Genomic DNA, 288,358 nt, shown 5'->3' with positions numbered 1-288,358 from the left:
GTTCTCATTTTGCCTATTTCTTTCTCTTCTTTTCTTAGGAGAAATGACCAGAATCATTGGGGTAAAAACAAAAACAAACAAAAAACTCTACTGCAGTAATGATTTTTAAAATAGATATATATTTCTTATCTATCAACATTTATTAAGCATTAAACTGTTCAATAATATAGTATGAAGAAAAATACATAGAATGGTATTACGATTCTAACACAGAATACTGATAATGACATATAAAAGGGCAAGTATATGAAAACCAGATAACAATAGCATTGCAAATAAGATGATATATTCAACATTATAAATAAACTTTAATGCAGTGGTATAATCCATGAATAATAATGGGATGAAGGACATTAAAAATGTCAATAGATTTTTAACCAAATATTGAATGTTGTTAAAATAATTAGTAGGAACAAAGATGTCTGATGTTAAAAATAATCAAGACTTTTTCTCTATCAATATAATTTACATGGCTATAAATTTTTTTTTTTTTTTGACAGAGTCTCACTCTGTTGCCCAGGCTAGAGTGAGTGCCGTGGCGTCAGTCTAGCTCACAGCAACCTCAAACTCCTGGGCTTAAGCGATCCTACTGCCTCAGCCTCCCAAGTAGCTGGGACTACAGGCATGCACCACCATGCCCGGCTAATTTTTTCTATATATATTTTAGTTGTCCATATAGTTTCTTTCTATTTTTAGTAGAGACGGGGTCTCACTCTTGCTCAGGCTGGTCTTGAACTCCTGACCTCGAGCAATCCACCCGCCTCGGCCTCCCAGAGTGCTAGGATTACAGGCGTGAGCCACCGCGCCCGGCCTACGGCTATAAATTTTTAAGAGTTTTACCTTTCTAAAACAGACAACCCTCTGAGAGACTCTAAACCCCATTTTAAAACAAGAAAAAAATGATGATGATGATGATATAGCAAATAAAGCTAAAATTAAAATGTATCTTGGAAAAATGTGAATATTGACTCATTCCCAACTGGCAAGGAACAATGATGATAAATCTAGAACCCAGAGTGGGCATTCTGGAGCCACTGCCTGGGCCTGACCCCCGGCCCTACCACTTACTAGCTGTGTGACTTTGGGAAATTACTTAACATCTCTGTGTCTCAGTTTCTCATTCGTGAATTGAGGATAACAGTAACTATTTTATGAGCTTGTCATGAAAATTATATTAGTTACTACATATAAAGGCCTTAGAACATTGTCAGGTATACAATGTATGTCTAAAAAAGGTAAGCTGTTTCTATTACAATAAATGCATAAATAACCAAAATGAATATAGGATGAGGAATAACTAATAAATTTTCAACAGAAAATGTTGAATTTTGGGGTCAGTTGAATATAAATCATCACCAGCCTATTCATATTGCTAAAGATACAACTCAACATAACCAAATGTAACCATGCCATATATTAAAATAATATCACATTTCATTAAGTCTAACAAGATATCATCAACTGTAGGAACTTTAGGAACCATTAAAAAAATGCCACCATTGATATTATTGATTGCAAGACATACTCTAATTTCACATAAGTCAAAATGTAAAAAAAAAAAAATGTGCACCTTAGAATTGAAAAAAATGTATGAAAAAACTGGAAAGTGGTCCAGGGAATTGGACTGTAGAAGAGTTTATTTAAAAACAAAAATGCAGACATAAAGTCTAATTTCCCCACTGGCTTCTAAAGTGGGAGCTGTATTTCTGGGACAGGAGGTTTAGCGTCTGGTTAACTACCAAGCCCTGGGCCGCCAGGGACAAGGGCGTGCGCGGGGCTAGGGAGCCTCCCAGGAACACATCCTACCACCTCTGCCCGGTACAAGGAGAAGCCACCAAGAGTTACTGTTGCCACTGTTGGGGGTGGGGGGCGGAGGCTAAAGAAACAATAGCAACAGAATGTTTATATTATCAATATATATAATCAAATCTTAAAAATCGAGCAGATTCTGGGTGGGTTTGATGGTCTGGGAGTCCCTTGAATAAAAAGCATCTCAGAGGAGCTGTGAAACTTCATCTTTCCCTCCCTTTTTTTTTTTTTTTTTTTTGAGACAGAGTCTCGCTCTGTTCTCCTGGCTAGACAGAGTACAGTGGCATCATCATACCTCACTGCAGCCTCAAACTCCTGGGCTCAAGCAATCCTCCTGCCTCAGCCTCCCAAGTAGCTGGGACTACAGGCATGCACCACCACACCTGGCTAATTTTTCTATTTTTAATAGAGATGGGGTCTCACTCTTGCTCAGGCTGGTCTGGAATTCCTGACCTCAAGCAATCCTCCCACATTGGCCTCCCACAGTGTTAGGATTACCTGCGTGAGCACCTTGCCCGGCCAATCTTTCCCCTATTCTTTTTTTTTTTTTTTTTCCTGAGGCAGAATCCTGCTCTGTCACCCTGGGTAGAGTGCCGTGGCGTCAGCCTAGCTCACAGCAACCTCAAACTCCTGGGCTCAAGCAATCCTTCTGCCTCAGCCTCCTGAGTAGCTGGGACTACAGGCATGCGCCACCATGCCCAGCTAATTTTTTCTATATATTTTTTAGTTGTCCAGCTAATTTCTTTCTATTTTTTTTTAGTACAGATGGGGGTCTCGCTCTTGCTCAGGCTGGTCTTGAACTCCTGAGCTCAAACGTCTCAGCCTCCCAAGTGCTAGGGTTACAGGCGTGAGCCACTGTGCCCGGCTCTTTCCCCTATTCTTAACCTTGCCTGCAACCTGCTCTGCATTAGAAATTAAGCTTTTCAGTGCATGGAAAGAACTGGCTTATTGAAAACTACCCTTCCCTAAACCCTTCTTTGAGTTAGGTGTTATGATTTTAACAGACCTCATCATCGGAATAAAAACTGCACATAAAGTAAAACTTAAGAGATGTCAACTAGAAGAATTGACTGCTGTTCAATACCATATGAATTCACCACACGCAGTCCGCTGTGGATAATCCACGTCAACATCTAAGTGGCAAAGACTCCGAAACGCTCCCCTTCCTCCAGGGCGCACAGTCACAGATTTCCCGTCTCAGCAGGAGCCCAGGACTTAGGAAAGCCAAGGGAACGTGGGTGACAGCGCCATGTGCATCACGCACAGGCCTGGACACGTGTGCTCCTCCGCCCCGTCTCCTCCCCTAGGTGTGGACCAGGTGCAGAAGGGGGCGCAGAGGGCTCTGAAGCCTTGCAGGACGGTGGAGCCCAGGATGAAGGAGCCTGGGTCTCTGGAGTCTTTATGTGAACTTAGTTGACAGTGAATGTGACATGAGCAAAAAATAAGCTTCAAATGGATTAAGTCAGTAAGGTTTGGGAATTGTTGTTACGGTGGTTTGCCTACCTCAATGTGATAAAGAAATTTTCAACCACCACGTAATGACTCACTCATACATAAAGTCATCTACACGGAATCCCAGCATAATATGCTCATTTGAGGTCAGGGTGCTCTGAGGTGGGGATGACAGCCATCAGTGAGGACGGTCATGGGAAATAAGCAGCCTCCCTGAAGGAAAGGTTGGAAACTGGGCCCGGATAGCGCAAGTCGCATCCCAGACTTTGTGATGGTCCTGATATTATCCCAAAGAAAACGTACAGTGGAACCATTTAAATTTGATTCTAGAATTATATCAATTTATAAGATGGGCATCTTCACGAAGGACTAAACCAAGTACACAAAAGGATTTAAAAATACAGCCAAGAAGGACGCACAGCCTAGCACGTCATTAGCGCTTGTGGAGATGGGCTGTGGGTACCATCCCTGAGAGTTTTTACCAAAACATGCTGCTCTGTGTCGGAAGAGTCCTGAAATCATACACAGGACAGCTTACGGAGCGGCAGGTGGCAGGGTGAGTACAGAGTGCGGGGAAGCTGGGCCCGTGAGGGGCTGCAGCACCACCTCAGTGTGCAGGCGGCACGTTCAGTGTTTTGGGGGCTCTGGGTGGGATTTGCGAGCAGAACATCCCAGCTCAGCTCCCCACTTAGACACACTTGATTCGCTCACTCAGCAAGTGGTCACTGAATGTCCACTGGCCATCTGACACCTAGGATTTGGTCTCAAAGCTGTCTTGAGGTTTTTCCCGTGCTACTGCTCTAAGGAATGTTTTCTGGTAAAACAGGATGAGTACACGAAAACCTCAAAAAAAAACTTAAGACAAAAAAAGACTGAAAAAACCCAGGTAAGAGACAGCAGAGGGAGAAAACCACAAAGAACTCAAAAGAAAATTTCTTTCTTTCTAAATAAAAAGTTTAATTTGCAGTAAGTATAATAATATGCAGTCTACAAATTCTCAGAAACACAGCTAAAAAAGTGCAAGTATCAGGAATTATGATAAATTTGAAAATAATCTAACTTTTCATCAGATATCTGACCAAGAGGATGCTATCAGATATGAAATGTCAGTTATGTAGAGTTTATTTTACATGCTTCTTGCTATACATTTGGGCTTTTACCTAAAATTTCATAAAGGGAACACTTCATTGGAACTAATTTAAATTCTACAAGTACTGACAACAAACGGAGCTGGTAGAGGTGAACACATCTCTTCTCCGGCCGACTGGACAGCGGGGCTGCTGAACGGTGGGCAGGCCACGTCTTCTGTCCCCCCTGACATTTGGCGAGGAAGCCAACTGTGAGGACTGACCCACGCTGTCAGGAGAATGAGAAACGAGCTCGGGTCTACGGGCAAGGAACTAAGCTCTAGAGCCCTTGTTGCCTTGAAAGAAAACGAGGTAAATAAGTATAAAATGTTAACATGAGAAAATGATAGTGGACAATCAAGACGATCTTAATTACTTCAAACAGCTTAATTTGAAGAATATGGAGGATATGGTTCTATATTCTTTCTAAAGGTACAATGTCATTTACTCAGTTAATTCAGTTTGATGTTATTATTCCACGTGTTGCTGAGTTCCAGCAAAACTGAGAGGGTTCCTCATACCTATCACTAGTGTAAGTAACACTACAAGAAGCATATTTAACCAGGAGTAGAAGGACTTAAGTGTATTCTCCGTGAGCAAATGACTCCATAGGCAGACTGCGTATTTTGTGTGTTTGAAACAGTAACACCACCTGTACTTCACATTAGGTGACTCAGGCTATTGCTGATTTAGGTTGGTCTTCACTCCACATAGGTTTTTATTGACCTTTAAGGAGTCATCCTACTAATACTTTGGAAATAATTGCTCTTCCTCTTTGACCAACCCTTTCATTCTTATAAATTCTTCTTTTTCCAAAATGCCTCACTGTGCTGGAAATTCAAGACGGTGCTCACCCTACAACTACCCAGGCCCCACGCCAAAAGGGATTCTGCTCCAAGTTCCACAAAGACCCTGTCACGAAACCTTTCACCCGCAGCGCGGGTGTGTGACACACCAGACTCCCGTGCTGGAGTTAGCCAAAGTGGAGGTCTGCTAGTCATTTTACTTAAAAAGCTTTGACCATGTAGGTAACAGTATTTAAGTTCTAGCAATCATTTTAGACGTTTCTTGTGAAAGTGATGAGAACTATAAATTCTCTAACTGGTGAGAACTTTTTCAACAGCTAGCTTTAGAGTACAGTCATGCACCACCTTACAAGGGAGATACGTTCTGGGAAACTCATCGTTAGGCGACTTCATCCTTGTGCGAACATCACAGACGCACTTAGGCGAACACAGCGTGCGGCCTGCTACACGCCTAGGCTGTGCGCTCTGGCCTATTGCTCCCGGGCTACAAACCTGTAGGGCGTGTCACCCCGCTGATTACTGCAGGCAGCTGTAACACAATGGTAAGTAACTGTGTATCTAAACATGGCTAAACATAGAAATGGCACAGTAAAAACACGGTATTAGAATCGTACAAGGCCACCGTCACACATGCGATCTACTGCTGACCAAAATGTCTTTATCGGGCACATGACTGTAGCCGACTTTGAAAACTAATTTTTTTACATACCTTAAATTGTATCCTCTGAAGAGCTATCTATCTCAAGAACAGCATTTTCTTCCTAGGCATGAAAGGGTTTAAAATTACGTAAGATTCTAAATTCTCTATTTCATCAGTCTCAACCAGGGATTCTCAACCTTTGTGATAAGCCATTAAAAAGCCATCAGTGCTGGCTCACTGTTATCTATAAATTTCTGTTTTTCAGTTCATTTGCATAGTTATGGCCTCCGCTTAAAATCCTGAGGTAGGGGAGGGTAAAGAGGCCCTGGACCTGGAAATTAGAAACGAAGTCACTTCCGACAGCCGCCCAAGGCTGCCCGCCCCGCCCCACCCCGGCAAAGTGTGCAGCTGTTTCTTCCCTTCTGCCTGGTGGCAGGGCAGCTCCAGAAGGGGAGGTGCGGAGCAACGGAGCACAGATACTCAGTCTCAAGCGTTTGCCAAAGAAGTTAATTTTATGGCACCTTCCCTTTGACCTGTTTATTCTCAAGGTCACTCACCCCTTAAATAAAGGGGAACAGTGCATCTAGTTCTCTCCAGTTCTTGCTAGCTATGTCGACGTACTCAGGAGTTAGCCAGTACCTCAGGGATTTTTAAACTCTGGGATACTTCTAAATAGGCTGAGAATTCCTGGTGGAACTAAAAATTATGTGGTCTTAAAACCTTTTAAATTTAGTATGTTAGCCAGAAGGAAAAAGGATTTAATTTCATTCAAAATATATCTTCTAATGGTTAGTATTTGTAAGAAACAAATCATAATTACAAATATATTTTACTGCAGGACTGTAACATGCAAATGATCTAAAGAGTTCTCAAGATGAGGATGTTAGCGAATAAGTTTCCAAAATCATTTGGCTAGGAAAATAAAATTATTCTAACCACTATATAAATAAAACTCATGTAAGTAAAATATAACATGAAGACAATTTTTCCTTTTAATATTTAAAATGTTGGTTGTTATGAATGCTCAAATTTCCCAGTGTAAGAGAGGTGCTACTGAAACATCCAGCACTTTGTAGGTTGCTTCAGTTGAAAGATCAAGAAGCTTCTTTTCATTTCTAGTCTTCTCCTGAAGAAAGGTTGCTCTCATAGGTAGCACTCCAAAAGGCCAAGAACAATCTGCTTAATGTTAGGCTACATTAACGGACCTATCTGAGGCTTTAAGTGAAGGTAAAATGGCGTATAAAACATAGGCTCTAAATGAGACAGAATCCAAGGGATTAGCAAGATTAGAGCACCAATTTTCTTTTCTATCATATTTTACCCACCTTAAAGCAGAGTTTTGCATATGTGAGCATTGCACTGAGCTACGTATTACAAATAGACACAGATGAACACAAGCACTGACACACAGGTTCAAAAGGATAATGGCGTGTGATTCAATAACTCAGCTGATTTGTCATTTTCTGTATCAGTATGAAAAAGCAAACCTTTCCAGGATGTTCATGTAATAAACTGATATCCTCCCAGGATCTGACAACCTACCCCTGTGGCTACAGAAATGACTGCTCTGTGCTATCGGGCGCTAATGCTTCATGAAAGCACCATTCAGGCACTGGGACTTAGAAGCCAAGTTCTCTCAAAAAGGCTATTTGGGAACAGTTCAGAACACTCCTGCCAACTCCACGGCTGTACGTGAACCTGAAAGTCTTTAATAAACTTTAGACATACGATAAAATAAACACACAGATTACTTTTTTATTTTTAATCAAAATGTGAATCATCATCACTGTAGTGAATAAAAATTCATGACTCAGAATAGCATGCAATGTTTTATTGTTTTCTAAATCTATTTGTACACTTAATACTCTAGTCTTAATTTCACAAACAGTATAAAGAATGTGCTCTGATGATATTAAGCTGCTACTCACCTGAAAAGAAACAAAATATTGCCTCTGAAATAATTACTAGTTATACAATATTGCAAACTAATAAACACTATAAATATTAAATGTTAAGACTTCAATATATAATGTAAATAACATCCTGCCTTTTTTTAATTGCTTAAAACATTTGTTAGAGATCGTGCAAAATAAACACTTCATTAAAATGCTAGATTACACTCAAGCATCAAGGCAATGAAACACCAAAGAGCAACTATTTAGCACAATGACTGCCTAAGTAAATAATTTAATCACCACATTAATAAAAATCCATTAAGTGATAAACATTGCAAACGTAACACTGAATCTAGACAATCGCATATCTGTGACCTCACCGTCTCTGACCCTATCTGTGACTTGGGATAGGCTGCCAGAATTAACTCTACATGAACAAGCTACGTTAAAATGACAAAAGAAATTTCAGTACATGATGACAGGGTACATTTCTAGTCCACACAATACGTAAACATGATCATTCTCTCAACTCTGCTAACAATTAATGGAAAGTATAGTTTTATAGTTACATCAGTTTTATCTTTTTTTTAACCCCTGCTTTGTTACATGTTTTTAAACTTTTTTAAAAAATGTTTTTACTTTCTTATGCTCCTCCTCTAGAATTAATATGCTGATTTAGGAACAGATGAAGTAACAAACTCTGCCCTAGTAAAGGAAAGCAATGATTTAGTTTTACCTAATTAAATATTTCCTTGTCATTTGTCAGTTACCACTGACCTTTTTGATGTAATTATTTCCTCATTCACTCATTCCATAAATATTTATTAGTGCCTATTATTACCAATGTCTCCCTGATTTTCCAAAAAGAAAATTTGTGGGTTTTTCCCCCCCTCTCATTGCTAAGTTCACTAAGAAAAAGTTGGACACATGATTGAAAAGGGTTGCAGAACACACCAGGGTGGTTTCCTGGGCACAGATGGATGGTCAGGGAAGCCAGGTCTGGGGTTTGAGAAGTAGAGTATCCAGATACTGAGGAGGTTGTTGGCCCCTCCCCCCACCTACTGTAACCTATAAAATCTTATCTAGATTAAACCCCCTAAAAGCAAAATTTGTTTCTGCTTCATCTAGTACCATATCATCCTTCAAATATTTGATGACTGAATATTCTACAAAAGGAGTCCCTAAATTTTTATTTTCTTTGCCAAATTAAGCCCTTTAAATTTAATAGAATATTTCTGACCTATCTTTACACTCAGCTCATGCCTGCCTCATCTCAAAAAGTTTCATGGGGTTATGGGCCAATGGAAAGTATAATGATATTAGTGAGTTTTAAGCTTCTAATTGCAAAGACAATAGAGGATGACTGGTGTACCATCATTTCTTATGCTTCCTTGTTGCACAGTGTATGTCTCAATGACCAAGGGCCTTCCATCCATTAATTATCTGTAAATGAAATGTATAAAGGTGATGTGCACCGTCGGACGGATTCTGAATTCAGGGCAATTTTGTCACAGGGTATAGTAATACTACTCTGCTTTTGCGTGTTTCTCTTAAAGAATGCTTTCTCTTTCTTCTCCGAAGCCTGTGCTCTCAGAAGGGGCTACTGCATGGAGCTCTGAAGAATCTTTGGAGAGCCTCGTGTAACTCGGACGCTGGCTTCGCTTATGCGTCATGCTTTTTAGATTTTCATTCTGAACAGCAGTTGGGTTGGGACTGGAACTAGGCCTCAGAATGACCTGAGAAGTCTCCCTGGTCCCCTCCATTTCGTCGAAATTCTGATTGGCCCTGTTGGCTGGGGCGCTGTTGTTGTTCAGCGTCATGGTGCTGGGCGTGCGGTTCAGGTTGTAGGCTTTCTGGCACGCAGGCCAGCTTTCTTCAGGGCTGCTGGCTATCAAGCTGCATTCGGAAGGGCTTTTCTTGTCCTCTGAGCAGATGGACATCCGAGCTATGATCGGGTCCTGCAGGCCGCTCAAGCTATGTGGGATCCCACGCTTGCCACTGTGGCTGTCGTCTTCCAGCTCTATGAGATTCGCCTTTTCGAGCTGGGACCCATCCGCCGCTTCATTGTGAAGAGAGTGATTGGGGGAACTTTCGTTGGATCTCACTCCTGAATCTGAGGAATCCTTTTTGTCCAGGAGGGCATCTGATAAATACTCTTTTGCTTTAATGAAGGTTCTAATTGGCTCGGCGCTGTGTTCTGGAGACTTCGACACTCTCTCGACTTTCCCTTCGGCCTTTTTGTCTTTATCATCCTTGAGCAGTGGCGTATTATCTGATTCTTCCGTACCGGATTCATCTTCGTCACTGGGCAGTTTCTGATAGCGCAGCCCCCCTCCCTTGAGCTTCAAATCCGTCTGGAAGAGACTCGACCTTTCAGAGGATTTCTTGCCTGGGAGAAGCTTACTGCCTGACTGATCCGATTTTTCATCCTCTTCAGTGATAGGATCCAGGGGTGAGGCATCGTTAGTGGACACCCCTGAGGATGAATAATCTATAACATCTCCCCTCTTCATTAAAAAGGACTTCCTTCCATCATCTTGTTTGGGCTCACTCTCCTTCCCTTTCTCTTGTTCTAGATTAGAATGAATAGAGCCCCCTGACGAACTCTGACCCATGTAGTATGTGCTATGTGGAGAAGATCTGCCGCTAATCGTTGCAGACCCTGTACCCCCTTCTAACTGGGACATCTGAGCAATGTATTCTCTATAGGCGTCTCTATACTCGGCCTGCACCTTATCAGTAAGCTTTGAAATTTCAATACTGGAATCCTGGGAATTGAGACTCGAAAGACTTGGGGTTCTGCGAGTTTGTGACTGTGAAGACAGAAAAAAAAATAATTTAAAAATTCAAATAAGCAAAACAAAAAGCATAATAAACATCAGTTTAGAAAGATATATGTACACTAACAATTTTAAAAGTCATCAAAATACCAAATTCTTTTAAAAGAATTTTATATGACAGTTTAACAAAAGCTGTGACCTTATAAATAATTCTATTGTTATTAGAAAGCTTTATATAAATTTTAATAAAATCAGTTTATTGTTAATATTTAAAAGTATAATTAAACATAGTATTAACAAATAATCTTAGCATTTGTTTTTGTTTTGTGATTTTTTTAATTTAATTTAATTTTTTTTAAGGGACAGGGTCTTGCTGTATTGCCCAGGCTGGATTTGAATTCCCGGGCTCAAGCAACCCTCCCATTTCAGCCTCCCTAGTAGCTGGGACTACAGGGGCACACCATCACGCACAGCCAAAGCACTTGTTTTTATAAGTTCAAACTTTTAACTTTTATTAAGGTAAAGTCACCTCCATTGATAAAATATAATAAGCCATGAGACCAATAGTTGGGCCCTAGTAAACACAGAAATAACATTTTTTAAAGTTTGATTTCCAATATGAAGTTTTAGGACTAGAATTGCTTTAGATCCCAGAAAAAACTAATAAACAAGGAGTAAAAAGCATAGATTTGGAAAAGGGAAACAGGAGAAAAAGAATCAAGAAATTTTAAGAAAGGATGAGAACAAAGGTTAAAACAAAGTAGAAGCAGAGCAGAGTCTTCCTTCCAGAGGAAGAAGATGTCCCACGTCCCTAAGAAGTCCCCAGTGATCACATTCAGACTGTGAGGACAGCGCCATTCTCCACCCATTAGGACGGCTGTTCTTAAATGTGGCGTGTGCACCCCTTCCCAGGGACCGACAAGGTCAAAACTGTTCCTCTATGAATACGAAAATGTTATCTGCCTTTTCCATTCTCACAAGAGCATCCAGTGGAGTTTCCAGAGGCCACGTGACATGTGATGTCACAAGAGATTCGCCAGTGGAAGTAGGATGGGAACCTGGGGGTTTTCTATGAAGCCAGGCATTTAAGAGATTTGCAAGACAATACCATTCTCACTAAATTTTTTGTTTTGGAAAATATAGTTTTTAAGAGTGTAAGAGAGCCAAGATTAAAGAAAAGTTTAAGAACTGCTGCATTAAAGGGAGAGCTCTGAATTTCCAGGTCCTGGTAAGAAATACCAAGCATAGTGAAGCTAAAACTGAGGATTTCTTAAGAAATTTCAAAAGGAACCCTGGGGAAAAAGCAAAGAGCTACTGCCGTTGACACAGAGAGGTAAGAGGATCAAGCGAGGACTTCGCTTATTGTAAAATTTTTAACTTAATAAAAATTTTTATTTTAATAAAAGAGTAATTCTGTAATAGTCAATGGTTTCCCAACTTACAGAAATACAGGTAGATAGTATGGAGAAAAAGATAATAACGAAAAAGTATTTTTACTATCAAACGAAACACTGTTAACGGTAGACCTACCCAGTACTTGCTTTTCCTGAATACTGACCCCCTTAGTGTGGTGCTTCTTTGTAGCTACTTTTATTTTCCTCCCTTGCTTGTTTCCTGTACCCTGCTCTGATTTCTCCTAGAGTATTCTCCTTCTCCATCCCTTCACCTCCTCCTCCTCCTGTATCTCTCACTTCGTTCTGTTCCTGCTCCTCACCTACACCCAACACCAGGTAAGAAGAAGAAAACCGATGCCCATAAAAAGCATCCATATGCTGGAAAACCAAGTGACAGTGCTCAAAGGGAAACATGTGGCAAATGTTCCAATAAAGATGTATTCTGGCCGATGATTAATGAATGTAACAGGAACTTGCCAGTGAAAGGCCGAATCTGCCGACCACCCTCACTGAGGCAGCCCCGCTGCTGTCTACTCTCCCAGCCATCACCCTGATTGTTCCCCAGGTCTTAGCAATTTCTAAACGATCTCACTTTTTTCCTCCATTTGACTGACTGTCCGTCTCCAGAAGAAAGCAGCTCCCGGGAGACATGGCGCCCTCCACCTTGCCCACTTAAGTATACAGTAAGCATTTTCCGAATGACTGTGCAAGTGCCTGATATATTCTCAGTGAACTGAATAGTGTCCTTATTCTTCAATAATATGAAAAATGACATTTTATAAATACCTGCCAACTTAGGTTACTGTGACGTGGGGCACCTTCATCTAGGCCAAGTGTATTCAACTCTTCAAAGCTGAAGTTCAGGGTGTAGGGTGTCTGGCTGGAGAGCTCGGTGTGAGGCAGCTCGTTGTGTGCAGAGCGGCGAGTGGCTTCCCCGTGAGGAGCGGGGCCGCTGCTGTTCTCATTAAGGAAACGTGGGTCTTCAGGAACCACCTGGTTTTCTGCGTTTCTCATTTCTAGTATCTTAACAGAAGAAAGCATATCGTAAATATCTCCATTGCTCTTCTTCCTTCCTCCCTTCTTCCCTCTCTCCCTCCCTTTCCCTTCCTGAGACAAGGTCTTGCTCTGTCACCCAGGCTGGAGTGTGCAGTAGCATAATCACAGCTCACTGCAACCTTGAACTCCTGGGTTCAAGCAATCCTACTGCCTCAGCCTCCTGAGTAACTGGGACAGCAGGCACACACCACAGCATGCCTGGCTAATTTTTTTTAATAGAAATGGGGTCTTGCTATGATGTCCAGGCTGGTTTTGAACTCCTGGCCTCAAGCAATTCTCCCACTCTGCCTCCCAAAATACTGGGATTACAGGCATTAGCCATGTGCCCAGCCAACAAATTACATTTTAGAAGCTTTAGAAATAGCTTTTTAAAATAAAATAACATAAAATTATTACAAGGGAAATGAGTAAGCATACTTCTGGTAAGAGAATTTCTAGTGAATTTGTACTGTATCTGCTTACAATTAATACTAAAAGAAGTAATGGCAGAAATCACCATATATACGACCCCTTGGTTTGTCCATTGTATTATTACTCTAGTTTAAAACTTAACTTGAGAACAAAGCAAAATGCAACTGGAGTGTGTCAAAGAAAACCAGAACTGGACAGTACTTAGAGCAGTAAAAACAGATTTTATTCAGGACTATTGCAGTAGGGGAAGAGAGATCTCAGGGTAACAGCGGCTCAACTCTGAATACAGCATGGACAAATGGGGATTTACAGCCAATGAGCAGGGTGGGGCCAGTGACTGGAAAGTGACTAGGAGGAAGCATCAGGTGGGCGGGTCTGGCCAACCCAAGGCCAGGATGACCAGACATCACTTGGGGTGGAGGGGTGGGGAAGCTGATCAACTGCCAAGGGTGATCAGTATGGTTGTGGGGGGCGGGGCTCCTTCTAAACTGACCTAACAGGATTCTTGGTAAAGCTGGGCCAAGCAAGCCAGACAGACAGACACTGAAGGTCGGGGCCTAGAAGAGGCCAGAGTTAGGTCAAGGAGAGTCTGTGTTAAGTGAAAGCATGAAGAACTGGCAGTGGCCTCTTCCCCAAATTTCTGAGTGAAATGTCAAAAAAGGCAAAGGTTGCAAAGTGCTGCTGTGTATATTCTCCCTAACCCGGGGTGTACACAAGTATAAAATGTAGTTTTAACATTTTTTTTTAAATATGGAGAAATACCAGTTTAGACCAGTGCGTATTAGTACTGGTTTTATGCAATGTTATAAATAATCTTGGACATTAAAATAATGTTATAAATATCTTACTGTGCTTCTGAAAAGGTGCCAGTCTCCAAAATTCATATTCATCTCTTTCTTCAGTTCATCAATGTTACATTGAGCTAACACACGGCCATTTATGTTTGCCTGAGGAAAAACAAGTACAAGGACAAACAAAATGTGAAATATTCTGAATTACTAGTGATTAAGAGGTACGCTTACATTTCGTTTTACAAAAGTCATTAGAGACTAGAAAGGCTGACCCTAAAAAAGGTTGTCAACTCATGTAATAATAAGTAAAAAGCTGAATTTGAACAACATAAGCCACTCTGTATTTTCCCAAGTGCCCTAAGCATTCAAGTAAAGCAAATCACTCTTCAGGGACCGACCCAAGAATCCACCCTCCAACTAGTTCCAAAATCACCTACCCTGTTATGAGCAACAACAAAACTGCTAGTTTTTCTTTTCTGGCCTTAGAAAATATGAACATGAACACAAGCTGCAGGGAAGCAACAAACACATCTGTCCCCATAGGTGTGTTTGGTCCTGAGAAGTTTCTAAGTGAAATGTGCCTAACAAACTTGTTTATCAGTTACAGTAGATACTTTCAGCTATAAAGAACATCCGCCCACTATTTCCTAGTCTATTAAATTCACAAAAATGATTTTATCACTTTTGGTTCTCTGTAATCTTAGTTTTCCCCAAATAAGGAACATAGCATTTACTTTATTAATAATAGGTAGCTTACCGATTTTATGAAATATAAAACCTGCCTCTATTAACTGTGGTAAAATTATGGAATCCCTATGCTTAAAATCGATGCGATGTTCAGTTTCCAAGTTAACTCTGAAGAAAAACAGAGTAAGTCTGTGGGAGAAGTTCCACTATAACAATGCAAGGGAGTTTGCGGCATGTAAGAAACTATAACAGTCGCTATGACGGACTTCAGAAAGCCAGGGCCTGGGAGAAGGGCTGAGTGGGAAGGAAACCCCCGGCCTGATGGAAACGAGATTGCCACAGAGGACTACGTGGGAGACCTCACTCCTCCCTGACACGAGCCAGCCGCCTGGAGGAGTCGGTCTGCACGCGAGAAAGGCAGTGCTTGACTCATGCAGCTGGACCAGCACGAACGAGCTCTGTGAGAAAACCTTTCTGACTAAACAGTGGCTAAGATTAGTAAAATGGTATCTATATAGGCTCATAATTCTTTTAAAAACTTCTTCTAGAGGCCATTCTTTAAAGTGTGTAAATATCAGAGGCTTGCTTTTTGTTTTTGTTTTTTTGAGACAGGGTCTCGCTCTGCCGCCTGGGCTAGAGTGCAATGGTGTGATCATAGCTCACTGCAGCCTCGAACTCTTGGGATTGAGCAATCAGAGGCTTTTTATTGATGCTCTACTTTACTATAGTACTCAGATATAGAAAGTATAACTTAGAGGAAATATCTACTACAACTGGACTTGGTTAACCTCGCATAGGGGAAGCTGCCTCCAAAATCTCTGCCTCACTGCCCAACTTCCTGGTAGCTATTAGAGTTGCAAGAATAGGATGTTGGAAGAAATAAACTTCTGCAAATACATCAGCCTGGCAAACCCAAACCTATGTGGTTTCATCAAATGTGACATGATCCTAAGTCTTATATGACACAAAAATAAGAATCTGGGGAAAATGAAGCAAGTGTGGCTTACTTAAATGGAGTCATACATACAAATATTAGAATTAAAGAAAATGTAACATAAAAGAAAAAGTTCCCTGTTCCACACTGGAAAGGTGAGTTATTGATTTTCTCAATGCAAAATCCCTTAAAGCCTTACATTTCTTGCCAAGGCTTTCTTTTACTTACATTAGGTCATTAAGAAAATAACATTGTAATACAGCTATTTTATTCTCTTTCATCCATTTATAAAGAGATAATAGGGCAGTTCTAGGAAACAACACAGTAAGAGTCATGTTTTCCATTGAGAGCTTTCCCATGTCAACAGGGAACCCGTCTCTGAGACGCCATGTGGAAGGGTGCTCTGTCCACCAAGTTCTGTCTTCCACAGCCGCGGTCCCGTCCCTACCAGCATGTGAGCGGGTACGTCACCTTTTTGATTGTTGCACAGTACTGCGGCAGCATGCTCTGGTCCAGCCCTTCTATCTGTTTCAGTTTCTCACATACTGCATCCACACTGAGTGAATTCAGCAGTATCACTGGTCCTGGGGCCGGGCCTGATCCCTAGGTAAGTCGAGGAAAAACAGAGGTGTGAATACCATTTAATGCTAGATGCATGAGGTCATGTGACAGACAAACTCATTAAGTTGTACTATGAAGTAAAGTAAAAACAAATGTGTGTAACATAAGGAAACACTATCAGGAGACAGATTTAGCTATTCTTACACCCTAATGAGTAGCTTTTATTACAGCTGATACAGCCTTCTCAAAACTACTCTTCTAAGAAGATTAAACATTCCATGAACCAAGCTTAGGCCAAGTGCTCGAATGCTTACAGCCTAACCACAAGAGAGAAGGGTGCTGTCCTTAAAAAGAAGAAGGACAGAGATTAAAAAAAAAAAGCAACAAAGGGTGAAAACTACTGATGCCTATGTTATAGGAACACAAAAGATAAACCTAGGAAATCATTTTTCAAGTGCCTATGATAAACATTTACGCAGCTTTAAATGTTTCTACAGACTAAACAGCTGAAATTTTCATATCTTGATCATATTTTAAATCCAAGGGATCTAAAATTTCCTTTAGAATCTATATGTAATAATCATGTAAATATAAAACAGTATTATTTCTTAACATGTGAAAGTAAATACAGTCTATAATAATTTACTCTCAGTTAAAAGAAAACTCAAAATAATAAATAAGCCTAGTATTTATTTGAGAGAAAAACGCATCTCCTCCATTACAGATGTGCACACTGAGATCTAGAGTGTTAATTTAGGACTTCAAAGTCACAGAGTCAACAGCTAGTTAGTGGTAGATTTGGACCAGAACACTAACTTATCAGGTCTTTTAACTTCCTGTTTTCGTAGCTCCAACTCTCTATTTTTGATGAGGTTATATAAATTACAATCACAATAAAGAGAAGACAAATACAGAGGAAACTAATATAAAGGACAAAGATAATATGCCAAACAATCTGTCCTGTTTGCCATTCAATCTAATCTTCAAACAGAAAGTAAAATTTATCATATCCTCAGGGTATGTGAATTTATATTTTCTACGGCTTTTTATCCCTGTAAGGGCAAAACTAGACTACGGCATAGCCAAAAATGCCTTTTGTTAAACATTCTTTGTAATATGAAAGCGTAATGTAATATTCTTATTACTAACTGATAAATATATACACATAGTATATATACAACATATATCCGTATTACAGATAAATATAAATATAGCTAGGGAATGATACCATATTGAACAGATAGCTAGAGTAGCAGCTGTGTAGAAAGAGAGAATTAGGGAGTCTTAGCAAGTTTACAAGTATGACACAGGCCCATAAAAGTTTGGAAATTAATGACCTGGAACATAATGCAAACACATTTATTTATAGTTTGTTTTTAGTTAAATAAAAATTTTAAATATGCCATATTAATGGTCCAGGGTTCAACTGCTCCAAAAATACTAAGAGCAAAACACTAGTCTTTCCATAATTTAGTTTTCTTATCTCTCCATATAGTTCCATTTTCTGCCTGGCCAAGTAGAACCAATATTCAAAGTATTAATTATCCACTATCTACCAGGAAAATGCTTTCTATGAATTTTTAATAATTATAATTGTTTTATCTTTTCTTTTTAAATAGCTTTATTGAGATAGAATTCACACGCCATACAATTCTCCCATTTAAAGTGTACAACAGAATGATTTTTAGTATATTTATAAACTTGTGAAATCATCCCCCCAAACAGAAACTCCTGCACCCATTTGCAGTCATTCCCCATCCCCTCAACACCCACCCCCGTCTCCTGGCAACCACTAATCTACTTTCTATCTCTAGACATGTCATATAAATGGGATCACATACCTTTTGTATGTGACTTCTTTCACTAGTATAATGTTTTCAAGGTTCACACACATTATAACACACGTCAATACTTCATTTCTTTTTACTGCTGAATAATATCTATCTTTTAAAAGATCTTTAATTCTGTCTTTCAAATGCTTTTATTCCTCAACCTGTTTCCTTGCTCTGGAAGCATTTACACTTGTCTATATTTTTTTGGTTCAAAAATCACAAAAGAATGGTTTGATCAACAAAATAAATAATGATCACATAGGATTATACCTCACAGATAAAATAAATATCCATGAGTCCATACTGATATAATTAAATAATTGAATAAATAAATGAGTTAGGAAGAAGAGATAGCTTTTCCTTACAGGATTCCAATTAAAATATGTAGAAGAGGGAAATCAAAAATAATCATTAGGCAAACATAATAACAGTGATTGTACACATGATCCACTGATGGATGCTCAAATTAATGATCTAGAGTGTTAAGTAGAAACAAGAAAGATATTTGCAGCTTCAAAGTATCTCCCCCAACAGATTTTTTTTAGTTACAAAAGGAAAAACAACTCCTTACAGTGTTGAAACCTGGCAGACGCCACCTCAACCAAGTGATGGAGGCTAGCATTCCCAGTGGGAAGACTCGGGGACATCACAAAGCCTCCACTATGATGCACTGAGAAGGACACGGCATCATTCCTGCGGTTTTCTCACAATGAACAACCTCCTTCCAATCATGAGGAAACACTGGACAAACCCAAGTTGAGGGACACGTTAAAAAATAACTGACCAGTATTCTTCAAAAGTATTAATTAGGAAAGACTAAGGAACTGTCACAGATTAGAGGAGACTAAGGAGAAATAACAACAAAAATGCAAATAAATTGGATCCTGGACCAGAAAAATGGCATTAGTGGAAAAGCTGGTGAAATTCAAATAAAGTCTGTAGTTTAGTTAATGGTAGTATACCAATTTTAATTTCTGCCCTTGATAATTCTGTTTTTGATAACTTTAATTTCTGGTTATAAAAGATGTTTACATTAAGGGAACTCCATATTTTTTGCACCTTTTCTTTAGGTGTAAAATTATTTTAAAGGAAAAAGTTGATTAAAAAAATCCCCCCAAAGCTATTTTTGATTGTGCTAAAAAGGACAAGTAAAATATGTATGAACCAGATAAACTCTGTCAGATTAGAGGCCAAATGTAAAATATTAAAGAGTATTTTATTTCCATGGAGAATCTAAGAATTCTGCAACAGACACATGTTAATAAAGATACTACACTTTCCTGTAAAGCAAAAAATTCCACATAATGTTACTACCATAATCCTTTAAAACTTTATTAGTTACTTTAAAGTATATTTTAACCTTCACTGGGGATTATGTAGGATATATATATTACATCTGAATGATTTTTAAAAGCTGTATAAGAAAAGATAGACACACACACGGGCGTAAGATCTCTGTGACTACATCAAAACTATGGTCTGACTCTCAATTATTTGTAAGTTGGGCTTTTTATAAGGAATATATTATCAATTAATGAAAATGTGTTACAATATGCTTCTTTGAATAAAGGAGAAATGATAAACACCTGCCAGGTCTTTTCTAAAGTAATCATATATAATAAAATTATTTTGAAACTAAATAAATCCTATAACCAAAATAATGATTTTGGATAGGAGTCTCATAAAAGGAAGAAGAAAGAGTACAAAAGTGATAAGGAAACAGTAAAAAGCATATTCAATAATTCAGTAGGTAAATTCTTAATAGAAATTAAGATACTACTTTGAAAACACATGAAATAGTTCAAATAATACTTTAACATTTACCATGCATTCTTACTTGAAATTTACATGTAAGTCAAGAACAGATCATTTCAGCTTACTGATTTTATAAATCAGAATTTATTAAAAAAATTCTAATTTGGAAAACTGAATGCAGAAAATGTTAGTTTGTTTAAACTGTTAAATATAAACTTCAAAATGCATGCAGATTAGAATTTCCCCAGGTAAAAGTAAAGCTACCAAAATATTGAAATTAACTTGAGGTAACTGTATCATTTTTATATTGTAAGTAGATTAAAACTACACTCTGAAACATTATCATCTTTGGTAAATTTATCAAATAAGCTTAGAATCGATTAGCCAGAAATAATGCCATGCAATGGCCAGAAGCAACTAATAAAATAAACCAAAGGTATCGAAATGAGCAGATTTATAAACAGCCCAGCATGAAGTTGCCAACAAGATTGCTTATAGAAGTCTAATAACAAAAGTGAATAAGATTTCACTGAGAGTTTCTGTACCTGTCTCTGTTTGTTAAACCCAGAATCACACGACTTTAAGGAAGGAATAAAACAGAAGGAACAGAATGAAGGACAAGAATGCAAAGTAGCACATCAAATATACATGTATAAATGTATAATATACACAGGCAGCCCTTTGTCATTCCTTTTTCCCCCTTAATTTTGAACAGACCACTCAGCAGCAACACAGCAAGGAACACACGCGCATGTGCGCACACACGGTTTAATTTCATTAACATGCACTTGGTAATTCTCAAATTGTACTCTCAAAATTTATACTTTTTGTGTCAAAAGAATAAATCATGGGATATACATTCAATAAGAAAACCACGTAAATCAAACTTACTATGAAAAGTCAATATTCCTGCTACATACAAGTTTAAAATTAATTTTAAAACATTTAATAATAAAAAGGCTTAATTACTTGGGCTATCTCATGATCACTTCATAAAATGAAATACCTAGCTACACTACTGTTCGTGTTCATCAATACACCTTCAAATTGTTTTGTTTCATTGCGTATGTGGCACATAGCAGATGCACTAAGATATCATTTCAAAAGAAAGGCCCTGAGAGCCTCACAGGTCAAGAAATAACAAGCTGACTGGACGAGAACTTGCCAACTAGGACAACATACCCATTTTAGTGAGGTAGACTTTTTAAAACTCTCATTCAAAAGCAAACAATCACTGCTGTCAATGATTGTTCTGTACTTACTAGATTGGTGGAAAATATTCTTAAAATGCTTAAATGATCTAGAGATGACTGACAAGATTGTATCAAATTTAATTTACAACATTATTTTAGCACAATAAATGCCAATACTTTGCTAGCCTCATATCAGGTATCTTTCTTTTAACATATTCAATATCTGGAGTACTTCATGGGACTCTTATTTTTTAGTTTATATTATCAACCTTGTTATAAATAGGTTTTTAAAAAGTTACTATATATATCTGTGGAGACTTGCAAAAACACCAAAATAGGAGTGCTAATGAAATTACAGTTTACTCTAAGACACCCAAAACGCAAGAGAAACCTATTGTTGACCTAACTGGAAAATGTAACTTACACTTCAAACTACTTGAGAAACAATAATTAGGTCAAAGTTAACAGATAAGACACTACATTTTAAGGGCCATCATTTAAAAAAACACAAGTACTAAAAAACTGCGGTGAACACAATTTTGTTATTTTTTAACTTTTAACTGTACTCTATGATTCAATGATAACATTACTGTAATATCCTTTCTGTGAAAATATCTCAAGCAAGTTAGTTAAAATTTATTAAATGTTTAGGGAAAAGGTTTGTTTGAGTTGAAGTCTGGCACAAAGACCTTCTTCAAGCACAAAGTGAATACAATTTTTCACTACACTTCAATAAGAGGAAAAAACAGTAATACTTTTCCAAATTCAAACAGAATAATAAAAATCCACTTCTGAAATACTTTAAAAGGAGTGAATTTTACTCCCTACTGCAGGGAGTCCCGGAGAGCTGACACGAAGTACCTGTCCTGAGCCCGCAGTCTAAACAAAATCTAAAATGTCCCCGACTGCTTACCCACGGCATCTGTAACTTTCTTGTCCAAGTCTCCTGAATGATGAGAGACAGCTTGGTTGGACACATGCTTGTTTGAAAACAGGTTGTAAGTTCTAAACCAGTGGTGGAAATAAAAATGATCTACCAGTGAGCCCTATCTTTTTATGCTTTTTACTTGGTCCCTCCAACAACTGGATCCTGTTTAATGAAAACTAAGATCTTCACTTTTAATACCTTTATTAATCCAGTAGTGTTTATTCGTCTCTGAAGGTAAAGGCAATAGCACACTGGAAATTCTGATATTGTGCTGACACTGACTTTGCAATTCTGAAGTTCTTTACAATTAAACTTTGTGTTAATCATTGTCATGCCTTTTCAACAAGGTATAAAAGTGATCGAAATAGAGCCGTCTAGAGGTTCTAGTAGTATCGTGTAAACCCCGTGGCAGAGAAGGTCAAGAAAGAATGACTTAACGGTACTGTAACTCCCTCGGTGACCTCAGATCCACAACCTCCATGAAGGCAGGATTTTTATCAATTTTGTTCACAGCTGCATCCCACGACAATACTGCGTCTCATACTCAATACGTGTTTTTTTTTTGGTTTTTTTTTTGAGACAGAGTCTCACTCTGTAGCCCAGCCTAGAATGCCATGGCGTCAGCCTAGCTCACAGCAACCTCAAACTCCTGGGCTTAACCCATCCTTCTGCCTCAGCCTCCCGAGTAGCTGGGACTACAGGCATGCACCACCATGCCCGGCTAATTTTTTCTATATATTTTTAGTTGTCCAGCTAATTTCTTTCTATTTTTTTAGTAGAGACAGGGTCTTGCTCTTGCTCAGACTGGTCTCGAACTCCTGCGCTCAAACGATCCACCGGCCTCGGCCTCCCAGAGTGCTAGGATTGCAGGCGTGAGCCCCCGCGCCCGGCCTCAATACATGTTTGCTGAAGCAACGAATGGTTACATAGGCATCGTACTCAGTGCTAAATGATCCAGGGAAGAACAAAAGGGTGAAGAAATGCTGTATTACTCCTTCCTTTGAAAAAATGCTTTTCATTGAAACAGTTACTGACAGGAGCAGCATCCCTTAAGTTAAAACAGGCTACAGCACTCTTAAGAGCAATTCTTTGAGATAACAACATGCCACTGGCCAGATATAGGCCCTCCATAATGGGTCCTTCCTTGCATGAGGGTCATAGAATGATCCTCACAGCAGCCTCCAACTCCTTGGCTCATGTGATCCTCTGACCTCAGCCTCCCAAGTAGCTGGGACTACAGGCACATACCACCATGCTTGGCTTTTAAAAAAATTTTTTGTAGAGATGGGGGTCTCACTATGTTGCCCAGTCTGGCCTTGAACTCCTTGGCCCAAGTGATCCCCTCTCCTCAGTTTCCAGAGTAGCCAGGGCTACAGGCATGCACCACCAGGCCTGGCTGATTTTTCTTATTTTTTGTAGAGATGGGGTCTTGCTATATTACCCAAGCTGGTCTCGAACTCCTGGCCTCAAGCAACCCTCCTGTTTCAGCCTCCCAAAAAGCTGGGATTACAGGCATGAGCCACCATGTCCAGGCCAGTTCTGATACTTTAAAGCTTCATGGAGTTTGGCCTTTGGGTAGTAATAATAAAGTACTTAAAATATGCTAAGGCTGAGTAATCCTTAAATGAGACCTATGAGGTAGGTCTGCTTTTCCCACGTAAGAAAGTTGAGAAGCAGAGGGGTTAAGCAATTTGTCCAAGGCAAAAAGCTCATGGCCAGGGTCTACTTAACTCCAAAGACCAAAGACCTATCCACACCCAGTCTGCACGGGAGCGGAGCAGGCCACACAGCAAGGATAGTGGACTGTGACACAGGACTCAGGGATTCTAGTTCCAAATCTGTCACTAGCCCGTTCCCTCAGGTGAGCCTCACGTAGCTCATGTGTGGCGCATGGAAGCTGGACTAGACCTCAGGTGCCAGCACTCCCTCGGGGACGCTCAAGAGGGAACGCAAGTCCAAGGTGGGGGCCACCGTTTTGCTTTTACTAATTTATAAACTAGAGCTCTGATTAAGATTCCATTACTAAGAATGAGCTTCTGTGCTTTGAAAGTATGAAAAACACTGGCCCTTTCTAACACTAATATTCTGGGGAGCAATATCTTAGGTCTAATGCAAATTTTTTTTCCAGTTTCACAATGTGGCATTATTTTTCTCTATTATAAAATTATAAGGAAAAAAGGTAGCAAGTAGCATGGAGGCCGGGCACGGTGGCTCACGCCTGTAATCCTAGCACTCTAGGAGGCCGAGGCGGGTGGATCGTTTGAGCTCAGAAGTTCGAGAGCAGCCTGAGAAGAGCGAGACCCCGTCTCTACTAAAAAATAGAAAGAAATTGTATGGACAACTAAAAATATATACAGAAAAAATTAGCCAGGCATGGTGGCGAATGCCTGTAGTCCCAGCTACTTGAGAGGCTGAGGCAGCAGGATTGCTTGAGCCCAGGAGTTTGAGGTTGCTGTGAGCTAGGCTGACGCCACGGCACTCTAGCCTGGGCAACAGACTGAGACTCTGTCTCAAAACAAAACAAAACAAAACAAAAAAAGGTAGCATGGAGTCTTACATGTTAAATCCTCACCTTTTTGAAACACTGAATATATCTATAATTTATTAATATCTGATAAGTCCTTGGTTGGACTTCACTAGCTATACTCACTGCAGTACTCCCTAATGTGAGAAAACTCAATTATTTTCATAACGATCTGCTTTACGAAGGTTTATCAGAAATTGCTTATGGCAAAAAAAGATAGGACCACCCATATTTTGAAAAGAGTGTAGCTAGTTAACCCTTCATGGTCTGGCTTTTTTAAAAACCAAATTATCCTTTGTCTGTGATAACAATTTGTCCAAAAACATTTATATAGCTCCTGACTTATCTATAAACAGCTCTTCTCACCAGTGTTGTGTAGGGGACAGCTGAATGAGCAGAGATGGAATCAATGGGCCATCCTGTTGTCCCAAAATACAGAGTTTCCTACCACCAATCTGGAAAGCGCTATGAGCCATGAAGGGCTAAATACTTTCCTATCAAGTATTCTCTCTTAGTCCTTGACATTGTTCCCATGTACAGATTCTTCACATTTCCACCACTGTTTCAGTTGGCTTTGAACAAGTGTCTACTTACTTTTACTAGTCTTCTACAAAGCAAATTTTGCATGCTATTGTCATTGTTAATTTCTTAAAAACAAAGGAAGCTAAGTAAGCATCTATTATTCACTAATCACAAAACTATCTTTTAATAGTAAAAGAACAGCAAATAGTATGGTTATTTTACTACACAAAGACACTAATATATTCAGAGCACCTTTACTCTTTGTTATTGGGCTTCTAAACATGTTTCAAAAATTGCATTATTTCCCCTTTTCCAAAACTCATTTCAAAATTTGCTTAATGCTCCTTCACTGGTTCCTGAAAGAAACTCAGACACCTTTTAATGGCAAGTGTTTGTCTACATTCTTGAGCATGTGAATAGCTACTACGTTAGCAAACCTATGTCTTTAAGGCCATCAAATTCTTCATAGTATCTGATTTTCATCAAAAATTTGCTAGAGATTTTAGCTCAGAGAATTGCATTGCATACATGAATCTATGTATCAAAGGCTCTCTGACTAAACCAAAAGTCATTCGTGCAGACAGTGGTGATGATCCACGGATTAAAGATTCCTTAAACACTCAAATAGAATTATGGTGGTTTATTGTATCTATCATTCATGGATAACTGAAGTCACTCAAACACTTCAGTTGAAATGTGAATGACTTAAAAAGAATCATCAGCCCCTCAGTGAAAGCACCAAAATGATTCTCTTTTTCTCTCTCACATTAACTCAAAGGAAATTAAAGTTAAAAAACTATTGTCTACCCAAGTGCATGTTTTAAGTTAAAAATTAAGGATACACTTAGGATGCAATGTTTCACTATGTTAACCCTAACTGCTAAGCCACATTTCAGCATGGCTTTAGATTAAATTGACCGTATTTACATGGGTATAAGGTATTCTGTAAATAAAACAACCAAAGTTAAAGTACCAACTTAAATTCCACAATGACTACATGAAGATTTTAAGGCTCATCACAAATTTATTTCTTATTAAGTACAAAGTCTTGAATAATAATTTATGAAGTGATTTCCTCTACAAGATTTTTGTTTGTTTGTTTGTTTGTTTTAAAGAAACCTACAAGGTGTTTGCAAAACCTTTTAAGGTGTTTGCAAAAAAAAAAAAAAAAGTTTAAGTAATTCCCTTTCCATGCTGTTTACCTGGAAATTTTATTTTAATAAATATAAAGAAAAGTAGTACTACATTAATATTTACATTAAGACTTCACTAACTGTGGACACCTAGACTGAGTTACTAAAGATGCATTTTTGGTCTACACCATCTCACAATGTCTTCTTTAAGTTTCAAGAGTAATGTTGGATATTTTAAAAAATATTCTACACGTATAATACCAACTACAGGCTTAATAGAGACAGTCAAAGGTGAAACTAGACCCCAACACTATGGAACAAATACCACCAAACACTCCTGATGGCTGCTGGAAAAAGCCCTTCCTTACTGGAGAATAAAAAAGACCCCATCCTATGTCATTGAAAAAGGGGAAAAGTGGGAGGAAATAAAGGGTAAAGTTAAACATCAGCTTTTAATTAATTCATGAACCGTAATTGTTAGCACTCGGCTACTCTACACCCGCTGCCCACCACACCACAAAGGCCGAGTTAGTGAGCTGCTGTCATCACAAGTGAGACGGTCGTTACTGCTGCACAAGCAACGAGACACTAGCAGTCCACACCACAAGACTACTCTGTTACCCTTGAGGAGTCTGTGGGTGAAGAAAGCCCCTCGGCAGCATCCTCCTTGATAACCTCCTAACAACACAAAATGGGAGAGTGTGGGTGCAAAGGTGGAGGGATGAGCCAAACCATGAAGACACACGAACATGATGTCAAAATAATAACATACAACACTCAAACACTTCATGTGACTAGATTTTCCTTCGTAACATTTTACGATTTAAATAGCAGTATAAGTTCTTTAGCTTTTGCCTTCTAATGTATAAAAATACATTAAAAGGGAGTTTCTTTTGTAAATTATTAGTTAAACTAAGTTTACCATCAGGAACCCCTAACACTTGGGGCGCAAATATCTTTTGTTTTGGATTAATTAGATTCAACACTACATTTGAAGAATTTCCCTTATCCTGTTTAATTTCTGCCATTAGATTGAAATGTCCTTCTTTCAATACATCCTTTATTTCTTATACCATAGTGCTGATATATATATACAGATACCATATATGTATGTCCTTTAAAAAGATATTAGAAATTAGTAAATACAAAGATTTAGTTTTAAAAGTTTTGGTAATAAACATTGTATTACAAGCCAGAAATCTCTGGTTGTAAACAAGTCAACATTTATTTACTGAGACTGCTAGTCATTTTCCTTCCATAGATATTTGCCAGAAATGAAAACAAAATACATTTTATGTTATTAATAGCTTATGTTTCTTAAAACTATTTATAAAATAAGTTGCATTATTTTAGGAAATAACCAAACTTCTAATGCTATCTACGTTTATTATTAGATTAATATTTTAGTTACCCTTTTATATACTTACTAGGCCATTGCTCTGATCTCTGGGCAAATTCGTTTTTACTGATGGACGTGAGATGAGATGTTGGGAACCGCCAGGGTAATACCTTGGCGTGTAAAGGTATGGGGCAAAGAATGGCTATGGAAAAACACGTAACAAAAAAAAAAGGGGATAAACAATTACAGAAATCAAAGTGTAATGAGATTTAGCAAATGAAACTAACCAATAACATACAATTCTAAAATTTTTAATGCAAGTGACAAAACAAAAGAAAAAGTGCCTCACTCATATTTTATAGGATAGCAAACCCAAACTTAAAACATACTATTTACATTTTTCTATTATTCATTTAATATGAGGGTTTTTTTAAAAAAACAAAAGCAACTAAAATTTATCACCTTACCATTTGAAACAATAATTTCTCTTTACATTTAATATGTTTACAAGCTTACCGGGTGTCAGGCTCTAAGTGATTATGAATATTAACTCACAATCTCTTTAAAAGAAGAGATTCTTTACAATTAAGATTCTTTACAAAAAGTATTAGCTTAAATAAGACCAAAAAAAGGTCCGGATTATATGAGAACACCCCAGCACAGATTCCAAGAATAGTGTTATTCCAAGTTCCTGGAGTTTACCATCCTGGAGTTTATACCCTAAATAAGCAAGTGGATTTTTTAAAAAACAAGTGGGAGTCCACTGTTACAGGAGATTTGTAACTGCAGCATGCATCGTAAGCAGCTTCAATATAAGCAGGAGGCATCAGATTCTGTGGGGCAAACATAAAGACTGCACTACATTAGGTTTCAGTACACTGAGGTAACACCTTTTAGACTCCTACCAGTTTAGAAGAATTATCCTGCTTTTAACTTTAAGATTAAAAACTCAAGTAACTACAGAAAAAGTAACTAGAACTAAAAACAAGAGAAAATTTTAAATGTTTACAAATAATAAAATACTACTGAAGTATTATCACATTATTGCTATTCATGAATATAACATCTATCTCAGCCTAGATGGCCTGGTAATCTTTTTTGTTTTTTTCTCAAATGAACTTCTTCGTTTCAAAACTTCAACTGGCATTAATTGAGCCATCAGATTTTAAGACTGGTAAATAAAAACTTGCATTTCACACTGCTGACCACACAGTTAAAATTTATAAGGATGGAATATGTTATAAAATCCCATTGTTCCACATTTGTCTCGTCTCAACAGAAAAATGGAACAACATTCCTAGGCCTCCATGAGCAGTGCACCTAATTACTTACATGGCCAACATTTTTCAAAAACTGAAAATTTAATTTAAATTCTGGAATTCCTTTATTGCCGCATTTAGCTCATATGAAATTTATTTAGGCAGGCAGTTGCCTTCTATGAATACTAGCCCCTAAGTTCTCTTGAATTAGACTAAAGAGAGAGACAAAAAACTAAGAAGCTGCAATGGACCTTGGAGTACAGTTCTAGAAAGCGTAATGCCATGGTTCATGCATGCCCCATTGTCCTCTAGGAAACATCAGCATCTAAGATCATTAAAGTAAGAACAGATAGCTTGGCCTTACTACACTTGACAGGGTGTACCACCAATAATTAATTGTGGTTTCATCTTTTCATCTAGAAAACTGTTTTATTCATACTAAGTAAATAATTATACATGACTGAAGATAACTTGAAATAAACTCTAAAAGTGGGCTTTGGTGCTTATTTGGCAATAACATCTGAGCCCTATAAGCAGTATTTCCCCGTTATTACCTCACACTTAAAAGACATAAAATGTATTAAGTACAGGTTTACTGAACCATTGTAGGAATTTAAGTTTGTCATTGTTTTAAATGCTACTATAAATTATTATACAAGATATAACAAATGGAACATTTGTTTATAAACGGAGAAACAGATTCCTCTGAAGCACAGGATAGTCACTGCTGACCCTGTGTTCATTTTCTAATCAAGAAAATAAATTAAAGCAAAAAGCATCTCCAATATTCAGACTCTGTTGAAATCTAAAACACATTAAAATTCAACATTCTTTTCATTTTTAAAAAATCACGTATTTTACATTTGAACTTTACATTTTTCCTATTTTAAAGCCGAAGTATAGTTTCAAAACAATTTACATTTTTCCTATTTTAAAGCCAAAATATAGTTTCAAAACAATAATGGAATCCACAAGCAGAAAACTTGTATGACTTCTCTGGAATGAATCCTTAAAAGTAAGGCTGCCTCGACCTCCTTACCCTGTTGTAGAAGGGATGCTGAGGGCCCGTCATGCCGCTGTAGTAGCTGCTGTGAGGCTGTGGTGACACCACCCCACCTGGGAAGGGCCCGTTGAAGGACGTGGAAGAAGAGCACACAGACGGGGGCTGGCTGTACCCTGACGGCGGCCTGGGAGGAGCTTCGTGCAGAGGGAGTGGGGGGTACGCCAGTCCTCCTATGCCGATCTGCTCTCTCGCAGCACGAACATCTGCAAGAGCATCAAATCCGGAGGCAAAAGAAAACAGGACATTAGGGATAAGTCCGATTATCACGTCCTTCTTTAGCTGCCAGACAGAGACATGATTTTATCACTCTTGCTAGAGATTCCAACTGGATGTCTCTGTCTGGTAGCTAAAGAAGGACGTGATAATTGGACTTATCCCTAATGTCCTATTTTCTTTGTAAACTAGTACAGCCCCTGTGGAAACCAATATGGAGATACCTTAAACAGATTCAAGTAGACCTACCATTCGATCCAGTAATCCCATTATTGGGCATCTACCCAGAAGAACAAAAGTCACTCTATAAAAAAGACACCTGCACCCGAATGTTTATAGCAGCACAATTCACAACGGCAAAGATGTGGAAACAACCCAAATGCCCATCAATTCATGAATGGATTAGTAAAATGTGGTATATGTATACCACGGAATATTACTCAGCTGTAAGAAATAACAGTGATATGGCATCTCTTTGGTTCTCCTGGAGAGAGTTGGAATCCATTCTATTAAGTGAAGTATTCCAAGAATGGAAAAACAAGCACCACATGTACTCACCAGCAAATTGGTTTCCCTGATCATCACCTAAGTGCACATTTGGGAATAACACCAATTGGGTATCGGACAGAGGTGGGGGCTGGGGGGAGGGGATGTGTGTATACCTACATGATGAGTGAGATGCGCACTGTCTGGGGAATGGACACGCTTGAAGTTCTGACTGGGGGGAACAGGAGTGAGGGGAGAGGATGGGTGTATACCCACGTGATGAGTGTGATGTGCACTGTTTAGGGAATGGACACCCTTGAAGCTCAGACTCAGGGGGATGGGCATGGGCATGGGCAATATATATAACCTGAACTTTTGTATCCCCATAATAAGCTGAAATAAAAAAAAAAAAAAAAAAAAGAAAGAAAATTAACTTTTCTCCCTGCTGTGGAAAAAGCCAGGTTTGAATATATTTGTAAATTTGTCTCAGCATTACTGATTAACCTATGTAAGTGTGGTACTTTGAATTCCCCTTTGCACTCTTAACATCTTACTGGCTCCCTCATTAATTAATTAAATAAAATCTATGATACAAATTCAAAAAAAAAAAAAAGAAGACAGGAAATCTGAGTATTCCACAGAACTTTTAGTGAGAAAAGCCCAGTACTTTGCATAAAAGTCAGCAACATTTGGATTCTTCTCTTCAGTTATCAGAACTATTCATTTTTCTATGACTTGTAAAGGATTTATTTACTTGTGATATTCTACAATTCTTATGATTCATAAAGTGTTACCAACTATCAACAACTCACACTTGTCTAATGTTAATACATACAATGCTAGCTAAGAGTATTGGGTTTGGAAACTATGAGACACATCCAGCTCTGAACAACAACGGATTCCATAGCCACAAAATGCACCTTTGACATCAGCCTTATAACAGGCACCTAAAAAAGGAATGTAGTAGTTTAAGGCGATCTCTTCATAATTCCTGGAAAACTCAAAAGTGGGTCAGAAGAGCCCTGTTATACGAAAGATAGTGTTTCAATAAAGGTTCTGTGTGTGTGTGTATGTGCTTATAGTGGTACCTCAAGAACTTAATCCAAAACCAGCATCTTACAGTCATGACTATATGTTAAAAAGAATCTGATTCCAAAGTTCCAAAGTAAAGATTTGGTTGGGGTGGGGGAGCGAATTATAATTGAGTTTAACATATAACATTTTATTAATATTCCAAAAAGGATATCAAGATTCCTAATCTTAGCTGGACATGGAACACGCCTGTAGTCCCAGCTACTCAGGAGGCTAAGGCAGGAGGATAGCTTAAGCTCAGGAGTTCAAGAATGCAGTGAGCTATCACTGTGCCACTGCACTCCAGCCTGGGAAACAGAGCGAGATCTATCAAAAAAAAAAAGACTCCTAATTTTAATATCATCAATTCTCCTGTGTAGAGCCTGGTTCAATACTTCCTGGTTTTTTCATGGAGCAGGAGAAACTTACATAGCTAAGTTAGAAATAGGAAAAATTTTGAGGACATTAAAGAAGAAAAATTAAATTTACTACTAATACTCACCTGCAATAATTTCCCGTAATTTGGGATCTAGGTTTACAGTGCATGGCAAAAAGATTTTTACATCTCGAGCCACAAGAACTGGGGTCCTTGAAGACAGAAATACTTCAAAATTTCTTATATCTCCATCGATTTCAAGCAGTGGCTCAACATCTTTAGTTGTTGGAATATTCTTTGATATTCTTCAAATAAGAAATAAATGAAAAAGGTCATTAATGTCACTATTAGAAAGACAAATTCTACATGTAACTTAAAATTTGTTATTTATATAACAACACATTACACATCTTGCTCTCATCTAAAAAAAAGAAAAAGAAAAAAAGAAACCCCCCAAAGTGGTACGGTTACAAAAAAAGGTAACAATGAGTGAGGTCAGTTATACTACCGTTAGCCAAAGGCATGATATGGGCTGAGGAAACAGAGGAAGGAAAGCAGCATCTACAGCAGGTGTCACTGACAGGTGGGGACTCAACGAGTTATCACTTTACACATGAGGACAGTAGGCTGATCAAATAGCCTGTCCACAGTCACAAAGCTAGGAAAGAGAACGTGACTTGTTCTGAAACCCGTGTTTTTCTAGTAGAATACCATGGTTCTTCACTTTGCAAAGAAATAAAGAAATAATGAAGCACTTTTAAATAAATTATATAAACTAGAAAAAAGCACATATTTTTCCATTTTTAAAAAAGCATACCTATGCAAGCATATGTGTAAGACAGAAAAACAGAAAAAAACACATACTTTTACCAATCAAGACACAACAACTGCTAATGTAATGTGTCAGTCAGCCTTTTATTATGCAGAACTTTTTACATAGTTGAGTTCGAACAATATGTAAACTATTTTGTATGGATATGTACAAATTATTTTGTTTGTAAATGTAAAACCAACTAATATTCATTAAAAATATTTATTAAATACCACTATGTTGAACTATATGAAATCGCAATTTTTGTAGGCTAAAAGCAGTCACACATTGACAATTCTGTATGGTTGAACCTACTTTGCCAGGCAATGTGCTGATCTGAGGCAGTGAGCAAGAATGCATCACAGATATATAAAAGGATGGAAAATATGAAAGAGAAATTAAATAACAAGGAGGTAAATGAAAAAATAGAAACAACCTAAATGTCCACTAACGGAAGAATAAATAAACAGTGGTCTATAATACAATGGAACGTTACTCAACGATAAAAAACAATGAACTACTGAGACACACAACGTGGCTGAATCTCATAATCAATTATGTTGAGTAAAAGAATTCAGCCAATAAAAAGCACATAGTTGTATGTTTTTATTTCTATAAAATTAGAAAATGTAAACCAATCTAAAGTAACAAAGCAGATCAGCGTTTCCTGTGAAGTCAGGAATGTGGTGGAGAAGGGAGACAGGGAGAGATTACAAAGGAACAGGCAGAAAATTTTGGAAGTGATGGAAACTCTCCTAACTGTAGTGATGATTTTGTGAGTGCACACATACATCGAACTTGTGAAATTGAACAATTTAAATATGGCAGTTATACCTCAAAAAGCTGTTTACAAATCACTGAAGATATCTTCAAAACACTCACTGCCCAATTAATCAAGAACATTAACTGTTAGATTATACTGAATGAGTACAGTTTCAGAGGAGCAGTAAGATTTTCACGCCCTTCAAAAAGTAAAATGGGAATCAACTCCAATATTAGTAACAGTTATATTATTTCTTTGAGACTAGCACTTTACTGCTCAGACTCAATACTTGGCTGGTAGCCAAATATTAAAATCATATAAGAGAAAATCCAGAGAACAAAATTAGCAAACGAAAACAGAATAGAGTATTGGTAAAAAAATAAGGATAGCAATTTTACCTTAATGAATTTCAGAAAGTCCCTTTTATGAACTCACACACACACAAAACAAGAAACAGAAAAAGTCTTCTGAAATGGGATTACTTTTCATAAATTAAAATGGCATTCAACCTTATTATTAAATATATTTAGAATGAAATCATCTGTAGAAGTAGCCAAAATATCAGAGCTTAAACGGTTAACAAGGTAGTTCATCTATTTTAGGAGTTTACCACAAAATACTAGGAAGAAAGGATAGAAAGATTTAGATAAAAACACACAGCTGACAAGTCACATGAAACAAATTAACTGAATTTTAATGCCAGCTCTGCTTAAGCTTGAATGCGAGCAGTGTTCTCAGTGTGACGAACAATGCTGCTGTTCACAGCCGACAGGCTACTGCTGGTTTCCAGATTGAAGTCTCTATTCTAACCTTTTGAGCTCAATACATTAAACTCTTCTGCTGAAAGAGATATTTATGTAAATGATAATCTTTTGGCAGTGGTCCATCAAAATCATATGTGCCTTTATTTTTCAGATATTTTTCCAAAGATTAGCATTTAAAGAATTTAAGTAACTTCACTTTTCAATTAAGAGTGAATTTAAATTTCCAGCATTATGAATCATGTGAATTGAAGTTGCCGGCAGTTAAATGGCCACAGAAAGGATTATAAAGCCTCAGGCATCAGTGAGCCCCTAGTAAGCCTAAACGCAATTTCTGTCTATGCTACCAGTCTAGCAGTACTTGTTAATGCAACATCAATGTAAGTTAAAAGCATTTTGATTATAAATGACAGTGGTTTATAGAAAGTCCATATTAATTCCTTGGCAGAAATTACATAAGCTATTCATATCACTTTCATTCAAAATGAGGTTTTAAATTACATAAAAAAGATTTCTGTTTTAAATCAAAGTATAAACAGGTTCTTAGTGCATATTTATAAAGGCATTATTTATCATACTTTTTCTGAAAGTAGTTGCTTATTAATGTCATCATTTAATAAGAGATTAAAAATTAAGATAAATAAATTTTCTTTAAAAATTTAAACAGGGGAAACTCTTAAGTGCATTAAAATTTTATTACCTTAAAATAATTTCAAGTAGACTCAAATACTTTCTACCAGTGAATGACCAGTTATGAAATACCCTCTATGCACAGAACCACTGGAGCTTCTGCGAGACAGACAGATACACAAACAAAAACAGCCACTCAGCACTGCAGCCAAAGGGTCAAAAACAAAAGATAAAACAAAATCCATTTTTATTCCCACTGCTATCTGTGGAAAAACAATCAAAAACCCTAGACACCTCAGGAGCTAGCTACACTCTCCCCTTCCATCTTCACCCAGTTAATTCCTACCCATCCTTTGTACTCAGCGCAACCTCCCCAGGGACCAGCTCAAGTTCCTCCACTACAAGCCCACACAGCACACATACTTTCATGCATACCACATATAACAACTGAAATTCTATATTCATTAGTGGAATTATTTTCTTATTGTCTGTCTCCCCCTCTGGACTGTAAAGTCCATTAAAACTGGGAACAAGTTTGGCTTTGTTCACCACTGTATCTCACACAAATGTCACAATGCTGTCGTTCAATAAACATTTGTAGAGTGAATAAACTACATACACAAAATGTGTTCTTCCTAAAGAATTCTATTCTTTTAAAATAAAATAATTTTCACTTTAATTATCTTTTCTGATATTGACAAAACCTTGTGCTTGGGAAAGAATAGGTTGATCTATTTGGAGTTAATTTTTGTACATGGCATGAGGTAGGGTTTAACTTCATTCTTTTGCATGTGGAGATCTAGTTGTCCCAGCACCATCTGTTGAAGTGACTATTCTTTCCCCAAGTAACTGGACCTGGCACCTTTGTCAAAACTCAACTGGTCATAGAACATATGAGTTTATTTCTGGACTCTCAATTCTATTCCATTGGTCTATATGTCTATCCTTATGCCAGTGCCACCCTGTTTTGACTACTGCAGCTTTGCAATAAATTTTGAAATTGAGAAGCATGACCCTCCAACTTTGTTCTTTTCCAAGATTGTTTTGATTATTTGAGGTACTTTGCAATTTCATATGAATTTGAGAATCAGCTGTTTCTGAAAAAAAAAAAAAAAAAAGACTATTGGAATTTTGACAGGTATTGTATTGAATCTGTAGATCATTTTGGGTAGTACTGACATCCTAATATTCAGTCTTTCTATCCATGAGCACAGAATGTCTTCCCATTTATTTAGTTCTTCTTTAATTTCTTTTGCAATGTTTTTTAGTTTTCAGTGTACAAGTCTTCAACCACCTTGGTTAAATTTATTCCTAGGTATTTTAATCTTTTACAAGCTACTTAAATAGAACTGCTTTCTTAATTTCCTTTCAGATTGGTCATTGAAGGTGTATGGAAACACAACTGATTTTTATGTGTTGATTTGTACCCTGCAAACTTTGTTGATTTGTTTACTAGCTCTAGTAGCTTTCTTGTGGGTTCTTTGGGATTTTTTATACACAGGATTATTTCATCATCAATTAGAGATAGTTCACTTCCTTCCCAATGTGAGTCCTTTTATTTCTTTTTATTATCCAATTGCACTGGCTAGAACTTCCAGTACAATGTTCAATAGCAGTGGTGAAAGTGGGTGTCTTAGTCAGCTCAGGCTGCTATTACAGAATGCCACAGACTGGGTGGCTTAAATAGCAGACATTTATATCTTGAAGTTCTGGAGGCTGGAAGTCAGAGATCAGGGTGCCAGATAGTTGGGTTCTGGTGAGGGCCCTCCTTGATTTGTTGTGTCCTCATATCAAGGAAACAACAGAGAGAGGGAGGAAGTTCTCTGATGTCTTCTTAGAAGGGCATAATCCCATCATGAGGGCCCCACCCTCATGACCTCATCTAAACCTAATTAATTACCTATCAAAGGCTCCAACTCCAAACACCACCACATGGGGGTTTAAGCTTCAACGTGTAAATTTTGGTGGGACCCAAAAATTCAGTCCATAGCAGGGGGCATCTTTGTCTTATTCCTGCCTTAGGGGGAAAAGATTTTAGTCTCACCATTGAGTATGACGTTAGCTGTGGGTTTTTCATAGATGCCCTTTATCTTGCTGAGTAAGTCCCCTTCTTTTTCTAGTTTTCTGAGTGTTTTTATAATGAAAGTATATCGGATGCTGCCAAATGCCTTTTCTGCATCAACTGAATATTATCTTGTAATCCTTTTTATTTATGCAAGGTTGACAGTATTAATAGCTCCGTGTTCTGCTTATTTGCAAACGTCACTAAAATGGCTTTTCCTTCAACATGGCAACAAACTCCGATTTGGAAATGCAAATTCGCTCTCAGTCATAATTCTCTACTACATAAACCTGTGTTTGAATAATAATATCTCCAGTATGACCCTGTCCTTCTAATTCTCAGACTTGGAATTTTGTATGGTTTTTGTATGTTTCTGTCTCAACATTAAATCCAATGGTAGGAATATTGGTAACAACTTCGCCAACCTGTAATCCATACAAAATTGTGTTTTTTTTCCTACCCCATCTAATCCCCAAATTAAAATCCTCATTTCCCGGGTTCCAAACATACTGGGAAAAATATTTGAGAAAAATTCCCCACGATCAAGCACTGTGTACCCACCCACATCAATCCTCAGAGGCAGGCCCTAGGCTGGCGGCAACTCCTATTCAAGCCACCTCCACTCACCGTGGTCTCCAGCTCCGGCTCCAAGCCTGGACTTCCACATTGGACTAGTCAACTTGTTGGTCTTTTCAAATAAAAAACTTCTAATCTCATTGCTTCTATTATTCTATTCTCTATTTTATTTCTCTCCACTCTAACCTTTATTATTTCTTTCCTTCTGCTAGCTTTGAGTTTAATTTGTTCTTCATTTCTAGTAATTTAGGTGTAAAGTTAAACTATTACAACTGAAGATATAGCTATAAATTTTCCTCTGAGCACTGCCTTTGCTGCATCCCACAAGTTTTAATCATTCCTAAGATGATATGCAGTACTTTGATAACCATTCCATGAGTCACCTTTCATATCACGTTGGAAAGAACATTAGCCTATGGGGTCAGAAAACAGTCGCTTTCCTTGCCACCGCTAAAGTAATAAAAGTAACAAAAGCTGAAACCGCCCACATGCAGAAGACTGCACTCAGTGCACAACAACTTTCAATGGAGAAAAGAACTTGTTGGAAGAGAAAATAAAGAAGCATTTATGTGCACGCAGTGGTCAGAGCAGATTCTCACGACAACAATGTGAACAGTGCAAGGTGTTTTCACTAATACTTTCCAAAGCCTACAAAGATATGTTTACATTTTTACAGACAATCTATTCAGTAAATAAGCTAGGAAACAACACAACATTTCTATACTCTGCACACCAAATATATCATTATGACAAACTTTCAAGTGTGTTCTGATTTTAAACAAGACATTTGCAAATATTTAATGTATTTGACTTATGTGTTTAAGGATGGTCTATTTAGGGTTCAATAATGTACACCATGAAAGTACTTGTCTAAGTTGCCACAAAAACCACTGACAGAGCTAAACAATGTTATTTTTTTACCTGCTAGAAGAGCATACTCTACATTTAAAAAAAAATTATTTCCCATTGAGGATATATATTTCTAAGATGATCTATTTAGCCAAAACATTAGGGCCCCAAGATTACTTCTTTATGCGAATGGAGGAAACACATAGGCATGTTATTTATTTTTAGAGTCAGGGTCTTGCTCTGTCGCCCCAGGCTGGAGTGCAGTGGCACGGTCAGCAGCTCACTATAATCTCAAATTCCTGGACACAAGCAATCCTCCTGCCTCAGCCTCCCTAAGTGCTGGGATTACAGGCATGAGCCACCTCGCCCAGCCACAGGCAAGTCATTTAAAGGACAAAATATGTTCAATATTCAAACTTGGTAGAATGTCGTCATACACGCAAGTTGTCTATCTGCAGGTAGGCCTCAGCTAGGCTTTAACTGGGTAGCACAAGAATCTGGCGCTGGTGGCAGAGCCACCGCTCCATCCACCAACACCTCGAGCAACACAGCCCCCTCTGCTCCAAGTCATGTCCCCTCTTCCGGGTGGTAAGCCAGTGCTGCTGGCACAATCTTAGTTACGTCTCAGCTGCTCTTGCTTCTTATTTTGTGCATGAATAAAAAATAGGGTCAGAAACTGAAAAATTTATTAGGACTAGAAATAATAAGAGGAAAAATTTATGACCACAAAAATCCCATTCTTTATAGGTTAAAATAAAGCACTTCATTATTTTGACATAAAAGCATCCACACTCAAAAAGAAACAAGGCTTAGTGAATTTACAGTGATGATTCAATTTGCCAGTGTGTTCAATTAACTAGGAAACTTATTATATCCAATGTCTGGAAGGAAAACAATCTCTTGTTGAAGCTATTATATAAATTTAATACATATTTACAAGCTAGATGCTTTTCATTAAATGCAATTTTGATAAAAGCGGTAATTCTCGGGATACAGTGCCTGCATAAAATGTAACTTGGCTGTATTTTGAGACAAATGAGCACAGTTAAATACTTCAGTGCCTTCCCTTAAATCCAGACTTGATGATCTCAGATAACTTAGAAGATTGTACAGTCTTTGACTGTAAAGCAATGAGATTAATTTTTTAAAAGACATAAAATGTATTTAAGAGGCTGTGTCACTTGTTAACTGCAGGTGATTTGGGACAAAGCATTTAACCTCACTAGACTACAGTTCCTTCATTTCAAAGGGTCTGGGGTTGATTTCCAGGTGTGGCCCTATAACTGCTTCTGTGCAGACAGATGCTCTTTTCTCTCACACCAGTGAAGGAAAGCCTTGGCTTACACAGATCAGAGATTTTCCCTTCCATGTCTGAGCTCCCTTGGTTTTGGTCTAAAAATGAGACACCTGAAGCTTAATTCCACTTGGCTAGAAGGTTGCAATTTTAGTAACCACAGGGATGAGAAAAGATCAAGAAGCAGGGAGGGACTGGGCACAGTGGCTCACGCCTATAATCCTAGCACTCTGGGAGGCTGAAGCGGGAGGATGGCTTGAGCTCAGGAGTTTGAGGCTGCAGTGAGCTAAGATGACACCACTGTACTCTAGCCCAGGCAACAGAGCAAGACCCTGTCTCAAAACAAACAAACAAACAAAAAAACAAGCAGGGAGGGTAAAATACAAAAGCGCAGAGTTACCCCAGTTCAACTACAATACCGATGAGGCATTGCCTTCATTCGTGCCTATGATGTCAAATGTTCCCAGCAGGGTACATTTAGGGGCTTGGTATCCCTGTTGTTATATTACATCAACTCCAACAAACAAATACAAATTTAAAAGCTATGAAAAATACAGAGGGAAATAAAAAAGGAGCTAACATTTGTTTAATACCTACAGTGGGCCATTCTCTGAGCCAGATGCTTTACCTAGTTTATTTAATTTCCATCTCTCAACACCTCAGGAGGTATTATTTTAATTTTTAAAATGAGGAAACTGAGGCTCAGAGAGGTAAGCAACTGGCCCACGGACATAAGCAGCAGAGCAGGAACCAGCCAGCGCCTGCTTCCAAAACATAATAAAAAGAATGTTGTTACATGTTTACACATTAAAGATCAACACATAAGCCTTTACTAATATGTCATCCTAGATTTTTATTTACTTTCAGTTTTTTGCAGACTTTCAAATAAAGCTGCTCCTTCATCTTCATGCACATATTTAAATTGCTTCACCATTTTTTAAAAATCCAGGCCAGCACTTTTCTGTTCACAAAATTACACAAGCCATTATACTACTACAGCCTACGTGTCTAAGCAAAGAGCATAAAAATCAGTTAGAAAATTGCACAACATGACCCAGGTGACAGGACCTAGTCAGAGAGGCAACATCCAACACTTCAAATAATTTTAAGAAATGTGAGCAACTGTAAGATACTATTTGTGATTCACCTATAAAACAATATTCCCAATTAATCTTCTTTTAAGTGTCTGGATCAGATTAATTGTAAACATCCTGCCATTGCAAAGAGAATTTAAAAATTGGTCACTTTTGCATCTACTTACGATTTAGGATTTTCTCAATGTTATATTCCCAAAATTAACTATAGAAACAAGTAAATGTTTAAACTGATATACAATTGCAACAGTCATCCCCAACTCTTCAATTTTTTTTTTTTTATTTTTGAGACAGAGTCTCACTCTGTCATCCAGGCTAGAGTGCCGTGGTGCCGTCATAGCTCACTGCAGCCTCAAACTCCTGGGCTCAAGCAATCTACCCACCTCAGCCTTCACAGCATCTGGGACTACAGGCACGCACTACCATGCCTAGCTAATTTTCTATTTTTTGTAGAGATGGGGTCTCACTATGTTGCTCAGGCTGGTCTCAAACTCCTGGCCTTAAGTGATCCTCCCACCCCCATCTCTTGAAAAGTGCTAGGATTACAGGCATAAGCCATCACACCCAGCCCACAACTCTAATTTTAATATTCTTCAGAATAGCCCATTTTTCTAATTGAATTTATTAGGAAATGTTATAATTTGAATCAATTAATTTATACTAATTCTGATTTATTTATTGGGATTTTGGATAAGATGTCATCTGGAAAAAGGTTTTCACTGGGAGTACAAGTCTGAAAAACAGCATGATACCTACCCAGTTATGACCACGCAAGTGATTAGATGATAGCAATTCAGACGGCAAAACGGTAACTTCAGCTAGGGTAATGAGAGAAGACTTCAGTACAGAGGTAAAAGAGGCAAAACAATTCACAATTGACTCAAACGTGAAAATGAAAATGATATCATTAAAAATCAAAGCCTATTTGTTGGCATTAAGAGTTCATACTACGGCTGGGTGTGGTGGCTCATGCCTATAATCCCAATGCTGTGGGAGGTTGAGGCGGAAGGACAGTTTGAGGCCAGGAGTTACCAACTTGGGCAACACAGCAATACTCTGCCTCCACAAAAACTTTTTAAAAATTAGATGGGCATGGTGGCAAGTTCCTGTAGTCCCAGCTACTCGGGAGGCAAGAAGACCACTTGAGCCCAGGAGTTCCATCCTGGGTGACAGAATAAGACCTTGTCTCTTAAAACAAAAAGTTTATGCTATAATATTTAAAAATGTTCAGATGAAAGTACATGACATCAAATTTTCATACCTGTTTTAAGCAACACTAATAATATCATGAGTTGCTACCAAGTGATAAGAATTGTCTCTGTGATTATTGCCTTTAAGAAATCTGAAAGTGTACCACATTAATCATATATAGAACCAAATGTTCTGTAATAAAATTCTAAATAACAAGAATAGAGAATGGAGGCTCCGAATTCAAAATAAATCTCTGAATTGTTTTAGATTAAAGCAAAGCTTTTATTACATAAGCTATCTTAAAAGATTTAATGTCTAATAAGTATAGAACCCAAGTTCCACAATGTTTAAGATTTAATAGTTTTAAATCTAAATACAAATTTGTAAGCAGATCAACTTTTAAAACTCTTTTTTTCATATCTACCCTTTTCCCAAAATTTAAAAGAACTTTAGGAGAAAAAGGTAGCAATAAACTTAAAAACTCTACCATATGATTAGATAACCACTCATTTCCTTATGGTCATGATTCTCAGTGCTGATAAATGTCCTGTGAAGCCATTAAAAAAAAAAAAAAAAAAAAAGAAATTCAACCTTTCGTTAAACTCTACTTTTCACTTGTTTTCTGCTATAGAAAGGGGAAAACAAAATGCCTGACATCTTATTTCTGGCCAAACGCGCTAATGATGTTTCTAGTGAAATACTCCCATCTTGTGGACTCCTTGAAAAATGCTAACAGAAGCCGCTTTTGCAGCATAGTTTGACATCAGCACCTCAAGTTATCTTAGCATTTTAATTAGCTAGCATTTTTGTTGGACGTTACTTTTGTTTATTCTTGTATTTTAAAAAGTCTTAAAAATATTTTGATTTGAAATTCTGAAATCATAAACCTTTACTGAAAAAATTAACTTCAGGAAAAAAGTTAGCTACCTGATCTCTAAAGGTATATTTAATTTTTTTGATAAATCTGAATCCTTCAATCATCAGATTTGTTTTAAAAGTATAAATATACAAAATACTCTTATTGTATTATAATATAAACTGTAAACCTGCAAAGGTAATGATACTTTTTCACATATTAAATATTTATTTTTGGCCGGGCGCGGTGGCTCACGCCTGTAATCCTAGCACTCTGGGAGGCCGAGGCGGGTGGATTGCTCAAGGTCAGGAGTTCGAGACCAGCCTGAGCGAGACCCCGTCTCTACTAAAAATAGAAAGACATTATATGGACACCTAAAAAAATCTATATAGAAAAAATTAGCCGGGCATAGTGGCGCATGCCTGTAGTCCCAGCTACTCGGGAGGCTGAGGCAGTAGGATCGCTTGAGCCCAGGAGTTTGAGGTTGCTGTGAGCTAAGCTGACGCCACGGCACTCACTCTAGCCTGGGCAACAAAGTGAGACTCTGTCTCAACAAAAAAAAAAAAAAAAAAAAAAAAAAAAAATATTTATTTTTTTACATATTAAACCATGTATTTTAGAGAAACATGTAGTCCCAGCTATTCAGGGAGGCTGAGGTGGGAGGATGGCTGGAGTCTAGGAGTTTGAGACTGCAGTGAGCTATGATCATGCCACTGTACTTCATCCTGGGTGACAAAGCAAGACCCTGTTTCTATTGGCGAAAAAAAAAAAAAAAAAAAAAAAAGAAAAGGAAAAGAAAAAAAAACTACCTAGAAAAAAATTATAACCACTCAGTGGACATAAAAATGGTATAAACGCTTAAACAAACAGATGCACAACCTGTGAAAAGGCTAAATATCATAATTGATTTTTTTAACCTTTCCATACAAAACCTACTACAGTTGCTAAACACAATCAGAAGTGAATAAAGCCATTTATTTGAAGTTTTATATAAGTTGGTAAGAAGTTTGCATTGCTTAATAGAAAAGATAAATCCAATGCTCTAAAAAAATTTCTACCTACTGTAACATTACCACTGAAACACAATAAATTATTATAAATATTTATGGGTACATCAATGAAAAACTGAATAAAATATATCTAGAAATTTAAAAAATTAGTTTAGTTCTGCATTTCTAATACCCAGACCCACTGCCTCGCTCACAGATACAGAGGACAGGCTGCTGGCTTCCAGAAATGGGCCTGGGGAAGCTCCACAGTTAAAGCTGCGAGATCTTAGGTAACTCCCGTTCTCTGCCTCCTAGGTTACAAGGAAAGGCCGGATATCCCTTATCTGAAATGCTTGGGACCAGAAGTGTTTCAGATTTTGGAGTTGTTCAGATTTGGGAATATTTACAGTACTAGCTTGGCATACCTAATCCAAAAATCAGAAATCTAAAATGCTCTAATGAGCATTTCCTTTGAGCATCATGTCAGTACTGAAAAAGTTGCAGATTTGGGTGCATTTCGGATTTCAGACTTTCAGATTAGGGATACTCAAACTGTATTACATGTAATAATCTAGGTAAAATGCTTAATCCAATATGTGGCACATACTGAGGGTCAGGTAATATATTATCTAGTACTTTTATGAGACTGTGCTAGCACATAATATACTCGATAAATGTTTAATAAATGTAACACAATCAAAATGTTTACCATAACAAAAACGGAGTCATCTAAGTCATACAGCCATTCAAAACAATACTTACTAGCAACAGTCGGTAAGAAGAGACTGAAGTGGGAGGAACCCGTCTAGCAGTTGCCAAATAAGAAGCAACTCTACCAGACCAGGACATTCCTAAATGGACTGTAAATGTCAGAAACCTTAGAAATGCAGCTGAATGCAAAGTTACAGGTAATGCCTTCAAAAACACTGTGATTTTAGCATCACCGGACAAAAGGCAGAAACCACTAAGTGGTAGGTGAAATATGAAGTCACCATTCAGTCAGTCTATGTGTACTGAGGCCTTACTATGTGCCTGGCCCAGGGAAATACTAGCATAATAATAAAAGACACATTTTACCCACATATAGAACCAAAGAAAGAAGTGGTCTAGATGGACAGGATTCTTCTCAAGATAAAGTGAGGCTTCTCATCTACCCTCTTTCCCCAATACATGCTTTCCTCAACCCAAATGTCATTCTCTGATTTCTTTATTCTTTCAGATATACCCACTTCCTAAATACTAAGCACTGGTCTGGAAGCAAGGAATTCAGCAATGTTGAAGGCAGTAAGTTATAGTTCATGGAGCTGACGGTCTCATTCGGAAGAAAATATTAAGAAAACAGCAATGCAAATACTTGTAAGAGGGTACTTATGGCACGTGCTATGAAAGAACATACCAGTAAATAAAGGCCTCATCTAATAAAGTCTTGAAGAACGGGAGGTGCCTGCTTATGTTAGTCTTCCTGAGCAGTGGCATTTAAGACGGACCAGAAGGATGAGGCAGGAGAGAGGGAGGAGGGTGAGAGAAGAGCACAAGGAACAGTGGAAAGTAAGAGGGAGAACGGGCTGGAGCGACAGGCTGAGGACACTGGGAGCTGCATATGGATTTTGATCAATTATTTCCCTTTATCCTTAGAGCCCAATTTGATATAAGACCATCATTTCTACTTTATACTCTCCATAATTCAAATTCAACATTATCCTAAAAGCAACTCGGTTGTTCTCCTGTCTGACACCTTCCTATACCTAGCAGTCCTCAATGCTACACAAATCGCTCTTCATCCACTCACAACCAGGGCTTCAAACACCAGGGGGAAGATCATATAGTTGGCAAGCACAGGGAAAGAAGGCAATTTAAGAAATGATCCAAAAAGTAGGCTATAAATCCATCTTTTTATATGAAAAATAAAGAATAAAATGACCCTAAAAAACAAGAAACTATTGTAACAGGAAAGACACGTAGGGAAAGCTGTCCTATAAATTCTTGCATATGTTTAGAAAAACTAATTCACTTTCTTTCAGTACCCTGCAACAGGACTGTAGATGAAGTTTTTTTCCCCCTGGCTCTCTTGTAGGTGCCACTATGGGCCACTTGTTTCATATTTTTCAGAGACAGGGTCCTGCTATGTTGCCAGGTTGGAGTGCAGTGGCTGACAGGTGTGACTATGGCACACTACAGCCTCAAACTCCTGGCCTCAAGCAACCCTCCTGCCTCTGCATCCTGAGTAGTTGCACTATCAGCAGGTACTCCAGTGGCCAGCTCTATCCCTCGTTTCATCTTTACTGTGGGATAGCCAACTATGCTCTGCATTTTTCATTTACCCTTATTTCTCTACCCAGGTTCATTCCCGCCCCCTTCCCAGCATGAGATTCTCAAAATATGCTCCCTTAGATCAATAGAGTTCCCTATCTCAGGCCAAACTGCACTGAAACAACCAAGTAATAGGCAAAAATACCATTACTTCAATAATTTAAAGATATCAGGTAGGTCTATAAAGTCCATAAATTAGATGTCCATAGTGTCTGTTCAGCAAATAGCTATTTCAATGAAATGGAAAAAGGCTACCATTCTGAAGTTCCCTCAGAACCTATTCAATTATTTCTAAAAAATCAAAATAACATACAAAAATAAAGTATGTTGCTATCCTTATAACAAAATTATTCTGACCATATTATCTCAAGGTTACTTGAGCAGTATCAAAACAGAAATTTAAAACGTTATCTTCAGAAAACTACTTAAGTTGATCTTTTAAAAATCTCTATCATTGCTTAAAATGCTTAAAATATCAGAAATAAAGTTTTATACTACAATACTGTATATTTCAATGGTTGTCTAAAAATCTGTAATAAAAAGTAGACAGAAAATCTTTCCCTACAGTTTTTATTTTAGTCCCTCTTTTCTTACTAAATGTATGTTAACAAAAAAACCCTCAAATGATCTAGACAAAAGCTTTTAGCTCAACACATAATTGCAAGAAAATTACAATAATTGTACCAATTAAAATAATCTTGAATGAACAGTATGTCATCTTAATGTTCCAACGGTTTATAGAGGGATCTACTTAATTAGCTGAAATTGCTTTCCAGTGTTAGTATCAAATGTCATTTGTTAAAAGTTGAACAATTTAGAAAATAATTTAACAAAGCAATTTTACCAAACACCAAGAACCAACATTTTCTTTTTCAACTGAATAAAGCAAGCAGATGTGTCATCAAATTGCTATAAAAATAAATGAGGCTTTTTATAGATTAAAAAAATAAATTTTACTACTAGCGTTAAAAATACTATTTTCTGATTGTTTTTACCAAGTCATATTTCTTAATAAAATAAATGAATATCAATTATATACTGCTGCTTTTTGTCAGCTGTAAATAAAACTTTTTATTATTCAAATGACAAGCAATAGCACCAAAGAACTCTACCATGGTTAACTAGAAACAGAGTCATCTAAATTATTCTCACATATGCCAATATCTGGTTTTTCAATATGTTGATCAAATTGTCTTCCTATAGTTTTTTATTCCAAATCATCTAATTATATTTAATTATTTTAAGTCAATTCCTTATGAATTCTCAAAGACTACTTACTATATACTATCTTTCTCTCCTCCTTAGCCTGGCTAAAAAATATTTTTTGTAATTGTAGGTATATAAGACATACATGCTTATTTCACCAAAAAAAGAAAGAAAAAAAAAAAAAAAGCATCTCAGACTTACCCTGAATCCCACCAACTCATGAATAGCAAGCCACCAAGGGCCAAAGTCTAAACTAATGGGTTGCTTTAATGGCAAATGAAGTTCACATCACCTCTTTATACCTCCAGTAGATAATATTATATATTTACTTGAACAAAATAAATATCCCCCTATAAAAATTCACTCCAAATTATTTTTATTATATGATGAAAGATACTCCCCAAAATATTTCTTTCAAAAATGCTCTATTTCATAAGCAGTGTGTAAGAATTACTATTATCTTTAAACTGTTACATATTCTTTTTTGTTTATATGTTTTAATTAAAAATACAAATTTTTGAAAACTTCCTAAGAGATTCAAAATACAGAAAATTATAATGAAAGTTTTAAAAGGTTAAGCAATTTTCTATCAGCAACAACAGTAGTTTTAGACTAAGAAGTTTTCTACCATCTAGAAACAATGATCTAGCCTTATACTGATAAAACTTAACTGGCGCATTGTTGGAGCCATCATATTTTGTTTTCCTCTAGTTGCTTCAAATATGTTTACATTTTACCTTCACTCAGAACATAAATTCGGCAACACTCATGTATTTAGTGGCAAATGATATGCCATATGTAATTTACACTCACATGGTTTAGAAAAACATACGAACATTTGTGTGGGGGTGGGGGTGGGAATGGGTAGATGGAGACAGGTGTATAAAATACCTGAGAGAGAATGAGCGCACAGGAGGCAATGTGAATGCAAATGACAAAGCAAACGAAGATTAAAATGTTAACCACAGGTGAATCTGGATACAGGGTATATGGGTGTTCTTCATACTGTTCTTACTCTTGTACCTTTTTTTGTAAGTTTGAAAATATTTTCAAATAGAAAACAAATTTTTTTTTTTTTTTTTTTTTTTTTTTGAGGCAGAGTCTCACTTTGTTGCCCAGGCTAGAGTGAGTGCCGTGGCGTCAGCCTAGCTCACAGCAACCTCAAACTCCTGGGCTCAAGGGATCCTCCTGTCTCAGCCTCCCAAGTAGTTGGGACTACAGGCATGCACCACCATGCCCGGCTAATTTTTTCTATATATATTTTTAGCTGTCCATATAATTTCTTTCTATTTTTTAGTAGAGATGGGGTCTCGCTCTTGCTCAGGCTGGTCTCGAACTCCTGAGCTCAAACGATCCGCCCACCTCGGCCTCCCAGAGTGCTAGGATTACAGGCGTGAGCCACCACGCCCGGCCGAAAACAAATTTTTAAGTAAAAATATATAGGCTCCTCAAGGGCATCAGATGCTTTTGTACTAGTCCCTTCATTCACCCTGCCTCCCCAGCCAGCACCTGCAACATACAAAAGCACAAAGAACAACTATATAAGCTTTGGCTCCTAATAAAAACTCACACTAAATATATGTGAATGAAGAAAATGAACTAGTTAGTGTAGCCAAACAAAAACCAAGGGAAACAAGTTGACTTCTAACACCTACTCATCTTGGTTTCCTTAAGAAAAGAAGAGCCAAGACTTCAGGAAGACACGTCATATCCAAATAATGACATCCCCAGCATCTAGCAGCAGGGGCTGCGAACAGTAGATGCTTAATAAATTTTTGTTGGATAGAACTGAAATATAGACACTTGTGGAGGGCCTTTAAAACTTTTTGTTTATTTTCACATCTCTCCTGCTTCTATCTCCTGTGTCGGGGAACACAGACTCTCTTTCACTCTTACTACTCCCTTCACAGCACACGTAAAGCCATACAGCCCTTAGTGTGGGAGAGACCAATCAATGTTCCTATGACCCTGAGAGCCAGGATACTTCTGCACGTTACATTCAACTAAAGAAAGGTAAGCAGGCTCACCTGAGTCCTGTTCTGTACCAAAACCAAAGACTGACATGAACTATTCACTCTGTTTAAAAAATAAAGAAATGAAAGAAAAAGAAGGAAAACTGGAAAAGGTGATGAGTAATAGGTTTTTTTAAAGAGGGAAAACTGATGTTTTTATGAAAGCAAAGAAAATTTGCAGAAAATATAGCGATGTCTGCTACATAGATTAGTTATTAGAGTTAAGAAATAATTTATATTAATTGTCCTAAATATTAAATATGCTATTATAACTTGTAATATTCTAAAAAGAAATGGAGAACACAAAAATGTCAAAACTTCAGATCGTTAACTTCATGATAAAATTTCATTTTCTGAAGCGTGTCTGGCAGTGAAGTTTCAATACTGCAACGAAGGCACGAGGGGCAGCTGAGCCCACTTCAGAGCATGGGCTCTGGGGCCACAGTGCCTTGTTTCAAATGCCAACTCTACCACTCACTGGCTGTGAGACCTTCAGCAAGTGACTTACCTTCTCTGGGCCTCAGTTTTCTCATGTGCAAAATGAGAATAATAACAGGGCCTACCTCAGAATTTTAAGACTAAACGAAGTTAAAATGTAAACCACTTAGAACAGTGACAGGTTCATAAGTAGTATATGGAGTCTGAGAGGCCTGGATTGAAGTATCAGCTCTGTCACTTAAGAGCTGTTACTTTGGCAAGTTACTTAAATTTTCTGAACTTCAATGTTCCTTCTTAATGGCATGGAACCATTCTAACTACCCCTCTGAACTTTATAAAGATTCAAGAATACATAAGGTACCTAGCAGAGTACCTGGCGTTAAGGAAGGGAGGTTAGGGATGCTAAGCAACCTGTCTTCCTTAAATAGGGATTGCTGTGAGACAAACAATTCTCCTATTCCCAAGTTTTCACATTTCTTGAAACCGAGAAATATATTCCTAGAGTAATATATTACTGTTGGAACAATACCAATTCAGACAGAGTCTAAGAATGTACAGCAGTCTCAAATGATTTCCACAATTTCTCAAGCCATCCCTCTATTTTATCTGCAATTTTTTCTAAACTCAAATCCAGTCCACTGTTCCTAAATGAAGGCTTACCCTTTTTTTTGGCATATTTTTATTTATACACAAATAATAACAACAACAATCTCAAGGATAAATGAGAGTGTCAAAGAATTATGTTTATGTTAAATAGGGCTTTATGTATAAATATACCATGCGAAAAATAAATCCCATTATTTTGGTATGAATTATTACTAAGCAGTTAAAACTTTTTAAAAGTTCAGTTTTAACTGTTTAATTATTACTGTGCTCATCTAGCAACCACTCATAATTATCCAGCACCTGTGTTATAACAGATGCAGATGTTTACTCAGGAAATAAAACTTAATATTTTACTATACAACCAAGAGAAAAACCAATCATGTATCTCACAGTAAGATGATTTCTAAAACATCGAAGACCAGATGCAATTCAACACCACTTCTCCACAGGCCTATGGTACTTACGTATCACTGCATCTACTGGAACACCTACCTGATACAGCACACAGGGTTTAAACTACTGATTTAGCACAAACAAGCAAAACCTAGAGAAGCTCAAATCTAAAAACTAATACTACAATAACCCTCTACAGTTCTAAAACCAGTTATTTACTTAGACAACATTAAGTAAAATATGCACATAAAAAACAGGGATTGGAAAATTACCAAAACTATATGCTAACAATACTCTAAGAGAAGAAAAATTATTTAAAATCTTAAAAGTTTTAACATATAAACAATACACTAAATCCTTTGTTAGATTTAAATTTTCACTGACATTTTTAAAACAGTAGTTTCAATTATACCCCATTTTATAAAATTATTTGTATAGTTCCCTTGTATTGTCTTTTTTCTAAGAGATAGTTTATTTAGAATAACAATTGAAACCTTTGAAGTGTTACAAAACAATTGAAGTGTTTTGTAAAACAAAAGAATTATAACTTTGTGAATTTGACAAGAAACTGGTAACTTATAAAACTTTATATACCTGAAAAACAAAGAATGTGTCCAAATACAGTTGTAAATTTTACATGGTGTATATACCTGTGCTGATACAACTCCAATATTATAATGGAATTAATAAGAATGATCAGTTAAATCCAGAAGTGCACATTTTATACATATTTTATATTTAGTTTGCTTGATATGCATTAACTTTTTTTTGTTTAAACTCAACATAAGATCAAGTTAAACACAAAGAGGTCAAACAAAGTACCTTTCATAGATGGTTTTTAATGTCATTAGATCTGGAACACCTTCAGTCTCTTCCAAATACAATATGAGCCATGAAGTCCGGTACGGCCACTGCTCGGTAAGGTTGATCCAGCTAGCAAGCCTATCCCAGTTGAAACTAATCTGATTGGCTCTCAGTAACCGCCCTTTTAAAAAATGCAAAAACATTTTAAAATTAAAAGGTGTGTAATATTATGTTAAGCAAAACATTTAGTATGTTCACAAATAATTTAACTTGAAAATTTTTTAATCTGCCATTTAATTTATACTACAAATTCAATCTAGTATTTATATGGCTTCTAGAATCCAAACAGCTGTACCGTAAGGCCTTTTAGGGCTTAAAAACAATTCTGTTTAATTCTAAAGTAAATTTTTAAATTTGATTTGCCACTGGTGACATACACTTCTTTGGCCACATGGAGGCAGGCATATAATCTGGCCGCCACCCACAACATCAATTCACCCATGATGGGCCCTGATCCTCTATAGCTGCAGTTCCCAACCTCCAGGCTGCAGAGTTCTGCCACACCCCCCATTGCTCTCCCCACCCCTTTCATGGAAAAATTATCTTCCTTGAAACTTAAGAAGGAGGGATGGGGGGCACAGTAGGAGGTAAGTGGCAGGCGGGGGTGAGGGAAGCTTCATCACCTGAGCTCCACCTTCCTTCCTTCCCAATCCCCCACCCCACACCCCAGTCCATAGAAAAATTGTCTTCTATAAAACCGGTCCCTGGTGTCAAAAACGTGCCAGTGGTTTAAGGTCCATTGATAGGCTCTTAGCAGACTGTACTTTACAGCTGCAGTCCCCAACCTTTTTGGCACCAGGGACCGGTTTCATGGAAGACAATTTTTCCACAGACCAGTGGTGGGGGATGGTTTGGGGATGATTCAAGCGCATTACATTTATTGTACAGTCGAACCTCTCTGCTAATGATAATCTGTATATGTAGCCACTCCCCAGCACTAGCATCACCACCTCAGCTCCACCTCACATCATCAGGCATTAGATCCTCATTAGGAGAGCACAACCTAGATCCCTCAGCTGCGCAGTCTATGGTAGGGTTCGTGCTCCTATGAGAATCTAATGCTGCCCTGATCTGACAGGAAGCGGAGCTTATGCGGTGATGTGAGCAACGGGGAGAGGCTGTAAATACAGATGAAGCTTCACAGGCTGGCCCGCTGCTCACCTCCTGCTGTGTGGCCTGGTTCCTAACAGTCCCTGGCCCGGGGGTTGGGGACTGCAGCCTTAAACATATCCAAACATGCTAGTCCTCTCTGGTTTTATTATGGGTGAACGAGCAATCCCATATGCGTTCATCTTTATGTACTAAGAGTGGCCTATGTAAGTAACCTACCAACTGAGTTGTAATATTTCTCAAAATTATTTACACATTTTAAAACAACCCGGCCTCCTGCTGGGGTTTTCTGAGGACTCTAATTCAGTGTTCTACCGCTGGGCATGCTCACACGTAGGCAGCTGCAATCCTCAAACTTTCAGTGCAAATGCTTTGTTTCACTGCATCATCAGTTTCACCCTGATTTGGTAGGGATTCTGACTGCTAGAGCTGTTGCTTTTTAATTTTAAAAAACTGTCAGTTTTACTTCATCATTATCAACTTAGTTTGTATCTAGACTAAGACATCTATTTGTTTTGGTTCAAATGTGAGTTATTCCTTTCCCTAGTACTAATAGATATAAATAAGCAATCCCCACACTCTCATTCCCTCAGCAAATCTGCTCACACATGGAAACTACATTTTCATCACTGGATTCTTTTCCCTGGAAGGTGAGATCTGGTCTACTAGATCAGTGACAGGGTCTTCACCGTCCACCCAAGTTAGCTACTGTCACAAGCATTTGAAGGCTACAGAAACTCACAAGAGTCACAATCAATGATTCACTAGTGCCGGGGATAAAACATTCAACAGTATAGATATGGTCCCAGCCTTCATGAAGCTCATGCTCAGTGGAACAGACAAATAAATCAAACAAAAAAAGTATGAAATGAATTAATAAAAAATTGTGACGCGAAGGGAGGAGTTCTACTCTCAGTAGAGTGTGAACAAGTTAACACAGAACTGATGTTTAAAAAACCAGGCAACGAAAAGCAAAGCATTACAATAGGCTTACAACACTGCCAGTCTACTTCCTCTAGAACTTTTAAACTGAAAAAACTGATGAAAAAACCTTTTAGAACTGAATTGGAGACCTAGGGTACAACAATATATGCACCAGGTTTCTGTGTTACAAAACCTAACGGCCAGGTCAGTCCTTGAGGGTCTTATTTGACCCCATTAGCAGCATTTGGCAATGTGTTGGTCACTCTCCTCTTTGAAAGACTTCCATGCTTTGGCTTCCAGAATGCCACACTTAAGTGGAAGTCACCGGTGACCTTGAAAACGCAATTTTGCTATGGGACTGACAGCAAGAGAGTACTGGAAGAGCTGAGAGGGAATAGAGGGAGAGGATTATGAGACACAGGGACACAGTTCTTTCCAGGAGCTTTGCTAAGAAGTGGGCAGTGGCTAGAGACAGAGGTAGAGTCAAAAGGTCTTTTAGGGAAGGGAGAAGCAATCTGTTCGTGTGCTGATGGGAGTAATTTTCGAGAGACAGGGAATGCTAGCGCCTTTCTACAGTCTTGTTTCACGGCACACATCGTTATGCCACACAACATCTTTCTGTCTTCCCAGTTAGGGCAAGGACTTTACCTAGTTCACTGCCTATCTCCACAATGCCCAGACCAGTACCTGGCATAAGGCAGACACCCGCCACACATTTGTTAAATGACTATGTATACGTTGATAATATGCTAAACCATTTCCACGGCTGAAACATAGCAGGTAAGTATAGTGAGGTTTGAGATCTCATTTAGAAGGATTTAATTACCACAATTATTGTAAATACATTAGCTACAACCTCACATGGACTATTAGTCATAGCATGAACCCTAACATTAATAATAAAACATAATTCTAGTGTATCATAACAGAGTTAACACTAGTAAATATTACAAAGTACCAATCAATATCATATGGAGACATATATTTTACAAACTAAATTACAAGTATTTATGACTTCCCCAAAGCTAATTAGCAAGTAAGAATTAAGAAGATGGAGATCAGAATTCCATGCAAGGAATTCAGTCATACGGCAATAATCCTCAACATTACTGTCAATATTTTTACTTAAAGTATCATGTGAAAATTAAAACAGAATAACAGCATATAAAATCTGAATTTCAACATTTTAAATTGCAAGTTAATTATACTCAGTTATATAAATTGGCATGAAACTATCTTTATACAAAGAGAAAAATTACACTCAAGATGAAATAAAAGATTTTTAAAATCATCAAGTTTTAAAATAATAGTGTACAACTGATGGTTGATTTTCACTGTTAAAATTAATACTGACTTCATTAGATACACTTAATACAAATAAAGCTGGTATTCAGAGATGTAAACATATAACCGCAATAGATCCCTTCATCTTTGAATTTAAATTGCTTTGTTAATGTTAAAGCTTATTATCTACCATAGGCAATAAGAAACAAAAGTCACCTGTCACAGAAACAATATTAAGTAATCTTCTCATGGTCTGAGGACTGATGTCACTGAACCAGTCCTCGGTAACCAGCAGTTTTGTAAGATCAAAGGACATCTGCCGAGTGATCGTCCGCTGCATCTGCCTTCTGCGGTACGTATCCTGAAACAGCGCGTCATCAGTGAGAACGAACCTGCACTTCAAGTCTGAGAACTGAAGTCTTTCTGATAAGTTTATAGATGCTTATGACAACAACAAAAAAATCTAAATTTTAGTCAAAGAGAAATATTTATAAAGTAGTGATCATTAACCCTGAGGCTGAACTTTTATAGAGCAGTTATAAAGTGATATTAGCAGCAACTGTATCAAAAGCTATGATTTAGCTTCAGACGCATTTTGATTTACAGTTGTATAGTTAGAGAAAGCTCAATGCCTTTAAGATTATAAGCAAAACTGTGTAAAGAGAATTATATTCAAACTCTATGGGGGCTCAGTATTTATAGAAACACTGAAGTAATACAGCAAATAAGCCCTTGTCTGGTTTTAAGGACTCAGCATTTTGATTTTTAGGTTATTTTAAAGTATGTGATATTCACGTCAAAGGAACAGCTGCTCTAACTATCCTCACATCTCCATAAGAATTAAAGGCACTCCACTGGTGAGGTGGGCTAAGGAATTCTGTCTCCCAAGAGGACGAACAGGCACACCAAAGGCGTGTCCTTGTCTAAGGTCATGATGTAACCATGGGGTGCCCAGAGTCCAGACTACCAGTAGAGAAGTTCAAAATGATAAATCACTCCTCTCAATTTAGTGCCATTAATTGTCATTCATCACAACAACTTTGCATCCATACCTATAAAGGGTAGAAGCATAAAATCAAAATATTCATGAAGACTTTTTTTTAGAGCAAAATGTCCAAATTTAATGGTAGCCAATCAGAAAAAACACAATGCTAAATAAAGGCAGCCCGACTTACCCATTCCTAAGTGGAACTATTACCACAACTCTCCTGCAAGTGGACGTCTTCCTGTCATTTGTATGTAGACACATACAAGAACATGGCCAGTCAGACAAGATGGGAGAGGACAGGGACAACTAAAGTGCTGGAGGAGAAACCCAAAGTAGCTGGGAAGGGTATAAAAGTCTCTGTGTGGCTACAGACAAAAGAGTACACATACCACAAACATTAGGGAAGGAGGAAGGCCAGTAGGAAGGCAAAGCCAGGCTTTTGCTCACACTACAGACCTTTCTCTCCTGCAGCTATGGCAGCAACAGTAATGATCTCAACCTGACCAGGAGTGAACACAGTGGTTCCCAACCCTGGATGAAAGCATCTGGCAAGCTTTAAAATCTCACTCTCAAGAGGTTTCCATTCAATTGGCCTGGGGTCTGGAGCAGCACTTAGGCTGAGAATAGGCTGAGAGAGGACAGGGACTCCTATGTGATGTACAGTCATTAGGGCTCTAGGTGCAGACAGAAACACCTGAAGCTGAAAGGAAATTCAGTGGTAATACTTTTTTGAAGAGCTTAATGCAATATTTACAAAAGATTATCTAAGTGGCATCACCTTAATTTTATTTGCATTCAAATAAATAGCAATAACATATAGCTCAAAACCAATGGCATCTTACCCGTCTATTGAGGGCTGTCTTGCTACCAAGTTTTGTCATCTCCCCAAGGCTGTTTTGTGAAACTCTTCTGTCAGCATCTTCCTGTATTCCTTAAAGAATTTATCGACAGCATTGTTTACTGTAAAATTCTGTTGCACATTATATTTAAAGAGACATGAACTACTAACAATATTTTTTAGGTAAAAGGAGAATCACCATAAAAAACTAAAAAACGATTTTAAATTCAAAGTACTTTAGGAGCTTGATCTTTACCTGCAGTATCCGAGCATGGAATGTCTCCATTTGTTGTTGAAGTCACAAGAAATTTTCTTGCATTGCTTAGTCCACGACTATTAAGGAAAACAGGCAAATGAACTATATTACGCATATAGTCATGTCCATTTATATTTGAATCACGAAGCACACTATTGAGGTTCTGGTTAATTGCCTTTATGATAATATGTGGATCACTTGCAAAAATGGCAATGAATGGGCCTTTCGAAAACAGAACTCGGACCTGTGGTAGAAGAAGTAAAGTATGTGATATCCATGTCAAAGGAACAGCTGCTCTAACTATCCTCACGTCTCCATAAGAATTAAAGGATACTTGTATACTTGTGACATAAATTTTAAATTATCCAAAACAATAAGACAACTCTTCAAAATATGTACTGCCTTTTGGTGACTGTATTTTTTAAAAATAGTATTTCTTTTTCATCAGAATTTATACTACATGAAAGCAAATTTTATTGATAGCTCAATCTGGGTTTGCCACCATCTGACAGTGATTAAACCTGAAAAGAAAACAAGTAATACTGTCCTACTCTGAGACAATTACAGTCTGCGTAAAAGGCAAGATCAACACATGGGACACACACATAAGGTACTGGACGCACTGGTCTGCCCACCGTTAAGCCACTGCTGCTAATAACATAACCTTACACAGAGCTGCAGACACACCCTACTTTAACAAAAAACTCTACAAATTCTGTGGGTTCCCTAAATTATCTCAGATTCTAATCATAACTATCTACAAGGAAAAGCTGGAGCTACGACACGATGGACTTAAGAGATGTTCTCTTTATTTTTGCTGACACTGCCATTAAGCTAAAATTATTTAAATCTCTGTGATGAAACATTTATTTTTGCTATGTTTCTGTATAAAGAATGGCTGTTTTTACAAAAGAGAAACAAGTACTAATCAGATAAAACCACAGCTTCCATTCCATTTGAGATATTTCATGAAGTCACACATCCTCTCAGCTGTCACACGTAACAATGACAAGTTTTGAGATGGTCCAAACGTACAGTGTCCAGCATCTGAAGGACTTTGTCCTGCTCACAGGCATCTAATCCATCAATGATAACCACCAGCCTGGTCTGATTCTGAGTGAAGCTGTCAATGGTTTTTGCCATCCTAGCCATCAATTCCACTTCACACTTAAGAACCTGCACAAAGTATAGAAAGCATTTAAGATAGGAGGTTAAACGTTAAACACATTTCTTATCACAGCACAATTCACAATCGCAAAGATATAGAATCAACCCTGAGCATCTATCAACAGATGAGTGGATAAAGAAAAAACAAATAAACACACACACACATACACACCACACAGCACAGAGTACTACTCAGCCATAAAAAGGAATGAAATAATGTCTTTTGCAGCAACTTCTATAGAACTGAAGACCATTATCCTAAGTGAAGTATCTCAGGAATGGAAAAACAAATACCACATGTTCTCAGGAAAAAAAGAAATTCAGTCCTTGCTGCCAGTTGTAGTTCTACTTGAAACTGTAGTGAGTACATCACAATTTACAAAGTGACTACACATAAAGTATTGCACTTCACCCTGAGAACGACACTATAGACACTGCCACGTCCATTGTCATATCATGCCCGTTTTAAACAGTACAAACTGGGTCGAGTGACTTACTTGCCAAAACCACATATTCTGAATGTCAAAAGCCTCACATTTGAATGCAAGTCCAAATGACGGAAGACCACACTGTCATTGGCTCCCTATGGCATCTGACCTTGATCAAAGGAATGGACTGCAGAATTCTACAAAGTTCCTTCTAGTTTGAAAAGTATGGTCCTATTTTATATATTTTGGTGGTTCAATCCGCTATTTTTAAAAACTGATCTGCTTACTTCACTGGGCTGTAGAAGAACTTATATTATGAGGTAGCAACTGTCACCTGTGGAATAATCTGCTAACTCCTTTTTTTATAAAAGTATGCTATTGTTATAATTTTTCTTACTCTAAATATGTACTTTCACAGAAAACAATCTGGAATGAAATTTAAAATAAATGCAAGGACTTCTGTTTTCTGGTTCCACATACATGTAAGTATCTTGCAAGCGGCCAATCCCGATTATGTATTCTTATGTATATATCATGTACATATCCTATTACACATGCTTATACATGTGAGTGAAATTAATGACAGCAGTGATACAAGGAATGGGAGGAAGGAATTAGGATTATTTTGTTATTATAAAATACACTATCCATGAAGTGGTATAGTATTATTTGAAAGTGGGCTTGGATTAGTTGTAGATGTATACTGCAAACTCTAGGGCAACCACTGAAAAAAGCTAAAAAAGAAAAAAAAAAAAAGAAGTATACCTGATATGCTAAGAAGGGTGAGATAATGGAATCATATAAAATGCTCAACTGAAACCACAAATGTCAGGGAAGAAAAAGTGAAAGACAAAAATAAGAACAAAGAACAAGGGCAACAAATAGAAAACAGTAACAAAGATGGTAGATACTAATCTAATGTATACCAGTAATCACTTTAAATGTCAATGTTGTAAAGACAATTAAAAGACAGAGATTATCAGAGTTGATCAAAAATCAAGACCCAAGTATACATTACCTACAAGAAATCCACCTTCAATAAAAAGACACATGTAGATTAAAAGTAAATGAATAGAGAAAGATATACCACGCTAAGAGAATGGGAATAGCTGTATTAATTTCTGACCAGAAACTTCAAAGCAAGGAAAGTTATTGGAATTAAAGAGGGGCATTACATAATGATAAAGGAGTAAAATCTTCAAGAAGACACAGTAATCCTTAATATTTATACACCTAAGAACAGAGAATCAAAACACATAAAGCAAAAGCTGATGGAACCACAAAGAGAAATAGATCAATTCACTACCACAGTTGGAGACTTCAACACCACTCAGAGGTGGACAGATTCAGCTGGCAGAAAATCTGTAAGGACATAGTTGAACTCAACAATACCATCAATCAACTGGATATAACTGATAACTACGGGTACTTCATCCACTAACAGCAGAATACACATTCTTCTCAAACTCACATAAAGCATTCACCAAGACAGATGACATTCTTGGCCACAAAATACACCATAACAAATTTAAAGGAATACAAATCATACAATGTTTTCTCTCAGTGGAATTAAACTAGAAATCAAAATCAGAAAGATAACTGGAAAACCTCAGAATATGTAGAGGTTAAACACCACACTTCTAAATAACACATAGGTCAAAGAAGAAATCTTGAGAAATTTTAATATGTTTTGAACTAAATAAAAATGAAAACATAACTTATAAAAATTTGTGGGATGCAGCAAAACAAGTGCTTAGAGGAAAATATATAACACTAAATGCATGTATCAGAAAAGAAGATAGACTGGACGCAGTGGCTCACGCCTGTTATCCTAGCACTCTGGGAGGCGGAGGCAGGAGGATCACTTGAGGTCAGAGGTTGAGACCAGCCTGAGCAAGAGCAAGACCCCTTCTCTACTAAAAATAGAAAAATTAGCCAGGTGTGGTGGTATGTGCCTGTACTCCTAGCTACTCAGGAGCCTGAGGCAGGAGGATTGCTTGAGCCTGGGAGTTGGAGGTTGCTGTGAGCTAGGCTGACGCCACGATACTCTACTCAGGGCAATGGAGTGAGACTCTATCTCAAAAAAAAAAAAAAAACAAAGAAAAGAAAAGAAAATCCAAAAGAATCAACAACAAAAAACTCCTGGAATTAATAAGCAATTACAGCAAAGCTGCAGGATACAAGGTTAATAATATACTTTCCTATACACCAGCAATGAACAAGTGGAATTTGAAATTTAAAACATAGTACTATTTACATTAGCATACCAAAAATGAAATACTTGGGTATAAATCTAACAAAATATGTATCAGATCTATATGAGAAAAACTATAAAACTCTTTTGAAAAAATTCAAAGAGGAACTAAATAAATGGGGAGATATTCCATGTTTACAGATAAGAAGACTCAATATTATCAAGATGCCAACTCATCTCAACTTGATCTATAGATTCAATGCAATCCTAATCATAATCCCAGAAATTTATCAACAAACTGATTCAAAAGTTTTATTTGTTGAGCAAAAGACCCAGAATTGCCAACACAATATTGAAGAAGAACAAATGTGGAGGACTGATACTACCCAACCTCAAGACTTACAATAAAGCTAGAGTAATCAACACAGGGTAGTATTGGCAAAAGAATAGACAAATAGATCAATGGAACAGAACAGAGAACCTAGAAACAGACCCACACAAATATAGTCAAATGATCTTTGACAAAGGAGGAAAGGCAAAACAATGGAGAAAATATAGTCTTTTTGACAAATGGTGCTGGAACAGCTGGACATCTACATGCAAAAAAAAAAAAAAAATCTAGACACAAACCTTACACACTTCACAAAAATTAACTCAAAATGGATCACAGACCTAAATGTAAAATGCAAAAGTATAAAACACTTAGAAGATAACAGAGGAGAAAATCTAGATGACTTTGGCTTTGGTGTTAATTTTTTAGATATGACACTAAAGGCACAATCCATGAGAGAAAGAATTGATAAGCTAGATTTCATTAAACATTTCTGCTCTGCAAAGACACTGTCAAGAGAATGAAAAGGTGACTCAAAGAATAGGAGAAAATATTTGCAAAAGGCATAATTGATAAAGGACTGTTATTCAAAATATACAAAGAACTTTTAAAACTCAATAATAACGGCCGGGCGCGGTGGCTCACGCCTGTAATCCTAGCACTCTGGGAGGCCGAGGCGGGTGGATTGCTCAAGGTCAGGAGTTCGAGACCAGCCTGAGCGAGACCCCGTCTCTACTAAAAATAGAACGACATTATATGGACAACTAAAAATCTATATAGAAAAAATTAGCCGGGCATATTGGCGCATGCCTGTAGTCCCAGCTACTCGGGAGGCTGAGGCAGTAGGATCGCTTAAGCCGAGGAGTCTGAGGTTGCTGTGAGCTAAGCTGACGCCACGGCACTCACTCTAGCCTGGGCAACAAAGTGAGACTCTGTCTCAACAACAAAAAAAAAAAAACTCAATAATAAGAAAACAACCTGATTAAAAAATGGGCCAAAGATCTCAATGGACAATTCACCAAAGAAGTTACACAGATGGCAAAGAACCCATCTCTTCTTTATCCCTGAAAAGATGTTCCACAACATGTGTCATCAGGAAAAAGCAAATTCAAACAATAAGATATCAATGCACACCTATTAGAATGGCCCTAATCCAGAACACCAGTAACACCAAATGCTAGCAGGGATGTGGAGCAACAGGAACCCTCATTCACTGCTGGTGGGAATGCAAAATGAGACAGCCACTTTGGAAGACAGTTTGGCGGTTTCTAACAAAACTAAACATACTCTTAACATACAATACAGCAATTTCACTCCTTGTTATTTAACCAAAGGAGTTAAAAACTTAAGTCCACACAAAAACATGCACACAGAAGTTTACAGCAGCTTTATTCTGCCAAAACTTCAAAGCAACAGAGAAGTCCTTTGTTAAGTCAATGGATAAATGAACTGCAGTGCATCTAGACAATGGAACATTATCCAGTGCTAAAAAGAAATGAGCTATCAAAGCCATAAAAAGACATAGAAGGAACTCAAATGCTTATCATATTATGTAAAAGAAGCCAATCTGAAAAGGGTATGTACTGTATGATTCCAACCATATGACATTCTGGAAAAGGTAAAATTACAGAGATAATAAAAAAAAAAATCAGTGGTTGCCAAGGGTTGGGGGAGGAGGGATGAACAGGCAGAGCACAGAGGATTTGAGGACAGTGAAACTACTCTGTATGATACTATAATGGTGGATACGTGTCATTATACATTTGTCCAAACACCCAGAATGTACAACACTAAGACTGAACCCTAAGGTACTGTGAGCTTTGAGTGATTATAATGTGTAGGTTTATCAATTGTAACAAATGTACAGCTCTGGTGGGTGATGTTGATAATGGGGGAGGCTGTGCATAGATGGGGGCAGAGGGCATATGGGATATCTCTTTTAAATAATAGTCTTGAATGAATTAACATAATAACTAAACTAAAATACATGCAACCTGTTTAACATTTAGAGAGCATATGTCCTAAAACCCAAATGGGCATGGCAGTGGTGGCATATTCATATTACAATTTTTTCTGATAACCAATGAGTGCTTACTTTCATGAATCCTTCACTTTTCAATTTGTGTAGTTTGGAGGCAGCATTATGGAGGCGTTTTCTTTGAGAATTCAGGAGAGAGTCGAGCACTTGCCACCACGTACGACAGTTCAACACAAATGCCAACCCCACTATAGATGCGATTGATATGAGGACAGCATTCACTGTCAGATGTTTTGGGTCAACTCTGAATATAGTCAGAAGGGTAATTCCAGCAATAACACAGCCAATGATAAAAAGGAAGATGACAAAAGATGGGAGGCAACATGTCTTTTTCCATTTCTTTTTACCTATAATACAACAAATGGTTTTAACAACTGTTAACATATCAAATATCTAGAAAATTCTAGTCATTACAGGCATGGCATCTGATGAGTCTGATGTTCAAGCTGTGTTTTCATGAAAATAAACTAAGCATTCATCCCTCCCTCAACCCTTAAACATGACACCCAAAGAAGAAAAAGGAAGGAACTCCTACCCTGAGTATCTTCAGTCTTGAATACTCGAAAAAGCCTGGTTGCCAAAAAGCCAAACTCTCTTTCACACGCATCCGAGAGGGTCGCAATCATTTCAGCCAGCGATGTCTCTCCACCTACACTGGACAGCCTATTGTAATCTGTAAACAAAAACCTTGTGGAAAAGAACATATAAAACATTACTCAGGTAGCAAGTAATAAATAACTTTAATATATCTGTATCGTTTACCCTATATTTTCTTTGTCTCTTTCAAAATGTTTTTAAAGTTTCAAGGAGGGAAAAGAACTTGTAGTCAGGTAGCTTCTACTTATAACATCTTACATACTTTTCTTAGGAAAAAACAATAGAAAAAGTTAAATGCAGCAGAGTTATATGAAGTAATTCTAAGAAGGGTGGAAGGGAAAAAAGGTATGACAGAGCTTAGACTAGGAATATCAGATGCCAACAGATTTCACAATACGGTGATTAAAAGGTGATGGCCCATGTCGGGATGTGACCACAAAGAGTTTAAGTTTTCTAACGGAGATTATAACCTTGAGAAAATATTAATTACAGTCATTAAAGAATTATAAGCCCAGTAATACCATTTAAAAACTCAAGTTTTAGAATGTCTTATTTTATTTATAGCTTCAACATCTACCAGAGATTTAGAAATAGCTGTAAGATATTCTTTTCACAGTTGTTCTTCAAAATAACTGTATTTTTGGATTTTTAGTGTCTGAATCATTATTATTTCTGCATGAGTTCCTTTTTTCCCTTTCATCTCTAAATTAAACTCTCATCTCAACCCAGCAGATAAGCATTGCTTTCAAAATACAATCTAGTATTACATTGTACTATACTGTGTGGTCTTGATTGATGGTATTTTAGTTGTTCTAACTTTTAAAAACATTATCTCATTAATTTTGAGAGTTTTTATTTTCTATAAAAATATTTCCCCCAATTATTTTATTCTATTCTACATGTTTTCCTTTTAGCTTTTTCATTTTTAAATCCTTTTCTTAATAATTAATCCCATATGCTAATTACTTGTAAGCTTTCCCCTTTATTTTTCTCTCATATTCAGTTTTCATATGTTATCTGGTTTGGCCTCTTTATTTTCATCTTAAATTACATGTTTTATTATATTATAATTTTAAAATTCTTCATCTTTTAATGCATTTTTAATTTTTTTGCCAACTTTCTATCAAATTTCTTCTGCTTTTAATTTTCTTTTTTTTCCTTTCACTTTCGTCTGGAGCCCTCCACCTTTCCTTTACCCCTTGACTTAAGTGTTTATCATCTTTTCTGCTTTCTCATAAATTTCCTATTAAATATGAATAATTTTAGATACATAAATATATTTCCAGAGGTGAGGAAAGAGCAGCTCAGAGAAGCGAGCTGAGGTTACTGAGGCTATACGCTCGGATAAGGAGGGGCCAGGCCTCCAACCTGGAGCTCTCGAAGGACATAGGCTGGTGGCAGGACCCCATCCTTGATCCAGTCCTCTATTCAGAGTGTGTTCCAAATGACAGTAACAGGTGACACAAGGAGAAAAAAGGGTTTATGTTCAAATAAAATTTGGCAAATAAAAATTAAACAGGTTTCTTTATGGAAAAGTATCTCTGATCCTTTAATATATAAGGGGAAGATATACAGTATTTCCCAATGCATTTGACGAGCACATGTTTTTATTTTCACATTTTTCATAAAAAAGTTCCAGGTACCAATGTGTTTTGCAACATACACTGAGAAATGATGCATAATCACAAACTTTTAAAGTGAAAAAATTTTTTTGCTGAATCTTATTAAGGTTACTTCTGTCAAAGGGACCAACTCACCTCACAGGTAAAGCTTTAGTAGTTTGCTCTGGCAATTCAGGCGGATTCACAAACATCAATTTAAGGAGGAGTTCCAGATAGCCAATATGTCTTGCCAATCTAGTGCTGAGGACCCAGGCCCAATTCCAACTGTCTCCTTCCCGTCGTCCACCAAAGTAAATGACAACTGAAATGCACGGTTGTAAAAAATTATCCAAAACAGTCATTAGCCAAGCAGCTTCTTTTCTCCACATAGTAAAATAGCAAGTAATGACAGCTAAGCAGACATAACTTTTTGTGGTCCCCATACTATTTCCTAACTACTTCTCAAAGAATTCAATTAACCTCCCCTAAGATACAGAAGGTATGTGAAAAATGGAAAGTAAACTGACTCAAATATGACCTAAGAAACATAATCAGAAATATAATGCCTTAAACAGAAACATACCTGTAGTTTACATGCAAATGCAAATGACTGGATTTATCATTATTTGCAACTGGTGAAGTTACCAGTTCCTCTAACAGTAAATCTATTTCCTTTCTTGCAACTGAAGATACCCCCAAGAATAGGGATTATATTTTTTTTACTTTGCTTTTAGATAAAATAAAAATTTTAGTCATAGTCAAAATGCTCAAGAGCATGCCAGTGATGGCTGTGGAGCCTTCTTTTCAGAAAAGATTTAAATATAAATCATTAATTAACATATAAAAAGGTAAGTATAAAAAAATTAGAGTCTGCTTCAATATTCACAAGTAGTATACTCATGTATATGCTACTCTAGCCCCAGTCGTGACAATGTTCCTCTAGGCCAATTCATAAAACAGTAAAAAGATCAATTTTCTCATCCACTTATAAAAATCACATATAGGTTTTAAGACACAGATATAAATAATGTTTTAGTAAAACAATGAGTCTTGACATTTTTTCCATTTTTTAAAAAAGCCAAAAAGCAAAGACTTACTAAAGAATATATATAAGAGAGCCAAGAAGCTCAATGACACTGCTATTCCAAGATTTGGGTCGACTGCAAAAGCAAACAATAAACCAAGCCCTCCACAAAACATCAGGGTAAGAAATACTATGAGCCATGAAAACTGAAAAAGAGGTTCAATCTGTTGTCCTGCGAAAGTCTTCATTTCATCTGAAAAAGAAATATGAAAAACCTTATTCCTACTTTATTTAAGAAATGTAACTTTTAACTCAATTTGCAATGTTCACATTTTCAATAGAAACATTTATTGGGCACTTACTAGGCCCCTAGATAGAACATTGCTACTTACCATTTTAACCAACATTCTCTTGCCAAATATTAATATAAACATCTGGTTCCCCAGGGGCACAGCTACCATCCTCCTGTTTCACATTGAGGATTATAAAATCTCTTTTCATATTCTCCCATTTGTCAAGATTTTGTTGGTATTTAGTTTTTGTGGTTTGTATTAGACAACAAGGTATTGTTCCATATGCAAAAATGAAAATAAAACTCTGTGTCTTCAAACTACATATCTCCACCATTCCTCTGTTCCTCACCTCTTCTCCCTCCAATCACGTTCGAGAATACTGTTCTTAAAGGTGTGTGTTGAGTCCAAATGAGCCCAACTCATCAAGTCATTCTTCATATAAAACTTGGGGAAATTTATACAGGCAATACTGAAAACTCTCCTTGAAAAATGAGTAAGACTTTACAAGTAAAAAGGGGCGTGTGCTGGGTCGGAAGTAGGGGGTAAGCTGTCTAAGCAGCTCCTAGCAGAGGGAGCAACTCTGGAAAAGTGTCAGGTGTATTCCTGCAAGAGCATAGTCCTCTGTGACTGCAGCACACAGGGGTGCAGGCCAGAGGTGGTGCTGCCAGGTGGGGCTGTGCAAATGGACAAGTTTGTGAAGGGCCTGGAAAACCTGTCACCAAGGGTTTCACGTGGTGTTCCCACAGAACTGGCTCTGTATAGAAAGAGAACTCAAATGACCATGTGAAGGATCAACCAGAGGGGAGTAAAACCCTAACAGGCTCATGTCAGTAAACCATGTAACACACACACTCATACAGAAAGCTCTGCCTTTTCCTTTACTTCAGAAAAAGTCCCAGAAACCCTGTTAGATGTACAGACTTTGCATAAGCAGGCCCTTTACCTTCCAGTTTCTTGAGTAAGAAAGATTTCCCACTTCCCCACTGAGCATACAACCCCACACAAATGGGAGGCTGCATGGTAGGCTCACTGAGAATATCTGCCAGGGCGCTGCTGTATAAATCATAACCAAGCATGTCACCGTCGGTTTCGGTAGGAGACAAGTGTCCTGTAGTTAGAAACACAAAATATCCTTACATTAAACAGTGGCATTGCTATTAAAAAGGAACATCCATTCTCATTTTTTAATTAGAAAGAAAAAATCCTATTTTAAATGTTTAGACCTATAATTACTATTGTATTTCAGAGAACTTAAGTTATCTATTAATTATAAGAGGTATCATTTTTATGTACAAGTAAGAAAGAAAAAAAAATTCTGCTAAATTGCGACACAATGCTTTCTTTTCCGTTACTTACAGGACACATTTCAATTTCATTAGATGTTAAAATGTATTATAGAATAATGTATATTTTAGAATCAACAAAATATGATAATTAAAACACAAACTAGTACATAAGAATTTAACATGAGTAACACCCACGTAAAGAAAGTGGCAAACGTTACTAAAGAACGTAATAGATACGCTGAGCCTTTCTGCCTACTATGGCTCCAGACAGAAAGGTTCAGCAATTCTCCCAAATTAATCTAGCACTTTAGGGCAATTCTAATTAAAACCCATGAGAATTATTTAATTGAAAAGCAAGAAAAACATGTAAGAATAGCTAAGAAAAAAAATGTAAAGACTACCAAAAGGTAGTTGTCATTGGAGAAGAATAAAAATATTAAAACTACAAAAATTAAAACATCGTAGAACTCGTACAGGATATTAGCATAAGTGGCATTTCAAATAAGGGAGGAAAGAAAGGATGAATCAGTAAGTGGTTTTAAGAGAGTTTAACCATTTATTTGTTAAAAAATAAATTAAATTAAAATGCTACACAGACGGGGTTGGTGGCATGTGCCTGTAGTGCCAGCTACTCAGGAGGCTGAGGCAGGAGGATCACTTGAGCCCAGGAGTTTGAAGCCAGCCTGGGCAATATAGCTAAAAGTATTTTATACACTTAATAACCTCTATTAAAATTAAGTTTCTGAAACACTAAAAAATTAAATATTAAAAATAAAACCATAAAAATATTCAACAAAAATATAAAGAAACTTTTAAAAATCTTCGTTGGAAAAGTCTTTCTTTCTTAATATAATATCAAGGCCAAAACTACAGTAAAAGACCAAAGGATAAACTAGAAAAATGTATAACTTTTAGAGAGAGAATAAAAACACCATGACCATAAACCGAGAGTAAGCTGGGTAATGCAACATATAGGATGGTCCCAGGATCAACATTCATAACATATAAGACATTTAAAATCAATTTTTAAAAAATATTAAAAACTAAAAAGTGAGCAAAGGATGCAAAAAGGGAAATGGCAAGAATACAAATAGCCTATGAATATAGTAAAAGATCTCAATCTCACTAATAAGTTTAAAACACAAATTAAAATGAGATTTTTTTTCTCTTACTGATCTGATTAGCAAAGATTAAGAGGCTGGAAATACTCAGTGTTAGCAAGGTTGTGGGGAACCGTGCTGTCTCATACTGCCAACAGGGGAACAAATTTTTACAACCATGTTGGAAAGTCTGTCAAAACTGTGGGCATCCACTGACTTGGCAATTCTACCTCTAGGAATTTACCCTAAGAAAATAATCCTAAAAACAAGAGTCAATGAATACGTGTACAAAGCTGTTCACTGCAGCACGAGCTGTTAACAGCAAAATAAACTAAATATTCATCAATAGAGAACTCAATGCACTATGAGAATCTACAATGAAAGATTATGTAATAATTGAAATGTAATATAGTTCAGTATTAAAAACTTTTATATCCTAGTAATGACTCATTTTTTTTTTAAACTACATACATAGTATAAAACATTTCTACAAATGTAAAGAAAAGCCTGGAGAGTCATTCAAACAATGATCTACACAAGTTGGGAGACAGAGAACAATGGGGAATTTGGCACTTTCTGTTATACTCATGTTTTCATTCTTAAAATGTAATGAGGGTGCATTACTATTATAATCAGACAAAATATTTTAAAGTAGAAAAACTCATAATGAAAGAGAATCATATTTATAAATAAGATATAAGAAGCTAAACTGGAAGGTGATGGGATTCTACTAACTCCTGTTGGTTTCTGGGGCTAACATAATTTTTGAAATCTAGTAAAAAATTATTTCATATTTCAAAACGGCACATATGAATGATTACATTTTCCTGTGCATTCTTTTCAATCAAAAACCATTTTAAGCCAAGCACGGTGGCTCATGCCTATAATCCCAGGTACTTGGGAGGCTGAGGTGGGAGGACCACTTGAGCCCAGGAGTTCGAGGTCGCAGTGAGCCATGATCATGCCACTGCACTCCAGCCTGGGTGACAGGGCAAGACCCCATCTCTTAAAAACAAAAATTATTAATTATTTTAGTACCACATTCAGGGCATTCTACTAGATGTTACAGAGGACACAAAGCTAAGAAACAGTGAAGAGCTTGGGATTTGGAAGGGGGATAATTCTAAAAGAAATAGAATAAAAGGCCATATGTAGTAAGTATAAAAAAAGAAAAATAAACACAAGTGCTTAAGTATGCTATTGAGGCAAAAATTTTATCTGGTTAGGCCGATCAGTCAAAGTCACTGAGAAGGGAACAGGTGACACGAAATGAGCCTTGAAGGAGAGCGATCACTGTAACAAGAAGAGAGCATTCCTGAGATGGAGAGGGGACGACTGAGGGGGCAAAACACAAAGGCAGAGAACCAGAAATGCCCTGCCACATGCGGAAACAGAGAACGCTGTGATAAAAGCACAAAGTAAACTTGGAGGACAATGGGGGAAAAGACTTTCAGAAAAGTTGGCCAGATTTTTAGAGGTGTCCTTAAAAGCTTGGTTGATGACTCTGAATGTGCTTAATTTAGAACGCTACAGTACAATTCGGGAGAACTTTAGACAGGGAGGACAACTTTCCCACATTAAAATAATAACTTTCTAATCTCTGATATTCTCTAGTTGAGTGACAATGCAAAAGTGCCATTGGCCTCTATTTTTCATATTTTTTTAAATAGAACATTCTTTATTTAAAAGCTTGGTTAGGAGTAAAACCCAATACTTACTGGCTCCAAATATTTGAGTTAAAATGCTTTTCTGATGGCTACAGTCAATATTGTAAGGAGTCTCGCCTGCTTTGTTGGGCCTATAAAGTAACCGCCCATCTTTGGGATTTCTTAAAAGAAGTTCTGCCAGTTTCCGACTCCTTCCACGAATAGCAATATGCAAAGGAGTGTCTCCTTTCTGTAAAATAATAGGATGAAACTTGAACTTTCACGTTTTTATATGTAGTATACACAGAGTAACAATTTTCATGTTCTGTAAAATCATAGAAAATCTGACCTTTTCATATTTTTCATTTAGAGCACATACATAATACGAATTTTTATTTCTACCTTCCCCACAAATTCTTTCTCTAGTTCCTTCCCCAGCTTTTTGCAGATATCACTCCTCCCAACTCCCTCCAGAAAGAAGGTCATTCTTCTCCCCTTCCCGTAACTCACTGAAAGAGAAGAAGAAACAGGCTTCCTTCCTCCCTGCAGCGACTCCCAGGCCATGGATCCACTTCATTAGGATCTACCCGCCACCCAAATATTCATTGTCCAAAGATGTCAATCACCTTCCTCAACTAATTTATATTCTATTCCACAGCTTTCTTCATTTGTCTAGAAAGCCCCACGATCCATGCTTGAAATCCCGTCTAACGTGACGCATTCAGACAGCTCCCGTGACCTTCGTCAACCATTCACCACTATGATGAGCCCTCAAATTTCATTGCTTTACATTCTCCACCTTTGAGTCTTTTATGTAATATCTGTCTTTCTCTGACTGCTACAACCTCTTCCACTCTCCTCATCCTTTGCTTTTCCTTAACATCAGCCCACCTTCTTCCCTCATGAGAATCTCCAATCACAGTAGTGTCCACATCCAACACTAATAAAAACTAGTATGTAAAAACCAAAAAAGCACTCTTAGTGTGCAAAGTGCTCTCCCATTTATTAATATTACCTCACAAATACCTCTATTGAAGATAACCAATGACTCAAAACTTAACAAATTATATCCTCAGTTCTCACCACCCGATCTCTCTACGGCGCAACATGCAAATGACCTGTGCTGTTCTTTCTGTGGCTACCATGGCATGACTTTATCTTGACTTTTCTTCTAGATTCTCTCCCCGTGTCCTCAACGTGGCACAATAACTGTGTCTGTTGAGCTTATGTCTGTAAGGCACTGTGCTGACACTCTGGAGGATGCAACGAGAAGACAAAACAGTTCCTGCCCTTAAGTAGCTTATGCTGTAATACAAAGAGACTGGAGAAACATGCACAGCTGTACAACAAACTATAACATGACACATGCCATAAGAAGTTAATTCTGAGCTTAGCTTTGATGATCTTAGTCACTCCCAGCAACTCTCATTCCCAGTAACTAACTGCCAGCCTTGATTTCATGTCCAGATTCCAGCCCTACACTTCCTGATGCCTACCGGCCGCAGCCTCCTGAATGTCTCATCAGCCCTCAAACTGAAAACAGCTAAACCTGATTTCGTCACCTTATATTCCCCACCTCAACTCCAATTCTCATCTCTAAACCTGCGAGAAGGCAAAATATCATCAGTAGTATTCCTGGCAGACACAAAATTTCTGAAAAAGCAGGGAAGACATTCACATACCCTGATGATATGCTGAAGATAAACAGTGAGCAGTGATGGGCCACGTAAAAATAACATTAATCTTTACTCTTAAATTTTTTTTTATGAAATTCTCTACAAAGAGCCAGGTGCAAGACTTATACACGTTTGTATCTCGAATTCTGACAGGACAGCACCTTATCCGTCCGCAGTAAGAACGTGTTGAATGAACAACTGTTCCAACTATCGTGAGTTACTTGTCAGCAAGCGTCATGTGCTGACTGGGCACAGCAACACACAAAGGGATACCAAGACAGAGTCCTTCAGGAAACTTATTAATAAGTATGAAATAACCATTTATACATAACATATTACATAATTAATGAGGCTGTATGCAACCTTAAAAGGTATAGTCCAGTGGTTCCGTATTGCAAACCAGGAGACCAGTATCAGATATGAGCTAATAGCAGAATGAGGAAAACAGGCATTAGAGGACTTTTTCTTTAAGCTTTATACATATTCAATTTCAAAAACTCTTGTTTGATTTTTGTCCTTCCTAATTTTTAATATTAAAATTTCCTTTCTTTTATATGAAATTATATTAATACGATGGGTAGAGGGATTATTTTGGTTTTGGTTTTGTTTTTTAAATAATGTTGTAAAATTTGGTAAAATAAAAAGGCAACACATTGATTCTGTGCTTTTTGTTCAACAATCTCACAAATAGAAAGATAAACTTTAATTTATTATGAATTAGTAAAGCCCAAATCATAATTTACAATATTTCTTACTTCATAAATAAATCGCTTCTTTTCTGGAGGAAAATCAATTTGAAGTAGAGAAAGAAATAAGCCTGTTTAAAATGGAAACTAAAATGAGAGACCAATTCTATCAGAAGTATTAAGCAATTTAGAGTTAAATTTATTAGAGAAAATATGAAAATTTCTCTAAAAGGAATTTATCCCAAGGACACATGGAAGAACACTTTATCTCCTGCAGTGAACATTAATGCCCGTCTACTTTGAGAGTCTACCTTCTCCAGCCCCACTGGATTCTTTCCTTCTGTTTGTGTGCAACAAGCTCTACCCTAACGAAGGCCTGTTCATGTGGTGGTTCACGGCAGCTCCCAGTAACTGGCGTGAGCAATGGAAGGAAAACCTGAAGCAGCTTTGTTAACAGCACACTGAGCCGGTCCACTCCTTGGCACACTATCACAGCATCAGAATCCCACACAGACATCCCAGCAAGTAATCTTTCCCTGCACAAAATAAAATCAGACCCCCATACGCCCACTAGATACAGGGGTCAGTCTACCAGCAGCTTTCCAAAAAGTGTTCTGTAGGTTGGGTGCAGTGGCTCATGCCTGTAATCCTAACACTTTGCAAAGATTGCTTGAGGCCAGGAGTTCATGATCAGCCTGAGCAAGAGCAAGACTCCATCTCTACAAAAAATAGAAAAATTAGCTGGGTGTGGTGGTGTATGCCCGTAGCCTCAGCTACTTGAGAGGCTGAGGCAGGAGGCTCACTTGAGCCCAAGAGTTTAAGGTTGCAGTGAGTTATGAAGATGCCACTGTACTCCAGCCCCGGGAACAGAGTGAGACCCTATCTCCAAAAACAAACAAACAAACAAAAAGCCAAGAAAAGTATTCTCTACACAGATTTTTTTTTCTTTTTTTCTTTTTTGGCACAGATGCTTTACCTTATCTACAGCAGATACTTTAGCTCCTTTATCTAGCAGCAGCTCCACTACTTCAATATTTCTCATCTTGGTAGCCTTGATAAGTGGTGTTTCACCATCCTGTGGGCACAGATAATAAAATTTAACATATCAATAGCTTCACACCTAAATGCTTGTCATACAAATGCACTTGACAAGAAATATCTGACTCTGCTAACAGTCTATTATTTAAAATGTTCTCAAGAAAACATAGTTTAGGCCAGGCGCGGTGGCTCATGCCTGTAATCCTAGCACTCTGGGAGGCCGTGGTGGGAGGATCGCTTGAGGTCAGGAGTTCCAGACCAGCCGGAGCAAGGGCAAGACCCGGTCTCTACTAAAAATAGATAGAAATTATCTGGACAACTAAAAATATATAGAAAAAATTAGCCGGGCATGGTGGCGCATGCCTATAGTCCCAGCTACTCGGGAGGCTGAGGCAGGAGGATCGCTTGAGCCCAGGAGTTTGAGGTTGCTGTGAGTGGGGCTGACGCCACGGCACTCTAGCCTGGGCAACAGAGTGAGACTCTGTCTCAAAAAAAAAAAAAAGAAAGAAAGAAAGAAAGAAAAAGAAAACATAGTTTAAAAGCTAACAAAAAAGGTGCTTTTCCTTGCACAACTACCTGTTTGTATCAAAATAACATTTTATATCCCTTATCCAGCATGGGATGTGTCTGCCTGCTTATAAACCACACCTGACATCAGTCCCTGCACGCGGCAGCAGTGGCTGCTCCTGTCAACGCCCAGGTTCCCCTGCTGACCTCTAGGGCAGCCCCTCCAGAGGCCACTTCTCATTCTCACCATCTCCCCACCAACCAACCCACAGTCCAGCCTGTCAACATCCAGGCAGGCCAGTATCCTGAGCTTTTCAGAAATTTCGTCACTGCAGTTCTCTGTAAACCTAAAGACCTGTGTATAACGTTGGAAACCATTTAACATAAGCAGGATGCCTTCAGAAACCTCAAAAGAGTTTGTGATTGCTTTCAAAACCAAACCAAGGGAAATAAGAAGAGACCACAATTCAGCCCTGAGTTAGGAAAGACAAAAAAACTGATTACAAGCCACAGGTAGTCACAGGGCTGACACAGGGGTCCAAAAAAGGAAAAAAGATCAAGGAGCCACCTGCAAACCAGAAGGTATCCGGGAAACTTTTCTGCCCTAGGGTACTGGCGGTGCTGTCACTGATTTAGAAATATGCTGCTCCAGATCTCCAGCAGATAAAATATTATTTAATGACCTACCAGGATTGTCTTACAGGTGCCGCCATAATTTTGCTTTATTCACTGAGAATTCCTGCCATTTCAATCCAGAATTCCAATAATATTTTCCCCATGGAAAACTATTGTACATAAGGCTAAATACAATCACCAAAGTCTTACGTAATTTTTTATTTTTCATACGATTTGAGTAAAATAGGCTCCAGTAGCTGGTGTGGGGAATCAACCACCAGTCACAATTGTCTTTTAAATGGAAATGTGTTCTGGATTTCCAATAACAGAAACATAAAAGAATTTGGAGAAAATGATCTGCCCACAATTTATGAATAACTTATATTGTACTTTCTGAAAAGTATTTAATTGAAGTGAACAAATTACACACTATATTTTGCTATGAATACACAAATCCTGAAAGGATACAAAGTTACTCCTCAATTTAATATAGAATATTACCAATAAAATCAATATAACTCTCACACCAATCAAAGGTGATTGAAATAAAATGAACATGACTAATATTCAGCATTAGGTATTCCTAACAGAATAGAAATGCCATTTATACCTTTGTGCATATTTCAGTATCAGGATTGCATTGTAAGATATCTCTCACCATTGTTGCATTTCCTTTCTCAACAGCCCAATACAAAGCAGTTTTATTGTCCTATATAATTAAAAAAAAAATCAGCAATCACTTCATATAAGATACAATATTTACAACTACTATTTGTAAAACATCTTTTCTGCCAAAAAGCATTTAAACAGGCAGCATGTTGGGAAATAATATCAACCCTTATGCTATCTTGGATTTATTTTTGAGAATTCTTTATGAAAGAAACCTATGAAAACTTAACATTGCTTGACTTAAAAAGCAGCAGTCCCATATAGTTAATAAAATATACTTTTGTAATGCAAACAGATTTCAGGAACATGTACTGGGTGAGAAGTCATCAATGCCTGAACTCTGTAAACTTAGACAAGTCACTTAAATATCCTGACTCTTGGATTTTCATCTGTAATATGGTATAAGTGTACCTGCCCAATGTTTCAAAAGATAATGCATGAGAATGTACTTCATGAACATAAGGCATTATTGTTTTTATCATTTTTAGCTTTTTAATCTCCATCCACCCTGCACTCCTATACTTTCCTAATCAGATTCTTGAAAACCCTATCTTGCTCAAAAACCAAAAATTGATCCACACAGGCCTTGAAAGTTTAGCTAAAGAATAAAAAAACTGATTGAAACATAGGAAAACAGGATTGACAGACACACAGTAGTTAGATAAAAGTCTAAATAGGTGATCTAGAAACCATCTTTTAGTGAAAACATGATTTTAACCCAAAAGATAATGAATGACTTTCGGCTGCTGCCACATTAAGTTTCCTATACCAAAATTTCCCCAATGGAGTTCCCCGCTACACTATCCGGACAACTTTCTCAGGGTGGCCCTCAAATGTCTCTGGCCCTACCTTCCTTTCCATTTCAATTTCTCTAACTCCCACCCCCCACCCCAACTGATTTACTCACTAGCTGTGGAATACAGTCTTTCACTTTCCAATTTTCTCAAATGTTCTCATCTTATTACTACCGCCCTTGCCTGAAACACTCAGCCTTCCTTTTCTCTGCCTATCTAAACCCAACCCATCTTCAAACTTAGCTCAAGTTCTCCCTTCTTTCAAGTCTCCTTTCTTAAGGCCGTCTTTCCCCACCTCGAGACTCATACTTGAACCTTTCACTAGGCAATCAATCATATACCATCTTGTGGCTTCACTTTTTGTTTACAAAAGGCATAAAAATAAACATAAACAAACTAAAAGTTTCCAAATTAAAATACATATTTCTTAAAGGCAAAGGTCCCATGTTAGTTCCCCTACAACATTTGGCATAATATTTATTAGTTTGATTCAAAAATGGATTTGGATACAAGAGATTTTTTTTGGCTAAATACAAGGAAAAAGTGGGCAGAAATGTAGACTGTCCAACAAAAAAATGAGTTACCCAGAATATTTTTTTGAATCTAAAGCTCTTGAAGTATTAGACAAATTCACAACTGTGAGCAAGGCTTTTATCTAAAATCAATAACCTTTGTAGCTCTGTGAACTAGGACTATCTTAAGCAAAGTCCACAGGTACTACCAAGTGGTCCTAGCAAAAGCAAGCAGAATGGGGAAAAAGGAAAAGAAACTAAAACAAGAATGAAAGAATAGCATATGGATAAAGAAGACAAAACAAAGGGAAAAACTAATGAAAATAAATAAGTGCCATACACTCAACTGTCTCAGTATCACTACTCGTTTCAAGATTGAAGATATCTGTATGTTAGTAAGGGAGGCACATTCTAAAAACATGAGCTTCTTTTTGGCTTACTTCTATCTAAATTTAACTTGATATAAATACAGAAATTTTATAGTAATGGCAGTGAAACTTAATAATAACATATATCCATTAAATGTATTAGGGTTTAAAAGTTTATCTCCATAGGCAAGTGGAAAGAATAACATTATCATTAGTGGACATATACAACTGATCCTACTCAGAGATAACAGCGGCACTGTCATCACACATACCTGTCCTCTAATGTCTATATCAGCATATTTTTGGAGAAGTGCTCGAACAATTTCAACGTGACCACCTCTGACAGCTCCAATCAACACAGTATCCCCACTCTAAAAAGCCAAAAAACAAGGTGACTTGAGGAGGAGAACACATAAGCACTGTTTTGAAGTTAAGACTAATCATTTGTTAATATAATAGATTTTTTCGAAAAATTTCTTGGAAAAAGAATGTGTCTCCAACTAAGAGAAAAATTTTAATTACCTGATATTAACACCCCTCAGAATAAGGACTCTATGCCTCAAAATGAGGAGTCTGATATTCCATTTTTAAAAGTTTAGAAAGACAAATTATTCAGAACAAGAATCTATTCTCTTTGAAGGTAATGTTCCATTACAAATGTAAATTAAATACAATGACACTGTGGCTGTCAATGACCTACAAGAACATTTGGAAATTACATAAAAATCTCTTGGAATAATGCTGTATGAAAAAAGCCATGGATTCCAAAGAGGGAGCTGTAAAGCTAAAGCTATCAGTGGGTCTACAGCCATAGTTAATTAAGGGAAAGGTTTGTTTCCAGACCAACATCCAGGAATATCTAGTCAATTTGGCAGTTACAGTCCAGGAGGGTATAAGGCTGATTCATTCTCCAGGATAAGACTAACAAAGTTCACAACCTCTCTCATGAACATGAAAGAGAGGTTCATGAGGACATCTCTTTGCCCTGAAATTATATTCATCAAGCAACCATCAATTTTTTTTTTTTTGTTACATTCCAATGTGTTTTTAATTATCTCAACAGGTATTGCAAAAATACTTTTTTTTTTCAATTTAATTTTACAGAATCAAAGAGTCTAACAGTATATCTTGTTAGATACAGTATGTCCTCATAATGTATACATTATTTCTTGTACAATGATATGAAATAATATGGGAAATATTCATGATAAATTATTAAGTGAACAGTGCAAGTTAAAAACAATAGTTTCATATTTTTCCCCACCCCTCCTTTCCCGAGTCAGCACCTTCAAGTGTTACCACTCCCCAAACGGTGCGCAATGCACTCATTGTGTAGGCATACCCCCATCCCCTCCCCCACCCCCCACCTCAGTCTGATGTCCAATTGGTGTCGTTCCCAGATTTGTATTTAGGTGATGATCAGGGAAACCAATTTTCTGGTGAGTACATGTGATGCTTGTTTTTCCATTCTTGGGATACTTCACTTAATATAATGGGTTCCAACTCTCTCCAGGAGAACCATAGAGATGTCGTATCTTCATCATTCCTTATAGCTGAGTAATATTCCATGGTATACATATACCACAGTTTACTAATCCAATCATGTATTGATGGGCATTTGGGTTGTTTCCACATCTTTGCTATTGTGAATTGTGCTGCTATAAACATTTGGGTACATGTGCCTTTGTTACAGAATGACCTTTTTTCCTTTGGGTATATGCCCAGTAATGGGATTGCTGGGTCAAATGGCAGGTCTACTTGAATCTGTTTAAGATACCTCCATAATGCTGGCCGGGCGTGGTGGCTCACGCCTGTAATCCTAGCACTCTGGGAGGCCGAGGTGGGCGGATCGTTTGAGCTCAGGAGTTCGAGACCAGCCTGAGCAAGAGCGAGACCCCACCTCTACTAAAAATAGAAAGAAATTATATGGACAGCTAAAAATATATAGAGAAAAAATTAGCCGGGCATGGTGGCGCATGCCTGTAGTCCCAGCTACTCGGGAGGCTGAGACAGGAGGATCGCTTGTGCTCAGGAGTTTGAGGTTGCTGTGAGCTAGGCTGACGCCACGGCACTCACTCTAGCCTGGGCAACAGAGTGAGACTCTGTCTCAAAAAAAAAAAAAAAAAAAAAAAAAAGATACCTCCATAATGCTTTCCACAGGGGTTGCACTAGTTTGCAGTCCCACCAGCAGTGTATTAGTGTTCCTGTCTCTCCACACCTGCGCCAACATGTGTTGTTTTGGGTTTTTTTGATAAAGGCCATTCTCACTGGGGTTAAGTGATATCTCATTGTGGTTTTGATTTGCATTTCCCTGATGATTAGAGATGTTGAACACTTTTTCATATGTTTGTTAGCCATTTTTATATCTTCTTTTGAAAAATTTCTATTCATGTCCTTTGCCCACTTTTTGATAGGGTTGCTTGATTTTTTCTTGCTGATTTTCCTGAGTTCTAAATAGATTCTTGTTATCAGTCCTTTATCTGATGTGTAGTATGCAAAAATTTTTTCCCATTCTGTAGGTGGTCTGTTTATTCTCTGGACTGTTTCTTTGGCTGTGCAGAAGCTTTTTAATTTAATCATGTCCCATTCATTTATTTTTGTTGCTGCTGTGATTGCCTTGGGGGTCTTCTTCATAAATTCTTTGCCTAGGCCAATGTCTGTAAGAGTCTTTCCTACATTTTCTTCTAGAATTCTGATTGTATCACGCCTAAGGTTTAAGTCTGTTATCCACCGTGATTTGATTTTTGTGAGAGGCAACCATCATTTTTAATTATCGCTTCTCATTACTTCGAATACTGGAAATGGTTATTTTGGCAAATGGCATAAATATTTTATTTGCTGCTAAATTATAAATCAGTTGTAGCCTTTTGGGTTGGGTGAGCTCAGGAGCTGCAGTTCAATTCAATCCTTAAAGGGCCCCGATGTGCTATAAATCAAGAGGCAGGTCCTCGAGACTTGTTAAGTTTAGCACCACAGTGTAGTGTCTTAAATACCACATTAATAGCAGAAATAAACCCAAGGCAGACAACTCTTAGTTGAGAATGTTAGCATTAACATGGGTGCAGACTAGTAAATTAACAAAAGGTTACCAATGTTTCGCTGCTTACAATGTGCCATGCACCATGCTAGGCAAGGGGAAACAAGATAGACAAGGTCCCAGCTCTGGGAGAATTTACAGTCTGGCGGTGAAAGCCAATATACAATAAACAAAAAATTACACAAATGCTACGCAAAAAAAGTTAAAATAGGGTAATGTGATAGAAAGTGACCCAGTAGTTAGTATGGACTGGGTAGTAGAAGAAGACCTTTCAGAGGAGGTAACATTTAAGCTGAGGGGGATGACAAGGAGCCAGCATTTGAAGGTCAGCACCCAGCTGAGAGCACAGTTGGTGCAAAGTCCACAGGGCAGGAACGAGATCAGTGTGTTCAAAAGGGGAAAGGCACTAAATGTCTGCAACCTATTGAAACGGGGAAGAGTGGTATAAAATGAGGACAAGAGGGAGGCAAAGACAATGCTATGTAGCACCTATAAACTAAAAAGGTAACGTTTATCCTAAATGCAGGAAGAAGTCTTGGATGGCTTTAAACAAAGGGTTACATGAGAGAGTTATTGTTTTAAAGACTGCTCTGAGAACAGGGTGAAGAATAAAGTAGAGGCAACAAGAGAACCCAGATGCGATGTTATTGCTATAACATGGGAGACGGTGGCTTGGGCAGGGCAGGTGATGGTGGAGATGAAGGAGATGTTTTGGAGTCAACAGAATGTGCTGGAGAACTGGATGGGGTAGGTGAGGGAAGACAGAAATCACGGCTAATGCACATGACTTGGGGCTTTAACAACAGAGTGGATGGTTGTACCACTTGCTGAGACAGACAAGACTAAACAAAAAAGCAGGTTTGGGGTGAAAAAAAAGGTCATCTATTTGCCTTAAGAAGCCAAGTGGACATTCAAGTGGAGAGTTCAGGTAGAGTTGGATATTTAAGTGTGAAGCTCAGAGAAGTGAGGACAACAGAAAGAACTGTGAAAATCTTAAGGGGAAACAGTGGTACTTAAAGCCCTGGAACAATAACTAACCCGAGCCATGAACACCGCCTTCAGTGATGTACATCAAGGACAGTTACAGATGTATATGTGACGTTTTCAGTAACAAAATTTTTTGACAAGCAAAAAGTATTCAAAAAGATTGAATAATTTTTAACTTGCTAGTTTTAAAGGTGGAAATGAAACTTATCTTAAAACAAGTTTATCTCATGCATGAAGAATCCTGAAAGGTGGTAAGAGGCAATTAAAGAAACCTTCTATCCACTTCACCACTACAAGGCAATATGAAACAGGCAGCCTACCCTGTCAGGTATGTTCACGTATGTTCCAGCGTCCAGCAGATCCTGTACAATCTCCGTGTGTCCCTCCTTTGATGCAATCATCAAAGCTGTATTTCCATCCTTATCTGTTAAATTGACATTTGGATTCCTCTTTAAAATTTCTTTTACTGACTGTGTGTACCCTCCTTTTACTGCCACAATAAGTGCAGTCATTGAATTCTAAAAAAGAAAAAAGCAAGCCCAAGAAATTAGTATAGTCTAGAAAATACACAATGTATTCCATAATCATAAAACAGGTGTTTTCAAATAGATGCCTATTATTGCATTCATTTCTGATAATAAAATGCCAATACAAACAACCAGACATATACCAAAAATGGCCAGGAGGCATATTTTGTTTTTGAAGATACATTAATTCTCTTGAGCCATTAGAACTATTATTATAATTTTTTAAATGATAATCTGAAACTGGAGTCATTTACAATGAACAAACCCTCTCACTAACATAATTAAGAATAAAATAGTTGACATGGTGACTAAATTAAACACATTCTAAATTAAATAATCCAGAGTAAGGTAAATTAGACTTCAAACTAAGACTTCTTTATAATAAAACTCATATGAAAAACTGAAGTTAAACACTGAATTAATAGCTATAGGATATTTCAAGAAAAGTATAATATATACTGTCTTTTACAGTGATCTAGAAACCACACTTCAAAAACTGTCTGAAGTCATTCTTTTAAAAACTGCATATCTATTTTATAGCAATAAATCACCTAACAGAAGAATCTGGCTCATTACCAGACATGTTAAAATTGCTTCTTGAGGCCAGGCACGGTGGCTCACACCTGTAATCCTAGCACTGTGGGAGGCCGAGGTGGGAGGACTGCTTGAGGTCAGGAGTTCAAGACAAACCTGAGCAAGAGCAAGATCCTGCTCAATTAAAACTAGAAAAAAAAATAGCCAGGCATGCAGACACGCCTGTAGTTCCAGTTACTCAGGAGGCTGAGATGGGAGGATTGTTTGAGTCTAGAAGCTTGAGGTTGCAGTGAGCTATGATGACGCCACTCCACTCTAGACCAGGTGACAGAGCAAGACTCTGTCTCCAAAAAAAAAAGAAAAAAATTGCTTCTTGAGATGCTGATTTACTTTAAGATGTCATATGATTTCCTTATAGAAATATTTCAATTATTAGATCAGCCCCCAAAACTAAGCTGTCATTCTCTCCATATTAAAACAACACAGCTTTTCAAATCCTTTGGCAGTCAGTCACCATAGAGACAAGCCAGTCATCCACTTGACCAACTGTCCAGAAAGGATGAAAGTGGAAGGTGTGATGTTCACAGCTGCCTATAGATCATGCTGTCTCCACACGGCATGAAAACAGTACACATGGCTTCAAGGTCGGCAATTAGTAGCTTCTCTGCCAACATGGAAAACAGGAGGAATTGGTTGATATGCCAATAGAAAGAGTTTATCCTTAGTTAATTATAGCCAGAGACTTGGTAGTATCTCTTCTCAGAATTCTTTACAGTCCATCTTACATAATATAATACTTCTACAAATAGTAGTCTGTATAATGTTAACTGTTTCCTGTGCATAAATGTTGTTTCCTTTGACTGTATTCCTGTAAGCTCAAGGGAAAAGCAATTCGTTAGGCTTCTCCAGTTTCCCCGACACACTTGGCACAGGGGGATATACAGCAGGTGCTCAATAAGGAATTCATAACTGCTAGTCAATAAGATGTCTTTAACCAGTTTTTAAGCTTTAAGGTTTTGAAGGCTGATTTCTGATTTTTTTAAAATCTGTTTATTGATGACAGAAAATATGGCACAGCTGAAAATATCCAAAAAATTACAATATTAAATTTTTTAAAGAAAATGTACTTTAGTGGAGCATTACTTTTTCCATGACTAATATCAAAAACTATTTGAACATTTCTTTAAACAATTTATACTAAGTGTAGAAGAATACAAACTCAGTTTTCTTTTATACTCTCACAACACAAAATACTTTTGGTGACCAAATGTGTGGAAGTTTTTCCCCACCCACCAAGCAAGCAATCAGTTCTGCAGCAGACACTAGCTAGGTATTCTGCAATTCAATTCTGACACTACCTACCTGGAAATAGCGACAGATCCCACAGGTTGAGAGCTAAGTCCCCAAGACAGCCCCTACATTTCAATGCCAACTGAAATCTTCAGGTTGTTTTACCTGTGCTTCTGACCGACTGGCTATAAATCAGAGTTGCCACAACCCTCTCCTTGGGTTCTATTAATTTGCTAGAGTGGCTTACAGAACAGAACTCAGGCTTACTTAACATTTACCAGTTTATTATAAAGGATATTTTAAAGGATACGAATGAGCACGGAGATGAAGGGATACACAGGATGAGGTCTGGAAGGGTCCCGAAAACAGAAGCTTTTGTCCCCATAAAGTTGGGGTATGCCACCCTCCTGGCACAAGGATGTGTTCTTGTTCACCTTCCTGGAAGCACCCTGAACTCAGTCCCTTTGGGTTCTTACGGAGGCTTCATTATGAAGGCATGATTGACTAAATCATTGGCCGCTGGTGATCAACTCAGCCTTCAGCCCCTCTCCTCTCCCCAGAGGTGGGAGCGTGGGGTAGTGAGTTCCAACCCTCTGAGTACACAGTTTGTTCCCCTCACAACCAGCCCCCCCAGCGTGTGGTTATCCAGGGGCTTTCTAAAAATCACCTCATTAACATGAACTCAGGTGTGGCTGAAAGGGACTTGTTTTAAGTAACAAAAGACTGTCTTTCACCTTTATTACTCAAGGAACTGTTTCAAAAACCAAGCACAAAAGGCAAAACATTTTAACAAAAGATACTCTCATTGCTCTAGTCCCTTAGGAAATTACAAACGAGCAATGAGCTAGGAACCACAGACAAAAACCAAAATATAGTCATGTGCAACACATTTTGGCCAATGACGGACTGCATATACAATGGTGGTCTCATAAGATTATAATACCGATTCCTGTACCTTTTCTATGTTTAGCTATGTTTAGATGTACAAATACATACCATTGTATTACAATTGCCTACAGTGTGTATAGTACAGTAACTTGCTGTCCAGGTTTGTAGAGCAATAGGCTATGCCATATAACCTAGGTGTGCTCTACCATCTAGGTTTGAGTAAGTACATTCTATGACTTTTACATAAGGGTAGAATCACCTAACAACACATTTTTCAGAATGTATCCCCATTGTTAAGTGACACATGACTGTAAATATATCATAATATCATACTAATATTGCTAAAAGTTATTATTTATACTGTGAACTAAAATAAAATCTTAAGCCCCTCAGCTGACTGAATGGACTCTCTCTTGGCAAGGGGACCTAAGAAATACCCTAAAGCCGAGTTGCTGGCCTTGAGAAGGGAGGTCAGACATGCCTCATCATGCCCACCTCCTCTCTTGTAGATATCCTTTGCAACTCATTAACAGGCCTAAAGCTATACAAGGTAAAGCTTAAACCATACCTGCAAGTCATCAATTTACTTAACAGATCACTTGAGTCTGGGCATATGTCCGATGGTTTGTCTCTGATTAATAGACTTCCTTAACTTAAAACATTCTGAGCCTTTAGACAAAGCTTCACTTCTTTAACCAATTACAAATCAAAGAATCTTTAAACTCACCTATAACCTGTAATCCCCTGCTTCGAGATGTCCTACCTTTTTGGGCCAAACCAATGTACTACTTCCATGTATTGATCTATGACTTTACGTGTCATTCCTGCCTCCCTGAAATGTATAAAACCCAACCACAGCAAGACCACTTGCTCAAGGCTTCCTGGGCGTGGCTCTCCAGGCCATGGTCACACATATTTGGCTCAGAATAGCCTCTTTGAATTATTTTACAGAGTTTGGGTCTTTTTCCATTAACAATACTTTCAGCCTCACAAAATTTATATGCATTAGCAATAGATCCTTAAAAGCATATATTTATAGCCCATAATATTCATAATGTAACACATTTAGGATAAAAGAAAGAAAATGCATGTTTTCCTAAGTCACTATCATTCAAGAATTAGAGAGAAATTTTCCCAGACATATATTAATACTAAGGAAAAACAGTCTTTCTTTTAAAATCAAAAATATATCTATATCACCAGGAGTTAAAATATAAGATACTTACAGCTCCTTCTTGATCAACGTCAGCTCCCATGGCCAATAAATGTTTCACGCATTCCAAATGACCCTTTCTTGCTGCCCAAACCAAAGGGGTGGTTCCATACTGTGAAAACAAACAATAAATTTAAAATTATCAGAGGTATACTAAAAGAATCTATCTCTCAACATGAATTTTAATAAAAATCATACTCTTGAGTATTCTTAGATAACTGCATACACTAATCATAATTTTAATCCTAGATAAATACTATTTCTCCCAATTTATTTCTCCTGAACAGATGATTAACAACTGCATGAAGTATCTTTTTAACTTTTATGAGTGACAATTTTTCCATCATAAAATCATACAGCCCCAAATTTTCAATTCACATATCTCATGAAATAGAATGTCCAACAGACTGATTGCAGGTGAAAATAGTAACATCCAAGTGCCAAACTAAATTAGTTCTAACTACTTTACATGGGTTAACACACATAATCCTTACCACAAGAGTAAGTACAATTCATGATACCACATTTTCACAGATGAGGAAACTGCAACCCTGCGATGTTAATCAACAGGCTAAAGTCAGAAAGCTATCAAGTGGCGGAACAAGAAAGACCCATGAACCCAACAAGTCTGGCTGCAGAGTCTGTGCTCTTAACCACCACCCCCAGCCAAAATCAAAATCAGCCTTTGTACATGACAACTTCAGCCTAGAAACTGCACTCAAAAGCACCTTTCCCTGAAACATGATTGAAAAGGCATCAGAGAATATAAATCACACACAAAGGCAATGCTGTACCTTTGGGTGTCTGTCAATCAACAGACATATCAATACCCACAGTGACCTTTAGGTACCTGGGAGCCCACAGACAGAAATGAATATTTAATGAACATCTACTCTCTAGGGCAGCCCTGTCCAGTAGAACTTTCTGTGTTGATAGAAATGCTCTATAATTCTGTGCTGCCTGATATAGTAGTCACCAGTCAAATACGACTATTAAGCACTTGATATATGGCTAGTGTGACTGAGGAAATGAATTTTTATCTTATTTCATTTTAATTAAGTCTAAGTAGCCATATGTGGCTAGTGGTTACTACATTGAGCAGTGCCATGCTATAAATTATGTCAGACACCCCAGCAACCACGCTGTTGAAGGTTGTAGCCCTGGGCACTCTTCCTTGATGGATGGGACCTCGTGACAGCCAAAATCACAAGGCTGCCAAGACAGCACACGGGAGCAGGCGCCCAACAAAAAGGAAGAAAGTAATAATGAAAGGGAAACAGTTATGGCCACTGCCTCAAAGCAGGCTTAGAGAGGCGGAATACGGAGTAGAGGAGTAAATTCCCAACTTCCCTCCTGCATCTGTAGTCTTCTCCCAGAATTAAATTCCCTTTTCTAGCCTCCTCCCTTGTGGATAACATTTTCTCTGGCTAAAATGCCTTCCCTAACCTTATAAATCAAGATCTGAGATATCCTCAAAAATAACACACATAGACACTGACCTTTTATAAAACCTTTTTTAAATATACTAATTATAATTAAGCTCTCATCCTTTGAACACCTATTACATTTGATTTTTGCCCTTCTTGTAAAACTGAACAATACAACATTACAAGTCATAATTTCTATTCTTTCTCCCACCCCATCACATTAGCCAGCTGGCCTCACCCCTATGTTCCACAGACAATCTCACTTTCATCATGAAAAAGAATTTCTGACATCCAGCAAGACCATCCCTCACCTTGTTCCTGTCTACTTCAAAACAGCTCTGGAGTCAGCACTCAGAACTACCTCAATGAGGCTCTCTCTTCTCTTCTCAAATTCTGGCCTCTATCCCTCCCAAACCTAATCTCTTCATGTGTATTCACGATCCTACCACCTTCCCGTTTCACCTAGAACCTCACTCAATCTCCTCCCACATCTTCAGTCTTTTCTTCTTAGTCCCTCTTCACGTTAGGTCTCTGATTTAGGTCCCTTCAATTTAGGCCTCTCCTATCCTAACAAACTTTTCCAACAAGCTACTCTCTTAAGATACTAGTCGTTCTTTCTTTCAAATTTTTCAAAATAATTTATAATTCCTTACCAAAACCCCCTTGAAAACTAATTTGTTATAAACATTAAAAAACCACCATCCCTGAGGTCACTGATAGTCACCTAAACCCCAGATCTAAAGATCTTTTACCCAGTTCTTTCTTTCCTTCCTGAAAGCCCTGCAGTACTCTGAACTAAACTGACTGTCCCTTCCAACTTGAACTTTCAATTCGTTCATCACCTTTGACGTTCAGCCAGCCAAATTCTCCTACCTCTGCAGACACTCCTAACAATCAGCCCTTTGCTCACAGCACTGCAATGCTACTGATCTCAGTTATCAATCCACACTCACAAATTTCAGAATCACCTGCGTAAGCCCTTCATCACCAGCAGCCCACGCCTCCAGGTCCCCTATCTCGCAGGACACCTAACTACAGGTGCCCCTAAGTACAGGTGCCTCACCACTTCAAAGTCAACACATCCAGAATGAACTTCACTCCCCTTCTCTAAAAATTAGTTTGCATAGAAACCTGCCTATTTCTGTCGGCAATAAAAATGTTCTCTTAGTTTTCAATCCATCCCACAATACACTACCACACATTAATTTTTCTAAAACACCACTTTGTGCCAATCTACTACTTAGATTCCCCAGTGCTTTTCTGTGTCTACGGGGCAGAGGACCAACCTCTTCAGTGGGGTGTCCAAGGCCCACCTGAAGGTGGCTCCACCTGTGCCCCAGCTTCCTCCTCTCAGCTCCCTCCGCACCACTCAGCCCCGCTCCACCCACACCATCCATTCAAGGCCAGCTCAACACACCACACAAAGGACACCCTGGTGCTTTTGCTCTCATTTGCCCCTGTGCCCAGTTCATCTCCTCTCCTCCTCTTCACTAACGTAAGCTCTACCCTTTCCTCAAGGTCTAGAATAAGTCTCAGTTCTATCCAGTCTTTACTGACTGCTCAGCCATCAGTGAATTATCCCATCTTCAAACTCCTAAGTCACTTGACCCTTCGCCTTTGCATTTTATATGTCCCACTTACATCCCTGCTTCCCTGAACAGAGATCACTACTTCTTTGTTTTTGTATCTCCTGTGCTAAGTAAGGGTATAGGGCACTGCACACAGTAGGTGCTAAACATTTTCTCAAAACGCTAAAGAATGACAGGTTAGGTAGCATAATACCTGATTCTGGAGAGCCTTGAATGCCAAGCTACATATAAATATTTTTCTATAGGCCAGTAGGAGAAAATAAAGGTTTCTCCATCATATTAAATTGTCAAATCAGAAACATCAACAGAACTTGCCGCCATTTTAGACATACTTCAAACCTCAGTCAACCTGAATTAGCAAACAGTACAAAATACAATATTTCTAAATGCTGTATTATAAATATTTGCAACAGCTTCCTTATACTCCTCATTAAGCTATTATTTTATGCAATATTTTTAAATAAGGCATAACATGCATAAAGTGCAAAAAATATACTAATTTTCAGTGTACTACTTTGAAGATTTTTTACTTTCGTATCCACCTGTATAACCACCATCCAGATAAGATAAGGATGATTTCCAACACCCCCATAAGGTTAAGCAATACTGTTTCACTTAAAGAAATTTATGCACAGAATCTATTCCAATTACAAAAAACAAATCTTTAAATAATAGCTATTTTTCTGTATTTAGCTACATTGTTATTAATCTGAAATGAATATGATTACCCCAACAACGTGTTAAGTTCTAAGACAGCTAATGGAAATAATGGAGGCACAAAAAAGAAAAAAAAAGGACATTCCTTATCTTTATGAAACTTACACTCTAGAGGTAAGAAATCTGCAGAAATCAATCATTATAAGGCAACAGGTTACACACACAAATGAAAGTATGCACAGACAAAACTGACAGTACACAGGAAGGGGCACCTACGTTAAGGAGAAGGTAACACCTCAAATGAGCCTTGAAAAATAAATCAGAATTCATTAGACAGAGGAGGTAACATTTCTAGCAGAGGGAACAGAATAAACAAAGCAGCTAAGTTCACCGAATGTTAGACAAGCTGTTGTATCTAAAAGCACGGCATATATGAAAAGGAATGGCAAGAAGTGAGCCTGGGAAGGATGGCTGAAGCCAAACTGAGAAGCCTAGGCTTTATCCTGAAACAGTGAAAGCCATCAAAGCTCTCCAAAAACAAGGAAGAGTAAGATAACTAGGTAAGTACTTATTGAATATTTGAGGTACGTGTTAAAGATTTAAAAAAAAACAGAATAGGACAACATTCTAGGGAGCTTTCTAGAGGTGATGGCAAATGAGCTGAGGCTGACAGATGAAAAGCAACTAAGGCAGACGAGGAAGAGGCATGGGACGCTGCGGGTCACGTGGTGGGCTGGCGTGCAAGGAGCTGTGGGGTACAGAAGCAGGAGAAAGGAGAGAAAGGAAGGCAAGGCCTATCTTCTTCCATCACACCAGAGATGTTCTTTAGTGTTCTTTGGGATTTTAAGCACAAGAGAGAAATAACCAAACTTGATTTTAAAAAGATCATTCTAGCAACAATACAGAGAAAGCAGACTGACTTAAGGTAGGAACAAGCATTCCAACAGAAAACTTCAAACAATGAAGACAGGGATTCCATTAGCTCTGTTTGTTTTCTTGAGAATGATGAATGTGACATAAAAAACATCAAAAGGACACTTAGTACACAATACACATAAGGGATCTATCTATTAGGTACATATCTACATAAAATATATTAATATACAAAAACATAAAATGCTTATAACTTGACACACTGAGTGGACATAACATGGACTGGAACCTGGGAAGACTGTGCTGACCTACCTTATCAGAGCAGTTGACTTTAGCACCATTTTGCAGTAAAAGTTGCACTATATCAGCATGGCCTCTCCCTGCTGCCCAAATGATTGGGTAAACACTGTACTGCTGGGATAGATAGGTAGGTAGGCAGGGAGATAGGTAGATCGATAGGTAAGAAGGAAAGAAGTGAGGGACGGAGGGAAAGAAACAAAATTTTTTAGGTGGACATTCAAAACACATCTGCTAAGTAAAGTAAGTATCAAAGGAAGTAACACAAACTAATATTTTTTTTAAAAACATCAAGTTACAAACTATTCTCCACTTTAAAAACACTAATAATACTCATAATACATAAATGGTAACTAAGATGCACTCAACCTTAAATAAACGCATCATGAACATATTTATAAATGTGTGATTTATCTAGTCAAGAGGCAATACTAATGTGATTATCTAGTCAAGAGGCAATACTAATTAGAAGAAAGTAAAATAAGAGGATTGTGAGTATCTATAACAGAACATATAGAAAAAGGGTATGGTTATGTTGTAAATGTCTCTTTTCTTTAAAGAAGTTCAGTTTAAGGATGCACAATTACAAAAAAACAGGAAGATGACTAAAGATTTCAAAATCTTGACCAGGCGCAGTGGCTCACGCCTGTAATCCTAGCACTCTGGGAGGCCGAGGCGGGTGATCGCTCAAGGTCAGGAGTTTGAGACCAGCCTGAGCAAGAGTGAGACCCTGTCTCCACTAAAAATAGAAAGAAATTATATGGACAACTAAAAATATATATAGAAAAATTAGCCGGGCATAGTGGCGCGTGCCTGTAGTCCCAGCTACTTGGGAGGCTGAGGCAGGAGTCTCGCTTAAGCCGAGGAGTCTGAGGTTGCTGTGAGCTAAGCTGACGCCACGGCACTCACTCTAGCCTGGGCAACAAAGTGAGACTCTGTCTCAAAAAAAAAAAAAAAAAAAAGATTTCAAAATCTCTTTTTGAAATGTTATATAGTTAGTATTTAAACTCTAAGAGCTGCCTTTTTGTTGGACAAAAATTGAGAAATAAACTTACCTTAAGAAAAAAATTCTCATTATGTTTTGAAAGCACATTCTACATTATTATTGCTTAATAAGATTCAGAAAATTTCTATCTGCTTTGAAGTATAATCAACCTTAAAAACCCCTAAGAACACTTACCATTTATATCACAAATGAATTTCTTATTAACACTTACCAGACCAGTGACACTCGGATTGGCACCGTGAGAAAGAAGCAACTCCACTACTGCAGTACGGCCTTTGTAACACGCCCACATGAGAGCAGTCCACCCTCCCTGAAGGAAAAAGAAAGGGGGGGAAGGGAAGGGAGATAAAATTTTGGATCTTCTTTAAGCATAATAATGCCACTAATGATGTTCTTTCTGTGAATATATTTATAAACCAATGTTTGTATTATGAAGATAATAGTATGCAGTTTTAAATCCCCATATAAATATACAATAGTACATGAAATAAGCCAAATCTCTTAAGTCCACAAATGATCACTCCACAGTTTGTACTATATCATGAAAATTGAAATACGGAACATTCATGTTGGACCCTGCCAAATTTCTAAGATTTATTTTGGCTGTCTAAAAACTTTTCTTTAGAAAACTTTAAATGTCCCTAGATATTCTTTTCCTTGTATGAATCTAAACTTTATCCAGAGAGGAATTCCAATAACCATACTCTACTCCTGCATTTAAACACATCCGTTAATCCCAAGTCATTAGAGTTCCTCTTGCTAAAAGAGGGAAACACTAAGGCAATGATCTGTGATCAGGACTTCAGGGGTGGGCGAGGCCATTACGTAGAATTAACAGCATGGTAAACGTTTTATTTACTAAGCTGCAAGAGTGACTTTCTCTTTAGCTATAATGCAATTCAACAAAAGCGACCAATATAATCAAATCTTACCAAGGAATTATGCGTTATTTGGCTTTTTTAAATCAGTATTTGGACCAACCCACATTTGGTTCTGAGACTACAAATACTTTAATCCTTCTGATCGTGTTTCAAATGCTTCCCCTAAGCTGGAAAAGGCAAAACTGCAGAAAGGGCAAACAGACAGGGATTGGGGAGGGGGTGGCGGGTTGAATGCAAAGGAGTAGTCTGAGGGCCTACTGAAGTGAGGGGCCTGTGCAGACACATGACACTGCACATGCATCAAAACCCATCAAGTGTACATCATAGAGTTAATTTTACTGTACATGTTTCTAAAAATCAACCAAAACATGAAGAATATGGAGAGGAAAGATAGAGGTATCAATAAGGACCGATTTTTTAAAATATGTATGTATATACAGATAGATAGATAGATACAGAGATAGATGTATGCGTATGCAGAGTTAGTATACACATACATGTATTTCCTACTTCTATCCACTGAGATGGACTAGAAGCAGTGACAGCCCATTAGCAATAAGTACATCTGACACCTAGACATTAGTTTCTAAGCATTTTCCAATAAAAAGAGCCAGACTTCCTTGGAAAACTGGTGGATTTCAGTGCTAGGGCAGGGAAAATATAAAGTGAGCATGAGCCTGAAGCATCTTGATGTACCAGAAAATAAGGAAGTACTTTAAAAAAAATTTTTTTTAAAAGGACAGATAATTTTGAAAGGGCACAGAAGCCAGCCTGAAGGAGATCTCAATGGCCAAAACTGGACGTGAGCAACAAAATAAGTATAGTATGGATTATAGCACTGGATTATAACTCAAAGAATAAAACAAATACCCATCAGTCCATTAGGATGGACTGACACATATGTGTGTGTGTAATGTGTATTTCCATGATGAAATATAAATATATATTTATAATAAATATATTATATATTTATGTAGTATATATTTTATATAAACATTATATATATTTATAAATAAATATATTTATTCTTCCTTATAGAAGAATTCTAATTAACAAATGTAGAATAAATGAGGGAAATAGAAAATCAACATTATAACACCACAGTATTAAGTGCTGCAGGTAAGATTCATCAATGGATGATAAAACAAATGAGTGAAAGTTTAATTAGAAAAAGGATATTCGTTTCATCTCAAAGTATCTTCCCACAAATATTTAGTAATTACAAAGGGAAAAATAGTACCCTTCCAGTGGAGAAACCTGGCAGACAGCATCTTGATCGAGAGACCAAGGTCAGCATCACCAGTGATACATACTGGTATCACGTTCCCCCTAATGTGGTGTACTGAGAAAGGCACATCACCTCTGTAGCATCCTTCCTAATAAAGCACAACCTCAACCTAATCATGAAAAACATCAGACAAACCCAAATTGAAGGACATCCTAAAAATACCAGAAGCATGCTCTTCAAAAGTGTCAAGGTCATGAAAGACAAGGAAAGACTGACATAATTCATTTAGGTCAAATTATAGAGCTGGATATTTAGTCAAGTCTTACATACACCAACATTTAACCTGTACAATATCTGCCCTAAACTTTTTTAAAATCATGCCCTCACTTTAATTTGAATAATGCCCCTGTGTGCAAGAATCTATGAGATAAAATCTTAATCTCAAGAAAACTAATCCTAAATTCACAAAAATGAAAAACTCGAGACCAATTAACTCTAGTAATAGCTTTATTTTTCATGAACTCCTTCTTCAGATTGGTGCCCATTAAAGGTCCTCCCAGGAAGAATCGTTTCTAGATTTCCTGACATTACACCTGAAATTCTTCCTGAACCCCAAAGAACCTCAGTGGTCACTCTCCTCTCCTTAAATAAGTCCCAAAGACTTTGCCTTCCCTCAACTTGGTGGCTACGACCACCAAGCCAACCCTTGGAGGTTAGCTTCCCCAGGACTAAGTGAGACATAGTCCTCAGTTTCCTCAAGTTTTGGTGTTTTAAAGCCAAACACAAAGACCGTTTAAATGGTAAAAGTTTTGTGATCATTACTTTGGTGAAATAAGGAGAAATAGGGAGAGCCAAAAGAGTTTAAGAAATCATTTTTTTACAAATCTTGTCAGATTTTTACACATTTATAATGTATACTGTATAGTTCCTCACTCCTTTGGTAATATACATCGAAGAATGATAGAGGAGAAAGCTGTTCCAGTGGGCAGACCTAGGTTCAAAACCCAGCCTGACTGCTTAATAGCTGTGTGACTTTGGACAAAGATTCACTACTTCTAGTCTCAATTTCCTCATCTATACATTGAGAAGAAGAAAATTAACCCTAAGTCCATAGGATTGTTCTGAGAAGTCAATTAAATAAAACAGAAGGTATAAAGCACCTAAGGAGGCCAGGCATAGAATAGGTACCTTGTACTATTAATTCATCTGATAAACTGGTATGGTACGTTTAATAAAATATTCAGAACTAGCTAGCTTCTTGCATTTCCCTTCTACCTTATGTACCAATAAGATAAGAACACCACATTTTACTCTTTGCCTAGGTTACTGACATCATTATCTTCTCTCCCTAAACTTTCATTGCAGTGTACTTAAATTTCTTTTAGGAAATAGGATACCAGTGTTCTCTGTATCTTCATATAAAAATAAGGATACCACCCACTTCACTAAGCTTTGAGAACAAATATAAGTTTATAGAGGTAAAACCACCATGTAAATTGTAATATACTATTAAGTGTAAGATCGTGGAATGCTACAGTTTCTTAAAAACTCAGACCATCTGTACTTCAAAAAGCGTCATCAGCTAAGTAATGTATGTTTTATATATTGAGGCAGATAATTCCTTTCCTTTCTTCTACTGATAAAATTAATTTTTGAAAAGGTTGAACATTTTAAAGTAAGCCAGAAATAATCCTTTTCATCACCTTTGTGCTTTAACCAGATGCCAAGGTTAAATAAGAGCTAAGTGATAATTAAGGATCACATCTTATTAAACTTCTAATGTGTACAGATAGCATATCTGAACAGAATTACATTATAAAATAAATCTGTAAATATTACTCTCAAAATTTAAACTTCAAACTGACAAGTATTTTTAAACTATATGATGTCTCTCAGAGTACAAAAGGAATCAATTTTCTCAAAAATTCTAAAAACTCATTTACTGAAGGGGAATGAGTTGTTTTTAACACTATTTCAGAATTTTAAACTCTGAAATAAACTGAAAATGATGACTAAGAATATTTGTAAAAAGATACATCATGACACCTGGGTTCTAAAACATTCTGAAGGGTCATTTCAATGTCCAACCCCAAATCCTAAAAGCATTATGATATCACCTCACACATAAAAATATAAGATTTCACACATATCTATTATTGTTAATAAGATTTCACTTTATTAAGAACATACTGTAAAAACACACATACCATATCACGGTGCTCCAAGTTAACCCCACATTTAAGCAGTTCTTCCACGATGTGTACGTGCCCTTCCTTTGACGCAGATATAAGTGCCGTCCAATTATCCTTGAACACATACGCAAAAATGTTACCATTTTAAAACCAAAAAATAACATTCCAAAGTGAGGAAAAATAAATTTGAATTTACATACCAAATGATCATACCAAATGGACATGATTTGACCTACTCTAAACCACTCTAAAACAATACTGAAGTCTCTTAAGAATTTATCTGTCTACTTATTTCACTAATAATGGTGTAGAAATGGTTTCACAACTGTCCAGTCTTCACACTGGACTTCTAATAATATACTGTGTTTTGTAAAAAAGAGAAAAGATGAACATCGAAACCTCAAAGCTAATCCTGTGGCTAGCAACCGTTACTATAAATTGAAATCAAAGAGGCTGTAATCAAATTTTAGAGCACATTCACAGGCTAAGAAACTAGAGCGATCCCATATGATAAGTTTAGAAACTATGTGAGAAAAAATGAACTATTCTTCTTTATTTTTTAAATAAAGGATATAAGTATCCTATTTTAACTTTTATTCATAACTGTAATTTAATTCAAATGATCACTCAATTAAAAAAACAAAACAGATAAAGCTGTGTGATCCTCAAGAGCAATTCCAAGAAAAACAGGGAAAATTAGAGGAAATATAACCTCTTGGAATGGTTATACCCTCAGAAGTGATATCAGAAGGGACCACATCTTTCTGGCCATTATCATACGTAATGATATTTATTATAAGTTACCATTATGGGGCGTTACTTAACAACATGACTCATATGTGAATATATTCTAGGCAGGCATATAACTGTATGTATATGTGCTCTCTACTCTGCTAGTGCCATCTGTATACAAAAAACATAAAGAGCTGAGATCCTTCACTGAAAGGAAAAATTTCTCTCCTGTATTACTACTCTTTTAAAAAACTGATGTAGCCCATTACGCAACATCGAGATACATCTGAAAGTACAATTTTTAATATACTACTTCAGAATTACTTCTTAAAAACAAAGAAACATCAAAGTTAAGCAAAAGAAAATGAAGACAAATGAGTAAATTATTTTAATATATACCAAATCTTCCAGATTGCAGTTAGCTCCATTCTTAATTAATTCTTTCACTATTTCCAGATTGCCTTGTTCAGCAGCTATCATCAATGGAGTCTGGCCACACTGGGGAATATAAAAGACACAGGAAACTTACCAAGATGCTGCACGTTTACTGAAACACCACGGTTAAATACACCACACATATTTTCATAAAGGTATGTTAAGCACTAGCTGTGTTTACTATATTTATTTAATTTAGAAAAAGCTTTGAATCTTAAGTTTCAGTTTACTAATAATTAAAAAGTCAAAGAGAAAATAAAACATAATTTTTCTTCCTACAGTATTAATAATCTGTTTCTCGGCACTGCAAATTCATTTAAAATAAGTAAACATGCATAATACAAGGACCTGGAAAGTAATTACTGAAACATATATAAAATCTTAGAATACCTATGGTAATCAAATTCTCTAACAATACAGTTAGAACATAATATATAGAGTGTGTTTTTAACATATATATGTTTTATTTAAAACAGGACTAGAGGGAAAAACCTAAAATAAATAAAAATACAGGTGGTATATAGAATACACATATATAGTTCTTCAGAGCCTTCCCTTATAAACTTAATAGATTAAACTAAAGCCTCTGCTAGTTAAATCAGAGTTTCCCAGCTTCGTGCTAAGAATGAGTCACAGGAGTACAGAGACAGTACTCTCTGAGCCCTAGAGATGGGGGCAGGACCCAGACAGCCAGATCCCTGTCACCTCCGGCAGCAAGCCTCACCTACTGCAAGTGCAGTATCAACATCATCAATTTCTGTAAGTACCATGACAAAAACATATGCAGAAGCACCAGGTTAAAGAGTGATAATACTAAAGGTCCTAAAACATATTAAGGTAAATGAGAAAAATTTACACCAAAAATTAAGTTCAATTACACAAATATTTAAATTTAAGCACCTACTTATTATGTGTGTATCAGTGTGGGGGAAAATACCCGAAATTTTTTAAAATACCAGTATGACATCATTCCCTTGCTTAAAACCCTGCAATGTTTTCCCATAGCTCTTTTGGGTAAGAACCAAGGTCTTCACCGAAGTCACCAGTAGCCCTGAATGATGGCAAGGGCAGAGCAGTTCCCCCTCTCAACCCAGTCTGCACCACTCCCACCCCCCCATACGCCCTCATGCTCTTTCCCACCTCCTTACTGATCCCCTATAATTTCCCCTTCTATGCTAATCCTTGTTCGTAACCGCATTTTTGTGTAATTAACAACGGATTATTGTCTCTCTCTCCTAAAGCCTCTAAACTCCATGGGGGTGGGAAACATGCCTGTTTTGCTTATGGATTCAATACCATATATACTCAGTGTGAGGGACAGTCTGAGTAAATGAGTGAGCAAAGACTCAAAGAATTTAAAAATCTATTAGGAACAACATACAAACAATTCTAATAACTGGCAAAATACAACAGATGCTATTATAAGAATAACACAAGTAAAGAGTTAAACACAAATACTGGTTTAAATAAAGTACAAAAGTAGGTCACATTAAATACAGACGTTCTCACGTAACGATGGATACTAAATTATATGTGGCAGCCCCATGTCATTTAACCAGGGTCATTAGGGAATGAGGTATTACACTTAAACAGCTTTTCCAGGTCAAAACATTTATCCATTAAAAGCATTAAAGTTGATTATAACTTTTATGATAATCATCATTCTAAAAAGCAAAGTGCACACATTGCTACTTGTTAAACAGATTACCTTAAACAGTATGTTTAAGATTCTGAGTCACGACTACACACAATTATTACACCATGCCTGCCTCTGTCAGCTCTCAGTTCTTTGGCATACTTGCTACGGCATCCTTCTCCCTTCTAATCTACTGAGATAAAAAGTGATAAAAAGTCCCTAGTATAATATATAAATTAAACCAACAAACTCTGAATCCTTGGCCCTGACAATACATGAATTTTACATCATAGTTTTCAAAATTATAATTCCAAAGACTCAGAGGAGTTTTCTGTTTACTTTCTGGGGTCACAGTTACATTTCATATAGTTCACACAGGTAAGTGTTTCTAGAGAAGGAGAGAAAAAATAATGTAAATGTGTATAAGTACCTAAAACACAAATAAGAAAGATGGTTGAAATGTGATTACCTAGGAACATGTCAAATAAAACACTTGAATAGTCATAATTTTTCTTGCAGAAACTATTAGTTGTCTACCCAGTATCTAGGACAGGATTTTGTTGGGGGTGGCAATGAGCTCAGGTCAAAATCCCACGTTGTTCAGACACACTTGCAGCTGGAAATAACCCCGTGGCCCTGCTCCGGCTAGGCCTCCAGGGAAAGCTCCATAAGGGGACTTGCTCAGCTGGTCTGCACCCTTTTTCCCTCTTCGTGCCAATATGCAGAGACAATGAGGGAGCTGAGTCAGCATGGGTGATGGGAGGTCATCAGCTCACAGGGAGAGGTGGCCAGAAAGGCAGAAGCAGCCTGAGTCCTTGAGGGCATCCTGAAGCTACCACATCAGCCTAGGAATGGCTCCTCTGGCTTATTATTATATCAGAAAAATAAAACCTTAATTTGTGCATAAATTAAATTAAATTAAATAAATAAATAAAACTTTAATTTTGAGTGCTGTCACATGCAGTCCAAAGCAATTCCTAACTGATAGACATTTTATAGCTAAACTATCCAAAAAGATAATGGTTTTCAGTAAAGGCTGCCATAAAGTTTTATTAGATCCCCTAAGATAGAAGGATAGTTACCCGATAAGTTGGGCCTTAAAACAAAGCCTATCTTCGGATTCTCCCAGTTCTTGCTTAACCAATCTCATAAGTACAGTTTAGAGCTACAGAGTAGTTTATCATGTGATGACAACTTTATTCTTCCACTTGAAAATGAATCAACAAAGGTCCCTTCCATACTTAACCGCACACATTCCAGCAAATCCCATGCCTATCTCTTTCCAAAAAATATAAGATTATATAACCTACATAACCCCTGCTCTCCTACTTATGACCTCAAGCCAAAATACACCCCAAACAAAACAGAACACTATGCACCAACTGCAGTTCCCAACAACTGGTACCATACTTTATCTCAGCTTCCCAGAAGATTTCAATGCAAAAACATCTATCTACTCTTCAAGCATCTCTTCACTCTTCCCAATTTCTAGGTTCCCATTTCTACTTATTTAGGTGCATTAGACCTAAATAACCACTGCCTTTTAAAGCAGTCACCTTTGGAGGGTATATACTTCTTCCAATAATTGTAGTGAAACTAAAACATTTTGAAATCCTTTGACGTGTCCTTTAAAATCTATTTATAAACAAATAACATAATCTATCACTTAAATTTAAACTTCCAGTTCATTTTTTTAAACAGGAGAAAAATGTCCAGCCCCAACCCTACTCCCTTGTACCAAGGAGAGCAAAGAAAATGACTTTTTACAATTTTCAAAAATAAAATAAAAAACCCTTCACTACTCTATAAAGGGCGAAGATTAGCCATCACTAAGAATATTCCCAGGCCAAGAGGTTGTCAGGGCTGGGGAACCTGCAGCCTTGGGGCCACATGTGACCTTCTGGATCCTCGAGTGTGGCCTTTTGACTGAATTCAATTTACAGAACAAATCCTTTTAATAAATAAATAAAATAAAACTAGATTCTAGTTTATAAATAAAGTAGAAAGAAAAGAAGGAAACTAGAGTTTACTGATTGTGGCCAATTATGTGCTAAGCACAGTATCAGGCAATTTTAACCACATTATTTTATTTATCTAATATTTAAAAATCCTTTCGAAAACTGATAACCAAAACACATTAACATGAAGTTACTTAAATACTTTACTTTTAATAAGAAGGGGAAAAAATCCAAACTTTTTATAATTCTATAAAAATTAAATTTTATCAGAAGTTGTAGAAGCAAAATGATTTAAAAAAAAAAAAAGCCTTGAGAAAGCTACTTTATCCCCAACCTTCACATTAAGCCATAACTGAAAAATCTCAACTGGTTCCAAACTATTATTTTAAAACTCCAATTTAAATTGGTACAATGTTAAACTGGATATAATGATAATTAATATCCATTAAATGCTATCACATGGATGATCTTAAATTAAGCTCTATGACAAATATGCTTCACCCTTTATGGCAATAAGATTAATATAATTTTATGCTTATTGATATGCTGTTTTTCCTTCCAAGTGAAGCTATTTTCTCAGTATTCCTGAAGAAAATGTCTAGAAGTAAAACAATGTTTTTAAACTATCACATTGTTATTCCAAATATGCTAATATGTGCTAATAAAATGACTATTTCTATAATTCTTTTATAATAATCTCCAATTATAAATTTTATACCTTATCTATTTATAACAATTTTTGACTATTCATAATCATAAAAGGCTGCAATGATGTTGTCAACTAACCAAAACATATTTTGTTCGATACAGAAACACCGGAAAGATAGGCATCAACATTAGATGAACTTCCTTCGGAAGACTCAGAAAGGCAGTGGAGCTTAAACAGATTATAGTTTGTTTAAAGTCAAACAGGGGAGGGTTCAACTTTGAGTTCTACTAGATAATATCTTGGATAGGTAACTTAGGAATTAAGTCATAAATAACAGTATTATTCTTTATACAGTTGCTATGCAAATACATACAAAATACATAGCATTATATTTGTATAAGTATTCAATAAAAACATTAGCTATCATATTATTGCAATAACATTTTTAGATGACTTTTAACAAAATTAGGTATCCAATACCCAAAAAAAGTAACAATAAAGTAATAACTGTCAATTCAGCAGTTTTAAAAACATTTGTGACATTTACACACCCATGTTATAACAGCATTATTCACAATAGCCAAGGGATAGAAGCAACTTAAATTTCCATTCAAAGATGAATGGACAAAATGTGCTACATACATACAATGGAATATCATTCAGGCTTAAAAAGGAAGGAAATCCTATTACAAGCTACAACATGAATGAACCTTGAGGATATTATGTTAAGGGAAATAAGCCAGTCACAAAAAGACAAATTATATATGAGTCCATATATATGAGGTATCATTAGTCAAACTGGCAGGAACAGAAAGTAGAATGGTAGTTGTCAGAGGTTGGGGAAATGGGAAAGGGAGAGTTGTTTAATAGATACATAGTTTTGGTTTTACAAGATGAAAAAATTCTGGACATCTTTGCATGACAAAGTGGAAATATTTAACACTACTGAACTGTATCCTTAAAAATGGTTAAGACAGTAAATTTTATGTGTTTCTTTATAATTTACAAAAATTTTTATGTCTACACAGATACATGTATGTGCACATATATACATACATATCAATACACATACATACAAGTATAAAATAAAAATCACTCCTCATTCATCTTATCTAATGGCAAAAAAAATTACACTTTATTGAAAATACATACAGTTCTAAGAAACACGACTCAAACACATACTTTGCCACTTACTAATACAATATTTATACAAAAGTTTATTAGTATCTAAAACATGCCAAATAATCTTCAGCTTGGCTATTCATGATAAAATAAGATCAACTTTCCTTTACTCATATTATTAAATAGAAATATCTCATTTAAGTACATGGTTATTAATGTCTTATTAAATATAACACATAACCTATTTAACTCTCTCTTAAAGATGAAGGGTCTTTAAAATCCCATGTTGTGTGAAATGAACAATCAAGGAAGAGAGTTGGAGCTCCATTCAGGAAAATATTTCAAAAATTCCTAATTTTGTCTGGTTAATCTATTCATAGGAAGACAGGGTCTAGACGCTCTCTAACATTTCTTGGAAGCACTTCAGATTTCAGTAATCAAACATCCTGAATACTGATTATTCCATCAAGGAATAAAAAGTCAATGATAAATCTAAATTCAATATTCAATCATTTATATAAGTTAAAATGCACTCTAAAAACATGGCATTTGAAGTACTTTTAACTATAAGAAATTATACCATAAATACAGTCCAACATTACTGAGGGTGAGAACCACCTATTTCTTACCTCTACCCTTAGCACAGTGCCTTGCACATAGTTCAGTGGTCAACAAATCTTTGTGAAAGACTTTAATTTTACAGTTATGATCTTACCTCATTTCTCTCATCTACATCTTTGCATTTTTCAAGAAGAGCTTTCAGAGCAGGAATGTTTTCTTCTTCTACATAATTTATTACACTCTGTGATATCAGAACCGACATTTTCACAGAAAGCTGTAGTGATCTTTATTTCAATATCTGTTAAAATTAAATTAGACAAAGTACACATAATTTGTGGTTAGGAAAAAAAACTATGTTACTATTAAATATAGTAACATTCCTTTTTTTTTTTTTTTTTTTTGAGACAGAGTCTCACTCTGTTGCCCGGGCTAGAGTGAGTGCCGTGGCGTCAGCCTAGCTCACAGCAACCTCAAACTCCTGGGCTTAAATGATCCTTCTGCCTCAGCCTCCCGAGTAGCTGGGACTACAGGCATGCGCCACCATGCCCAGCTAATTTTTTCTATATATATATTTTAGTTGGCCAGATAATTTCTTTCTATTTTTAGTAGAGACGGGGTCTCGCTCTTGCTCAGGCTGGTCTCGAACTCCTGAGCTCAAACAATCCACCCGCCTCGGCCTCCCAGAGTGCTAGGATTACAGGTGTGAGCCACCGTGCCCGGCCTATAGTATCATTCTTAACATTAAACTTGAGCAAGTATACCTCCAGTGGCAGAAGTAAAAACAAGGCTCCACAGCTCAGCTGTCAAATGCTGACCAGATGTCTCTTCCCAAGACTCACACTCATCTCACTGTTAATTTTTCCACACCCCAAACTCCAGATCCAGCCAGGATGCCTCCTTTATCGCCACCTCAAATACAAGGAAGTGCTCCACTGCTCCTCCTACTGTCTCCACCCAGTAAATGGCAGCTCCGGGTCCATTCCTCCATTGCCAAAAACCTTGGAATTATGCAAGACTTACTTCTTTCTCTTATACCCTACATTAAATCTATTAGCAAATCCTTTTGGCTCTACCTATAAAACATACTTCACATCTGACTACTACTCAGCACTTCCATCACTACCACCTTGCTACAAGCCACCATGACCTCTTACCTGGACCACTGTCATGGCTTCCTGACTGGCCTCCCTGCCTCCAATCTGCCTTCCCTGCAGTCCATCCTCCACAACACAACCACAGTGACTTTGAAAACATAAGTTAGGCCAGAGCTACCAGAGGCTGAGGGGGCATCAGGGTGGCTGGGGAATGAGAAGATGTCAGACAAAGGGTACAAAGTTTCAGACAGACAGGAGGAATAGTTCTGGTGAACTACTGCACAGCATGGTGACTAGAGTTAATAATAATGTATTACAAATTTCAAAACTGCTGAAAGAGTGGACTTTAAATTGTTCTCACCAAAAGAAATGGTAAGTTTGTGAAGTGATGGATATGCTAATTAGCCTGGTTTGATCATTTCATAATATATACATGTATCAAAACATCACATTGTACCCCATAAGTAAATATTATTTGTCAACTAAAAATTATATTAAATTAAAAAAAACTTTGACATGCATCAAAATCACCTGGTGAGAGGACAGGTGTGGTGGATCACACCTATAATCCTAGCACTCTGGGATGCCGAGGTGGGAGGAACACTTGAGCTCAGGAGTTTAAGACCAGCCTCAAACTCCTGGGCTCAAGCGATCCTCCTGCCTCAGCCTCTCGGGTAGCTGGGACTACAAGTGCATGCCACCACGCCCAGCTAATTTTTTCTATTTTAGTTGCCCAGCTAATTTTTTTCTATTTTTTTTAGTTGAGATGGGATCTTGCTCTTCCTCAGGCTGGTCTCAAACTTCTGACCTCAAGTGATCCTCCTGCCTCAGCTTCTCAGAGTGCTAGGATTACAGGTGTGAGTCACTGCACCCTGGCGAGATTTAGAACTTTTGAGCTGAGATTTAAATGAAATCTGGGCTTTGGGCAAATGCTGTAATGATTTGAGATTTTGGGGGGCCTTGGGAGTGGTGAATATATTTTATGTGTGGGAATGAAGCCTGTCTTTGGGGGCCAGAGGGCAGAAACTATTGTACTGTATAATTCTATTTATATGACAATCTAGAAAAGGAAAACTACAGAGACAGAAAACAGCAGGGACTGCCGGGGTCTCAGGTGACGGAAACAAAAGTCCACTAAAAAGGGTGAATTTTACTGTATGTAAAATATACTTCTATAGACTTTACTTTTTATAAAAATCCTCAAAAAAAAGGTTATGTTATTTGATCCAATAATTTCACTCCTAGGAATTCATTTTAAAAACATGAGAAACATGGACAAAGATTTTAAGTATAACACAATTTTGTTCATAAGAACAAAAAACTTAGAAATGGGCATTATATAAATTATAATACATTCACACAGTAGAATAATACACAGTCATCAGAGGTGGGAGGATCACTTGAGGCCAGGAGTTCAAGACCAGCCTGAGCAACATAGCAAGACCCTGTCTCTACAAAAAATAGAAAACTTAGCCAGGCGTGGTTGGCACACACCTGTAGTCTCAGCTACCTGGGAGGCTGAAGCAGGAGAATCGCTTGAGCCCAGGAGTTTCAGGTTGCCGTGAGCTGTGATGATGCCACTGCACTCTAGCATGGGCGACAGAGCAAGACCCTGTCTCAAAAAAAAAAATATATATATATATCAAAATGTTTCCCAAAAATGTATGACCGAAAAATGCTTATGATATAAGAAGTGAGGGGAAAGATTAAGAACTACATATAGTTAAATCTACATATAGTTAAATATACATAAACTACATATAGTTAAATCTCAAGTATTTAAAATATACACATTTTTAAATACTGAAGTGCAACAGAACAAATGGCAAATGGCATTAGTGTAATTTTTATTTTCTTTAGAATATTTATTTCCTAAATTTTCTAGTATGTGATATTTGTACCATTAGAAACCAATAAGAGACTTTTATTAACAGTCATTATCACCAACACCCAACGCCTTCGTTTGTTCCCACTTCCTATGGGTTCAAGCCCAATACCCCCATACTCGATACCCAGGATCAGCTCTCTCTTCATGCCAGCCCCACCCCCACAGCCCAGCCAGGCTGAAGCACTCAAAATTGCTCCCACCTGTCATGCCACACCACGCATCTGCCTCTGCCCAATTTCCTCCCTTCACTTAGAACACTGCCCTGGTATCCACTCTACCAAAGCACGCTGCTCTCCCCAGAGTCACAGCACCATTTTCTGTCCAGTTCACCTCCTAACACCCGAGATCAGCCAACCCCACGCTCAGTGCCTTAGTTCTGGCCTTCACCATCCTTATTAATTAAGTCTCCTAAGGCTGCAAGAGACAAATTTAAACTAGCTTAAGCAAAACAGAAAAATGTATTTTAAGGATTCTGGTTTATTTCCCACAACCACACTACAGGAAATGTGGGTGGCACTGGAGCTTAAATGCAAGCAGAATTCTCTTTCTCTATTGGTTACTCTACTCTCATTCTAGACCAAATTCTTCTGCACAAAGGGGAATATAGCTTCCCACAGCTATCTAGCCTCAAATCAGATAGTTTCTAACACCAGAGAAAGCAGTCTATTCTTTGTTCCCAGATACAAAAGTCCCAGGAAAGGACTCTGACTGCCCGGACTGGGCCAGTTGCCAACCCAGAACCAATCAACTACAGTCACAAAGTTGGGAGGGGGTTACAAGGTCACACAGTATTGCCACTGTTTCCAGAAAAGAGGGAACAGTTGTGATCTAGGGCATGAATCCTAAAAATGTGTACACCATCTCTCCCTGGGATCAATGTGACAGGCTATCAACTCATGCCTCCTCTCTCCAGTTCTGCCCCTCCAAGCCATGTGCATTCCCCACCCCCACCAGCCCCCACCTCCATCCGCCCAACCCCACTTCCTGGAGCACCCAATACAGAGCAAAGCTTTGTTCCTTGAACTCCTCCCCAAGTCACCTAACATAAGCTCAAACCCTATAAGACCTTTCTAACAACCTCTTAGAGAGACTCCCCCCAACAGTTAGTGCCCTAACACATACTCTCCTTTACCAGAAGAAGTTAATGAGACCAACTTTGTTCTACTATAGGTATGGTACTGGTAGTCTCTGACTAGAGGTCATGGACAGTGTTTAATAAATTTCACTGAATAATCAATATTAAAATGTCATGTTTGTGGGCACATACATAAATACCTAGAAATTACAAAATAAAATTATAATACTAAATCCATATTTGTTGATATGTAGTAAAACCTATGATGCATTTGTCATGTTTAAGATTATATGTATAGTATGATTCTATTTGATAAAATAAACATACCACATACCTCTATATATTCAGTGTATACACATGAACAAGAAGAAAAGTGTGGAAGGACACACATCCGGCTGCTAAAATTGGTTATTTTAACAAGTAGGACTAAAAGGAGGAGATGATTAGCTTTGCCTTCACACATCCTTGTGCTGTATTGTTTTACTTGGTAAACTAAGACAACATTCATTTTCATTAGAAAAAAGAAAAAATGTTTCATCACAAGAAATCTGTGCAGCTTCTCATCTTTCACACTTCAGTTTCAATGCTCTCTCTTCAAAAAAGCCGCCTTCTTAAAGGGCAGTTCAGTGTAGACGCTAGAACCAGACCCCCTTGGCTTGACTCCTGACTTTACAACTTACTATTATATCATCTTGGGCTAGTTTTTTTATTTTTATTTTTTATTGAGGTATAATAATTATACATTTTAATGGGGTATATGTGATATTTTGATACATGTATACAATGTGTAATGATCAAATCAGGGTATTTAGGGTATCAATCACCTCAAACATTCACTATTTATTTGTGCTGGGAACATTTCAAATCTTCTAACTATTTTGAAAAATACAATAAATTGCTGTTCTACAGTCACCCTACTGTGCTATCTAACACTAGAACTTACCCTTCTATACAACTTATGTTTGCACCCATTAACCAACCTCTCTTCTTCACCCCTCACTCCCAGGCTAGCTGCTTGACCTCACTGTCTAAATTTCCCATCTTCAAATAACTGCACAGTTGCATTCAAAGGGATTAAAACGGTGCCTAACACATACAAGGTCAATAAATATTAACTATTTTACATAATAATACATACTAGCATTTCTTAACCACCCTTTCCTGGTAGATTCCCCTAACCTGGATTGCTCTCTATTATAGGATCCTTTTTTGTTCCTTCACAGCACTTTTATAAACTTGTAATTTACACATTTACCTGTTTAATAGCTGTCCCTCTCACTAGGATATAAGCTTTATAAAAGAAAGGACTGTTCTATACCAAATACCCAACACCTAACACAATTCCTGGCCCATAGAAGACACTGTATCTCTTGAATAAGTGGGCATCATTTGAATCTATTGTCCATGGCATTTTTTGTCTACTGGGAATATAAGGTCATACATTCTTGACATTATTTTTGAAAATGGCAGCTACAGTCAATAGTGATGCTAGAAAAAAAATCTTTGTGTTGTAGTAAGCTCATTTTTAGAAATTGCAAACAAATTTAATAGGCTGACAAAACGTTTCTGGTATTCAAAGTGCTTTCACCAAAAGGCCAAATGATTAACAGACGCAATATATAACTTCTCCCATTACAAACTATACCAAAGCAACACCAGTGACTACATTGCCCAATGCTTACTAATTTGTTTTCCTCCAGATACAACACAATCAATTCCTGAATGTGGCCTCTCCCACAGTTCTATCTCCAGCCGCTCTCCTCCTCCCTTCACCTAAGTCTCCAGCAACACTGACCCATTTGCAGTCCCCATAGCCTGTCCTGCTGCTGACAACTACTGGGCCTGGACCTCACCACTCCACACAGATGCTAGAGTGATCCTCCTAAATCATAAGTCTTCTTATGGCCATTCTGTGCTCAAAACTCCCCAAGAGTTGTCCTCTCACTCAAAATAAAATCCCAACTCCCTACTGTGCCTATAAGGCACTGCTTGATCTATTCCACCCCTTCCCCACCTCCTTGAGCTCATCTCCTGTCACTCTTCTTCCTTTATTCTGCTCAGGCCACTGAGTTTCTGTTCAGATGTCACCTGATCAGAGCATCCCTGACCACTGTGTATAAAACAGCCATCACCCCCTCTGCTGTCACCCCCCCATTCCATAGCCCTACTTTAAAAGTCTTCTATAGAGCACTTAGCATCACTCCACATACCAGGTACTTTCTTTTTCTGCTCCCTCTACCCAAGAAAATGTAACTCAATGAGAATGGGGACTATCTCAGTTTTGTTGCTGCTGCATCTCCAGCACTTAGAAAAGTGTCTGGTATACTGCAGAAACCAATACTTGCAGAATGAATGAGCATGCCCATGTAGATCCATCTACCTGCAATGCCTGACCCAGTTTTAACATTCTTAAGGAACCAAACACGTCCTTCAAAATCCAGCTCAGGGGTCACCTTTGAACTTATCTATTAAGATCTGTCTCCCCTTTGTTTTTATATCTCCAGAACCTATTATAGGTCTAGAATAAGTAGAAACTCAATAGGTAACTGTCAAATTGAAAAACCAGAGATGCCCCTTCTGAAGGACTTTGCCTGCTCACACTCCCTGCTACCCTCAATAGCCATGTTCTCTGCCATGGCCCATAACCAGGATGGGCATATGATCTGTGACATGAGACTGCTCAATCAGCTTCCTCTCTCTAGAACTGGGAATTAGAAACCAGAGACTGTGCCTGCTATTGTGGGCCATGTGTAAATGATACAGTTTTGAGACAGCCAGTCAGCAGAGAGAACACAACAGATATGAACAAAGAAAGACTCCTAAGTAAAAGAGCAGATGCGGCCCCTGAGACATGCAGCACATGGTGCTGCCCTGGACCCTGACTTCTTGCTGATTCTCATTCAATTCCATGTGCCTTGACGTAATAGATTAAGTTTCTGGTACCCGCCTTCTAAAGAGCACTAATACAGTAGCACATACAGTGGAGAAACTGACCATAGGAACGGGGGATAGCACACTCATACATGATCCTAGAAAAATTAATCTCCCAATAGCGTATGTGACCCAGACTGGAAAAACACAAAGAATCAGAGCCCTGGACACCAGTCAGAGAACCACTAAAACAGCCCACAGAAGAGGGACCAGGCAGTGGTAATGGAGACGTGAGAGATATTAACTTCAACGATATAAAATATCCAATATTTGACCCACCAAATATTCAGAAGAGATATTCTGGATATAAAAATAAAACTAACCATGTGACTGGAGAAGAAAAAGAACAGGCTGAAGATTGACTAGATGTCAAGCACAGGTGACTGGAGGATGGTGTTGCCCTTAGTAAAAGAGAAGTCAGCAGGAAGAGTAGACTTTTCTCTGCATGGTTATGCCTCCTCCTTCCCTGCCACTCTGGCTGGGTGAATGGGGGCTGTGGGTGTTTTGGACAGGCTGAATTTGAAGTGCTCCAAAAGAACTAGGTTGAAGAAATCCACCCAGAACTCAGAAAAATAGATCTGGAAATCATTCAAAGTGTACAACAAGGATTCTCAAACTTGTATGCATCAAAATTATTTGAGAAGCTTGTCAAATAGACATACCCCTTGGGCTCCTCCACCAGAGAATTCCACTAGGTAGATCTGGGGTGGGGCCTAGAAACTGACATTTTAACAAGCGCACCCCAGAATGATTCTGATGAAAGTAGTCCATGCTAGCAATGCTAGAGGAGAACAAAGAACACACCTTGCTACAGCATGGCTCTGCACCTCATACCTTAAGGTGCTTTTAAAAAATGTAGATGTCTGGTCCTCAGTGTTGTCAAATGTGGACAGAGGCACACTGAGGGGTAATTCCTGAGCCACACCCCAGGCAAAACTGGCAATCTCCGAAAGACTAAGAAAGGTACATTTTTAACAAGTACCCCTAGAGAGCAGAGATAGCTGCATGAATAATTATTAATAAGAAAAATTCTTCATTGGTTTAAACCTATCAAAACAACTTGAAAGAATAAAAATTCCAACACTGCAGGCTGACAAAGAAATCCTTTCCCTATAAACAAATCATGGCAACGTGGAAATCGATGGCTTGCAGATGTCTTGCCAGGCGTTTAAAAGGCTGCACAGGACAATGCAGCTCAATATGAAAGCAAGAGAGAAAACAATACCTCCTCGCCCATGGAAGCCCAGAAAAGAAACACAGAACGACTGACTGCCTTAGCGGCACCCGCTAAAGAGATTCTCCAGGTGGTGGGTGTGCCAGAGGCTGCCTGGCTAAAAGAACAAAAACAACAGTTTCACTAACATCCTTCACCCCCACCCCACCCCACCCCTGAGGGGCCTCTCCGCCCCCAGGGAGACTGACCACCTGAGATACCAAGTCCAGAAAACCTACCCGCACTCCAGCAAAGTGAACTCGCCCCGAAAACCAGACCCCGAGCGCCCGGGGCTCCCCTGCCCGGCCCTCCCCGAGAACCCCTCTCTGCTCGACCTCGCTCCCTCACCTCCCCTCCCCACCCGGCCCACCGGCCCATCCCTCGCCCGACCTGGGCCCCTCCCTACCTAGCCTCACCTCCACCCCGCCCGGACTCGCCCCCTCCCCACCCGGTCCGTCCCCCACCCCACCCTGCCTGAGCCCCCCCTCCCCTCCCAACCTGGGCCCTCTACCCACCCGGCCTCGCCCCCGCCTCCTCCCCAGTCGCGCGGCAAAGCCCCGCCAGCCGACCTCCACACTGACCGTCTCACAGCCTGGCCCAAGGACGGCGCCCTCAGCTCGCGCAGAACGAGCCCACTCGGCCGCAGGCGGTGTCAGAGGACGGCAAAGGAAGAGACAGCGGCTGTAAGCGCGTCGCCCTCACCACGCCCGGCGGCCATATTCCTCCTTCTCCGCAAACTGACAGATCACGTGGCCGCGCACCGGGGAGGGGCGTGGAGTGGCCACGCCCCCGAGGCGTGGCGGGCACGGAGGAGGCGGGGCTGGAGGGCTACAGGCGCAGCAGGAGGGTGCAGCAGTGGGGTGAAGGGTGAGTACCCCCTTCGGGCCTCCAAATGTGTGTATTTTTGACAAGTGCCCCAGGCAATATTGTTTTCACTCTCAATATCACTCCTCTTATAGTTAATTCATAATCCCTATTTACCATTATAATCAAGCTTATTCAGAGAAATAAACCACAACTGTAACTTCAGAAGACACTGCACATTCATTACAAATGCCCGAATCTGCAAGCGAGATCTCTCTGCCTTCTCTGAGCGCCTGTGGGTTTACACTCCGGTCTTCCAGAGCACCCACCGCCTCCCCTAGTCCTCCCTTGTCCTCTATCCTCCCACAGCCTCCCTCCGTCCTCCCTCTGTCTTCCCTGTCTCCCCACCCCGCAACCTTCCCCTTGGAAATGTTCCTTTCCCTGGGCTTCTGTGACTCTAATTCTCCTAGTTTTCCTCCCATTCTTCTGGCTGCTCTTTCTCAGATTACATCTCCCTTAAATTTGTTTCCGGTTCCGGAGTTCTGGCCAAAGTTGAACTTGTCACCCTCCCCCTCCAACGTGCTCCTCCCCTTGTATCTCTATTCTCAGAAGACCTGGTTCCCCCCCACCCCCATCCACCGAGAGTTGGAAGTCACCCTATGTACTTCCTCCCCAAGTCGTCTCATCAGCCCATCACCTGACTGTAGCCACTTTAATCCCCCAAGATCTATTTAAAGGCTCAAAAGCTCCCAGCCAGGACTACCCCCAAAGCCCCCAACTACTCTCCCTGCCTCCACCCGTGGCCCCTCTAACCATTTCTCCACGAGTTTGCTACATAGTGTCACTTCTTTCATTGAACTGCTCAGTAGCATCCATTTCCTAGAATAAATCCCCGGATGGTGCTTAGTTTGCAGGCTTTTCAGGAGCTGGCCCCTCCCTGCCAGACCTCCCCAGAGCTCTGACTACTATCCACCTCCCACCTGCCCAACCCCCCCACCAAGGCTGGCAAATATTTAGGCTTCCTGGAACTTTGGGGCATGCTTCTTCTCCTCTCCATTCTTTTGCAAAGTGTTCCCCCACCTCAACATTCTTCTCGGCCTGGTCCAACTGATTCCAAGGGACAATTCTATTGAAGATACAGGTTCAAAGGTCACCTCTTTTGTGAATCTTCCTGGTGGACCTCAAGCCAAATGTGTGGTTCCCTCCCCTACAGTCACTCACCTTCTTACTCCGCAGAGCCTAGGACACTGCAAGGACACAGAAAGTGTGTTTAGTAAAGCGCATTTAACCTGGCTATTTGTTCTCACCCCCACGCTAAGGCTGACTCTGTCCTCATATCCTACCGTACCCTCAATCTCCCACCCGCTTTAAAACATCACCTGGCCTTAGCATGCCATTACCGAAGAAATCACACCCTTTCCGACTTCCTTCTAGGTGGTGGGGAATTCTGTTTGACCACACCAACTCCCAATGAAGCCACAATCGTTGGCTTTTTTCCTGGCTTGCCAGGTAGATGCACCGGTTGATGCTACACAATGGTTCCCAACCTGCGCACATCACAAACACCTGTGGACCTATTCATGTATTTATTTAGAGAGTCTCGCTAGAGTGCCGTGGCATCAGCCTAGCTCACAGCAACCTCAAACTCCTGGGCTCAAGCAATCCTCCTGCCTCAACCTTCTGAGTAGCTGGGACTACAGGCATGTGCCACCACACCCAGCTAATTTTTTTTCTATTTTTAGTTGGCGGGCTAATTTCTTTCCATTTTTAGTAGAGACGGGGTCTACACTGTTGCTAAGGCTAGTCTGGAACTCCTGAGCTCAAGTGATCCTCCCACATGGGCCGCCCATAGTGCTAGGATTACAGGTGTGAGCCACTGCACCCAGACAGACCTTTTTAAAAATCAAAACTTTACCCTTGTTGGGGCAAAACCTAAGATGGTGTATTTTAAACTATCTCCCCAGCTGATTCTAATGAAATGCCATTCTCAGACTTGGTTTGGGTCCCCTTGTGTCCAAATCAGTAATTTCAAATACGAGCATCCCCTTTTAAGGTCAAGCAATTTTTGGAGGACCTGCAAAGGACAGTAAGTGTCCTTTTTGTAAACACTGATGTGAAAGCAACATGGGCACTGCAGTTTGTGGTCTCCTAGGGATTTGTAGCCCCAGGATGGGAACCTGTGCTCCAAACATAATGAACTATCTGAATTAATTGGCAAGCCATTTTGATGGGTTTTCTTGGTGGCTTTGTGGACACAAGGAAAATGTGGATTATGTAACAGAGGTTGGGTTAAAAGTCACTGGAAGATCTCACTGCTGTGTGTTGGTTGGTGAAATGGTGATTCAAGGAGGTGGGGTTCCTGAAGCTTTAAGTGCCTCCCCCATGAAACTCCATGTTGAGAAGGGCTGCCCTCATTATAATCCCCATCCTCACCTTTTAACCCACCTCACCCCCTAGCCTCTCTCCCTAGTAAGTTCTCCAGCAATATTGCTTGGTCAGTGACACTGCTGCTCCACAGCCAGCCCGAGAGACTGGCTTCAGGCAGGTCCAGGCCTAGGCCTAGGCAGAGCTCTGCCCACCAGGTGTGAACCATACTGGGTGTGGGTGATCCAGGACAACCAAATGCCGCTTTTGGAGAACTGGGAATACAACTATAAGCAAAGCGGGAGGGGTGTGGGGGGAGTGGTGGGTGTTCTAGCTTAGGTGGTCCAAGCGCTGCTGAACTACACTGAGGGCTTCTCGGTGAAGAGCTTTGCAAATCCCCATGTCAGAAATCACAGACCATTCAGTCCCAGACACTGATAAGACAGCTCCCCCAGCTACCCGAGCCTCTTCCTCCCAGCAAGCTGTTCCTTCTTGGGAATTTTTGTTTGTTTGATTGTTTGTTTGTTTTGAGACAGGGTCCTGCTCTGTCTCCTGGGCTAGAGTGCAGTGGCGTTATCATAGCTCACAGGAACCTCAAACTCCTGGGCTCAAGTGATCCTCCTGCCTCAGCCTCCTGAGTAGCTGAGACTACAGGCGCACACCACCACACTTGGCTAATTTTTCTATTTTTAGGAGAGACAGGGTCTCACTGTCGCTGAGGCTAGTCTGGAACTCCTGACCTCAAGTGATCCTCCCATGTCAGCCTCCCAAAGTGCTAGGATTGTAGGCTTGAGCCACCGACCAGGCCTAGGAATGCTTTTGAAAGCAGTGTTGATAATTGCCTGGAAAGATGTTATTCAAAACAGGTTTTACTTGAGCCATATTTTGATGGAGGAGGAGGGGAGGGCTGGACGCCAAGCGTGGCAGGTGGGTGGACGAGGAGACCAGCCCCTGCCCCACTGCGGGTCTGAGGCCGAGCACAGAGGGACCCACCAGCACCTACCCCGCTGCAGGATTGAACTGGGGAGGGGAAAAATTTTACATTCATGATTTTTATTATTATACTGGGCCAGGCATTTGATTACTAAAATGATAATTTTTAATGACAAAAAGTGGTAAGATAATATTTTATGATCTAAATGTGACCACAAAAATTATTAAAATTATGAGACACCCCCTCAAAGTGTCATCCAGGGATGGAAAGCAGTTTGCAGAAAGCAGTCCTGAGGAAAAAATAAAGCTGCTTTATAATCCTACTATACTGCATTCTCCAGCCTCAAATGATGGTTACCTTTAGTAAATTATCTATTTTGATATTTCCTGACTTAGGCCAAATGCTGTGTATTGCTTTCATACTTAAGAGCTCTACAACTCATATCTTAAAAAGACATAACCATTGCAAGACATAACAAAAATGCCTTCTCAGTTTTGTTGCATATACATCCCTCTTGCCACATCCTTTGGTCTTTCCATGCGTGGTTCATGTAGCTTGGGATTTCGTGCCCAGATCTTTTGGCAAATGCATCCTAAGGGTTTTGCTGCAGCAGAATCACTCAAATCAGTTTGAGCCTGGCTTCTCGACTTCTCATGTGGTTTGATGCAGAAAGACAAATATGTTATCTTTCCATTCCTCGCCACTCTCCCTATCAACACTATAATTTAGTCCCCTTTCACCTTTTTCCACAGTATCAGCACATTAGGATGATTTCAACAATCCCACCTTTTTACAGGTTTCAATTACATGGTATATCATGTTTTCCATAGAAACCTCAAGATGTTTTGTACACTATATTGCTTTAAAAATTGTTCTCCTCTGATTATAAAATAAGGCCGGGCGCGGTGGCTCACGCCTGTAATCCTAGCACTCTGGGAGGCCGAGGCGGGTGGATCGCTCAAGGTCAGGAGTTTGAGATCAGCCTGAGCAAGAGCGAGACCCCATCTCTACTAAAAAAAAAAAATAGAAAGAAATTATCTGGCCAACTAAAATATATATAGAAAAAATTAGCCGGGCATGGTGGCACATGCCTGTAGTCCCAGCTACTCGGGAGGCTGAGGCAGTAAGATTGCTTAAGCCCAGGAGTTTGAGGTTGCTGTGAGCTAGGCTGACGCCACGGCACTCACTCTAGCCAGGGCAACAAAGCGACACTCTATCTCAAAAAAAAATAAAATAAAATAAAATAAAATAAAAGTGTTCATTATAAAGAATTTGGAAAATACATAAAAATTTGAAGAGATCCTTCCTCTAATCTCACTGCTCAGAGATCTCTGACTTCTTAAACAGAGATTTGAAACATACACTTTATTGACCAAACTCATTATTTTAAACATTCACTATTGAAAAGGGAAGGGGCACAGGGATGCTCTTTAGATGTCATTTTTTGCCGTGGTGAGTGATGGCTGTCAGTATCACTTCTCTTAATGTCTTTGCCAGTCGCCCCCCTGACACCTTTAATCAGCATGTTGGTTCTACATAAAAAATACATAGGAGAAAAATACATAGAAGAAAGTTTGCTTAACCCAGGCAGGACACCAGAAAGAAAAGGAACATACAAGAGGACAGCATTAAGAACAGACGGGAGGTGCAACAGAAAAGGGGCAGATGTAAAACCCTGTGTTCAAGTGGGGGCGGAAGGGAGAGAGAGAGACTCGGCTGGAGGACAGAGGAAGCCGTAGGACTGAGTTAGTATCAGTTCATACGAAAAAGACTTCAGTTTCAAGAGATCACAAGCTTGACATGCAGGGCAGACACGAATACACGCATTCACACACACCCATGTCCTTGCCGCAGCTGTTTCAAACTCCAGAGCTTTTTTCATCATCAAATTCTTACCTACTAATAGAGCCTGAAGATTCAGAGCCTTCTTGAGAGTACGTCTAATCAGGGAGAGAGACAGTGATAGACTGATGGAAAATATTACCCGTACAAGACAGCATCGGCAAGAACCAAGGAAGTGATAGCTGGGAAGAGTGAGTGGTCGCTGGGAATGGGTGGGAGTTGAGCTGCACCTTTAAAGGAAGGGGAGGTCAAGTAGGGGCTGGGGGATGATGTTGACCACAAGGTGGAAATAGGCATTGCAAAGCCAGGGAGTTCTCTTCAGCATTGACATCCCAACCCCACTAATTGGGGTTTACAGTTTTATGTCAAAAATATTTTTTAAGGCAATATTAAATAATCAAGAGGTTCAATTCCTTCCTCCCCATCTTTGCAATTGGGATCTCTACCCATTTCCAGGGTCTTGGCATCTCACCCAATCTAAGTTGGCACCTGAATCCCTATTAACCTCCAAAGCCAAAGTTCACTCACAAGTACAGAGCCCCATAGAAAGGAACAAGAGCTGGAATAGTTAATATTGCATTAGGTTCATTGGTTGATTTTTTTAACCCGTTCAATTCTATGAAACTATAGGTCAATGTTTAATTTTATTGTGCCATAAAAAATATATGATTCAGATCCACTAGTTAGTATTAATACATGTTCTGAAATTTCACCTGTCCCCTACCTTCATCATAAAATTTAGCTTCATTTTATCATATCTGATCATTTGACCAGATCATAAATCATAAATCATCTGATCAGATCATAAATGATCAAACGATTTTTCCTTGCTAAAGATACATTAAAGATTTAGGTCAGCATGTCATTTAACAGCAGTAGATTCAACTTACTTTATTAATGATTAATGAATGGGGAGGATGTGCTGGAGGGATGAGAGGAGAGAAGGTATTAAATAGTGTTCTGAGAGAAGGGAAAGCAGAGTGAGTGACATGGAGACTTGCCTGACGGGGCTGGGCACTGCTAGGGTGACTATGCAGTGTGACTTCCTCAGCTGCCCAGGTGCAGGTGCAGGGGAGGAAGCCGTGGAGGAAGCCGGTAAGACGTAAGAAGGGTTGTTGAGCTTTCCCAGGGGATCTGATGAAGAGAAACAGGAACAAAGGAGTTGAGGGCACACACAATTGGCGAGTGGAATTACAGACCACAGTCTCAGAAGGATCCTCAGTAGCACATGAGCTAAGATCCATGGAACAGAAGTATGGGTGTCAAAGAACCGATGGAGTCTGTATACTGGAGGAGATGGAAAGTCTATACTGGAGGAGATGGAAAGTCTATACTGGAGGAGATGGAAAGTCGAGGTGGTCGAAAGTGGAATGCTGGCAATGGAGACCATTGGTAACAGCGAAGTCCAAAGCGTGTCTACTGGTGGCCTATGTGGAAAGGGGCACAAGATCATTGAAGGACGGCAGGTCAGGGAACTGAGAGACCAGAGTGCTGGAAGGTTCTTCTGTAAGGATGTTGTAGTCCTCAAGAATCATGTGCTGTGTTCGAGCGACACTAACCAGATTCTAATATTTTCTAGTTGGGAGTGACCCAGGAAAGTCTGCAGATGACAGCAGCAAGGAGGAATGGTTCAATGTCAGATGGCCTGACCCTCTAAACCCTTCCTTTTAGGAAGGAAGAAGGAACAATTGTCTGCATACAAGAATAAGGAGGAAGGAGAGTACCTACATCCCCTGGGGGCCCAGTGATGAGTGGGATGAGAGACAAACCAGCTGCCACCCACGAGGGCTACAAGGGAAGCTATGTCCTCAGGAGAGACCTGGGTTTTCATTACAGCAAAAGGTGAATGGTAGAGTTTGAGGAAATAGGAGTTTCTATATTAATGCCGTGCCATGAACTCCCAGGGAGGGTTTTGGGAGTTGGGGTGGAAGATGGACAGTACAGAGCTGCGTGGGGACAGCAAGCTTTCAATTTGGATATTGATAAAAGTAGAGTAGTTTTGGCAAACCTAAATATACTGACTGCTGTGACTCTGGACAAAGAAAGAAACTTCCGCGCAATCAGGGCAGCAGCGTTAGGTTCCAATTGTCCAGCCCTTCACACGGAAGTTCCAATAAAGAGCACCATCACATACTAACACCACCTACTCACCTTGTGGTTTATGGCCCACATTCCTTACGGAATAAAATGTCAGGATCATATGATTGTTGATACATAGTTCCCTACTTCTCCATCACTAGTCAGTTTCTCTGTGAGCAAACTGATTCAGAAAGTCAGGTGATAAGTCATACAGACAGCTTCCTTATATTACTTGTAACTTGAATTATTCCATCAGCTACTTTTCTATTATTCTGGATAAAAGATAATAAGAGTTTTAATTTTTTTCTGTTTACAGCCCTCCTGTCCCACTGAAAGGTGGTTTATTTCAGGAAAATACTGTGCACCAGGGTAGAGGAAGAGAAGTACATGGCATGGACCCTCTTACTGCTTCAGAGTCTACAAGTGCAACTTGACAACTTACATGTTAAGTTCCAAATGAAGTTTACAAAATTATTTTTTAAAACACAACTCTACCAGTAAGAAAAAAAAATGAAATGTACCACAATATTAAAATTGTTTATCAGTGATAGAATGATGGGTGTAGGTTTTTTTGTTTGTTTGTTTGATTTACTTGAATGCAGTTTACTATCTATGCCATGCCTAACAGAAAGATTAGGGGCAGGGACAGCCTCACTCACTCTGTGAGTGTGCAGAACTGATGAAATAAGTATTTAATCTTGTGTACAGTACCCCTGCAGTCTTAGTACTAAGCTTTTTAGGTTTTTTTTTTTTTGGCTGTACTGCAGATTTTCTAAAATTTATTTTCATAAAACTTTGTTGCTTTGTGTGACTATGCAATCTATTTGCTTCAAGAATTATAGGTTATTTCATCTCAGTATAACAATGATCGATTTTCTAAGTGATTCTGTTTATACTCAATTCAGAAATGTCTGCGTGTAGCTGGGCATGGTGGCGCATGCCACTGTGCAACGCTGTGCGGGCTGAGGCAGGAGGCTCTCTTGGCCAGCCTGGGCAACATAGTGATCTCATCACTAAAAAAAAAAAAAAAAAAATTATATATATGGTTAAGTGGTAATCATGCCTTAAACATGGCCTTCGGGACTTAAAACATGGGTATGATGAAATGTAGAGACTTTGGGAATTATATCTCTATGTCAGCGGCAACCAGTGGCTAGTAATGCAGCCCTTGGAAATGAAAGTCCCATAGCTAAATGAATTAGTTTGTTAAACAGTCTGATGTAACTATTAGATAATGCATGAATTTGTAGATTGTTCCACACTTAGTACTCTCCCTCCTTTGGTTGTAATGTATTTTTTAGTTCTCACCAAATATATACATACTAACAAGTACACCACCATGTGGTTAGTGTAAGGCACATATAACAATGAGTACAAAACCTGTGTCTGGAAGGCTCAGGAAAAGCTGCCTGTAGAAAAATACTTAATCTCTGAGGCCTCACATTCATCATAGTGCTTGGCACCCAGTACTGATTCATGGAACATTTCCTGATGAGTGACAAGGAAACTGTGCCCTGATGGTGAAGCAGACAGAAGAGGTGCGCAGGATGTGGCGTGAGAGCAACAGGCACGAAGACTAGGAGACAGAGAGCCAGGTGGAGGCAACAATTACTGCACGTGGCTGGAGCGTCAGGGTGAGTATGTGTTGGGAGTGAGTATGTGTTGGGAGTGAACTGGGAGAGAGGAGCAGGCAGGTGTTAGATCACGAATGTCTTTTATGCCCTACTTAAGAGTTTGAATTTAGCATAAAGGTTTTGGGGAACAGTTTCACTTCTGAAGCAAGGAAATAAAACCTTATTTGTGACTTTAGAGATGACGCCAGGCTGCGTTTTAGAGAAAGGGCTGAAGGAAGACATGGAGAGTGAAGTCCAGGGAGGAGGCTGTTGCTACGAACTAGATGAGAAATTGGGAGGCAAGAGCAGTGGAGATGGAGCTACCCAGGAGGTGGAGCACAGGTCTCTGACTTTGGGAACCATGGAAAATTTGTATTTAAAGAGACAGGGAGTACAAGAGGAATTACAAGCTTTGGGAGTGATGGAACGAGAGGACGAATTTAGTTTTAGATGTTCTGAGCTGGAGGTGCTTGCGAGAGTTTCAGGTGGAGGTTTTAGCAGGGAGCTGCACATATTGGTCAGGTAGGGGGAGGAAGAGGAAGGGCTGCAGGTAGGGGAGCTAGGTAGACGGAGATGCAGGCTGGAGGGAGGACCGGCACAGAGGACTGAGAGTAGGTAAGTGTGTGGTCTGGGAGGAGGAAGAGGAAGAGAGTGAGACTGATTATCCAGAGAGGCAGGAGGAGAAGCAAGGGAGGACAGTTACACAGAAGCCAAGAAAAGAATTTCAAGAAGAGAGTAGTTAACACAAATGCTACAGAGATAAAGTGACGTAGATTGAAACCACCAGAATCAGCAACAAAGCCAAAGATGAACCTCGTACAAGAGGTTCAGCAGAGTGCTGGGGATGAGTGAGGTGCTGACTACCCTTTTGGAGGCTCTGTGGTAAAGGGAGAGGGTGTGGGACAGGTTTCCATCACTTTTTAATCGCACCACCAGAGCCTTAAGCCGAGGGCAACGTGAGTATAATCGCATATAATCTTCTCCAGCCTAATGACTCATGCAGTAAAGAAGTGTGAGTGGCAAACAGGAACTCAAATCTCCATGGTCGCCGGGTGCTGGGCAGCTGACTATCCCAGTCATGGCTGTAAACAGCTGGCATCTGAGCTCAAATCTCAGGCCCGCTTTTTAAGGCTGCTCTCGTGTTCACCCTACAAAAAAGGACGGCAGTCAGAGAATGGCATCCCTTTCCTGGGCGCACTCTGCCCTGGCGGACCCATCAGGACCTGGCCCTGTGCTGGAGGTGAGTCTCAGCCTGTACCTGGAGATGCCAGTGGTACTGCTGTGGACGCTGTGACAAAAAGACACGAGGGCAAATAAAAGCATACTTGAATAAAAGATACACAGTTAAGAAAACAGAAAAGATTTTACCAATAAAGAGGGATGCAATATTTAATGACTTAAAAATCTAAGCTACAAACACCTAGAAAAGCTACAGATAACACAAAATTATTTTTTAAATCACACAGCTAAGCTCACAAGAAAGGCAGGCAACGGAATGCAAAGCTGCCCAGAGGCTCACTGGGCATCGCGTTGCTTCTGAGGAGGGGAAAGGCTGGGGGGGGGGGGGGGTAGGTATGCCGACCTCACGTGCAACATCCTTTTTATGAAAAAGGAAAGTTGAACCTGATATGGCAAAGCAGTAGCACCTGTTCAGTCTGAGGGCTGGGCACATGAGCGTTACATTGTTCTGTACTGGACTGTATGTTTGAAATATTTCATAAAGCCTTTTTAAAAAATCGGCTAATTTTTTTCCCATTATTCCTTTTCCTAATTTGGGGAAACTCATTGTTAAACAGATACACATATTGTTGGTACATAAGATCTAAACTTACATCATTCCCATTATTTTTATTCTATTTGTGTAGAATACTTTATAAAATGTTCTTTTAAATTTTACTTAGAGACAAGTTCTTGTTCTGTTGTCCAGACTGGAGTGTAGTGGCGCAATCACAGCTCACTGCCGTCTGAACTCCTGGGCTCACGCCATCCTCCTGCCTCAGCCTCCCAAGTAGCTGGGACTACATGCTTGTGCCACCGCACCCAGCTATTTTTTATACATACATACATATATATATATATTTCTTTCTTTTTTTGGTAGAGACAGGGTCTCCTATGTTGCCCAGGCTGGTCTCAAATTCCTGGCCTCAAGCGATCCTTCCACCTCAGCCTCCCAAAGTGTTGGGATCACAGATGTGGGCCACTGTGCCTGGCTTTTATAAAATTCTTGCCATAGCTTGTCCTTCTCTTCTAACTCCCCTCACATCCTTTCTCAGACCAGTAAAAGCCTTCCTCAAGAGCCCAGAAGCCAAGTCCTCTGTGGAACTACCCCAGATTCTTCCCGCAGTCCTTACTCCTCCCTCCCTACCGCAAAGGTACTTGCGGCAGGTCTCTAATAAAGCACTAACTGTATTACCTGGTAACTACTTACTCGCTCCTTGAGGACAAGGGCAGTGACTTATTCTTGTTAACCATCACATGGGTAGGAACTCCGTATCCGTACTGCTTGTGGTCATGGCCCTGAATCTCAAAATGGTGTAATTTAAATCTGGCGCGATACGCTAAGGTCTTCCAGAGAGAAGGCACTGTGACTGGACTTACCTGCAGGCATGTGTGGCCCAGCATCTCTGCACAACAGTAAAACTTAACAGACGTTTCCCCACAATTGTTCACAACAGCATAAAGAGGAGCCCCCAAGCATACTCCGAGGTTCTCCTAGGTCTATAATCATGATACAGAAGGGAGTATTTAGTGGGAGGCCCAGCACTCTGTCTCAATAGCAAAACCCAGATCCAGACATGAGTGCCGGGAAAGGGCCAACTGCAGGACTTGGAAGGTCAACTCTTCCAAGTCAGTGTCTTCTTCACTTTCAATGTCTGTTTTAGGAGAGAATACAGTCCTATATACTAATTTAATGTTGTTTTAATTACTTTCCAAACTGCTTATGACAATAGTTTCTTTTAAATAATTTTAAGCAATTAAAGAGTCAATTACTTAGATTTAGATTACCATATTGAAGAATTCTTCAATAAAAAAGACCATTAACTCTCATGATAGTCCCAGTATTCAGTTCTATAAATAGAATTAAAAGCCTCTGAAATCAGCGCACACACACATCTTTTTAAACTACTGTTTAATCAGTTTTAAAGACACACAAATTAGAAAAAAACATTTATATGTAAGTTTAAAACACCTTTAAAACTCAGCAGTAAGCCACCAGTGCAGCTCTGAGGACAGACTAGAAAGGAGTGGTTATGAAATTAGCACATCACAGTTTAACTGACACAGTGGTAATTTTAATTTACCATACAACAAGAACTAATTTATGGGTCTGTTGAAAAATAACACTTCTTTAAAAAAATATTCTGGAATAATAAAAACAGAAAGCACAGAACACCACATTCTATTCTCAGCCTGGGAAGGCAAATGCAAATACTGTCCACTCTGGCTGCTGGAGCTGGGTTTCTCCTCGTGTTTGGGTGACTGAGGTTCAACTACTGCTAGGCAGAGATCAAGATACAACTTTTAAAGGCAGGCAAGAATGAAATCATACATTTTCACTCTATATGGAAGACCTTCTCATTTCACCTGAAATATTTTCATTTTCACCCCTATTGCCTCGTATCACGCCCTCCTGACTCCAAGGGGCAGCCGCGAGCATGTGAGAAGATGGAGTAGACTGGTGTGGAACACATCTGTGTCCAACGTTTCATTCCTTTTTTGTTGTGATAAAAAGTCAGAAGCAAATGTACTTCATTGCTAAATCCGTGTATACAGACCAAAAATACTTAAAATTGGGGAAAAGGCATATTTTAAAAGTCTGTCAAACTTTCAACATGTTTGCCCTTTAATGGGAAAGGACAGGAAGTAATATTAATAAATCAATCTCTTAAAGTTGTTAACCCAAAATAAAGACTGGGCAGGAAGCAGTCGTTTAAGACTCCAGTAAAAAGCAGCCAGTCACTTTTTCCATTTCAAACGTGTCATTAAGAAACTGTTTAGTCATTTTACTTATGTTACTCTGTAACTTTTGGCTTTTCATCATAGTATTTCCATGTCTTTTTGCAGTAGCAAAATTTGATAAAACAAGTCTGCAGGGACGGCCTTGCGTCACTGAGCAAGCTGGACAGTGCTGGCTGGATCTTTCTACTGTCGCTTATGGAACAGTTGGTCTTGGGGTTTGTCTGTGTTCTGCTGTATAAAAGTTGGATTAAAAGAAGAGTTTATCAGTTTTAAAGACAAATTCACTGGCATAGAAATGTGTCTTTAGGCTCTGTTTCACAAAATTCTCCCAATCAATAACCTATGGAGCTTGTCAGTTCTTTACCACTGGGGTCTGTATAATGTTAAAAACCTATTAAAATAAATATTATTTTAAAACATATAAAAACATTATTAAGCAGCCTACCAATTAAAATGTAATTGGCTGCATCCTCTGTACAACAAGGACCTCAAAAAGCAGCTTAATCATTGATTATAAGAGCATTCCTACAAAATACCAACGTGGAAAATTTCATTTTAAAATTTCTTCTGTAATGAGAGTTACAGATTTTAAATTCTATAAATAGATTTGACTACTTGGTATTGCAGAAAAACACTGTAGAGACCCTCTACATTCTAATACCTCAAACTCAAATTTCAGAGTTTCTTTTTCTAAATGGAAATCTTTTCCTTCACCACTAGGAGCATGCAATGATACAAATCCACTTTTACCAAGGGCTGTAGAAAAGTGAAATTTCAGCATCTAAGGTAAGTGTATAAAGAAGATCAGCCACTCACTAAATGCACACTGGGTTAAGTGTAACAGTTTTATAAGGTACTTGAGGGCAGTTAAGATTACATTTCACAGTGTTATTTAGAATTCTGCACCTATGTTAAATCTGATGTATTAAATTTCCACCAGGATGGGCTACTAATGCCTGAATAAAACCCCACAGAATACTGGCTTATATCTAAAACTCTGGACAAATCCTTAGCTGACACAGCAATAATAGGCACCATTCCAAAGCAATTATTCTCTCAAGTAATGTTTTCTTTCAATTATAATGTAGAACTCTTAAAACCAAGTAATAATTATGAACAGCTGATAAGGAAACAAAAGAATAAGTATAAATGTTCAGATTTTTTCATGAATATACAACTTAAATATTTACAAAGCATGAATTTTAAATAGCAAAGGCTTTTGTCCTAAAAGTGAGACCTAGTCCTCAAGTAAAGTTTTATAATTATTTTAATGGCAACATTTTAAAGCAGTTATTTTCTGTAGTTTAAAATAAGGTGTGACTAAATTAAATATGCTTTAAATATCTTTGAATAAAAATTTTGAGAAGTTATATGGTGGCAAACCCTGTTCAGTAGCAATCTGTATAAAATATTTAATAGCATATATCTTCTCCAATTTTACATAACACAAACAGAAACCAAACAAAGCAGAGAAAGCAAAAGGAATATATGTTTCTTTTTTTCAGTAGAAATTATTTCACTATGAAAGATTCAGTTTAAGGGCTATATTCAGTAGAAAGGGTATGTTGCCATGCTCTCAGACTTAATGGATTAAAAGGTTTTCCACCATTACCATGACAACCTTTAGAAAAGTCAGGGTTTTGAATCCAAGTAGTGAAAGTCAATGACCAGGACGATAGTTTTGATTGTGAATCTGCCCAAGTCCTTGAATCCTCCAGACCTTACTAATGGCTTCCATTCATGATACACAACTGGTCCTAGACTCTTCGGAGCTAACCCCTTTGCTTATGGCTAAGGAACTTGAGGTGGACAGGACAGGTGACTCCTCCAAGCCCTATGGCTCATTAATGACAGAACCAGAATGAAGATCCAGGTCTCCTCCCAGGTTAATTAGTGCTTAAATGTGACTTACCCTCACTTTTTAGAAACCTTTTTATTGCACGTTTTCCTCAAGTGGTATGTGTGGTCATCCTGTGTGTGTCATACACGGTGGGGACCAATAATAAAAACATTTTTGAACCAAGTAGACAGTGGTGGCTGATAAGCACTGGCTGGACATTTTTGAAGCCCAATAAATCTTCTCTATTATGCTGGATATTTTAGAAGCTAAATAAATTTCCCCAATTACCCTGAGTTCCAATAAAAATGCTTCTTTTAAAAACAGAATGAGCCACTTGTAAATGGTGACAGCTGAGACATATCAAATTAACTGTTACTGTTTCAAGAAAATGAAACTGAAGGAAGAATAACTATTTTTGTTCACTGTTTTCCCTGAGTAGTATATAATTAACCCAAAGTATAAATATGATGTTGATTGATCATCTCTGGAGTGGTTTCATGATACGTGAAGAGTGGAAAAATAATATAAATGTATACTGAATCCTATTCTGATAATTAAAAAAAAAGCAAGCCCATATTATAACGAATTCCTTTATATTTAACGTAGTGGATATACCAGTTTTAAAGTCTTCTACTGTAAGTACCAGAAGAAAAATATTAATCTTTACAACATTCCAAGTAGATAATTCATTTTATAGAGCACAAAAAATTTTTTTCTTGAGGAGAAAAATCAAGTTGAGAATTAGAATTATTTCTTTAGTTTTTCTTCTAGATTGCATATTTGTGATTATTTCTCCAAATTAGAGGAGAGCCATCCAAAAACCATTTTAAAAAAATAACAAGTTGATTCAGGGAGATAAAAATCAAACTAGATATGTATTATCTTCAAAGTAATTGGAGAATTGATCAAAGATCTTGCTTTCTAGACAATAGGACTGTGACCATATTCTTTGAGCAAGAAATAAGCTAACAGTGATTTAGGTTTACAGGCTGAGAAAGTATATTCAGGTATAAAAATAAATGGTGATTATTTGTAAGTGGCTAGATAGGTTGAACAACAATAAAACACCTGTAAGTTTTAATTAAGCCTTCTCGTTCTCACTTATGACATGCCTAGGCCTGTCTTTTAAACTCTGAATTTGTTTACTTTCTCTGAATAGTGATCAAATCCTCTGCAGCATTAATTAAACTGAGGAGACATTTTGGGGGCCAGATACTTTCCATGAACATTCTTTTCTATCCGCTCACATTATAAAGCAAGCTTAACTTCCATGTATGGGAGAATAGAGAAAATTTATTTAGCTATCTATTCTTTCCTGAGAGAGAAGGGTTAGCCTCATCAGATGGAAAAAAATTTACCTTTACAAAAATAAAAATAGAGGAAGATATCTCTAAAGTTCTAAAAAGATACATTGATATTTTTGCTGATTAAGAACTCAAAAATTCCAAGTGCATTTGCTTTTCCTTTCTTTTTTAAATGAAATATTACATAGCTTAAGCCAGATTGTTGTTTTTGTCCTTAATTTCTTCATTTGCAAATTTATTAGTGACCAAAAAAAGAAGAGAGACACAGAGAGAGAGAGAGAGAGAATCTCACCATAGACAGACAATTTGCATTTCATTAAAAAAAATTAAGGCAAAAAGAAAAATAAATTTGACAAAAGATTGGTCAAATAAGGGTGAAGTCAGGCCTTCCCCCCCACCACCACAGGGCCGAGACTGCGAGGCCAGCCCCACTGCCTGCCATCAAACCCCCTCTCCTGCTTTCGGCCACTGCAACCATCACAATACTCGGGGATCACAGGAGACACTGAAGTCATTCAAGGCAAGATTAATCATGGTAAAAATGGCCCATAACATAAAAGCAAATTTTTCTACTTACAGAACTGAAAACTCACTTTAATGAGTTAACAGCAAAATTTTAAGGTGAGAAGTTAAAAGTTTGAAAATGAATTCATATTACTCTCAAAAAATGCCTTTCAGAAGCAGTGACTTTAAGTTTTCATTTTCCTAAAACTTTCCCAAATATAAATTAAATTTGATGGATAAGAAATTGATTAGCCAGATAGTAACCATACCTAGCGATTTCTCTTTTAAAATCCTTGAGCAATCTAACACTATTATTTTCATAACCCCTTTCTAATGCTATATAACTTATGCTTGATAAATTTCATTTAAAAGTCCAAAGTATTACAAAGTTATGCTTGAGGCCACAGTGCTTTCTTCATTCCTGCCTTCATTCTCATTCTCTCTCTCTCTCAAAATAAGCTTAAAATATCACATTACCAACCTTTAATTATGTTTAAGAAATTGCTCCTTGAAGGGCTGACTGACAAAAGGTAATTAAACTCTCCAGCAAAATAAGCCACCTATAATTTGGCATCCGTTACTGTTTACAGTTTCACTATATATTGTAGTCATTTGAGACATACTTTATGAAAACCCTTCAAATACTGAGATGTTTATTGCATTTTTAAAGTATCCACATCCTTAACTATCCTGTTTCAAATTTTTCCTAAATTTCTTTACAGCACACAATATCAACTACTGCAATAGTGTTCGCACAATTTTACACTTGAAAATACCATTTAAGAACAATATTTTAGGAAATAGAGGGCTTAAGGCAAGACATTCATTTGGAAAAGTTAATTTCTTTCAATCATCCAGATTGACACGATTATTTTTCCACCTCTTCAGTGCCTTGGGATACGCAACGTACATTCAGCAACAGGGCACAAACGTGACCCTGTGGACATATGCTGAGGTTGTGAGTGCCCACTGAAATACGGAAATATTTTTATATAAGGCGTGGCCCACAGGAACGTATCATGGCAGGGGTTATTTCACTCCATATCCAGTCTGGTATACAGGAAATTCCCCACCTATAACCGTCCCATTTCCCCCCAGTTAAGCTCTTTTCAAACAAACACAAACCCCTTGAAAAGGTGCTAAGATTGGTTTCTGTTAATATACAAAAAATAGCCATCAGAGCCTTTCCCCATCACTGCTTTAGTGATGAATGTCTGGAGGCTACTTCTTGATTCTGATTGCAAACATTGTTTGTTGTGGAAAAATTGTTCTGTCCCAAAGAATTTTCTCTTCCATCAAACTTTTTGGATTGTGAGAGCTGAACATTTTCATGTGTATTCTTTCCTCTTTGAGTTTTTTTCACCGGCAAAAACAATAATACTAAGAGACCAACAATGTGCAGGCAGTAATACCAGGAGCTAAAAAAAGAATGAAAAAAGTTTATTTTATTACATTCTGATAATAATTCTTAATAACTGCACACTTGTCAAAATGTCACTCACCACCGCCCTCCCCCCCCTTTAGGATGTGTTTATTTACTGTGTTATTCTCTTATTTTGCCCCCTCAGGACAGGAAACTCTACAGCATAGGCCAGGGGGTATTTATAAAGGCTGGATGGGCACGATACTAGGTATCCTTATTACATTCCTTGCAGGGTACGTGAGGTCATGGCTAACCAGAACAAAAAGGTACTTATTAATAGCGACAGCAATCGGAAAATCTCTCCAATCCACACAGTCAAAAGATGAGTATACAAGAGTACTGGGATAGTAAAGACTTACTAGTCTGGCCTCCCCTGCTATTTACTGTCTCTAAGTTACAAATATTCTAACAAGGTGAGTAAGAAATAAGCAATATTGCTTCTTGATGGTTACTTTCACAAAATAAAGGTCAAACTATTAAAAACAATATTAGAAACATCATCCCCCAAATAAAATATATACCAAATGTAACCTAAATGCTTCTATAGCTGGAAATTCAAGTGATTCTAAACAAAGTACCTGGGAAAGAAAATCTAACCAACAGCTCAATCACATTTAAAAATATGTAATAATTCTGTTAAAATGGAACTTTTAGCAGGATTTAATGTTTTACTGTATGCTTATTGTCGTATCTGACTCAATAATTTATGCACCACAAACTCTGTGCTAAGTCATTCTAAATGTTAGAGTAATAAAGAATTTATGAAATAAGTTTTTGATCTCAAGAATATCACTATCTAATATGGGGGGTAGAATTTGGTGGGTCAGGGAGTAGAGATTAAGCAGATAAACAAAAAAGATGGAACGTAAGACAACAATTTCTATAATATAGAGATCACCATAGTACCAATAAACATAAAAAAGTAAAAAAGAAGCAAATAAATAAAATATAAGTAATTAACTTTCTTTTAATTAAAGAAATTAAGATTAGTAATTCTTTGTAAAGAACTGTCTTTTCCAAACAGGTTGAGGACAATTAAGCTATGAGGTTCTTCATTAAACCTTTATGAGAGATTTGAGACAGTGGTTATATAGCTGGCATTTCTGTCTAAAGCACATTCTCATCTGAGGATGGAGTGGCATGAGTTGTTCTACAAAGAACTTGAGACTGCTTGGTTTAGGATTAAAAAGTAACTGATAATGCATAGAGAGGCAGGAAATGAGGCTATGGTATTATTTTTCAGTTCTACCAAGCAAGAAACTTTGAAAAAAAAAAAAAAAAGTTATTCCCACTGAAAAATTTGTTAGAGCAATACTTACCTGTAAAACATGAAAGATGGTTTTACAGAAAGAAGTACAAATGGCACAACTGTGTAACTTATTGCTATTTGAGTTATTATCCATGTTCCAACATCATAAAATAATTTAAGTTGGGGAGGTTTGATGAAATAATGTCTAAAGTTATTTCTCATCTGAAATAAAACAAAAATATTTGCTGTATCTTTAAATTAACATTATTTATGAAATTACACTGGTGATATCAACTGTTTCAAAGATGTGGAATAACTGAAACTCTGCTTCATTGCTGGTGGGAGTCTAAAATGGCACCACCACTAAGGGAAAAGTGGGTTCCACAAAAACTAATAAACACATGAGAGAGAAAGAGAGAGAGAGAGAGAGGATGAGGAAGCACACACAGAAAATGAAAACAACTGGGTAAAGGGCATATAGGAGTTCTTTGCAACTTTTCTATAGATTTCATGTTGTGTTAAAATGTTTTCCCAAAAAAGTTAAAAGCAACCCTGCCTAGAGTTTCTTAAATCATATTTAGTAAATTACAGTACATAAATCAAGTTTAATCTACTTTCAAAGTTACTTCTTGTTTCACCTCTGCATTTGTGAAAGACAAACAGGTACTCTACACTATGCTTAGGCCAAACAGCACTTTCTTAAATAAATGGCAAACACACACATCATTCATTAACGGAAGCTAGCAAGAGCTTCTCAAAAAAGGTGTTTTCTAATATCCACTACTTCTTCGATGCCTTTTTTTTTTTTTTTAGCTTTCAAAACAATCAAAACATCTCAGTTTTGAAATGTGCAAACTTAGACAAACATGATTTTTTTCTATTGTATTCCTCACTCTTCTTGTCTCCTGCTCATAGGTGAAACATGCCCCGCTATGAAGATGCCACATGAATTGTTCAGAGGTGAGTTGGTAAGTGGTTACTTTTTTTTGTTTCTATTTACTTACCTACTTATTTATTTATATATTTATTTTAGAGATGGGTCTCACCGTCACCCAGGCTGGGTGCAGTGGCACAATCACAGCTTACTGCAGCCTTGAACTCCTGGGCTCAGGAGATCCTTCTGCCTCAGCCTCCAGGGACTAGAGGCACGCAAGACACACGGTTAATGGCTCTTCCATACAGAGACCACCATTGTCAGTGGCCAGAGCAAATCCTGACCCCTACCATCTCTTGCTTAGCTCACTGCCGCAACAGGCAGTCACTCTCGATCCCATTCTGTCCACCAATGACAAACCCATTTTCCTGAGGTATGGCTTTCAGCGTTCCGTTCCCATACTTAAAAACCTTGCCTGACTCTCTGATATCGCAGACAGAATAGGACTAGGCTGTTTCCCAGCTTGGTGTTTAAGTTCTTCTATTATTTCCCTCCTCCTTTCTCCCATTTGCCTCTCCAAAATTATTCACTATTTATGCATACATGAATTCTCTGCTTCAGTTAGATTTACTTGCCATTCCCCAAATAAACCATGTACTTTCAAACTTGGTTTGGCTAACATCCTTCCCATGCCTAGAATGTCATCTTCTCCCCCATTATACTTCACTCACTATCAAAGTAATTTTCATCTTTCAAAGCCCAGATCCAAACACTTTCCTAATGAGGCCATCCCTAGTCAACCCAACCAAGAGATTTCTTTCATCTCTGAACACCTATGGTACTTACTATCTATAATAACCATGGAATCTATCATATGTGCCTTGTGATGCATGAGCCTGCCCACACACACAGACACACGCAAGCCGTATGTACGTATATATACATACATACACCTCATGTTCTGAATTAGACTACAAACTACCAGAAGGTATAGCCCTAAGTTAATATTTCTTGAAGTTTCCCTCATACACCCTCAAGGTACCTTAAAATTGAAATAGCAAATATCTGCTAGTTTGTTAATAAAGCTCTCTTACCTATGAGTGCCACAATGAGCTTGTTCAAACACCTTTTTTATCATGTCGCTTTCCTCTAACTGGCTTTCAAGGACTTTTCCTTTCGTCTCCCATGTCACCAATCTAATCTCTCAATTGTTTCCCAGAGTAATATTCCAGGTTCTAACCAGGCAGACACTCTAAAGAACTGCGCCCCACTTCTAATGTGGTATCTACCAACGGGGACAGCTCATCTACTCATCTTGGCCTATCCATGGTCTTCTCTTCATCTAAAAGCCAACTCAGGGGTTACAGCTTTCCGGAAACACTTCTAAAATAAACCTACCCATTCTGATCATCTTTATTTAACTCAGTTTTTATCTCTCCTTCAGAAAACTCCGTAAGACAAAGTAACATTCTGTGAGTGCCCCCAAGTGTAAAAACATGTCTTCTCCTCACGTGAACTAAGCATGGCGCCTAGCACACGGCTGAGTGTTCAGTAAACATGCACACAGTTATACACCTCACACCTAGTGGAAAACACGATGCTGATCACAGTCAAAGATGTAAGGTCTACCTTGTAAAAGATATTTACTCAGCCTTCATAACAGTTCGAGTGGACCACTGAATTATAAAATAAAATTCTTGATACTTACAGCTCGTGCTGCTAATGTCATTAACACCCCTGTTAGAAACGTTAGATAATATCCTGGGTATACCCCATGCCAAATGGCAGAGAGAATGAACGTCTGGATGGTTGGACTGAAGGTGGCTCGCTGATAACACACCCTAGAAACCATGAAAAACACAGAGAGCCAAGAAGAGTGAGTGACCCGAGCTTACGAAGCCCACAGTGATCATTCTTTCATTACCTGACAGGATTTAGGGTAACCAGAAAAACAAATACAACTTATCTTGGACAATAACTTGATCTGTGATCTCAGGGAGGTTATATTAATAGCTATTAAGTGTCAAACTTAGGAAAATAAATTTAATTCTCATCTTCTTACTGGTATATGTAATAACAAATCATTTCTAGTGTTTGAGAATCTACATAATTTACAAAAAATAAATTTTTAATAATATTAAAGTTGTTTTCATTCTATATTATTTCATTACTTTCTTGAAAAACATCTGACCTAATTACACTATTCTTTCTGGCAAATAGGCTGTGCTTAGTCTAAAGTTTTCCTATAACAGGGTAGAGAACTCAGATGAAAATAAGCTTTTCTTAAGGTATCAAATTTTAAAAATAACAACAAAAAAGAACAAAACAGATTAGCTCAGAGATTCAGCAGCCAGCGGGGAGACTGCAAAGCACCGTGAAGTGATGGTAATATATGCTGGCTATCTCAAGGAACAAAAATATTCAACTTGTCATTTAAAAAAAGATGCTATAAAAGAAGGCTGCTCAGAGCCCTACCATTACAGGGTATTTTATGAAATAAATTCAAGATAGGACAATGTGCTTACAGGGACAATGAGAGCAACTCCCTGGGAGTTTCTGTGCAATCCCCAGCTCTGTATTTCACACCTGTCACTCCACCTGGGCTGCCTGTGCCTTGCTCTTGTCCACTGGACACACTCCTGACAAAAATCCCAGCGCAAACATCAACTACTTCTAGGAAGTTCTTCCTTTTTTTTTTTTTTTTTTTTTTGAGACAGAGTCTCATTCTGTTGCCCGGGCTAGAGTGAGTGCCGTGGCGTCAGCCTAGCTCACAGCAACCTCAAACTCCTGGGCTTAAGCGATCCTACTGCCTCAGCCTCCCGAGTAGCTGGGACTACAGGCATGCGCCACCATGCCCGGCTAATTTTTTGTATATATATATTTTAGTTGTCCATATAATTTCTTTCTATTTTTGTTTGTGCCCTCACTGTGCCTGCTCTCTCTCCTCCTAATCCTCACTACAGGAATAGTATTGTGTCTGATTACACAGCTGTGTCTTTAGCAAAATTGTGAACTCTTTCACTTTCAGGGGCTGGGTCTTTTTGTCCTAGTCATCTTTGTATCCTGTGCCTAACATATAAAGATCTGCTGAATTGACATTTAAAACAGGAACTGTTCCAGCAAACCTAGGGCATATATATAGTGGTTGTACAGGCCTTTTTGAGATAACCAGATCGATAATGTATGAGAGTAGGTGCTACAAGAGGAGGACACTGGTGATCAGACGTCGGCAGAGGCCCTCAAAGGCAGGCTGAGAGGGCAGGAACAGCTGCGTTTGTGACTCAAGCCAAAACAGTTCTGATTTGATGGTGCCTTGCTTAGGAGGATGCTAACAGTGTTTCCTGGGTAACACTGAGGGCACAGTGTCACTCAACACACTGTAAATTTAATTAGGGATCTGAACTCAGTGAAGCCCAACCCCAAGAACTAGATGCCCAAGCACATCTAAAGATTGTTCTTGAAGGAACATACCTTTTGAGCCAAAGAGCTGTCTGAATATTCCAATTATCAAGAAACATCTTAAAACTTGTTGACATCTGAAAAACAAAGGAACTTTTGTCTTTGGGCAACAAAATAATGAAGCTTTAAATATAAGTAATAATATATTATCATGCCAAAAAATAAAATTAAAAATGACTTAACCATGATGGTAGTGTACTGATTTCTCTTTCCTTAATACAGTTTTTCTAATATAGTAACATCATTCTACATAAAAGGAGTTTATTTATTGTTGGGAACATCTATGAGGTAAATGGGTTATCACCATTTTCTCCTACCTGTTAACACTTACAAGAGTTGTCATGGATTATTCTAAAGAAATTCCTGATTGAGTACACAAACGCCCTTTCAATGGTGTTCCCTCTTACACTGAAGATGGGAGCACTGCCTCATTATCTTCCTCTCCCCACCAGGCTTGGCCACCATTCTGAGTGAAGTGGACATCCACAGCAATGACCCACCCCACTGCCCTCTCTCAGTTTCCTAGCTACTCTGAATCCTGCTACTCCTGAGAGAGTAGATCTGCACACACATCTTCCAGACTGGGACTTCCCACCTTTCCGGCTTCCTCACTCAAGTTACTCCCACTAAAGCTATTCTTTGATCTTAGAGGAAACCAATCTTTGTTCTCTGGGCCCATCTACTTTTATCCTATGTCATTCTCTCCTCATCTGGTCTTTACTTCCTTCTGACCATTTTAGATTCTGTGGTCCATTATTTACTATGCTTATCAGAATCTTTGATGGTTTTGTTTCTTTTTTCCTTTCAACTCACCTACCTATCAAAATCCTAACTCCAAATCAGCCATATCGTCCACCTTCCCTACCAGTAACACCTGAGTGCAGAATATCTCATAACATTCTAGACCTTTGTCGTAAGTTCATGGTTCTCAATTTCAACCAGACCCTCAGCCTACCAAACAACCCTTGTTTTCCTAGACAGTTCATTCTCTTCTTGAAAACAGATACTGGATTGAATCATTTGAAATTAATCTTTTTTTTCTTTTGTAAGTCAAAAAGAATAATTATCAGCAATTTCATAGGGTTCAGCCTAATACTTTAAAAGTTCCCCATTTATGGCCCTGGTTCTATCACCTCCTCCCTCCCTCACAACAGGTAAATTGGCCACCAACTTTATGGAAATGACATAAATCATCAGACTCCAAAGTCTTACCACCAAAACCCCAAACTCAGCAGCATACACACAGACCCTGCCCTCCTTCCTGTCTCCTTCCTCGGGGTCAGTCTCTATACCTCCTTTCTACCTCATATTCCTCCCTGCTTTCCATCTTCTCAGGGACCTCATTTATCGGTAAGTCTCTCTGTCCTTCAACTGTATTTTCACATTCTTCCTCGTCAAATATTCTCCTAATCAGTAAATATGTTTCAATCTACTTTAAAACAAAATTAAAGAAAACAAAAGGCCCTCCTCAATCGCTGGTTCCCCTCAACTACTGCCCTATCTCCACCCTCCTTCCCTTCATGGGGAGTGAACTCCTAAGGCTGTATAATCAATGTAGCCTTTGTGCCTATGCCTCCCCTGAAATTTCTGTTTACAAAACCATAAATGATAAGGGCATTTACCAGTCTTTATCTTACTTGATATCTCAGAAGCATTTAGCACTGAAGACCATTTCCTCCTTCAGAAAAATTAACTCCTTTCTTTACTTGTTCTTATACCATGCATTCTCAACGGGGTGGTATCGCCCCCATGAGGATAAAAATTGGTTCTTAAGGTGCCAAAAAACTTACTTTTTATGTACAAAGCACATATACACATATGGTAAATCAACAGATACACAGCATATCTGTGGTATTAAAATTTCATGAAGGGGATGATGAGGTAAAAGTGTCTCAAAGTCTTCTTAAGGTGGTAATAATGAACAAAAGGTTAGAAATGCTGCCAACTATACATCACCCAACCTCAACAATTACCAATTTCCCCATCCCCTTCCCCATTTTTATTACTGACATTGTTGTTAAGAGTATTTCAAAGCCAATACCAGATATCTTATTTCACCTGCAAATAGTTCAGAATTTAAGTGCAATAAATAAGGGCTTATAAAAAACCTTAATCAGACCTAACAAAATTGATAATAATTCTTTAACATCATCTAATACCCACTTTGCATTTAATATTTAAATATTCCTGATTGTTTAAAAAATGTCTTTTTCCCGTTGGTTTGTTCGATCAGGATCCAAAAAAAGGTTCATACAGTGCATGTGGCCAAGTCTTTTTTAATCTGTAATAGCTTGGGGTCATATATGCCATAGAATTCCCCACTTCTGGTTTTCTATACTCCGTATCCCCTCTAACTTTAGAAGGATCTAGAGACCTGAGTCAGGTTTACTTACGTTGGCAGACTACTTCAGAGATGGCACTATATTGCCCCTGGCATCACATCCGCTCGACAGCCCACTTTTAGTAACGCTAAGGCTCATCAATGAGTCCAGCATGATCCATTCATTATAAAGTTCCCTGTCAACCTTTTACCTAAAGTTCTGGTAATTTCTCCTGTTTGGAATAATCCTTTTCACAGGCTAGGGAAACGGTTTTGCTCTGCTCTCTGGCTACTCCTCCTGAATCGCCTTCCCTTGCCCAGCCTCTAAGTATTGATGCTCCTTCAGGGACTCTCATCTCATCTCACCCTCTCTCCTAGGCTTGAACTGCTACATGCTGAAAGTTCCCACATTACCATTCCAGGTGTCCCTGAGGCTCTGATCATTCATGTGCCTGCTGGACAACTCAGCAAGTCTGAAATTTGAACACATTATCTTTCCTTTCAAACCCGTGCCTGTTCTTTGTTCCTTCTCTAAAGTGAAAGGTATCACCAATAATCTAGTTTTTTAAACCAGACATGTAGGCCTGATTCATAACTCATTCTTTCTTGCTGATTCCAATTTGTCACCAAGTTCTGCGGAGTCTCTTACACAGCTCTCCAATATGTTAACTCTTTCTAGCCCCACTGCCAGTATCCTAGTTTAGGCCACCAACATCTTGGATTAATACAACACCCTTCTAACGGATCTCTCTGCCTCTGGAGGGCAACATATTCACATTCTACATGCCAGATCCTTCTAAAACACCTATATGATCACCTTACCCATCCACAGTGCTCCACTACTCTTATAAGAAAGTTTAAAACTTTTTTTTTTTTTTTTGAAACAGGGTCTCACTCTGTTGTCCGGGCCACAGTGCAGTGGTGCGATCATAGCTCTCTGCAACCTCAAACTCCTGGGTTCAAGTGATCCTCCTGCCTCAGCCTCCCAAGTAGCTGAGACCACAGGTGCATGCCACCACATCCAGCTAAATTTTATTTTTTTGAAGAGACAAGGTCTTGCTATGTTGTTTAGGCTGGTCTCAAACTCCTGGCCTCAAGTGATTCTTCCACCTCAGCCTCCAAAGTGCTAGGATTACAGATGTGAGCCACTGTGCCTGGCCTCCAAACTCTTATTATGGCCCCTAAGAATGTGTGTGGCCTGGCCTCTACTTCTCTAGCCTCTTCTTTCACTACTCTCTATACCGTGAGCCAACACGAGCCACATACCCGTTCTCACCCCCTCAGGCTGCTCCCTCTACTTGGCGTTTCTGGCTATCTCCTACTTATCATTTGCGACTCAGCTTAAGACGTTATTTTCCGTGGGACCCTCTTCCCTGAGCCACCTAACCTAAGCTGGATTCCTATCTCAGAAACACACACATGGCCCTCTAATCATCACCTATTTTTCTGTACTCTGTAACCCTAACTAGACTAAAGCTCCTTGAGGGCTCACATTGTACCTATCTCATTCACTGGCTCCTCAGTAATTGGGGCACATGGTTGACGACCAATAAATACTGGCTGAAGAATGAGTATTATTATTAAACATCCTTCAATATCACTCTTAGGACATCACATCATAACCTATAAAAGTAAACTGTGGTACTTAAAGTATCATATGGTAACTATTAATAATTTCTTAATGATTTACTACTACTAACCTCTATTTGCTGAATTCTCAAATTGGAAATTAAGTCCCAACGAGCTGCTCCGTTTTTGTCATATCCTCTGAAACCAAAGCCCGCAGCATTATTAATAGCATCAGCTGTAGCAAACAAAGAAAAAAAATATTAAGAACCTCCAAAACAATCTACCATATTCTCCAAGAAGGTGTATGTTATTATATATTATGATCGTTTATTATTAAGTAGGAAAAGTAGGTTCATTCTAATTTTTAGGAGAGGTCAGAAACATTATCACATACGATGAAAATAACTACCTCATCCAAAACAATTTGGTTAGTGAACAAAACATCAGATATTAAGCCTAAGTTGAAGCAAGGTAGAGTTTAAAAACTGGGGAGAACCAATGGGCTAAAGGTGAAGATTCAATATAGGAAACACTTCCCAATCTAGAATGTTCCAGAGGAATACAGTGGAGCACACTCAGTCATCTGTCAAGAAACCACTAAGGGGATGTTTTGCCCTGAGATCACCATGTTCTTTTTAATCACATAATGGACCTTTACTATAGAAAAGAATATATAAACAAGGTATAATATTTTCACTCCATTTTTTTTCTTTACTGGTTCACCAGAACCCACTCTATGTATTAATATATGTCTCCAGAATTTGTTTTCTAATCCTTTTCACCACAATGCTCAATAAGTCAATTTTGCTCTATATACCTATTTGATTAAGCTGTAAGGAAAGTTTCTGCCTTAAATGAGTCCTTTTCCAATCAACTGAAAAAGTGTTTATGATTTATGCTATTGGTGTCATGACTAAAGAATAGACTAACTGAAATCCATCAAAACTGATGGATATAATATGCCTACATGGACTAGATCCTAAGTTGTTTCATGGCTTGTTAGTGCTTTTAGTACATCAAACAAGACTTTTAAAAGATTATACTTTGGGGAAAAAGGAATAAATAAGCACAATTCATCCCCTGCCAGGTTTAATGAGGTCAGCAGCCTTTAGTCAAATAAATATGAGCCTTTAAGGTAAGCTTATCAATATAGTAGCATTCACATTCAATAGGATTAAAAATAAAATCTTTATTAATAGTATGGGCTGCAAACCAGCCCAAATGGCTGCTGGAGAACTTCTTCCTCCCTCGTGGCTGCCACCACTTCTGATTTCCTCACTTATTCATTCTCTCCATCTTTTTTGCCTACTGTGAGCAGAAAGCAACTAAACTCCTAACCAACTTCTCATCTGACAGTAGGACTGATCCAGGGTGTGGTCAACAGCGACGCAGAGAGAACTGGGGAAATCAAACTGCAGGCATCAACCTTCCATGTACCTCTGTCCCCGCAACTCCTATCACAGCCCACTCTTTACCTCAGGTAACCTAACTCCTGAGAAAGCTTCCATGTTTTCATTAATATGAAGATGAACTTAGCAATCTGTGATTCCAAAGAACTGACTGTTAACTTCAATTTAAACCTTAACCTGTCCCTACATGGGCTAAGTCAATGTTTTCTAAACTTGAGTTAAAGGAGGAAAACTGCTGAGATCCCAATAAATCATTTTTTGAAGTGGTAAAGAGGACACCACCACAGGGATGAGACTAGAGGCCTGATTCCTGGTCTTTTTTTTTTTTTTTCCTGAGACAGAGTCTCACTCTGTTGCCCGGGCTAGAGTGCCGTGGCATCAGCCTCACTCACAGCAACCTCCAACTCCTGGGCTCAATCGATCCTCCTGCCTCAGCCTCCCGAGTAGCTGGGACTACAGGCATGCACCTCCATGCCCGGCTAATTTTTTTTTTATGTATATATATTTTAGTTGTCCATATAATTAATTTCTATTTTTAGTAGAGACGGGGTCTCGCTCTTGCTCAGGCTGGTCTCGAACTCCTGAGCTCAAACGATCCACCCGCCTTGGCCTCACAGAGTGCTAGGATTACAGGCGTGAGACACCACACCTGGCCTCTGATTCCTGTTTTGAGAAACCCTGAATTAAGAAATTAAACAGTCTAGGTAGCCACTTAGTATCAACAAAACTGCAACCTAAAACATGCATATGTGGACACTAACATCAACAAGGTAATTATCCACATGATCCAGAATATACTTACATTGTTCTTTAAAAAATTATCATCAAAACGCATAAACCAAATTAAAGAATTTTGGAACTCTCAGATTCCCAAAAACACATTTTTGGACTTTCAGGAGTCATTAGATTTCAATTTGAGAACCAAAAAGTCAGTGGAACCAATTCGACTAAGTGAAGTATCCCAAGAATGGAAAAATAAGCACCACGTGTACTCACCAGCAAATTGGTTTCCCTGATCATCATCTAAGTGCACATTTGGGAATAACACCAATTGGGGGTCAGACAGATGTGGGGGAAGGGGATGGGTGTATACCTACATAATGAGTGCGATGCGCACTGTCTGGGGAATGGGCATGCTTGAAGCTCTGACTCGGGGGGATGGGGGGGCATGGGCAATATACATAACCTAAACTTTTGTACCCCCATAATAAGCTGAAAAAAAAAAAAAGTCAGTGGGGCTGGGCACAGTGGTTCACATCTATAATCCCAGCAGTCTGAGAAGCTAAGACAGGAGGATCACTTGAGCCCACGAGTTTGAGAGCAGCCTGGGCAACATAGCTCATCTCTACAAAAAATAGAAAAAATCAGCCAGGCGTGGTGGCACATGCCTGTAGTCCCAGCTACTTGGGAGGCTAGGGCAGGAGGATAGCTTGAGCCCAGAAGTTTGAGGCTGCAGTGAACTGTGATGATGCCACTGCACTCTAGCCCAAGCGATACAGTGAGACCCTGTCTCAAAAACAAACAAACAAAAAAAAAAAAGGGCAGTGGAGAGCAGAGATGGATGTGTGCACACAGGTGCCAAGCCTTTCAATCAGCTTCTCCACTGACGCAACATCAAAACGTAGACTTCAGGGTTTAACCATTACTAGGACCTAAACCATTACTTACATTGATTAAGACAGTACAGACACAGTATGAGTATTTATTGAACTGAATATCCTTATAGCCTTATGGCTAAGAATTACTTAAATTCTTTAAATGTAGTTCAAATTGTTACTCATATATTATATATTCTAATATATTTCCTTAAGGAGGAATCAGGGAAAAGGAATCAACTCTCATTTTCTTGGTTTTTCAAACCAAATATTGGGGCTACAGGATCAGAAGTCCCCTAAGAATCATTTTAATTATCATAACTAAAAGAAATAATTAATGATAACTCATGCATTTTTCCTATTTACAAAGATCTTATGTTTTCCTCAAAAGTCTTATGAATTCAATGACCTTATTCTACTAACAGTAGATTTTCAACAATTAGAGGTCCAATCAAACTGAAGAACATGCAGAATTCTTCTATAACTATAGTGGTTCAACAAACAGGTCACATTTCTTATAAAACCCTAAAAAGTCTAGGTTGGTGTGGAAAAATGTCTAGTTTCAATTGAAAGTCAGAATTTAAGTACTATAGAAATCTTATTTGGCATTACTGATGTTCATATTTGGCTAGAATAGAAACTTTCAATCTTTAAAAGAAGTATTAGTTTAAAATCTACACACAGTAACATTATATATTTTAATTGACTGAGAAAATGCCAGGTCAAATTAACTTTTAATGATGCTGTGTGCAGTTGTATGACAAAAGACTAAAAACACTGATTCCAGTCCCAAACTACGGTTCATGCAATCAAAATAAAACCAACAGTAAAATGCCAGTCCCGAGGCCTTTTTCTTGGCCTTGTCTGGCTGATGTGCTTCTTCATACAGTCATTCAAATATTCATCGAGTACCAAATATAAACAAGTCAAGCAGGACACAAGAATAAAGGGGGGCTGGGCGCGGTGGCTCACGCCTGTAATCCTAGCACTCTGGGAAGCCGAGGTGGGCGATCATTTGAGCTCAGGAGTTCGAGACCAGCCTGAGCAAGAGCGAGACCCCATCTCTACTAAAAATAGAAAGAAATTATATGGACAGCTAAAAATATATATAGAAAAAATTAGCCGGGCATGGTGGCGCATGCCTGTAGTCCCAGCTACTCGGGAGGCTGAGACAGGAGGATCGCTTGAGCTCAGGAGTTTGAGGTTGCTGTGAGCTAGGCTGACGCCACGGCACTCACTCTAGCCTGGGCAACAGAGTGAGACTCTGTCTCAAAAAAAAAAAAGAAAAGAATAAAGGGGTTTATAATCTTGTGGGTGAGATAAAAGACAACACATTTGAAGAGATTTCAATTTATCCAGTGAAGTGACTCTCCACTTCAGTCCAAATATGGCCAGAATTATCTTCTTTTGACATAGGATCAGGCCACCAACCTGCCTGAAGGCTCTTATGGCTTGTTCAGTAGAGCAGGCAAAGTCTTGTGAAAGCCCTGTTTCTCCTTCCCAGTTCCTCTCCTTCCCAGTTCCTGCATGGCCCCTGCTACACCTGTCACAGAAAGCAAGGCACTCCATGCCTCTTTGTTCATGAGTGCAGAACTAGCCACTTTTCACTTGCTGAAATCAAGTCAATCTTAAAGGCACAACTGAATGCTCTTTTCTCTAATACTTTACCCGCCAAGCATAACTGACTACCCCCATTCAGTGCACCAATATCATTTTATTGCTCATAAAGTACAAAGTATATTATACTATGGTTAATAGTCTAACATATATCATAATGAAAGGTTTAATAGCATATTATATTTTAAGTATCTTGAGGGTAGAGACTATGTCTTATACATATTAGTATCTATTCTGGCCAGCACAGAATCTAGCATACAACAGGCACACAGTAAGTATCTGTTATCTTTTCATTGATCCATTGACTTATTTTAACACACAAACAGAAAAGTCTGTTCACATGTTACTCACCTAATGTCCATGCAAAATAGTATTTGGGTCTGGCAGCCAATAGAGAGACATACAGATAGGTCACCTTTGTTGGCCATGAAGCTGTAGCTTGAAAATGCTCATCAATGTTGTACTCCACAGGCAATGTGTTAGAGATGGTCAAGTGAAACAATAAGGAAAGTCCACAGACTAAGAGCTTCTGAATAACTGCAATCTGAAAAGTGTAAGACGAGATTTCAGAAACTTCACCCATACTCCTTTTAATTCATTTTACATACTATCAACAGATTAGTCTTCTGAATATAGCATCAACCTGTAACTGTCCTGGTCAAAAATCAAAAGCTACACTGCATTTAGTATTTAAAGACCTCCAAGGTCTCACTGTATGAACATTTCCAACCTTATCTATAAGTACTACCTAAGAATCATGGCTCAACTCATATTAAAACCTCAATTTGAGTTTTTACAACTTTCAGGAAATAAAAAATCTAAAAACAAGTATAAGTGTATAGGTGTGAATGGAAATGGATACCAAAAAATTCATATTAATTAATTTTGGTAATAAATTTTATATGAAAAATGACATTTTTTCCCCATTGTGCTTTTTCTACATCTTCCAAATTCTAGGTATTTCACAGACATTAGTTTTACAATAAACAATCTATATATCTCTTTAAATCTGAAAGTTAACATAACTTTGTTCAAGAATGATAAAATCAGAAGAGCTACACATGAGAACACTAAAGATTTATATCAAAGACCCCGTTGAAAAGAAGAGGCCATTCTTTGCAATATTATGGTAAGGTTAAATTACCAGCTCGTGGTATTTTGTATTTTTAGAAGGCCAGAACATTTCAACCTCATTTAGTATAAAAGAGATCATACAGACCGTGAAGGGAAAGAAACAAGTAGAAAAAAGAAAAGGCTAGATTCAGATGAAGGTATGTAACAAAATACCTGGGTTTAGAGTGCCTGATATAATAACCAAATAATATTCAAATTAACTGAAGTAATTAATAAATGAAGATCCACATTTTAACATACTATGTAACAGTGCCAAAAGAATGGCTCAAAGCATATGCTATTTTCATTGCACTTCTAAAAAAACTGTTTTACTTGTAGGTTGCTCCCGCTAGGTGGTACTGACTGTCCAAGGACTCCTTGCTGCAGTTATCATTATGCTCATTTTCCTGGCTATCTTTTAAACCTTTCTCCAATAAAATAAGTCTACCTTTCTTCAAGCCTCCCCCAAATATCTATACATTTGAATAAAAAAGAGATTTTAAAAAGGTAATTAGAGAAAATTTGTAATTATAAATGAAGGGAGATAAGAAGAACAACCCCATACATTAACCTAACAATGAGGTATATCATTTGAGTAATGTAATAAGAAATATTGTAGGCTGGGCGCAGTGGCTCACGCCTGTAATCCTAGCACTCTGGGAGGCCGAGGCGGGTGGATCACTTGAGGTCAGGAGTTCGAGACCAGGCTGAACAAGAGTGAGACCCCGTCTCTACTAAAAATAGAAAGAAATTATCTGGACAACTAAAAATATATATATAGAAAAAATTAGCTGGGCATGGTGGCGCATGCCTGTAGTCCCAGCTACTCGGGAGCCTGAGGCAATAGGATTGCTTAAGCCCACGAGTTTGAGGTTGCTGTGAGCTAGGCTGACATCAAGGCACTCACTCTAGCCTGGGTAACAGAGCGAGACTCTGTATCAAAAAAAAAAAAAAAAAAAATTGTGGCCATTAGACTACATGCAAAGTTTCTAGGTCTAGGTTTAAAAAGAAAACTAAGGTAACATAAACCTTATCTCAGCTATGGGGGTGGGGCATGAGTACCAATGAGAATCCCAAAATAGGATCAGCCAATGTAGGCAGGGTGGATGGGGAGAACTAAATCTGGGAGGAGGGCTAGCAGAAAACCAGGTATAAACAAGTTTCTATAGCCTCTCTGCTTAGTGGGGTGGATGATGTGTGTTTGTATAAAGCCACCTTTCTCTCTCTATATATATGCCTTATATATATATAAAAGATATATTACAGATATAATTATATATAAAATAAATATATCTTATATATATATAAGATATATTATAAACATAAAATCACCTCACTTTATATATATAAGATATACCGGTATATATCTCTTAGTAAGGTGGATACCCCCACCATCTCTGGCAGGAAGCCAGAGAATATATGTAACCACAGAAGATACAGGTTAAGGAACATGGGTCTGGAGCAGGGCTGGGGTAGGTGCTGGAATGAAAATGTGGAGAACACAGAGACAGCTGTATCCTGAGAGGTGATATGACCAACCCCCTTCTCCTGCCCAGCTCCAGAGTACAGCCGTCAAGTTTGTGTGCCCCAGGAAGACCAGAGGATCTTTTACTCAAAAACCAAAATAGCCCCAGAGAAAAGACTCATAGACATCATGGCAGAGACTGGTAGGTGCTGCCCAGGAGCCATCCTCCCCTTCCTGCATAGCAAAGGAATTTTTACTTGTGCCCTTGGAAGTCTAGCTGAAGACGACATGTCAGCAGCCTCTTGTGTAGCTGGAATGTGGCTGTGTGATTATGTTCTGGTCAATGGGATGTGAGCGAAAGTAATGTGTACAGGGAAAACAGAGCTTGGCTCTCCAATGCCACGGGGCTGCCCTATTATCCATGCACAGCTTACATCTGAGCTGTCATGTGACAGAAAAATAAACTCACACTTTGTGAAAGCCCATTATTTTGGTTCTTGTTTCAGCAGTCAAACCTCTGTCTTAACTGATACAGATAAAGACAACTGGGAGGTCCCCAACAAAAGAGCCAGCTTGCTATGTGACTATCCTACTTCAGATCCTAAGAGTCTACAAACCACACTGGTACATAGAGCGCTTACAAATGCCATTAGAGGGATTTATGAATAACTACTACTATTTGACTTTGTCAACTATATGCATATGGAATTTAAATAAAAATATATTAGAACAATGAGATAATACATTAAGACTATCTGCCATTAGCAACAACTTCTGATTTATGATGTCTATAACCCAAAGGAGGAAGAAAATGACATTTTATAAGAGTGAATCTCATAAAAACTTAGAGTAAGGTGATAGAAGCAAAATATAAATTTGTATTATTCTTTGTTGAGTTTGATTTACTACTACTCATGTGTTTATATAGCACTTGATATTTTTCAAATATTTTGCAAAACTATTTGATCTTTATATCCTCTCTAAAATGGGGAAGACATTAAGATTCTCCTTTTGCAGAGAGGGCCCACACACATTAAGTGCTGTGCTGTTAATACAATGATAGCATCACTACTAGGTAGAGTGTTAAGAGTCATTTATCTTGAAAAATGTTTTTAAAGATATAGGTAAATTCAAAATATGGAAATATTAGTATCTTTAAATAAATAAGACTAACCAATACATGCTCTAAAGGCTCCAGATAAATCTCATGACCTTACATTTGGAGATGGCTCTGTTCTTTCACACTGTATTTCTTCCTTTCCATTTTCACTTGATTGTATCATATGGTGTGATCTGCCTTCAATGAAAGTAATGTAGTCTTTGTAAGAGCAGAGTGGGCCTGCCAGGATACCCATGAAGTTACAGTTGTAACTTAAATACTCCAGTAGGCTTGGCATGCGCCTGCAACAAAAAGACATGCAGCTTGTGAGAGATAAGTTTTCTGTAAATCTGACAGAAATAATAATCATCTACACTCACTACTCTTACCATTTCCAAAATAAGACAATCTTTAATTGTCATTTGCATCCAGACAGTAAGAATTTAAAAGATCTGGATGTAGTAACGCTCAACAGTAGTTTTGAATAAGAGAGTTTCTACACAGATCTTTATGAACAAATATGAAGGGTTTCTACTTAGATTTCTCACAATAAAACAAATCTAAGACAGATGTGCTAGCACAGAAAGTATCATCTCTTACTAGTCAATCATTTGCTCACTTAACAAATGTATGCTGTGCACTGTGCCCAGCGTGTTCCAGGGTCTGGAGATACAGCATTAAACAAAACGGAGGAAAATTCTGTATTCATAGCGCTTACATACCAGTTGCAGAAAATAGATAATAAAAAAATATATAAAATATTTTCAGAGATGCTAAGTGCTACAAAGAGAAGGTATTTTATTACATTAAGAAGTCGGAGAAGGCCCCTTTGGTAAGGCGACATTTGAGCAGAGACAAGGAGGAAGTGAGAGGAGTCGTGTGGATGTCTGTGACAAGGATTCCAGGCAGAAGGGATGATGAGTGGGAGATCCCTGAGCTGGGCACAGCCAGCAGTAAGGAGGCGGTGAGGCTGAGGTAGACTGAACCCAGGGAAAGGATGGGAGGAGAGGTGGAGAGCTGAGGTGACATCACATGGGGCCTGCCTTTGAAGCCGTGGTAGGAACGTCAGGTTTTATTCTGCATGAGTTGAAAAACCATAGTGGGGTTTTAAAAGACCTATGTTTCCAAGCATTATTCTGGCCCCTGTGTGTGGACCCATCAGGAATGGGGCAGCCACCGGGCAGGTGACAATGTCTGGAGAAGTGGGGCAGCACACTCTGCACATACCCTGGCAGCGGAGCTGGGGTCTGCTGACGGCTGGGATGTAGGGTGTGAGAGAGACGGGAGTCAAGGATGTCTCACAGTATTTTTAATTCAATTGCTTTGAAGTCTGTCCAAATGGCACATGGGATCTACTAATAACAGGGTAAAATGGTTAGTTAACACAGGAGACTATTTAGGCTTTCTGTGTTATATAAATGAATAAGAAGTGTATATTTTTATAGCTCTATTAATCAAGTCTACGGTCCACTGTCAATTATAAACTATCACGAATAAAAGACCTATACCTGGAGACAATAAGCAGGATTCTCAAACTTGTTACAATCCCTTTTTCCTCTCTAAAAATGATGCATATTATATATAAAAATAATCTCTCAACTCTTGTTCACAAAGAAGTTTATGTTTTTAAAGGAGACAGATTTAACTTATTTTTTAAAGAGACGGGGTCTCGCTACATTGCCCAGGCTGGACTCAATCTCCTGGGCTCAAGGGATCCTTCTGCCTCAGCCTCCAGAGTAGCTAGGACTGCAGACATGCACCACCATGCCCGGCTTAGTACATATTGCTTTTATTTAAAAAAAAAAAAAAAAAAAATCAATAGAACAACATAGTGCTTCCTGCACATCTGATAATATCTAGGTTACCCCTCAACCAAAACTCCTTTTCTAATTTTGAAGAATTTTTTCCCCATATTTTAAAATGTTGTATCTTAAGTATTTTTAGGGCTCAAAACTGATGACCGAAAATATTTCTGGTAGATTTTCTCTTTCAGTTCTTTCTATTTAATGCTGAAACACAGCAAGCACCAGAGTAAGTACCTGGAATCAGAGTTACAAAGTACTCCTTGTACTCCAGCAGCAGAGCTCCATTCTCAAGACCAATCATTTTAAGACCAAGTCAAACTATGTAACACACTTTTCAAGGACAGGAGATAATTCATAACCACAAAATTGGCTGAAGTAATTTTTGGCTCAACTGTTATATCACAAACAACAAGTTATTTTATGAACTAAAGTAATGACCTATAATATTTGCTATTAAAATGAGAACTTAGGTCTAATTGTAATATTTCATTTATAATATTAAACAAAAGATTCACTCATTCATTTATTCTATCAACATTTGTTTGACATCAACTATGTGTTATCTCAAGTGAGGGCTTCTCAACGACACAATTATTGACATTTTGGGCCAATGATTCTTTGTTGTAGGGGACTTCCCTGTGCACTGCAGATGTTTAGCAGCATCCGTAGCCTCTACCCACTAGATGTCAGTAGCATCACCCCTCCTAGTTGTGACAACCAAAAAATGTCTCCAGACATTGTCAAATGTCTCCTGCAGGCAAAATCACTCCCAGTGGGAATCACGATTTAGGTGATGGGAACATTTGCAGGGGTAGGGAAAGGGACAATTAAGTAAATATATTATGTAACATCAGACAGCAATACGTATTATGAAGAAAGACAAAGCGGGACAAAGGGATAGACAGCGATGTCAGGGAAGGGAGGGCATTTCTGACAGGTGGCCTGTGCAGTTAGAAGTGGACTGAGAGAAGGAGGAAGACTGGGGGAGCACTGGGCCTGTGGGGCCATATTTGCTGCAGTCAAAAGTGTGTCCTTCTATTCTAAATTACAGGGGAAGCCACTGGAGAATTTTCATCAAGGGAGGGGAATAATATAATCCAACACACATTAAAAAGATCTCTGGCTGCAAGGTGAAAAGTAAGCTGCGGAAGGCATGAGAGAAAACAGGGAGATCAGTTAGGGAAGCTATTCCAGTAGCCCAAGTAGAAAGTGAGGGTTTAGACTGGGACCAAACGAAAGGGAATGGTGAGAATCGGTCAGATTAGAGATTACAAAGGGCTACCTTGACTTGCTGGTGAAGTGGATTTGCAGTGAGAAAATGAGTGTCTGCCTAAATTTTCCCAAGCCACTAGTGATAAATGGTATTGCTATTAAGTAAGTGGGCGACAATGGTGGAGGAACAGATCGGGGGACAGTGAGGGAAGAGGCAGACAGAAATCAGAAGTTCTGTTTTGAATATGCTTTATTTGAGATGGCTCTCACTATCCATGGAAAGATGTTGAAAGGGCAGTTGGATACGAGAGGCTGGTGCTCAGGAAAGAGGGTTGGGGTGCGAATACAAATTTAGGGGACTCCAAACATGTAGATGGTCTTTAAAGCCAATGGACTGTCTGTGATCAACTGGAAAAAATTGAGAAGTCCAGGGCTGAGCTCTGGAGCACATCAAGTTAGTGGTGAGGCAGAGGCTTCTGCAAAGGAGCAAGTTAAGGGTGGAGGAAAATCAAAACAACGTGTCCTGGAAGGCACGTGAAGGAGGTATTTCAGGATGAAGCGGTCAGGTTGGCCAACGCTGCCAAAAGGCTGAGCCTCAGGCAAACTGAAGCCAATAGTAAAATGTGCCAAGACTGAGGCAACTCTGAAAGAGTGATTTCAGACCAAGTGTGGGAACAAAAACCTGACTGCAGGGCACTGACGAGAGAACGGGAGGTGGTGAGGAAGTAGAGAGTGTAGACAAGCTCTCAAGGAGTGTTATTCTAAAGGAGTGTGGAGTAATTGAGTGGCAGCTAGAAGGGAGTTTGGGATAAATCAAGCTTTTTTTCTAAATTGGTGGGAATGATCCAGCAGAGAGCGGGCAATTGATTGATGATGCAAGAGACAGAGATTAACTGAAGCAGCAAGATCCCTGAGGAGGTAGATTCAGAGTAGAAGTGAAAAATTGGCCTAGCTTAGATACCAGGAAAGAAAGTAGAGTGTTTTGTTACAGATTCAGGCAGTCTGGTAGATTTCATGGTTGCAGAATGAAGTAGGTAGGGTTGCTTTTATTTTTTCCAAAAAATAAAATTTTGCTACCATCCTGAGTACGGGGGAGGGAGTGTTAGAAGTCTGGGGAAAAAGGAGAATAAATCATCTTACAAGAGAGTGGGAAAGTGAGTAGGCTAAGGAAATGTAGCAGAATTGCTGGCAATACTAAGGATTGTAATTTTAAATTTGAGGTAACAAATTCAAAATAAGTCCAGTCAGCAAGACTGAATGTATTTCCACTCAGCTTCCTTCGACTGTTCAGGCAGGTGTAGAGCTGGATTTAACTGGCTTTGGGATTTGCTAGGTGGCCATGTGAGAAGAAGGGGAAAGAGGAGCTGAAAGGCTGTTGTGAGCAGTTACTGGGATGGCCCAAGGGCTCCTAGAGATCGCAGAACCCAGATCAAATTGGCCTCTCATCAGTTAAGTATACTCAAGTATATATTTACTAACCTATAAAGACTATAGAGAATATCAAAATAGAATTTTTTTTTTAAGAGACAGTGTCTTGCTATGTTGCCCAGGCTGGAGTGCAGTGGCCAGTTCATACCTCACTGCGGCCTCAAACTCCTGGGCTCAAGCAATCCTCCTGCCAAGTAACTAAGACTACAGCGGTGTACCACCAGGCTCAGCTCACAACAGAATATTTTTACAGATGAGGAAAATATAAGAAGATCCCCAAGACATGCTACCTGAATCGAAGATGAACACTTAGTGTAGGTCTATCTACTATCACAAACTTAATCTCATTATTCTATCAGCTACGCATGTATTAGTTCTAGATTTCGAAACAAGGTACTCCATAGGAAATTTTTCTTTAAGTAAAATGAGTATTTGAGCTCTAATTATATTAGATTGAGATAAATTCTGCCAAGAAATTAAGCCATTCTTTGCATTAGTCATCAGAGTACCTATAATAAATGAAGTAGAAACTTATCCCAGAATGCGTTTCTCAATAATGAGAAATATCTGACCCGTTCTTCATTTTGTCAAATGTGGCATCTACATGCTCTATTAATGTATTATATGTTAGGCCACTATCTGCCATCAAGTTACTGGTCTATAAATGGTAGCTGCTATAATTACTAGTAACTACGACATGGCAGTCATGAAGGCTATACTATGTTCCTGTTTTTAAGGAACTCAGAGTCTCACAGAGACAAAAAATTTAGCAGATAGCCTTGTGGTCCACAGGAGGTACACACTGTACAGTGACACAGGCAAGGTGCTATAGGAGCCTCAGGAAGGATGCCTAGGCCAGCCGAGGGAGGTGTGCAGAGGTAGCAAGGTTTGGTTTTCAGAAGTTAGTACTTAGCCACATAACCAATGTGCATTCTAGGCAGAGACAGGCTAAACCCTAGCAGGACACGATGCAAGGCACATACCTTACAGCCAAACCCCTCTGTGATGGAGTCAGATCTTCATCCTTTCGAAACATGCCTGAGAAACAAAAATAGGTACTTTGATCAATTATGATTTCTCTCAAGAATGGCATTTTTTCCCATTCATACTTTCACTGCTTTCCTCATTTGAAATTCATGCTCTATTCCCAATTTTGACATAATGATTGTTCCTTTCTTTCCCATGGCAACACAGACACAATCATGTGAAAGATAAATAGTATATGGTCAGGGAACAAAAGTCACTAAAATCTAATTCCTTTCTAAAGGAAATTATTAATAAATTAAAAAATTCAAATTTATTATCCTTAGTACTAAATGCTATGACTTTTCAAAAAGGGGCACTAAAATTTTTCTATTGTTGGATGAATTAAATGATTTGAGATTTATAACAAGGATCATCACAGCCTTATATATAATAGAAAAAAAAAGTAACAACCTAGATATACAACAATTAGGGAATGAGAAAACAAATAATTGTACATCTACTTCTGACAATTGTATAGAAAAGAAAACTATGCCTTACAGAAGATAAAAGAAATGAATCAAATATTAATAAAAAAGAAGGTTGGCTTGGCACTGTGGCTCACACCTATATCCCAGCACTCTCACTTGAGGCCAGGAGTTCAAGACCAGCTGAGGCAACATAGTGAGATCCCCATCTCTTAAAAAAAAAAAAAAAAAAAAAAAATTAGCTGGGCATGGTGGCATGTGTCTGTAGTCCCACCTATGATTGTGCCACTGTACTTCAGCCTGAGCAACAGAGCAAGACCCTTTCTCTCTTTAAAAAAAAAAAAAAAAAAGTCTGGCTCTGAGGAGTTTTCGGGGAGGGACATGGACAATCCTTTATTTTTTCTTCATGCTTACATGTATTTTTAAAATTTTCTTCAATGAGCATATACCTACTTTTTGTAATCAGAAGGAGAAAAAAAAACCACTTAAGATGATTGACGATGAGGAAAAAGTAAAACATCATTAGGAGGTAAGCCCAAGAAGATAATTGCTACTTCTGACAATTCTACTTTCTGTCCCTGTATCAGATACTCACATTGTTGTCTACCCTTTCCTAAAAAAACAAGAGCTATCTTTAGAAATGAGGATCAGTATTCTTTTTCTAAAAATCTCTTTATCCTTTCACCAGGCAAGTAGCATGTTAACAGCTTCATTTGTGATTTCAAGCTTTGCTATATACGAAATATTTTATTATGTTTAATTTAGCATTTCTAAGTGATTGGTACCACGTGGGGCTTTTAGTTTAATCTGCCATCTTGACCAGAAAGGCCATTATCATTTTAGAATTCTAAACTAACCAAGGAAAGTACATATACAGCTTAAAGGATAGATTTTCACAGAACAAATCTATGTTAAAAGTCTACATGCACAAGTCCAGCCTCCCTTCTCAGTTCGAAATTTGGGAACTTGCCAACAGAATCCCCCAAAACCAATTAAAGACAAGATATCACTTTTTAAAAGCTAGAAGTCTATCCAAGTACAAATTATGCAGTCCCACATATGATGAGAAACAAGAAGACTCTGAATACCAACATGACGTCACACTGTGGGTGGAGAGTGAGAGCCTGCTGCTGCGGGTTAATAGCTGATGCAGGTGTTCTGGTGATGCGCCTGTGCTGCTCAGTCACCCCGAACACGTTGTTTTCTCACTGTATTGATAGTATGTCGTATTTTTTACTGGTAAGTACTTACATGTGAGTAAGTATGAGAAGATGACTGCTTATCAGTTGCATGTAAATTCAGAGTCAGGAATGATGGTGATGCCAAACCACCACAGATTGTGGCTGACACAGTGACACCTTTACTTTCTGATGGTTCAGTGTACACAAACTTGGTTTCATGAACAAAATTATTAAAAATATTATACAAAATTACCCTTGGGCTATGTGTATAATGTGTGTATGAAACATAATTGAACTTTTTATTTAGACTTGGGTCCCATCCCCAAGGTATCTCGTTATGCATATGCAAATATTCCAAAATCCAAGTAAATACAAAATACTTCCGGTCTCAAGCATTTCATATAAGGGATATTCAACCTGTACAAGTACCCAGCTAGGCTGACATATTCCTATTATGAAGTGACATCAATGAAGCTGCTAGCAAGAAGACTAGCTACGCTATCCCTAAAAGCCACACTACAAGTCAGACCAAACACACTACCAAGTTGTTTTAGTCATCCTTCATCCTTAGCCCTCAGCCATTTCACATACATGATTCAAAACTAGAGGGTAGGTGGGCTCTGTTATGTGAGGGTGATGAAACATCTTAAAAACCACGTCTAGAAATTTTCCAAAATAAAATAACAGCTGCTCCCTGAAGCTGCAAGTATGAATGATGCTACTTGGCAGTTGAGAGATAGTTATAAATACATTTGGTTTCATCTAGGAGTGGTCTAGAACCAAAAAGACTGTGCAGAAAAGAATTAACATAGTTCTAAGATGCTATCCTTAGAAGGGCACTGCTTGTAAGGTTAGCTCATGGTTGGTGTCTGGAGAGTTGGCTGGTAAACCGTCCCCTACGCTGATATAAAATATTCCCTATGCCTAGACTGTGCCAACATTATGGTTTATTCTGAACACCTGCTTTCCTTCTGGGAGCCTGGAATTTTGGTACATGCTAGGCAGGGGGTGCCTATGCAAGCAGGTCCCAATAAAAACCTTGGGTACTGAGTGTCTAATGAGCTTCTCTGGTAGACATTTCACAGGTGTTGTCACAACTCGTTGCTGGGGGAATTGAGTGTGTTCTTTGTGACTCTACTGGGAAAGGACTCTTGGAAACATGTGCCTGGTTTCTCTAGACTTCACTGCAGATGCCCTTGCTTGCAATCTTTTCACATAATAAATCTTAGCCATGAATTCAACTACATGCTGAATGCTATGAATTACCAAACTGGGCGTGGTCTTGGGGTCCTCCAACACACAGATAATAAGGCCCTCCTCTGTAAGACTAGCTGAGAAAACACAGGATAGGGTTCAAGCCCTCCCTTGGGCACAAAGGGACGGTGGTGTGGGGGTGTGGGGGTGTGGCAGGCTTATAGCACACTGTCTAGCAGGCTGTACTGAATCAAACTGGAGGAAGAACCACTTTGAAAGCTAAAGGGTGTAAATTCCTCAAATCTTGTCAAGGTTAATCAACATCAAAACTATTCTAAAGAGATAATTACCACTAAATCCATTTAAAAGAACAGGTCACAAAATGGGGTCCTGTTGTACTTCTAACTCTGAGTTGAACACACATTGTCATCAGATGCTTCTAGACGTACAAAGTTATATCCCTGATCCATGACTTTCCTACATTCTCCTTCCAGCGTCACAGGAGCAGCCTGTGAGCAGCACAATGCAGCAGTGTTAGCGCCTGGAGATGACTGTATGCTTTCACCTGCAGCATTTTCTAGTACGTCTACAGCCCAGTATCAGGGTCTGGTGAGTTCTACCCGTTTCATTGTTCAGGATACAAGAACTATAACATACTATACATAAATTATAACCTATGAAAAAACTCTCCTGGATGGATCATATCATAAGTTGACAAATGAGAAAACTGAAGCAGTAAGAAGCAGAAATGGAATCTGAGCCTACATTTGCCCACCCTCCGTCCACATCATCATGCTGCCTCCTGTATGGAGAATTTTCTCTCAGTGGTGCTTCTCCATTTTCTGAAGGACACAAACAGAGCTGCTGTTTAAAATGCATACTTGATTAAACAAGTATTAGAAAATTTTTAAGAAGTAGTTAATTTATCTCCTTCCCTCCATCCCCTACCCCCCAAAACTAAGTAGTTACTTTTGTTTGTTAGAAACAAAAGGGAAGAAGAGGAAAGATACTTCCTTTCTTCACACTATTGCCCAGGCTGGTTCTGACAATCGGAGGGAAGCCTGGCTGGGGAACGGGCCCTGGACAGGTGGACGTACACCGTGGGGCTCAGCCCATCTCAGAAGCTCCCAGGCCACATGCAAACGACTATTCTAACAGGGATGCTCGTTCGACCTTTGAAGAAATCGGAGCCTAAATCTTACAACTCGGAGTCCTGACTATTAAGCATTTCCTATGGCTAGATGTCCATTCACTGAAGATATAAATATTTATAATAAAAATATATGTTAAATACATAATTATGCATGTGTGTATATAAAGGAGAGGAGGTGGGGGAAATGTATAAATTATAATAAAAATTTAACACAGAGATGAAGCAGGAATTAATAAAACTTGATTTGGACCACATGTCTATTTCCTTTATATTTTAAATTGTAACTAATGTGGGTCATGTGACTGACTCAAAAAATTTTACTTTTTGTCACTGAATTGAATTCACAATTAAGATAAAACACTGAAGGAAAATAAGCACACTTTAAAAACCCTAAGCAGAGATTAAATATATTTCCCTATCTCACCTCTATCCTCCATCACTTTCCTTACTCTAATAGCAGAAAGTTATGGTAATATTTCAAGCAAAAGATTATTTGAATAGAATTTTTTCAGCAATAAAAAATTAATTTCAAAATTCTTACCATCATGAATTTCATAAGCCAAACTAGTGATCTTCTGGGTAATGATCATCATTGGGCTGTGACAAGATAAAACAATATATTTTAAAAGAAGAAAGTTAAAACAATACCTACGATGTATGAAAAGAGTTTATTCTGTTTACAGGCCTACAAATCTTGAAATTTTTAACATAAAAACGACCTCCAAGGGTTTTCAAAGAGATAACCCAGGGGCTATGTGTTTGGGGAAGGAGATAGGGAATTCAGGCCTTCTCCCTTGCTTTAAAAAGAAAAAACAAAAGAGAACAAAAGGACCTTACCCCTAAAATAAACCTTCCAAGTGAGTCAGTGACCTAGTCCAGGCTCATTGTTTTACACACTATGAAACAGGCGAGAAGCTCGAGAAGCTCGAGAAGCTCGCAGGCCTGAGGTGGCCTCAGTACTGCCTCCAACTAAGCATGCCGCCTCCTGCCTCAGGACTGAATGTAAAGGTGAAAAGTGAAGTTGCCTGCGAAAAGGGGAATGAGTAGAAAATAAAAGGAGTATGGCTGGGAAATGTGAGAGGTGGGGAACACATCAGAATGAGGGAAACAGAGGAAAAGAAAAAGGACAGCCTTCCAACTCCCCAGTCTAAGAACTAGACACCCAGGAGTTAAAGACCCTAAAGACAGCCATCTAAAGCGCTGAAATCATGATGTATTTTAAAGAAAAGAGGACTTTCAAATCATATTTCAAGAAAATGGCAATATTTCCCATACTTTATAATTACTATAAATGAATGAATAACTTGGAAAGGAAAAAAAAACACAGAAAGCAACCAGAATGCATTTTATCCTTTAACTATTACATTAGCTTACAGACAGTATGAAAGAACAAATTAGTCCTAAGTTATTTATTTAATATTTTGAAACCAGGAAATGGTGTTTTGCCTAAGGGAGAATGTGCTCTCTGCATGTTCAGAGTTTACATGTTTCGCGGAATCCTCGCAACAGTGTGGAGCAGGCAGAATCATCCCCATGTCCAGCCAAGGAGAGAGGTCTCAGAGGTCAGCCGCGCGGCCGGAGCGGCAGAGGAAGCTCTGACCCCAGCAGGTCAAGTGCTGACCTGTGCCCCTCCACCAGTCCACACTGCTCAGAGCACATTCCTTAGTGCCCACTGCCATCTCTGGCAAAACAGCAGTGTCTTTAAACATGTCAAGGAAGATAAGGCAGCAAGGGTTTGTTTTAAACATTCCTACCACTGGAAATTAGATTCACAGACCTGGGCCCTTGAGCATTTACAGCTCATTCTCTTCACCTAACAGGCAAGGTCTCATAAATGATGACTGTTCTTAAACCTAGAAGTACTTAGAGGAGATTTCTTAGGTTCCCTTAAAGGTCAAGTCTTACATTTACACCTGCTCACTCTCAGGACATCATTTCTCAACCAACCTAATCCCCCAGGTTGCTCTGAATGCCTGGTTGCTGCTTCTGCTTTGCAAGATATCCTCTATGCCCTTGAGGATTATAAAGATGCCTTATAATTTCCATTTCCCTGGGGCAAAATAATCATTTTTCTCACCCTGCCTAAATCTCTTCATAGTTTAGTTCACCAGTGAATTACAAAATCCCCTTCAGTTCTAAATTCTAATTCCCATGTAGCCTTAAAACATAATAAAAACTGATAAAATAATTATTAAAATTTTATCAACTCAGTGACATATTAAGGTCTAAGGTATATATATGTAAGATGTTAAAAAAAATGGAAATATGTGCTTTTTGAGTGTATGTCCTTATTGTGCCCACCTGTGCCCCTGCACACTCATCCAGGTGCGAAGGATGCAGGCTCTCTTATGAAAGTGAGCTGTGCTGGGAGAACGGACGGTGTGTAGCTGTGTTGCCGATCACAAGAATTGAGCTTCCTAACAGAGATGTAGAGAAAGCAGGGAGCAAATCTGAATACTCTGGACTCTCCAAATGTTGCTCCCTCCACTTAGATGACTCTTCCTGGAACTGCTTTGCAAGGATAGCTATTTCTTCCTTCTTCAAGTCTCAGCTTAAAAGTCACTTTGTACAAGAGGCCCAATGGACAATTCCACCTCAAGTAGCTCCTCTCTGCCCAGACACGCACAAACACTCTCATTTCATCTCAGCTTCTTGTTTGTTTACTTCAAGGTATTTTCACATTTGTAGTTGTTTTATTTATCAAAGTATAGTGGTTACTTTAAAATCTCTCCTCTTTTTAGAAAGTTCATGAGGCAAGGAACCTAATGAATGGTTTTGTTCACCACTCAATCTCCAGCATGTAGCACAGTGCCTGGCACAAAACATGTGCTAAATAAATATTTTAAAACTATCAAATAAACTGAATGTAAGCATCCAGTCAAGAGCTATTACTTCTTCTGTAGGTTGATTATACTCCCTCCCATCTGTGCTTGAAGCATTTATTATAATATACTACAATTATTTGTTTACTTTTCTATCACCGCAAAAAAACATGAGCTACTCAACAGGAAGAACGCTGCCTTATTTATCTCTGTGTCTTCAGTACCTGGCACATAATACATGCTCAAAGTACTGACTGGTTTACAAAAATGCCTCCACAGTTTTTGGTTCACTTACTGGTGATCACCATACATTCCTTTTGGTTTTAAATGGGTGGCAGCCCCAGCACCTCTAGCTCAATCTGTTACCAAGGGGATGGAAATGTGAAAACAGAATGACAGAAGACAAAGTTATTACAGAGTGACTACGAAGGAGCATGTCATGGAAGAAAATAAGGAAAGGATTAGAGGAAAAGTTCAGAAAGGGTTGAGTAGATTAAAGAGAGCTCAGAAAAGCAAAGTGGAGGGGAAAAGGGACAGGTGAGTCCAATACAGAGCCCTGTACATGACCAGGAGACAGAGGAGCATGATGGGAAAGGACATGCCTCATCCCACTATGGCAGAAACCACTGTACAGAACACACCTAAAGGAAAACAAGTCAACTGTGCACAGAGAGATTAACTGCGGAGGGTCTTCTTAACAGCACATTTTGTTCATAAATACCTGTTTCAGGACAATTAGGGGACTCACACAATTATTTAGTTTACACCTTTATTGACGCTTTAATCATCTCTTGACTTTGTATTGATGGAACTTCCAATATCTAAGCAATTCCCAGGCCCTAGGAAAGTCTGAGATAACTTGACAGGAATCACAAGGAACCTCTAGTATTTCCCTAGTATGGAGGCTGGAAGCTGGAGAAGGAGGGCAGGGGAAGCAAAGGCTTCAGGACTTCCCCTGGAGTGAGGTCAGAGCCTTGGATAGAGCTTCCTCTTCCTTCTATAGCACATCACTATGTGTAAGTGGTATCATAAATATTTTCTTCCAAAGATACTCTAAGAATGTGGAAAAATAAGGAATCTTAACTATTTAAAATAAATACTTCAACTAATGGAACAGTTCCAGTTAATATAAAAAAATTCATCTGAAGTAAAAACCTAAAAGAACTCTAGACTTTCTGAAATGACAAAAAAAAAAAGGAATAGAAACATTCAAAAACACGACACTTTTTCCTCTACAAAGAACGAGAATAGTAGGATTTGGTTCTATTACACAGTAAAACTCAAATGCACTGAAACATTATTAGAGAATGCAGCTAAAAATAAAGAACTACTTTCTTGACTGTTCCATTATCTCTAGGAGGCTGCTAAAACTCAAATGATGTCTGTATGATGCTACAGAGCAAATACGAGCACCTATCAGATAAATGGTCAGCTTGCCACAAGACACGTGTTACCTACCAACAGAGGCTAGCTGTCAACTCCTTATTCTCAGTCATTTCTAAGTGCACAAGTACCCCTCCACACTCACAAACAACAAGATCCACCGAGACCAAGTAAACTCCATTTACCTAATGCCAAATGAATACACAGTAAGAGATAATGGAAAGGCCACTGGTCTGAGTCATCATCCATTCATTCACTCACTCCCTCAGTCAGAACACAAGTACTTAATGAGTGCCTACAAGGCACCCAGTACTGCTCTAGGTGCTGGAGATACAGTGTGAATAAGACAAACCAAGTCCTTGCTGTCACGGAATTTATATTGCACTGGAGAGAAAGAGATTATAAATGAATAAACAAGTAAACATATAGCGTATCCGATGTTGCTAAGTGCTGTGCAATAAATGAAGCAGAGTGAGAGGGGTAAGGAGTGCAGGACACAGGCGAGACCAGGCCTCACCCAGAAAGTGATAGTTAAACAGAGAACAAGCCACGTGGAGGCCGGAGGTAAGAATTTCCAGGAAGGGAGAAAAGCAAGTTCAACAGCCCTTAGGTAGAAAGAAGTGTGCCTGGCATGCTGGCAGATCAGTGAGGAGGCCAATGTGACTGAAACCAGTGAATAGGGAAGACAGGAACAGAGGCTGAAGACAGGTAGCAGGAGGTCAGATCTAGCTCCATCGGGTGCTGTGAGGACACCAGCTTGGATCTGAGTGAGACAGGAAACTACTGGAGGATTTCAGGCAAAGAAGTAACTTTGTTTTACTGGATACATTCTGACTCTGGAAAGAAAAGGCTGTGGGGTGCCAGAGGTGGGGGCTAAGGGGGCAGGTGAGACAGGTAGGTGAGGATGGTGGCTCACACCAGGGTAACAGCACAGGAGGTCTGGAGTCAACTCTAGACATATTCTGACGGTAAAGACAACGGGATTTGAGGACGGTTTGATAACGTGTTTGATGCAGGGTTTGAGACCTGATGCCACCAAGGTTTTTGACCAGGGTAACTAAAAGGATGGAGCTGACTAAGCAGGGAAATGAGGACGAAGGCATGCCTCAGTGCAAGACGGACAGCAGGTGGAGACATGAACCGGCAGCTGGGCTCAGAGGTCACAAAATTTAAACCTGACTCCACTATGTATTAACTGGAGAAAATTGGGGAGTTTTCTCAAAAAAGTTATTGTCTATAAAATGGGAATAATAACGCCACTGTGTGGATTAAATAAGTAGCATTATGACAAATATCTTAAACAGTATCCATTCTCCTCACATCCACACCTTCCTTTAATAAATACTGGAATTGCTATGAAGCACATGGCACTGAAAGGATACAATAACTAAATGGGAAGTGCTGTTTCTGAGAAGCTTTTCCTCTAGAATAGGAGAGAAATAGGTATGTGAATCACTATGTAAAAAAGTGTTAGGTGCCAAGTGAGGTATTTGAAGAAATGTGTAGAAAGATGAGAAATACCTTCAAATTGAGAGAGTTCAGGGGAAGCAGCTCAAACAAGAGATACTTCATCTGGGCCTTTCAGGCTGGGGAGGCTGGGACATGCAGATATGGTTGGAGGGGTGTTCCAAGCAGAGAGACTAGGATGAGCAAAAGTACCAAAGAAGACAGGGACACCCCGTGAAGGCTTTGCAGGCCAGTCACCAGCTTTTCAGTCTAAAGAAAACACTGCATATTTCTGATAAATGCTCAGGTAGGGCGGGGAACAGACAAATCAAACTGTAAATAGATCTATGTCTATTTACTCTTGGTAACTTGAACTACTAACAGCAGCTAGACAGAATGCTTCCTGAACCAAATGTAGGTCAAGGGCTTGGGAGACACTCCCACAGGATGGACCAGGATAAATGGAACACTAAAGTTTCAGGAGCAGTTGAATAATTTACTTCAACCCTATTTACAACACAGCTGCTGGGCACACTGGGAAGAGTGAGTACCCAGGGCAGCACGGGGCCTTCCATGACTCCTTCCATAGAATACAAAAGATGTCCACAATCAGACTCTGGACTTCAATATGGATTTTTGAAAAGGAGTGATAAAAATGACAATCACACTTATAGCTTTTAGACCAAATGGCCTATCACTTCTTATGTTTGAAAGAACTCTCATCAATACAAGTACCTAGCTCAGGCTCCAAGCACCTAGCAAAATGCACAGCCATATTCAATAAACTTCGCTTAAAAAACACATATGACTAACCAGCAGTAAAACATTTACTAAACATCTGATACCACTTGGCTAGCTCTAAGATACATTCTTGACTTGAATGCACATTTATTTCACATATGAGGGCTGTCTGGAAAGTATTCAGCCATTATTAATATAATGAGAATGATTACATGGCTGGGTATTTTCCAGATAGGCCTTGTATATCTTTTTTTGGTGTGTGCATTAAGCCATCATTTAGGCACCAAAGAAATCAACATTTTCCAGTCACAACTCATTATCTTACTGCCAAAAAAATCTGTTCCTGCTTCCATCTACAATTTATTTATTTACAAATGAGGGAAGGATTCACATTTCTTTTCTCTTTCGAAGTGTCACAATACCATTTATTGGGGAATGGAGCCAGGCTTTCCCCAGTGATTTATAATCCTATCACTATTATTCTGAATTTTCATTTCTTAGATCCATGCATGAGTCTGTTTCGAGGGCCTCTATCCTGGCTTCTTTGATTTGTCTATTTCTATGTCAGTCCCACAATATTTTAATGACTCCTGCTTTACAGACAATAGTATGTTTTTATATCAAATTCCTACTCTCAAGCATTTATTCGTTTAGAGAAATTTTTGAACCGATTATCTTATTTCCCTCAAAACTGCAACATTACCTGCATTATACTGAAAAATTAATATGAGGAGAATTTTACATCTTTGCAATACTGAATTTTACTATCCAAATAACCAACTTATTTCTCCAGTTACTCTTCTATGTCCTACAGTAAGGTTTTATAGTTTTCTACACAGAGGTCCCTATACATATCTTTTCACACAAAATTCTAGATATTTCATAGTTTTTGCTTTTGAAACTAAGATTCTTTGTCTATTATATTTCTAACTGGTTATACTGGTTATTGCTGATATAAAGGAAAGCTACTTAATTGTTTTATACTTCTCTAGTATCTATTTTCTGAGGCTAACAAGAGTGCCAACAACTTCAGTAGCTTTTCGATCTTTCTGCAAATACAAACTTCTATTAAGAGGCAAGTCCCTTTTATCTCATCAATATTTTAATGTATCCTGAATCTAACAATTTGTACATACACACACAATGTGTTTCTCCATACCCTGTGCAAGTAAAATTGTCCCATACAAAAGAAGTTTCATGTTAATTCCTCACCAAGAGCCTGGGCTTTACTTCTTGTGCTTTCTAGCTCCAGAGCAATGGGACAGCACAGCACAAAGGATGAGTCACTTTATTCAATTCTACCTTCTTCAGATACCCAACACTTTGAATGTACCTAATTAGGATCAAGTTATGATCTCTGCTCATGTGCTGTAACACACTCACGGGTTCCCAGTGCCTGAACACTTCATCAAGGGGAGAGTCTGCCTCTAAACGGTTCTCTTCTCCTGCATCCATTTAAAGGAAAAAAAAAAAAAGGAGCCCAAAAAGAACCCTTTGACTTAGTTCTGACACAATGGTTCAAGCCACTGTGCGCTCTGTTCACACTCACTACCCTCCCCTCCCAACCAACTTAATCAAGAGGATTCCAAGGAGCCTGCAAGAGGTGGAGCCACAAGAAGGAAGGAGCCTGGTTCCCCACTGTGTGCAGGCTCCCTTCTTAGCGGGCTGCACTGTGAATGAGAAACCACTGAAATTACCTTAATAGCAGTTAGCCTACCCCTAGCTAACACAGAGAGATAGTAGGTAAAGGGCTTGAGACTGACAAGAATTTGGGATAGCAGATGAAGGAAATAAAAAAGGTTGACTAAGATCAAATCAAAGGAGGAGCCGTGAAGGTGCAACAAAGACTGAGTCACACAAATTTGTACTTACACCAATCCATACGGTTGTAAATAAATTCAATTCGGTTGGGTTAAGTTACTTTTTAAATGCGGTGCTCAAATATTTTTAAAAGAAATATTATAATATATGGAATCTCAAGATATAAACTAGAGAAACAAGATGTAGTTAAAGCAAGACTTTGGCTTGGTTTTGTTTGTTTGTTTGTTCTGGATATAATCTCCTTTCATCCAAGCCTATTTAAAAAAAAAAAAATCTGCGTAGTAAAATCCACTTTAATCTCATCAGGGAAAAACAGATATTTCATCTTCTAAAATTCTCTTGTTTCATAGGAGTGATTTTTCTCTGAGTTCATATAATTCCAGTCCATTCTATTGCAGAAAAAAATTTTTTCAGAGGTACCATGATTTGTTTTGTTTTGTTTTTCCAATATACTTATCCTTAAATTGGATTTACTGCTTATTATTTATGCTGTCCAAATGACTCAAGACTAACAACAAAAGCAGGCCTTCTGTGTCTTGTTCAACAGAAAAAGTTATCAGGCCTAACATAAAAAATATAAAGATTTATTCTCAATTTCCCCACCTAGTACCAAGGTGTTAGCAGCTGTTCCTTTACAAAGATGGCAAGCAAGTTATTTCACAAAGGCTTGTACTGCATTTATCTCATAACAGACATTCAACCAGTTTTGTTACAGGACAAAGACACCCATCTAGTACCAGGAAGGCAAAGAATCCCCTCTGAAGGAACAAAAGCCAGAAGTTATTTCCACTACTCAACTGAATACTGATATTGAATGCAGAACACTGCACAGAAGGGAGATCCATAGAAGTAAAATAAATGCTTAAGTGTCTTCTCTAGGAAATTCAGACTGACCTCACTCAAGGACCTTTGAACCAAAGAAAGTTCCATTAGGTACTAAGAAGCAGAACAAGGGATGAGCTCTTATGATACAGAAGCTGGTAATGATTATACATAAAGGACTCAGGAATGGAAGCAGACAGGAAGGTAGGTGGGCAGGCAGGGAAGGAGGGAAGAAAGGAAGAAGAGAGGGAGGAAAGGAAGAGATGGAAGGAAAGGGTAGCAAAGGTGCGGGCTCATGGGGGACTGACTTTCAACAGTTATAAATGATTGCAGAAATTTCTACCAGAATTACAAAATGCATTCAATACCAAAATGTTGTAAGAAATTTAATTGCTATATATTTAGAAATTTTATATAGGACAATTTAAAGCACATGCTATTTTTGTGACTTTCATAGTATTATAAAAGACCACTTAAAAGAAGGAAAATTCTAAATTTATAAAGGAATTTTCAACTAAAATGTTTAATAATAGCTTTTCACTTGCACTACCAAATGCAACTATATTTTGTCCTTTAACTATTATGTTTGAATAGACAAACAGGCTACTGAATCAAAGTTTTAATCTTACCCTGAAAAATCAGCAGAGTATTGTCCATAATCAAAGATATAAACTCTAGTAATTTGGCACACTGTGAGGTATCCCAAAGCAAACACAAAACAATATCTGGAAAACAAAAATAAACTGGATTAGTAAAAATAAAAGATTCATTTTGTTAAAAAGCACATTTTAAAGTAAATTATCCACTACATGATACGGTTCAAAAATTACATATTACTACTAAATCTACTCTACAAGTAGTTTTCTTTAACAAATTATGAAAACTCTTTACTAGTATCTGCTTCAGTTTATTTGCCTGCCACCTTCAATGGTAAATCCATTTATCGCCTTTATTCATTTCCTTCTGAAAGACAACCACACATCAAATTCTGTATTTGAAAGTCATGATCACAGCCATAAAAATGTGATTATTGGTATGAATTCTGTTTATTCCTCCTTTCTAGAAAATAAAATTTAGCACAAAAATGTGTGGCTAAGATATACATTAAACAAATTCTTAATAGGATTTTTAAAATTTGTTCCCAATAGTCTAAAAGAATACATTCTTAGTATGGACCAGGTGGCATTTACTCATATTTTATAGGCATGAACACTTAGTGATTTTCACAAACTTAAGATGCTTGGGATAGACTTACAATAATCAAAAACATCATATGAGAAGAAGAATTTACTTATCAACAGAAGAGATTAGAAACCCAGAAACAGATTCTAGAATATTTAACATTGCAGAGGATAGAGGCTGCAATGCAATTATCAGGGAAAGGATGGATTATCACTTATTTAGATAACAATCTGGGTGGGGGCAAGAAACTTAAGCCTTCTCATACTAAAACAATTCTAGAGTAGAGCATGGTATCTTCTGACTGTAATCCTAGTTACTTGGGAGGCTGAGGTAGGAGAATTGCTTGAGGCCTGGAATTAAAGATCAGCCTGGACAATATAGCATCTCTATGAAAAATAAATAAATAAAACAATTCTAAATGGATTAAAGAATTATATCTAAAATATAAAACCACAACAATTAGGAACAGTGGCTAAATGTACAAAGGCATCATCAAGAGGAGGAGGCTATTTCTCTACCCATTTTGAATGTGGGCTGGCCTTCTAACCACACTGTAGATTATGGCAGAAGCAATACTTTATTAGTTCCAGGCATAGCCCATAATCAGCCTGGCAGTTTCTACTTCTTGCTTTTTGGGAGTTGGTTGTCATGAAAGAAGTATGACTATCCTAAGACCACTGCATGCAGAGATTCTGGAGGATGAGAGACCACGCCATGTGGAGAAAGAGAGAGAGGGAGAGAGAAAGGAGAGAGGGAGAGAGGGGGGGAAGGGTGGACCAAGTGGTTAAATATGTGAGTGAAGAAGCTGATTCCACGTGAAAAACAGACGACCTACCCAGGTGAACCCTTCCTGAATTTCTGACCCACAAAATCATAAGCAAAATAATACAGTACACAGTATAACAATATGTTGTAAGCAACTATGTTTTGATGTAATGACATAATTAGAACAGAAATTGGTGTACTAAAACACACAGCACTGGCTTTAAGATGGGATGGTGAATAGAATCAGGAAGAGTCTCGAGGAGACAACCAGTTTAGACTTGAAAGACAGGAAGGAAACTGCAACTAGAGAAAAAGCAGCCCATATTATACAGCAGCAGTAACTGGGTACCACGCTGCCTCCAGTCACATGGAAAACAGAAAACATACCTAATGAATACGACAACTGGTTTTTCTTAGTGCAGATGATAATGTATGGATAGAGATGAACTAAAAACAAAAGTATTCTGGGTTTTGTTTTTTTTTTGTTTTTTCTTTTCTACTCCCCCCTTCTATCACCAAGAGTAAGTATTCTGGTTTTGAACAGAATACAGAAAAAATAGGAAGGGCCCAGGACAGTCTTTCCAATCAGTAAAATATTCTTAAAATAATCAACATAAAGATAAAGTCAAAGGTAGTCTTTGACGCCCCCTCAGAAAGATTTAAGGGCACACCTTTATAGAACCCCTCAGGTAAGAAATAGTTTCTAAGAATCCTAAAGGCATGCCTCTTAGACTTTCTCTGATAGACAAAAAAAGTTTGACAGCAACCTTAAGGGTGCTGTCCACTGTAACTCTCAGACCAAAGTAGAAAGGGGACTGTCTAAAAGAGATTTGTAGATGTGGTTTCTGTGTAATGTAGTGGATTCTAATTAGGAAGCCCACATAGTTTTTTAAAGCAACAGTCCCCAACCTTTTTGGTACCAGGGACTGGTTTTCTGGAAGGCAATTTCTCCACAGACCGTGGGGTTGGGTGGGGGGCTGCCGTGGGTGCAGGGAGTGTGGTGCAGAGCTCAGGGGGTGATGTGCAGCCGTTTCCTGACAGGCCACACACTGGTACTGGGGCACAGCCTGCGGGGTGGGGACCGCAGTTTTAAAGGACTTACTAAGATTGGACTAAAAGGGAGAGAGTTCAAAACGAAATGAGATCTTTAGGTTCCCAATTTTTTGCCCATAATTAGCAGGCTAAGAAAGTTATTCAACTGCAAAAACTGGACATTTCTTATAAAAAAAGGAAGGCTAGGTCAGGGTGTGGAGCAAAGAACCCAGAGGATAGAGCCAAGAACCACAGAGGACCACTCAAGGAACTAGGTCTGGGCCCCAATCAAGGAACTGGTAACGTGCGTCTTTCAGGATTTCACAATTGCTATGGACCATGGCTAAGTGCCTACATGGCTAGGTGTCTACTTCAATTATCCTGTCCCTTTTCGTCACTGGATATTGGGTTTGTGAGGGGCAAAAAGCCTGCCTATTAGTTCACTGGTCCTCAGCTCAAGAAGAACTGTATTTGAGGAGCCACCTCAAGAGGCCTCAGCCATCCTAGACCTGACTTAGATGACAAGAGAGAGAACTTGAGCTTGATGCTTTAACAAGATGAGACTTTGGGGATCTTGGAGGGAAATAAGTATATTTTTTAATGTAGGATATATGTGAATTGTGGGGGCCAGATGGCTATCTCCCAAGACTGCTGCCATCCCTGTGGCAACTCTACATCAAGTAGATGTCCAACTCTACATCAAGAATTGGGAGTACAGTTCTTGCTACTGGATGTTTATTCCCTATAAACCTCATGTAGAAATCTGATCCCCGACGTTGGAGGTGAGGTATAATGGGAGGTGTCTGGGGCATGGGGACAGATCTCTCAGGAATGGCTTGGTACCCTCATGGAGGTAATGAGCGAGTTTTCACTCAGTTTCCTCCAGAGCTAGTTTTTAAAAAGAGCCCGGCACCGCCCTGCTCTCCTTCTTGTTTCCTCTCTTGCCCATTGACCTCTGCACAAGCCGGCTCTCCCTCGCCTTCTGTCACGAATGAAAGCAGCCTGAGGCCCTCACCAGATGCAGATGCCCAATCTTGAACTTTCTAACCGTAAGAATCATTAGTCAAATAAACCTTTTTTTCCTTTATAAATTATGCAGCTTCAGGTATTCCTTTATAGCAACAATAAATGGACTAAGACAATTCTCTTGAATCTGTGCTGGACTCAGTGCCTTGTTTTACCAATAGAATACAGTGAAAATGACTTCCTGAAACTTTAAGGATAGGTCACAAGAGGTCTGCAGCTTCTTCCTGGTCTTCCTAGAATATTTTTTCTTGGTACACACTGCCTCAGAGCCCTGCAATCATGTCTGGAGAAGCCATGGGCTCCAGTCAGCAATCCCAGATGATCTCCCAGACAGAGGAGTACACCACCCTGGATGTCAGGCAGTCAAGCTTCCAAATGCAGCCTCAACCAACATTTAATAGAACACATAAGACCCCAGCAAAAGTTGTCTAGCCAAGTCTAGGCAACACACAGAACCATGAATAATGAAAATAAATTATTAAGCCATTAAGTTTGAGGTGACTACTATGCTGTAAGATAACTAGAATAATTCCTTAATAAAACTGTGGCACACTAAAACTAATAGTAATTTAAAATACTAGGATACCCTAATTAAATAGGGTTCATTTGATAAATGCAAGTATGATTATATATAGGACTGGTAATATACATCATCATAGTGATGAGTCAAAGGAAAAAATAGTTATTAATATAACAGATACTTACAAGGGTATTTAATACAATTCAATAACATTTCAACATAACAAAATAAAACTCTTAGTAAACTAAGGGAAAAGAAGCTTCTTTAACATTAAGAAAAGTTTTTTGAAACAATTATCTTGTTAGCCTTGAAACACTAATGATTCACAGGAGAAGGCATATGAAAGTTTTGACGTGGGAATGAAAAAGTATATGCATTAGCGTGGCGTTAACTTACTTTTAGATTTATTTTGAAATGCAAATAACATTAAAGTCCACTCTCCTTAAGTTAATTTCTAAATTTAGCATGATAATTCCAATCAAACTTCTAACAGTACTTTTGGTGAAACCTAAGTAACTGATCTTCAAGGTCTTCTGGGAAATTAAATAAACATGATGAGGAAGACTTGCTCTATCCCAGCACATAAAGGAATATGCCTTGGTGATTTATAATGTAGTATTGTTTCAGAAATAGACCAAAAGATTAACAAAACAGAAGAAAGTTAAAAAAAAAAAACACCTCATTGTTCAACTGAAAGTTTTGTTTATTATAAAGTTGGCAGATGCAATTAGTGGGAAGATGAATGAGGTAAATGAGGGTTAAAAAAATTAGCTCTTATTTCAGAAATATATAATAGTTTACCAGTTCAAACAATAAACAAAGAAGTACAAAAATCCAGTCAGATTATGAAAAGATCTAAATGTAAAAAAAATAATGCCATAAAAAGTAATAGAGTAAGATATAAATCCTCAACATCCTGGAGTGGGGGAACCTTCATAAGTATGACAAAAATCACAAATGCCACAAAGATAAAGTCTGACAAATATTTATAAACATTAAAATTAATATATGACAGATGACAGAAAATTCAGTAGGTAATAGAAATTATTTACTACATACAGTATGTTAACATCTCTTATAAATAAATTCCACAAATCAACAAGAAACAGATTAAGAATTCAAGTGGAAAATAGAAGAAAATGAACAAATTATGGAAGAAAAAAATTGTAATAGTTCATTTAGAAAAATAAATGAGACTCAAGATAAGGAATAATCAGGAAAATAACAACCTAGAAATGAGTATCAGAAGGATAATATCTGTCGAATATACAACTGGCAAAAGTTTAAAAACAGTTAATGTCCAGGTTGGCTAGGGAAACAGGCACTCTCAAACACAGCTGATAGGGATAACATTTTAAACAGCCTTTTTTTGTTAGGTAATTTTATAGTATACATCAGAATTTGTACATACTCTTTGAAATGTCAAGTTCACCTTCTTATTTCACTTACTACAATTGTTACAAAGTTTTGTACAGTAAAGGTTTGTAACACTAAGGCTTGTGATGTAATGATGCAATTACCAGCTAATGATGTGCTACTGAGCATTTCGCTCCGATTACACACTCAAGGACGTCAAATTAGTAGCTTTCAATTTACTACGGTGGAAGTATTCAGATCGTGGAAATTGGCAAACACTATAAACCTCATCCACTGCCTATTTTTATAAATACATTTTTATTTGACCACACTCTAGCCCATTTGTTTACATGTTGCCTATGGCCGCTTTTGCCTGGTAACAGCAGAGTCAAATAGTCCTAACAGCAACTGTATGGCCCTCAAAGCCTAAAATATCTGGTCCTTTATGGAAAAAGTTTGCTAACTCTAATTTAGAATTAAAGTGATAAAGAAAATGATAATAATGTACATTAAATTTCAAAAAGTGTATCATGACTGTAGCCATTACATTGTGAATAGTAAAAAAAAAAACCCAAAAACAAAACAAACACCCCACACAAAACACCTCATTAATATAAACAAAAATATCAACCAACATTCATGTCTGAACACTCATATGCCAATGATATAAGCAACTACTTTATTGAAATGGATGGTAACCAAGCATTTATTTGTAGTTGATATCGTCAAATCATGGTTGAACTAAAACCAAAGGTTAGCTGTAAGAATTCGGCAAAATAATCAATGAAAGCATTCTGTGTGAACCAACTGGCTATATGGAATTTACAATACAGAGTATTGTATATTTCATTATTATTTACAATAATGGCAAATCTGTTAAATTTGTAAAATTTATAGTAAACCCATGTATGTATATTTATACATATATATTTTTTCCCAGAAAGCCAGTTGTTAAATATTTGCCGGCAAACCCTAGCATATGTAGTTACTGAGCTCCTCAAACGTGGCTAGTTTAAATTGAGACAGCAGTCACTGTAAAATATACCCCACATTTTGAAGAGTAAGTATAAAAACAAAGAATTTAATTTTTTAATTGATTACACTTTGAAATGACAATATTTTGAATATATTACCTAAAATAAATTATTAAAATTAACTTAATGTACTTCTTTTTAGTTTTTAAATTGTGACTACTGGAAAATTTAAAATTATACCTGTGACTTGCATTACATTTCTGTTGTACAGTGCTAGATAGTTTTCCTGAAAAGGGGGAGACAGACACAGCTGGTGTGGCTTTTCCCACTGTTGCCATTCCTTCTGCCTAGAATATGGATCTGATGGCTGCTGCGGCACCTACCCTGCATCCATGAGGTAAGAAGCTAACAGGCTGAGGACAGCACAGTGGAACAAGAGAAGAAACCTGGTTCTTGAGCAGCATTGCTGAGCTACTATTATACACTGGCTCTGGACAACCTAACAAGAGAGAATCCTAGCTGGTGGAGTATTGTTCTGTCATCTGCAACTGAATGCATTATTCTTAACTGACAAAAAGCACATCAAACTTCTGTCGTCTTTTCTTTTGAGTTATAGTGTAGGCAAGAATGTTGGGGAAAGCCTTTGATATTTTTCAAGTTCACACATCAGCAGAGAAAGCAGACATAAAAACCAATATGTGCATAATATTATTCTAAGTGCTATGGTCAATGCATGAGTTTCACTGAATGTCTTCCTCAACAACTTTTAGCAGATGTGTACAATTGTGTGACCATTACTGCCATCTAGTTTAGAGGATTTCCACCTTTTTTAGCCTTGCTCTAGAGGTCAGTCATGTGTCTGCATATCTGAGGCATCAGTGAATGATCAGTCAGAGTTTGTTTGACCCTGTGGTCAAACACCTTAAACCAGTAAGGCTTCTGGTCTCTGCTGAGGGATCTATGCATGGTTTGGAGAGTTCATTCAAAGTTCTGTCCCTCTTCAAGTCAGCCCCAGCTCTGACTTTTCCCCAGGACTTCTCAGGCCTCCTCTGTACAGAGATGCAGAATTTTATCAAGTCTCCCTATGGCTCTCTCAGTTCCAGGGCATCCCTGTTAAATTTATGGACCACATCCTCAGGATGGGAGAGGTGGAGGCATGCTCTGTTAGCCAATGCACAGGGTTTTCTGCCCTGGTAGAATTACTTTGCCAAGGGATAGGGAACAGGGTAACCCCAGGCAAGAATACAACAGATTTCCACTGTTCTTATCCCAAAGTCAGCAGTTTCTTATGAATAAATGCTTCTCAAATTGTTACTTGTTTTTGGTCAATTCCCAGAGCCTATGGTTTTAACAAGTTCATCCAGTTTCATAGCTGTTTTGTGGGAAAGAAAATTTGTTGATCTCTTCATGACTCAATAGCCGGAAGGTCCATTAATTAAAATGGGTTCTTGTAGACTAGTATGGAAACATTATTTCTGTAGGAGGTAAACTAAAGTGCCAACACGGATCCAGAAATCAGAAACTTATCCATACCTAGTAAAGTCCTGTTAGTAAAAAGAGATTGCCAGATCTCACTAGGACCGTAAACTGGGTTCTGTAAATGGGAAATCATCTCTATGTTTGCTACTTGAAGAGAAGAATTTAAAAAAAACCGCCTGCTTTACCAGCGTAAGATGGTCATTTTGTCTTCATACAAGATTCAGAGGCCCTCCTTTTGTGCCCAGTCACTTTAGAATGCCAAGGTCCTCTGTAGAGCAAGTTAACCATCTCTCTAGGATTCCATTTTACTAATGAATAGGTCTCAACAGGTCTTTCCCTGAATATAGAGACACCAGATTCTGGTGTCTGGTGACCAGAACACACACTTAATTCCTTTCTAGAGACTTGCAGATAATCTTCTGTTCCTCAGTAAAAACTGCTATTCCTAGGAAATCTGGGCTTGCTTGGTTATCTGCCTCTTCTGACCAGGTGTTCTCTTAGTTGGAACAAAGAGATCTCATGAGTTATAATAAAAGTGTGAACGATTTTGTTTGTTCTTTTACAAAGCCCTATTCATAAAAAAAAAAAAGTAAAGGCGCTTAGCCGTATTCACTATACCAAACACAAACAGTGACATTGATACATGAAATCACTCAATTTGTTCCTATTCTCACTTTGTTTACAGATGACAAAAATGAACCAATCCCTTTAGCTATTGTCCAGCTTTTTTCCACAAAATCCAACTTTTGTTCTCACATCTGCCTCATTAAGATAATGAAGTCACTTAACTGTTCTTTACAAAGAAAAATTTCAAAGTTGACTCAAATATACAAATAAAATTGGGCTTTGGTTATTGATACTAAACTATATAATTTTATCTTCCAACTGCTACTAAAACTAGGGCTCTGAAAGACATGCTCAGAAAAAGCTTTATATCACCCCTACTATACCCCAACTCCAAGATCTTGTACAACGAGAGGATTAGAACCTGTCACTGTTCCTCAGTGGCCACATTTTAATAACGGGTGCTACTGTTCTGATCTCCCACCCCACCTGCACAAAAGAGTACTCATTCTTCTACTTCAGTGAGAAAAAATATTTAAATAGAAAGTAGGAAAAGAAGGAAAGTAATTCAAATAATTCAGAAAACCTTTTGGAAGCAAGGGCAACAAGAAAGACTGTGGGTTACAGTTCTTTATATCTCATATTGTGATTCATAATACAAAAGATCCAAGAAGTGGGAAGAGGAAGAAGACACGACCATGCTGAGCTGGTCACAGTCTGATAGAAACTGGGCCCTGGAGGAAGCAGCACACACTCCAGTCTGCCCTCCAGCTGTAGACAAAATGAAATGGTCAGCTTGTGAGCAGTCTATTCCAGTTGTGTTCAATTATACACTACAATCCTCTAAAACTATCTGACAAAGTTCTGAGGATACAAGAATGAACAAGACTCAGTCTGTGCCCTCTCGAGTTCAGAGTCTAGTACGGGAAGCCAACGTGTACTGGCTAACCCACGCACAGTACTCACCAGGCGCCCCTCCACTGTATCTGATACACGTGTATTTTCACATTTTCTATCTTTGAAATCAAGAGTCCTTTCAAAATCGGCAGCATATAAAACTTTTTAATGGTAAGTAAAATAATGGTACATCTTATAATCAATGGCATCTTATAACTAATGGAATATGGTATCTCATTTAATCTTTACTACATTACTGTGAGGTAGGTCTTATTAATATTATTACTCCTAATTTACAAATAAGGAAACTAAGGATACAAAGACCAAATACCTTGGACAATGTGACAAGCCACTGGACAGGTAAGCAAGGATGAGAAGGATGAGATCTAGAGTCTGCACCCGAGCTGCAGTATTAAACAAGTATGCGTCATACAGTGCAAAAATGTGAAGTATACAAGTTGTACAAGGTAGAGATGATTCATTTTATTAAGAAAAGAGGGAAAGGGGTTAACCACAGAGGTCACAGATCAACAGGGCTCTGAAAGACCAGCAGGAATTCATGTTGGGGGCAGGAGGCGCCCTGCAAATACAAAGGAACCAAGTGTAGAACAGTAGAGCGTGTGTGTGTAACTACAAATGGTTCATTATGGCTGGGCCTGACTTAGTTAAGGAGCGAGTGCTGTAAACTGAGAGTGGAAAGGAAGGCACGGGAAGTCACAAAGGGCGCTGTGAAGCTGCCAAGCTAAAAGGAGCCAATACAGGGTCTGAGGCAGAAGAGAGGCATGGTCAGGCAGATATGCAGCAGAACGCAGGACAGACCAGAGGCCAGGGGGACCAACTGTCAGAGTAATGCGAGAGCGCCCAGGCATAAGATGGTACCTGGACAAAAGGATGAGTGGAGCTGAGGATCAACAGCAGAAGTGGCGTATAGGGAGGGAAATGATAATAGCTAATAATCGCCACCATTTACTAAGTGCTTACTATGTGCCCTGGTGCTGTTTTACATGCTTTACAACTGTCAAATCCTCAAAACAACCCAAGAGGAAACTGAAGCAAAGACAGTTCTTACCAAACTGTCTGTAGATGTAGAAATAAGAAAAAGGAAAAAGTGAGGATTTATTCCAATTATCTGGGCTGGCTCTTAGATGGAGAATGATGCCACAGAGAGTGTAAACAAGGAAGAAGAGACCTGAGGCTAAAGATGAGCTTGGTGTTAGATACACTGAGTTGGGTACAGCAATGAGCAAGACAAGGCACGGGGCAGGAACGCTCTCTGCCCAGGGAGGAACACCTGCAGACCATTACGCCCATATCCTCTTGCCAGTGGTCATTTTCCCAACTCCTTTTCATTCCTTTCTGCTGCTTCTTAAATCTTTACCCTACATCTTTTAGGATTATCTCCCAAGAATTATCTTTATCTTCATCTTAAAACTTTTAATGATAAATTTATACTGTCTGTTAAGTGCGCGAGGACAGAGATAAAGTGAATGGATTAAAGAAGGTGGCTGAGATTTAATCTTTGAAAAGAATGGGACAGGGAACTGAAAAATAATTTTCAAAAAAAGAATCACAGACTTAAGTGAAGTAAGAAATCACGAATCTGTAGTAGTTCCCATCATGTTGTGTCCCTCTCAAACACTTGGCTGCCCAAGTACAATAGAGATCTGTGTCCACCCAGGACTGGAAATCTGTGTGGTGCTGCATGGAATGCCAATGAGGCAAGGGAGCTGGGAGTGCCAGAATCATAGAGATGGTGTGTAACAGGAAGGGGCAGTCAGAAAGACACTAACCAGGAGCACAGGGAAAGGTGGAAGTGGAAGGACATCACCTCTGGTGTCCTTCCTAGCCTCTCAACTCTCGCGTCTCTTTGTCACCCACCACAGTGCCAGGCAGATGCCCAAACCTGGGTGGATCCAGTGGAAGCAAGAGAGTAAGCAAGCTCAAATACAGAAGGAGTGGTCTCAGCTGGCTACAGGAGTTACAGATTTCACGAGCAGAGTGGCACTAGACAAGGAAGTGGATAGCAAGGGTGCAAGGACACACAGAACTCTGATGAGCTCAGATAACCTCTACCAGAGGCTGGTGGGTCGTCCACCATCCAGATGATCAAGGAAGACCACAGAGCCAGCTACCATGAGGCATGAATGAATTCTAGAGCAGCTGTTCTCAAATTTTTTGGTCTCAAGATTCTTTATACCCTTAAAAATTATTGAGGAAACCAAAGAAGCATAACCCACATAAAAAACAGCCATTGTTATTTACCATATTAGAAATTAAAACTGAAAATTCTAAAATTATCTATTAATTCAATAATAATAAATCTATTACATACCAGCATAAATAACATTTTTATGAAAGGGAAATATATTTTCTGAAACAAAAAAAATTAGTGAGAAGAATGGCACTGTCTTATATTTTCACACATTTCTTTAGTGTCTGACTTAATAGCAGGTACTAGATTCTCAAATGTTTCTACTGCAGTAACACACATCATGGAGATTCTGGAAAGCCCCCTTGTGTATTCATGAGAGAATGAAAGTGAAAAAGGCAAGTAATGTCTAAGTGTTATTATAAAAATAGTTTTGACTTTACCACCTACATCCTTAAAGGATCTCAGGGATTCCTGGGGGGGGGGGGTCTCTCAACTAGACTTTGAAAAGACTGATCTAGAGGATGGTAGATGACAGCAATTTGGAGAGACAAAGACCAGAGCAGCCAGACAAGCCCCAAGATTGGAAGAGTAGTAAACAGAAAAGTACCAGTAGGGAGGTGGGAGAATTTCTACCTGATAGGTCGGCAGACATGAAAATTAAGATATCAAATTCAGTAGGCATCTTTTTTGTTTTGTTTGTTAGGTGGAGATGGAAGGGTGCGATAAATCAGAATCACTGTCCCAGTCCTCCAAAAATCCGATCTAACCCTCTTCTCCAAAGAGGTGAGAATTACTGCTATAGAAAGTACTACTACTAAATAAAATATGTTCTGTTAGATGTACTGGGGTTAAGGAAAATGGTTAAGAACCACTGATTTATCTATGGCTCTTACTTTTTACAGGAAGCATTAAATGAAGCCAGATAAGAAACTAAGCCAAGAACTAGAACTAAGAGCTACAGCTTCCCAATTCAGCACTCAAACTAACATTAATTTATATTATTTGCATATACACCAATAACAATGAAGGAAAACAACTCCAAAATAAAATAGTTGGGACACTAAAACTTTCCCATGGAAAATTCACATATTGATAAGGCTGGGGAAGAAATGGGTTTAGTAGCTGGGTGCCCAGAGCTTTGGCATTGAACAGACTTGGTTTCAAACGCCGAGCCTAATGGGTACTATTTATATAAACTTGAGGAAGGTACTCAAGCTCTCTGAGTCCATGGCCTATTAGGAACCAGGCTACACATCACCACCTGAGCTCCACCTTGCCCCCATCCCAACCCCCAACCCCTGGTGCATGGAAAAATTGTCTTCCATGGAACTTAGGAGCCAGGCCACACAGCAGGAGGTGAATGGCAGGCAAGCAACCAGAGTTTCACCTGTATTTATAGCTGGTCCCCAAGGCTCAAATCGCCACCTGAGCTCCCCTCAACCCCACCCCACCACTCCGGTCTATGGAAAAATTATCTTCCATGAAACTGGTCCCTGGTCCCAAAAAGGTTGGGGACCACTGCTTTAGAGTTTTCACCTTATTCATTCCTTAACTTTTGTTATTTCTTTTCATTGGATTTTATTTTTAATTCTTCAACTATTCTTAGGCTATCTGAAAGTGTTGAAGAGAGAGCAGAAGACCACATATGAATAAGAATTTAAAGAAAAAGACTCCATTAGATTCATGATAACACACTATCTAAAGTATCTAACATCTCAATCACTATTTTCATGAGGCGAGAAAGGACTAGAAACCATGTTTTCCTCTTTTTCTAATTAAGAGGTCATCCAGCACAGCCCTCAAGCTAGGTTTGCAACACCCAGATGATTTCCTCTTGGCTGATACATAGATGCTACCCGGCATGTGTTCATCAGACAGTCTCTGAGTACCCAGTGTGTGCCAGGACCATGCTGGGCACTCTGGGCTTCCACTGCGGCTGGCACTGTGGCATCATGTCGCCCACCTGACACGAGTGCGAGTTCACAACCATGAAGGCAGGCTAGAAAACCGTGGACAGGCAGTTTTGGTAGATAGTTCTATAGGGAGCAAGGTATTACAGGGCACGTTTTTACCACTGAACAAGGGGACTGGAGATGAGGAAAACCACCAAGTGTCTAAAGTTTTCATTGTTTCCCAAAAGATCTAATAAACCTTGACATTTAGGATGAACACTGAATATCTAGGATACTTTTAGCAGAGGCATAATACATAGGAGAGCAAAGTCACTCTAGCTAGGTTTCTTCCATTAATCTCAATGGAGCACCAGTGTTTCCCTTGGGGTCTCTTGAGTCTTTCAAAGATTAATGAAATTGTGTCTGTGTATGTTTAAAAGTATGTAAGGATGAAAATGAGAATAAACAGGAATATAGTGGGGAAAAAAAGAATAAATGTGAGCAAGGGATAAAAGATTTTAAGTATAAAACAAGAAATGGGATCCTTACATGAAATGCAAATACAAGTGCAATCAGTTGAAATGGGAGTCAAAAGTTAGAGAAATAATAGACTGGTTTTTAAAAGATCACTTGAAATTTTAAATAACCAGAAAATATAAAATGACATGTTTCTGTCTTTGTATATTATTTTCAATCAATTATCCTCTTCCTCCCTCCAATTTACTAGGGAAAAAACGGAATTACTAAGCTAAATATGCCTATGAAGGAATAATTATAGTAACTCTGTAGATCAAACACTTTAGCATTTCATGTCTTAAAATCTAAGCTACAAAAGTGCTTTAAGCCTGCTTTCTAAACATTTCAAAGCTCTAGTGTCTAAGAAAACTTTTGACACAAGGTAAAGTGTTACATACTAGCCTAAACAATAGCTCTCTGATCACTCTTGAGTTCTGAAAGAAAATCGTTCCAACAATGAGTTCCACACAAAATTTAAAAATGTTTCTGAGGCCAAGCGTGGTGGCTCATATCTGTAATCCCAGCTCTTTGGGAGGCCAAGGTAGGAGGACCACTTAAGGCCAAGAGTTCAAGACTAGCCTATGCAAAATAGTGAGACAAAAATATAAAAAATTAGCCAGGCGTGGTGGCACGAGCCTGTAGTCCTAGCTACTCAGGAGGCTGAGGCAGGAGGATCACTTAAGCCCAGGAGTTTGAGCTATGATCATACCACCGTACTCCGGCCTGGGCCAGAGCAAGACCCTGACTCTATTTATTTAATAAAAAAACAAAAACAAAAACAAGTTTTTGAAAGGCAATTTGTGCCTAACCCATCCTGAAACTGGTATTGTCTTCCTACTGCAAATCACACTAAGGCACAACTACTCTGTAATACCCAAAGATTAATTCCAGGCCAGGAAAAGACTAGCAATCTCCTCTCCTTTCTGAGACTTCATTAAATTTAAGCAAATGCTGAATTTTCACTATGAGAAATAGATGCCAGGCTCACTTGCTCTAATGTCCTTCACCAAAATGCCTGGCGTTTTTTCAGGTCATTAGGTATTTCCTCTATTACTCTTTGTCTGTCTTATCATAACTACTCTAAATAAGGACTGTTTAATAAACCAGCAACAAGTAGAAGGAAGTCACCATTGATTTCCCTACACAAAGTTAATTTATATAAAAGAATTTTAAAATTATATTTTTAGTCAATTGATATGAAAATAATATTTTAAAGTTTATATTTATTAGCATTTTAATAAATATCAACCTCAAAGGACTTATAAAAGTCTGAATATTTTTAAATAATCTACAATTCTATAGATTAAAATTACTATTATTCAGATGTTTATTTAAAGGTTAAAATCTTTTTTTAAAGCCCCCAACACTACATTCTGATGAAGAAGATTAAGAAAAAGCCAGTCACAATACATCTCAATGGTGCCTGTTATTCTTTCAAAAAATAAACCAAAATTTTTATGCTAACTGGTGTGCAAGTGAAGGTCTCTTTTTGTTCCTCCAACTTAAAGAAAAAATTCTTTCTAAGAATCTCAGTAAACAAGCAATCTAACAACCCCCAACAATGTGGATGAATTTCACAGACTTCTAGAGCGACCAGTTACTGGTTTTGTGATCTTGTTCAAGTGACTTAACCTTCTGGAACCACAGTTTCCTCACCTGTACAAGTATATAGCAACACCTCCTACACAGGATTGTTTCAACAGTTAAATGAGATACAGTATTTGTTTAAAAAAACAACAACAAACACTCAACACAGTGACTGGCACATATAAGTCATTCCATCATTCAAATTCCAAAGTCAAAGGCCAAAGACTCTTTCTATTAAATCATACTGTTTCTAACATAGTGAATATAAAACTTGCACATGTCAAGTCTATATACTTATAATGCATCGCACCACAAGTAGAGTTCATCATTTAGCAAGCCCTAATATTCCAAAGGAATTTCCTTGTTCCTTAATTAAAAGTAAGAAAATAGCCTAGTCACTCTTGCTTTTTTCCTCACAAAACTTCAACACGGACCATAGTTTTTACGTAAATAGCATGGTGTTATCACAAATGACTAAATGACTTTGTTCATCATTCTAATGGATAGTCACATAGGCTCTTAATTTTTCTTTCAGTATTTGGACAAGAATAATGATCTTAGTGTAAAATTAAGATGAGTTTCTAGAAGTACCCCAAAACAAAAGATGAGTCTTTATACTTTACCAATGAGTAACCTTCTTATTTTTAATTATTACAACTACCTGCTTTTATTTTAGTAATATATGATTATTATTTTCAAGACCAGAAAGATATACCATCTAATTGGATAATATCTTCAAGACTCTTTTGTTTTTTAATTACTTTGGAGCATTAGCTATCAAATCAACATTTTATACAGTCCTGACCTGACAGAGGCCCATGAGTAATCTGTGTAAATTCCTTTTTACTCTAATATATTCAGACATAACAGGAATATCCAGTAATGTCTTTATTTACCAAAGAACATGTGTTAGTCTTATCAGCATCCCTACATTAATATAATCCCTCTACTTCATATATTATAAAAGCCCTTGATCAAAAAAAAAAAGCTTCCCTTACTTCTCAAGAATGACTGCAACATTCTCAACAAGGATTCAGTTTACAATTCGAAGTTTAAAATTCAAATACAGTATCTCCAAAAGATACACTATACTGACCTAACAGTATATAAAGGATTATATTACCCTTTCCTGAGTGCAGGTTTTGATAGAGTTCTAAAGTTCTATGTTCTAAACATTTTTCAGAAATCCAACAGGACATGGACATTCTATTACCTATCACCAAATAATTCCCTATGAGAATTGAGAGTGTTTAAGAACCTCACATTCTAAGCACGGTATGCCAAAAGGCCAGTGCATTCTTTTGGATAGAGATATCTGCATATTTGCTCTGAGGACGAATAATCAACACATACACACCCCTGCCTTTGTGCAGGAACCCTTGGGGCTCCCACTACCTTTCCTCAATCTATTTAGGGTATTTTCTTTAGGGACACATTCTCATAATCATAATGGTTAATGCTTAGAAGTATAATAACACAGTGCAATGGTAAAAAGCCTGGGCCCTGGGTGGATTCAGACACACCTACCTCAAATCTCAGACCCACCACCTACTAACTTCTGTTTCTTGGTAAAATGGGTACACCACACATACCTCCAAGGGTTGTTGCTACGATAGAGTGGTAATCATGCGCTTAGCACAATGACTGATACACAGTAATTACTGAAGCATTAACTATTATAAAGATTACTCACAGTTTCCCAATGCAAATCCAACTTTTAGCTTATACATACCACTGCAATACCAAAAGGGCCAATACGTTTATTCCAAGCCACTGAAAGGCTTTTGAATGCGGTCCACACAGAGAATAAAATAAAAAAACTCTAAAGTCCACTTTTCTTCCTGCCACATTTTATTCTCTCTCAGGGGATCATGGTATTGTCCTCAGAGAAGTTAATATTTTCCCCACAGTTTCCGCTGAGCCATTACCCACTGCTAATTAACTTCATGAGGACAAATTTTGAATGACTTAAGGCTTCTGCCTGCCAAATAGCATTTCCAAAATCATCATTCATTCCTCGTAGAGTTAAGGCAGTTCCTGATGACATTTTAACCTAGGAATCCATATTGCAGGAGTGTGGCTAGTACCAGCAGATAACAGGTGAAAGTGGACCCCAGTACTATCTTGTTTCAGGGTCACAGTGGATTGAGACAAAGACCACATCAACCCAGACCGCCCCTTCCTTCCCTAACCCCACCCCACTTTTGCCAGTGACCACATCTACCTCTCTCTGGAGAGGCTGAGGAAGAAAAGCAAGCAGGAAGAGAGACAGAGAACACTAACAAAGCACTGTTACGTCAACCCATCAAGCATGCCACTCCATGCCAATAACATGAATGAATATAATTTGTTTATAAAGCTCTTATATAAACACTAGGAATCAATATCCAACTAAAAACAGACTTAAAAAGACTCAAAAGAAAGAACCCACAAATATTCAACAGAACAGAATACAACAGATTACTTACTGAGCTTCTATCATCGATATACTTAACAATGGGATTTCAAAAAAGAGTAAATTATGCCTGCAAGGAGTTCATATTCTGGGGAAAAGCAAAAAATGAACTGCAGCACATGGTATTAAATATGACAGCAAGAATGCTTAAAACAAGGTTTGAAATGACACCATCAGGAAGAAGAAAAACCCAGCAAAGTATTTTATAACTAAGAATGACCTTTATTTATAAATTTATTTTTTACAGATGAGGTCTCACTATTTTGCCCAGGCTGGCCTTGAACTCCTGTGCTCAAGCAATCCTCCCGCCGCCTCAGCCTCCTGAGTAGCTGGGACAAATGACCTTTGAAAGGATTTCACCCAGAAGTCTTCTTGGTAGCCAAACCCTTTATTCAAAGAACAGTTTACCTATATGCCCACAAAATGAAGCATGGAGGCACCATACTCCTCAATTAAGTCACTGATTTAATCCAATTTGGGCCCAGAAAGGTAAAGTGACTTGGCCAAGGTCCTAAAGCTAATAAAAATTTAGCAGAGTTTGAATTTAAACCCATATATATCTGACCCCAAACCAGCGCTCATAAAATCAATCACTAAGGCTATCCAGTGTAGCTCAGAGTTTGAATTCAATCTTTTCTCATGTCCTAGGCTGCTGTTTAATTCTATCATCAATAAAGCAGATTTCTGAGGAAAATATCTTAATATTTCCTAATATTTTATAATAATTATACTTTAGCATAATTATACTTAACAGCAAATATCTGTACCCTGTTTCTGACCGTTTTATTCTACTCAATATACACAGTTGGTGGCTGACACATAGTCTGGGTTTTACTACTTTCCAAGTTAGTTCTCCCTCAGCCCTCAGCACATCCTTCTCCTATAGCAGTAATCACACCGCAATGGCAGTTTGACTGTAAGCTCCGTGAAGTGACAGAGTATGTCTTTTTTATTCATCACTGGATCCCTACAGCAGCATAACAAATATTGGTTACAGGAATGACTGTCGTGATGTTCCCAACTCAACTGTGCATTTCAGAGGGCAAGGACCACACCTCCATTATCTTTTGAGTTTGTGGAAATACTGCAGCACACAATAAATGTTTGTTCACATTGATGGTTAGCTGAGCCATATGATGGTAGCTTTTAAATCACTTTCCTACAGCTCTCACAGTATAATCCTACACATAGCCTGGCAATCCAGTAGATACATGCAATTTTATTGTATATACTTACATCTTTTACATTTTTTCTCTAGGTCATTTACCTTGCGTTTTTTGGTTTGCTTTTGTTTTTGTTTGAAATGAGCGTCTCACTAAATTGCCCAGACTGGTTTGGAACGCCTGGGCTCAAGCAATCCTCCCACCTCAGCCTCCTGAGTAGCTGGGACTACAAACACTCGTGATAGCACTCAGTGATCCTGTTGAAAATTACTTGCCAAGATTAACAGGCTTTTCCATTCTTTCCATTTTAACTGCCCCACATTTCTGCTGTTTATGTTTAAATAATGGCAGTTCTCTTGTGCTGGGTTCCAAAAATCTGAGACTATTTTTTGGAACTCAAAACAAATCTTTCCCATGGAAAATTTAAAAATCAAAGAACAAAATACACAAAGGACACTAAGGTTCCCACATCCAACCATAAAAGCTTATTTAGCACAATTGAATACCACAAAACCCAGCCACACTGTGCTACCTTCTCTAGGGAAAATGCCTTCCTAATTCCAACTGGGTATGCCCGAAACACATTTCTCTTCCCCTTCCCTCAACATACAGGCTCCCTACATTCCTTCGCCCCTTCCCGTATCCTCACCCCTCTGATCCTGATTCCGCTCTCCCTGGGAACAGAGTAGAGCCGTCCAGCAAGAGATGGTCCAGGTACAAGAATTAGGGATGAGACTTTGCACCAGGGGCACAGAGGAGGAGACAAAGGACTCTACAGTGGCTACCCACACGACTCCCATAGCAGGCCCTGAGACGGAACCCAGTGGTTCTGAAGGAGGCAGAGGCTGTGGCCGGGAAGCAAGAGCTCTAGGAGGCTACTTGGACCGGGTTTGCTGTCATGCGTAAGTCATGTTATCACTCATTCATTCATTCATACATTCAGTAAACACTCACTGAGAACGTAACAATGTCCTAGGAACTGTGCTACATTCAGAAAATAAAACAGCATGACTGCTATCTCGGAATTTGCAGTCTATGAGGGCAAAACTCAGTTTTCTTACTAAAAACTGAGATAAATTCTCAGAAGGAAATGAACACAATTCCATGAGAGAGTGTGTAGTAACAAAGCACCTCCCCTAGACGGAGACTTCTAGGCAAGAGTCTCTAAGGATATAATGCTTAAAGTGAAATCTGGAAGCTAGTAGCAGACAAGACGGGAGAAGGAAGGAGAACACTCCGGACAGAAGGAACAGACTAAACAAAGCCTGTGGAAGAAAGAGAGAGAATGCTTTCCAGGAAAGGGAGAAAGCTCAGTCATGGGAAACGAGGCAAGGGGTTGGTAGAGGGTAAAGAAAAACAGGCTGTATCCTAAACTCACTCTTTTGACAAGCATTTATTGAGAACCTATCATGAGCCAGGTACTTTTTTTGCGAGGCCCTTGGGATAGAGCACTATATCAGACAGACAGGATCCACACTCAAAAAGCACTTACACTCAAGCGGGAAGGACAGACCAAGAAGTAAAGAAGCAAGATAATTTTAAATAGTGATATGTGCATTATGATTGCCACCACTTAGCTAAATTTCCATGTGAGGGAAGTCCGTGCACACAGAATATATCTACCATTGGAGCCCTATTTAAATGCTGGTAGTTGTAACATGCATGAAGACACATACAGGGATTGTTCCCATAACCAGATCATACATTTCTTATGAGCAAGGCACATGTGTGTCTGTTTTTAAATTATATCTACTAGATAAATGCTAGATAAAAGAACAATTTAGTCCTGTCTACATATGGAACATATTTGATGCATTTGTTTCTCATTTGACAGGACAGGGAAACTATTACACAAACAGTATACTTCTGCCAAGGAGGAAGAGGGGCTGGCAAACGTGATATAACAATATCACCCCCGTCCCTCCAAGCCTGTGCACACACACTCTCCCCACCCTATATGCCTATATGCCTTTGCCTGTGCTGTTCACCCTGCAATGAAGTCCTTCCACCTTACCTCTCCAGCTACTTAAGGCCCTTGTATCACTTGTATCAAATTCATGCACTATGTCCTCCAGAAAGGTCCTCACTGAGTTTCTTGCTCCTAGCTGGGCTAGCTATTCCTACAAACTCTTCTCCACCAGAGCTCTTAGCACACAATATTAAAACACCTGTTCACACGCCTCCCACCAAACTGAACCCCTTGAGGGGAAGACGCTGCAAGAGAGTGCCTAGCACATACAAGAGGAGTACGAAGATGATCTAATAAATAAGATGAATGAATGAACCAATAAACAAATAGCCTGATTTCCCAATTTACGGCCCTTACTGGAATTTGTCTACCATAAAACCATGAAGTGACCTTTCTACTAAATTGAGACTAGTATCCATGCATCTCAGGGAATTAACCTCAATTCTTTTCTTTTACACTTGACAGAGTCTGCTTGTTCCCCCACCCCATGTCTTAAGCCTGAGGAACATGCTCCACAGCTGAACCCGATGGAGGCCCGAAGCCCCAGCAAAGGGGCCCTCGAGTAAATCCGGCTGCTCACTCCTCCCAGCCTGGAGTTAGATGTCCTGTAAGTGCTAAGGCCAAACGAAACTGAAGGACAGAGTCAGACGGAATCAACTCCAGGGGGGGAACCCAGGGGGAAAGGTATCTTGGGACAGAAGGATGAAGGGAGACCCCAGGACAGGGAGATTGGGGCTGGGGCAGCTGGGCTACAGCTGCAGAGAAACAGGCCAAAGATGCCCGTGCACCTTCGGACCACACAGGTCCCAGGAAACAGGCCTTGGTAGCTGCTTTCCAGAGCACACAATCCCTGAGGAATAGGGAGGGCATCTGAGGTTGGAAAAGATACATGGCCAATCATTTCCTCCAAGGAATCTTAAAACATACACAAACACAGAATAAACTTTGGATGTCTCCAAAACATAGCATGATATGAAATCCCAGAGAAACTCACTTATACTTCCCCATACAACCTCTGGAGAAAGATTCACCTCTGTCTATTGATATCAGTAATTCCTTTAACAGCATACATTTTTCATTTCATAAAAAGAGATAAAGGGCAAATTGCCCGTGACAGATAGTATGAATGAATTTTAGTCAAACAAAATTAAATTACTTAAAATGGCATCTCAGCATAGAACAGATAGATGTGGGTTCAAATCCACCATTTCCTAGCTACATCACCTCAAACAGTCACGTAATAACTCAGTGTCCATTTGTTCACTTATGAAATGAGGCGTCATCACCTCTTGTGCAGTAAAGCACACAGTGGGCACACAATCAGCTCACTCTCCTCTTCCAGTTTTTTGTTGTTTTTTTTTTCTTTTGAGACAGAGTCTTGCTCTGTCATCCTGGGCAGAGTGCAGTGGCAAAATCGTAGCTCACTGCAACCTCAAACTCCTGGGCTCCAGTGATCCTCTTGCCTCAGCCTCCCGAGTAGCTGGGACTATAGGCACGCGCCACAACACCCAGCTAATTTTTCTATTTTTAGTAAGATGGGAGTCTCCCTCTTGCTCAGGCTGGTCTCAAACTCCTGACCTCAAGCGGTCCTCCTGCCTCAGCCTCTCAGAGTGGTAGGAGTTCAGGTGTGAGCCACTATGCCCGGCCCTCTTCCATGTTTAATGGGATATAAGAAGCGGTAAGGTATTGGGTATCCAAAGAGAAAGAATGGATGAAGTAAGGCATAAAAGACAAAGAAAACAGAGGAAGTCAATTTTGAAATTATAGAACTTCTTAATTTTATTTAGAGTTTTTTATGGATTTATGGGGAAGAAAAAGTATTCATAAGTATCTCACATTCTGTGACTCCAGCAGCTAGCTCCCCCTGTGCTTGTCAGGAATTATCATCAGAAGGAAATTCAGAAGGCATATGGCACTATCTCCTACAGCATTCAAAACAAAATGTCCCCTCAGCATCTTATTTAAATATCTCCAATGACAAATGCAATATTCCACAAATCACACTGGTAAACATTCTTGCTGCAACTGAGGTTGTCCTTCCTTGGGGAAAAAAAATGTACCTTTTCGTATTTCATCTGGCAGTATTGCATCTTAGCACTCCAAAGAACAAGTACATCTACTTCCTTCCAACATTTACAGATAGCTGTCATGTCTTCCCTTCAACATCTAGACATCCTTCCTTAGAAGGCATCTTCCTTTGAGGGTCAGTGTTCCTCCTGACCCTTCACTGTTACAATTAAACTCAGAAAAACACCAATGCACATGAACATCTAGAAATTTGCTTAAATGAAAAAATATACAAAATCCTTGAACCAATTTTCAAAACTGTGACTCAGTTTTATTTTAATATTGATCTTCCTTCTTGCAATTCCCTCTATAATGTTTATCTTTTTAAATAGCTTTGAAGTAAAATTTACATGCCATAAAACTTGCCTAAATGTACAATTCAATGTATTTCAGTGAATTTATACCACAGTCCAGCTTAAGAATCCATCCGTCACCCCAGAAATTTCCCTCATGCCCATTTGCAGTCAATCCTCACTCCCAGCCCCAGCCCCTGACCTGCAAGCACTGATTTACTTTTCGTCACTACAATTTTGTCTTTTGTAGAATTTCATATAAATGGGATCATATAAACTATAGTCTTTTGTGTCTGGTTTTTCTCACTCAGCATGTGGTTTCTGAGATTTACCCATGTTGTGGCATACAGCACGTTCCTTGTCACTGGTCGATAGTATTCCACTGGGTAGATGTACCAAGGTTTATTCACCAGCTAATAAACATTTGGGTTGTTTCCAATTGGGGCTGTGAGGAACAATACTGCTATAAGCATTCTCAGACAAGTGTCCATGTGAATGTATGTTTTCATTTCTCTTGGAGTAGAATTACTGTCACGGTAAGTATATGTTTAACCTTCTAAGAAATTGACAAATGCTTTCGCTCAGTGGTTACCCCATTATCCATTCCCACCAGCAATGTGTGAGGGTCTCACTTTCTCCACAGTCACCCACACTTGGTACTGCCACTGCTTGTGAGTGTGAAGCAGTATCCCATCACAGTTTTAAATTGTGTTTCCCTAAAGAGTAATGATGCTGAGTATCTTTTCAGATGCTTCATTTTCAGTTATGTATCTTTTTTGGTGAAACATCTGTTCAAATCTTTTACCCTTTTTTTAATTGGGTTGTTTATTTTCTTAATATGGAGTTATAAGAGTTCTTTATATATTCTGGATACAATCCTTTATCATACATATTTTTTGCAAGTATTTTATCCTAGTAATAGTGGCTTGTTTTTCTATTTTCTCAACATGTCTTCTGAAGAGTGAATTTTTTTTTATTTTAATGAAGTCCAAATCATCAATTTTCCTCTTATTTTCTTTGTGCTTTTACTGTCTTATCTTCCCCTAACCCAATGTCAAAAGTATTTTCTCCTATTTTTTCCTACAGATTGTATAGTTTTTGTCTTCACATGTAGGTCTCTGATATATTTTGAGTTAATTTTTGTGTACGTTCTGAGGCAAGAGTCAAGATGTATTATTTACTTACTGTTTGCATGTGTATATCTACTCGTTACAGCAGGATTTGTTGAGAAGATAATCCTTTCCCCCAATGACTTGCACCCTAACACATTTGTCAACAATTATTTGACCATATTTTCTTCAACTGATTTATACGTCTATCTCAACACTAGTAGTACATAACTTTGATGCTGTAGCTTTATGGTTAAGTTTTGAAATGAGGTAATGTTAAGTCATTAAACTTTGTTCTTCTTTTTGAGCTATACTAGGTCCTTTGTATTTCCATTTAAATTTGAGGACCAGCTTATCAATTTCTACAAAGAGCCTGCTGGAATTCTGACAGGAATTGCACTGAATCTGTTGTTCAAATGTGGAAGAACTGCCATCTTAGCAATATTGAGTCTCCCAATCCATAAATATGGTTTATCTCTTGATTTATTTAGGTCCTCTTTAATTTCTCTCACCAATGCTTTTTATTTTCAGTCTTGCAGTTCTTTTGTTAAATTTATTCCTAAGCACATTGTTCTTTCTGGTGCTGTGAATGGATTTTTAAAATTTCATTCTTGGACTGTTCATTTTTGATATTTAAAAACAACATTGATTTTATTATTCTTATTTTTTGGAGACAGTGTCTCACTCTGTCACACAGGTTAGAGTGCAGTGGTGTGATCACAGCTCACAGCAACCTAAAACTCCTGGGCTCCAATGATCCTCCTGCCTCAGCCTCCCAAGTAGCTATAGGACTACAGGTGCACACCACCACATCCAGCTAAATTTTGTTTTTTATTTTTTTGTAGAGACAGGGGTCTCACTATGTTACTCAGGCTGGTCTCAAACCCCTGTCCTCAAGTGACACTACCACCTCGGCTACCCAAAGTGCTAGGATTACAGGTGTGAGCCACCACACCCGGCCCACACTGAGTTTTATACATTGATCTTACGTCCTGTCATTTGAGTGTTCCCTTCATATTGTTTTAAATAAATATTTTTCACTCTAAGTGTTAAACATCAGGCCTTACGTTATTTTACTTCCTTTTTACACAAAAGCTACACCAAGAGGAAGGCAAACATTTCAACCATCTTTTTAGAAAACACTTGCTTCAGGACAATAACTCATAAAAAGTCATTAATAAACAAATTTCATATATTCCACTATTTGTGCTATAGCAAGTTTAAAATGACCACTTAGCAAACTTAAACTTATATTTCTGAAGCTAATAGGAAAAGTGTCTCTCTGCCTCCTGCTCTCTTAAAATCCCTGTGGCAAGAGTACGCCTACTATAAGGGTTGGCCAAATCTAGTCTACCACCTGTCTCTGTAAATAAAGTTTTACTGAAACACAGCTATGCTTATCTGTTTACATAGCATCCATCTATGGCTGCCTTTGCCCTAAAACAGCAGAGTGGAATAGTGACAGAACTGTGACCTGCAGAGCCGAAAATGTCAAACCCTGCTCTCGGAAATGCTAGATGAAATTTGGGGAAAGCTGAATTACTTCTGTGTTAATTAAGGAGAATTAATATCCTAATACATAGTGCTACAGACTGCTTCTGTTCCCCCCAAAATCCATATGTTGAAACCTAATCTATGAGGACGCTTGGAGGTGGGTCCTCTGAAAGATGATTAGGTAGTGAGTACAGAGCTCTTATGAATGGGATCAGTGCTCTTATAAAGAGAGCCTGAGAGCTCTCTTGCCTCTTCCCCCATGTGAGGTTACAGAAAGAAGATGGCTGACTATGAACCAAGATGCAAGCCCTCACCAGACACCAAATCTGCCAGCACCCTGATCTGAACTGCCCAGCCTCTAGAACTACGTGAAATAAATTACTGTTGTTTTTCAGCCCCCCAGTTTATGGCATTTTGTTACAATAGCCCAAACTGGCTAATACGATACTGTATCGCTAAATATTCTTTTCTGTGTCTCTGTTATTTCAATTTTTTCCTCAAAACTTTCAAAGCATATATAAAAATACAGACTCGGAAAAAGCAATGATTTCTCAAATAGATTAAGTGTTAAATATAAATTATCTAGATATGGATCAGAATAATAAAGCATAATATGAGCATTAAAGGGAGCTACAAAAATAAAGTTTATATTATATTAAAATATTTTCATTTACGCATGGGATCTGTTACAGAAAATACAACTACACTCATAAAGCAAAAAGAAAAAAAGATAAAATCATAAAGCAGCGACATGCAAGAATTTTAAAACTGTTAAGTACCAAAGTCCAAATGCTTCATTTTAGAGATTTAAACCCTGCATACTCATAGAAATATAGTCCATATACCTGCGGTCCCCAACCCCTGGTCCATGGACTGATACCAGTCTTCGGCCTGTTAGGGACCCAGCCGCAGAACTCTGTGGGCCACCCCATCCCCAGTCCCGTGGAAAAATTGTCTTCATTAAACTTAGAGGGGAGGGCCCCACACAGAAGGAGATGAGCAAGCAAATCTTCATCTGTGTTTACAGCCACTCCCCAAAAATCGTCTTCCATGAAACTGGTCCCTGGTGCCAAAAAGGCTGGGGACCGCTGACATATACCATGTAAAACTAGACTGAAGGAAATAAACAGATTGCATTATACAAAAACAATAACTTTGAACAACACATAGGAATGCTCGAAGTCCCATCTAGTGTATTTGGGTGAAATTCTTAAGGTCTGACCCATTAAACATTTTAAATTAATGTAAAGGCCTAAGAGAAAAAAAAGAGTATATATAGATAACAAGAGAAAATAAGAATAAGAAAAAGTCAAACATAAAAATACATATGAGTATAAAGTAAAATAGAAGAGAGCTAAAAAAAAAAAAAGAGAGATCAAAATACACTTTTTAAATTAATTATCCACCTGGTATTTATTGCCAACAATAGCAATTCATATGGCAAATGCTTGCTTACCCTAATTTGTTCCATTAATATTCCAACACTGAAATTCTATTTTAAATATCAGCAGCATATATATAAGTAGCGTTTTCTCCCTGAATATTTACTGCAAAAGAGTAACATTACTAATTTTATACAACTATATGTCTCTAAAGCAGCATTATCCAACAGAATTTTCTGCTCTGATAGAAATGTTCTCTATCTACACTGCCCATGTAGTCACTTCCTGAGCACCTGAAATGTGGCTAGTGTCAGTAAGGAACTGAATTTTAAACTTTAATTAACTTAAATTTATACAGCTATTTGTGACTAGAGGCTGTCATGGTGAACAGTGCAGGTCTAAAGTATTATAAAGTTAACTTCACAGACTGCAATTCCCTTTCAGAAAAAGAAACAATTTCTTATTACTAGACATGAATTTACTAATCTTCCAACTAAAAGCATTACTTTTGCTTTAGGCAGTAGTATATAAATCCCCTGTTTTTAGTAATCTAATTAGGCTTTCCTTCTACTATACAGAGTAAAAACATATCTTTTTCATCAGATATTTATTGTAGTATCACTTTGAACCTGTCATCTGTACAAGATTTTAAAAATAAGGTCACAATGGTATAAAAATTGCTTCATCTGAAACACCAAAGTATTCTTTCTTCTCTTTTAAAAATTAAAATCAAAACATCAAGAACCTGCAAGTGTTGGTTTACATAAGAAAGAGAAAAGCCTGTACAGGCAGTGTCAATAGAAATTGAGAAGACAGCACATTACAACAGAGGAGGTGACTGACAATGCCAAACACAGAAGACGCAAAATAGAATGAGACTCAGAAAAAAGATAATCAAAAGCTATAAAGTCTGATTCCTTATGTAAAACTCTCGTAGCCATATGAGCTTAAGAATTCAGAAATACAGTGCACATGTCATACATCACATCTCAGATATTAAGGATCAGCCCAGCAAGATCCGCTGGTACACTCTGTCCTTGGGTTTTCAACCAAACACATTTTACCCATCTCTATTCCCAAATTTCTATCTCTGGCCTAGCTATCCCACTCTAACTGCAAGTCTACATAACTACCCAGCTCCTATATGTCTTACAGATACCTTAAAGTCAGCATTCATTTACTCAGCAAAAGTTCACTGAGAGTTTACTACATACTAAGCACTGTTTAGGGGCTGAACATATATCCACTTGAAATGCTCTGTCCCCTTAACATGCTCCCCACTTGCAGGGCTTCCTACCTCAGAAAACAGTGCTTCCGTCTAGCCTACTGTTTAAACCAGAAACTTAGACCTCATTTACTACCTGCACCCATCAATCATTCAGTCCTTCGAAACCTCTCTCCAATCTATTCACTTCACTCTCTCTCTCCACTGCTATCAACTACAGTACCCAGCTTTTTTGGCACCAGGGATAGGTTTCATGGAAGACAATTTTTCCATGGACTGGGGGTGGAGAGGTGGAGTGGCATGGTGGGGAGGGGTGTAGGTGGCGTGGAGCTCAGGCAGTGATGTGTGGCCCCCTTTCCTAACAGGCCACGGACTGGTACCGGCTGCGGCCCAGGGTTGGGGACCGCAAACCTACAGAACTAAGTCAGTGCTTATTAACAGGAGGCAATTTCACTCCCCAAGAGACATTTAAAAATATCTAGAAACATTTATGGTTGTCACAACTTGAGGGGTACTATTAGCATCTAGTGGGTAGAAGCCAGGGACAGTACTAAATATCCTACAATGCAGGTCAGTCCTGAACATCAAAGAATTATCTGTCCTAAAATGTCAACAATGCTGAGGTTGAAAAACTCTGCTTTAGATAAACAGAAGAGTGATGCATACCAATGATTTTATTTTTGTATTTATGACAATTCTTCTTTAAAAAGTTATCACAATTCAGAGTTATTTTTGGTATAATAAATAAAATTCCATTTTGATCTAATTCTATTAAAGTTAAATATATATTTATATGAGGACAAAGTAAACACTTACTTGTGCATGTTTTCCACTCCTATTATGATCATGATACAGTAGGAAACTCCACTTTGTACAAGAAAATGTAAGGCATACCTATAAAAAGTAAGAACATTGTTAGAAGAGGGATACCCAGTCACAAACAAGTCGAACTAATCTTAGGTTAAAAAGTACTTATGTACAATATAGAACATTCCCAGATAAAAATAAGGAATAAAATCTCCAACATCTAAAATTCTGTGCATACCCTGGAGAGGCCCCAGAAAACCTGGAAAAATAAAATCAACCCCTAAAGCCATGCTCAGTGCCCCAGCATTCCACGTCTCCTAGCTACAGGAAAGCTGTGTGGGGTTATGTGGCTCAAGGATTACAGCTTTCTTCATACCTCAAGGCACAATGATAAAAAAAAAAGGAGTAATAAATATGGATTTCAGAATAGTCCTGAAAGAATATTAGTTGTTTTCCCAAACTAATATATCTAATATCAGCTTTGTACTCTGTCTTTATCTTAAAACAACACAAAGTATTAAATATTAGAATTTACTAAAAACACAGGTACACTCAAACCTATTTATTCTCAAAACATGGTTGCTCCAGCCAAATAAACTTTCTTGTATAAATCTAGTCATTCATGAATTTGTTGTAATGTATCTACAACACATTCTGGCAAACATGACACAGTATTTTCTAATAGTTTAATATTCTAGAAATCCACCATCAAATGAGAGAACTAATTTACCCACTCATTTCACAAAATTTAGACAGAACACGATTAGGATGTCTGGAATTAAAATCAGCCAAAACTATCGTTGAGATTATGTGTATGCACACATATACTCTTTCAATTTTCTTTCCCCTTTGGTGATATCAACAAATTGATGATAAAATTTTCAAATCATCATGCATGACTGAAAGTATTAATAAGGATATCAATATATGATTAAAATTACTTTCAAATCATTATGGAATAAACAGGTACCTTCAACATAAAAAAGTTATTTAAAATTTTGGACACTTTTTTTTCTATAGCAATATTATGTATCAGTAGCAAGCTCCAAGGCAGGCCTGTAGAAGAAACTTATTTTAGCCACTGTACAGAATATGTCAGTCTGCCTGTCTCCACCCCCGCCCCAAACATACACAACACACACAGTGAAAACCATGTTGGCCTGGAGTGCCAGCACTCAGAGGACTATGAGGAAGCAGAAAAACCTATGACTATAAATGGAAACAGAAGCTAAGAAAAAAATATATACACTTTTCAAATTAATTATCCACCTCCCATTTATTGCCAACACTAACAATGTGAAAAAGGACTCCTAGATACTTTTAAGGGCTATTTACATTGAGAGTAGAACTCATTAAAGGTGCTTAAACAAGAAACCATTTCTGAAGACTTGGGGAGAAGGTGGAATTCTCCTTTTCTATGAGTAAATTTCTTTGAAATATGAAGAATCTTACTTCTCAAACAATGCTATGGTGCCTTATATCACCTTATGGTGCCCATTCTCCTGGCATCACCATTCAAGTGAGAAGCTTGGCCATCTTTTGGATGCAGTACAGTAGTACTTGGGCAACCTCCTGTTGTGTAAGCCTTTCTTATCGTGACAATACAAGATTATCAGTAGAGGGTGGATCTGCATTCACCTGTTTCATTGACTTCCATGAAAAGCATCAAGTTGCTCTTCTACTCTTCTTTGTAATCCCATTCTGATCTATTCTACTCGTCCTCCTTGGTAAAAGCCGCATAATAAATACATAATAGCCACTTACGATTTTTTAGGATTAAGAGATAATACAAGAAAGTATTGACTGGGTTATCTAACACACAGTAAACACTCAACTAACAAGCATTATTGAAAAGTAAAAATTAGAGACAGAAGGTATCTTAAAGGTCTATTACAATCCAACCTTTATCATTTCAGAGTTCAGAAAACTAAGGTCATATACTTAGTACTTTAATTAACATTAAAACTCAAGTTGTTTCTAGGCAATTTTTCCACTGGCTGATTTTTCAAGGGATAGAGTGGGGTAAAAGGGAATCCCACAGACTGTGTATCATAATCTCACAAGCCACTTAAACAATCTGAAAATAAAAGAACACTTTATCATAAAATATCAGTTTGTTTTTGGATATCACATTTTACTTATTTTGAATTTAAAATCACACTAAAGGCAGATATAAAGTTTATTTTTAGCAAAAAGAGCACAAGTTTAAAAAAAAGATTGAACCTCTTCAGTTGTTCAATTAATCTTTACTGAATGTCTACTTTCTGAAAGACACTATACTGGACATTGGAAATATTAATACAAGAGTCAATGAGACAGTTTCCATCCTTGAAGAGCTTCCAGTAGAGAGAGAAAGACACAAATAAGAAGGGGCTTCAATACTGAATAATAAACGCTAAAAAAGAGACTGAATACACAAAAACTTCCAATCTGGATCACCAACTGGATGATGGTCATAAAAGATGACTGACCCAGAGTAATTTCCACACTTACAATGACAAGCCACTCGGCTATGCTCTTGCTATAGTTTTACAGATTTTAGGCCTCACAGTAATCACTGTTTCCACTTCACAGCTGAGGAAAATGAAGTTAAGAGGGGTTGAATAACATATCCAGAGTCACATGGCTAACAGAGCAAGGAACCCAGACTGGGATGCAGGCCTGTCTGACTTCAGAGTCTAAGCTCTATTCCAGGCCTATATTGTTATCAAGGACGTTTTAAATATATAAATAAAAGTATAAATTAATTAGCAGTTAAAAGAAACTTGCAGATGATAATTTTAAGAAAAAAAGGTAAGACTAAATACAAGTAGGTAAAATGATCAATTACAGGCAGACCTCATTTTATTGCACTTTGCTTTACTGCACTTGCAGATAGTAAGTTCTCTCCAAATCGAAGGTTTCTGGCAATGCTGCATCAAAGTCCGCACCATTTTTCCAACAGCATGTGCTCACTTAGTGTCTGTGAGTCACACTTCAGAAATTCTTGCAATATTTCAATCTTTTTCATTGTTATTATTATATCTGTTATGGTGATTTGGGATCAGTGATCTTTGATGGTACTACTATAATTGTTTTGGGGCATCACAAACTGCACCCACATAAGACAGTGAATTTAATTGATGAATGCTGTATGTATTCTGACTGCTCCAATTACTGGCTGTTCCCCCATCTCTCTCCTTCTCTTCCAGCGTCCTTATTCCCTGAGACACAACAATATTGAAATCAGGCCAACTAATAACCCTACAATGGCCTCTAAGTGTTCAAAGGAAGGGAAGAGTCCCACATCTCTCACTTAAAATCAAAAGCTAGAAATTATTAAGCTTAGTGAGGATGGCATGTCAAAAACCAAGACAGGCCAAAAGCTAGGCCTCCTGCACCAGTTAGCCAAGCTGTGAATGCACAGGAAAAGTTCTTGAATTAAAGTAAAAGTGCTACTCCAGTGAGCATACAAATGATAAGAAAGCAGAACAGTCTTATTGCTGACATGGAGAAAGTTTTAGTGACCTAGATAGAAGATCAAACCAGTCACAACATTCCCTTAAGCCAAAACCTAATCCAGAGCAAGTTCCAACTTCTCTCCAATTCTGTGAAGGCTGAAAGAGGTGAGGAAGCTACAGAATAACATTTTGAAGCTAGCAAAAGCTGGTTCATGAGGTTTAAGGAAACAAGTGGTCTCCATTACATAAAAGTGCAAGGTGAAGAAGTAAGTGCCGAATGTAAAAGCTGCAGCAAGTGATCTAGGTAATTGATAAAGTTGGCTATACTAAACAATAGATTTTCAATGTAGACAGAATAGCCTTCTGTTGGAATAAGATGCCATCTAGGACTTTCATAGCTGGAGAAGAGAAGTCAGTGCCTGGCTTCAAAGCTTCAAAGGACAAGCTGACTCTCTTGTTAGGGGCCAGCAGCCCCTGGCTTTAACTTGAAGCCAGTACTCATTGGTCATTCCAGAAATCCTAGGGCCCCTTGAGAATTATGCTAAATTTACTCTTCCTATGCTCTATAAATGGAACAACCAAACCTGAATGACAGCACCTCTGTTTGCAGCATGGTTTATTGGACTAGTATAAGGCCACAGTTGAGATCTACTACTCAGAAAAAGATTCCTTTCAAAATATTACTGCAGCCGGGCGCAGTGGCTCACGCCTGTAATCCTAGCACTCTGGGAGGCTGAGGCGGGCAGATCGTTTGAGTTCAGGAGTTTGAGACCAGCCTGAGCAAGAGCGAGACCCCGTCTCTACTAAAAATAGAAAGAAATGATCTGGACAGCTAAAAATATATATAGAAAAAAATTAGCCGGGCATGGTGGCGCATGCCTGTAGTCCCAGCTACCCGGGAGGCTGAGGCAGAAGGATTGCTTGAGCCCAGGAGTGTGAGGTTGCGGTGAGCTAGTCTGACACCACGGTACTCTAGCCCGGGCAACAGAGTGAGACTCTGTCGCAAAAAAATATATAAATAAATATATATTACTGCACACTGACAGTGCACCTCGTCACCCAAGAGCTCTGATGAAGATGTACAATGTTGTTTTCATGCCTGTTAACACAACATCCATTCATTAGCCTATGAATCAAAGAGTAACTTCAATTTTCAAGTCTTATTATTTAAGAAATGCATTTTGTAAGGCCATAGCTGCCATGGATAGTGATTCCTCTGATGAGTCCTGGACAAAGTAAATCGGAAATCTTCTGGAAAGCAGTCACCATTCTAGATGCCATTAAGGACATTTATGATTCAAAATACCAACACTGACAAGAGTTTGGAGGAAGTTGATTCCAACCCCTCATGGATGACTTTGAGGGGTTCAAAACTTCAGTGGAGGAAGTAACTGCAGACGTGGTGGAAACAGCAAGAGAACTAGAATTAGAAGTGGAGTCTGAAGATGTGACTCAATTGCTGCAATCTCATGATAAAACTTGAACAGATGAGGAGCTATTTCCTATGGATGAGCAAAGAAAGTAGTTTCTTGAGATGGAGTCTACTCCTGATGAAGATGCTGTGAACACTGTCAAAATGACAACAAAGGGTTTTGGAATATTACATATTTTAGCTGACGAAGCAATGGGAGAGTTTGAGAGAATTGACTCCAATTTTGAAAGAAGTCCTACTGTAGGTAAAATGCTATCAAATATAAACACATTGCATTCCACAAAGAAATCTTTTGTGAAAGGAAGAGTCAATCAATGTGGCAAACTTCACTGTTGTCTTGTTAAAAGGAATTGTCACAGTCACCCCAACTGTCAGCAACCACCACCCTCCCCTGCCTAATCAGTCAGCAGTCATTAACATAGAGGCAAGACCCTCCATCAGCCACTCTCGGAGGCTGAGGCGGGAGGATCGCTTGAGCTCAGGAGTTCACTTGAGCTCAGGAGTTCAAGACCAGCCTCAGCAAGAGCAAGACAAGCCTCAGGAAGAGTAAGACCCTGTCTCTACCAAGAATAGAAAGAAATTAGCCAGGCAACTAAAAATAGAAAAAAAATTAGCTGGGCCTGGTGGTGCATGCCTGTAGTCCCAGCTACTTGGGAAGCTGAGGCAGGAGGATCACTTGAGCCCAGGAGTTTGAGGTTGCTGTGAGCTAGGCTGATGTCACGGCACTCTAGCCAGGGCAAAAGAGTGAGACTCTGTCTGGAAAAAAAAAAAAAGACCCTCCACCAGCAAAAAGATTCTGAAGGCTCAGATGATCATTAGCATTTTTTAGGAATAAAGTGTTTTTTTTTTTTAAATTAACAAATGTATATTGTTTTCCTAGACATAATGCTCTTGCACACTTTAGACTATAGTATAGTGTAAACATAACTTTTATATGCACTGGAAACCAAAAATATTCATGTGACTCACTTTATTACAATAATCATTTTATTCTGGTGGTCTGGAACGGAACCTAAAAATATCTCTGAGGTATGCCTGTATATTTACAGAGTACTAACATGTTTTCCAAAAGGAAGGTAAGAGCAGATATGATTGCGTTTGAACCTAAAAACAAACTGCTGAAATTCAAATCAAAAGAATATTTTCCCATTAGCTAGTTCCAATTACCAGAGAGTTATTTTACACATGGTATAGAGGCATAAACTATCCCTATTCCCAAAGAAAGAAATACAAAAAGATTTCTCCTTTAAGAAAAGAACAGAGAACTCATTTTTAAAAACAGAAATCCTGGTTATCATGTATAATTTGAAACACTTAGGACTGCTTGACATTATAACACAGTGTCAAGCCAAGAAGGCTTCAAAGCAGAAGACAATACTTCCTCAGTAGAAGATTTGTAAGCAAAGAGATTCATCCTCATCTTTGATAGTACCAACATGTTACACAACTGTAGGAGATACTATTTACATTTTAATCTTCTCTCTGTTTCTACAGAGCACAAAGCCAATGGTGTCCCCTGGAGTTGGCCAATCTGAACTACAAGCCTTCCCCAACTCTTCTTGAAAACATACTGCCCAAATATATTACTGAATATGAAGTTATTTATGGATGAAATGTATACACTTGGATACGCTTCAAAATACTCTTGAAAAAGTGAGGAAAGGATAAAATATGAATGGTAAAATTTTAATAATTTGTTGAAGCTATGGGTAATGGGCATATGAGGGTTTATTATATTATTCTTTGTAGTTCTGTGTCTGAAAAACTACTTAATAAAAAGTTTAAAAATATATACACTACCCCATGGCATGACTTATGAGAAGTTTAAACAGTATCACCTGAGATACCTAAAAAAACTTTGATGATACAAATTTGATATTGAGAAAGCAAAAGACCATACTTAGATCTTACTTAAGACATCATATTTAAATCTCAGTATTAAACCCTTACCTACCATGGGCAGTGCCTGCCAGAGGTAGTATGGTAATATGGTAGAGATTGAATTAAGTTACCCCTAACAGATTTTTTCACAAGTTTCTAGGACACATTTGCAAGTACCAGAGGCAAAAATTAGATTAAGAAATAGTGTATTCCAACCCTCATAATAATCAAAAACATCATAGAACAAACACAGAAGTATTACCAAAGTCCCACAGATTCTACACCCACAACAAAAAACTACTAAAGCACAGACCAAGTGAGTGCATTTTCATCCACTCAGGGAATTTTCATCTCAAACAACAATGTGCAGTAGAGCAAACCTAGAAATCCTTATCTGTGAGTGGGTAAAGATCAGAGCCAGGGAGCAAGCAGCATGAAGACTCACTCAGGAAGAAATCACAAAGAAGCACTTCCATTAAGAGTCCTGCTGCCAAGACAGAGAGCTCTTCTCCTGACTTCTTGTCATGCACAACCACAGTGACCTTTAACAAACAGGGGGTATATAGTATTTCTGTAGTTAAAGCTCTCAGGGTGGTCCTGACAATTGAGAAAGGGAGCTAACTGAAGAAAACACATACACTGTCAGAAGGGTCAAAATTAAAGCTTTCCATCCTAAATAATTCTTCCCCACCAAGAACAAACAAATGAACCAAGAAAAGGCCTCTTTTCACTAATGGTAAAATCTAAAAAATGGCAATAGAGTTCTATCTATGGGCTTTACCAGACTCTTAAAAGCTACCTGAACAGAAAAAAAACAACCAAACAAAAACACATTTTAAATTGTTTATCTGCCTTAGATTTAAAAAAAATATATGCAAAATAGGTGAATAGAACTACTCATGACAGAATAAAATGTCTCTATATCCTTTTTTCATCTGTCCTTTTTCATAAATTATAAATGGTAAATCCCCTTCTAAGACCATACTAAAGAGAGAGCCCATTCCCCATCTTTTATTTATTCCCCTTCTTTAAAAACAAAGTTGACCCTGAGAGAAAACTTCTTAAATAAATATAAGAACAAAACCCTACATAATGTATCTTTCTACACACTCAATTCTCAAATATATCCAAAAAGTCTTCGTTTTAAAATGATCGAAATTACTTACCATCCAAAGCAAAAAAGTGCAAGATAAAGGCCCAAAAGGGTAGCAACTACATGTCTTATAAAAGAGCTAGTTTTGCTTGAACGTAGATAAGTTCGAAACCAAATGGCTGCTAGCAAGGCAAAGAGTTGGCACACTACAAAGTTGACCTGTAAAGAAAAATTAAAATTTTATATTAGCAACACAGACACAAATTTTTCATTTGATGTTACATTTAAATTCCCAGGACAAAAACAGCAAGGTTATATAAAATTAAGATCTTCCAGTTTACAAAAAATGAAAACAAATATCAGGTGCCTTCCCAGGGATGAGCCTCCAGGTCAAAGTGATAGGCCAATGACCAATACTGTCTGTGTTACACCTGGCAGGGGCAGGTGGTGTCCACAGGTAGCTAGGGGGGAGCGGGAGAGGCAGACAGGGATGGGCACCTGGAAGAAACTGGTTTGCAACACAGAGACAAAAAGCATGGCACCCTGTAGTTAAAGGAAAGAGAAACTAGTCAGTCTTAAGGACTGAGGCAACCCTGTAAGTGGTGGAAAAGAAGAGCCCCAAGTTTCCTCACAAGGGATGGGGAGGCATCGAGCTCCTGGAGCTCCCCAAGACTAAGGGAAGAGGAGGCCTGGGATCTGGTGGGGTGTACGACCTTCCCAAGGTAAAGTGAAGGGGAGCCTGCTGTGGCCTAAACATGACCACTGTGACCAGCGGGAACCAGACGCTTAGCTCTGAAGGACCTCAAGGATTGGCTGGGGGGTGGGGGGAGGGAAGAATGGTAAGAGATGAAACAGCCTTTAAAAAGCCCAAGTCTACCAATGTCAATTTTTAAATTTCCTCATAACTTTCTAGGAATGACACTACTGTTCACTTGCAGAAGAGAAATACACATTGGTAAGACTGCTGCTGCTCTTTTCTGGCCAAGTAAAAAAGCTGAGAATAAGAATCTCTGATCGTAGGTACTAGATAAAAATCTCGATTTCTCTTATGAGACATATTCTCATAGAATGTTAAGGAAAATATGTCTTGAAATCTATAAATAAAAGAAAAAATCCAACTGACACTAGGAAACTACAAAAAACATACATTTAAAAAGTCACTGTTTCAGGCACCTAAATTATAACAAATCACACTATCTACATGGAAGAAAGATCCTAGAAACAAGCAGATATCTTCACAGAGATTATCTCTGCCTAAAGACACAGACAAGTATGTTTTTTCTTGCATTACAAGGAGAAAAACAGTTGAACATTGTTGCACATTGCCTAAGAAACCACTGTTCTTTTGAAACAGACTCAATACAAGAAAAATGTCTAACAAGTCCTAGCATTTTTTCCCTCCTAAAGGGTTCTAAAAGTCTTTTTAAAAAGTAAGCAAAAAGGAAAACATTGGAAAAAATTAGTATTCTTGATATTAATAACTACTCACATCTAGTATATGTTTCTTACAGTTTAAAAACTTTTTTCAAGGCTGGGTGTGGTGGCTCACACTTATAATCCTAGCTCTCTGGGAGGCCAAGGCCAGAGGATCGTTTGAGCTCAGGAGTTTGAGACCAGCCTGAGCAAGAGCAAGACCCCGTCTCTACTAAAAAATAGAAAGAAATGATCTGGACAGCTAAATATATATATAGAAAAAAACTAGCCGGGCATGGTGGCGCATGCCTGTAGTCCCAGTTACTCGGGAGGCTGAGGCAGAAGGACTGTTTGAGCCCAGGAGTTTGAAGTTGCTGTGAGCTAAGCTGATGCCACAGCACCCCAGCCCGGGCAACAGAGTAAGACTCTGTCTCTAAAAAAAAAAAAAAAAAAAAAAAACTTTTTTCAAATATCTCTTAATTTCCTTCAAATAGTTCTTAATTTAATTAACAGATTATGTAGATAGTATCTACTATGGGCAAAGCATAGGAAATCTAAAAAATGCCTAAGTACTAGCCCAGATGACTTTAGAATCTAACAGAAAATGCAAATGTATATACAAGGAACTTCAATTTCAACATTAGTACCTTTTTAAAGGTTAAGTAGAAAGTACTTTAAGAACACCACAAAGGAAAGAGCCTGAAGGGGTGATGTCACAAAGTAGGTGACAAACAAGCTGGAGCCAGAGCAGTAGTTCCTAATCCAGTTGATCTCTACAACCTTCTGAGGAGATTCTCTCTCCCTTTTTCCATATTTGGATATTTATATAATATAAAACAAAATATTTAGAAGGATTCTAGGACCACACACATATAGGATTTTATAGAATATTTGTAATCACCCATTTTCAACATTGTCATCTTTCAAATCAAGAAAATGAGATCAGGCCTCACTCCAGACACTGAATCAAAATCTCTGTGCGAGTAGGCCCAAAGTCCATATCTTCAAAAATAAATAAATAAATACACGGGTTTTTAGAATCCTCAAGGTACGAGAAGCACTATGTTGGACAGTAAGGGAAAGGGCAATCTAAGGAAAAAAACATGTGAAGAAAGCACTTGGACATGAAAGTGCAGATGAGCACACTGTGGGCAGGAATGGTGGGAGATGAGGTTGAATGGGGGCGGGTTCAGAAAGTGAGGGGTTTTGTATTAATACGTCATGCTAAGGCATTTATAGTTGAGTCCACAGTGATGAAAAGCCATTGAAGATTTTTAAAATAAGAAAGTGATACGATCGACCCTCTACCTCTACAAAGGAAGGAACTGAACAAGGAGTGTGTAGAGCAGGTCAGGAGGCTGCTGTCCCAACCTCCTTGAGCAAGCAGAGCCTGGAGCTGCTGGAGGAGAGAGAGGAGAGGGCCAATTCAAAGAGCACTTGGTACTGGAACTGTCAGGGATGGTCCCTAGACAAGGAGATTGAGAATGGAAAAGGCAACAAGTCGTTGATGGATGATGACAACGTTAATCAAGACCAGGAAATACGGAGAGGAAGAGCAGTTTCAGGGGCAGGAATGATCTACCCGGGTATGCTTAGCTTGAGAGTGCCCAAGCAGACAAGCGTGCATACTCCAAACACAGTTTGGAAACACAGGTCTGGAGCCAGCAGGGGAAATGTAAATATTGGAATAATGGATACAGTTGAAGGAAACCTATGGAAAGACAAGAAGCCGTGGGGCAGAATCTTAAAGACCTGTAATGGACATGTCCAAGACCAAGTACCAGGAACAGGAGAGAAAGCAGAGGAGCAGTCTTCTCAAGAATGAGTAGATCTGGGGTGAGGTGCAGGGGTAGGGGTGTCAAGAAGCAGTGGTCATTGTCAAATGTCACAGGGCGTAAAGCCCAAAACCAGCCATCTAACTTGCCAATTGCAACTTTATTGATGACCTTGGGAGAGGTTGAAGAGGATTGTCCAGAGGCAGAAAGCCACATTGTATAGATGAGGAAACTAAGCCTCAGTGTTTAGGTGACCTATCTAAAACCATACAGCTTAAGAATAATTCACACATTATCCACTAAATGCCAGGATAACTGTGCAGGAGATATGAAGATGAATGGTATGTGGTCCTGCTCCAAAAGAACAAAGGAAGTGAGTCACAGACACAGAGCTAGAAGACCAGGAGGAACCTAGAGGAGCAGTCAAACCCCCTGCCTGGGGGGAAGCCTCTCAAAGGCATACTTGGCACTTGGGCCTTGTAACCGAGCTACCAAGGATAAGAAGGATTCGGGCAGTCAGACAATGGCAGAAACTCAAGGAAGAGGGAGCAGCATAATTCACATCAAAAAAAAAAGAAAAAAAAAATCTGTAGGACATTTAGATGGGGAAGTTCACGCTGTCACTTTACTAGAAAAGACTAGAATATATACACACCCAGACATGCAAATAACTGTTTTAAAAGGTCTTAAATGTCAAACTTTCCCAAACCAAAACTCTTAGTCATTCTTTTGTGTGGGGGGTTAGGGCTGGGGAGGCAAATGAACACAGGAGAGGGAGAGAGCAAGAAAGACCACGCAAGCACGTGCCTCCAAAAGTCTGTAAGGGAGTTTTTGCCCTGCAGACTAACACGGCTACGATTCATGTGCTGTACTTCCATCCCGCACTAGGTACTTCACACTGATTATCTCATTTAATCCTTAGAATAGGTGTTATTTCACCCATTTTATTCAACCAACTTATGTACTGAGCTCAAGGTCACATACAATAAGAGGTGGTGCCCAGACCCAAACCCAAGCCTGACCGACTCTAGGCTCTTCCACGGCTGCCTCTCTGCAGGGCTGGCCTCTACTCCCAGAGAATGTCTGAAGACCAAACTCTATCTATCACTACAGGGAAGATTCTAAACAAAGATGTTGTCAGCGACCAGACAACATCCTATTTCACAAAACATCAACATAAGGCTACTTTTTGTATACAATAAACACGATCAAAAATATCCTATGTGGAGTTAATATATGTTTGTTTTTGTTTGTTATAGGTCAGGCAGGATGCAGGAAGAAGCAAGGACTAAAAATCTTAGCTAATTGAAGATTTACTTATACCTCATTTTATACAAAAGATGATTTTCAAAAAAAGTTGAACATAAAAATATCTATGAAAGTAATAGTTTTAGATATACCAGAGAGGTTGTCCTTTAAGGTACTTGTTTTACATGAGGTGGTGAGGAAAGTATTTTCCTCAACACCAAGTGACTTAACTTGGCTCAACTTAACAATTAAGTTAGTGTCGAGGGACAAAGTTTGAAAACCTACTTACTGCTCAGTAATTTATGCCACTTTAAAGTAATAGCAACAAGATTAACCTATTTTTAAAGATTTTCAAAAAATTTTTTAATAATGCCCCAAAATAAATATGTAAGAGCATTTAGGTAGTTTAAAAAGCATTTCTAAAGAGAAAACAGACATCACAAAAGACTGGTAGATTTTTACCATATAAAGATTTAAATAAAGACTATGTATGGCAAAATGCAAAAAATGAAAATAAAAAGACAAACGAAAAGTGAGGGAAAATATCTATAAAACTTATGATAGAAAAGACCATTATTTATGTATTCAAAAGAAAATTATGAACTACCAAACAGAAAATATGAACTACCAAACAGAAAACTGGGCAAAAGGTACAATTTACAAATGTCAATATCCAATAAAATCTGAAAAATATTCTCTCTCAATCGTAAGTGCAAATTAAACGGTCAGTGAGGCACTATTTTCACCTAAGTGCTGCTGAGGAAACGAGGGAGCTGGCACCCTACCTTGTTGATCTGACTGTGACTTGATGCAGCTCTTCAAAGGAAATTGGACAGTGGCCATCATAACTTAAAATGTAATATCCTTTACCAAGAAATTCAACATCTACAGATTTACCCCAGATAAAATGGTACAAATAAATGCACAAGAGGGTTATGCATACAAAGAGGTCTAGGACAGCACTGTCCAAAGCAAATATGAACAGTGTTCATCAACAGGGGACTATTAAATAAATGGTCTATTTCACATCTATAGAAAAACAGCCATTTCCATTTCCCATCAGTAGGAAAAAAGCTAGATTATTCAATTAATGTAATTGGGGTAACTGGCTTTCCTTTTGGAAACAATTAAGTTACACCCCAGTTTTCCAAACTGTGTTGCTAATGTTAATGGCATACTTACCGTGCTAAGCACTGTGTGGGGGTGTGAGCACACGTCCCTCTATGCCTGGCCAGTAGCACAAAAGACTGACACCATTGTTTGCAGCACTCTAGATACCCATCACCAGGTTTGTGCCAAGGCCACACTTCCCACAGGCTGCTCTCCCAGCACGTGGGTGTGGCAGCGAAGGTAATGCAGGACCCATCCTAAGACACAAGACTCTCTTCTGGTAGGTGGCTTTGTCTGAGCCTCTTCCTACCCAGCCTTCCTTCCCTCCCCGTCTCCTCAGAGGGGTCAGGCTGGCAGGCAGCAGCTCTCCTACCTGCCTCCAGCTGTCTCACACAGGTATGCCCCGCAGCAACTCCTGCTCATCTAATTGCTCCTTGGCATCTGCTCCTCAGTCACAACTGTTCTAAGCACTTTACAATTACAGTCTATTTAATCCTTACAACAACCCTATGAGATAAATTCTATTATTATCTTCATTTTACAGATGAAGAAACAGAGATAGAAAAAGTTGAAACAGTTTAGCATAACTCGTTACAAATCAGGCAGTCTGGACCAAGAAACTGAATTCTTGACCACTACATTATACTGCCTAGTACGTTTAAAAATAAACTCCAAATGGAGTAACAGTCCATGCACAACCATACGGGTCATTAGGGCTAGTTACCTATATCTGGTTCTCCTCTCCTTCTAGGTAGATGGAAGGATGTATTTCCTAATCCCTTGTGAGGACTAGTTTTGGCTGGTGAATTGTTGGGCCAGAACTCTTAACTGCCAGGACACGAATCCTCAGAGTCGTCTTTATGTCTGTAACGTTACAGAAATGATGAACAGCAAAGCCCCTGCCAGTCCATGATTAGGCAAGTAGCAAGAGAGACCTTTACTGTTTTAGGCCTGTGAGATTTGAGGATGGTTTGTTACCCAGTATAACCTAGCTTATCCTGACTTGATGTGATAACTAAAACTATATATGTCCTAGACAAGAAGGTAAGAGATTATATAATGTAACATAAATAACAATATCAATTTTATGTAGTAAACAGATTTACTACATAAAAATTTAAAATTTCTATGTAATAAAAAACACTAAAAACATTGTAAGTAACAATATGGATGAAAAAAGAACATATATATGTACACATATGAAATATGTATCAAAGAATATCCAAAGTATAGACAGAACTACTAAAATACAATAGGAAAAAGATAAACACCAATTCAAAAATGGAAGAAGAAAATAACACAAGTCATAGAAACAAACTAAAAATTAGATTAAATCAGATTTCTTTTTAATGCGGTAAAAAGAATTACATAGGTCTGTTATGTTCTGACATGGAAGATCACCAAGAAATACTGTTAAGTGAAAAGCACAGGTTGCAGAATAGAAGAAACATCCAAACTATGTATATGCATTCATTCATTAAACACGCTTTCCTACTCTGTACTTACAATGAGCCTATTATACGCTCACTATGTGCTAGACATTAATATGGTCTCAAGGTAGTATGTCCATAAACACTATACTTCACTAATTGTAGATGTTCAACAAACACCATAAGTGTGCCAGGCACAGTGCAGTGCAATGTGCTCTATAAGGACAAGGTCATGTAATCCTCATGACCACCTTGCACAACCAGGCACCCTTATGCCAGAGCGGGTGCTATTAACAGTGTGCTGTTCTGCTTTCATATGCACAGGCCCAGAAAAGCCAGACATTAATCCATTAGATGTGACCATCTCTATGAAGGAAGTAATAGAGAAGGACACGGAACTTAAAATATTCCAATATTTCCAATTCTACATGTACAGTGAAGCCTCCTGGGCAAAGCTTTCCTTTCTGACCCTATTCCTTCCATTCCCCTCACCAAGAGGAACTACTAGCCTTAAGTACTGGTTACAGTATTCTCATGTATATTTTTATACTTTTATCACTTGTATATTTTATATGTTGTATTGCTTTGAATGTTTTAAATTTTATAAAAATGGTGTAAAACTGAATGTAGGCACCTGCAATTTTTATTCACATAACATTATGTTACTGACATTTATCAACATTTATGTATACATGTAGCTCTACCTCATTTACCGACCTGTATTATATTCTATTGTGTGAATACCTAGAGTAGGACTTACAGGTCAAGCAACGGCCACGTAACGAGATTATTACTAAATTGCTCTCCTAAACAGTTTGTACCTATTTACACTCCCACTAGCAGTGTGAGTTCTACTGACAACAGCTGGTACTGTCAGCTTTTAATTTTTCCCAAGTTAATAAACATAAAATGTTATCTCACTATTTGTTAATCTGTATTTCCCCTGACCACTAGCCAGGGTGAGCATTTTTCACATGTCTATTGGACACTTAGTATTCTGTTTATATCCTTTGCCCATCTTTGTATCAGGATATATTTTTCTCACTGATTTTTTTCTAATTTCAAAATATTAAGGGGGTACAAATGTTTCTGTTACATGGATATCTAGTATAACACAAAGTTGGGGCTTTTATTGTGCCTGTCATGACAACAGCATTCATTGTCCCTGACAGGTAAGTTTTTACCCCTTACCCACCCTCCTCCCTGTTTGGTTTCCAATGTCCTCTACATCTCTTTGTGCCTGTGTGTGCCCACTGTTCAGCTCCCAATTATTAGTGAGTATATGTCGTGTTTATTTTTCCATTCCTGAGACACTTCACTTACAATAATGGTCTCCAGTTCCAACCAAGTTACCGCAAAAGACATTATTTTATTCTTTTTGATGGCTGAGTAGTACTCCAAGGTGTATGTGTGTGTGTGTGTGTGTATATATATATATACACACAACATTTTCTTTATCCACTCAAAAAATTATGGGCACTTAGGTTGATTCCACATCATTGCAATTGTGAATTATGCCATGATAAATATGAGTCAGGTGTCTTTTTAATAAAATGACTTCTTTTCCTTTGAGTAGATACCCAGTAGTGGGATTGCTGGACCAACAATGGTAAGTCTATATTTATTTCTTTGAGGAATCTCCATATTGTTTTCCACAGAGGTTATACTAATTTGCAGTCCCTCCAATAGCGTATAAGTGTTCCTTTCTCTCTGCATCCATGCCAGCATCTATTGTTTTTTGACTTTTTAATAATGGCCATTCCAACAGGGGTAAGGTTGTATCTCACTGTGATTTTAATTTACATTTCCCTGATGATTAGTGATGGTAATTTTTTTTTTTTTTTGGTCATTTGTCTATCTTCTCTTGAAAAACTTCTGTTCATATCTTTTGCCTACTTTTTAATGGAGTTGTTTTTTTCTTGCTGAATTGAGTTCTTTGTAGATTCTGGATATTAGCCCTTTATCAGATGTATAGTTTGGAAATATTTTCTCCCATTCTGTAGGTTGTCTACTTACTCTGTTGATTATTTATTTTGCTGTACAGAAGCTTTTTAATTTAATTAAGTCCCATTTATTTTTGTTGCTGCTATATTTGTCTTTGTCTTAGTCTTAAATTCTTTACCTAGGCCAATGTCTATTTCCTACATTTTCTTCTTGAATTTTTATGGTTTCATGCCTTACATTTAAGTCTTTTATCCATCTTGAATTAATTTTTATACATGGCAAGAGACAGGGCTCCTGCTTCATTCTGCATGTGGCTATCCGGTTTCCCCGGCACCATTTATTTAATAGGGCTTCCTTTCCCCAGTGCATGTTGTTTTCTGCTTTGTCAAAGATCAGTTGGTTGTTGGTAGATGGTTTTATTCTGGGTTCTCTATTCTGTTTCATTAATCTATGTCTCTACTTTTATACTAATACCATGCTGTTTTGGTTACTATAACCTTGTAGTATAATTTGAAGTCAGACAATGTGATGCCTTCAGATTTGGTTTTTGTTTTGTTTTTTTTTTTTGTTTTTGTTTTTTGCTTAAGACTACTTGGGCTATTTGAGCTCTGTTTTGGTTACAAATGAAGCTTACGATTATTTTTTCTAGATCTGTGAAATATGAGGTTGGTATTTTGATGGGGATTATGTTGAGTCTGTAAATCACTTTGGGCAGTATGGACACTTTGACCATGTTGAGTCTACCAACCTATGAGCATGGGATGCTTTTCATTTCTTTGTGTCTTCTACGATTTCTTTCATCAGTGTACTGTAGTTCTCCTTGTAGAGATCTTTAACATCCTTGGTTAAGTATATTCCTAAGTATTTTCTTTCTTTTCTTTTCTTTTTTTTTTTTTTTTTTGTAGCTATTGTAAATGGTATCGAGTCCTTTATTTGACTCTCTGCTTGACTGTTATTAGTATATAGAAATGCTACTAATTTGTGTACATCGATTTTGTAACCTAAGACTTTGCTGAATTTATCAATTCTAGGAGTCTTTTGGTGGAGTCTTTAGGGTGTTCTAGATACAAGATCATATCGCCAGCAAACAAGGATAGTTTGACCTCCTTCCTCATGGTTTGGATACCCTGTACTTTCTTTCTGTTGCCTGACTTCTCTGAGTAGGACCTTCCAGTACTATGTTGAATTGAAGTGGTGACAGTGGGCACCCTTGTCTTGTTCCAGTTCTTAGGGGAAATGTTTTCAACTTTTTCCCATTCAGTATGATGTTGGCTGTGGGTTGGTCACATACGGCTTTCACAATTTTGAGGTATGTTCCTTCCTTCTATGCCTAGTTTGTTGAGGGTTTTTATCATGAAAGGGTGCTAGATTTTATCAAATGCTTTTTCCCTATCTATTGAGATGATCATATGGTCTTTCCTTTTGCTTCTGTTTATGTGGTGAATCATGTTTACTGATATGCATATGTTGGAACCATCCATACATCCTTAGAATGAAATCCACATCATCATAGTGAATTATCTTTTTGATATGCTATTGACTTCAGTTTGCTAGTATTCTGTTGAGGATTTTTGCATCTATGTTCATAAGGGATATTGGTCTGTAGTTTTCTTTTTTGTTGTGTCATTTCCTGGCTTTGGTATCAAGGGGATAATGGCTTTGTAAAATTAGTTAGGGAGGATTCCCTCTTTCTTGATGTTATGGAATAGGATAGATACCAATTCTTCTTCGTAGGTTGGTAGAACTTGGCTGGGAATCTGCCTGGTCTGGGGCTTTTGTTTGCTGGGGAGACTTTTTATTACTGTGTCAATCTTGCTGCTCATTATTGGTCTGTTCAGGATTTCTATTTCTTCCTGGCTCTGGCTTGGGAGATTGTGTGATTCTAGAAATTTATCTATTTCCTCTATGTTTTATACTTTGTGTGCAAAAAAGTTTTCATAGCATTCACGGATATTTTGTATTTCTGTAGTATCAGTTGTAATGTCTCCTTTTTCATTTCTGGTTGAGGTTATTTGAGTCCTATTTCTTCTATTGCCGGTTAATCTGGCTAGTGGTCTATTGACTTTGTTTATCTTTTCAAAGAATCAACTTTTTGTTTCATTGATCTTTTGTGTGTTTTTTGGTTTCCATTTTGTTTAGTTCTGCTCTGAGCTTTGTTTTTTTTTGTCTTGTTTTGTTTTGTTTTGTTTTCCTTCTCCTGGCTTTGGTTTGCTCTTCTTTTTCTAGTTCCTTGAGATGTGACTTTAGGTTGTTAATTTGTGATCTTTCTGTCTTTTTGATGTAGGCATTAAGGCTATGAACTTTCCTCCCTTAAGATTGCTTTTGCTGTATTGCACAGATTTTGAAAGCTTGTGTCTCCTTTGTTGTTCAATTCAAAGAATCTTTTGATTTCCATCTTAATTTCATCATTGACCCAAGGATCATTCAGCAGCAGGCTGTTTATTTTCCTTGACTTTGTGTAGATTTGTGTGTTTCTCTCGGAATTGATTTCTATAGTTTTATTCCACTATGGTCTGAGATAATACATGCTATGATTTAGATCTTTTTGAATTTGCTGAGACTTCTTTTATGGCCTAAGATATCATTAATCTTGGAAAATGTCCCCTGTGCTCATGAGAATAATGTATATCCAGTAGTTTTTGGATAAAATATTCTGTAAATGTCTGTTAAGTCCATTTGTTCTAGAGTCCTGTTTAAGTCCAGTGTTTCTTTACTGATTTTCTGCTTCAATCAGTTCTGTCAATGGGGTGTTAAAGTCCCTGGGAATTAAGATGCTACTATCCATTTCTTTGCTTAGATTTAATAGGATTTGCTTTATGAATCTGGGAGTTCTTATGTTAGTTACATATATATTTAGGATTATTATATCTTCTTGTTGAATTGTTCCATTTACCATTATATAATGGCCATCTTTGTCTTTTTTTATCATTTTTTATTTAAAGTCTATTTTAACTGATATGAGAATGACTACACTTGCTCGCTTTTGATTTCCATTTACGTGCAATATTTTTTCCATCCATTTACCTTGAGTCTGTGCAAGTCCTTGTGAGTTAATGTGTTCCTTGGAGACAGCATAAACTTGGCTTATGTTTTTACATCCATTCAACAGTCTGTGTCTTTTAAGTGGGGCATTGAAGCCGTTCATGTTCAGTTTTAGTGTTGGTATGTAGAATACTGTTCTCTTCATGATATTGGACAATACCCTGTTGTTTTGTTTTCCCTCTTGTGCTATTGTTTTATAAGAGCTATGGCTTTAACTTTCAGGTATTTTTACACTGGTGGGTATCTGTTGTGCTTTTCCATGTGCACGTAGGGCAGGTCTAGCAGTGACAAATTCCCTTAGTGTTTGCTTGTCTGGAAAAGTCTTTATTTCTCCATCATTTATGAAACTTAGTTTTGCTGGATATAAAATTCTTGGCTGGCAATTTTTCTGTTTAAGAAGACTAAAAATGGGGCCCTAATCCCTTTTGGCTTGTAAGGTCTCTGCTCAGAAGCCTGCTATTAGCCTGATGGGTTTTCCTTTGCAGGTTAGTTGTTGCTTTCATCTTGCAGCTTGTAGAATTTTCTCCTTCATTTTGACTTTGGCCAGATTGATGACTATGTGTCTTGGAGATGTCTTACTTGCTGTGAATCTTCCTGGTTTGGATCACCATCTTGTATCCAGACATCTGAATCTCTGGCAATACCAGGAAAGTTTCCCTCAATAATTCCCTCCAATAAGTTTTCCATGCTTATTGCTTTTTCTTCTTCTCCCTCAGGGATACCTATAATCCCTATGTTGGCTTGCTTCACATGGTCCCATATTTCCTTTTTTTACTCTCCATATAGCCAATGGACATAGTACCATATTTCTCTGATTGTTCATTCTTCTTCATTGTTTTTTCTGCATTTTTTAGTACCTGGGTTAGTTCAAGAGCCTTGTCTTCAGGCTCTGAAATTCTTTCTTCTACTTGGTCTAGTCTGTTGTTGAAGCTTTCTGTTGTGCTTTGAAATTCCCTAAATGATTCTTGTTTCTTTAAATTCTGTTATATCCTTTCTTATGTCGTCTAGCTTTCTAGTAACTTTTTCATTTTTTTCATTGATGTCCTAAAATATATTTTTTGGCTTGTGTTGGTTTTCAGCCATCCCTTCAATTCCATTCATCTTATTTGCCATCCATATTCTGAATTCCATTTCTCACATTTCAACAATTTCCTTTGGGTTGGGATCCTTTGCTGTAAATCTACTGTGATCCTTTGGGGGTATCACACTAACGTGTTTTTTTATGTTGCCAGAGTTCTTTTGCTGGTTTCTTTTCATTTGGAACCTCTTCTCTCAGCTCAGGGCAGATAGGTTTGTGACACACCTGTTTCCTTTGCTGGGAATTCTACTTAGTGAGAAGGAGGGAAGGTCCCTTGACAGGGCTTTTCTGACCTATTCCTGAAGACTGACTTGGCAGGAGAAGGGCAGACGCACTGAAAGCCTGCAATGCAGCTGTTCTGTATGGTCTCATTCCCCTGTCATTGCCAAAGTCCAAGCTAGTGATGGATGATCTTCGTGTGGAGTGGGGGCTTTTTCCTCAGGCCACTCTACGTAGACTGGCACTGTTGGAGCTGCTCTGCCTGGGTCTCCCTCTGCCAGTGGCAGTAGCAGCTGGGCAAGACTACCTAGACAGTGGTCACAGGTGTCAGGGCTGTGGACGTTCACTCCACCCAGATCCAAGTACAATGAATGGTGGCTCGAAGCTGGTGGGGCCCCTGGCGGAGTGTTGGACCTTGATGGCAGTTCCCAGGGATGGAGCCGCAGGGCCTGGAGGCAGCACGAGACCCACATGGGTGGGGCTGCAGGACCACAGGGCCGGGCAGCAGTGCAGGACCTGTGTGGGTGGGTCCGCAGGCCCTGAGACAGCACAGGAACCTCAGAGTTGAGGCCATGGGGTTGGGCAGCAGAACAGGAGCCTCTGGGGCAGAGCTATGGGGCTCCCCTGCTGCCCAGGTCTCACTGAGGCAGTCGCTGTGGGACTCCTCAGATGGTGTCCATGGTGATCATTCTGCTCAAATTCCCTGTGAGGGTGAGGGGTACTTGGCTCCCAGCCATGAGATGTACAAGAGCATCTGCTCTCCCTGTTCCCTCCTCGGCTCAGCCGGGGTGACGTGGAGGCAGCTGAAGCAAAGCCGAGCCCTGGACCTAAGAGCACAGAATAGCCTCAATTGCAGCGATCTAGGAACAAAAGCCACCAGGTCCCTGCTGTGCCCACTCTTCAGTGCAATGTTGCCGCACAGGCTCCAAGCAGCTCCCTCATCAGTCTGGGGTCAGGGGGTGGGTTGGGTTGGTAAAGGAGCCCTCAAAGCTTGGGCTGCAGTGTCCACAGGGGGACCATGGAGCCTTAGGGCTCTCTCCTCCTACCCTTCCCCACATGTGGATGCCTCCCCTAGATACCTTCTGATCTTGCCAAGTGGATCACCCTGTCACATTCTCCTTCACTGAGTGTCCCCTGTCACTTCTCCAATGATGTACAGCACTTTCTCCAAAAAGGCCCACCCATAGGTGGGCAACCACCTGTAACTTTTGATCCTCGCCTTGAGAACCGTGCCCTCGGGCTGCTTCTAGTTCACCATCTTGCCGCCCCCTCCAAAATTGATTTTTTTTTTTAAAAAAAAGAATTCTTTATGTATGTGAAACTGATCTTTCACAAATAGCATCTCTCAGTCTATGGCTTGTTTTTTATGTATGATGTCTTCCAATAGCGATTTCCTTTATGGTTTGTGCATTCTTTGTCTTTTGCTTTTTGCACTATACATACAACTGTATTACATAAATACCTGGACACTTAAAAAAAAAATAGTTCAAGTGTGACCATATCAGTGAGTGAGAGAAACTAGGAATTCTGAATGTTCTTCTTACGACATTAAAACATTTATTTATACCTATTTTCTACTTAAACCAAATATCTTAGTGCTCCCAGTGCTAACATTTTCTGATTCTGTGTAATAAGTGTTATTACATTTCACAAAACCAAAGTTACTCTCAATACCCATATGAGATCAGGGTTACCTCCGCTTTACAGGAACCAGCAGGCATGGCAGATTTAGGACCTCAACTTCTGGGCTTTCCATCTTACACTTTTTCCATTTGGTTCCAAAGTTGAACCTGATCTTATCATTTTCTCATTTTTACTAAGTGTACCTAGACTTTAATTAATGTATGGATAAGAAAACGTACAAATGCTATCCACAAATTCACATTCTGTCTCTACAACAGATAGTGTATTTTCTCTAAGTTTCTAAGCTTTAAATTTCCTTCCACTTATTAGAACACAAGAAGGGAGTTTCTGGGGTGTTCAAAATGCATATCAAGGTATGCATTTATCATTGAGCAATTTTCCAAACAGATCTGCACTGTTCAATATGATAGCCATTGGTCACATGTGGCCATGAGCACTTATATGAGGCTATTCTAAATTGAGATGTATTTTAAGTACTAAATACACACCAGACTTCAAAGATAGAGTATTAAAAACAAAAGAAGAATATAAAATATCTCACTAATAATTTTAAATTGATTACATATGCAAATAATATTTTGAATATACTGGTTAAATAAAATATATTATAAACATTAATTTTACCTGTTTCTTTTTACTTCTTTAATGTGTCTACTAAAAAATTTAAAATTATTGGCCGGGCGCGGTGGCTCACGCCTGTAATCCTAGCACTCTGGGAGGCCGAGGCGGGTGGATCGCTCAAGGTCAGGAGTTCTAGACCAGCCTGAGCAAGAGCAAGACCCCATCTCTACTAAAAATAGAAAGAAATTATATGGACAACTAAAATATATATAGAAAAAATTAGCCGGGTATGGTGGCGCATGCCTGTAGTCCCAGCTACTCGGGAGGCTGAGGCAGTAGGATTGCTTGAGCCCAGGAGTTTGAGGTTGCTGTGAGCTAGGCTGACGCCATGGCACTCACTCTAGCCAGGGCAACAAAGCGACACTCTGTCTCAAAAAAAAAAAAAAAAAAATTTAAAATTATATGTGTGGTTAGCATTTGTGGCTCATATTGTATTTCTATTGGACAGCACTGGTACATCTCATCTACTTTATTTAAAAGTGAAAAATTTTTCTTTATGAAAAAATGGCCACACATGCCAAACAAGAGCTTGTTAATTACCTTTACATCAGAATTAAGCATTCTACAATAACCCAACAATTAATAAATTTAGAGGAAAAGACAAATTTCAAGACAGCTCAAAGTGATCCTCAACAAATCAATAAAAGCAGCCCAAAACATCAATTGCTACACTCACATCTCTATCAATGAAATATAAAAATATGCTCTAATGTTTTTAAAATAACAAATAAGTAGATTTTGGATAACATATTTATATTCTTAGCCAGTCTTTCTGAGATCCTGCGCTGATGGGAAGGGGGAGTGGGCAGGAGTGAAGCATACAGCCCAAGGCCAAAGATCAAAGGGGCTCTGAAAGCTCCACAGGGAGAACCACCTTCAGTCTCACTGGCCATGGGCTGGAATCTATCTGTGTTAAGTCTAGCTGAGTAATAATCACCTGGACAGCTAGTTAGAAATAGATTCTTAGATACTGGTCCCAGAATTTTTTATTCTCCAAGTCGAAAATGGGACCTTGAATTCTTTCTCTCTTTTTTTTTATAGATTCCCCAGGCAAAACTTATGTGCAGCTGTATTTGGAAAACAAGTGTCCTCATCAACCAACCTCATCTGCCACAAACCAACCTCAAAGTTAAGTAGAGATAATAGAGCCCAAAGGTAAAGGAAAGAAACACTTTTTAAATCTTTATAATATAAATTAAACCCAAATAAGACACCATTATACACCCACCAAATAGCCAAAATTTTAAAGTCTGACAATACCAAGTATAGACTACGATGTATAACAGTGGATTTCTCATACATAGCCAACTACTTTAGAAAACAGCTCAGCATTTTCTTACAGGATTGAAGATACTCCTGACCAACCATTCCACTACTTACATGTATAACATGGGAACTAGGAGAGACATGCATAAGAATGTTCAAAACCAAGTTGTTCATAATAGCCAAATGCAAGGAAAAAAAACATTAACAGGAAAATGGCTAAATATACTGTGGTATATTCACACCACATGAAACTACACAGAACAATGACCATGAAAGAACTTTAACTTCTCACAATAACATGAACTGAACTCCAAACACATAATGTGCAAAAGAAGCCATACATCTCTTGAATCCATTCAGAAGAATACATACAACATGTTAACATTTCATAAAAAGTCCCAATAAGGAAGCAATAAACCATATTGTCTGGGGATGCCTACATAAGAGATAAAACCATAAAGAAGAATATGAAAATGATTATCAGTAAAGTCACTAAAGTGATTACCTATGAAGGGACAGAAGGGGTTACAATAGGGAGATACAGGGAACTTTTGTGGGCTGGTAATCTATTTTTTGCCCAGGGTAGTTATACAGACGCAGACTTTTTAGTTTTTTGTTAAACTTTATGTACTAATTATAGGTACTTTAATAGACAGACCCAAAAAAATATGTAATGGCTCTAGTGAAACAGAGGCTTACAAAAGTCCAAAGCAGGCTATTCCTACTCAAAGAGCTTCACTTGACCAAATGGAAAGGCACACCATTCTTAGGAAGACTCAGTATCATAAAGATGTCAATTTCCCAATATGTTAATCATTAAACGTAAGTCCATACAAGAAAAATGTCAACACGATTTTTAAAAAAGAAAAATTGATTTTAAAATTAATATAGAAATATAAACACATAAGAGAGCCAGGAAATTTATAATGGGGGTGGACTTCCCTTTCAGAGGAGAGTAAAGCACCTTTTTTAAAAGCTAGAATGAACAGATGAACAGACGGATCAGTGAAATATAACTGGAATTCCAGATACAGGTTCAAACATATAATGGGTATTCAGAATATGATAAACATAATATTTGAAAAATGTTCTGAGTAAAATTAAAAAAACTCAGGAACAATAAAAAAATTAGATACAATTACATTACATAAACATTAAAAATTCTCTCTTGGCAAAACACTACAAGCAAAGTCAAAAGACAAACAAAAAACTTAAAAGGAATATTAATATAAGTCATATCACCAAGACCTTATTTCCTTAATTTATCTAAAGCTCCTACAAATCAATAATAAAAAGTAACCACATAATAGAAAAACAGGCAGAGCAAACAGGTGTGCTCAGTTCTCAGCAATAGAATTACAAATTACTCATTCACATGAAAAGATGCCCAAACTCTATAAAGAGAAATGGAAATTAAAATCAGAATAAAATAACATTTTCACCTATCAGATAAACTTCAAAAGCAAACTGTATTGTCAAGTGTACAAGGAAACAGGCACACTGACACATTATTGGCGGAAGTACATACTGATTCAATGCTGACAGAGAACAATTTGGAAATGTGGGAGATGATGTACTTACATTTACGTATATGTACTGCTGCACTGCTATAGTAGGAAAAACTGGAAAAGATAGGGCACTAGTTAAGTATGGAATATCAAGTCAGTGGAATAAATGCGTAACAGCCATCACAAAAAATGAGGCAGCCTTTAAGTACCAAGATGAAATGATCCTTTAGATATCCCATATCTAAAGCAGCAGACCTTTTTCCCTTGTTAAGAGAACTCAGAGTTTGTTCGGTAACCAGGCAGCCATTTGCCACAAGAAAAGACCCTCACTTAGTCCCATGGGGTGAAGAGAGACTGGTCTCAGCCAATCACTGCCAACAACTAATTCAGGAAATGTACCTGTGCTGCAATTCTTAAAAAACAGACACAATAAAGATACTTGCTTTCTGCCTAGGGACTCTGCAATTTACATGAGACACACTGAATGGGAAAAGCACCTGGGAACCACGTGGGGAGCCGCCTGAGAGGAATGAATAGGAAAGCAGAACAGAAAGGTTAAAGAACCTAGGGCTTGATGACATTGCTGAGCTACTAAATTAAACACTGCTGGAAGCACTATCTCTGGAATTCCATGAAGCAATAAATATTCCCTCTGGAATATCTCTGGAAGGGTATCTGGTAACTGGTAGCAATGGCTGCCCCTCAGGGTCAAGGATCGGGTAAAAGGGAGACTTATTTTTCACCATGTACCCCCCCACCTTCCTTGCTATTTTGTACCATAGGCATTTAATATCTTACTCCCAAATAGGTGATTTTGTAAAAAAGTGATACATGCTTGTTTTCAAATTTCCAAACAAAAAACTGAGCACCAGGATTTAAGATAGTAATTAACTCATCTCCCTACACTGAATCTGCAATGCTAGTTTCATCCCACTAAATTTTATGCAATGGCAACCATACCTTAAAGGATATTAGCATTTTCAAATATTTCTAGGCCATCACCACAGAAAACCTTTTCAAGCAGAAAGTGAATTAAACTCCACTACTATTAATTAGAGCCAACTTTGGTAAGATAATACAAAACATTGAATTCAAGACTACAACCTCCTCACAAATAGTGAAAATGAATTCAAACCTGCAAATTGGAGAAAATGCCTTTTATAAACCATCATAAAAATATACAAATTACCTAGCAAGAATACCATTCTGCACAAAATTCAAACTGAACACATCCAAAACTGAATTCATCACTGCACCTGCTCCCTGACCTAACTCATCATCCTACCAAATTAGCCTCTTTCTTCCTAGGTCCCCAGTTTTACTTAATGGGGTCACTTCTACCCAGCTCCTCAAGCCAGAAGCTCTGAAACCCTGACTCATACTTTTTGGGCTTCCAAAATACTTTTACAGTAATTTCTATAAGCGCTTATATTAAATCATCACTTACAGGCCTAATTAGTCTTACTTTTCCCTTTAGACTGTGAGCCTCTCAAAGCTTGGGAACAAATTTTATTCATCTATGCATTTCTACCAATCCCTAAGTGGAGTGCCTGGCTCCATCTGTGCTTTTAATTTCACCTCAAGAATCTGCTTAAAACCAAGGGGAGTTGACTAAGAGTATAACATTTCATATTTATCTTCCAGTTTTCTTTCAAGTGCTTAAAGCTCTTAGTATTAATTGCTACAATTAAAAAGTTCATAACTAGAAATTTAAAATAAATACAAGATGCATAAAGACCCATTCTATTAAACAGTCAATAAACACTTCTTATATGGGTACAATGGATGAACAACACAGACATGGCTGTCCCTGTACGCACAAAACTTACAGGCCAGCAAGAAGACAATTAAATGAACACTAACAATGATGACCACTAAATTCTATGTTAGGTAAAGGACCGGCATCATGCAAACACAAAGTAAAGGGATTTATTTGGTGTGACTCTCTCAGGACTATTTCCTATCTTATGAATTCTATGGCTACTGCCCATCCTAATACCACATAAACCAAACACACTGGGTTCAGCCAGGGAGGAGCCTTATTCTGCCAGGACAGCCCTGTACGTCAGACACATCCTCTTCTCCTCCCCAGACAATGGCACAGAGCACTGCCAGGGTAGAGCCCAGATATCCCATAAACTCCTATTCCTTGCTAAAGCTGATGTTATTAAAAACAGCCAGACTACGTATATTCTCAGATCATCCACAGAAACCAACAAGTAGTGAGCTTTTCCAAATATACAGACACGGAAAGCAAGTGATTCCATCAAGACACCACAGAGATTAAAAGCAGTTATCTTCTACCTACCAGGTTCATGAGAGCTTACCTCATTTTGATCTCAGTCTTAACCAACTATACAAAATTCCTATAAACTAAGAAGGAATTTATTTATGCTCCCTTGTGAAATTAAAAGGTACTAGATTAACTGCATCTACAACTGCTAAACTATGAAATTCAACTAAAGGTGATATACAGAATTATAGTCCAGCTGAAAAATAAATAAATAAAGCTCAACATACATCCCAAAAAGTCACACAGAATACAAACACAAAGGAAGGATGGGTCTGCTTCCTATCCACAAAACTGTCAAACTTGCTCTGACAAATGAGTAACCAAGAAGCTCATCCCTGAACAGGATAAAGGGGGATGAACACAAGAACAAGGAACTCCTTTTATAGAGACGAGAGTTGGGGGGGGGGGGGGGGCTATGAATGTGTGTGTATTTAAATGTTTAGCCTCCTAGGTGGTTACAAATAATACCAGCAATTCAGAAGACCTGCTGAAGGGGAAAAGAAAGTAGTCTAAATTCACGACTGGAAAAACAAATCTGATACATCCATACAATAGGATATCACTTGACAATAAAAAGGAATGAAATATTGACACACATGATAGCATGGATGAATCTCAAAATAATTATGTTGAGTGAAAGAAGCTAGAAAAAAAGAGTGCCTACTATATGATTCCATTTGTATAAATTTCTAGAAAATGCAAAGTAATCTACAGTAACAAAAAGCGTATCAATGGTCACCTGGCGGTGGAGGGCAGGAGAGGCAGGAGGGAAACAGCACCAAATGGCACAAGTAAACTTTCGGAGGTAAGAGATATATTTACTATTTTTATTGTGGTGATAGTTTTATGGGTGGATACCTTTGTTGAAACATCGAATTTTACACTTTTAATATGTACAGTTTATTGTCTGTCATTTATACCTCAAAAAAATCTATTTAAAATTAAAAAAAAATTCACATTGACCATCTTTGGGTTTAACGTAAACCTTACAATGTGAGTGAGACTACTTTCACTTTTGAAGGATATTTCATTTAAGTTACACATCACGCTTTCTGGGCTAGCAATTTTGGAATGAATACAGATGTGGAATACTTAAATGTCTATATTGCCTCCCCATTCATCCTTTTCCTGGATTAAAAGAAGCTAGAAGCATTACAGTGAAAATTATCATCACTTCAAGTGTCTCACAGAGATTCTCTGGAACTCAATAAATGTCTGATTTTCAGAACACAAGGGACCTTAAAGACCATCCAGCCCAACTTTCTCAACTTAAAGACGACAACTGAAGAGCCCACCCTCTCCCAGGGAGTTCATCCAGCCCCTATGGCTATGAGGTCAGCTCTATATTGCTGACATCTAACTTTGCGATTTTAGTCTTGACCTCTCCGCTGAACTTCAGACATTTATTGAAGTGCCCACTAAACCACCTCACTTGAACGTCTAGTTAAGTATCTAAAACTTACTGTAGCCAAAGGGGAACTCTTTCTCCTCACCACCAACTCCTCCTCCCCCAAGCTCGCCCATCTCAGTAAATGTGCCATCATAAACTCAGTTGCTCATCTCCTACCTTCCACATGGAATCCATTCTTAAGTCTCAAAGGACATCTCCAAAGCTGCCCCTGGCTCCATCTCCACTGCTGCCATCATTCTCACCCAGACAGTGGTTCCCAGGTCTCCCAATTTCCTCTTGCCTCAGTCAAGAACAGCAGCCACAGTCATGGGATCATCAATCCCCAGATGTAAAATATTCTAACAGACTGCCCACCATGATTAAAACAAAAATCCTAACTCCTTGCTCTGCCCTAAAAGAACAAGGCCACCTCCACTAGCCTACAATAGTCTACAATGTTTCTCTCATTGACTACACTTCAACCACACTGATCTTCCCCAACACACCAAACTTATTTCTACCTCTAGGCCAAGACTTCCCCCATTTCGATCCCTGGAATACACACATATTTCACCATTTGCATCCCACCTCAAATATCACATCTTCTAAAGCTTCCCAGACCTCAAAATCTAAAGTACCATCCCCAGTCACTTATCACAGACCCCATGTTACTGTCTAGTAAGTATATAAACTTACTAATACTTTCCAGTACTTATCACTATCTAAAAGTATCTTGTAAATTTGTTTACCTACTTATTATACTTGTTAATAAAATTTATTTACTTATTCATTCATTCATTCCTGCTATGACTATCAGAAGCATTAGCCCAAATAAGAATTGTGATCCTTTCCTAATTTAACTTGAAAGCATTCATCTCCAGGCACCTAGGTGCTACTGGGTAAAAAGCAACCACTCTTTAAAGAAAAAAGTCAATTTTGATCCTTTTGTTCATAAGCGTGACAATTGGGTTTTCATGCTCATGTTTGAGATGTCCCTCCCTCAAACCTTTTTATGACTTGGGCACATTACTCCTCTGACATAAAAAAAAAAAAAAAAAAAAAAAAAAAAAAGAGGTTAATTTCAACTGTCCTATTAATTTTACAAGGCTTCAAATTATGCTTCTAAAGTACTGAAAAACTCACTGTATTCCTGGCCTACCTCATTATCATCAGATTTCAGTTCAATATAGTATCGACTTACAGAGACATGATGATTTAATTTAAAATTATACTGCCTCCCACTAAAATAGTAAGGATAAGGATCATGTCAACATAAAAAGTAATAACTGTTAATGATTAGCTTGGTATCTTGCCTTTGGGATCATTAAGCACCTATATAATACACTATCTAAATGAGCCAATTTAAGCATTTTTAATTTCTTACTTTTCTTTTTTAGAATTTAAAAGTTTTCAGACACTGCTATCAAAAAAAAATCACAACCGATTATTTTGCCCCTTGATGTCACACATTGTAAATGATCTTGTAGCAAATCATTACCATAATCACTGTAATATACATTTCACAAGGACAGGGATTTTTATCTATTTTGTTTATTGTATCCCCCAGCACCTATTCCTGGCATATTATCAGCTTAACATAGACCTGTTGTTATATACTTGCAAGTTCACATTTTGTTTTATCTTATGCAGATCACCATGTTATCTCAAATTTAGAGGGCACTGCCAATGATATTTGTAATCTCTTCTTGCTATTGCTTGATGCCATTATAATATTAAGCATGAACTGAACAGTAATTCTAAATCACAAGTATTTGACTTTCAAACTACACACAAACATGTCGCAAATTGATGGCAAGAGATCAACACAGATTCTCTCACATATGGTGTGCTGAGGGGGCAGAACTCAACAAGGAGTCATGACACGCTGACCCCACAACTAAAACTCCTAACAGTGTCTGCTCTAGGGCTAGGAAGAAAGCCACAGATAGAAGACCACCTGTACATCCAGACTTCAGACTGCCAGATGAGCAAAGATTTACACCAACTCTCAGGTGAATGTTCAGTAAGTTTACATGGCTAATAAAGAAGGCCACCATAGTTAAGCAGTCAAAGGCAGCAATTATGAATCATAGAAAAGTAGCTCAGTTTTGAGGTGTGCTGCAGGTAATTTATACTAATGATATTTAAAATAATCACGTTTGTGAACAATTTACTTTAATATAAAGATTATCTCCAAAACATTACTCTTTACCTCACATTTCTAAGGGGAAAAAAAGCAGTAGAGATGCAACTAGTTTGCTGGGAATCACAAATGACACTGTACACAAGTGGAAATATGTGCCACATGAATGCCATCTATCACATCACAGCAGGCTGACAACTGCAGGTCTGAAGCAAGCAGCTCATTACCACCTAATAAACCCGAAATACAAATCCTTGCTCCAGCCTTGACCAAGTAACCTGTGGCATTTACAATCTTTTAATGTCATAGTTTCCTAATATGAAAATAAGAATAACCCTTATCTACATTTGTCGATTATGAAATTTATAAAGAAAAACAAACAAACATATACTTCTGATCCTTTGATCAACATAGTCTGCCCACCTGGCCAGCTGGAGCAGGTTCAGACCCATTAGGAGAGCTCCAGTACACGGCAAGAAGACAGGAAAACAGGCAGTAATTTTAAAAAAAAAACATTTTATAAAATTATTATGCATTATACCACTTCACATTCACCAAGATGCTTAACAATCAAAAAGACAAATAACAACATCAACAAGAATATGGAGAAACTGGAACCCTCACGTATTGCTAGTGGAAATGCAAAATAGTAGTTACTTTGGAAAAAAGTTCCCCAAAATGTTAGAAATAGTTACCACAGGACCCAGAAATTCAACTCCCACGTATAAACTAAAGAGAACTAAAAACTTAAATCCACACAAAAACTTCTACACAAATGTTCCCAGCAGCAGTATTCATCGTAGATAAAATGTGACAACTCAAATGTCCATCAATGAATGGATAAATAAAATGTGGTATATCCATATAATAGAATATTATTTGGCATTAATGTGTACTGATACACACTCAGACATGGATAAACTCTGTAAACATTATGCTAATGAAATAAGCCAGATACAAAAGACCACATATTATATGATTCCACTTATATGAAATGTCCACAATAGGCAAATTTATAGAGAAAGAAACTAGATGAGTGGTTACTTAGAGCAAAGGGGGCTGGGAAAAATGGGCAGTGACAGCTAACGGGTACCATATTTCTTTATGTGATGAAAATGTCCCAAGTTAGACAGTGGTGATAATTGTACAACTCTGTGAATATATTAAAAGTACTGAACTGTGAACTTTAAATGGATAAATTGTGTGGTACGTGAATTGTATTTTGATAAAGCTATTAAAATATATTGTGTATTACCGTTAAATAACAATATATAGCTTTCAATCATCAAATGACATCTCTTGGCAAGATGAAGTATGTAAATGTTGTCACCTCAGCATCCCCATTCCATGTAGTTCACAAAGCCCTGTCACAGCCTCCCGGCCCCACAACCAAGAGGTCTCCCTGGGGCGTTTCTGCCAAAGCTACCAGAAAAGATGCTCTCTCTTCCTGGGATCACAAATGGAGCTGGTTTCAACTGGAGTTGCCTGCAGCCATCTCCCATCACAGCAAAGAGAAACTCTTCTGACAGGAGAGAATAGGCCAAAGAAAAGCAGAATGGGGGTGGAGGGTCAGATAAGGAGGGAGGCGGAGGGAGAACGGAAACAGAGAGATGAAGAGGATAACATTATTGGAGCATTTGCATGCAGCCATACTAACTAGTTTCTGTAACTTGCTTTCAGGAGAGTCTTAATATGTCATTTCATTACAAACTTTTCCTATTTAACCGATGAACTTTCTAAGGATCTATGCACAAGTAAAACTAAATCCTGGGCCTCTTTTGCTTAATAAAAAGACATATGAAATACTGGAAAGAGCACATATAGCTCAATGGTTAATGAAGTCAGATATACTTAGGTTCAAATGTGAGTGCTGGGCTTACCAAGTGACCTTAGATACACTATTTAACTTCTCCAAATCTTACTAGTTATCTCTTCTGTGAAATGGAAATCCTGGGTTTGGTTTCCTCACAGGTAGGCTGTGGAAAGAATTAAATGAGATAACCCATGGAAGCATCTCAATACTGTACCTGGCACATGTGAACAGCTACCATTACCAGTAAACTCATGATTTATCATGGACATACTTTTAGCATTGAAAAATTTTGTTTTAAAGCAAAAGTAATTTGAGTAAAACTAGTAGGTAAGGCCTGGAGAAAACTGTTAACATGCTTCATAAAAAATATTTCTCATTCATTTGGAAAACATTACCCTTAAGGTATGTTAGAGACTAAACCTACTAGTAGTAAATACATTATTAGCCAGACCCAAAATGTTAATTCATAAAAATAAATTCCAGTTTTTAGCTAACCTTGATTCAACATATACTTTTGCCAGAATAACTTTTTCTTAGCCTTCAGTCTGTAATCAGTTTTGGAAACCAGTCCCCACTTGCAAATAGTCAGCTCTAGAGAACTGTTTAGATTGCCAAGCAAAGCGTGCTTTGCTTCTATGACACTATGCATATTATTGCATCTACCTGGGGAAATTCCCTCCATCCATCTACTGCCTATGTGGATATCACTAACTTAGCTTAGACATTAGTTCTCCCCTAAAGTGATCCTATGATCACCCACTCTGAGGTTATTCATTCATTCAACAAAGATTTACTGAGAACCTACTACGTGCCAGGTACTATACTAGGTGCTAGACATGCAGAAGAGAACAAAACAGGTACTTCTCTGTGTCCTCACGGGGACTTGTTCCCTTCTCATCAGAACACTAACCACACTGATTTCTGACTTCCTAATTACTTCTCTGTAACCCCTACTAGACTCTAAGCCTACGGTCCCCTATCCCCAGGCTGCGGACCGATAGCAGTCTGTGGCCTGTTAGGGACTGGGCCACAGAGCTCGCCACCCCCCACAATAGAGAAATTGTCTGGGGGGAGGCCACACAGTGGGCTGGTGAGCGAGCATATTTATAGCTGCTCCCCGCACCCGTCATCACTCCCCATCATCACCTAAGCTCCACCTCCCCCTCCACACACCCCCCTCACCCCCATGGAAAAACTGTCTTCCATGAAACCGGTCTCTGGTGCCAAAAAGGTTGGGGACCACTCGTCTCTGCAACCTCAGGACAGGGACCTTATCTAATCTGATTTTCACTGTATCACACTGTTTTGAACAATAACTCATGAAAACAATGTTAAATAGAATTAAGTTTGTGTTTGTACAGTATAGCCACAGTACAGCTACTTGCATGGTCAAAGAGACTAATGCATAGCAAACTCGGAAGTGTACTGAGGCACAGACTTCACAGGTCACTCCCATCAGTGCTGAATACAGCCTGCCATATAGGTCCTGGCTGCGCTAGAACTTGATCCAAATTATATGATATAGATATTATATAAAATATATATTTATTCTTATAAATACATATTAGATGATACTTTCTATTGCAAATAAATTTACATAAGGTAAGGAAGAATAAAGTTGCAAACAGATTAGCTGAAACGGAAATTTCTTAGGTGAAATGCGCCAATTCCATAAAAAGACAAACTACTATAACTCACCCAATATGATATAGATAATTTCAATAGTCCCATAACTGTTAAGGAAACTGAATTTATAATTAAAAATTTCCTGGAGAAAAAAACAAACAAAAAAAGCCTCTAGACCTAGATGGTTTCACTGTAGAATTCTATCAAATGTTTAAAAAAGAATTAACACCAATTTCACACAATCCCTTGCAGAAAACAGAAGTGGAAGGAATACTTCTCAGTTCAATAAAAGGACTTTTCCAGACCAGGAGACTAGAGAGACATGAGAACTAAATGCAACCTGTGATTCTGAACTGGATTCTATTGCTAAACAGGACTTGGTGGAATAACTGGAAAAACCTGAATAAAGTCTGAAGATTTGATGGTAGAAATGTATTCATTTCCTAATTTTGATGATCATTTTGAGATTATACAGAAGAATGTCATTTTCTTATGGAAAATACCATGAAAGTATTCAGAAGTTATGGGGCAACAAATCAGCAACTTACTCTCAAATGGTTCAGGAAAAAGAAAAAGTTCTCTAAATTACACTTGTAACTTTCCTGTAAGTCTAAGATTTTTTCAAAATTAAGAAAAATTAGGCCGGGCGCGGTGGCTCACGCCTGTAATCCTAGCACTCTGGGAGGCCGAGGCGGGTGGATTGCTCAAGGTCAGGAGTTCGAGACCAGCCTGAGCGAGACCCCGTCTCTACTAAAAATAGAAAGACATTATATGGACACCTAAAAATCTATATAGAAAAAATTAGCCGGGCATAGTGGCGCATGCCTGTAGTCCCAGCTACTCGGGAGGCTGAGGCAGTAGGATCGCTTAAGCCCAGGAGTTTGACGTTGCTGTGAGCTAAGCTGACGCCACAGCACTCACTCAAGCCTGGGCAACAAAGTGAGACTCTGTCTCAACAAAAAAAAAAAAAAATTATTTTTTAAAAAGACAGTATAGGAGGAAATCTTTATAATCTCACTATGTAAAAAAAATTCCTAAACTATGTATAAAAAATTGCAAATCATGAATAAAATGTTATAGATTCAATAACATAAAAATTGAGAACTTTATAAAATGGAATATTATTCAGCCTTTAAAAGGAAAGAAATTTTGGCACATGTGACAACATGGATATGCTAAGTGAAATAAGCCAGTCAGAAAAAGACAGATGCTGTAGGTTTCCACTAATTATGAGGTATTCTAGAATAGTCAAATTTATACAAACAGAAAGCCAGAGTATGGGGCTAGGGGAAATGGGGAGTTGTTTAACAGATACAGAGTTTCAGATTTGCAAGATAAAAAAGTTCTGGAGATCTACTGTTAAACATTGTGAATATATCTATCATTACTGAGCTATACATTTTTAAAAGGTTAAGACAGTAAATTTTATTATTATTATTATTTTTTACCACATGAATAGATACATTTGTTAACACTATGAAGAAAAGCAAGGAAAATGACAAACACAATACTCTAGAAGTCACTCCTCTCTGGGATGATCTAAAAAGGACACACAGGGGCCTTAAAAAGGTTTTCCTTATGCTGGAGTATGAGGGTGGCATTCATCATCCTCTAAAAGTACATGGTGACTGTATACATTCTCCTGCAAATCTAATTTTCAAAATCAACTTTCCAGAAAAGGGAGGATGAACTAGTACAAAAAGCTCTAAAAATGAAAAACGTGGGGGAAGGGAAGGAAAAAAACCATAGATTCTCCCAATATTATTAACAGTGGATCAATTTCTATATAGCAACTTAAACTTTAAGTGATGAGTGGTACTAGTCAAATGTTATATAATTTTACACAATTACCAAATATCTTTTAAATATGGAGCCAAAAAATATAAATCCTTCACTCCCCCTACTTTGATCATCAACACAGGAGTCGTCAAGACAGGACAGCCAATCAGCCCCCACTGGTCAGAGAAGAGGGAGAGGAGTCTGAGTGAGAGGAAGCAGGAAGAAGCGTGGAGGGCCGGCGTTGTGCCCGGAAAAGGACGAAAGCTGGCAGCTACATCAGAAGGCAGCTTGTGCAGAGGCCTCCCACTCCTGACTGATTTCCCTTTGAGAGAGAAAAATGTAATACGCTGGCACACTGGCTGTCTCTGAGGCTCAAAAATATATGCACAGAATTCCTCAGGAGAAAAACTAAAATTTCCAATTCCTTTTCTCAAAAGCTTTAAGATACCCAAATCAAAGTCTGAATCTTCCACTGCTCAACTGGCTATATTAGCTGGGACTCAAAGTCAGACACAGAAAGGCCACTGATGCTGACTGAAAATCACCTATATTTTATTCTTATTTTTATTCACAGTGCTTTGAGGAAAAAAAAAGAGTCTGATTTTAATTTTTTTCATCATTCTAATCAAATTACCACAGGCTCTTTATCTCTATCAAACCAAATTCTTACTCTGAAAACACAATGGAATTCTTTAAAGATAAAATGTGTAACTCCCAAATAGCATCCTGAGCCCTTCCTATACCCTGACCTCCAGACTCACACCTTCAATGATCTATACATTTCTACTTAAGGTCTAACAAGCATCTGAAACTTAACATAGCCCAAAGAAAAGTCCCTTTTTTTTTTTTTTTTTGGTGAGGCAGAGTCTCACTAGACTCTAGCCTGGGCTAGAGTGCCGTGGTGTCAGTCAGCCCAGCTCACAGCAACCTCAAACTCCTGGGCTCAAGTTATTCTCTTGCCTCAGCCTTCCAAGTAGCTGGGACTACAGGTGCTTGCCACCACGCCCAGTTAACTTTTTTTCTATTTTTGGTACAGAAAGGGTCTCACTCTTGCTCAGGCTGGTCTTGAACTCCTGACCTCAAGTGACCTTCCCTCCTCACCTCGGCCTCCCAGAGTGCCAGGATTACAGGCGTGCCAGGATTACAGGCGTGAGCCACCATGCCCGGCCAGAAAAGTCTTTCATATCCAACCCTTCCCTCACTTCAAAAGCCACTTCTCTTCCAGTGCCAGCCCAATTATTTGCCTGGCTATTTAGGCCAAAAACTTAGGAAGCATCATCCTTCATTCTTCTTTTTCTCAAATCCACATTTAATCCATCAGTGAGTCACATCAGCTCCACCTTCAAGTATACTGCAAACAAGACCACTTTTCAGGACACCCAGTGTTACCACTATCACCCCGCCCGGACTGCTGCCGCCACAACACAGCTGCTCCCCGAGCCCACTGCTGCTCTCCATGCACTAACGAGATCTTTCTAAAAAGGTAAACCAGAGTTGCCAATTCCTCTATTCAAAACATCCCACAGCTTCCCCTATGCCTGGGCCACTCAGAATGACTCCTCCCAAAGAGCGCAATATGGAAAGTTGGGGTAAAAAAGAGAAGCTTTGCAGCAGAGAAATCTAACACTACCCTCAGCCAGGTGATCAAATTAACATCAACAGTGATCAATCACATTGAACGTACATACCCTTGACATATGTGATGAAAATGACACTTCATCTCTTTGGTCTTCCTCCCAAACATCTATAATCTCAGGCTAATCATGAGAAAAATATTTGGTAAATCCCACTTGAGGGATATTCTACAAAATCCCTGACCAGCACTCCTCAAAGCCGTCAAGGTCATCAAAAAAAAACAAGTCTGGCGCGGTGGCTCACGCCTGTAATCCTAGCACTCTGGGAGGCCGAGGCGGGTGGATCGCTCGAGGTCAGGAGTTCGAGACCAGCCTGAGCAAGAGCGAGACCCCGTCTCTACTAAAAATAGAAAGACATTATATGGACAACTAAAAATCTATACAGAAAAAATTAGCCGGGCATAGTGGCGCATGCCTGTAGTCCCAGCTACTCGGGAGGCTGAGGCAGTAGGATCGCTTAAGCCGAGGAGTCTGAGGTTGCTGTGAGCAAAGCTGACGCCATGGCACTCACTCTAGCCTGGGCAACAAAGTGAGACTCTGTCTCAACAAAAAAAAAAAAAAAAAACAAGTCTGAGAAACTGTCACAGTCTAGAGGAATCCAGGGAGAAACAATGATGAAATGTAATGTGGTAAACTGCACAAGATCCAGGAACACAAAAAGGATCCTGTCGTGGACCCTGTTTTTGTGCCTTCAAAATTCATACATTGAAGCCCTAAACCCCAATGCAATGGTATCTGGAGATGGGACCTTTGGGAGGTAATCAGGGTTTAGATGAGGTCATGAAGGCAGAGTTGGTGAGATTAGTGCCCTTATAAAAAGAGACATCAGAGAACTCGCTCTTCTAGCAAGAACTCACCTAGAAAGGGCCACGTGAGCATGCCACAAGATAGTGGCCATCTGGAAGCCAGGAAGAAAGTCCTCACCAGAATCTAACCATGCTGGCACCCTGACCTCATACTTCCAACTTCCAGAACTGTGAGAAAATACATTTCTGTTGTTTAAGCCAGGCAGTCTGCAGTCTATGTTATTTTGTTATGGCAGCTAACTAACGCAGACCTTAAGTAAAAACTAAAAAAAGTAAGTATAGAGTTCAGTTTATAATAATGTATCAGTATTGCTTCACTGGTTGTAACAAATGAATATACTAATGTAACATGCTAACACTAAGAAAAACTGTAGGTAGGTATATGCAAACTCTGTACCATTGTCATAACTTTTTATAAACTTAAAACTATTCTAAAATAAAAAGTTTATTTTCAAAAATTTGATTGCTTCTAATCATATTTAAGTTATAACCAAACTTCTAATCTCTTTCACTCATCACCTAATACCTATATTTTGCTTATTCACACTTACATTCACAGGGGTTACACAGGACATGAATTACACAAGTGTTATCCATTTGTTAAAACTGACCAAACTGCACATTTAAGATCTGTGTGCATTTCACCACATGTAAGTTATATTTCGATCATTTTTTAAAAATATACGAATGCCAACATGAAAACTCTGACTGCTTCTCAGCCTTCTGGCTAAGATCAAGTGTAATGAAAACTCTGATGAAATAAAAGTACCCTTGAACTTGGTGGCTTAAAACAACATTTCTTTTGCTCTTTAATTTGCAATTCGGGCAAGATTCAGCATGGATACCTCATTGCTACTCTACTTGGCATCAGCCACAGACTGGAATTATCTAAAGGCTAGCTCACTCACATGTCAGACAGCTGATGCTGGCTGCCATCTGAGACCTCGCCTGGGGCTATAGGTTCAAACACCTACACACAGCCTCTTTATGTGCTTTAGGCTTCCACACAATGTGAGTGGGTGGGTTACAAAAATTTTTAATTCAGTATGTGTCCAATTTTGTTACAATACACACACTCTCTCTCTCTAAACAAAAGCTGCCTCTGGATTGAAGAGGTGATCTTTAAGTTTTCACATTTATATATATTTATATTCAGAAATTGTATACAATAAAGATGTATTACTTTCTAAATCAGATACAAAATACACAAGCTAAATTCAGTTCACTACTAGGGTACATATAATACATTAGTGAAAACACAAATGAAATTGGAAATGCACAAACGTCAAACATATTTACATGTTATAAAAGAAGAACCAGCTCCCAAACACCAAAAATATTATGAAATACCTAATCCCACCTCATTTTACAGAACTGAAGTTTGGCTTTGCCCTCAGCCATTCAGCCCAAATCCACTGTTTTGCTTTCTTTTGGGTCTTGGCCTTCAAAAGGCCAAACAGCCTGATGCCTCCTTCCTGATCATCTATATTACCGCATTCCTACATTTGTGGAGATCAGTGATCATTTGACAGCCTAACGTATCAACATTTCTGACCATCAAAATAACATCAATAATACAAACAATGCATGTCATTCATATTTATTAAGCTATGAATATTAACTTTCAAATACATATAGATAAGCATTCTACATTTAACTTGGAGTGAAAATCATTTATATGATTTATATCTTAATATTTTATCAGTTAAAATATAAACTTTTATTACAAGTGTAAGATAATATAACTGATGAGTACGAAAACTGTTAACAGGGAAACAAACGAGTCAATGAGTACTTATAAAGGGTTCATTTATATCATAAGTTTAGGAAGAACATTATATCCTTTGAGTCAAATATTTTTAAAGGCAATAAAAGATTAGATTATTTCATAATACTATTATTTGTAAAATTGTTTCATATACTAACTTAAAACAACCTTTAAGAACTGTATTTGATTTTTAGTTATTCAGTTCTATTTAAGTCATGAAAAATAGCCTTTTTGAGAAGACACTCTAATTGTAAATGCTACACATCTGAGAATGAATTAAAAGCAGAATAGTTAGCTTTGTCATCTCAATTTCACAAGGAGAAAAAACCCTAAACTCACATAATATCCATAATGAAAATATATAAGGAATAGGAAGAGAAAAGGAAGGTGTTAAAGAAAACCAGGGTATCTAATATATGTATTGTACTCACTAATTAAACCTAAAATCAAGTCTTAGAATGTTTTGGGAAGATAGTGATTGTTCTGACTCAATAGAGGGAAATAAATGTTTGCAGAAATTATTAGAGGACACTGTCAATCATTTTCAGGAGTTGAAGACAAATCTTTGGGATTCAGCTTTAACTCAATGTTGATTTTAACACTCAGCCATTAGACCTATAACCACAAATTTAATTTGATAAACTCTTATTTAAATACAATCTTAGGCCAGGCAAGGGCTGTAATCCTAGCACTCTGGGAGGCCAAGGCGAGGCAGGAAGATCACTTGAGGCCAGGAGTTCAAGACCAGTCTGAGCAACATACCGAGACCTTGTTTCTACAAAAAATTTTAAAAATTAGCTGGGCATGGTGGTGTATGCCTGTAGTTCCAGCTACTTAGTAGGCTGAGCCAGGAGGATGGCCTGAGCCCAGGAGTTTGAGATTGCAAGGAGCTATGATCACACAACTGCACTCTAGCCTGGGTGACAGAGCGAGATCCTGTCTCAAAATAAATAAAGAAAAAGTGACTATGAAAAAGTGGGTTTATTCAGATCACTTCTGAATTATTGCAGGAAGTTTACAAACACCTAGATGACAATCTGTCTAATAACTACAACTATCCAGAAATTAAACTGGCTGCCTTAATAAAGAGAACACATTCTGCTTCAGCAAAAATGTTCAAGTAGAAGCCAAATGACCATCTACCAGAGATTTAGCAGAGAAAATTTTATTTCACACTAGTAGTATGCACAAAAGGTGCAATGACAGCCACAGCTAACATTTACAGAATACTCAGTATGCTCTATGCCCAGATAAAGTGAGGCTCAAGTAACTCACACAGCTTGTAAGTGATGCTAAGTGGTAGAACCACAATTTAAACACAGGCTGACTCCTAAACCCATGACCTTGGTCACCATAATCTTAATGCCTGAAACATGTTTTTTTTTAATTCACCAACCCTGCCCGCTCTACCCTCTGCTCTCTGAAATTCAAAGTGTAGCACAAAGCCTGGCAATCAATAAATACTGAATGAGTAAGCCTACCCCTTCTTTACGTTACAAACACTGTTTCCTTAACTATAAGTTATACTTTTGCTCTGGGATTCCAGGAAAATTTATCCTTCAAGATTTCAGCTCAAACATTACTTTGCCCTGAGCAATCCAACCCCCTGGCCAATTACAGTTGTTTTTCCCTAGAAGATTCCAGAGTGTGGTGGAACCTGCCCTATTCTTCCCTTGTAACAGGAACTATAGCTGGGCATGGCTCCAGATACATTATATATCCTAGCCACCCGCCACCCTCACCCCAGTAACCTGTGGCCATTATGACAAAGCTCTCAAAAAAGGGACATGAGCGGAAGTGATACATATGTGCCTTCCCTAGCCAACAACCTATCATCATAGAAATTCTTTACCCTTCTTGCCTGCTAGATGGATGGAACTCATCAGCAATAGCATCACCTGTGAACTTTTTAGAAATGCAAATTATCAGGCTCCAACCCAGACCTACTGAATCAGAAATTCACACAAGCTCAAGCTGAAGGAACACTGCCCTACCAGGCTCCATGAGGCTGATAACAATGAGACGCAGGTAGCAGAGCAGAGCATCAAAAGGAATATAGGTCTTTGTACGACAGGTGGAGCAGAACTACCTATTGATGTGGACCACTTCCAGTAGTCCCTGCTTATCGGGGTGGGAAATATATTTCAAGACCCTCCCCCTCTAGTGAATGCCTGAAACCACGGAGAGCACGGAACTAGTATACAAGCTAGTATATGACGGCTGTTGGGAAAGCATCCAGCCATTGTTTTTTTTTTTTTGTTTTTTTTTGTTTGTTTGTTTTTTTGAGTCAGAGTCTCGCTCTGTTGCCCGGGCTAGAGTGAGTGCCGTGGCATCAGACTAGCTCACAGCAACCTCAAACTCCTGGGCTTAAGCGATCCTACTGCCTCAGCCTCCCGAGTAGCTGGGACTACAGGCATGCGCCACCATGCCGGGCTAATTTTTTCTATATATGTTTTTATTTGTCCATATAATTTCTTTCTATTTTTTTTAGTAGAGACGAGGTCTCGCTCTTGCTCAGGCTGGTCTCGAACTCCTGACCTTGAGCGATCCACCCGCCTCGGCCTCCCAGAGTGCTAGGATTACAGGCGTGAGCCACCACGCCCGGCCAAGCCATTGTTAATATCATGAGAACTGTAACATAAGGTTGGATACTTTCCCCACAGCTCACGTATACTGCTTTTTCCTTTAAGTACATACCCACGGTACAGTTTAACTTATAAATTAGGCACGGTACGAGATTAGCAACAATAACTAATAATAAAATAGAACAAGCATAATAATATAATAAAAGTTATGTGAATGTGGTGTCTCTGTCTCACTCAACTAAAATTTTCCATTTAATAACTTGAACCGCAGTTGACCACAGAAAGTGAAACTGTACATCAAAACCGTTATGTGAGAAAAATAAACTTTTATCATCTTAAATTCGCTGATTTATTGTGGGACTTCTGTTGTAGCAGCCTTATCCAAAATAATTCCAACATATCTGTCTTCTGACACACATTTACACACTGTAAATATTAGTATTTATCAGTCTTTCTCTTCCCACTAGACTAGAAGCTCAAGAGCAAGAATCAGCTCTTACTTATCTTTGTATCTCTCCAGGGCCTAATAAAAGATCTGGCCTATACCACACATTCAATAAACAATATCTACTTATCCCTTTCTATCTTTACTACCAAATGGTAATTCCCAACATCTAAAGTGATTCCAATAACCCATCAAGTTTCCTTTTAAAAAAAAGTTCTACAATCACCAACATTGACTATAAAACTTTCTAATTCTACAATTCTCAGAATGATGCCACGTTTTTAAAGGTTTGTCCTCTATACCACTACTACATAGCCGACTTGATTCCAAGTTTCATCGAAGGGTCTTGATTTTGGTAATAATCTTACAGTAATACATAAAACATCTGGCTTTCATGTTTTGTACCTAGCCCTGTTACACTGTTTACTGAATAACAAAGACAGCTAATTTACTTGCTGACCTATGTTACCAACCTAGCAAAGGCACACTGACTTGTATGTACTACCTTTCTCCTTTTTATAAGAACTAAAACTCCAATATCACTCATTAACCAAATCTGGAAGTAAGGGACAAAATAATGAAAAATAGTTTAATATTTACATTACTTTCTAGTGGTTCCTACTTTCAATAAAACTAATACAAAAAGGAAAACAAACTAAGACCAGCCTCTGGCACTATTCTAGTGTATTTTGTCTTTGTGGAAATGGTCCCAACATCCTTTCATCTTTAATACTCTAAGTAGAATTTTTTAAATCTACTCAAGTGTTTCCTATCCAATGTAATATTCCTTAAAAATAATTACTTTATAGATTATTTATAGTCCTATGAAGTCTGAGTCTATGCCAAAAACCTTTTTGGAACATATGTCTCCATTAATTTATATTTTCTATACCTTAAAAAGAAACTACATCTTTAGAAATGAATCCCTCCAATCCATATAAAAATTGCAACATACATACAGTTCAACAATACCTAAAACTCCACTGTTCAATTTTCATATTATATCAGAATTTCCATTCAAGTCTAATGGAAGGCTGAAGCTCAATGTTTAGAAATTTTGGCTTTAAAAATATATTCTTTGGTAAACTTGGAAATTTTGGCTTTAAAAATGTTTTCCAAGAACAAAAGGCGAAGACATTACTAGTCTCGTCATACAGGAAATGTTCAGGGACTACAATTATAGCACTCAGAATTATAATCTTATACTTAGGACCTCTTAACTATCCCCAAAGATACTAAGTACCAGCTAAACTTTCCTTTACCTCCATCTTCTTGGCTCTACTCAGACACCAAAAATCTCTGTCACTTCTATTCCTGGGGTATAGCTAATATGAACAGCTGTGTCAGTCCTAGTATTAGAAAAGGCATGCTAACACTCACAGCAAAGCATGCTGAAGATTAAACTTAAACTCCAAAGTCAGAACAGTTATCACAAGATGAAACAGTGTGGCCAAAAATCAATATATACTCTAGAATATATTGACAGGAGCTTATAATTAAGACCTTTCCAAGTATTACTTTATTCCCCACTAGCTAGACTTATTTTATTTAAATGCCCCACACCATAAAATAGTCTTGACAATATAGAACAATTAATAGTAACACTGGGTCTGCAAAAAGAATAAAATGATAGTAATATGAAATTCCAACCTTCCACTTTAATGGGGTATTAACTTTCAAGATTATTGCCAAGATGTGATCCTCCCCCAAATGAAAAGAACTAGTCAAATAAAATTTAATTGGATACTCTTGACCAATTTAAGGATAAAATTACTAAATTTTAAGTAATGCATTTTCAACTACTGCCTGACATGGCTTCCAAGCATTCTGTAGTCCTCACTGCCCTGCTCTGATTATAATCTCATTTGTCAATGTTCCTTTTAAGTCTCAGAACAGAACAGTGTACTTCAGATTAGACCGACCACCAAAAACTTTACTAGACACTGCTACCTAATTTCTGGTGGCCAATAAGCTAAATCTGGCCTAGATATGTTGTTAGGGCTAAAAAAAAAAAAAAAAGAAAAAGAAAGAAAGAAAGAAAGAAAAAGAAAAAGAAAACTTAAAATTACAGCCAAAGTTTTAATAATCCTAATTTTACCAAAAAAATCTAGATTCCCATCTTCCTTTGAAAAATCAGCTTCACCAGTACCAAGCCAACATTCCTTTACAGCAAGCATTAGCAAAAGTGAGTAGGGGCATTCCCTTTAGACTGGGCATGGGCTTTCAGTATAGTCATCCTGTCCACATCTCAGAAAATTAATGCATCTACATTTACATTCATTTATGTTCCTTGCCCAGTACCCTCTAGGCATTTGAACTTGGAATTTATATTGGCTTAAGCTACTTATCTAACCCCATGACCTGGTTAGCTAAGCAACATTCAACAATAAATAAAAACTCCCAAGGATTATTGATAAAATGTATTGCTGGGCCAGGCACAGTGGCTCATGCCCGTAGTTCCAGCACTTTGGAAGCCTGAGACGGGAGGATTGCTTGAGTCCAAGAGTTTGAGACCATCCTGGGCAACACAGGGAGAACCCATCTCTACAAAAAAATAAAAAATCAGCCAGGTGCACTGGTGCACACCTGTAGTCCTAGTTACTCTGGAGGCTGAGGCAGGAGGATTATTTGAGCCCAAGAGTTCAAGGCTGCATGAGCTATGATCATGCCACTGCACTCCAGCCTAGGCGACAAAGCAAGACCCTGTTTCTAAAAAAAAAAAATTGCTGGTCTCAGGCAATTTTACATCCATACAATTAATTTCTAGACCAGGTCTTTACATCTTAAAATTTAATATTGTTAAATTAGATGCATTCCATTTTAATTACTATTTATTGAGCACCCAGTAGACAAGTAGTTTTGAAACTAGTGGTTTTGCAAAAGGCAGAGCCTCCTTCTCTCCATTCAGTTTTAACGAGTATCACTTGGATGTCTTTCACCTATGTATTGTAGTTCTACCTATAATTTAGTTTCAGAAAGAAAAGGAGTCAGAATTTTTTGTTTGTATAAGCACATAGCTATCTATTTTATTTTAATATACATTGTACATGTAACTGAACAATTTAAATATAACTAAAATTATATGTTGTCTATAACTCTGACCTTCCACAAACACCGAGTCTGGCACAGAAAATCTCCAAAACCTAAAGAAGTTTATACAGAATTATGGATTAAAACAGTGTTACATCTTTGTTCAATGCTTAGACAGGAGCAAGGCAAGCTGGTCAGAGGCCTGGGACTTTCCAGGAGTGTGGTGCACAACAGCCCCCTGGCTCAGCAAAGCTTTCCTCACTGCACAAGGACACTAGTTTACCTGCTCCTTTGAGCAGCCCTGGGAGGATCTGCTGATGACTCACCTGCTGTTAGCCAAAAGCCAGGCTTGCCCTGGATTGGATGGGATAGCTACAAGACATGGGGGATGGGAATATATTCCAAAAGAATCTTTTTGGAAGGCCCTACTAAAGGGGAGTGGGCAGGACACTAAAAGTGGCAGTACTTTGTGCTTTATGGATAAAGACAACTGTGTAATCTAAAGGCTTCTTCCATCTGAATCTTTTGATAAAAACGCTGATAAAGCTTCTCTTTCCAACTATCCCTTAACACCTAACACTGTAATCATTTAGCTGAGAACACCGGTACCTCCCATAGTTATCTTCCTTTCTTTTTGAATAATCAGCCACAGTCCCCCCATTTTCTCCAATACTCTGCATGTCTTCAGCATCCTTTTAAGTAATCTACTTGAAGAAAATAAAAGTCAGCCACAAAGGTTTATATCACTTACTTCTACCCAAGAGACATCTGCTGTGCTCTCCTTTGGTAGACATCTTTTTTTTTTTTTTTTTTTTTTTTTTTTTTTGAGACAGAGTGTCGCTTTGTTGCCCACGCTAGAGTGAGTGCCGTGGCGTCAGCCTAGCTCACAGCAACCTCAAACGCCTGGGCTTAAGCAATCCTACTGCCTCAGCCTCCCGAGTAGCTGGGACTACAGGCATGCGCCACCATGCCCGGCTAATTTTTTTTTCTATATATATTTTAGTTGGCCAGATAATTTCTTTCTATTTTTAGTAGAGACGAGGTCTCGCTCTTGCTCAGGCTGGTCTTGAACTCCTGACCTCGAGCGATCCACCCGCCTCGGCCTCCCAGAGTGCTAGGATTACAGGCGTGAGCCACCGCGCCCGGCCTTTGGTAGACATCTTAATGCTCAAGGCTCCACAGCCAGTAAGAGACACAGACTAGCTGCCAGAGAGAGTATGTCATAGTGACCAAAACCTGCTTTTGGGAGCCCAGTCAGCAGAGCAGCTCCTCAGCCAGTGAAGTGGGCCTCCACTGATTCCCTGGCTTCCAATTTGCCTTCTAGCCCAGGAGAACAGGAGAACCAATGGAAGATGGGGAAAGTACAGAGTTCCCAGGAAAAGACCCCTGGAAACACTCAGCCCAACCCCACCAGACCTCACCCCTTAGAACCTGGCTTTCCTAACCTCCTCTGGCAGGACCTGCCTCTCTCTACCAGGCTACCCCCTTCAAGGAGCTGCAGTGTTTCGAGTTTGAAATTCACTGCATTGGACTGCAGTCACTTTCTTCGTTGTGCCCTGTAGGTTTTTTTTACACACCATCTGGAGTACACTAGACACTAAAATACTTGTAAAATAGATGACTGAAAATGCTCTACTAGACTCTGAAGGATGTGAAGGATGGGCTGAAGTCTTATACAATACCGTGTCTTCCCCAACCCCTGGAAAAGTACTAAACAGTCCATAATACCCAAAGCACCTGTTCTGCCCTCTGCTTGCATCATCTCCTCAATGATAACCACACCCTTCTGGGTGTGGCCTACTATGTGCCACATTTTATAGACAAGGAAACTGAAGCTTACAAAAGGTCAGTACCTTGCTGAGAGCACACAGCTCACAAGTGACAGAATTTGAGCTAGTCTATGCTCGTCATCACTCTAGTCCCACATACTCTATGCCAAGAATGGCCCTAAGCAGAAGGGATACAGAGATGAGTAAGAAGCAGCCCCTATTCTTAAGGAATTTATAGCCTGGTAGGGAGACTTATAAAGTAAACAAAAAAAATTAAATGCTCCAGATGCTGTCACATCAGACTGAAGTGGGAGAGGGGCAGGAAGCAAGTGATCCGAAGGCCCTAACCAACACGGTAGCCAAGCAAAGATTCTAGTACCACTGCTTCCTGGAGTTGGAAGGATACTCACATTTGACGAAAAGCCAGTGGAAAGGGGCAAGGACCCCACAGGAAACGCTCCCATTAACTCCTTCCCAAGAAAGATATAGATGACACTGGGCTTCTGCTCTGCAGAAACGGGACGGGCGGGTTAGAGTCCAGAGCCAAGGAGTGAGGCAGAGCAGGACTACCAGCCGTATCTCTTCTCTCAGTGCTTCCCCATGGCACTGGCCTCATTATCCTGAAATGCTGCACAGGATGTAAGAAACAGCCCTTTGAAGGGGTGCCAAGTTATTAGCCCACCTGGAATGCTTGCAGCCTGAGGCAGAAGTATCGTACACACTGAAGAGTATGTATGTGCAGCATGCACAGGCACATCATACATGCAAGACACCCAAGAAGGGAGTCAAGTGACAAGAAACAATGCGACAAATCTTAAAAACACTTCATCAAGGAGGCACAGGTGTTAGCTGAACATTGAAAAATAAGGATTTACCAGGCCAAAAAGGGCAGAGGAGATTTCAGGCAGAAGAAATAGCTTAATCAAAGGGAAGGAGTTAAAAGGTAGGAAAACGTATTGAGAAAAATTTTAAATAATTGAGTATGGAAGTACTTCAAGCAGCAGCAAGCCAGGATTTAACTCCAGCTCACCACTTCTAGGTACATGGCTCTGGGGAGTTTACTTAGCATGTCTGGAAAGAGTGTGAGTGTCTGTGGGGGTGGAGGGTTTAACAAGCCATCCTTCAGATTCTAAGCCTATCAGACAGCGTTCTCAAAGGTAAGTTCATGGTAAGAACAGAATTACCGTATCATCCAGCAATCCTACTCCTGGGTATGTATCCAAAGTAAAGGAAATAAGTTTGTTGAAGAGGTATCTATACCCCCACGTTTACTGCAGTGCTATTCAATAGCCAAGATATGGAATCAACCTCTGTGTCCATTAACAGATGAATGGATAAAGAAAATATGGTATACAGACACAATGAAATGCTATTCAGCCATAAAAAAGAATGAAATCCTGTCATTTGTGGCAACATGGATGAGCCTAGAGGACATCATGTTAAGTGAAACAGGCCAGGCACATAATTGCATGTTCTCACTCACATGCAGGAGCTAAAAAAAGTTGAACTCATTAAAATAGAGAGTAAAACAGTGGTTATTAGAGCCTGGGAAGGGTAGGGGGAAGGAAGGATAGGGAGAGGGTTGGTTAATGTATCCAAAATTACAGCTAGATAGGAAGATTAAGCTCTAGAGCTCCATAGCACTGCAGAGTGACTAAAGTTAACAATAACTTATTGAGTATTTTCAAAAAGCTAGAAGAGAGAGAGGTTACCTAGTTCAATCTATTTCCTACCAGAGTCCTGAATGATACACATAACAGTAAGCAGAACACAAATGCCAGAACAATGGCAAATCCAAAACACTCTTGCAGATAAGGAAGCAGACTCATCAGATGAGCTTCAGAAAATAAATCACATGCAAGGTGCAATGGATACAGATTTCGAAGAATGGTTAGAATTTTGATAAGCAACATCCTTGATGCCTCTTCTGGTCTCCTGAATCCTTATTCTGTCCACACATCAGCTGCCCTGCCCCCTTTACACACACAACATACTGAGTAAATAAAGCCTGACTTTACTTTCACTCATGCCATTCATAACATCATTAAATGATCACTGTGCTGAGGGTCATATTTATGGCTTGCTTTATTTTGAAGGACTCTTACCAAGTTTATTATCGTAGAATCCCAACTGTTAAAACTGCTGTGCGTGAGTTGTTTCGATTATCTCCCTGGAAAGTCGGCCCTGACGGACCCGATAAGCAGAAACTAAGGTTATCTGTACCTACACAGGCAGTAACATAGGAAGCATAAAAAAGCAGGGAGACAAAGAACTTTTCAAGCAGTAACGAAGCAGAAAAACCACTTTTGACTCCAAATTCAAAACTAGACTTTAATCCTAGTTTAATCACTGTGTGGGCATATGACTAAACCTGAACCTTGTATTTCCCTTCCTAAAATGGAAGTCCTACAGATTAAAAATGGAATACATATGAACAGATGTTAACTTCTCAAAATAAAAATATAAATAAATTCCAGGTATTCCATAATTTGTAAAAGGGAAGGGATTGTGCAATGAACATCTCCTAGTAGCCTGGCATTTCACATAGGTTATGTATTTAATCTTCACAATAACCTACAAGTAGGTACTATTTGTTGTCATTTATATTTTATAGATGAGGAAATTGAGACTTGAAGAAAAATACAGTAATTTGCCAAACAGCACAAGACTGGCAGAGTCTGGCTGCAGATCTAATCGTGCCGTTTCCACTATACCACTGCCCTACTACTTCCCATTCATAGAGGGAATGGAATAAGAGAAACAAACCTACATTAACTGCAATTGTCAGGGCATGTGATTTTTTTTGCTTAGTTGCTTCAGATTAAAGAGAGAGGCAGTTTCAACTCTTTATTGTTGGAAAATTTCTTCAAAATTTAGTAGTCACTTTCTTCCCTTAAATTTTTATTTATTTTCCCTCCAACTTAGTCCAAAAAGAATTTGGAGAAGCTTCATCAGCTAATAAGCCAAACACAGAATCACATAATTTTAAAGCTAAGCCCAAAACACATTTTACATAGGAGGAAACTAATTTATGTAAAGTGACATATCTAAAATTGTTAACTGACAGGACCTAAAATACAGATTCAAGATTCTTAGTCCCATATGCCTTCCTGATAAAAAGGAATCTTCCACAACAGACTGTGTCAGTATTTCAGGGTTCTCAAGAAGACTTATGCTCGTTACGAGTGTAAAAAGTAGACAGGAGAGACAAATGAATTAAATATTTATGTCCTAAACCTAGAGCATTCAAATGGCAAGTTTAAAATAAAATAAACTTTTGATTTGCTTATTTTGTTGCAATTCACCTTTTTCTCCTAAAAAGTCATATTCTTAAAAGGCTTAACGCTGAGAACCTCACTTATTCCTTCATCCATAAAATGGGATTCATCACGGTACAGACCTGTAGGACAATTAAAGTAGTTTATGTTTTAAATAAACTACTCTTTTCCCTAACACATTATTTCACTTCATTGGTTGTCTCCGCAGTCCCCAACTTTCTGGCACGAGGTACCAGTTTCATGGAAGACACTTTTTCCATGCGGGGGCGGGCAGTGCATAGACGGGCATTCAGGCAGTGATGAGAGCGATGGGGGAGCAAACGTTGTAAATACAGATGAAGCTTTGCTTGGCCCCCCACCCCCACTGTTCACGTCCTGCTGTTCAGCCCCTAAGTTTCATGGAAGACAATTTTCCATGGGTGGGCAGCAGAGGTTAGGCCTCCCCGGGGGAGTGAAGGTATATAGAAAAGGTCAATCAACAAACTGACCAAAAAGGAAACAAGGACTTCATAAGCCTCCACACTTCTCTGTCACACAACACACCCCCAAACACACCCCCAAACACACCCCATTTTTCCTATTTCAACCATAACCACCAGCACTTCAGTGTTGACTTCAGGGGCCTTTGGAAGTTCTTGCTGTCTACTTCCCCCTCTAAAAATGTGTTGACAACCCAGATCTAAAACAATGATCTACCAAAAATATTTGCCACATGTTAAGACTATAAACTAAAATTGACCTTTTTATTCAAATGTATAATAACATACACACACACACCTGAAGCTAAATACCATGAGTTCTACCTGACTTCACAAGGTGTTGTGAGGATTTGATTAAATAATATAAGGTATGTGAAAGAGCTTTGAAAGCTGTAAAGTGTTAGGCATTATAATTATTACCTGACTTTGCAGGACTAGTAATATAACAGTTCCTCCTTCCCCCATCTTTTTCTTCCTCCTCCAAACCTTTCAAAGTACCTTGATTCTCCCTGCCCAAACAGTTCAGCATATTATGTCTAAAACAATGGCTCATGCCCCAAAACAGGGCTGTTCAATGACTCTATACAGGCCAAACTCAGCCCTAAACTGGCCTCTGCCAAGCATGCCATCCTGGATATCACATCACTAGGGAAATTTAAACCAGTTTCTTAGTAGTAATTACAGCATCATAAGAAATATGGACAGAAAATGGTTAAAAACAACACAAAGAGAGGGAGGAAGAGGGGATGTAACAGAACATATGATATGTTAAAACTGGGGAAAAAACACTCTAAAAGTTAAGTTGATTTGGGACATTCAAATATTCTCTCTTGTTTCATTTTGGTACTTGCTTTGGAGTCTTAAAAATCTAGCACATCAGCAACTAATAGAGAACACAATCAGCTGGGAGCGGTGGCTCACGACTGTAATCCTAGCACACTGGGAGGCCGAGGCGGGTGGATCATTTGAGCTCAGGAGTTCGAGACCAGCCTGAGCAAGAGCAAGACCCCGTCTCTACTAAAAATAGAAAGAAATTATATGGACAACTAAAAATATACACAGAAAAAATTAGCTGGGCCTGGTGGTGCATGCCTGTAGTCCCAGCTACGTGGGAGGCTGAAGCAGGAGGATCGCCTGAGCCCAGGAGTTTGAGGTTGCTGTGAGCTAGGCTGACACCATGGCACTCTAGCCTGGGCAACAGAGTGAGAGGGTGTCTCAAAAAAAAACAAAAAAACACAGTTATGTTTAATGCTATCTGGTATCTTCAAAGTAGCATGTTAGGTAGGCCCTTTTCTTGGCACAGCTCTCCCTTAGTTCAATTCCTTCCTCAAAACCCACTCTTCATATATCCCTTTAATCATAACCACCTACTAAACTTTACCCTAGAAATAACATCATCTGGAAAGCAAGGCCAACAAAGGGGAAAACATCAGATGCTAGAACTCCTGTCTTAAAAAACATCAGGTAACCTCACTTGATAATAGATTTTATATTTTTATTTAAATTTAAGGCCTACTAAACAAATACTATGGCTACCTCAAGTCAGTCTGGAATTCTCATTAAAGATTAAACAAACTAGGAGCCTAAGGCAACATCTTTTGCTCCTTTTCCTTCATTGGTCTCAGCCTTATTGCAAAACACTTCCTCCTTTCTCTGCTACCTTGCCCTACAAGGTGCATTCTTATATGCCATACATACCAATAGTTTCTATCATTTCATAAAGTTAACTTTTTCTTACCCTGAAGTCCTTTTCTTCCTATGACATCAAACAACTGCTTTTAAAATTTCCTAATTTTTCAAAACATTGTTAATTAGCACATACCAAATTAACATACTAACAAGTTATATTTTTACACTTTTCGTTTCCTGATTTGTCTTTTTCCTGTTGAAGCACACTATTTGATTACAACCAATTCTTAGGTTTTCTCTTAATTTTGACTAAATTATTTATGTGTTATAAAAATGCCCTACTGTGCTCAATTCTAAAATAACTAAATATTTATTCATCCAATTTTACAAAATGAGCTGTTATTGATTCCAAGAGCTTCATCAACAAAAAGTGATCTCTTAGATGCTTCAAAGAAACAACTGATTGTCACTGTGAAAAGTTAAGACCTCCATGGTATTAATGCAATATTCTTAACACTGGCTTAGAGAAAAGAAACAACTCAAATACAGTTTTGTGTCGCTTAATGATGGGGATACATTCTGAGAAATCATACTTAGGTAATTTCGGTGTTGTGCTAACATCATAGACTGTATTTACACAAACCTAGATGGTATAGCCTTCTACACACCTAAGCCATATAGTTCCTAGGCTATAAACCTGTACAGTATGTTACTATGCTGAATACTGTAGGCAACTGTAACACAATGATAAGTATTTGTGGATCTAAACACACCTAAATATAAAAAAGGTACAATATAAATGTGGTATAAAAGATAGAAAATGGCATACTTGCATAGGGCACTTACCACAAATGGAGCTTGCAGGACTAGAAGTTACTCTGGGTCAGTCCGTGAGTGGTGAGTGAACGTGAGGGCCTAGGATGTTACTATACACTACTGTAGACTTTATAAACACTGTACACTTAGGCTACATAGACTTACAAAAAGTATTCTTCTTTCTTCAATAATAAACTAACCTTGACTTACTGTAACACTTTTACTTTATAGATTTTTTATTTTTTTAACTCTTTTGTAGTAACACTTAGCTTAAAACACACACACTGTACAGCTGTACAAAAATATTTTCTTTCTTTATATTCTTATTCTGTAAGCTTTTTTCTATTAAAAAATTTTTTTTACTTAAAAAACTTTTTCGTAATCAGCAAGAAAAAATCAAGCAACCCTATCAAAAAGTGGGCAAAGGACATGAATAGAAATTTTTCAAAAGAAGATATAAAAATGGCTAACAAACATATGAAAAAGTGTTCAACATCTCTAATCCATCAGGGAAATGCAAATCAAAACCACAATGAGATATCACTTAACCCCAGTGAGAATGGCCTTTATCAAAAAAACCCAAAACAACACATGTTGGCGTGGGTGTGGAGAGACAGGAACACTAATACACTGCTGGTGGGACTGCAAACTAGTGCAACCCCTGTGGAAAGCATTATGGAGGTATCTTAAACAGATTCAAGTAGACCTGCCATTTGACCCAGCAATCCCATTACTGGGCATATACCCAAAGGAAAAAAGGTCATTCTGTAACAAAGACACATGTACCCGAATGTTTACAGCAGCACAATTCACAATAGCAAAGATGTGGAAACAACCCAAATGCCCATCAATACATGATTGGATTAGTAAACTGTGGTATATGTATACCATGGAATATTACTCAGCTATAAGGAATGATGAAGATACGACATCTCTATGGTTCTCCTGGAGAGAGTTGGAACCCATTATATTAAGTGAAGTATCCCAAGAATGGAAAAACAAGCATCACATGTACTCACCAGAAAATTGGTTTCCCTGAACATCACCTAAATACAAATCTGGGAACGACACCAATTGGACATCAGACTGAGGTGGGGGGTGGGGGAGGGGATGGGGGTATGCCTACACAATGAGTGCATTGCGCACCGTTTGGGGAGTGGTAACACTTGAAGGTGCTGACTCGGGAAAGGGGGGGTGGGGAAAAAATATGAAACTGTTGTTTTTAACTTGCATTGTTCACTTAATAATTTATCATGAATATTTCCCATATTATTTCATATCATTGTACAAGAAATAAAAAAAAAAAATCTTTTTCGTTATAAACTAAGACATAAACACACACATTAACTCAGCCCTACACAGGGCCAGGATCATCAATATCACTGTCTTCCACCTCCACATCTTGTCCCACTAGAAGGTCTCCAGGAACAATGACATGCAAGGAGCTGTCACGTCCTATGATAACAATGCCTTCTTCTGGAATACCTCCTGGAATACCTGCCTGAGGCTATTCTATGGCTTACTTTTTTCTAACAAACAGAAGGAATACAGTCTAAAACAATAATGAAAAGTATAATAAATTTATAAACAAGTAATATACTTAACATTATCAAATATTATGTACTATACATAATTTTATGTGCCATAGTTTTACATAGCTGACAACTGAGTAGGTGTGTTTACATCAGCATCACCACAAAAATGTGAGTAATGCACAGTGCTACATTACCATAGCCATGACATCACTAGGCAACAGGAATTTTTCAACTCCATTATAACCATACGGGACCACTGTTGTATTTGCAGTCCCACATTGACCAAAACCTTATGTGGCACATGACTGTACTATACAAATGGGTATATAAATTCAGGGTTATACGTGGCTATGCAAATTTATAGTCGTCCCAACGTACCAAGTTAAGACCATTAGCCAATAAAGAAGGAAAGACAAAAATGTTTTAAATCCTGTCACTTTCCCTTGATTCTCCTTTTTATTTCAGTACTGAAAAAGACTTCCTCTGGATTGCTGAAATGTTTAAATGAGTTCATTATTATTAAGTCACTTTAAAAGGTTACAAGCATTATATAAATTAAAAAGTTTTATTAGCACAGTAAAGAAAATACTTCATCATGGTAGGGGAATGTCTATGGCAGAGAGAGAGAATATAAGTATGTATCTGTCTCCCAAAAAGAAATGTAAAGGTATAAGCCTATCTCCCTTGCTCATCAAGAAAAATTTTTTAACAAATACCCACTCCGTATTTTCTAGTACACTGACAGCAACCTATTTAAATCCGAGGTGTAATACACTAAAAGGTCACACACTGCACTTCAGGTTGGAAAACAGTGGGAATCCTCCACAGGGCAAAGACAAAAAAAACCCCAACTTCTGATCTTTATTAATAAACAGAAGAATATTTTCTTAAAATAAAGGATAAATTTCACTACTGGTACTTTATTAGAATGATACACATTATAACTACTGTTCAAGATATGTTAGTGGGGGGAGTAGGTACTTTACTATTTATTAACCAAAAGTTATGATTGAAATATAAGTAAAGAATTCAGATTTCAACAGAAGGCAGAATTTTTTAATTCCGACATACTTAAGTCTATTTTATTTAAAACAGTAAAGCACAAAGCAGTTAGTATCATAATGTTAGTTTTCCAGCTTGCTGTTATGAAAAGCAGTCTGGACATGGAGGAATCCCGTATTATACATGAAAATCCCTGAAGACTAAATAACAGCAACACATCCGAGCCAAGGACAGTGAACCAGTATCCCTTGCGAAGCACAAACACTTCTAGATCAAGTACTCTAAAAACACTTGCAAGTAAAATTTTCAATTACCTTTAGCCTGGGGCAAGAGCATTACCTAAATATACCCCATCAACAACTCCTCTAAATCTCACTCTCACGGCAAAATACTCCCAAACTTTCTTTTCTGAATAAAAATGGCGCTGCTTTTCCCATCACAATACAGTTTATTTCTCAGTAATCCCTAGGCCCTGGAAACAATCAAACTCGATTGGCCTCATTTAAATGCCACCCTTCCCTAGACGTCGTCAAAAGCGTTCCTGAGGGCTGGAGGAAGAAGACGGTGGCTGTTCCAATCCACAAGGTTGCAACTTTCTCAGCTAGAATCCTGGGATTCACTCACTGACTTTTCCTCATCACCTCTCTGCCTTCCCCAAACTGTTGCCTCTCGGTTTCTCTTAAAGCACACTTCGACGCAAACTGTCCCCAAAGTGCGGCCCCTCACGCCCATCCACGCCGTCTCCGAGGCGCCCTTCACACCAGGACCCAGCCATCGGCCTCTCCGGAGGCTGCCGGGCGCCACACGCGGGCAGGGCACCCACGCCGGCCTCGCGGCCCCGGCCTTCCGCACCCTGTCTGCACCCCTGTCCATGTGCACCGCGAGCCGCTCCGGGACCCGGTCGCCAGGTCCGAGCGCCGCGGCCACGGACGGCAGTGGCAAGCATGCACTCGCGCACGTCTAGATAAAGAGCCCTCCCCAGCTGGCTGTCGCCGGCACCGCCGTGCCCACCCCCGCCTAGGGCCGGGGGCGCACGCCTAGGAGGGGACAGCCCAGAGCAAGGGGCTCCGGGACAATAACCGGCTTGACGCCCCCTCCCTTCCAGGGAGGCGGGCAGAGTGGCACCGGGCGCCCGGCCCCAGCCCCCACCCTCCTCCCGGGCCCCCGGGCGGGTGGCACCGCAGCCGAGAGGGGCGGCGAGGGCGCGACGCCCCAGACGCCGGAGTGCCCCGGGGTACCTGGTCGATGGGCAGCTGCACGGCGTTGCTGAGGGGCTGCAGCAGGGTGGAGCCCGTGGTGCTGGTGGTGGCCATGGCCGGGCCTCGGCGCTCCACCCGGCGCGCTCCGGCCGCCCGCTCGCCCGCTCGCGCTGTGCCGGGCGACGACGAGGATGGGGATGCAGCCGCGCGTCCGCCCCTGGGCCGCCCGCGGTCGGAGAGCGGCGCAGGGAGGGCCGGGGAGGGGCCGGGGGCGGCGCCCGCTTCGCACCTCCCCTCCGCCTGCTGCCGGCCGCCCGCGCCCGCCGCCCCCGACCGCCCCACACTCGCGCAGCCCCTCCCGCCAACGCCCCCGCCCCGCCCCGCTGCCCCCACCGCCCCCGCCGCATCCCCCGCCCCCGACTTCCAGCAGCTTCCAGCGCCCCCTCCCCACCTCGCGCGCTCTCGCGCCAGACAGCCCCGCGGCCCAATCGCGGCGCGGAGCCCCGACGACCGCAGCCAATCGGAAGGCGCCGGCCGCGCCGCGCCCCTCCCCCGTGCCGAGGACCCCGGCCAGGGGCCCGGGCTGCCGCCGGAGGGCGGCCGCTGGCGGCGGGAAGCGCGTGCCCGAGTGGGAGCTAGTGAGGGCATCTTTGCCTCCGTCCCCCTATATTTCTCCTCCCTGGAGAGTGTAGCGGCCCCCTTACCCTTCTTTGGGAGGGACAGTGGACAACAAAGGGGCGCGAGGTGGCGGCCAGACAAAGGGGCGATGTGAGGGACGCGATCGAGCCAGCGCCTGGGGAAGTTGGGGACAAAGCTGGGGGCTGGGAGCAGTAGGACGACAAACCAAAAAACTGACCTAGCTAAGAAATCCCTTTGTCTCTGAGAGTGCTGTGTAAAAGCCCAAACTTGAGAACACTTCCAGTGTGGTCTGACCCGTCAGTCACCCTCGAGCCCCACCTGGGCCTTCCAGGAGACGGGAGCGGCAGGAAACGGGTCACACCATTGCTGTGTTAACGCTTAGTTCTTTGATGGCCAGCCGCCCTCAGTAAAGGTCCCACAGACCTCCCGACACAAAAGTTATTTCTAAGCATCTGGTCAACCCTTGAGCTCATTCTCCTCTCAACTTGAATTCTGCTGTGTCCACATACCTTCAAAGGGCGGGGCGGTTGTCATGTATAGTCTATTTGCCCCAAACTTAATAAAAATAAATCATTTGAGCGTCTTGAAAATGCAAGCATCAACGTTTGTTCAGAAGACTTTAAAAGAGAAAAAATGCCAGAGTAGAGTTATCAGGAGAGCTCAAAATTCAAGGATTTGACAGTTTGAAATTTGGGTAGAAATAACTAACGTTTTTTGAGAATTTAACCGCATGCGATTACCATGAGAGAGAGATAGTATGGTACCTCAATTTCAGTCAAGGAAATTGAGTCACAGAAAATTTATGTAATTTGCCCAAGATCTCACAGCTGATAAATAGTTGGAATCCAAGTAATCTACCTCCAGAACTGACCTGTTAACACTAGGCCTTCTTGTTCCTCACACTTAAACCCATTCTGGAAATTCCCATCGGCTGTCAGGTGTAGCATTTACTTGATGACTAATCTGGAGTCTTAAATAATGAGACAGCACAGATACAAATGCACCTCAGTAAACCAGTCTGTGGACTTCAGCTGTCTCCGAAAAGGAGGGAGTTGAAACTAATCAGTACAGTCCCTTCCTGCCTAATATTCTTCCATTGGTTAACTTAACCCTAGTTTGGTAGATTCTCAGCCCAAACAGAGAGTAGAGGATGGAAGAATCAAAAAACGAGGACCATCATTCCCCTGGGGTAGGGTAGTGTTCCAATGAGAGTTGTAATCAATTAGAAAGCAAATCTGTTCAATGAGCTGCTTATTAAAATATATTATCCCAATAATCTGGATGTCTCTGTTAATGTAATCTTAGAAAAAACTATTTTTTCCTTTCTTCGGAGAAGTGTAGAGGAAGTGTACAGGTGGCTGAACATATAAACTGAAGGAAAAATTGAAATACCATTTTAAAAACTTAAAAAGTGGGTGTTCGGAACATATTGCAACCTAAAGTAAGCAGCATAAAGATACACTCTCTGAGCTGGAACAAATAATATCTACAAAAAGGAGTTTCCTTAGTCTGAATTTTTGTTTTAGTAGGAAATGACAGAACATAGTCTCTATTTGGGGGTGACTATATGAAATTATTTACTTTAATATCTATTAATAAAATGGGGAAGCTTTTAGCTATATGGGAAAATTTAGCTGGGTCAGAGTCATAAAGCTATAGGTAAAATACAGTATGGCAACTATTAATAATAATAGCTTAGATTTTGGAGTCAAACAGACCTGGGTTTTTTGCTGTCTCTGCCATTTATTAGCTACAAGATCTTGGGCAAGTTACTTAACCTCTCTAAGCCTTAGTTTCTTCGTGCATAAAAATGGTACTACTACTACATGTCATAAGGTTATAAAAGTGTGCCTATATGAAGATAAAACTTAAGAAATATTATATTAGAGTTCTCCAAAGAAACAGAACCAATAGGATTATATATAAACATGTAGAAAGAGATTTATTATGAGAGTTGGAGTCAAAATTATGGAGGCTGAGAAGTCCCGCAATCTGCTATCTATAAACTCCCAGAAAAGCAGATCGTATAGTTCCAGTTCAGACCCAAAGGCCTGAGAACCAAGGGAGCCAATAGTATAATTCAGTTCGTGTCTGAAAGCCCAAGAACCAGGAGCAACAATATCTGAGGGCAGGAGAAGATGGATGTCCCAGTTCATGCAGAGAGACTGAATTCACCCTTCTTCCACCTTTTTATTCTATTTGGGCCCTCAACGGATTGGAAGATGTCAGCCCCCAATGGTGAGATAGGATCTTCTTTACTCAGTTTACCAATTCTAATGCTAATCTCTTCAAGAAACATGTTCAAAGACATACCCAGAAATAATGTTCCATCAGCTAGCTGGGCATCCATTAGCCCAGTCAAGTTGACACATACTATTAATCATCCAAGAAATTTAATGCAATTCTGAAAATTTTTCCCATATTAAAAGTACCACATCTTCATGTTTTTAATGAAGAAACTGGAAACCAATATTTTCAGCTAGTAACTCAGTGATGATAGCATAAATTGTCTGCAGGCCTTCTGACCAGAATCTGCTAATTAGACCAGAAGCTCTTAAATGGAGATGAAAGAGGAAAGAATTGAACTAATTATATATAATGCCTCACTGTCCTACCTCAGATAGCATCCACCCTATAAAAAGGGATTCTCATGTTCTTAATTCTTAAAAACACTGACATTTATTGAGTACTTGCTATGTTCAGGGAACTGTGTAGGATGCTGTAAAGAATAAATGATGCTTATAATCAAAAGAAGAAAGTCATATTCACAGAACAGAGAGAGTAAAGTTTTAAAAGAAAAGTACCAAGTAAGGTCATTTTCTAAATGTTAAAATCAAAAGAACATATCTAGATGAAAGAAAGTTGGCTGGAAGTCAAAAGACTTGAACTTTAACCCTAATTTTTCCACCATGTAGCTGTGAACTTTTCTGTGCCTTAAGTTTTACATTATCAAATATGGATAATGGTAACCATTTGTCCTATCTCATAGGAGTATTGTGAATCTGAACATAAAATTAATAATAGACTAAATTATTTTAAAGCTATTAGTACTATTAGTATGAGAAATAATAACTAGTAGTAAAGGGATTTCAATACAGCAGCCACATTGTTAACAAGAGTTGCTAACTTAGGTCAAAGAGTGAGAACACTGAGCGGCGGTTACGTGTAATAGGATGGCAGAGTAGCAGTGTACTTGTCCTGGCTTCATTGCCCCTGCCTCCTAAAATGTCTATGATAATTAAAGCTTGCTAAAATGAAATTTTCCTTTCTCAACTTATTTCTAACTTTGAATAAACCACTCAGAAGAAGTGATCTGCCAAGCTGCTTTTGTTTCATAAACATGGTTGTATCATGAAATTAGAGCTCTTAGGCAATTATTTTGCCTATTCTATGCCCCTATACCCTGGAATAACTTTGATGATGCAGGGCCTTGAACCGTACACATAACAACCCCAGTTAACTGATTGGCATCTTTAAGCACGTACAAGCTTACCCTAACTTGAGACCAAAAAATGGAATAGAGAATGCCACTCTTTCAGACCTACCACGGTTGAATCAGTAAATCACAGAGTAGGCTAAACAAGAGGTAGGGAGAAGTCCTGGCTCTACTATTTTCTGGCTTTACCACTGACGTGGACCATAACAACAAATCACTTATCTTCAATTTCATTGTGTATATGTCAGGAGATTTTTAAAAAATGATTTCACATGTCCCCTCTTCCTCTAAAATTATATGATTCCCAAGAGTTTCTGGACTTTTTCTATCTTCCTGAGCCTACAGTCAGTCTAGGTTTATTTGGCTAAAAGATGCAAACAAAACTATTTATTATTCATCGGTCTGAGAATAGCATTGCTTTCTAGTTGCTATACAGATTTTAACAACTACGTCTAATTTATTATATATCTAATCAGTTTTCCTTCTTAAAAATGTCTACTATTTCTCAGTGGCCTGTGAAGATTTCTGTTTTATATCTGTGCATCTCGGGGAAACATTTCATTTTCCTCATAGATTTATTTGGCTTTTTTATTTTTATGCGAATAAGACAAATCTCAAAAGAACACTCGCTTTATGCTTATTTCCTGTATCATAAATGTGCAATCTGTAACCCCTGATCCCTAGGTATAGAAAAACAAAGTACAAACTCTTTCATGCTTCCATAGGTTTGCATAATAGTATTTGTGTCCAAATTATGAAACATCCTAACTGTAAACACCGTAACCACCCCAGGTTTCATCATAATCACCATTATCATTAGCAGCATTTATTCCATCTACTCGGGGCATTGCACTGGGTAAGGTGTCATTTTCTCTGTTCTGCCTATTATTTCAGGTTCTTTCTGTTTATCTATAACTGTAAGACGAGTCCCCTTCCTGATAGATGTTGACATATCACGGCTTTTCTAAACAGCCCCGTCTGGCTGCTGGGGGAGGAGTCACAGAAACCCTCTTCTGTTGCCAGCTCTGTAACAAAGAAAAAGCTGGAGGTTATTCTCCAGCCCACCGAAGGGTTCTGTGTGATCCCCAGACGCCCATCACTTTCAGCAGATGTCCCTCTTTGTGGGTAAATGTGTTAGCGTATTTTGTTGTCGATATTTTTTGCTTAAACCCTTCCTCCATTATTATCATTTGTTAGATGCTGCTTTTTGGTCCACAGATTACAATACCAACGCCAGAGCCCAAACCAGTAAAGAATTAGGAGCGAGAATCATCTCTACCCACGAAGTCTGTAGTTTCCACATGGAACCTGGTTCTCTTGCCAAAGAACTTGCTCTCCAAGACAGGTGATTCATCTGGCTAAACATGCGGTACCTGCTAAGGAATGGCCTTATAATCAGATAATGGCTTGAATTCGATTTCATCAAATTATCTTTTAATTTATTTTCCACTTTTAAGCAGATAGTTATTCCCTCTTATTTGGGATTCTGTGTATAAATTCTGACCTAGCCTTAAAATACTGTATCTCACAAGGCAGTTATTATTGAAACCACGAAACATTAAAATTAAAGGGAAACCTATCATGAAAGAGATACCAGATTCTCCCAAGGAAGCTTAAATTTATAAATACTGGGTTACCACTTCCAAAGTGAGAATGTAATCAGATGGAAATACCCACCAAGGGAGTATTTCTCCATTTGAAATATTGTCCTTACCTTTGCTGAGGCATTGGGTGGGTAGGATTATAGAAAGTACAAGGTTAAAGAAGTTGGGCACTGGAAGGAGACTGCCTAAGTTTGAAGTCCACTTATTTGATTTTGGGCAAGTTACCTAGCCTCTTTGGGCCTCAATCTTCTAACCTATAAAATGCAAATAATAATGATTTTTTGTGCCATTCAAGTAACTTAATACACTTAATATCTTGTCATACTGTAAGCTCTCAATAAATATTAGCCATCATCACATACATCATCATCATCACCATTGTTTTTGTAGGATTAGCAAGTCTTATGGTATGTGATCATATTTATCACAGGTATCATATACCAGATAAAAGGTATGTTAAAAACAAATTGTTGCTTTAGTCAGCTTATCCCTCCAAATTGAGAGGGAGAAAAACCACTGAGGGATATGGAGTATAAGAGGCACATTAAATTATTTAATAAATTCTTGGCCTACCTCACCTGAAAGCATTAATAGAGTTTTGCATTTACAGAAGTAAATAGGATGTCAACTAGTTTAAAACTTTTTCTTCTTAAATGCTGAAATACACTGCAGTGAGTTAGATTATTTTGTTTTTAGCTGTCAATATCTATTCTGAGTCTTTACAACCTACACAGTAGGAAAAGGATTTTAAAAAGACAAACAATAATTTATATCAGGACTTCACGGGTAAGCACTAAGCAAATGAATGCATAATTTATAATTTGGAGTTCAGTATTACTTTTTGGCACATTTAAAATTATTACTCTGATTAATGAATTTGAAAATTCCAGGCACCATTAGATTTCATCCTATGTAAAGTATTTCTCTAAATACCATCTTTATTCCACAAATATTTATGTTTTTTTGGTTAGCATCTAGCTAGTAACCAATGAACTTATCCTACATTATCTAGGACAAGAGCAAGGAACTTGATCTTACTGCAGAAAGCTACTCTATTCCTCTTTGTGTGAAATAAATTCAGCTACTGGTCCCTAGATACTTCTCTGAGAGAGCACTTAAAATTGTTCTCTTTGGAGTGTCGTTGAGAAATAAATTAAAAGACAAATAAAATCAACTCAAGTATTAGTATGTCTGATACAACCCAACAAGACAGTGCATCTCACTGGGGTCCGAGGACCATCTTTGTCAGAATCCCTCTGGATGCTTATTTACAACCCAGATCCCTGGGCAATAGTGAACACATAAAGAATCATAATTTCTAGGTCAGGGCGTTTCATCCGTGTTTATAGTTAATTCCTGAGCACATACCGAAGTTTAAGAACCACTGCTGTAGGCCTTTAATATCTCTTATTTTGGTAAGAACTTCATTATGATTAAGAAAATACAGAAATAATTCATTTGTGCTGATTGTTATACCACATCAAGTAATTTAACTAGGTTTTATTAAGTGTCTTTTCAATTTCCAAATAGTAAATCCATAACCCTTTTCCTGTTAAAATGTTAAGTTCAGTAATATTAAGTTAATACTACTAATAGTAACTATGACAACTAACATTACTAGACCCATTTTTGTTATTAAATAAAATAAAAATCAATGCTCAGAGTTAATTCTTATTGATTGTATATGTATAATAAAGATATAAATATTCCTCTGTATTTCTGAGTAACTAAGGTTTCTTGCAAATTTCAGAAACCTGCCAACTTTGAGATCTTGTATTTGAAAGCTAGCATTGGCCATTCAAGTGATAGTGCATTTGGACCAGGAAGACAGTTCGGAAGTAAAGGGAATTCATGGAGCACAGTGTTCAGTTTTAAGAGGCTCATCTAGATTAAGACCCATAATAATATATATGTGTAATATCTATGCCAAACGATGGTATATCTGAGGTCTTCTGTGAAGAAAAAGTAGTCATAGACAAAAATTAAGATTGTCAAGGAAGAAAATGAAGAAAGGAGCAAATAAGATGTTTTAGAACAGGGCAGCCATTTCTTTTCTCTTGCTTTTATTTTTTGAATTTCATTTCACTTTTATTTTTATTAAAATAATACATGTACAATTTTAAAAACAAATAGTACTATAAGATTTTAACAAAAAAGAGAATTCCCTGTCCTACTTCTTCTCACTCCTGATTTCTGCTACCCATAGTTAACACTTTCAACCCTTACAACTGTTTCTATTGGAATTGACCTCCACATTTTCTTGAAAACAAAAAACAAGATATTTATACTGCTGTTTCAGGACTTTTTCATTTTAAACATTATAAATTATCAGTCTTACTATATGGATGATGAGAATACAACTCTTTTTCCATTCTTCCTTCAACCCTATTCCCTATTCTCCCAGTATAATTATATCACTACCTTGAGTTAAATGAATATTTAGTATTTTCATTATTAAGAATTTATAAGTTATAGGCATTTCCCTCATTGAAAATTATTGCAATGGATAAACATGAGATAACAATGCATTTCACACATAAGAAAAGTTCATGTTATGAGAAAGGGGATTTGTACAATAAAACAGGAAACAAATGTGAACAGGCCACTCGGAACACACCCAAATCTATGCACTAAGATTGCACCCATCAGCTAGCTCACTGTGTGTCATCGTTTTCATAATCCCTAAAACAACCACTTATGAAATATAAGTGAGAACATTAAGAAATATGAGATCCATCTCCTGTTTCTGATTTTCACAATATCAGTGCCAAGCTCGTAAAACCATCTTCATCATTGACTCAAAATGTTAAATGTTTCCAAAGTAAAAAGGAAATTTAATTCTTATAGCCTGCTGAGTAGGTTTTGCTAAAATAGTGAATTTCATCTACTTAAGAAAAATCTTTCACAATTTATATTAAAATAGCGTAAGTAACAAAGAACACCAATTAAATGTTCTTTGTTACTTAATCACTTTGTCACTAAGAGTAATGTCTACACATATTAAAGTATCCATATGAACCATGTTCTAATTAAATAGAATGTTCACTAAATCAAACAACTTTACATATCATAAAATATAACTATCAAAGACTATGAATTCATCTATCAGAAGTTTCCAAATACTTGTTCCCATATTATTAATAATATTTGTGCACTAAGAATTATAGTTTATTCACAAAAGAAAAATAAAACACACATGCATTTTTATAATTTAAAATAGTTCATACTACAAATGAGCAATATTCAGATTTAAGTTTTGGACCAAGTTTACTTTTTCCTAAGTCATACTTATGTCAAGACTTCCTTACAAAAATATATCTTAAGTGAATGAAGTAGAAAAACTTGCTGTAGTATTTCCGATGCCAATTTCTTCTTATAGAGATTTGAAAACATAAACCTATTCTGAATTAAGATATTTGTCAAGATTCGGGGTGTAAACTTTTTTTTTAAACAGACATGGTCTCATTCTGTTGCCCAGACTGTAATGCAGTGGCATGATCATAGCTCATTGCAGCCTCAAACTCCTGGGCTCAAGCTATCCTTCTGCCTCAGCCTCCTCAGTAGCTGGGACTACAGGAGTGTGCCACCACACCTGGATAATTTGTTTTTATTTTTTGTTGAGATGGGGTCTCGACATGTTGTCCAAGCTGGTCTCAAACTCTTGGCCGTAAGGAATCTTCCCTCGTCGGCCTCCCAAAGTATTGAGATTACAAGTGTGAGCCACTGTACCTGCCCACGGGATATAAACATTTTGTCAGGCAAACAATTTAGTGAAAAAAATTGACCTTCATTTTAAAATAAATGCAATCTCATAATAAGCACCTGGACTTCCAAGTTGAAATACATCTTGAATTTCTAGAAAAGACATATGCTTTATTTAAAAGGGGGAGTGTGAGTTATAAATTTACCAACACATTGAAAATGCATTAGTTTTAGAAAAGCCAATACTGCTTCTGAAGATGTAGGCAGTGGGTTATAATGTGAACATGAATTTCAGAAAATATTACTTCTCCCCTTTATTCTTGTGGAAAGTGAAATACATCTTTGACTTTGGGCAGTGGTCTCATTTGATGATGTGGGTAATATATTTGATTTTTTTATACAAAACAAGCATTTCCTCCCCAAGCCCAAAATCACAGATCTTTTAAGAAGTAATAGCGATATAGCCAAATGAGCCACCATTCCTTATTATAAAGTAGAAATTCTGAGCAATATTTTCACCCATGGCTTTTTTGATATCTGTAAGAGCTTTAAGAACTTTGGCTCAAACTAAAATTCTCATCAGCCTATAAAAAATAGCAATGAGAACAACCACAAGGTCCATCATGGGAAGTTTTCCACTATTTCCAACATAAGTTCAATTAACCAATACAAAGCACAAGCACAGTAGTGCTGCAGGGAAAGACCAGGGCTCCAAGGTGACACAGGATTATGCAGGAGAAAAATATTCTTTCTGCAGTCAGGACCATTCTAACTTACTAACCATCTGGAGAATGAAACAAAACAGATTCCACTCGAATGGATAAGCAGAATTACCTTTAATGGTCCTAGTATTAGAAATTTAAAGAACATTGCTTTTGCCTTTAAAACTTCTACAGGTGGCAAAATTAAGATGAAATCAACTCACCAATATAATTGGGCAGCTCACTGAGTTGTCTGAGAATATTTTTAAAGGCATACAAAATTCATTAACTTAAGATTTCTGTAAGTATTGGTTATTTGTTCATTGATTCATTTATTCACAAAATATTTACTGAGTTCCTACAGGTGTCAGGTACTGTGTTAATCACTGGGCATATCAGAATGAACAGGAATATTAGTCATCTGAAGATTGGAATATCCTTATGTTTACTGAGGAGATCATAGGAACATATCTAAGTGTTTCTGTGAACTGCAACCTCCTTTATTATGTGCCTAACCTCAGTGTACGTGCACCACTTGTACTTTATTCTAATGCATGTCATAAGAGCTTTGACAATTGCCAAGCATGTTACTCAATGAAACACAATTTTTTATTATCTGAAATTTTGTTTCTGAATACCATAAATAGAACTTAAGGTACATTTTGTTACTATATCAATGGGCCAAATACTTTCAAAAACAGCTGACAGCTTTTAAATTTTTAATATAGTTGGCAGGTTAGATAGGTATAAAATAGACAAGGATCAAATTAAAAGAGAATTTATTTTTATTTTATTTTGTTTTGTTTTGAGACAGAGTCTTGCTCTGTCACCCAGGCTAGAATGCCAGGCAGTTAGCCTGGCTCACAGCAACCTCAAACTCATGGGCTCAAGCGATCTTCCTGCCTTAGACTCCCTAGGAGCAGCTGGGACTGCAGGTGTGGGCCACCGCACCCAGCTAATTTTTTTTTCAGTTGCCCAGCTAACTTTTTCTATTTTTAGTAGAGACAGGGTCTCACTCTTGCTCAGGCTGGTCTCGAACTTCTGACCTCAAGCAATCCTTCCGCCTCGGCCTCCCAGAGTGCTAGGACTACAGGCATGAGCCACTGCACCTGGTGGAGAATTTATTTTAATCAATAAAATAGAAGGCCTCCTTTTATGTCCATTATTTAAATCTTTTTTTTTTTATTTCATCTTATTGTTATGGGGGATACAGAATTGCAGGTTACATACGTTGCCCATGTACCGCCTTTCCCCCCAAGTCAGAGCTCCAGGCATGTCTGTTCCCCAGGTAGTGCGCGTTGCACCCATCATGTAGGTATATATCCCTCCCTTCCCCACCCCCCCTTCCTGAGTCAGCACCTTCAAGTGTTACCATTCCCCAAATGGTGCGCAATGGGGGTATTTTAATCTTTTAATAACAAAATATGTATTTCAACTAGACTTCTTATAACTTCAATCTGAAAACTGATCATTTTGACCACTCTTTCAATATATTTCAGCAAGTTTTCGCCCTGAGATTAGGGGAGAAAGAAGACTAAAACTCTATGGGCCTTTGATCAAAATCATTAGTGACAAAAATAAGATAGGAAATGAAGAATTATTAAATGAACATTATACTGCCAGAACCTCAGGCATGTTTAATTACCTTCACCTAATATCTTGCAAATGTTTCATGAGCCGCAAGGGAAGCTGATGGAGTGTGGATAGATTGATATAAAACCAACTTAACTGCTGAGAAAGACAACTCAAGTGTGTTGGGTCAGGGAATCAGCTTTCTCAGTGCCTCAGTCTAAAATCATTATCATGGTACTCATGGTAAAAAAAATGTCACCAAGGCCGGGCGCGGTGGCTCACGCCTGTAATCCTAGCACTCTGGGAGGCCGAGGCGGGTGGATCGCTCGAGGTCAGGAGTTCAAGACCAGCCTGAGCAAGAGTGAGACCCCGTCTCTACTAAAAATAGAAAGAAATTATCTGGCCAACTAAAATATATATATATACAAAAAATTAGCCGGGCATGGTGGCGCATGCCTGTAGTCCCAGCCACTCGGGAGGCTGAGGCAGTAGGATCGCTTGAGCCCAGGAGTTTGAGGTTGCTGTGAGCTAGGCTGACGCCACGGCACTCAATCTAGCCCAGGCAACAAAGCGAGACTCTGTCTCAAAAAAAAAAAAAAAAAAGTCACCAAAATAAAACAAGAAAAGGATCTATGATTGGTTCAACAAATGTATGCAAAATATTGCATCTAAGACTTTTGGACCCCCCCAAAATTGTTGAGTTTTTTTAATTTAAAAAATTGTGTTTATTTAGAAGCATTCAGAATGTCAACAAAGCAGCTGCAATTATTTTTTGTTTTGCAATTACAGAGTGGTTTCCAGTTAACAGAACAACAATTATTTCGTATAAGCTGCATCAGAGACAACTGAAGATGAACAAACTATTGCCATCCCCATATATAACTAATCTGTGCAACAACAAGAACCTGCTTTAAATTTCCATGCCAATTTACAAACCCCATACTGTACCAGGGGAGGTTAGTGGCTACTGAAAATACCACCAGGACAGGGCTAGCAGTAGTGTGACTATACAAAAAAAGACATTGCACAGTTTAAAAACAAATCTTACACAGCCTTACATTTCAATTTTTTTTTTCCTTAAAAGGAGTGAGTTGTCTATGGGGAGTTAAATGCTTTAATAGACAAGAAAAAAAGCTGCATAGAACCAGCTGATCCTCCTCCTCCTCCTCCTCCTCCTCCTCCTTTTTGAGACAGAATCTCACTCTGTCACCCAGGCTAGAGTCGAATGGTGTCATCATAGCTCACAGCAACCTCAAACTCCTGGGCTCAAGCGATCCTCCTGCCTCATCCTCCCAAGTAGCTGGGGCTACAGGCGTGCACCACCACACCTGGCTAATTTTTCTATTTTTTGTAGAGATAGGGGTTCACTCTTGCTCAGGCTGGCCTGGAACTTTTGGTCTCAAACAATCCTCCCAACTTCAGCCTCCCAAAGTGCTGGGATTACAGGCATAAGTCACCGCGCGCAGCCCATCATCATCTTTTTCATCCTCCTCCTCATTCTCATCCTCATCTTCCTCCTCTTCCTTCTTTTCCTTGCTTTTTTCAGCCTTGACAACTCCCTTTTTTGTTGCAGCAGGCTTTCCTTTAAGTCAGTATACAGCAATATCCTTGTATCATCTTTGCAGCCTTTTCATAAGGCTGCTTGTTGCCCATAGCAATTATCCCGCATCTCTCCCAGTTTCTTTGCAACATCACCAGTAGATAGGCTGGGATGTTCTCTTTTAATTTGGGGGCAATACTCAGAACAGAAGAATAAAAAGGTGGAAGGAGCCTTCTTGGGTGCACTGGGATCCTTGAACTTCTTTCATGTTTCTTCTTTAGGAGGGATAAAGGTTTTCATTTCTTTTTTATAACCTTTGCCATGTCTTCAGATTTTCCTTTCCTTTTAGCAGATATGGCTTTCCACCTCCCTGAGCACCTCTTAGAAAACTCTTCAGAAGTTGACCAAAGCACTTGGGTGCTTCCTCTTGTGCTCCTCCTGGTAGCTTTACACAAAGAATGCATATGATGACATTTCGCCTCTCAGCTGCTTAGGTTCCCCTTTGCCCATATTTAGTTATTTTTTCCTCAGCAAGGCACAGAGTCACCCAGTGCCTGCCAGGCTCTCACTTGCTCTGGCATTGTCTCTACCGAGCTCAGTGTCTCAGTGTACCACAATGGCTGTCGAATTATTTCAAATAGCTGCAGCCCAATATGATACTAAGCATTTTATTTATATATACACACACGTATGTATGTGTATATATATATATGAACTCATATCATAACTCTAAAATCTTTTACATGCTATATCTAGAATATAAAACTGCTTCAACATAATTAAACAAATACTGAACCATTGGTTTTAGAACTAGAAAAGTCCTCTACCGCCCTTCAATTTAACAAATGGGAAAACGGAGGCACAGAGATGTATGTTAATTTACCAAGTTCACAGGGCAATTGAGTGGCAGAGCAGAAACTTCACGCCAAATCTTTGCATCCGGAACTTTCCAGATCTCACGTGAGAGCACCCACCCTGTGCCAACATGTTACAAGGGGCATGAGAGAGTTACAAAGAGCTTACAGAGGACTCACCATGCAATTGAGAAGGCAAAATACAGACTTCCACACCCAAAACAACCCGAAACAACTAGGTGGCAATACAAGGTTGTACATGATAATTTAAAAAACAAAAACAAAAGAGTAAAGTGCTATGGGCATTCAGAGAAGGGAGATAATTTAGGTTTGAGGATGGAGAAATAGTTTCATGGACTGTATCTTAGAATGGTACAACTTATTCTTAACTTTTCTTTGGAAATAATTTCAGTCTTAAAATAATTACAAAAATAAAAGTAGTGCAAGGAACATTTGTATACCCTTTATCCAAATTCAGACTCATCTGCTGTTAACATTTTACCCATTTCCTTCATCATTTGTGTTCACTGTTTATTTATTTATTTTACACACACATTTTCCTGAAGCATTTAAGAGTAAATTACATACATTTCCTTTGTATATTTTTTGAAATTAGGATATTTTCTTAAATAACCACACTACAATTATCAACTTCATAAGTTATATTTATACACAATGCATTTATCTAATCTACCAATCTATAATCCATATTCCAATTTTTTCAGTTGATTTAATAGCATTTTTTAACTGTCAGGCATTTTTCCCATTACACCCATTAGAGGGTCCAGCCGAGGGTCAGGTGTTGCACTGAGTTATCAAGGCTCTCTCTGTAGCCTCTTTCATCTGGAACATTTCTACGGTTTTTCTGTGTCCTTCATAACACTGACACTTTTGAAGACTACAGTTCTAGTTTTTCTTTTCTTTTCTTTCATTTTGTGATTACCTGATATTTCCTTTTATCCCATTGGGGTTCTGTGTTGTTGGCCAGACCACTGCATGGGCAATGTTGTATCCTTTTCAGGGTGCCACATCTGATGGCCATGATATCCATTGGTCCTTCGTAGATGATGTTCATTTTGATTACCTGGTCAAGGTGTTGTCTAATCTTTCTACTCTATAATTATTGTTTATTTTTCTTCCTTGAAACTAATAAACAGTTTTATTAGGGCTGGCACATTAAGAACTTACAAATATCCTGCTTCTCATCAGTTATTTCCCTTATACTTAGCAGCTGTTAATTGCCTGATCCAGTCTTTACAAAGATGGTTACAAAATTGGGATTTTCCAACTACAGCACTCCAACCATATTTACCAGTCAGCCTCCCCCCTTCTCTCCCATTTATCTATCTATCTGTTTCTCTTTTCTTCCTTCCTTCTCCCTTTCTTTCTTATTATTGATCTAAACTCATGAATTTCTATTTTTAAATGATCTATAATTCTTTATTGTACTTAATTATTTGGGTGGGCAAATGGTCCCAGATTTTGCCAGTAGGATCCTCTTCAAGCTGGCATCTGTGTGTCCTTGGGACATGCCCGTATAATTTTTTTGAGCACATTCTCACTTTGTAGCATATGGAGCCGTTTCTGGAACAATAAGGTCCAGGCACATCTCAGAGGTACTCTGCCTCAGCTCTGGGGAAGGAAATAATCCAGAAACAACCAATTTCCTGTACTCAGACCTTTGGGTATTTTCTGAAGAAGGGTAAAATTTTGCTAGGCAGAGAGAATGGAAAATAATGTTTTAGCATATTCAAACAAGGAATATACATGATAAACACAGAGAAAGAATTTCACCTTTCCCCCTATATTAAAAGGGTTCTCCAGAGAAGCAGACCCAGTAGAATATATAGAGAAATATAAGAGGAGATTTATTTGGGGAACTAGCTCACGTGGTCCTGAAAGCTAAGAAATCCCGCCCACCATATGCCCTCTGCAGGCTGGAGAGCCAGGGAAGACAGTAGTGTCAATCAGTCTGAGTCCAGAGGCCTGAGGAGCTCCAACATCTCGGGGCAGGAGAAGATGGATGGTCCAGCTCAAGCAGAGAGAGAGAATTCACGCTTCCTCTGCCTTTTTGTTCTGTTTAGGCCTTCAACGATTAGATGATGCCAACCCGCATTGTAGAAGATGGATCTTATTTACTGGTGTACTGACTCAAATGCTAATCTCTTCCAAAAACACCCTCACAGACACACCCAGAAGTAATGTTTTACCAGCTAATTGAGCATCCCTTAGCCCAGTTGACATAAATGAACCACCTCACCTCCTTTGTATCGGTTTTCTATAGCTGTGTAGCAAACTACCCTCAAACATATTGACTTAAAACAACAACCGTTCTATAGATCTTCATCTGGGGCAAAGCTCAATGGAATGGTTTGTCTCTGATCCACATGGTGGCAGCTGGGCTGAACTAAGAGTACAGGATCCAAGACGGCCTCTCTCCTATGTCTGGATTTGGCCAATTGCATCCCTGTGCTATATTTAACATGTTCCTCTATCCTCTGTATTTCCTTTAAATTGATAGATCTACAGCCTTATTCAGATTCAGAGTTGATTTTTTTTTTTTTTTTTTGGCAAAAATCTTTCGTAAGTGGTAATATGCAGTTCCTATTGTATTATGTCAGGAGACACAGAATATTTGGGTGTTTCCTTTTCGGTGTTGTTAAGACTGTCCAGTGAGTTCAAGTGTCAGTGGCCTGATCCTTTCTTTACATTGTTCCCCCATCAGCCTTTGAATTACTGGTTTTTATTTTCAATGCTATGCTTTGATAATTCGATGACATCGGTTCTATAGCTCCTTTCATGTTCCCTAACTAAAAGCTAAATGCTGTCCAGAATTATATCTACATAATGCAGTACAGTAGAAAGAGTAGGTAATCTACATCTCAATTTATTCAGTATTTAGCTGACTAACCTCCAGTGAGTCACTCTTGGGTCTCACTTTCCTCATCTGTAAAATGAGGAAGTTGCAAGATCATCCCTAAGTTATTTTCTAACTCTGAAATTTTGTGGCTACGATTCCCACAAACTATCATAGAAATGGTACTGGCTCCAGAAAGAGCATTTGACCTTTCTCCATGTACACAGCTTCCACCCACTTCTCTATACAAATAACTTCAAAAGTAAGAAACCTGGAGTGAAATGTTTTGTTGTTCCTTTTTTTTTTTTTTTTTTTTTTGAGACAGAGTCTTGCTCTGTTGCCCAGGCTAGAGTGAGTGTCGTGGCGTCAGCCTAGCTCACAGCAACCTCAAACTCCTGGGCTTAAGCGATCCTACTGCCTCAGCCTCCTGAGTAGCTGGGACTATAGGCATGCGCCACCATGCCCGGCTAATTTTTTCTATATATATTTTTAGTTGGCCAGACAATTTCTTTCTATTTTTAGTAGAGACGGGGTCTCGCTCTTGCTCAGGCTGGTCTCGAACTCCTGAGCTCCAGCAATCCACCCACCTCGGCCTCCCAGAGTGCTAGGATTACAGGCGTGAGCCACTGCGCCTGGCCTGTTGTTCCCTTTTGACCCATAAATAAAATTTGGGTGCTCTAGCTGCTGAGGCTGCAAGTTCTGAGCAGTGAAACCAGTATTACTACTGTTCAGGCATGGGGGAAACATCTCCACCAGGTTATTGAGACTTCTGTTTTGTTTTTTGAATGATAATTAATATTTAACATTCAAGTCAATTAGGTCTTTTAGAGATTTCAAAGGGAACAATCTTGAGTATACTTGTTCAGGGAGAAATCTATTAGCTAACTCTGACTTTTGGGATGACAGTAACTACAGTGTTGTTACCATCTTTAAATGCCTCAACTTTTTGCTAGTGACAGTCCCTTTACTTCAAAGCCTATTGCTGTGTGGCCTATATTTCTTGAAATATAAACAGAGTAATGCACTTTGTATTTTATTTACCTTATATGTATATGACATACAATGTAAATATGCTCACTGTATATCAGGTAACTAACAGTACCCTCAAATCAGTAATTTAACGTGCACACAGGCAAGAGAAAATATAAATTATGGTTTTTAGTTTTAAAAAAACAAAAGCAAATGTTGGAAGAGCCATAGGAGAGGTAGCCACATTTTCCCTATCTAAGGATGCCTGGGTTCAAAAACGAAGTGCAAGAGTACTCATCTCTGTCACATAACATTTGTCTGCATTAAACCAAATCATCATTCTGCCTACCTCTTATGAGCTAGATTGTCCTTCAGTTTCTGGGCAAAGTGTCCCAGTGAGAGCCAGCAATATAGTCCCTTGTTTCATTTTGCAAATCTAGATGCCCTGAAAAGATCTAATTTAAAAACTCTTTAGTTGAGAAATTTCCATCTTTTTATTACCTAGAAGACAGATTATATTTCATGTTAAATTCTGATCATCATAAGCAGAATAAGAATGTTAAAATAGAGGTATGAGGCTCAGGGGAAAAAAAATCTGAATTCATTTTTAAACTACCTCAGACTCAAAATATATTTTGGAGAATGTTTTACTATAGAGGTTATTCTTTTGAAATAATTAGAATGAACATATATTAAAGAGGTAAGGCAGCATTCAGTTAAAGTTTATCTTCCACTCAATCTAGCAAAATATTCCTTCTGCCAGCATGGAATTTTTTTTTCTTGAAATTTGCTTATAGGGAAGAATACTTACTGAAAACAATACTTCTGATTAAGATTTTTGGTCTTAAGGATTTTAGTTGATAATGTGGAGAAATACAGGAGAAATATAAAATCTTGAAAAATTGGGCTGCAAGTCCACATTTTGAATGACATGCACTCCGTTGGTATTTCCTGAAATGGGACCTGTTGTGATGGAAGTAATGACTGACAAAGTTTGCTCTTTCAGTCAGTGCTTTGTAACCCCCTCCCCACCATAATGACATTAAACATGGGATGAACCTGCTAGCCGGGGGAAGGAGCACTTTGGAGGAGCAGGTATGAGAACCAGGTCTTAAATACTGAGCTAGGCTCTTGGTATTGAACCCAGCGTTTCAGAATAATAACTCTAAGAAGGTGTCCCATTTTTTTTAGGGGAGAAAAGAAGGAAAATGAATTGGTATACATGAATTTACATTTACCTCCTGTCCTCTTTCAAAATGGATTTGATGCAGAGTACCAGAAATGTTATGACTATAATAAATTATTAATATAACAATAAAAATAAAATGACCAAGTATTAGTGAGGAAACATAAGGAAAAATCATAATAGAAATGTTGGGCTGAGAAAATCTACTGCAAATAAGCACAGAACTAGCTCTGAGTTTCTCCAGGGTGGAGACCAAGAGGGAAGCATGACTGGTTATGTATTTTTCATTGTCTTAGAAAATGAAACACTCCAGTTCATCATGAAACAAACTTTCTCTGGCTCTGGTAGCTAAGAGCCACTTTTCAAGTGGGTAGATAGAATAATGAACAGCTTACTGGACAATGTCCCCCCAGTAGTTTCACAAAGAAGGCACAGAAGTTCTTTTTAAGACTGTTTCTTACGAGGCCTTTAGAGTTGAGGCATACTGTGAAGCCTTTCTTCCAGGATGAAGGGATAAAAGTTGAGTTCAAGCTTTCTAGAGATTTGACTTGATACAGGGATAAAACTTGGAGGACCTTGAGGAACAAGGCCCTTGGCAAATTATCAGTTGTCTCAGCTGGGTGTTTGACATAAATTGTGTTCAGATAATTCGTAATTTGAATCTCTAATAAGTAGGTGAAGGACAGATAACCAGCATTGTAAACTGAAGGGAGCTCCAAATGCTCTGATACCAGATCTGTAAGCAGCAGAGAGCCCTTTTGTGAGCCCTGAGGAGCCTGTGTTCTTCCCAAATGAAAGACCGTCCCCCACACCCTGGGGTGGGCCAAAGACACAAGCAGATACGTTCGTTAGTCATATAGATTTTTTATTTTTCAGATTTGGCTTTTTGCACTGGAACATTTGCAAGTCAATTTTACATCAGCGTGGTTCTAAACTGAATATCCCTAGAGGTTATTTCCAACTTCTCTATCATTTAAAGTGTATCTTTCCAAACCTTCCTTTTAGTCTATTTTGATGTTAGCCTTTCCACTAAGTGTTTTCATTTACTATACTTTAATAGGACTTTTTCTCCATAATATACCAAAAATTATCTATATTCTTGTTATTACAAATTATACAGATGCTACATCTGAATATTCAATGCGACATACTCTGGAGAGATGATCAGTGATCAATGATGTGCCTCGTGGGGGTTACTGTGGCTTCATCTCATTCGCATGACTTCTAGCTACCATCTTATTTCTCTCCCAGATACGGGTACGTAGACAAGATCCACTAGGATTGAAAGAAGTGAAAATGTATTCTGTGTGCAAAGCGGATTGTAGGACACAGCTACCAGTAGGACAAGATAACTGTCACTGCCTGGAACACACCCCCCCCCCCCCAACCCCCAGGAACGCTGACCAGATTGTAGGGAACTGGAACAATCCCTTTAAGTAGAACGTAAATAGATACGGAAAACCACCAGATGGTTTAACACTCTGGCAGTGACTTTTTTTTTCCCTTTCACTTTTCTTTTCATAGTGTAAAAGACTAGACAGGAGTCCTTTGCAGGCGCAGAGATCTACTTTGTCTTGCTGCCGCCGCAGACTAACTCATATGTAAGTTCCTCCTGCGTAAGTCTTTGACTGCCTACCGGCCTGGACTGGTCTGCCTCTTTCTTTGGGCTGAGCTTGCTCTCTGCTTACAGAGGGTGGTTCTTGGTTCCGGCAGGGAGTTTTCCCAACACTTGTGCTTTCCAGTTACGATAGCCATTACCTACATATGGCTATTTAAATTAATTAAAATTTAAAATTCCATTCTACTTAAAACTCAGTTGCACTAGCCACATTTAAAACGCTCAGTGGTCACCAGTGGATAGTGCTAGGGTATTAGACTGAGCAGAGAGACAGTGAGCAAGCATTTTCATCATCTCAGAAAATTCTATTGGATAGCACTGCTCCAAGAAATAAAATGAATGGGCTATTAGAATAAGAAACAGTATTAGTGAAGTCATAGCTAATAGATTAATGGAATTAGTGACAATCAGAATGTACTTGAGATCCAAAGAGAAAGGATTTGGTTTAACAAAAAAACAAAAAATGGTTAAAACGGTGGCTCATCTGGGACGAGGAGTAGAATTAATTACAAGGATCATCACCATCAAGATCAAGGTTCAGGAGAAGGAGGATCATCTGACCAAATGGAGTGGGGACGGGAAGTGCCTGGAGTGTATTTGGTGGGCTTTCTACTTACTGCACAAAGTGTGTTCTACAGTCCATCCACTGAGGAAAGTACGGGATAAACAAAGTCAGAAGGTTTTTTATTTTCTGGTCTCTTCTGACTCATTAGTATCCTAATAGCCCTAAGATTTATCCAGTGAATTGACCAGTATTCTGGGGAAACCCTCTGTTTTAGCACAGCCTGGAGGGCAGGCTCCCCTGTTCCATGCTGCTCGCTGTAGCCCTGCTCTCCCCGAACATCCTGTGACTCACAGGGTCCATGGCACTCTGTCAGCCAACGACATGTCCTTGGTTTGAAAGGTTCTCACCTATCTGTTTATTATTCAGGCGTGATCTCTCCTTCTATGAATGTTTCATGTCCTGGTGAACATATTTGCCCATAAATTGTGCCCCATACGAATGGTAGCACTGCAGATATTGCTGGAGTGTCGTGGAAGTGTTTCAAGCTGGATGTCAAAAATCAAGTTTTGCATCAAGGAGGAAAAAATGGTGATGAGAACAGAGGTCGATGATAAGCAGGCAATTAAGGGTGTTGGAAGTCCTGCAATATCTTGAGGGTATCATACAATAGCCTGGGAGGAATGACCAAGTACATGAACAGTGGCCGGAAGTGCCCGTGGCCTGGGCATGCAGTGACTGCTAAGGGTGTGAGAACATGACCGCAGTTGCCGGTGCATGAGGCCAGAACTCATCTTCACAGGGAATACGCATGCTGACCCCAACACCTTGTGCTGACTTGTGTACAGGTCTCACTTCCAGAAATGCAGTCCTGGGGCTAAATGTGGGACAAGTAGAATTCTTGTGATATGATTGGTCCCATTTACTAAATGCTTACTACGTGCTGGTAACTATGCTTACTACATGCTGGTAACTAGGCTATCCCTTTTTGTGAACTATCTCATTTAATCTTGACAACAACACTGTAGGGAATTTTTATTATCATATTTTACAGAGAAGAAAACTGAGGTTTAGCAAGAATAAGTCACTTGATCCTGATCACGCCTCTGGTAAATTGTCGAGCTAGGACTCAAAGTTTACCTTGAGAGTCTAATCTATATCACTATATCATGGTGTCTGGTATACAGTTCAACCTTTTAGAGTTGTAGCCTCTAATTTCCTTCATGTTATGGAGGTGCATTTTAACAAACTATTTGAACTGAATCATGATGGGCATAGTAAGAAAGAAGGTGTGCCTGAGAAAGGAAGTTGGCAAAAGCAAAGACATCGGGTCTTGGAAGTGTTTATCTTCCTTCTAAGCTTGTGGGATGGTTGGTGCTGCAGAATGACCCTGAAGAGGCAGAGGTGGGGAAAAGCCCAGTGCATTAAAATCTTCAAATAGTGATAGGAAACTCTCAATTCTCCACTTTTACACTCTTCAAGAAATATTTTATACTAACTTAACCATTTGACAACATCTTCCAAATTTTCCAACCAAGCTATCATGTTGTTAATTCTTTTATCACTAATATCTCTAAAAAATGTTTATTCTTTTACCATTTCCACTTTATCAACTTAGCCCAGGTCTGATCAGAGGTGTATCAGTCTGTCCTTGGACATAAAATAAGAAGACAAAGCACCATTTTATATGTTCATATCTTAGAACTAGCTTCTAGAAGCCGCTTATACTCTTAGTTCTTCCCTGGAAGAACACGTAATATCAAATACCTCAAAGTCAAAATGATTTCTTTAGCACTCAGATAGTTAATGTCAAACAATTCCAATTGATAGATTAACTTGTTCAAATGATTTGGAAGTTGTTTGTGAATAACTAATTGTACTAAACTCTCCCAAATGAAGTCTGGCTCAAAGTTGTATTTTTTACAGACGTGCTGCATTAAAGTAGAAGTCGGTGTCTGATAATCAATTTCTTTCCTTAAAAACCTTGTAGGCCTTTCCTGTTTTAGAGAGATACTCTTGGACTTCAGTCTAGTGATAGTGTGGACATTTGAAGAGATTCAGAATAGTAGCATTTTGTAAGTGTATGATGGGGCAAAGCTACCAAAGCACCTTTGCTTATTTCCAATATTTATTGGGATATGTATTGTTTTAGACACTTGGGATTCATCAGTAAATAAAATAAAGTCTCTGCTCTTATAAAGCTTCATTTTAAGGAGAAATTCACAATAACTATTTGGAAAGGTACATTTTTTTTTTTTTTTCTTTTTTTGAGACAGAGTCTCACTCTGCTACCCGGGCTAGAGTGCCGTGGCGTCACCCTAGCTCACAGCAACCTCAAACTCCTGGGCTCAAGCAATCCTTCTGCCTCAGCCTTCCAAGTAGCTGGGACTACAGGCATGTGCCACATGCCCGGCTAATTTTTTCTATATATATTTTTTTAGCTGTCCATATAATTTCTTTCTATTTTTAGTAGAGATGGGGTCTCGCTCTTGCTCAGGCTGGTCTCAAACTCCTGACCTCGAGGGATCCTCCCACCTCGGCCTCTCAGAGTACTAGGATTACAGGCGTAAGCCACCGTGCCCGGCCAGAAAGGTACATTTTAAATAATAAATTCAAATATGGAAAAAAAATTGCAGAGATTTTATATCCATTCATATGCTTGTGTTTAACAATTGACTATGGAAAAAAAGAGAGAGAGAGAGACCTGACTTGTAGTGTTTGCAGATTTCTGTGGTGTAAATACTGCAACCATGGCCAATTTCAGCTAATAACAAGATATCACTGAATACAGAGGAATAGAGGTGCGAACACAACTCCTAGGAACTGATGTAAGCCAATTCTAGCACACCACTGGATCTGAATCAACTTTGCCATAATTTATACTTTCAGACAGCTCAATGGAAAAAGTCAGGTGTAAAGGACATGGAATTGGTTAAAATAAAACTAAAATATATAAAAGTTTTACACATCAAATAACATGTAAAACAGAAGAATCTCTTATCTTTATCCTTGTAACATGTGATATAATAAGGAATAATAAAATTCAAGTAACAGGGAACAAGTTCTACCAGGAGGAGGGAAAATTATAAAGGCTCTATCAGTTTATCATTTAAACTCATTAAGACTGAGAAAATTTTTTCAAATACCTTGTTTTTATTCCGAAAACCTTCACACTCATTCTTACCTAAATTGTGCAGTTAACAATTACAAAACTTTAGAAATATGTTTTCATCAATTAATAGCAATGACCATGTATTTACTGAGTGCCTAATATGTACCAGATATTTAATGCCTCATTTGTACAAGTCTGCAAAGTAGCCATTATCCGATTTTTAGAGATAAAGAAACCGAGACTCAGAGAAGTCAAACAATTTACCTAAGGTCTCCCATTAGTCAACTTCCAACCTAGAATTCAAATCAGTGCCTGTCTGATTCAAAAACAACAAGTTTTTTTCATTTTGAATGCCTTTGTTTTATGAACAGGTTCAAAATAAAATCTAATTTTCAAAAATGCTTGATTTAATTCATCAATCCCCTGGGGATTTGGGGTTTAGGGCACTGCTCTAAGGTAGGAGGTGATTTTAAAGCAATGGAAACAGGTCCCCTGATACAGGTTTATGCTTTAGCCACTCCTAGGAACACCATGACAACACAGCATACCTCCCAGTACTGCAGGTGGGCCTGCCGGGGTTTATTAATTTTATGGTGGCTCCTAGGTTGTTTAATATCATAGTTGGTGGGCACCTGGCTGTACAGGGTCAACTCTGGGCAGTGAAACAAAAATACCTCTCCCTAATCCTGTGTTTAAGCAGCTCAGGGCTTCCTGCACGATCACACTCACAGCCCCTCATACGATACGTGGCACAAAGACTCTGAATCACTTTAGTGAACCCTCTAAAGCAATTGATATTTTAAGCAATTATAAAATGATAGAATTTTATAACTGGATAAGACTTTAAAGGTTATCTAGTTCAACCCCTTATGTTAGAGACAAAGAAATCGAGGCTCAGCAACTTCCTGAAAGTTCTCCAAAGAGTTGGCATACCAAACTCAGGCACAGCTCGAGGTCTCTGGATGCCAAGACAGATGTTCTTCCCATGATGCCATGTGGCGCTCCCTGATCATGTAACCAGCACAGGACAAGTCCCCAAGGACCACACCTGCTACAGAGTGTATTACCTTGCGTTTAGCAGATAGAACTGTGCAAAAAGCTCTCTGGATTCTCAGGCTTTGACAGCATAACTAGTAAAGGACACAATAATAGTATTTGTACGAGATTTTTACACAATTTTACATGCACCATGTTTGCTAATGATAATTCCTTATGTGCTTATAAATTTTATAATTTTTGGAATACTTTTAATGTATCATCTCATGAATTAAGCTTATTAAGTAGCCAACAATTATTATTCCCATTTTATAGATGAGGAAACTGAAGTTCAAAGAATTTCAATGTTTTGCCACACAGTTGGTGACAAAGATGAGGCCAGAGCCTAATATCTGATTCTTAATCCAGTGCTCTTTTCTCACAATATCTAATAAGAGGATTCAGAATAGCAGACTTTGATAAATTCATGTCAAAGACACAGAGCCCTAATTTAGGGATTTTATCCAAGATTATACATACGCTCTATGGCAGTTGGTCCAAGACCTAAATATTTCACAAGACATTCTTCCAACTACAACATAGGACTTTCCCAACCTTTGTTAATCCTGTGAACAGAACACTATTCACATATACCAAAAACATACCAGTGTCTCCAAATTTGGCAAATCTCACTCTGCGAGGCAATGCAACTGGAAAATCTAATATCTCAAAGGCGTTTGTGCTCCTGCCAGATTCAAATCTTGTGCATCTGTGGGTTTTTCCACCCCTTGTGTAATGGGTTTGAGTCTTTTTGGAAGGTGTCTCCTCACAAGCAGAGATAATAGACATTCTTTCTCTTGTGAGCCTTATGATGAAATAATTATTTGGCAGTTAACAAGCAAAATCTTTCCTGCCAATTTAAAACTGCACCAAGAAAAGAGTTGGGGGAAATTCCAAGATGCAGTTCAGATTTTGATCCTTAAAATGAAATATGAATTATAAAAGACTCTGGTTAAAAGGAGAACATTCCATTTTCTTACGAAAGTGGGGCAGAATCTTAGTGCATCTTCTGGAGAGTATGTGATTTTCTTTTTTGTAAGTGTCTAGAGAGAAAATTTCTATATTTACCTTTAGGAGATCATCACATAATTTAGAGTGGAATGATCTAGGTTAAATGTCAGAAGAACTTTTCTTGTGTTATTTAACTAGAGGATAATACTTTGTTTTACTGTGAGTGTATCACAAATATTTACTGTCATAAATTCCCAAAAATTCATTTATATCTTTTGAATTGTAAAGGATTCAAAGCAGAATTCATTATTCCTAATGCAAATATGTAAGAAGTACATGGACAGTATATTCGTGGAAATACAGGAAGACAAAAAAGAAAAACACCACCTAAAGGCATCCGATATATTCTTAAGGGTGCAATTAAAGCAGCTGAATAAACAATCTTTGTTTTTGATTCCATGCTTTTTGGAGATAGCATTTTACTCTGGGGCAGCTATATTATGGAAGTAATTCTAACCTTCTTCCAAATCCAAATTGTGTAGCATCTGCCATCTAAGTATCTCAAGATATCCCAGTACCCTGGCTGCATAACATGTAAAGTGTTTATCTCACGGCTCAAGTTATTTTAATGGTCTTCCGATATATGAAATTTAACTGTCTTCCTATATGAAATTTAGTTTTTAGACTATGTAATTTCTAAAATATATATATTACTGTCTTTGTACACTTCACTCATAAAGCACATAGGATCGGATCTGTTCTGATGGGTACAGAACTGCAAAAGTCACTCTTACTGGTGTGAGTCTGAAGCTCAAAAACATTTGTTAGTACTGAAACCCTGTAAATAGGCAAGGGAACCACAAGATTTACTAAGTACATGAGATTATCTCAAGGAAGCATGCAAATATTAGATCTGAAATGAATATGTTGGGCTAACCAATAGTTTAAATAAATAATTGAACAATTGCAACCCATGACAATATTTTGAGACACCTCCTGGAATACTTTGAGAACTCAAACTATGATACCAAGCGAAGTAATTACAAAACCTGCATAGAAAGCTGGCATTTGAATTGACTCTGCATGCCAAAAAGCAGATCTGTTTGTCTAAAGAATTTGTTGAATTACACAGCCTCTTTCTCTTTGCCAATTTGTTTGTTTGCCAACTTTTATTGATTACTTGGGACAGTCATTTTGAACTCTAGCTTTTAATACTACCTGACTTTCCAAGAACTTCTGCATTCTGTGTTTCAAAAGTCATCAGGTTTTAGGAGTTTGAGACTGAAAAGACTCAGAAAGATCTGTCTCTTTTTGCTACGATACGGAACTCTGTCCAAAACAACTGAAAACCCAGTGGCATTTTCACCTGCAGTAAAGAGCAATTTCTGATTCAGGAAAAATGTGTGAAATGCGCTAGACTGCTCTCCCAGGAGTATAAAATCCTGTATTTGTTCATTATGCTGGTTGTGTGACTGCCACTTATGCTAACATTGTCTTGAAAATAAACAGCAGAAAATTCACAGCCTTTTGTATACTGACTTTCTTCCATTGGGCCTCTAGTCTCTTTTGCCAGTCTCCTTACTTTGGGAAACTCTAGAAAATAATTCAACAGCGGATTTCCTGTTTTAAGACGGTAGATTGAAAGATGTTCCCACCTCCTTCTCTTGAAAATCATCCACAAAAAAAGAAACAAAGAAACAAAAAATAAATAAATAAAAGTTGTAAACACGAATTCCATCTTTGATAAAGTCAGGAGACTTCTGAAACCCCAAGCCAATATATGAAGGCTAATTGTGCAGAGAGCAGCACCAGGTTCCTGAGCAGAGGGGAGGACGGGGAGCCTGGGAAGGGGACACGGATGACAAATAGCTCTCACCTGCAGAGCACCAGGAAAGACTCAGAACTGAGCGCCCAGAGGAGAGGGGAGTCAGGGAGCTCTGAACAATCTGGCGGCTGCTGTTCAGAGGCTGCTCAGGAAATGGGGAGGTGATCGTGCAGTATTACCCCCACCTTCCCCTGTGCCTACTGTCCCGAGTCTGGGTGCCTGTCACCTGGGTGGATACGGAGGAGTCTTTTCAAACTTCCTAATAAGCACTGCTTCAGCAGCACCCCTCCCTAGCCACTCCCCACTGTCCCTCGCAGATTAAATAATCCTTTACTGGGAAACTGAACTGCCCTGGCAAAAGGTGCAGAAGATATTGATATTTTGCTTTTCCTTGTCCCTTGCCCCAGTGGCTTGCCACCCAATCACACTATGGTGAGGCCCAACGGTCCACACTCCTCTTCCAAGTCCTACCCACCCCAGTGCATGTGCGTGCACACACACACACACCCACACACCCCTGCCATTCAGCTTTTCTGTGTCCCACTGCTTAATATGAGATTTAAGGATTGCTGGACAATTGAGGAAATGTTTCCACATAAAAACATGAGGCTAAAACTAACCAAGGTGTGGGGGGAAAGAAAAACATCACCCAAAACCATCTGATATATTCTTAAGGGTGCAATTAACACAGCTAGATTAACAATCTTTCTTTTTGATTACATGCTTTTTGGAGGCAGCATATTTCTCTGGACCAGCTATATTACGGAAGTCATTCTAACCTTAGAAGTTAGAGGAAATGAGTCAATGTTAATATGAATTAATGTTAATTTCCTCAGAGAGATGAGAAAAGATATTGTATCCACAAAACAAGAACAGAAAGTTAATTTTTTTTTAAAGGCATAATCAGATGAAAAGAAAGATAATAGTGTACATACTGAATAGTGATGTAATCAAAATTTGTTATAAAACTATATGAAGTTTTCAATAAATGGTGCTGGGACAATTGGATGTGCACATGCAAGAATGAAATTGGACCCCTACCTCACACCATACAGAAAAAAAGTAAGTCAAAATGGTTCATAGACCTCAATTTAAGGGCTAAATTTATAAAGCGCTTATAAGAAAATATAAGAGTAAATCTTTGTGATCTTGGATTAAGCTATGATTGATGGATATGACACCAAAAGCACAAACAACAAAAGAATGGATAAATTGGATTATATCAAAATTAAAAACTTTTTTTCCTCAAAGGATGCCATCCAGAAAGTAAAAGAGAGAATTTACAGGATGGGAGAAAATATTTGTGAATAATTTATCTGTTAAGGGAATATATAAGAACTCTTGCAAATCATATATTAATAACTCACAACAATGAAAAGACAAGTAACTCAATTTAAAAATGGGTAAAAGATTTGGATAGACATTTCTCCAAGGAAGATATACAAATGGCCAATAATCACGTGAAAAGATGCTCAACATCTTTGTCATTAGACAAATGCAAATCGAAACCACAATGATGATCAACACTTAAGTGCACATATAGTAATAACATTCATCGGGTGTCCGGCAGATGGGAGAGCGGAGGAGGGGATGGGTATGTACACACCTAAAGGGTGCAATGTGCACCATCTGGGGGATGAACACGTTTGAAGCTCTGACTTGGGTGGGGCAAGGGCAATACACATAACTAAACATTTATACCCCCATAATATGCTGAAATAAAAAAAAAATTTAAAAAAAAAACCACAATGAGATACCATTTCATACCCACTAAGATGACTAAAATAAAAAAGACAGACAAGTGTTGGCAAGGATGTGGAGAAACTGGAACCTCCATACATTGCTAGTATAAATAGAAATGAGAAATGGTACGGCTACTTTGGAAACCAGTTCAGCAGTTCCACAAAACATTAAACATAGTTAATATATGACCCAGCAATTGCATTCCTAGGTATATACCCAAGAGAATTGAAAACATATGTTCACATAAAAACTTGTACATGAATGTTCATAGCAGCATCATTCATAATAACCAAAAAGTGCAAACAATGCAAATGTTCATCAATTGATGAATGAATAAACAAAATACAGTACAGGCATGCAGTGGAATATTATTCAGCCACAGAAAGGAATAAAACTCTGATACATGCTGTAACACAAACGAACCTTGAAAACATGGTGAGTGAAAGAAGCCACACACTAAGTGCCACATATTGTATGATTCCACTTACAATGACCAGAATAAGCAAATCCACAGAGACTGGAAGTAGGCCAGTGGTTGCCTAGGGCTGGGGGAGGGAAAAATGGGCAGTGACTGCTCACGGGTGCAATGTTGCTCATCAGGGTGATGAAAATGTTCTAAAACTAGATCGCGGTGATTGTTGTACATCTCTGTGAATATACTAAAAACCACCGAATTGCACACTTCACAAGGGTGAGTTGTAGGATATGTGAATTATTTCTCAACAAAACTGTCATACAAAAAATTTTGTTAGAAAAAAATTATGTTAGGAAGATGAAGGTAGGGGACGGACGATGATGGAGCTGAATCCTTATCTACCACTATCAGACATCAATACATTACATCTAAAATTTATCAATCAAAAGAATGCTTATTTGAAAATTATTTAAAAATATGGAGGTTGGCCGGGCATGGTGGCTCACGTCTGTAATCCTAGCACTCTGGGAGGCCAAGGTGGGAGGATCGCTCCAGGTCAGGAGTTCGAGAGCAGCCTGAGCAAGAGCAGGACCCCGTCTCTACTAAAAAAATAGAAAGAAATTATCTGGACAACTAAAAATATATAGAAAAAAATTAGCTGGGCATGGTGGCGCATGCCTGTAGTCCCAGCTACTTGGGAGGCTGAAGCAGAAGGATCGCTTAAGCCCAGGAGTTTGAGGTTGCTGTGAGCTAGGCTGACACCACAACACTCTAGCCAGGGCAAAAGAGTGAGACTCTGTCTCCAAAAAAAATAAATAAAAATAAAAGAAAGAGAACAGTAGTTTCTGTGACTTGTTATTACAGTACAGGGGTATTATTATTGTTACTGTGTTACACTGTATTAGACCACATATGAGCCACTATAGCACGATTGTTATTATTACTGCGGATGCGCTGCTCATCAGGGACCTGAGTTTCACACAAATCCCACCTAAAGATGTTCTCGGGAGCGTATCTTGTCCGTGACCTGAGGACCGCCTGTACTCGCTTCTGGGAAGCAGGGCGATAGTGGAAAGATAGGCAGGGATTGTTCTCTTTCATTATGAACCTTCTAAGACTTTTGGAAACATTTTAAACTATGTGCCTGTGTTACTTTGATAAAAGTAAAATTTTTTAATTCATGCTCAAAATTCCTAACATTACTCTAATAATAACATGCATAATTCAACTCTGCTTACTCCTGGCTCCTAAAACAGCAGGCAGAGGGCTCACGAAGAAGGGCTGTCCCAATTAAATATCTGGGCGGTGTGGCCGGGCGCGGTGGCTCACGCCTGTAATCCTAGCACTCTGGGAGGCCGAGGCGGGTGGATCGATCAAGGTCAGGAGTTCGAGACCAGCCTGAGCAAGATCGAGACCCCGTCTCTACTAAAAATAGAAAGAAATTATATGGACAACTAAAATATATATAGAAAAAATTAGCCGGGCATGGTGGCACGTGCCTGTAGTCCCAGCTACTCGGGAGGCTGAGGCAGGAGGATCACTTGAGCCCAGGAGTTTGAGGTTGCTGTGAGCTAGGCTGACGCCATGGCACTCACTCTAGCCTGGGCAACAAAGTGAGACTCTGTCTCAAAAAAAAAAAAAATTAAAAAAAAAAAAAAAAACAAAGTATACAAATACTGTAAAAAAGACCAGAGGGCCAGGTGTGGTGGCTCTTAAAAAAAAAAAAAAAAAAATATCTGGGCAGTGTGCAAAGAGCTTCCACAAAAGCTTCCAGCGAGCGGCAGGGTGGTGTGGCCCTCACTTGCTTTCTCCGCATAAAGAAAAGCCTTGCAGCCTCTAAGAATTTAAAAGTACTTCAGAGTCAGCTTAAGGTTTTATCCTAAGAATGGTTAGTTCATGGTTATTCAAAAGCATGATGTGAAACAGCCAGATAGTCCTGGTTGGAAATAGCACCGCGCACTCCTTCTGAGCCACTTTGTGTTAAGTCTCTTCTGATTTCTGCACCTTCATTGCTTCATCTGCAAAATGGAGACAATCAGCTCTCAGACAATTGCTGTGATGATTGCAGAAGGCATCTAGCACAGCACAGGAAAATGCTTGAAAATGCTGTTTTCATTCTTTCATTCATTAATTTGGTCAAAATTAAATGAATCATGATTCAAAAAAAAAAAAAACTACCTCAAAAGGCAGATGTGATCAGCGTGATTTTTTTATTCTCTGAAAGAAAAACAGAATTATACTCCACACATTGCAACTAATGTTCCAATCAAGGGGAAATTGCTTAACCATTGTGTGACTTCACATTTCTTAAAGTTTCTCATATAGAGTCAGAATAATTCATGAGAATTATTAATGATTTGTGACAGCTCTAGAATGCTTTAAATCCCTCAGTTAGTTACTATAAATACAAAGTATCCTTAAGGAGAAATGTCATATCCTCCAATCTCCTCTCTTTGTGTTCCCTACCCTTGGGAAGCACACATAGAATCAAATGGTGCAAA

At 38.6% G+C, this 288,358-nt stretch overlaps 2 protein-coding genes, 1 non-coding gene and 1 pseudogene across 5 annotated transcripts; 1 reads left to right on the top strand and 3 right to left on the bottom strand.

Moving 5' to 3' along the window:
• Positions 1-7,698: 7,698 nt before the first annotated feature.
• On the bottom strand, positions 7,699-112,334 carry KIDINS220 (kinase D interacting substrate 220). 3 transcript variants are annotated; one of them, XM_069494064.1, is made up of 30 exons: positions 112,214-112,334; positions 103,586-103,729; positions 97,470-97,568; positions 96,354-96,452; positions 92,249-92,347; positions 91,047-91,148; positions 86,202-86,300; positions 82,057-82,254; positions 77,985-78,083; positions 75,980-76,078; positions 74,186-74,284; positions 70,920-71,097; positions 67,759-67,923; positions 66,596-66,775; positions 65,655-65,820; positions 63,836-63,987; positions 63,358-63,647; positions 58,178-58,318; positions 57,143-57,386; positions 56,891-56,979; positions 55,277-55,421; positions 51,701-51,863; positions 32,164-32,342; positions 29,868-30,094; positions 27,658-27,771; positions 26,852-26,908; positions 16,254-16,385; positions 14,219-14,317; positions 12,690-12,926; positions 7,699-10,542 (listed from the first exon to the last, which is right to left on the bottom strand). In XM_069494064.1, exons 2-30 carry the CDS (start codon positions 103,691-103,693, stop codon positions 9,280-9,282), a joined length of 5,322 nt encoding a protein of 1,773 aa, XP_069350165.1. In that variant the 5' UTR covers positions 103,694-103,729; positions 112,214-112,334; the 3' UTR covers positions 7,699-9,279. The 3 variants fall into 3 exon arrangements, with proteins under 3 accessions (XP_069350165.1, XP_069350166.1, XP_069350168.1); XM_069494065.1 differs by lacking the exon at positions 26,852-26,908; XM_069494067.1 differs by lacking the exon at positions 26,852-26,908 and having other exon boundaries at positions 91,047-91,145.
• A 17,734-nt stretch (positions 112,335-130,068) lies between these two features.
• Positions 130,069-255,710, bottom strand: MBOAT2 (membrane bound O-acyltransferase domain containing 2). Its single transcript, XM_069494795.1, has 13 exons — positions 255,636-255,710; positions 204,353-204,498; positions 196,443-196,520; positions 167,157-167,252; positions 158,034-158,089; positions 153,497-153,551; positions 148,187-148,370; positions 144,743-144,935; positions 139,902-140,005; positions 135,894-135,958; positions 134,131-134,263; positions 131,619-131,770; positions 130,069-130,294 (listed from the first exon to the last, which is right to left on the bottom strand). The coding sequence occupies exons 1-13, from the start codon at positions 255,708-255,710 to the stop codon at positions 130,069-130,071; spliced, it is 1,563 nt and encodes a 520-aa protein (XP_069350896.1).
• LOC138400475 (small nucleolar RNA U13) lies at positions 227,200-227,300 on the top strand. The gene has a single exon (XR_011236353.1). It is a non-coding gene; the product is annotated as a small nucleolar RNA U13 (small nucleolar RNA).
• Positions 255,711-268,240: 12,530 nt separating the features above from the next.
• Positions 268,241-269,300, bottom strand: LOC138399507 (high mobility group protein B1 pseudogene; annotated as a pseudogene).
• Positions 269,301-288,358: the final 19,058 nt, after the last annotated feature.

The sequence above is a fragment of the Eulemur rufifrons genome, chromosome 19, assembly GCF_041146395.1.
Source record: "Eulemur rufifrons isolate Redbay chromosome 19, OSU_ERuf_1, whole genome shotgun sequence".
In the NCBI taxonomy this organism is placed as follows: domain Eukaryota; kingdom Metazoa; phylum Chordata; class Mammalia; order Primates; family Lemuridae; genus Eulemur; species Eulemur rufifrons.
This window is presented reverse-complemented; position numbering and strand designations above follow the sequence as displayed.

Coding starts and splice junctions, on each gene's coding strand:
- KIDINS220 (XM_069494064.1), bottom strand. CDS start 103,693: ATGTCGGTTCTGATATCACAGAGTGTAATAAATTATGTAGAAGAAGAA. Junction 56,980..57,142: donor TCCATGCTCGGATACTGCAG/GTAAAGATCAAG, acceptor AAATTCTTTAAG/GAATACAGGAAGATGCTGAC. Junction 12,927..14,218: donor GGCACCTTTTCAGAAGCACA/GTAAGATATTTA, acceptor TCTTCTGTTAAG/ATACTAGAAATGAGAAACGC.
- MBOAT2 (XM_069494795.1), bottom strand. CDS start 255,710: ATGGCCACCACCAGCACCACGGGCTCCACCCTGCTGCAGCCCCTCAGC. Junction 153,552..158,033: donor GGCTTATGAAATTCATGATG/GTAAGAATTTTG, acceptor TTTGTTTCTCAG/GCATGTTTCGAAAGGATGAA. Junction 148,371..153,496: donor CAGAGGGGTTTGGCTGTAAG/GTATGTGCCTTG, acceptor TTTTTGTTGCAG/GCGCATGCCAAGCCTACTGG.